This window comes from Pseudopodoces humilis, chromosome 4 (genome assembly GCF_049639895.1).
Source record: "Pseudopodoces humilis isolate 2021_Gansu_Grassland_sample_001 chromosome 4, ASM4963989v1, whole genome shotgun sequence".
Taxonomy (NCBI): Eukaryota; Metazoa; Chordata; class Aves; order Passeriformes; family Paridae; genus Pseudopodoces; species Pseudopodoces humilis.
The window spans coordinates 5,765,488-6,053,845 of NC_142203.1; the positions used below are offsets into that span (position 1 = coordinate 5,765,488).

Sequence of the window (288,358 nt, forward strand, 5' to 3'; positions counted from 1 at the left end):
CTTTAAAATAAGATATGTAAATATAAGCAATTTTATGCATAAAAAAAGACTGATCAATATCATCAGTAAATTAAGTTTTTTTTTTAATGCATTTTGTGATTCAGAATGAGAAATTATATTGCCACTGCTAGAACCTATGAAAGCTTCATTTATATGTACTTGGTTTTATTTATTGGAAAAGAAAGTATGTTTTGAGAAAAATTTATAAAAGGAAAATGGCTTCTTTTTAATTAAATATAGAATTGAAGATAGAGGGGAACTAAATAGCTTTAAATACTCTAAATATCTTTTCACTGCTAACCATTGGTGTGAATCAAAGACTGCAGGGTCAGACTGACAAGCAATGGAAGCCTAACTTGGGAAGTCTCATGAGAAGCTCCATTTCTCCCTGCTCTGCAAACATCTCACCTTCTCAACAGCCAGACCTTAAAACACCACTGCTCAAAGCATAACATTGAAAAGGAACCATAATCACCCCCACAATTTAGAAGCTGCAGCTGTCAGGTATTTGTGCCACTGGTAAAGGATGGGCAGAAAACAGAAGGACCTTTCTTAAACAGTCTTAACCTGAGGGGCCCCTGGTTATAAGTCAGGATCCAGAGCAGCAGGTTTACACAATGGTTGTTCAGTGGCATAAATAAGTTAATAGACTAGAGTATCTTTTCTTGTCAATTGTACCTGTGACACCTGATGTGGCAATAGGAGCCCTACACCAATGGAAAACTATAGGGAAGGAAGGCAGGTTTAGAAAAAGGAGAGCCTAAATGCATTTCATGACTGGTCTGCCATGTATGTTTTCTTGGGAAAGCTAAAACACAAGCTAGGAATTAATCAAATGTATGTATAATGCTTCTCATAATGTAGTATTTATAAAGTTTTTGGCAGACCTGAAGCTGTCAGTGAACTGTGGGAAGGTTCCATAATTAAGATGGAAAGATACAGTTCATTCATTCATTATGTAATCTGGGAACTCTGGGTTTTTGTAGGTTGAACTTGATGCCATAAGTTATTAAGCTTTTTCTTTGATGTCATAATTGTTTTTTTGGTAGGAAGGGTAATAGTTCAGCAAAATTATTGCTGTGGATGGAAAGAACAAAATCATAACCTCTTATCTGCATCTTTTTAATGCTAGTAAGAAAGTTTAAACTTGTAATGACTTTGAATTTGCCATTGAGTATAATGACAAAAATCATAATAAAAACTGATACCCTTTTCAAAGATGATCTTATAGGATTGGCTAGGTAAATGACTATAGACAAAACAGTGAAGGCATGCAAGTCTCCAAATGAGCCCTGGACACAGCTAGAAACAACGTCACCTGTTCATGGACTCATCGAGTCATAGAATGGCTTGGGTTGGAAGGGACCCCAAAGCTCATCCAATTCCATGGACAAGGACACCTTCCACTACCCCAGGTTGCTCAGAGCCCCATCCAACCTGGTCTTGAACTCCCCCAGGCATGGGGCAGCCACAGCTTCTGTGGGCAAACTGTGCCAGAGTCTCACCATGCTCAATGCAAAGAACTGCTTCCTAATATCCAAGGCAAACTTCCTCTTATAGCAAACAGAATTTAAAGCTCACTGAAGTAAATTGTTCATTGAAATACAATGAAAAGCAAAAATGTAAGGACAGTTATTTAGAGATTTATGTATTGATGGATGAAAACTCTTGCTATTTTTAATGCATTGTTAAATTATGCTTGGGAAATTCATTACTAAGAATTTCACCAATAGTATTCCAGTTAAGTTTTCAGTTAGCACACCGTATTACAATGTTTAAGACCTATAAATTCACGTTTTTAACACTATCACAAAACTGAGTTAGCAACTTGAGAAAGAACTTTTTTTTTTTAATGTCTTACAAAAATTAAAAATAGCTACAAATGGGAAACCTAATCAACTAATATTTTCAAAAATCTGTAGAACATATTAAGATCTTTCTAGAAACAAGTGATTTGTGAGCTATACCTAACCATATTTATGTGCCAAGGTTAAAAAGTTTAAATATGATATATACTCAAGATTCTCAAATTCTTTGATGCTTGAGGAAAATACATCACAAACCCCTCAAAATCAGGTTACACTTACCTATACTAAGGTACTTTAATATATTTTTCAATATGTGAACTGGGTAATTAAAGGGAAGCAAAGGTTCAAAGTTCATGTTCATTTTGCCTAACTGTGTAATGGAGTGGTTGGCAAAGTTAGCAAATTAACAAGTACTTCTGCTGGGGTTGAGCAAGATGAAGGCTTTTGCCTAAAGCTGTGAGAAAAATGCCCTTAATTAGTGTGAGTAAAAATTCACCTACATTGCCCCCTGGGAATTCTTATGTTAATGTTCCTAGATATTTCTTTGTTTCCCCTGTTGTTATTGGTTTGTATCTGCTGCATTAATTTTAATATTCCTAACCCTCACTTCCCATTGGAACCCTTCCCTTGGAGTCCACCCTTTACCTACCCTATATAAGTTACTGTTTCCATCCTGGACCTCACCTTTTTAGTGCACCCCATACTGTGGCTGGCTTCTGTATGTTCATTGTTTTGTCTATTAAAGTCTCTTTTATTTTCAGGTCACTAAATTGTGCCTGTCACTCTATTTGTTCACCACCTCAGGACCTTTTGCTGATAGTCCGAAGGTAACAGCCAGCCATGCCATCCGGGCCCAGTGTGTTACAGGTGGTGCCCGAACAGGGACTCCTGATATTCAGGGGACCTGTTGGGAATATCAGCAAAAATCCCTTAAGATGATTAGGCCTTAGCCTTCTTGATTTTTTTGGATTGCCCTTGCCGGAATCCATGCCAGGCCTGGCAACCTGCCAAAGACTTCAGAGACTTCAGTGGCTTGAGTGTTTGGGGGAAAGCAGCCCAAGCAACTGGGGAGGAGCCCCACAGATGGGGGTGCAGTTCCCTATGATAGACAGAAGGAAGACATGCAGAGTAGGAAAGAGAAAGGAAGCATCTGCTCCATCACCCAGACATTATTCCTTTAGCTTACCATTACAGGCCCCCCAGAGTTTCCCGATAACCTCTGAGAGTTTGCCAGTATCTTTGAAAAACCCATGCTTTCATTTCCCAAAGATGGGCTTGCGGATCTGTAGAAGAGAGCAATGTCTATCATTTTTTTCTCTGCTAACTAGCACCCCAGGGGAAGAAATCTGAAAAGCAAGAACTGAAAAATATGATCAAATGGGCTTTCAAAAATTCTCCCAATGCTATTGCATCCAATGTCATAACATCAGCATTTTGGGACTTGGTAGGCATAAAGTCATATAATTTGGCAACTAAAAGACACTCCTTGAGCTCCACTCAAAAATTCCTTCCTATTCTTTGGCTGATTTTGGAAACATTAAAATCAGAAGAGAAAGACAAGGAGGAAAAAATCAAATAATTTGGAACAGCCTGGGATCGCTGCACCTTTGTTGGGGAAGATGAAACAGGGAAACCTTATGAATATGATTGTTTAGCAAAAGATTCTGAAAATACGAACCCTAGGATTGAAATAGAAATGAAAACTAGCTTTGAGCTATAGGAAACTGAGTGCTAGTTACTATATAACCAAAGAACAATAGCCTAGCCAGCTGAAGGAGAATCCCTGTTCATTGAACAATACCCTTCTGTTGATAGTGAATCCAAAGGTCAAGCAGCAAGAGAAGAATTTGAAAGGTAGCTTTTAGAGTTTAAAATGTAACCCTGTATGGTAATGTAGTAGTTCTTATAGGCTATATGTAAATTCTATAGAACATGTGTCATGTAGTGGTTGGTTACTGGGAATTAAAATATTCACTACAGAAAAAGATAAAATGTATTGTAACAAGAACTTCACTCTTTTAACTCATGCTCTCTTAACTTCATACCTCCTCTTAAGCTCCGCTCTTACTTTTACCCTCTCTTAACTTCTCCACCTCTTTTTTACTCTTACCCTCTTAACTTCTTACACTCTCTTACCGGCTTCTCTCTTAGCCTCTCTTAACTCGCCCTCTCTTACTTCTTTCATTCCCTGCTCTTACCCACTCGTCTCTTACTCTCTCCTACCTCCTTCCCTCATGCTCCCCAACTCCTCTCTCCACTCTCTCTCCCCTTCTTTGAGCATGTTTATGCTGTGGCTGGCAGCGTAAATGGATCCCTTCCTCCCTCTACCTAAATAATAAACTGCTTTTACCTGAACAGCCTGACCCTGGAGAAGAATATTAAAGTGGCTAGCTGTAGCAAACACCAACCTGGAATGTAAAAAAGTATTGCATGCGCTTCCACCAGAGCCTGAGCCTACCATAGCTCAAATGATGGATGCATGCAATTGCCTAGGCACTCCCAAACACACTGCTGTGCTTCAAGCACAAGTCCTGGCTGACGCATTAACAGCTTTTCAAGAGAATGCTAAAAAGCAGCAGGACCAAAAACTGAGACCTTGCCACAACTGTGGTAAGGAGGGACACTGCCAATGGCTTCCTAAAATTAAAACAAAGGTCATTTCTAAAACACTGAGGGTGTCAGAGGGCATTGTCATAGGACTAACAGATTGCACCAAGCACAGAGATGCTGTTGCCACTGGTCAGGGAACAGTCAGCAGAATGCGAGGCAGTGGTGCATGAGGACACAAGCGCCTCTGTCATCCGTGCCAGAGATCATCAGCGACCAGCAGGTCTGCAGCTGCAGTGTCTCCTCTCTGACCTGCCTGCCACAATGCCCCCAGGTACCTGTCTGGATCTGTCAGCTGCCCAGCCAGTGATTCTCACAGATTCTGTACATCATACTATTTTGATAGGACAATTGGGCCCAGAACAACAGCCACGTGAGTTTTTGATTGTGGGGATGAATAGAACCAGTCCTGAGAGAATCTGTGTTCTACCACCACTGTTATCAGTAACATCATCACAAGAAATTACTGTACTTGTTGTCCTGACCCCCCATGTTTTATACCCAAGGGATTAACCACTGCACAAGCACTTCTGTTACCAGAGCCAGACTGTAACACCTCTGGTGACTCTCTCATTGCATGGACCAAGGAAGATCAGCAGCAGACAACCAGAATTCACCCATGCCCTGAGACATCTTGGCAAGACCATCACGCTCACTGGACGCACCAATACCAGAGCAGGTGTGATGGCAATTTCCAGATTCTGTTGGCCTCCCAATTAGACTCTTGTACCATCCTTGGACACCCTATCAGGTATCAGTGGCCGCAGCGATAGCTTCTATAGTTTACATCCTGTCAGCTTTGAGGGACCCGAGGGTTGTGTTGCTACCACTAAACCATTCATGGTAAGGGTGAGAATAGTCCTCTGGGGGAGAGACATTTTATCTCAATGGGGTTTGAGGCTGGAGACAAACTTTTAGTGTGGGCTACTGATGAGCGTGACACCCTGAAACTAACCTGGACTTCATATAAACCTGTATGGGTGCATCAGTGGTCCTTACATCAGAAAAATTAGTCTCACTAGAATTGTCAGTAAAAGAACAGTTGGACAAAGATCACACTGTCCATTGGAATACCCCAATTTACGGTTTTCATAGCTCAAATCACCACAGATCACGTGCAAATACCCATTCCTTCTGTCCAAGTCAGTAATTGGTTCCAGTGTTTTGTCAGCTGAAATAGGAACTAATATTTTGATGTCAGTTCTTAAATATGTATTGTATTCTGCCAAGGTACAGGAGATTGGAAAACACTATTACTTTATCTGAGGTGACAGTCAAGGGATACTCATGGAGACTGTTCGATATTTAATGGCAGTTACTGCAGAAAGGAAGATGAAAACAAACATTGGACTTGACTGATGTAGTTTTTGGGATACCATTTGTCACTAGAATTCACAGGTTTAGCTTACCTCTTCGGTTTATTCTCATACAAAATTTTACTAGGAGTGTATTGCTCTGTTGCTAACGGGGAGAAGACACATATTGTGTCTACAAAAAGCCATGTTGATGAAGAAGATTGCTGCCCATCAGCCTCTCCCCATTTGCTTGGGTTCCATGTGTCAGAGTCGCTGAGGAATTGTGTGTTCAGCACAGGAGTGTTTGGGAAGAGGTGACACAGGGCTGAGGGCAAAGCAGTATTTGAGTTCTGGGAAAAACAATCCCACTGCAGCCTTCATGTTACAACACTGGTGGGGACATCCTCTGCTTAGGTCCTTTCTTACATACAGAAATTGCAGGGATTGAATTCAGCTTAAGCTGAATTCTTTCTAGAAAGATGATGGGCCTGAATTACACTGTTATTAAAAATAATTACGTTGTTATTAAAAAGCTACAACTAAATGGCACATGAATTTAAAGGATTAACCTGAGCATGTAACTGTAAATTAAAAAAAACCTAAGGCAGTAAATGAGGAACAGTGTGTTGCAGAGGCTGAAAAAAATGTGCAAAGTAAACTTGGGGGGGGGCTACAAAGAAATTTGTAATTTAGCAATTTAACTAAAGGGAAAGGAAATAAAGAAAAATAATAAATAATAATAGTAAAAGAATAAAGAAGAAAAGGCTGGAACATTCATCTCTCTTTCGCTTCCTTCTTCACAGAAAGGCAATTTGAGCTTATTTATGATTGTTACCTGAACAAAACATAGCTTTAACTAGGAGTCAAAGAACTGACAGGGAAATGGGAGAAAGAGTCTTGAAAGAATACCAAACAATTTGTGTGCATTCCAGCCAGCACTCTGTAAACCCCAATTATTTTCAAGATCTCTTCAAAGAAAAAGGAAGAGTGGAAGAAAGTCCACTGTATTATTTATCTCTAAAAAAGGCATGTGGAAGGGACAATGTGAAGAGTGGCAGTCCCATTCAAAACAGATTCCTGGGAACACATAGGAAAAACTTGTATGTGACTGTTTCAAAGTATTTGGATAATAAAGCAGTAAGACAGAGCCTGCATGATTTATATAGAACAAATTGCGTCAAATCAATTGAATTTAATTCCTGATGGAGGGACAGTCATAGCAGACAAAGTAAGAAACAGCTGTTATATCCATGGCCTTTTACCAAAACTTTACTGCTACTGTCTTTGACAATTTGTAAAGCAAACTAGTAAAATGTGTTCTAAATTAAATTATTGGTACATTCACGTACCACTGGCTGAAAGGCTGCTCTCAGAAATTAGTAATTAATAAAGTGCTCTAACAGAGCGAAAGAATTTCAGGCTGGGTTGACAGGGTACTGTCCTAAATCCTTTGTGTAAAAGTACTTTCTTTCATAGCTGAATATGTACGAGTGCAGTTTCCAGGTAACACCAAGATGGGAGAACTAGCAATCACTCTGAGGGGCAGTGTTATAATTTAGACTTGATACATGATGTGGTGGCCTAGCTCAGACACTGATGGATTGAGGATACCTTGTCCTTCCAAGGAGTAAGCACCCTTAAAAGGGCACCCCTGGGAGCACTGGCACTGCAAGCAGCTGTCAGCGACCAGCTCCTTTGTGAAGCTGCTCTGGACCCAGGGCGGGAGACACAGGAGAGAAAGAGAGAGGCAGAATCTCGGCTGAGTTCCACAGCGGCCGAGTTCCACAGCAGGCTCCTCATTGGAGCTGTTGCCACGAAGGGGTCAGGGATGAGAACTCCAGGGAATAGCAAGGAACACAGGTTTACATGGACAAAGTGAGGGGCGGGGTCAAGACTCAGAGCCAATGGGTTAAGGTTTCTGGGGAGGAACAAAGGGGTAGGGATGAATATGATATAAGAGATACACATAATAACACAGAGGTTGTTGGGAAATTTTTTCAATTGGAAACTTTCACTTTAAATAAGAGAAGCCTGGCTTAGGCATTTACCCTCCAGTGGAGAGCCACGGGTTTTTCGGCGTTGTTATCTGCTGCAACAGATGCATGCTTTTGCACAGAAAAGTGAATCCCATTTTTTATTATTTAGTTTTATTATTTAGTTCAAAGATCAGACTGAAAACCACCAAAGTTCTCTGCCAGTAATAGGGAATAGAAAGCTCTGATTTAAATAAATTAACAATTATTATTGTCATTTGCATGAATGCTTATTTTATAAGCACAGACAGTAAATTGCTTTCTGACATTGGGTTGCATATATGCTCATCCTTTCCTTTCAAAATATAAAATGTTGGCAATATGGATGTAGATGAGATTTTACTCTGTTTCCAAGAAGGACCAAGTGATAGTGGCATTAGAAGACTGTAAGTTGCATGCTGCTGGTAATTTTTTAGTATTTGCAATTGCTCTTATCACCTATAATCACCTGTAAGTGGAAGCAACAGCAAGAGCAGAAAATCAGATAAAAAGAGAAGCTTAAAATCAGATCTAGAAGGCCTAGTCCATACTGAGACTGTTCTCTTAGTGGTGATGTTGATCTCTTTGCTTTTATCTCACATTTTTGGTTTTTATTTTGCCTCAAAACAAAACAAGCAAAATGAATCCAAATCTTCCCATGCAGTATCCAGCATTCATTAAAATAATAGTATGAAAAAAAGTCCATTATATTACCTTAGGAATTTATTTTCTGGGGTATCAAAAGAACCCACAATGTAAAACAGGAACTTTTTAAATATGAAAGTTAATGCATCAGGTATTTTTGTCCCAGCACTTCACATGTGTGATGCATTTATTTTAAAGCCAAAACTAAAAGACAAGGAGTCTGGATTTTTTTGACAACATAAGCCCAGTCAAAAGCTCAAAGGTTAGTAATACTCTTCCAAAATCACTCTTCTTCAATATATAAATTCAATGGGAAGTGGCAAAAACTGCTGGATAATGGTTCAAGCAACCTAAGAAACAAGTGATCTCATTATCTTTCTACCAGGAGGGAACAGATGGAAAAGAATGGCAGCACTGTATAGAGGAAAATTACAGTCCTTCTGTATGAAGGTGACTTCATAAGGAGCAGTAGTCTGGACTTGCTGCTGTTAAAATATCCAGGGATTTTGCAATATTTGACTTGCTTTGCCCAATGAAAGTTTTATGGTCAGTCACATATTTTTTTTTCCTAGGCTACTACATCTTTTGCAGGAATGTGCAGAGGATTTAATAGGTAATCCAGAAATATAACAGAAATATAAAAGTGTTGCGGCTCTTTTTCATTTTGCTAATAGTTTCTTGTTAAACAGTATATTGCCAAACTTAGTTCATTCCTAAGTGGAACCAGATCCTTTTTACCCTTCAATCATTGTGGCCCCGCCCTTTCTTTGGGAACCTTCCCTGTCAATCCCTTGTTAGCCCAACCCCTGATAGTGCCTCCCCTCTGGAATTCCCCTAACCTTCGAGGCCCCATTGGTCCATGTGACCTACCCTTTATCTCCATTGGCTGCCCAACTGTTATCCCCTCCTTTCACTTCTCCCTCCCAGATTCCCTATTGGTCCAGAGATTGAACCCACCCCTGGTTCTAATATATATATATAAATACGTAGATAAATAAATATAAATCCCTGTGCGCAGTAGTGCGCAGGGCTTTTTGGTCCCTGGTCGCTTTGAAGAATAAACTTTTCCCTAGAATCCAAACCAAGAGCCTCCTCCTTCCCTTCATCTCTTCCGTGCACTGACGCCTGATGTGCCATGGAGCAGTACCTCTAAGGTGCAGCCCCTGTCACCTAGCTCAGGGGCTGTGCCCCACTCTTGGCACCCTGAGCTAGGCTAAACTCCAGCATGGCATCATAAAGGATCTGATATTAAGTTCTATGGGTTTTTTTTGTGGGTTTTCTTTTGGTTTTTGCTTCTTGTTTGTTCCTTTTTAGATTTCTTTCTCAGTTTTCTGGGTTGTACTGTTGGTATATTGGCATGCCTTGAAGCTCAAATCTTGCATTCTCAGTGTACTGCTTTGATGGTGTATTTTGTTTTTCCAGTCTTCTCATTTTTTCCTTTGACTTATTTTTATTTTATTTAAATACAAAGTATTTGATAACTCTTCATGAGTGAGTCAGAACACAGCGCTCAAAAAAATCTAAAAAAGTGACTAAACTTTTCTATCTATACTAGAGTGTCATGGGCACATGGGCCCCAAATATTCTGAGAAATGACACTTTGAATGTTTGTTTGCTGCTTACAGTCTGAAGACTCGCAATTCATGTAAGCAGACCTGAAAATTGTAGCAGCCCTGGGGAGGACTGAGTAGGACTACTGTGCAATCAGCAGAAAGGAAACTAAACCCTGGTCTGCATGAAGATCCTTCTTTTCAATGTGACTACCCTGGCATGTATTCCAAAGAGAAAGCACTCCTCTCCAGAGCCAGACATGACAGAACTTCCTCATGTGACTGACATCAAAATAATCTCAGTTTATTTGTGTCTCTTTATGAGGCTGGTTTGTCTGGGTGGAAGAAGGAGCTACACAGCTTGAGCCAGGCACAAAGGCAAAGAGCTGCCAGGCATGGTCCCTGGTGGGCCTGCATCCACGCTGAGCAGAATCACAGTCTTGCAGAAACACAGGAATCTAGATCAGAGCAGGCCTCTCAAGTCAAACTTTTTTCCTAGCTCTTCCCCTCCTCACTCTCTGCCCCAAAAATGCCATTCAAAATAAAATAAAAGATCTGTTGCCAGGCAACCTCTCACCATATCTTGAAGTCAATTTTTTATGTGGATGCTGGATGCTGAAGTCTGTATAGAGGTATTAAGCACAAGATAATTACTGAACTGCTGATGAGAAAAGAATAATCACACCTTTCTTAGTTATATATGCACTAGATAGAGATCAGGCTTGTTAATTATTAATTACCTTTCCAATCAGCTTTTTCATTAATCTTCACAGAATGTGAGTTTAAAGTGTAACAAATCCCTCTAAATTTATGGAGCCTGATGGTATTAATCTGAGGATACTCAAAGAGCTGGCTGATGTCATTGTGAGGCCTCTCTTGATTTTTGAATGGTCTTGGGAATCTGGAGAGGTCTTGGTTGCCTGGAAGCTGGTAGACAATGTCCCGATTTTCAACAAGGGCATGAAGGATGACCCTGGAGACTACAGGCCTGTCAGTCTCAATTCAGTGCCTGGTAAAATTATAGAGAATATTATTCTGAGAGGTAGTGAAAAACACTTAGAGGACAATGTAGCCATTGGTCACGGCCAGCACAGCTTTCTGAAGGGAAAGTCTTGCTTGTCAAACCTAATTCCTTTTGTGACAAGGTAAGCCATCTACCTTACCTACCTAAGCAAGGATCAAGGGACACAACTGATGTAGTGTTCTGGATTTCAGTAAAGTTTAGGATCCTGTCTCTCACAGGATCCTTGTAGACAAAATGTCCAGCCCACAGCTGGATACACAGATCACGTGATGGGTGAGCAGCTGGCTCATGGGTTGTGCACAAAGTGTTACAGTGACTGGGGTGACATCAGACTGGTGACCTGCCACTAGCGGGGTTCCAAAGTCCTCCACCCTTGTGCTCCTCAGCTTCTTCATAAACAACCTGCACACAGGACTGGAAGGGAGACTCAGCAAATTTGCAGGTGAGACAAGGCAGGGAAGAGCTGTTGACTCCCTCAAAGGCAGGGAGGCCTCAATGAATCAAAGGGCTGGGCAATCACCAGCTGTGTCGAGTTCAACAAGGGAAAGTGCTGGACTCTGCACCTGGGATGGGGCAACCCTGGATCAACAGACAGACTGGAGAACGAGAGGCTGGAGAGCAGCACCGTGGAAAGGGACTTGGGGATCCTGGTTGATGGCAAGTTGAACATGAGCAGGCAGTGCCCTGGAAGCCAGGATGGCCAGCACTGTCCTGAAAGGGCACCAGGCCCAGTGTCACCAGCCAGGCAAGGGGGTTATTGTCCTGCTCTGCTCTGCACTAGGGCATCCTCACCTCAAGTCCTTGGGGCAGCTTGAGGCACTATAGTATAAGATATTCAGCTATTAGAGGATGTCCAAAGGAGGCTGTGAAGATGGTGAAGGGCCTGGAGGAGAAGCCTTGTGAGGAGTGGCTGAAGGCACTTGGTCTGTTCAGCCTGGACAAAAGGAGACTTGAGGGGAGACCTCGCTGGGGTCTGAGACTTCCTTGTGAGGGAAAGAGGAGTGGCAGACACTGATCTCTTCTTTGTCATGACTGATGATAAGACCTGAAGGAATGGCCTGAAGTTGTGTTGGGGAGATTCATGTTGGATATCAGGAAAATGTTTTTCACACAGTGAATGTTTGGGCACTGGAACAGGCTCCGCAGTGAAGTGGTCACAGGACCTGAGTTCAAGAAGTGTTTAGACAATGCTCTCAGGCCCATGGACTGTCCTGTGCAGGACCAGGAGATGGACTCGATGGTCCTGTGTCTCTTCAAAGTCTGCCTATTCTATGGTTCTGAAAATGAAATAAACTGTGCACCAGTCCTCAAGTCAAAGAAGGTGTACCCATCAATGCCGGTCAACTGGTAACAACAGAGAAAAAAAGGCTGAGAAGGCTTTTTTGCTTCAGTCTTCACTGGCAATCTCTATTCCCACACCTCTCAAGTGGATGGATAGCAGGATGGGGTATGGGGAGTAAAGTGCTTCCTACTGTAAGAAAAGACCATGTTCAGGACCACCTGAGAACCTGAATGTATGTAAGTCTATGGCACCCAATAGGGTTCATCCCAGAGTCCCAAGGGAATTGTCTGCTGTAGTTATCAAGTATCACTCTCTGTGATATTTGAAAAGTCATGGCAATCAGGTGAAATCCCAGGTGACTGAAAAGACAAAATATTGTACCCATCTTTAAAAAGGGTAGGAAGGAGGGAGCTCTGGGAGCTCTGACCTGTCAGCCTCTGTGCCTGGGAAGATGATGAACAGATCCTCCTAGAAGCAATGCTGAGGCTCATGGAGGACAGGGAGATGATTCCAGACACCTGGCACAGCTGCACCAAGGGTGAGTCCTGCCTGACCAATGCAGTGACCCTCTCTGATGGAGTGACCACACCAGCGACAAGGGAAAAGCTAAGTTTTCACTTACCTGGGATTCTGAAAAGCTTTGACACAGTTCCCCACAACAGCCTTCTCTCTAAATTGGAGAGACATGGATTGGATGGATGGACTGCTCAATGGAAAAGGAATTGGCTGGATGGTCACATCCGAGTGTTGTGGTCAACAGCTCAGAGTACTGATGGACATCAGTGACAAGGGGTGCCTCTCAGGGGTCTGCACTGGGACCAGTTCTGTTTAATATCTTCATTAATGACACAGATGAAGGGATCGAGTACACCTTCTGCAAATCTGCAGTTGACACTCCTGAGGGATGGGATGCCATCCTGGACAAGCTTGAGCAGTGGCCCATGGGAATCTCATGGGGTTTAACAAGGCCAGGTGCTGGTGCTGCACCTGGGTCTGGGCAATCCCTGGTGCCAGCCCAGGCTGGGCATGAACAGATCCAGAGCAGCCCTGCCCAGAAGGACTTGGGGGTGCTGGGGTTGAGAGCTGGACATGAGCCAGCCATGGGCACTCCCAGCCCAGAGAGCCAAGTGTGTCCTGGGCTGCATCCAGAGCCCCGTGGGCAGCAGGGGAGGGAGGGGATTCTGCCCCTCTGCCCTGCTCTGGTGAGACCCCACCTGCAGGGCTGCCTCCAGCCCTGGGGTCCCAGCACAGGAAGGACGTGGAGCTGCTGGAGAGAGTGCAGAGGAGGGACACCAAGGTGATGAGAGGGAGGGAGCTCCTCTCCTATGGGGAAAGGCTGAGAAAATGGGGATTGTTCAGCCTGGAGGAGGAGGTTGTTAGGGGTAACCTAATTGTGACCTTCCATTACCTGAAAGGAGCCTAAAAGAAAGATGGAGAGGGACTTTTTCCAAGTGCTTGGAGTGACAGGACAAAAGGGAATGGCTTCAAATTTAAAGAGAATATGTTTAGATTGGCTATTAGGAAGAAATCCTTTTCTGTGAGGGTGGTAAGGCACAGGTTTCCCATAGCAGCTGTGGATGCCCCATCCCTGGAAATGTTCAAGGCCAGGTTGGATGGGGCTTTCAGCACCCTGGTCTAGTGAAATATATCTCTTTCCATGGCAGGGAATTTCCATCAGCAAACCAGACAATCTTTAAGGTCCTTCCCAAGACAACCATTCTATAATTCTATTAGATCAGGTAACCATCCTCCTGAATAATTAGAAAAGGATAACAGCATTCTAACTGATATTCTTCACTTCAGTGTTTAGTCCTCTTGCTGCCTAAGCATTAATTCATCAGTACTTAAGTAAGTATAAAAATATTTTCCTTGAAATGCATGTTTTAAATGAAATAGTTACTACAGTGCTCTGGTTTTATTTGTCTATCAAAATTTTGCATTTTTGCTTAATAGTCTGTTGTAACAGAGCTCCCTGCTTTCAGATGAAAATTGCAACTAAACCATGTAATTTAATTTTAATCTTAGTAATGAGGAGAGAAATAAGAATAGGAAAGTTAACTGATCACCTAGGGAGAAGGAGACTTTACTTAATTTCCTTTTACCTAATTAAATAATGTAATAATGAATCAGTTAAACATGTATATGGTGGAGATGGCCCTATCATCAGTGCAACATCAGTATAAAATGGTAGTTTTCCTTCAGTTTTAATTGCAAAATTGTAATGAGCAGAGGAAGCATTTATTAAAAACCATACTAAATTGATCAGATTTGAAATAGCAAGTTTGCATGTAGTCTTTCATGTTGCATTTATATTTTGTTTTTGCAAGTGAAAACTGATAACTATTATGAAAAAGGGATCATTTAAGCAACTCTTCAAATTAAAGGTACAATATATACAGAGTGTTATTCTCAGAATGCCACAGTGATTAGACACATGGATATTTCATTCTATTAATATTCCTGGTTTTGAAGCAGAAATGGGGAGAAAAAACCCAAAACCAAACCACCGTATTTCCATAAACCACCACATCCTATTGCCACAGGTAGTCTTGCTGCCTATGCCAGAAGCAGGGTTCTGCTGCTAAGTGCCACACCTTTCATAATGGCTGCTACACTAATTAGAGATGATAAATTAAAATAACTAATTAATAAGCTATTTAATTCACTGACATGTCAGGAACCACCACAGCAAAAGAAGGGTGGCTGGTTGTTTCATCTTTTGGTGTTGCTATGTTGCATCTGAGGGGTCTGGCAAGCGCCAGAGGAGATAAAAGGGCATGGGTGAGACCATTCAGCAGGCAGAAAAGGAGATGGGTGTTGGAGGAAATTTCATCTGCAGGTGGCATGAGAACTTCTATAAAATGAACAAACAGAAAAGAAAAATGACAAAAAAACCCCAAACCAACCAACCAACTAAATACTCAAACCAAACCAAGCCTAACCAATAAAATAAAATCCCTCCAAAAAAACACACAGACATGTTTTGACTCCCCTAGTGCTCTGGAGGGTCACAAAGCCAGACCTCCTGCTTCCTGCACAGCTCCTTTAGCTTAGTCTGTTACACAAAAGGTGACTTTCCCTGCCTCCCTGGCTCTGCACAAAGAGGGTGCTCAGATCTAGGCATGCCCTGCAAGGGATCTACCTGTGGTGATACCCACTCACAAGGTGAAACCTGGCCCCACTTTGGGAACAGGTGTCCAGATGATTAGGTGAGGCAGAGGTACTCAGAGTTCTATCCAAAAATCTGAAAAATTTAAATGCATATAGGGCTTGAAGTTTTTTTGGTTTTGTTTTTGGTTGTTTTTTTGTTTGTTTTTTGTTTTTGCCAAGAAAAATAAATTCAGAGAGGATGCTGAAGACACTGAGCCATCTCCCAGTGCTTGCAGGAGCATTATGAATGCCTTCTTATCAAATGGATCACTATGCATTCAGTAAGAAGATTATTAAGCAGTACTGTTTAAGTCATAACTAAATTCTAAAGTTGAAATTGTGCTTTTCAGCTCATTTCTCACCTCAGTAATTCCTGTAGTCAATTAAATGTAAAGCACTGAGCACTGTGATAATTGTGCATTTTATACATTGTATTTAATTGAATTTATTTCCCTTGTTTAGGGAAAAGAATAGTAAAACAAATACATGCTGCATGCTAAATCAGCAATTATGTTTAGATAGAATTAGGGAACATTCAGCACTTTTAAGTCCGTGTTACCATGTATTGTCAGCAACTGGAATGACACTGTGTTCCAGTGTGGCCAGTAACATGATCTTAAAGCAAGTAACTTCATCTCCAGCAAGTATTAGGAAACTTAAAAATAGCTCAAGCAGCTGCTTCTCTTGCATATCCGTGTACATTACACCAGTGGAAATGAGCAATAAATATTTGTAATGGTTCATTTTGTTGACTCTCTCTCCACATCTTCTCCAGCTGGTACAGAAGAGAAGTTCATATTTTAAAGTATGTATATTTGCAAGCATTTTTATTCACTTTTAATCTTCACCTATTTTCTGATTTGGCCTTCAGTTCTCCTGATATCCAATGAACTGGGGAGCACACACAGAGACACATTCTTTGCACACTTTCTAAATTATTTCCTTCATCTGCAGAACATTCAGGCTCTAAATGTCAGAGAAGAGATATTGCAGTAGGAGTTAGCTTTACCTGTCACTAATAATGAATTTCTTTTTCTTTCTGCAACTGATCCAAGGACACAGGCCTTTTTTACTCTTTTTGGGTAACAGTGGTGAAGTAGGCATGTAGAAAGAATTCAAAAATACATAGCAAACTGCTTTAGTTCTGAAGCTCAGTACCCCTGAAATCCATGTCTAAGACACCACACTATAAAATATCTTAATCTGCTTTGTTGTGCTCACCCAATCTATTTCTCCCAAAGCTGATTAAAGCTGTAGAAAGGGCAAGGTATATGGATGACCAACACAGGTCTGATGAGAATCTCTACCACATTATTTTTGTGAAGAGGACTATATTCATATACCCTCAATCTCACCAAATGCTGGGACTTAGTGGCCAGCTGCCCTCCAAATTAGTAAAAAAGATTCAAAGGAAAGCAGTTGACAGATGAAACACAAGTAAAATTTTGACCCACAATATGATGTTAGTAATTCAAAGACCATGGTTGTGTAATATTTCGCTTCAAGTATTGTGGAGGAGGCTATCTGGATCAAACCTGATCTTATAAACATTTGGTGTGGATATTTCAGTCTCTAGAATAAACCCCAGATATTTTTCCCCTCTCAGGTTAACCTCTGGAGGTTAGCAGTTTCCTGGGTGTTGGTTTACCAGCCAGTTGTGTTGTGGTTCTCTTGTTTTATTTGATGTGATTCTCAGAAAATCCTCCACAGAAGTTCCACTTTGAAAAAGCAGATGTGTGAAACAAAGCGAACACATTTGTGAGTGCTTAATAGTTTTCTCCAATCTTCTAAGAACCAGTCTAGAAAGATACAGGGAGGAATTAAAAAATGTTCTATACATCTGCTTGCTTTTTATGTCTGAGCATCCCATTCAAGGGTTTTACTTTAAACAATGGGATTTGGAGAAGAAGGGTTAACAGCCAAAAGGATAGAACAAAATCTCTTTAAGTGGACTGGCAGTATGTCTGGGGTTGCAATTCAATTTGTAACCAAAAGAAAGTATCGTATTACCATCTGTTAAAACCAGGTGGGGCAGTGTTCTTTATCTCTTCCACAACCCATCCTCCCTCCAGGGGGATCTTCTGTTAATGGGCCATTGAGTCTCCCTGCAGGACTGATAAAATTACATCATCCCATCGGGAGATGCTCCACCCAGGGGGAGGAGCCAAGCATTCCTACCTGGATATAACCTGAGACTTGGAACACCACAGGCAGCCTTTCTCCACTGGATTCCCAGAGGAGAGAGACCAGACCCATCTACACCAGCACTGGACCTTCAGAGGGAAAATACACCCTTCTACAGGATCACTGCTTCAACAGAACCACATCTGTCACTCCAGGAGGACTGCACCCATCATTTAATGGGACTGCTACCAACACCCTGACCAACAGGGTGTCAGGTTGTATTCTGACTCTGTCAGTGGTTTGTTTTGTACTACTGCATTTTTATTTTAATTTTCCTAATAAAGAACTGTTATTCCTCTTCCCATATCTTTGCCTGAGAGCCCCTTGATTTCAAGATTATAATAATTTGGAGTGGGGGGAGGGGGTGGTTACATTTCTCCATTTCAAGGGAGGCTCCTGCCTTCCTCAGCAGACACCTGTCTTTTCAAACCAAGGCACAGCAGAAAACACAATATTGAAAGGCTGTCTTAGCCAGGCATAGCTTCACAGATGAGTTGCACACACACACATCTGCTGCTAGATTTTATGTGTGGTTCAGTTAAGCATATTGCACTGGAGATACAGAATGCTATAAACCAGAAATGTGATAGTCTTACAATAAGCTCAGAAGCTCCAGATGTTAGTGACACAAGCAAAAGAAGCACAGCAGAAGCAGAACACTTTCAGGAGCTGCCTTGTCTTTTCAGCTGCAACCTCGCAGTGGCAGAGATTAATGCAGAGTCTGTTCAGGAACTCTCTCCTGTATTCTGCTACAAAATTCTTCATGCTGAGAAGGAACCATCCTTCCTCTCTTACTAAAAGGACAGAGATATCCTCTCCTGTGCCTTTCCAGTTGGTCCCTTTGCCTCTGGTGATCTGGAATCCATGGGGTATCTTTGCAGTGCACTATACCCCCACATAACCAGCATTTCCCAGGATGGACAAGTATTTACCAGGGCTGAACAGACAGTTCTGCAGAGGGAACCTGCCCTCCTTATATCATTGATGTGAAAAGGATTATCTGAGAAAGAATTGGAGCTTTCAGTGTTTTTGTGGTGTTTTGGTGTTTTTCAGCATTACACAATGTGCTAAAAAAATATTTAGAATTAAATAAATAGACAACCACAAATAAAGAAATGGAACATTTTAGGAGGGACCTCTCCTAGTCAGCAATGTTGCATATTTCTCCTTTAAGGAATGAAAATGCTGTTTCCATTCTGTGTCTGCCTATTTATTGTTCAAAGTGCTTTAGCTTCTTCCCTCTTATCATTCAATTTAATTCACCATCTGTTCACCCAGGACTTAGTACTTTCAGCTGAGATTTCAAAAGGAAGATCACATTAATCAAACATTAGTATTTGTGAAGCAAGTAGGATCTAGAAGAAACAGATGTATAAATCATGATACCTAATTACTGATCACATTTTTCTTTAGCTCAGCTTGTAGGAATGCATGTTTTTCACATGTTGCTACATTATCAAGAGGTTTAAGGATTCAGGATGCAGAGGCAGGAGAATTAGATTTTTTTTTTTTGGTGACATTAAGAGGACTCAGGTGTAGCTCCTGCTTACGGCTAACAAGCTGAAACCAAATTTGTGCTGTGTCAGCACGTTGACAACAAACCAAAGTAAGGTTAATAAATACACCCAGGGAATCATTTCAAAAAGGTCAGAAAAGACATCATTAAAAGTCAAGCTGTCAAGCAAAAACTGACTATTTTTGAAAATGTTGAGACAACAGAGACAATCATTGAAAAAGGACATTTTGAGATAAAATAGGTCAGAATAGGTAAAGACCAAGAAATAGTAAACCAGCTAAAAGGGACAGATAATTGCCTCATAAGCAATTATTTTCCACTCCAGTTAACACAAGCATGGTTTCTCTGATCTCTATTTTTTGCTTGTCAGTCAGTTCAGAACATTTTCCTAGAAACTGTCCAGCTCTGAAATTTTTATCATACAGTTTTATCTGTGGCAGCTGACTGTAACCAGTTTTCTAGTGTTTTATCTTGTTTTCATTGGAATTTAATATAATTGCTTTTGCCTGCATATTCTCCTTAAATAAGAGAATGGGAGAATGGGACACTTCCAGCTTTTCCTGCTGAAGGTGTTCTCTCTGCTACTGGAGCTAGATGGGTGTTCACGTCAGAGAGCAAAAATTGCCTCTCTGAAGGACCACAAAACGATAAAAAAAAAGGTCCTGGCCAACCACCATAGTTATGTGGTATATCCAAAACCTTTCCTTTAACATTTTAAGAGCTCCATAATATATGAGGATCGAGGTGTTAAAAAAAAAGCCATGTTATATGTCTTTATATGCCGTGTAAGCGTCTTTGCTGTGTAGCAAGAGGATGTACAAAGAAAATACCATCTGTAGTCCAACCTGCCTGCATTTACACAGGAATATGTTTTAAATTTCTTGAAAAAAGGCAGTTTCACTTAGCTTTACATAGATTTCAAAGCCTGCCAGACCTGGCCATGTGAGGAACTGCTTTCACTGTTCACTACATCCCGAGTGCCCCTCATGCCCTGAATCTGATCCCATTTCTTTTGAATTTTGCTATTACCTCCATTAAGCTTTTTATGAGTTTATGTGGCATTCTCAACTCCCACTGGATCAGGTACAGATCTATGTTTAGTCACTATATATCTTTAAGTATAAACCTTGAAAATGGTGAGTTTTTCTTTTTCTTTGTCAAAAACTGACATCTGGGATCTCACTCTGATTTCATGTGCACCACAGCTCATTTAATTTCAGTGGATTTGCCCCAGATTTATGTTGCTGTAGGAGAAGGGTTGGTTTTAATGTCTGTTATCAGGACTGACCTTAGGAATTCCATCCATTGTAAATACAGTTCTTGGAAACCAATTCAGTAAGTCAGATGATGGGTTTCAGTCTCCCGGCATTTAGGTAATAGATATGGTTTGAGAGTTCAATTCAGATATTCATGTAGTTCATTTAGTTTCTAGGGCTTAACTGGAGTTCATGATTCACTGGAAGTGTTGACTGCCCAAATATTTGCCTTTTATAAGCTTCCATTATCAGAAACTCATACCCATTTCTCATACGTGCCAAGCAATATCTTCGAACTGTGTGTTTTCAGAACAAATTGGAACCTGTATGATGAACGCAGGATCATCAAGGATGCCTTGTGGCACCACATTTAAATTTTTGCACTGGTTAATATAGGAAAACATGTAAAAGATATACCATAGTTTTTCCCTGTCTGGAAACTTTGGACTTCTCAGAAAAAGCTGGGCTGTGTAGAAACCTCAGTCACACAGAGGTCTCCTCTGAGCTCAGGCTGTTTACAACATGAGACAATGTAATGTGACATATTCATCTTTATGGGACTTGCTGGTCATGAAGAGAGATGGGCAGTAATTTTGTGTGTTCAGAGGCCAAGTACAGGCTGTGTGCAATGGCAGAACAAATGGACTTCATTCTGATGTGGTCAGAAACAGCCTCAGAACAGCAAGGAAGCTGTGAATACCACAGACCAGTTATGCATTTCACATTCATCAAGAGGTTAATTTATTAAAAAAAAAGCTGCTGTCACTAGTTGCTAGGTAACAGTGTAGTTCCCTCAGGCTTGTGATCAGCAAATGAATTTTTCTCATTATATAATATTGGTAACTCTTTGTCTTGGTGCTGGAGACAGAGAAAAGGAAGACTTTTTCTGAAACTTCTCACAATGGAATTAGTTTTATTTGTCTGGTTTACTCATATAATTTTCTTTGACCCTAACATAATTTGCAGTGTTAAAAAGCTCATTTTCATAACTTGCTCTGCATGAAAATACAGTGTTGCACTATTGCATCTCAGAATAAACATATGCAGTTTAAAACTGTAAGTGCAGCAAAAGATGAATTCTTAATTTTTTTGCTGTCTCTACATGTTATATTTGTATGTAAAATTGGGTCAATATCCTCCCCTACAAGCTTTCTAGACAAAGGAAATAAAGAAAAGGAAGAAGTAGGGAAGTAAATTGAGGTAAGGTTAAGAACAAGGTTACACAGAAAACTGAGAGAAAGCACAGCTATTTTTTAATGGATTTGAATTTTCTTTACTGTAGGCACTGCACCAGGGCACAGAATTGAAGGCTTCATTCTAGAGCCCCTTTCCTTAAAAAGTTGTGGATGGATTTCCATTAAGTCAAAACACTTCTAAGGGTGGTGCACTGGCCCATTCCTATTGACATCTTGAGGGTTGAAAGACTTGCAGCAGAAACTAAAATTCTGTATCATACCATATTTTCTTACTGTATGGAATTTTTAATATTTCATCCTGTTGTTATTTACAGCTATTACAAGAATGAGAAGATATGAACGTCCTTCATATCTTCTCATTCTTGTAATAGCTGTAATTGTCCATTATTTGTGTGAGAGGAAATGTCTAAATGTTAGCTCCAGCAATAAATTTTCGCATTTTCTCTCTGCTTTTACTGCCCTTGTTATGTTGCATTATGTAGTGTAATGCAAATTAGTCACTTCCTATAATATCTCTAGATTAATTCTTCCTGGGGGAGAAAAACCCAACTGGCTTGAAATACTAGGAACAGTTTCATTGCAAGTTCACACTTTATGGATGCCTTGAAATTTTTTTGTATTATTGGCATAAAATGATGCTTCTTAGCAGGAAAAAAAAAGAAAAAAGAAAAAAGCCTGTTAGTTTTGTTTGCATGCAAGTTATTGCCTCCCTTGCAAAAGCAATCTCATTCTCTGAGAAAAGCTGCTGTCAAGTCAAGCACAAGGCTTTTCTGTGAGCAGACACTGCTTGTGGAATGGGAGGTCACCCCATGGCTGCCAGTGACAGTGAGGAGCAGTTGTGGCAGCAGCGTGAGGCTGTGGCACTGTCAGAGGTGCCCCTTCCTTGTGCTGCCCTGGCAGGTGTGAGGGCGCCCTGGCCGTGCTCCTGGGAGCCTGGCATCCAATTACAGGATGAATCAAGGTGACATACGTGACATGTGTGAGGGCTGCAAATAGGATTGCGCTGAAAGTAGAGGTTCAATAAAAGGATTGTCTTCAGCTGCGTTATCTCGTGATGTGCATCAGTCTGAGGTGTGACTGTAATGAAGTAATTAATCTTTAAAATCATTGCGTTCAACAAAGGGGAAAAATAACTAGCAAGAGAGTGTATTCAAATACCTTTTGTTGATTTGTCACTTGGAGACATCTGAATTAATTTATCCCACAGGTGTGTACATGAAGGAAGGACAAATAACCCCAAGCTATTGAATAGTAACAGCAGTAGAAAAGCTTTTAAATGAAAGGTTGTATTAGATAAATCTTGTTGTAACTAGCAACTAGGTCACACTGAATTTGTCTACCAACAAAAGGTTTTTTCTGATTTGAGGATAAACTGGCAGGAAAGCTCAGTAGGTCAATAGAATATCCTGAGGGGGAATGCTGACCAGCCAAAATCTTAATAATTGAGCTGATTTCCTAGAACTGTTTCCTAGAATAAGTATCAAAGGATACTGCTTGAGAAAATCTGAAGGGTAAAGATGACCAGAAGGATGACTTCTAAGTACATTTTTAAGTAATTCAAAATACTAATTTATTGTCAGGGTTTAGTGGCACAGGCACTTCATTCCTCCAACCCTTAGATAAACAGCCTGGAAAACTTTCAAATTAAAATGAAGGAGCCTTATTCAAAAGCTGATCATAAACAGTAATTTCTGTTCTGTGTGAATTCCAACATCTGAAAATTTAGTTTCATCTCAATGGAAAGAAATCTAGATTTTTAATTTTTTATCAATAACTCATTTTTATACACATACTTAAAGAAACCTCAAACCAAACAAACATAAAACCCCCAAACCACAAAACATTCTGTTTTGATAGAAAACCAAATATTTCTTTGAGCTTTTGATTTTTTCTTTTTAGAGCAACAACTGTATTTGGGGACGTTGATAGATGTTTTCTGCGGAGAAATATGAATCATTGTAAACATGTTGACTTTTGAAGCAATTTATTGCCTAATAAACACTATGTTTGCATAACCTATAAAATACATTTGAACAGCTGCTCTTCTGACTCTTTCAAGCAAAGGAGAAAAGATGGGGTCATGAGGAAGAAACCAAGGAACTGGCAAATGTCCAATGTTACCTTTTCTTCATGAAACTATCATAATTTCTTATCATGATAGATTACACAAGGCACTCAGTTATTCAATTTAGAAAACTCTGCCATTAGCATCAAGAACTGTTATTAAAGATATTAATCTGCATAATCTTTCTATATTACTTGTTCATCTTTCCCTAATCATGACCTCTTAATCTTTCTGTTCCTCTACCTACTTACACTGCTTACAATTTGGGGTTTTTGGTAAAGGAAAAAAGTTAATTAAACAAAAATTTTAAACATAGTGTGAAACACACAAGTTGTCAGGATATTAGAGTATAATATGATTCATGATTTGTAGCCTTTTAATATTGTAGATCAACATGTGTCAGAGATTACTGCTGTGAGCAGCACAAGAAGTAATATATTAGTAAAAAGTGTAGTGACCTTTGTCTGCAGAGCTCTATAATGTGATGTAGCTTGTCAGATCACCCTCAAGATACAGGTATTTATTTATAAAAATAACCCTTCTCTTTCCTTTATCTTCTAATGGGAAGAGTTCTCTTTTTTCTTCCCATTTTCCAATGGTATTGTAATTTGAACCTTTGCCTGTGACACTTTTTCCTTTATTTTCTTTATCTAATTGGTGGCATACATTTCCTAATGCTAAGAATGGCACAACTTGCATCCAAAATTAGAGTCAGGCTTGCTACCATTGCAAAAATACGAAAACAAAAGCATTGGCTGAGTCAGGGAGTTTGCTGATGGTTATGAGGGCTGACCACAGGAGCTCTGCTCAGAGCTTGATCCTGGCTGGGTAACAGCCACATGTCTTTAGCATCTGGTGTCTGCACATCACCCTGTGCAAAATTAATTGGAAATCTCTGTCAAACTGATGCTGGACTTCTGCTTCTGGCTTTTTCCATTAATAAGTGGTGACCCTTAAAACTGGCAGTGTTGTGCCACTGATGGCTTGAGTCCACAAACTCATAGGAATGCAGGGAATGCTCTTTGTTGTCCACAAGGATCTTCCTTGCGCCGGAAATCGCTTTTATCTCATTGATATCAAGAGGGCTGGTTCTGTGTCAGTTCCAGCCCAAGACCCAGCATATTTTAGAGCATACTGCACAAAAATACAGGGTCACAGTCACAAACTGGGTCAAAACAAAGACCATCCAGTAACCCATCTCAGACAGTAACTTAGGAAATTATATAATATTATTGAAAGCATGTAGCATTGAAATAAGAAGTATCTGGCAATCTGTGATTATGGAACTTCCTGAACTAGAGGTTGAATTGTGTCTGTTGTGTTCAATAGCCACTCCTGAATTTGTCAGCTGTCAGTTTTTCTAATCCCACACCCACTCTGACTACTTGATATTTGAGGATGATTAATTCTGCAGCTTAGCTGTGTTTTGTTTTACTTGTTTTAAGCTTGCTGCCTGATATCTTCACTATGTGCCCCCATGCTTGAGCAAAGAGGAAAAGTAATCAACTCTCTATGCTTCAGCTTTCTCTTGCCTTCTCTTCTACTTTTCCAGACTACAGAGTCGAAATCTACTTGGATTAATCTGATACAGAAACTTAAAACCATTGTACACTTTTGATCATCATTGTTACCAAGTCCTCCACCTTCTGTCCTTCTTCTACCTATTTTAGAATTCTCTGTACAAAACACAGGAATTATGGACTTAATATAGGGATATAATGGTATTTTTCATTTTAACCTCTACTCATCACTTGGTGGCTATAATTATAATTATATTTGTTTTTTTCCCAGGAGACTGGCACTGAATTTCATGTAACACTTTATTAACCAGTCACTCATCTCTAGATAAGACTCTCCTGAAGTTCATTATCATTGGCAAAGTTCCTTGCCATTGTCCTTAGCCTCGTTCGCAAATAATTTTTGGGATTTATTTGACAATATAATCATCCTTGGTCAATGCTGGGGACCCTGCTAAAAATTTGCTTTTCTTACGGATTTTTCCCACTTATAACAGAAACAAAATGCAGGAAAACAATGAATTAATCCTTTCTTACGTTGTTTGAATTATTTCTGCTTGAGCCACTCCTTTTTTACTTGGAAAAAGGAATGTAGCTCTCTACTGTTGTTGGTTTAGTGTTTTTAGAGCATACTAAATCCATACATATGGAGACAAAAATAGCTTCAAATATTTCCTCTCTGCTTATTATCTAGAATAAAAATGAAGAAAAAAAGGAAATGCCTGCCCCATGTTTACTATGAATTGTGGAGGCCCAAAGGCCTATGACTGAAATCCCAATCCCTCAGTCCTGGAAAGGAGGCAACAAATAACACCTCCAGAGGCTGGGGTGAGAGAGGCCTCTCTCCCACAAATGTCTGCAGTTATGTGTTAAAGTGCTGTTAAGTCTGTTCACTCCCTGGTCTGTTATGTCATTCTGTTCTGCCCCAGTTTGCCATTTATAGTTAATTCCCAGAACATTCTTCCTTCCCTCGATCCTCATTGGTCCCAGTTTGCTGCAAAACTCTTCCTCTGCTTTCCCATTGGTTGTTCCTGTCCCTAACCCCGCCTCCACACCACTTTTACCTATTCCCATTGGACCCTGACCCTCCGAGCTGCCCCCTTTTACCCGTATTTAATCCTCGCCCCTCCACCCAGTTTTGTCTCCATCCCTGGAGCCCATTCGAGGGTTAGTAAAACCCCTGGGTTTCCACACAAAGATTCATCCCTTCTCCCACACTCATCAGCCTTTTTTAGCAGCATGTTCCAGGCCCTGAAGTGCAGGTTGCTTCTCAGGGATTTGTTGTTGCACGCTGCAACAATGAATGACATTGCAGCAATGCCACACTTCTTTATGGATTTGCAGCTATTTTCCATGTTAGCTAGAGGAGAATCAGCTCAGTAGAGGGAATTTGTTCTTCACTTCCTAAGTCAGATGCAAATTAATGCAACTCAGTCCAAATAACTTTTTTTTTTTTACAAAAATCATTTTGATTTTCTCTCATCTGGAGTGGAAGAGCACTATTATGACCACAGTGTACTTAAAAAAGCACTGGCATTTACTGTACTCTCTGATTGTTTATGGATTTTTAAAAAGGTTTTTAGTAGAAACCTCAGGCATAACAGAGAAAGTTTGGCATGGTAAACAGCACTTCAAGGGCAGAAACAACAATCTTTCAAATTAATTTCTTAATAAAATCTAAAAAGGAAGCCTAGAATAGACTGGTTGGCCATAATTGAGCTTTAGTCTATGCAAATCAAATCAGGAAAACAGAAGTGAATTAGTTTTTTCAAAAAACGTGCTTATTTCTGAATCTAGTGAGTCTATTAATGAAAACAATAAAGGAAGAGACTTCTGCAATGAAAATCACTTTGAATTTTCAAAATCCAGTGGAAGGTAATGCAACTCAACAGCATTTTACAAGAGAATGGAGAAATGAAAAGTAATGTCAGTTTGAGAAAATCAAGTGTTATATTTTTAGAAAGGAAGTGTTCTGAAAAAGTTGAGCAGAGATGATGCTAATTGGTTCTGCCTGTGGACTTGAAACTTTTATTGCATGGATCCAACCAACAGGAAATATTTTGCTACTGCTCTTTCTAAGTTTATCACTATGTTTTCAAGATTGAGCTAGTAAAGGAGATGTCCTTTAGTGTGCCCCAATCTTTAAAGGTGTTGAAAACTTGTAATTCACTGTGTCTGAGCAGTGGGTTACAGAGGCTCTTTGTGACATTAATCTTTATGCTTTATTATTTAATCAGTCAATGCAACAAAACCACTCATCATAATACTGTGTCTATAGCAATATTCTACCTGTGTCTAAATGCAGCATTTTCTGAAAAGGTAGGGAGATGAGCCAACCAACTGGTCTAGAGAGGACTGGAGAGTTTTTCTCGTTCTAAAAGTGCTGGTAAATAAAGTCAGGTAATAAGATCAGCTATTCCTTACAGTGACATGTGTTGAACACCACACACTTCCATCCTGTCAAATTCCAAAAGAGAATTAAGTTTATAAGATCTCTTTTATAACACCCACTTCCACTATTTCTTTTACAGCGTGGGATGTATCCGAATGCCATGCTTAAGAACACCCGAGACAGGATTAAAAAACAGAGATAAAAAAACTTTATGTGGTCTAATTAATAATTTACATTCCTCCCATCTGATGAGTGGTTCTTCAACAGCAAAATTTTTAAAGGGATCTGCATTATTTGGGACCTGCACGCCTTTTATAAATAGATTTATAGATAAAAAATATTGAACATAATTTGAGTTAGGATTATCAGAAGCTGCTTACAAATTTAATCTAATGTAAAAATTGAGCAGGGGCAAAAATTTAAATGTTGCTGTTGAAAAGCTGTCTTCCTCAGCCTTAGCTTCTAGAGGAAACAAAACATGACCTAAAGCAACAAGGAATAAAGCTGGTCTGAAATACTGTTTTGAAGGGTACCAGTTCCAAACTGGGACACTAAAGAAAGAAAATGAGTGAGTTGCATAAACAGTCAGAAGCTTATTCTGCATTGAAATGAAGATGGAAAGGACAGTGAGTATACTTGAGGGTATGTTTGAAAATCAAAATGATTTTGACAAATAAACTAACTAGGATGACATTCAGAATGAGCAAGGTCAATATAAGTAATTGTCATCACTAATAAAAAATGAGGAAAAGTTTTGAGGCAGCAGACCTTCAGAAAGGAAATTAAAGATCACTAGACTACAAGATAAACTTCAGTTAAAAAACCAAAAATTAGTGCTGTTGTGAGGGACACAGTATTCCAAGCTGTGTAAGGTGAAAGACACGGGCAGCTGTTCCTGGGGCAGCAGTCCCCACACACACAGATATTATGGACAGAGATGTGAATATGCAGCACAAAGTTGCATAATTGGCAACAGTTGGCTGTTGGCCAAACAACCTGGACCCCTGGCAACCTGGAGAAGGATCTGTGCACAACTGCAGTCTTCCCTAAGCTAAGCAATCTGTAAAAGGTTCACCTTTAATTTGCTCAGCCACTTTGCAATTCACTTGCATGTGGTATTGCCTTCGCTTGCCTCAGTTACTCATTTATCTGGACTCAATTGTTGTTTTTGTTTCATGTGTCCACTTTCCACAGCCTTCCTTATCTCTTTCAAATCTGCTTAGATGGTAAATACTCTTCTCATTAATGGGAGGGGGCTCAACCACTGGTTATTCCTTTTTGCCACTGCCCATGGTAACAACAGGATATTTGGGATACAACAGAGCATTAATCTCTGCTCAACACAGCTCTGGTAAGGCTCAGCTGGAGTCTGTCCCAGGCTTGGGTATTGCCCTTAGGGAAGATGTAAGTAATTTAAGAGTCTCAAGAATTTAATGTAATTAAATATGACCAGTAAGGAAAGACCAGAGGATCTTGTGTTCTATGGCCCAAAGAGGACTTACAGGGCACATGATAATAATTTGAAACTAAATAAATAGCTGCTATATGCCCAAACATTTTGCTACCTGTGCAAAATGGGGATGATGAAAGTTAATGGGCTTAAATCCAAGCAGGATAAATTTTAGCTATATATGTTCAAATGGGAATAGAAACACTGGGAGAGGGATTGCCAAAGGAGACAGGAGCAATCTTGGACAGGAATTTGTTGCAAGAATTACTAAAGATGAGATAATCTCTCAAGAGTCTTCCCAGTTGTGCTTACTATGATTCTGCACCTACTGTTTCAGTTTCTCTCCTTGCTCTGTTACCTTTTGGAATAGAAAGATATATTCTAATACCTTAAAGCTTTGGAAGACTATTTTTGACATCACAGTTAGGAAGATCCAAAGGCAGGTTTCTTCCTTGTGGTCACTGTGACACATTTTCACAAGGGAAGCACCCACCCTCAATGAGCCTTTCTTGTAGGAAGGGAGGATGGGTGATGTTTTACACATACATGACCATGAAAAAACATTAAAATATGTATGTGTGCTGCAGTTGAACCTTCATTTAAGTAGAGAGAATGATGTTGGCCTGAAGCCATCTGGATCAACAGAAGCAAGAATGACACCTGGTGTTCAAAGCTTTTTACAGAGCTTCTTGGCTGGGACAAGGAGCAGCAATCTGAGTAGGGAAGATGCTGAGATACTGAGAAGGGAACAGGAGCAGGACAAAGAGCAAAGCTAGGAACAAAGCTGGGATGGACACAGTGGAAAAAGCAGAGAAGGTGTTAAACTTGAGGGATGGAGAGCAGAAAAATATGTGTGTCCAAGTCCACGTCCCTGCCTGGTGCTGCATAGTTCCAGACACCCAGGAGCTTTGACAGATGCCAATGAGATGTTGTGGACCTCTCAGTAGAAGACTAGGCTTGGACTCCAAAACAGCAGCCACCTTAGTGTGGTGCTGCTCCCAGACTGCAAAGTCCCGCACTGATGCAGCTAGACCTGGAACTGGTTCATACAGAGCTTGTGTACCAGGCTGGACATCTGGTACTCTGAATTTCACTATTCCTTTACAGACAAAAAATGTCTGTGAAATTCAGAGGAAAAGCATCTTGTTCATTCCATGATCGTATCCTTCCTCACCTTCTGCAGAAAGCAAAGCATCCTAATATAGACCCAGTTTCTCAGCTTGGCCCAGGGGCAGCAGTTTGTGCAGCTCAGACTGAGCTCTGAGTATTACAGGCAGGATACCACTTACCTTGCAAGTGCTTCATTAGTTTATTTGTGTTGTGAGGAGCCTGGATACTGTTTCAAGAAAACCTCATAGAATTGTGGGAAGCAGTGAAGGTAAGAAGGCTTTCAGAAGCTGTGAAAAAGGGCCTCAGAAAACAAAAAAGCAGAGAACTTAGAGCTAGCTGCAGCTGCAAGGCCTGAAAGTGAGGAAGATACAATAATACAACATGCAAGGACATAAAACAATAGTTGAGTTTTTATGTCATCGTTTTTAGGCTTGGCCAAGATAGACCTAAAGACTGCAGAAAAATATGCTTACCAAATTAGTAGAAAATTTTAATAACAGAGTACTGTGTACTGTTAGTAGAAAGCAAACAAGCAAGCATTGCTGGAAGATGTGTGTATGTATGTTTCGAGTGATTGGATAAAACAATTGTCTGTAAGATTTAGCAATATGCTATTGGCTGAAAACCTTATAAAATGTTCTGTAACAAAGAGAATTTGAAGCTGCTTATGGCAGAGGTGATCTTGTGCCATCTCCTCTATTTGTAGCTGAGACTGGTGCCTGAAATAAAAGCTTGTGACACATCATCTGGCATAATTTGTGAGAAAAAACCTCCAACAAGAAGAACCTATAATAATTCCTTTGAAAGAAGGAAGGGCTTTACAAGCTGCAGAAATACCACCCTAGGGTCTATTACTTAAATACTGTCAGTGAGTGGAAAAAATAGTGATTCATTGATTGTTGCCAGTACTATACAGTTGACTCAGGCATGGTTTCCAGACACAAGGCAAATGTAAAGGCTGTCTCAGACTGTGTACACAAGATAACCTTAATTCTGACATTTTCTTGACAATAAAAATTTGAAGACTCAGTAGTACAGAGACAGGGCTAACTCGAGGCATCCATCAAGGACCACCAACTTCTGGGGGAAGCAAAACTGCCTTACCTTTTCAGCCTTTGCTGCAGGCCAGGAAAGCCAAATACTCCATGTCTTGCTTCTGGGTGGCATTACCTACTCAGGTCAAAGCACCCACCAGCCCCTTTCCTTGGCAACAGAGGAACTGCAAGCCTGGCCTGACAAACAGGCAAAACCCAGTCACATTCAGTATCAGGGCACAATAATGCCTGAAATGTGTTGAGGCCGAGAAGAGCAAACTCTTTGGCCTACACTACACCCAGAAGCACCTGCCTGCAACTGCTGCCATGGCTCAGGGCTTAGCTGTGCAGCTGCTTTCCCCCACCCCTGCCAGTTAATAGGGGATTTGACAGTTCAGGCTTGTTAGATCCCTGGTGAAAAGTCTTCTAGAAAAGTCAGGAAATGTACAGTGAGAGAGAGAGAGAGACAGAGAGGGAGTACAAGTGGCAAGGGGAAAGGGTGGAGTGAGGGAAACTCTCAGAGCAAAGAGGAAAGCTGAACAATGAGATGTTCAGCTTGGAAGGGGGTACAGGATGGGAGATAGAAAAACAGCTACTGAGTTATGAAGTAAAAATCAATCTCATAAATACACATATTCAGCCTCTGAATCACTTAACTCATTAACTCAGCTCTAGGCTTCTTTATGCCGTACAGCTTGAATGGTAACACCTCTGCCACTTGGATGCAGTGCACACTGCACCTCAGAACCTGCTCTGTGGATTGTGCTTGACACACCTGGTTGTAAACAGCAAGACTTAGTGAGGACTGAGGGTTTTCAAGGTGTTACTTTAGATCTCACAAAGAGCATGGAAGCTGTTGCTGTTCCATCAACTTTGGGCAGCTTTATAGGATCACTTAATAATTAAAACAGAAAAAAACCAACTAACATCTGGACTAACTTTATCTGGATATAAACTACTTTTATTTCTCAATTTCTCTTCATTTCTCAATCTGTAATAGGATTCCTCATGGATGGGTGAAAATCAGATAGGCACATCCTATCAGATCTATTCCAGGTAACTAATCTACCCTTGCACTTTAAATCGACTTGTAAAGAAACAATAAATATTTTAACTTTAGTTTTAAAAAAAAGAGACAGGGTTAGGTTTCTCTGTATGGTGCTTAAATAAAATAACCAAATGGATTTTCCTTTACCAACACTGTGGTTTCCTATACATGTTCTACTCCTTCTAGTCCAGTTGAAGTGAAAACATCACAATCTAGTGCTTGTATTCATTTCAACAATCCAATATAATTTCATATGCCCCTGGAGCGAATGAAGAAAGGTAGTATAAACAGTGTATTACAAAGACCACTGTGCTACACTGAGCTTGAGTGTTGAGTGTTTCATCTTTTCTTTTCAACTATACATAATTTCAAAACGTGTCTGAAGGTTTCCGTACTGAGGAAGTGTCAATACAGTTCAGTGGGGAATTCACTTATCCGTATGTAGCATTAGTAAAACTATTAGCATAATGAATTTCTTGTTGTGCTTTGCTCAGAGAATCAGCTGCACATGAAGTACCTGAATTATTTACGTATTTTGGCCTCTATGTGTTTCAACGTAACAAAATTTTTGCAGTCTTTTAAGTAGGTCATAAAATATAAATTGTGAATGCTGATTTTTGTGGCAAGGGTTGAAGTCAGACTTTTATAGAAAATACCAGAGAGTTCACTGTCATCGAAAGCATTTGCTGCCTACCTTTGAATTACTTCATGTGGTAAAGGAATTTAAGCCTTTGAAAAATAGAAACAGAAATTCTGGCTTCCTTAGTGACCAGTTCTTTACTTATCCTGGTCTCTGATTCTTCTCTGTACTCCAGAGGGTGGTTATGTTCCACCAACCTAGAACTTCAGCCTTTTCTCTTCAGCTCCTAACAATCTGGTTTTTGCTCCATGATGAATCAAGACCAAATTGAATGATCTAAAAACTGGACGTAATGACCACTGCCATGCCATCCTCCTTCAGAAACATGTGCTTATGCCCTTATTTGTGCCCTGTCTTGTTTCTGTTTCTGAGATATTATTTTATTGTGTTCTTGGATAACAGACCAAGTTCCCTATTTTGATTATAGATACTTTTAATACTTTATTGGTCCTCGATTTCACTATTACAGCAGAAGAGCTGTGACTGATTGCATATGAAATCTAATAACTCATCTTTACAGGCACTATAAGAGTTGACTTGAAGTTATTTTTCCATGTTCTCTTGGCACAGGCTGAATTGAGAATACTCTTGTGAAGATGGAATCAGGAGTGGTGTCCCCACTGGTTTTCCCAGGGGTTCTGCTAAGTCTTTTAAAGAAACGCACCAAAGTAGCATAAAAATACATTTGAACATACCAGGCTGCTTCTTGCATATATATTCTCTTAGAAACTAATTGTGGGTGCATGTATTTGTATTTGTTTGATCCTGAAGAAGAGAAGCAGAAGCAAGTTGTGAAAAGAGAGAGAAAGCAGAAACTTGAGGGTGTCCTTCTTCATTGCACTGCAATTAGGAACTCATTCTTCCTGTTTTTAAACTGTGCAGCCTGCACTTTTAAATAAAAATGATTTTCTGTATCAATCAATAATGTAGTTTCAGACAGATGGAAAAAATCTGAGTTCACAGTGTCTCTCCAGGCTTGGTTTTGTTTGGAATCCAGGCTTTCTGTTCTTGGCACTGTCAAGAGGCAGAGGTGTAGGGATGAAATATGCATATTCGCTATGCATGCGTAAGTAGCTTTGTAGCTTGCATCTCCACAAACTTCTACATTTCCCCCCATTTTCATTATTTATTTTATCTCATTGGAACATATCTGGGTTATTTTATATTTCACTTCTTCCACAGTTCCTGCTTTTCACTGTACCATAGAGAGAGAAATGTCCTGTATCTGTTTCGAGATTCCCATGAAGCATCAGTATCATTATTTAAGGATTCACTGAATAAAACATCATGATCTTCTGGGCACATAATGGCTTCCCTTAATTTATTACTAACGAGGTCAAGGGAATCCTGGCAAGAGGTCGGTGAAATTTATTGCTCATCCTTTGAATGCCATCTAGTGGTGTGTGCCTTGTGCTGAACGGGAAGAGAGAAACTTCTCATTCTACTGTCCCCGAGCTTAAAGAGCATCTCTTGAGCATGTCACTCGTGTGACCCTAGAACCTGGACTGAGAGTTGAAGTTTCTATTGTCTCTCTTAGGGGCTTTTGTTGTTGTTGTTGTTATTGTTACCAAGAAATGGTTCACAGATGTAATAATGTTCTTGTTTGTATCTAATTTCTTTTTAGGAATCTGATAAGTTTCCCTCCCTCCAGCCTCACTCTGGGATGGGACATCTTTGATGTCAGAAGTAGGAGTGGACCAAGACAGCCAGCCAAAGAGGGGAGGGAGCATAATAGAAAATTAAAAAATTAAAATTAAAAATTAAATCCCCCAAACAAGAACAACAAAACAACAACAAAAAAGTGCCAGCCTGTATGATTGGTGTTATTCACTGCTAATATATATGGTGACTGTCAAATCAAGAAGAAAGGCAGGGGTAGGTCCTTGACTGGTTCCTTAAGGAACAAATCCTTATATATTTTCCCCAATATTTTCCTGGTATAGACGTAAGCCTATCACACCAAAGACAGGGCTTGTAATCAAGGACAATTTAGGTGTTGTCTACAACAGTTGCCTGTTTTACTGCACTTAAGGATGCCATTTGATGCACTGGGGAAACTGGAGAGTGAATTCTGGTGGATACTGTGTGGTGGATGCTGTTTCAGGCTCAGCATTCTGTATATCTGCACACAAGATCTGCATGGGAAATCCAGAGATACTAGATGATACCCTAAAAAGTTCATCATCATAATTATTATGACCTGGCTAGCGCAAGGTTGTTCTGCTGCACACAGCCTGGCATTCAGAGGTGTGGAAAATAGAAAAGGTAGAAAACTCCCAGAAGCTGTGAGAAAGCAGATCTCAGAATAGAAGAATTTAAGAATACAGACATGCAAGGACAGGAAACAATAAGGCTGAGTTTTTGAGCTGTGTAGAGATAGGCCTTAGAGAATGTGGTAAGCAAGATAATAGAAAAATGTAAGCTTAAGAATGAAGCTTTACCCATTGTTCTTAAGCTATGACAAGCAGCCTTTGTTTGCAGCTTGAATGCTGGAAAATATTCCTAAATCAGGTGAAGCTGGGAGACAGCCTGTGTTTACTGTACATAAGTCAGATATTGAATCTGGCTCGGATGATGATTTTGCTTTGCCTACATCTGGCCTCAAAAATCCAAAACGAGATCCTGATTTATTCCGGTCTGATCCAAAGGCTCCCTTGTTTTTTGCAAAAGCTGGGGAGCCTCAAAATGCCAAACAGGAAAGCAATTCACTATGTTTACCTGATTGGTCTGAGATCAGATGGAATTTCGGGCAAGATAAGGATTTTGATTCATTAAATGGACAATTCCTAGCTATGCTTGTGAGATATGGGAGGAACAACCATAATCCTCAGTACGGGTCTATCACATTATGATATCAAAGAACTCAGACAAGCGATAAAAGATAGTGGGCTGACCACTCCTTATTTTAACAATGTGGTAAAAAGCATTTTGAATTCTTATTACCTCCCTCAGATTGTTGTAACATGGCTTCCATGATTTTAAGTAATTCCCAATATACTTTTTTGGACTTAGAGTGGAGAAAGCTTCTTAATGAATTAATAGAAAATTATGCTGGCAGCCCCAATGCTCAATTAAATACTGCTCAATTAGCTGGAGATATGCCATTTGATAAAGTGCAAGATCAGGCAGCAGTAGTGCCTAGGGCTGTTCTGGGAGATACTAAGAATATTGCAAGAAAAGCTTTGCGTGCTGTGGAGCCAGCAGGCAGTCATGGGAATGCTTACTCCACAATAATGCAAGGTGAGACTGAGACTTATGGTGCTTTTTTAGATCGATTAACACAAGCTATTGAAAGGCAATGCCCAGATGAATAAACCCACCCATATCTTATGAAAAGCTTTGCTTTTTCTAATGTGAACGAGGAATGCAAGAGTTATCTTAGCTCTGCCTAATGAACCACCGACTGTACCCCAGATGCTTTCAGCTTGTAGCAAACTTAACACTCCACAACATATTGCTAAAGTCCAAGATAACACTTTAGGAGAGCTGCTTGTAAAATTCCAAGGTTCTATGGGAGATAAATTTGAAAAAGCCCTTGAGAGACATACAAAAACCCTTGAGAAAACTCTTGCAGCCCTCCAGTTTGATTTTGCAAAAGGACTTCGTTTTAACTGTAGGAAGCCCGGCCACATTAAAAAATACTGTTCTGAAGCAACAAAAAAGGCTAAACCACCTGGCATTTGCCCTCAATGCAGAAAAGGAAAACATTATGCAAACCGGTGTTGTTCTCAGTTTGATATCAAGGGCAATCCTTTGCCATTAAACTCAAAGAAGAGCTTGCAGCAGTGCCACTGTGGGGTGAAACAAATGGTGGGATCTCAATTACCAGGAAATCCAAACATTTTGATATTACCTGGAAAGGACCTGAACCAAATGTTATTTGTGATTTCGCCAGTCATTTCTCAAGCGACCCAACCTTAATACCCCCAGGGGCATGGTGTGAACTGGCAGCCTCTAAATTAATATACTTTTAAAGGACTTTTCTAATGAATGCATATCCACAGGAATCCACAGGTACTTCACAACACAGACAAGACTTTTCAATTATAGGCAAGGACAGCAACAGAATTTTTGGACTTTCAGTTCTTCCAGCTGTTGTCTCAGTAAACTGTAATGAAGAGCTAATAATTTTAGCTCTCGCATACAGTGTCCCTATTGTCATTCAATCAAAGACACCAATAGCTACTGCCATTGATTTGCCAATGAATATAGCCAAACAGAATATTTACCTGGAGACTTCACCTTTAATTAAGCAAGCTGTGTACCAGGAGGTGCTGTTTGGGAATCCTACCCCAATGTCTGATGTCCTTTGGGTGAAATGTGTTGGGTGTGAGTGACCAGAGCTGACTTGCAACCTGACTCACCTTGGTAGAACAGTTTACATCAAAGGCATGCTGGACACTGGTGCCAATGTCACTGTGATTTCTCATATGTTTTGGCCGAGTGATTGGAATTTGGTGTCACCTATGGGTGTCCTCACAGGACCTGGCAGTGCCACTGTGTGTCTGCAAAGTGGATCCATGATTACTTCTTGTATTGTGTTATTGGTTTTGCTCCCTACTGTACTATGTTGATGGTTTGTTCCCTTCTCCCCTCTGCTTTTGTTACAATGTTCTGCCCCAGTTGTCAATCCTGTGTTTCCCCTAGCCGCCCTCCTCTGGGCCTTGTCTGTCACCCAGCTACTCTTCCCAGCTTCTAGAAAGTTCAGAGAGGGTCATTGAATGATAGGGCAGGGACAGAGAGCGTCCCTCCCTGAACATCCTCATTTGCCCTCCTAAATGTCCCTCCAACCCTGTTCCACTCCTCCCTTACTTCCTATTGGAAGACAGTCTGTCCCCTCCCTCTGTTCCACCCATGCATTTAAGCTGCTGACACCCCTGCCTTGGGGGCTCTTTTGGAGCAGCGCCTCTGAGGTTTGGAGTCCTGGTGGGGACAGAATAAAGCCTTGGATTTCTCCCTCCAATCGAGCCTGACTCCTTTCTCTGCCGGTGTCGCACAGTCCCTTCCAACAGGGGAGAAATCCCTTTGCCGCTCCCCCAATTCTCGGGATTCGGAGGAATGTTCCCCTGCATGTCAGTGGTGGCTGGCTAGCATGGGTGGGCAGAGTGGTCACTCCATAAGGGACACCAGGACAGTGATTGATACCAAGGATTGTTTCTTTCAAATTCCGCTAGACCCGGCCGATGCCCTGCAGTTTGCTTTCTCTGTGCCATCTATCAATAGAGAAGCTCCCATGAGAAGGTACCACTGGACAGATCTCCCTGAAGGGATGAAGAACTCGCCAACAATCTGCCAGTGGTACGTGGCCAAAATCCTGGCCCCTGTGCGTGCTAAAGCGGGGAAAGCCATCATTCTCCATTATTTGGATGACGTGCTGGTATGTGCCCCCAACCATACTTGCACAACTACTTAGCGATGCTATCACTGCTCTGACCAGTGCAGGTTTCGAACCTCAACAAGAAAAAGTGCAGACTGCCTCCTTGGAGTTATCTAGGGCTTGAGATTGCCAACTGAACAATCAGGCCCCAAAAGTTGTCAGTCAGTGATAGTCCTAGGACTTTGAAGGATCTTCAGCAGTTGTGTGGGACATTGAACTGGGTCAGACCCTGGCTGGGGATCGCCACAGAAGATCTAGCTCCTCTTTCTGACTTGTTAAAAGGGGGAGAGAAGCTGGGTTCACTGAGGGTACTGACTCGGGAAGCTCGAGCTTTAGAGAAAGTACAATTGGCACCGGAAAGTTGGCAAGCCCATCGGTGCTGACTGGACCTCCCATTCAACTTTATCATTTCAGGGAAATTGCCACACCTCCATGGGCTCATCTTTCAATGGGACAAGGGCCAGGGAGACCGTCTCTTGATCACGGAGTGGATTTTCCTTGGTTATCATTTGTCCAAAAGTATCACCCAGCCACAAGAGCTGATGGCACAGTTAATCACCAAGGCTAGGGCCAGGGTGTGCCTGCTGGCAGGGTGTGACTTTACATGCATCCATCTGCCCTTAAGGCTATCCACTGGAAAATTAACAAACAAAGCTTTGGAGTGCTTGCTCCAAGAAAATGAAATGTTACAATTTGCTCTGGATAGCTACACAGGAAAAAATTCTATTCACTGCCCTGGCCATAAATTATTCAATGAAGAAATTCAAAGCCAGAAGCCGCTCAAGGCCTTGACTGTGTTCACAGATGCGCCCGGGAGATCCCACAAGTCAGTAATGACTTGGAAGGATACCCAAACTCAGCAGTGGGAGACTGACATTGAGATTGTTGAGGGGAACCCTCAAGTTGCTGAGTTGGCTGCAGTCAGCAGCGTTTTTAAAAGGTTTCCAGGCCCAATACATTTAATTACTGATTTGGCCTATGCAGCTGGAGAAGTATCCAGAACGGAAAATTCAGTCTTGAAAGAAGTCTCAAATATGGTGATTTTTAGCATGCTTGTAAAGCTTATCCATCTAGTCTGCCACCGGGAGCATCCATACTTTATCGTGCATGTAAGGTCTCACACTGATCTCCCTGGGTTTATTGCAGAAGGAAACCAGTGGGAAGATGCTCTAGCCACCCCTGTGCAGCTGGCTGGCCTGCCTGTCATCTTTTTGCAGGCCAAACTAAGCCATTAGCAGTTTCATCAAAGTGTGCCTGTGCTGGTCCACCAATTCTACCTTAGGCGGGATCAGGCCAGAGCTATCGTGGCCACATGCCCCAACTTCCAGAAGATCTCCCTACCATCTTTGGGGGCTGGGGTAAATCCTAGAGAACTTGGCAGTTGTGAGGTGTGGCAAACTAACATCACCCACATATTATCTTTTGGGAAGTTTAAGTATGTCCATGTGTTGGTTGACACTTTCTTGGGAGCTGTCTATGGCTCAGCCCACACAGGGGGAAAGTCCAAGGATGCAGAAATACAACTTTCCTGGGCCTTTGGTAAAAACTGACAATGGACCAACTTATACCTCCAGGGAGTTCAGTCAGTTTTTACAGCACTTCAGGGTTGAATACAAAAGGGGAGTACCACATTCCCCCACTGGTCAGGCAGTGATAGAGATGACCCACGGCACCATCAAAAAGGTCCTCAAAAGTTAGCAAGGAGACACCTGGTGCCAATCTCCCCAGCTGAGATTGTAAAAGTCGCTGTTTGTTGTCAACTTCCTGAATTGATCCTTTGAAAACCTACATCCCCCAGTGCTGCAGTACTTTAATAATAAAAAACAGGAGTTCAAGGAGCGGCTGCCAGTTCTGGTGAGGGATCCTGAGACCTGGGGGGTTCAGGGACCTTATGATTTGATTACCTGGGGAAGAGGGTATGCTTGCGTGTCCACGCCCTCTGGACCAAAGCGGGCACCCCAGAAGTGGATCAAACCTTACTTTTCACAAAAAAACAATAAGGCAATCCCACCACAATTGACTTAGCAATTGCCTCTCTCTGCCAATGACGCAAAGGGGTGGGAGAACCCAATCCCCATTTACCCTTTGCCTCCCAAGATACTGTAGAATTGTTTGTATGAGTTTAATTTACTATATGTTATTTCTGTTTATTTTAAAAACATCCTCCAGACCCCTTTGGAGATGAAGTTTCCACATCCACTTCTCCTGCTGGTCCTAGTCCAGTCCCTCCTAGCCTGGATCGTCCCACCACCCTGGAAAAATACCTGGGTCACCTTAGCCCATGTGCTCAATCAGGACCATCTCTGTTAGTCTATGGCTGCAGTGGACAACCCCCTGTCAACTTGCCTGGTGGGGATTCCTTTTAAACCCCAAGAATTCCCCCCTAGTCTGTTGGAGATTCAGAGAAAAACTAATTTAGCGTCAAAATTGTACAAAATGGTTTATCAAGGTAATTCGACTTGTAAGTTATGCATCCCTGTCACCAACCTTTTAATTCTTTGGAGCAATTGGGTCAAAACCCTTCCCCGCCATGATATAGAACTTCAAGAATTTGAACTTTTAGGTTCGTCCCTTGCATCTCTTTGTGTTCATTTTGATTATGTCCCCCTATTATAAAGGTATGATACCATTACCCAACGCAAAAAGAATTTTGATGCTTCCTTCTGGTGTCCCTCCCTCACTAAAACCAGCTAGTCTTCTACAGAAGGTGGAAACCCCTCTCAGTTACCTAAAGGGTGTTCCATTATCTGTGGAGACCGTGCCTGGGGCCTCTCGTCTATCAGGAAGTCCATGCACCCTGGGGCAGTTGTCCCTGTCCTCGCCCAACATCACCCAAACTTCCAATCTGGTGGCAAAAGAAAAGACAAGAATTAGAAGAAGGGGTGCAATAAATCTTGATGAACATTGTGATGGTGAAATTTACCACTGGTCTAAATCAAAGAAGTTTGCCATCTCTGCATTCTCCCTTGGGTAATGGCAGCCAAGGCCTTAGGAGAATTGGGCCACCTCGAATGTTGGGTCATGAGGCAGGAAAACCTTACCTCAACTGCTATAGTGAACCTCCTGGAAGACGAGGAAATGACCAGGAAAGAGACTCTCCAAAACTGCGCAGCCATAGACTTTTTATTGCTAGTGCATGGGCATGGCTGTGAAGATTTTGAAGGGCTGTGTTGTTTCAACTTATCCACCAAAAGCAAGAACATACACTCAACAATCCAGGAGATGAGGAAGATGATAGGAGATATAAAACAAGAAACAGAGGACTGGCTGGGGAAAGTTTTCAGAGACTGGGGTTTGTCTAGTTGGATGTCTTCAGTTTCAAAGGACATTTTATGGTTTATTGTTATAGTTTATTTAATTGTATTTGCCTTAGGAGTTTTTAAACATATATTAGTTAAGGGAACCCTCTCTTCCTGGGTCACCATTTCAGTGGCTGAGACACAGTGGGAGGGAACCCAAACTGGCACTGAAGTTTGATTTGTTGAGGGAAAAGGGTGTGCCAGAAAACAAAAAAGGGGAAATTGTAGTGATGTTTTTATTATTGTTTTATTTTATTATTAAATGTTTAATTAATTGTTTAATTGTTTATTCTAATGGTTAACCCCAAATTTCTTTCCTCTGAAATGGACTGGTTTCTCCCTAAGTTCTCCGAACCCTTCTCCTGTGCCATTCATCCTGATATCCTTCCCCTTCTTCCAGAATAGTCTGTCAATCTCTCCTTTTACCAATCACCCTAAGTTCCCGACTGCCCATCATTGTGTACCCTGCCCCTTATTCCAGACCCTTCCCTGTCCATCACTGTAAACCCTGCCCTTTGTTCTAGACCCTTCCCTGTCCATCCCCTAACCCTCAAGGCACTATTTACCTACATGACCGATCCTCTCAACCCTCTCATCCCTGTTGGTCCCTGCATTGTAATCCCCTCCCATTGCTCCTCCCTCCTGGGTTCCCCATTGGCTGATTGTTTGTTCCCGCCCATTAAGTTGCTGTTTATAAAATCCTGAGCACGGCAGTGCTTGGGGTCGTTGGTGCCTGATCCTCCTTGGGAATAAAGCTCTCTGGGACTCACACCAAAGGCTCCTCTCCATCCTTTATTCCTCAGCACTTCCTTTGATGTCAAAAGCCATAGAGTGTGCTACTCGGACTCATGCAACTCGCCAGATGTACCCCTGATTGCGAGGCTTTCTGGGGATGGCCCACACACCTGCTGCCATGCTAGGGGCGAGCCTGGGCTGAGCAAACTCAGGCGGGGTGACACTCAGTAACATCTTTTCGGGATGGGTACTCACGGGGTGGCTCTCTTCTATCATAAAAACAGTTCTTTGGTTTATTTCAATTGTTGTTATTTTTCTGTTTCCAATCTTGAAACAATGTTGTTTGACCACTGTGACCCGTGTTACATCCTCCTCCCCCGAAGTTGATGTTCCAGGTTCTCCCCAAAATGTTGAAAATCCTCTCGAGTCCCAACTCCCCCCTTCTTGGGTTTCTGATGTATCCACCAATCCTGAATGCCAACCTAGCTCTTATTAAAAAACAAAGGGGGAGATGTTGCGACGGGTGTTTATTTGTAGTTTGTTTGTCAGTTATAAGGTTCATTCTTGCACTCCCCCCTGTTCCTCCCAAGTTGGTTTACCCCTAAGAGTTGTATCCTCCCCTGACATGCCCTTCATTTTAAACCCAACCCTTTATTCCTGAATCTTCCCTGCTTGTCACCACAACCCTGCCCCTTATTCCAGGCCCTTCTCTGTCCATCATTGTAAACCCTGCCCTTTGTTCTGGACCCTTCCCTGTCAGTCCCCTGACCCTCAAGGTCCCATTGGCCTACATGACCTGCCTTCTTCCCCCCTTCCTCCTATTGGCTCTGGAAAAGGGATCCCCTCCCTTTACTTCTCCCTTTTGAATTCCTCATTTGTCCGTTTGTCCGTTTGTACCCTCCCATTGAGTTGCTGTTGTATAAAATCCCGAGCACAGCAATGCTCAGGGCTCTTCTGTCCCTGATCCCCTTTGGCCATAAACCTGTTCCTGTAACCTCAAACAGAGAGCCTCCTCCTTCTTCTTTACCTGATCCTGACTGTGGTCACTACCCTGCCCTTGTTGAGTTTGTGGCTCAAAAGGTTCAGCTCTGGGATCAAACCCTACCCGGGCTGTTCCCCACTCCTGGTGTGGAGCTGGAGTGTCTCAGAGCTAGCCCAGGCTCCAGCAGAACCACATCATCTCTTGTACTTTTTTTTTGCCTTGTGATGAAATCTTCAAATTCACATGAAAAATATGACTGGTACAAGAGGCATTTAACTTTATGTGTTGTAGTTTTATCTTTGGGGATTACACCACAGTTGTTTTCTTATCTTAAAACAACACTAAAAAGTATATAAAACTTCACTTATTTTATTTCAAAATTCACAAAATATTAAGTAGTGATGTTCTGTAGTAAATGCTATATGAAAGAGTTACTTTTAATTCCAGACAAAAAACACAAACAACTGAGCATCCAGTTCATCAATGTTAAAGGAACTTTTCATTTTTCATTCAAACAGCTGATTAAGTTGTTAGTAAATTATTCAATAGGGAAAATTATGGAAACAGTGGTTTAAAAGATAGAATTATGTTTAGGACACCATCTACTCTTAGCATACTACATTAGCTGTAGCTTAAGAATCATTACATACTGACAAGTACATGGCAATGATGACCATAAAGTAGGTATTTTTTGGAACATGGATTGATTGCAATAAGAAAATACATGGAAAAAGCTTTCTCAGCATGTCACAAGGTAGAGAAGGAGCCTCTGAACAAGATCAAAAGAGGTGGGTTTAAAAGCAGTAAAATTTGTATTACTTAGTGGAATAGGAATATCCTAAGCAAACCAAGAAAAAGAAAAATGTAAAGGAAGCTGAACAAAGAGAAGAATATTTTACAAATTGGAAAAAGTAACAGGATAAATAATTTCATAATTTAGCTGGCATAATAGAAAGAAATACATTGACACCATCCAGTGTAAATATTCATAAATCACCAGTAATATGTAGGAAGTAAACCCAAGAAAGAAATTTAAAAAGAAATAGAGCATCATGTTTCAACTCTTCAATAAATGCAACATTAACTTTCTGATCACTGAAAGATACTTTCGGTTAAATTAAACTTTTTAATGGGCAATGCCAAATCAGTAGAAATAGTGGCATAATTCCAGGAGCCTTTAGAATGCCTTCAACTAATGAGGTAAGTACCATTTAAGAATTTGATTTACAAAATCTTGACATTATAAGGTCTGGTCGCTTTAGATAAATTTCAAACTGCAGATGTTACTTAGAAAATATAGGATTTTAATTCTGGATTCTTCAATATAATGTTTTGTTCAAATTTGGAGCAGTTGGTGAATAAACATAGGCATTGCTAAAATGAAGACAGTGATCACCATTTTCAGTTTATATATAGTCACTTTTGCCAATTTCATACATAAATAGTTCTAATAGATGGTGAACTGAAATAAGTTCATTATGAGATGTTGCAACTATTTCATATTCCAAACCATACTTCATAAAACAGGATTTTGTCTCCTCAGTATAACTACAAATCACACATTATGTTATATTATTATTAACATATTATAAAATACGTTATATTTTAACAACCAGTTCTTTCAGAACCAGTGAGAAGCTCTGGCTTTATTCTCTGAGCAGTCGAAGACATTTCTTAAATTGTCAATGACTTCAGTAATCTTTCAATTCAGTGCTACCAGACTTCTTAGGGATGACCCATGAGTCATTGTAGCCCTTGTATTCACTCCAGTAATTGTCAAGAAATGAGATTACTCCCCAGATAAAGAATCACCATCTTCTCTGGCCACCAGTTTAAGCCCTAAGCTCAGTATGCATGGGCCTGTTTGAGTGGGTATTGGCTTATTTACAGCCAGCCTTCACAGGATGGATTCTGGCACTACACTGCCTTCAAGGATTGTGTCTTCTGGCCATCTTTCCTCCAGAGCAGTGACAGTGCAGTCCCTCTTGATGAAGAGCAAAACCAAAATGATTCTTCATTAAAGCAAGCTGTTCTGAGCAAATGAAACCGACAGAGACATCCTGGAAATAGCTTACATGGGGGAACTTTCCTGAGTGCTGTCCCCAGTAAGCTGGATGTCTCAACTAACTAGCAATCGAATTCTTGACAAGATTAGGAATTTCATTATAACTGAATAGCTTTTCAGTATTCTGACTCTGCCCGCCGCGGCCTGTCACACCTGGGCTAGCTCTGCTCACTGGCCGCTGGCAGCGCCAGGAGTGGGGAACAGTCTGGGAGCTGTTTTCCCCAGACCGAACCTTCAGAGCCTTTCTGCCACTCAAGGCTCTGCAGATCTCGGCGTCGTGGGCTTCGGCGAGGAGATGGAGGAGACCCAGAGTCCAAGCAGCTTTCCAGGAACAGGATTTATTAAGGGAAAGGAGCGGTGACGGGACGAGGGCTGGAAGGGCACACAAGGACCCAAGGACTCTGAGCACTGAGCTCTTCTGTGCAACACAATTTAAAGGAAGGAGGGTACAAACTCAGGAACCAATGAAAACACAGCTTGGGAGGAGTCAGAGGAGGGGTTTACAATATCTGGGACCAATGGGAGGAATACATGGGAGGGACGGCAGCTGCAACACCAATGGGGCTTCGAGTAAGGGATGAATGGCAGGGAACATGCTGGAACAGAGGGCTGGGTTTACATTGACCGACAGGGACTAGGGGCAGGCTAAAAGTGATGGACAAGGAAGGTTCAGGAAAAAGGGGAGGGGTTTACAAAACTGACAAGTGGGTAAAACCATAGGGGGATTACAGGAACAAACCATTAAATTTAACAATAAAATAAACTGGCTGCAACAGTATTCTTTAACCAGGTATGTCTCTGCCTATGAAGAAATATACAGGACGATCCCTGATAAATGCAGATATTGGCTTGTTCTGTAGGTATTTGAATAATCTCAAAACCCAGCAACTGTTCAGTTGTTCAGATTTCCTTCATGAACTTAAAGGTCATGCTCTTGCATAAGGCCAAATAAACATCGAAGTGTTAATGAGTTTTCTCCGTGATTATGGTCAAATGATTAATCTTGTATGAGTCCTGTGTAAAAGGCACCAGGATACCCTGTGTTAAAGAAGCTCATGAAGTTAGGTGTTAGTGCTCTGTGGCTGGAGAACCATGGTGTATTAAAAACCTCATTCAGACTAACATGGTGTCTGATTTGTTGGCTGTCTTGTGCATATTCATATAGATGCAAACAATGATCTGCCTTGATGGCTTTCATTTACCTTTGTGAGTATAAAGCTGTGTGGTCTCCAACATCTGAGGTTTTAAAAGGAGGGCTGAATTCTGTTCTGAGGAAACTGTCTGGCCTCACAGCTGATTAAGCTGGAGTTTGACCTAGAAATACCCTGAAACCCTTTCCAAGTTTATCTTTTGATACCAACATCCTTACATCATTAGTGAATTATCATTAGTTTTCTGGTGAGGCAACCTCCACTGAGTGCCAGGTGTCTGCCCATTCTTTTTCACTCACCTTCCTCAACTGGACAGGGGCAGAAAATACGATGACAATCTAATAGGTCAAGGTACGATCAGGGACATCTTTTAGCAGTTAGTGTCATAGGCAAAACTGACTTGACTTGGGGCATATTGATTTAATTTTTTGCCAATTAAAAATAGAGTAGCATGATAAGAAACAAAGACAAAACCTGAAAGTCCTCTCCAGCTTCTTCCCAGGCTCGACTGCTCTCCTTCATTTCTGTTGCAGTGTGGCACTCTCTTCTGTGCCCAGTAACAAGGGGTGACACTCCCCTGGGGCCCTGCAATCCCTAACCAGTCACCACAGATCAACTCAGAAACATAGATGAGACGGGCCTTCTGTGTGGACTTCCAAGGATTTTGTCACCCAGAAAGCCCAGGTATGAAAGGCAACTAAACAGGCTATACGAGGGGTTTTATATAGGGGGGCGGTTCAGGGGGAAGGTACAGCACTTCTACCAATCAGGGGAATACAGGGGAGGAACATAAGGCCCAGTACAGAAACCAATACAGGGAGATACAGGGGGAGGGAACAGTGAACATCATCCAATGGGGCGTCGAGGAATACAAAGATGACAGGGAAGGTTCTAGAACTCAAGGCAGGGACAGGGAGAGATTGACAACTTAGGGGGTAGGTGCAACTCGGACTAAACCAAGAGCACAGGGGGAGAACAGAACAAACCATTCTGGAATCCACAAGGGGTAGGTCTTTGGGAAGCGGGACTGCTGGGGGGGTGATACAGCTTAACATTACAGGGGGGAATAGAACAAACTATTATGAACGAAAACACACCACAACAAGTTCTACTTCCTTCTGCCTCCAGCAGTGCAGGGATACGAGGAATAGGAGCTGGGATCAGTCCATAGCAGTTCTTTCGTGCTTCTCCTTCCTGCTCACTTTTCCATTGCTCCAGCATGTCCCTCCTGTGGGATACAGACCTTCATGAATTGCTCCAGTGTGGGTCCTTGCCGCAGGGTGCCAATCTTCACTATTACTCCAGCTGTTTCCATGGGGTCAGTCCTTCGGGAGCAGGCTGCGCTGGTGTGGGTCCCCCACAGAGTCACAATCCTGCCACCAAACCTGTTTCTGTGTGAGCTACCCTACACTGGCAACAGCCCCTCTGGCATGGCTTTCCATGGGCTGTAGTTTCCTTCCTGGGACCTTCTGTGTCATCTGTGTGAGTTCCTCCATGGGTATAGTGCTGATCTCTTCTCCCCCATGCCCTCCCTGGGCTGCAGGGCAGGGCTGCTGCACCATGGTCTCCTCTAAGGTGAGCAGGAGAATCTCAGCTCTGGCACTGGAGCGCTGCCCCTTGTGCACTGACCTTGGGGTCTGCAGGGCTGTTCCTCAGATTTTTCTCAGTCCTCCCTGTTACTGTGCAGCATTTTTCCATGTTGCTAAATGTGTTACTACAGAGTCACCACTATCTTGGCTGGGATTTCCTATGCCTCACAGTGGGTCCACTGTGGGTCCATGTGTGGGGATGACCCTCCTCCCACTCCAGTGGCCATTCCTGCAGCACATCCTGCCAAGACCTGGACACTTGTACCTAGTAGAAGTTCTGCTCAACAGCATTCTAAATTTGGTTGCTCCAAGGGCAGAGGGATCATACAGGAAGGAACAAGAAGTGGGTGAATTTTTTACATTATTTCCCAAAATGGCACCCTTGTCCTGTAACATCATGCCTGATTCCAAGCTTTCTTTGAAAGCTTCAAAGTAAGTAGATGAAACAATCAATTTAGAAGACCCAAGTGTTCTTCTGAAAAGGTCAAAATTTTTTCAGTCAGCTGTCTGCCTCTTCTGCCAGTCCATACATCTTTTACAAAAAGCCTTGGGTCACTAGTAATGATTAGTTTACACTCAATATTGCCTTCCTGGTTTTCTTTATACCTCTATTGTGAGAGCAGCGTAAATAAAAGACTTGTACTTATTTTTTTGATGGTACAGACAGCAGCAAACAGAAATACAATATTAACTGGTAAACTTAGTAGTATTATAGCCTGTACAAACATCCTTTTATCAACATGCAAGGAATGGTACAGAACTTGGCTTCAAGCATCAGTTGTGTTAATAGACTTCACGGTATGAATACACAGACATTCAAAATGGTATTTCAGGTATGCTGTTCTGGCAATGAATTAAGATCCTAGGAATGCACACCCTATCAAAACAGCATGAATATGATATAAAATACATGTACAAGCAAATTAAAAATTTGTTGTGATCATTCAGTGTTAGCAGCAATGGAAATTATTGGTGAACTTGGTATTTTGAACATGAAACACTATCAGTTTGTAAAGAAAAAGCATTTCTGTAAATATAGAAATCTTTATATGCTTGGAGCACTGCTGTATCAGTCGCTGACAATCTGTGCTATTCTGTAATGTGGTGGGTTTGAGAATATGCATATATTAGAATAGTACTGCATTTTACATGCTGTGTAAATGGTATTGTTCCTACTTTTATTCCTTAAAAATAAATTAATGTCCATGGTGTAATCAATTTGTACATAATATTTAGCATGCTAAAAAGAGGTGTGCACTTTGATTTATTCAGGATTGCCTATGAACATCTAAAGTGGGACACACTGTTCTACAAGGCTGGCAAAATGCCATTTTTATTTTCAAAGTATAGAAATGTACTTGGCTTCATGAGCAATTGCTTAATTTTTTATGTTCAGGTGTGTGGGAAAAGAATCTCCAAATACTGAAAAACCCCAAACCAGTATTCTATGAGCAACCTAGAGCATGGCTTGCTGTTTAACCCATGTGCTTAGTAGGAGTTACAGTGAGACAGGTTACCAGTTCCCTGCTGGAAGCACCAGAAATATGCCTTTAAAAATTGTGTTTTACTGTGCAGCAAGGTAGGAAGCCAGACTAGGAGTGCAGCTTGGTTTTTGAGGAGCACAGGAGGTCTGTGGGAGCAGATGAAGGGGAGGAACACCCATGGTGCTTAGACCACATTCCTGTTGCCTTCAAGGCAAAGTGTTGCATCGAAGGATAAGACCTGTGCAAGAAGCATTTGCACTTCAGTTCCATCAAAGCTGTTTACGTTTTCATGACCTCATCTGATAATCTCTGTCCCTGCTTGGCAGGCCCAGCTCCTACAGAGGCGATTCCTGCTTACAGCATTTTTATAATACTTTCATCCTCTTTCTCTTTTTCAGTTCATATGCTCTTTTCCTCCACTTTTCCTTTTATTTCTCTCACTTCTGATGTGCCTCTCATAGTTGCTTTTATTTTCCAGAGCTTTCACTTCTGTGCAGTATACTTAAATTTCAGTTCTTTTCATCCTACACTCCTCTTGTATACTCCCCTCTCGTCCCTTATGCTGGAAATTGAGTATTTCCTCTTTTGTTTCAGCCAGCATGGCCAAGTAATTTGAACTTAGAAGTGGGGTGGTAGAATATTAGACTGTTATGTGGACTGATGAAGAGCGGTTGGTATAGTTGTACTGTTGAAGCTTATGTCATACATACATATGAGAATATGAAAGGCCTCAGTACAGGACTTTAAAAATGCTCTTATTTACCTCATCCATTTATTTGAAAAACACTGTGTGCTGATAATTTTTTTTTCTGAATGCAAGATGACTTCTTGCTTTGTTAAGGGACTTGCTGTCCCATGCAGGTCCCATTTAAGTTTTTTTTTTCAAGTCTTAAGGAGAGACTCAAAGACTAAAAAAAGATAGACACAGAAGCATGTCAGTCAGGTGTAACAATGCTTAGAAACTCCCAGAAGAAGGGAAAACTTTCCATATTGCCCTGTTGTTCAGCCTGACTTAATAATTCCAGAAAATATGCTTTATCAGAATTAATTTCTGTCTTCTGCAATATACATCCCCCATATTGAAGGGAATGTGATAAACACAAAATCAATTAGGCAGTTTAGTGGCCCTGACTGACTTTGAAATGGAGCAATCCCTCTGAAGGCTCAGCACCACTCAGAACCAGAGGTCTGTGTAGGAGCTTGAGACAATCCTTCTCATCCATCAGCCAAAAGGAAATTTGAAAGGAAGACATACCAGGCTACATTTCTCATGCTTTAATCTTCTCATATTAATTATCTAAGTCTACAAGATATATGACAACCTGGCTAGTTCCTTAATCAGTTGCAGGGAGCTATTTAAATCTGTTTGCTTTCAAAATCAACATAGATAAGTGTAGTCACTGAAGAAAAGCTTTGTTTCTTCCAATTTCCTGCAGCATCTCATCACCACACCATCTCATCATAGTTCGCAACAGGTGATGTTCTCCAGACAATTGCTGCTTTTCTACTTTCAAAGCTCAGCTAAAGAGCACTGCTTACCTTTCACACAAATTGTATTAGAAAATCTCTAGATTTTCAGAATGTCCAAAACTTGAAGTGTTGCTGCATACTACAGCTGATACTATTTTAGTACACATCTCACAACAATATAAATTGATATTGGCTACATGAGAAAGGCAAGTTTAAATTAGAAACTGTGTTTAGGATTAGCATTGAAGATCTCAATTGAGAATGTATCTGTAATACCAAGCATCAGAAGAGAGATGACATGAAATACCTGTTAAAAAAAAAAAAAAAAATTTGACCTGAATTTTTAAAAATTAAGGTTGACAATAGTGAGTTTATTGAACATAAAAGTAGTCAGCTGTTTTCTCCATCAGAACTTCCTACTGATGGCTTGTATATATAAATATTTTCTTTTATGCTCCCTGTATAAAATGTTGGTCTTAATTGACAACTATGCCACTCTTAACAAGGTCTTAACTGGTTGCCTCCCTGACCTGGCTTGGAGTTCTGGCTGGGGGAAGTCCTCTTAGCCTGTGTTTCCCTTGCCTAGGTCATTGCTTATGTTTATTGTGTCCCTGGGTTTATTGCCATGGCATTTGTAGACCTCTGTCTAATTAATCTAGTGGAACAGAATTGAGGATCTCTAAAACTTGAAATCCAGAAAGTGGCAGAGAGGAAAAGAAGAGGTGATGGTTACAAACGTGGTTTCTGTTATGTTTGGACAATGTGGCACACAAAAGTCAGCAGACTGGTTACCTGAGTCCCCTGTCATTTGCCAGCCAGCATGGCCAGCCTGTCTTTGAGATAAAAAAGGCTTCACTAAGTGTAATCAGAGCAACTGCTTTCTACAAGAATGTCAGAGTATAGCTGGTACCTTGAAACAGGCATAGCACCATTTCCCTAAGATACAGGTTTTGGCTTACCATTGTTTGTTGTCTTACCCCAAAGATGCACATCTAGAGCTATTCTAATGGGATAGGGAAAAGTGCAGTTGTTTGGAGACAGTAATCTCCTTTTTGTGTTTAAGCATGGATCTACTCAGTTGTGCTTTATTAAGAAAAGTGACAGTTTATCCACTAAGCAGTATTCTTTGAAAAACTCTTCTCTGCAAGAAGATCACCTCCCTAACATCCACAATCCTTCACAGCCTCTGTTTTTTTCTGCAGACTGGGGCTACAAGGTACCATTTGAATTGCAAGAGCATGACTTGAAGTCATGAAGAGAGTGCTTGGTTTTGTTTTCCTCTTGGTAAGTTAGATTGTTGTATCTTGCCGCCCAATTACTTTTACTATTAAAACTAATTTAAGTTCTGCCAAGGAAGCTAAGCATAAGCAAAATAAAACAGGATCATCTGGTTCTTCTTTGCATAGGGGTAACTTGTCAAAGTCATGACAGATACTTTGTAAAACCACATCACACACAAAATTAGGTCCAATAAACAGTAGCTAAAACCAGATTTTTTTTCTTGCTTTGATAAAAGTGTACAGATTTTCCAGTTTCTAATTTTAGATGTATAAACAATAAATATTGTGAAAGCTTTTTATATTTTTTTTGAGTGGAGGAGGTGTAGTTAATATCGTGTTTTCTTATTAAAAAATCAGCAAGTGAGAGATGCTTATTATTTTCTTGACTGTTGTGTGTTTTGCAGTGTTACTATCTTTTGGGGTCTTGTTAAAGAAAACAAATAATTGATTGTCACTCAGTCCCATGTCAGTTCAGAGGACTTCAAGGTATTTATTGCTACAGAATTACTAATAAGTGCAATCAGTTAAACTTTATTTTGTGGCCTTTTAAGATTTTTGTTTTGTTTTGTGCCTGTGTGTTTTTTTATGTTATCCTTGCACTGTATATCTAAACTTTTACCTTTCTGTAACATTTCTTGTAATTAAGTGGTCTTAAGTGGCATGTCTTACTTTAAGGACTCTAAATCTTTTATGTAGAGCATAATGTTAACATTTTTGCAGGAAATATAAAACTGATGAATATCTGAATAAATTTATTTTCACAGTGTTTTTGACCATAGATTCTAACGGTGCTGTGGGTGCATACATGTCTAATGTGTAGTAGTAACACAGAATCCAGACAAATCAGTAGTTGACAGCATCCTTGAATGTGTTTTAGGTAAAGCCTTTCATTAGTGAAATGAGAAATGTCACTTCATGCACCATTGTAAAACTTTTGCCTCTGAATACTATAAAATGCCATGTGGAAAGTGTTCTTTTTCCACTGCCTGCTTTGCTCGTCTTTTTGAGTGGAAGAACCACAAATAAGTAGAGCTCTTAATAGCATGTTGAAGCTCTGGAGAACCCCTGTGGCAGGGCTGAGGTCTGGTGTGTCTGGGCAGGTGGGCAGTTCCAAGCCAGAGCAATTCAGTGCTGCTGAGGGAGTTGTATCTTATTTTTCCTGTAAAGACCAGAGAACCTACTGGACAATAACTGTTGAACAGTTGTCATAGTAAGAATTTTTTCTGTAATGGAAGATGCATTCAAGGTTGTATGTGTAGCCCAGATTATGTACTGTTTCTGTTTTCATTTTAATATTCTTGCATTAGACCTCAGTGCTTTTTCTCTGCTCATTGTTTCAGTAGGGAACTGAGTCCAGAAGACTTGTTTTTACATGTAAAGAAAAATGAAGAACTTGCTTTGTGCTTCCCTTAAACTTTTCACTCATTCCCTGGAAGCCCATATGGATAAGATGCAGGGATTGCATCCCTACATATCAAGGGATAATAGTGATAGGTAGCAACTAAAGTAAGTCATCATAACTCTTACTACATGATCAACTTTCTGCCAAAAAACATTAATGAGAAAAACTGTAAAAAATGAGGGAGAAAGCAGATAGGCCACCCTGTATCCTCTGGGCAGTCTAATTGCTGGTATGTTAGGATTTGGATATAGGTTACTTCATGTATAGGAGTCCTTGTGGTGCCATTGTGGTGCCTTGTTAGTACAACCTCATTAAGTATGTATGTAACTGCATTACAGCTAAAAGTGAACATTTTAATGAGGGTATGCCAAATCACAGAGGCTGCAGTGAGTTTGCTGACTGCTTCATCAAACAGGCAATGGACAAAAATGCCTTTATGCCCTGGTCCTGTACTTACATGCCTGAGTTAAACATGTCCATGTAAGTGTTTGTGTGATGAGAACTAATGTCAACAAGTTTCTCTCTGCAGTGCTTGACCTGTGTTTTTTCTTGTAGAGAGAAGTAAGAAGGAGCTCAGTTTCCTATTGGATTTGGAAAACAGATTACTATCTCAGGATCTTCATGAGTTGTGACCTGGTCTTGATGCTGAGGCAGGGCTGGTCTTCTGTAACATGGATATCCAAGGAAAGACTGGCACCTACATTTTTGCCCCCCTGGTTGATTTGATTTCCTGAGCTCCTCAGGACTCATAGTGGTTCATAGTATAGATCTCATCTATTCCATCCCCTCTTCCTCTGCTCCCCTGGCAGATTTTCTCAGGTTTTCAGTTTAGAACCTCCTCCCAGGTTTTCACCACAAGTAGCAGGTTCTGGTACTGCTGCTTTATCAAGTGCTTAGCTGTTGGCAGTAGCTGGCTAGGAGACAAGTTCAATGAGTTAACTTCTCTGTGCTCTAAACACTGGTATCAGCTCAACATGACTTTTGTATTTTCCCCATGGACCAATCAGCCAATGTGCAGCAGCACAAAATGTATCTTCAAAAAGTGAAGACATTAAATAGTTCACTTGGACAGCTTATAAGCAATATTTATATAAGCAATATTTAACCCAGAGTAGTTTTGATAAAACTGCTCAGCTTTGGGATTGTGATTGTAGCTATATGAATGCTTAAAATTATAATTAAAGATTTTGAAGCAGTTTTGAGTTCACTGAGCCCTCCCTCTTTTGATTCTCTTGATTAACCAGTGATTTACACATATATAATGACTTTAACTGACTTAGGGGGTAATTTATGTCACAATGCACATGATATATGGATCTAAACAGACTAAAGAGAGGGGAAAAGGAACCATCTGTTCTCTAGAAAATTGTCTGCTGTCAGAGGGGCTCAAGAACTGTTTGAAAAATGTGTTTAGAAAGCCATTAGTAAATTTCCTAATTTTTTTGTGCTTTCTGGATGGCATTCTCATTGGGTACATATTGCCCAGGAAAAAAGGGTAGGAACTTGAATTTTTTAACTTCAGCTATGTAAGTTTTTCTAGATCTTTCAAAATATCTATTACTTTTATTAATGTATATAGTGAATTTTGTCCTGATCTTCCCAGTGCTCATGCAATATTGTTTCTGCAGCTACAGGATAGATATGGAGATCCCAACACCCCAAGGTCCAAGTTCAAACATGAAAATGAGATTGACATTTCTTGGGAGCAGCAGGGTTATATTTAGGACAAGTGTTTAAAAGCAGACTTACCAACATACCCAGCAGAGTTTGTCAATGTAATTTCCTTGTGCCCCTGTCTTATGCTGCATGAAGAAGTTGATGACCATAAGAAAAATACTTCTGCATATTCTTAAATTTACACATGCAAACTTCAATAGGACGACTTACGGATACAGATCTACGTACATGCACAGGCACTTGTGGGATACCTTTTGTACCTGAGAGGGAAAAATCCTGGAGTATAGGTATGTGCAGCAATGAAAGCGCAGAGGTGGATTGTTGCGGCTCCAGGAATTATAGACAGCAACTGCAAAAGCAGCTGGAGGTTCTCTCATGCTCCTCCTTTTCTTTAATGATTGGGTTTTGGTTTCAATTTATAAATTGATTTTTAAAAATTTATTTATTTGTTTTTAATACTACAGAGCCTTTGCTATGTAAACTGAGTATACCTGCAGCAAGCTCAGTATTTAACAGCATGATGGAGAATAGACTTCCGACCTCTAGGGTACTTTCAAAAATTCAACTTCTGCTGGACCCTTCACTCGTGGTGTCTCCTGAAGCACTTCTTTGTCACGTGCAGAGGTAAAACCCGCTCCCCAAGCTGATGCCCGCCAGAGCGGAGCCGGCGCAGCCCGCAGGGGTCACTGCTGCCGCGGGGACCGGGGCCGCGGCCGCCGGCACGGGCAGCGGTGCCCGGCGGCCACGGGGACAACCAAGGGGCGCACGCCGGGGCAGGGATCATCGCCCCCCTCCACGGCAGAGGGCATCGAGGGCCCGGACCCGGACCTGGGACGCCAGTGGGGACCCCTGCGATGATGCGGCGAGGTGCCGGTGCCGGGCAGGTGCCGTCCGCTCCTCTCCGCCCCAAAGGCGACTCCGGGAAGCTCTGCTCGGCGGCCAGCAGGAAGCGGCCGGAGTTGCCCGGCCGCTGGGTCTCTTTTCCCTCCATCCCTCCGCCCCCGACGTGGAGGAGGCGAGCGTTGCCGGCGCCGCCCCGCACGGCCGCGGGCAGCCGAGGGAGGCAGCCCGGCGCCGGCAGGGCACTGTCACCGCCCCGCTTCGCCCGCAGGCTCCGCGGCTGGAGGTAACGCGCTGGCCGGGCGGGGACCACCCCCATGCCCCGGCATCGGCGGAGGAGAGAAATCCCCCAGCCCCGCTCTTGCACACAAAGGGGAGGCGCGGAATCGTCCTCCGCGGACGGGGCGGAGGACGAGGCGGGTGGGCGGTTCAGTACCTCCCCGGGGCGGCAGCGGCGGGGAAGCCGCCGTGACAGCCGGGCGCGGGCGAGGGCTGCGCCCTGGGATCCTTCCTAAAGAAGCCGCCTTTTTCTCCCCTTTTCCCACAGAGAGAGCCCGGCAGCCCCGTCCAGGCTGTTCGGCGGGATGGCGGCGGTCCGCCCCGCAGGGCTGGGCGGTGCGCCCTAGCAGCCGCCGGGCTCCATCCGCGCAGCCGGGGCGCGGAGCCGGGCGCGGCCCAGAGCCGGCTGCGCCTCAGCCCCTCTCCGCCGCCGCCCGGGGCTCTTCTCGCCTCCCCGCCTCGTCCCTCGGCCATCGCAGCAGGCATGGGCTGTTTCTGCGCTGTCCCGGAGGAATTTTACTGCGAAGTCTTGCTCCTGGACGAGTCCAAGCTGACCCTGACCACACAGCAGCAAGGCATCAAGGTAAGGACGCCCGCGGGGCTGCGGAATACGATGCTGGAGAGCCCGCGGGGCTGCCCGGCAGCGGCTGCCTCCCGACTGCGATAGCCGGGAAGGGAGCGGCGGCAGGAAAAAGGAGAAGGAATAAGGTAGTAACTTTGCTTATGGTCGCGCAAAGGACAGATGGATCAGGGTGGCGCGCGCCGGTGGGGCAAACGTGGCTCTGGGAGGCTTCACATCGGGATAGTGACTTAAAGCGAGCAGGTGCCGACCAGCCCGTGGCACTCGGGACGGTCGGCGGAGAGGTATTGTTCTGTACCTGCCACAGCAAAAAAAGAGAAGGCAGCTGTGTCCACGGGGTGTTGCGCACCCGTGTTGAGTCACTCCCCTCTCCCTCTGCCTTGGGCCGTGTCTGCCCTGGAACGCGTTCTCCGGGGAAAAGGCCGGCGGCAGCGGTGCGGGGCGGGCCTGCAGCAGCTGCCGAGCGCAGGGGTGAAGGTCCAGCCGCGTCCCCAGCACGGTGTCCCGTCGCCCGGCCGGTGGGACCAGCTCCCGCGCCACTTCAGCAGGCTCGGCGCGGATGAACTCTTCAAAGTGGTCATCTGCCAAGCGCTAATGAGCCCTGACAGAGCATGTGAAAACTGAGATTTTCTAAAGGCCCTTAACTTGGTCCTGTTTGGTTAAGCCTGACGACAGCTGATGGCGTGTCGCAGACACTTGAAGTCCTTGTTAGAAGAGTCGGGAACATGAATTTTTTAGCAATGTAAGAACGTGCTTTCAGTGTTGGATCAGGGAAAAAAAAAAGAGAGAGAGAGAGAAAACACAATGAAAGAAAGAAATTAGTCCTTCTAAAATTTATAGTTGGCAAGGGCTGACCAGTTTTACCTAAGACATCCAAAGAATAAAAATCTGTATGCCTTTGCCTGTTTTAGCTTGAATGATTTAAGCTTGGTGAAGCAACTGGGGAAAGGAGAACCTGAAGGAGTGTAGTGGGGAGAGAGGGAGTTTCCATTTAACAATATATTTTCAGCTGTAATCAGTGGTATTACCAGGTCTACACGTATTCAGAATTGTCAAGCTTTGCTGTATCAACTGCCTGCGGATAGGCTTATAAATCCATGCTTAGCCCAGAGGAGTAAGCAAATCATGGTGGCGCTGGAATTCAGTACCTGTGTAGGATCTTCGAAGTCTAAGTTTAGACACTTCTGAAAAACCTTAACTTTCAATGTGCAGATGTGGGTGTGTATATCATACATGCATATGTGCTTTTGTGAAGTAAGTGTGCAGTCACAGAGTATGTTAAGAGTAATCTGCAAAGATAGTCCTAAGGTTAGTCTAATGAATCTAAAGCCTGAAAGTGAAGGGTTTGTGCAGTGTCTAATAAAAAAAAATATCCCATGGGAAAGAAAGAGTCTGAAGATGTAACTTCTTTCCAAGAATGCATGACATTCAGTGTTGGGAACTGTCTAGTTTAACATGAGGGTGTGGCTCCCTGCCATTCTTTATGTGATCTGAATGTGGTATAATGCTGAATATTTAATCCCTTCCACCTTCTCCTTCTCTGTCTTGAGCCTAACCACAGAGCAGTCATGGAGTCAGTGGGAACAGTGTGTGGATGTGACAAGAAAAGTAGTAGTTAACATTTTTGCATAGGCACTCACACTGCACAGCAGAAAACCTTAGGGAAGGGAGAATCTCCCTAAGCAGCCTGCTTTCTGTGTTTTCTTTTTTTCTTTTAAGTTTGTACACGATGAAGCCACACCCCAGAGTGCTGTAGCTCCATGAGCCTTTGAAAATGCATAGTGAGGAACTGCAGAGCTCTCTCCTAGCCAGTGGTTTCCACCATGGTGCCCTCCCTTGCCTTTGTGCCTGCACAAATGTTTGCGTGCGTGAAGAGCAGCTCCTGTCCAGCCTTTTGCTGGGTGAGCCTTCAGCTGGACCTCTTTGTCCTGGTCCACTTCAAAGCTGGAGGATGGCAGAAATGGCTTTTTCAACTCAGTCCTGGCTTCTGTCATTTTAAACTGCTCAGGGGACATTCACGTTGTGACTATTCTACAGCTTTCCAAGGATCTTATATTATTAATTTTTAATGAAACAGAACATGAAATACTTCATGTTCTGTCATGCTTTGACATTTGACACTCTAACCTTGAAATACAAATGTTTTATTTTAAATCTTTTAAATGTACTCATGTAGGCTTGTTTTTTTTTGTTTTTTTTGGTTTTTTTAATTGGTGTTTCAGCATTGGCACCTAGGTATAGTTTGTAAAAGTTCATATGTGTTTTATTTTAAAACAAACATTTCCTTAGAACTACAGATTCTGGATGGATCTTCCTTTTGTTATCTTCACTTTTAATTTTGTTCAGATCTGCATGGGAAACAAGCTTTTGGTACTCTTTCTCAGATCCCAGAGTTGTTACAGGAGCAGGGTTTTTAAGTGGTTATACAAGCAACTTTGTTCCCTTATTTTTCCCTAAGCAGATACGTCTATTAGAAATAAAAACTACAGCTCAACAGCTTTTTGCTGTCTATATACTTGTTTGATATTAGTGGATATAATCTTGCTTTGAAGGGTAGAAGGCAGTGCCCTGTAGGAGTCTGAGGCAAGTTTGTTTCTTCAGGGAATTGGATATGAAGTAGATACTTGTGTCCAGAAAGTTTTGAAGATGCATTGCTTAGTTTGTATAGTGGTTATTTCTGGCTTGTTATACTTGGCAGCAACTCTACTCATCAAGACATCATTTTTAAATTACAGTTTCATTGACACATTCTTCATACTACAGTGGGCTTCAAATTGTACTTCACATTGAGCAGAGGTTACAAGATTGAGACTTCGAGTGCAATTTAGGGATGCTTTTCTCTGTGGACTTCCAAGAGATTTTTAGGGAAAGGAAAAGATTTGTTTTCTTCTGGCTCCCAAGTGGGGAAACTGAGATGGAAAGGGTTTTCAAGGCCATATGACAAGGAAACAACTTCCTTTGCTATTAGGCTGACAGCAATTGACCATTCTGCCATGGGCCATGCTGTCTGGAGGGGTTTGTGAGGATCTTTTCCTTGTAGTTCCTCAAACTGATTTTTGCTTCTCAGATTCAGTGTTTTTTTTGTTTCTTGTTTTTTACCATTATCAGTGCAGCGTTGCTGTTATCCCTTTCTGTTGTTGTGGTTCAAGGTTAGAGCACTGCTCTATGGAAAGGTGTCTCATAATTTTTATGTTTCCTTATAGTACATTAACAGATATTCTGGAGTGTACATGCATTGAGATAATAAAGTGATGGCAGTTGTTAGTCCCAACAGTTTTGGGATGGAAGAGGCTATTCACCGGGTTCTGGTATAGTTTGTCTAGTCAAGGTATATGTCCTCACATGGGGACAGATTTTCCTTTAAAAAGGATGTTCAAGTTTCCAGTTAGGAAATGGGTTTTTGCTAAAGATATGGTAAGAATCAGCTGCTAGCTAAAAAAATAATCACCTTTCTAGGATTGCTCCTTTGTCTTCACACAGACTAAACAATACCTTAGGCGTTTTGATGGTACAGTAGTACTTGTGGTTGATCTGATGTCACAAAATATGTCTGTGGTCTTTTGACATGATACTGGACTGAGGGGTTGTGAGCATTACATATTTTGGCTCTGTTAAGAACTGAGTTAACTGTCCTTGTAAACAGTGGTGTGCCTTGTTGTAAAAACTTGTTTTTGGAGTTTAAGGAAAATCTCTGTGGGCCCTTAAAAAATAATGCTTTGAAACCTATTTGTGATCAGCTGTTTCAGAAAGAGTGCTCATTTTGCCATGTGTATGTTACAGGAATCTAAGAACCCTTTTTTTCCCCTTTTTTCCTGAAGAAGCTAAAAATATGAATATATATGAAAATATATGAAGCATCTGTATTTCATATTTACAACTCTTTGGTTGGAATAAAGATCTTAAAAAAATATTAGCTACTTCTGCAGTGAAGAAGCTCTCTAATTAGTTTTAAGCCATCTGGTCATTGCACTTCTGAAGTACTCCTTGAAATTCCTCTCTGAGCACAGTTTTTATGTTCTGTTTAGGTTGACATGTGTGATGGGCCAACAGTATTTCATTAGAAGAGAAATGATGAACAGGAAAGATACACAAGGTCTTCCTGGGAGAATATGTTCCATAATATTAATTTATTAGGTAATTTTAATAGTGATATTCTGGCTACCATAACACCTGATGATTTACTGAGAATTTATTAAAAGGATGGTTTAAAAAAACACCCAAACCTGTGACTCAAAAAAAATAAAAAAAAAATAAACCTCAAATAGTGGGTCCATCAGAATATGACACATATTGTTGAGATACTTATGGAATAATTGACAAAATGATTCAGTATGATCTATAGAAGCAGGTAAACACATAATTTCTTAGAAAGTTTCCTGTGGATTATTCTGGTATTTTTCCTTCCTTCCCTTTTTCTTTTTTTTGGGGTGGTTCTATATTGTTTGGTAGGTTTTTTGTTTGTTTTTTAAATTTGTTTTGTTTTGTTTTTAATTTGGGTTTTTGTTTGCTTTGTCTTTGTTTTTATTTTTTTGTTTTTTTCAGGTCCCAGTGAAGCTAAGCAGTTCCAGATGTCATGCCTTTAAAATATAGTGTATACAGAAATTGTGGGATACACTTTTGCATCAAGCATATTTTAGCTCTAGGTACACCAAGCAGTCAAGCTATTTTTTTCCCAGTGAAAATGCTTAATGAATGCATTTGATAGCAGGAAATAGAGTCTTTTGAATAGAAAGAATTTACACTGTATTAATTATTTTATTTGAGAGTTAGCATTATAAGTCAAATTGGTAGTCATTTGCTGTGAATATGGAAAGTATTCTTTATGAAAGTGATTTCTGCTGTTTATTCTTCTAGGAATAGGTGAAGGAAAGGAAAGGATCTTTTTGGGAGAATTTTTTTAAACTTTCTAGTTACACTACTTCAGAAATCTGAAAAATCTCTTTAAAGGTAGATTGCACTTGCTTTCCACCTGTGGTAGTTAATCACCTACAATAATTATTAAACTGTAATATCAAAGTTCAAGCATATTTAATCATAGTTTCCTCTGCCCTCTTTGGTATTGATTAATAAAGGCTTTCAAGGCAGATTCTTAGAGATATTCAGCATATTGATTTGAAAAGAACAGTTAATAAAAAGTGAATTAATTAAAAGGACACAATATCAGTCTTGTTTCAACCTTGTAATTTATTTTCTTTATGAAGCAACAGTTTTCTGTTATGTGTACATATTTTGCATAGCAGCAGGAAAACTATACAGACAATATCATCAAGTTCCAAGTGTGAATAAATACTCTTCTTCTTCTTTAGTGTTGTAGACATCATACATCTACATGGCTATATACAATCTACATTGTCTATAGCCAAAGCAACAAAAAAAAAGTTAACAAAAAAGTGAGTTATTGATAATCCCTTCCACATCAGAAAGGTGCTGGTGTTTCTTAAGTTTCTGTTATGGGTCTAAAATGGTCATGTGATTGCACACTAAGGACCAGGTTGTTTATGTGAAATTTTACAATATTTCAGTCTTCTAAAAATGGACAGAAAGAGTGCACACTTCTAGTTTACAGAGAGTGAAAGGAACAAAAAGGCTCATGAACATTGCTATTAACTGCTCTGCGAAAATTACTGTCAAAAATTTGAAAGAGATTACTAATTTCACCAGTATCTTTACAGATGAAGCCAGTGATTTTGAATACCCCGTGAAATAACCATAAGATAAATGAACAATTTAACACTTTATTTTCCCTACATGCACTTAACTAAATTAATGAAACCAGTGTGACAACAAGAAGGAAATCCATTAACTTCTAAATGAGGTTACATCTTAGTCAGTCTGAGGTTTGAGCAGTAATACTGTCAGAGGTGTCTGTTCTTCTGTTCTCATTGAGCAGTAATTTCATAATATGACCAGGGCAAGTGTAAGCTGTGTGAGGCTGCTTTTTTTATTGCACAGTTTTGGATTTATGTAACCTGGATTATCCACTTCTTATATTAAAGTATTTAGTATAGTTAAATATCATCACTTGATATGTTATTCATTTTAGTACACAAAAATTCTGAACTAAAATTCAGCTGCAGAATTGCAATCCTTTCCCCGAAAAAAGAAAACTGCTAAAAATTATCACATGATAAATCTTGAAGAGACTGAATTGGTAAGGTGCTTCAGAAAGAGAATGTTTTTAAAAGGTAAAATTTTATGTCACTTCATGCTGTAAAGGTATCTATTTTCAAGATGATATTGAACACATGAAAAAAAAGAGAAATTAGGTATTGGTCATATTGCACCATTACTAATAACTGTATTTTTGGTAGAAACATGAGACATGACTTGCCAGTTTTTTGGTTTTTTTTTTCAGATTTATTTTCCTAAAGGAGATTTAATTTTGTAATGATAAATCAGCTATATTACCTTCACTTTTTTCACAACTGAGATAGTGAATAGTGAATAATCACATTTCAGTCTCTGGGTACAATTTTGCAAAACCACATTTTTAAGTGCATATTTTAGATGCTGCTTTTTTGATCACATCTTGTGCTTGCTGCATAACAATTTAATTGCAGTTTAAAATTAAGGTAAAAATTCAGTAAGGTAAAATTTTGATTGAACTTTTGTTCCCACTCCTTTCATTCCATCCTGAGTTGAGGATGGTTGAACACTGTAGGCACTAAGGTCAAGAGGATGTGCTCGAGGTCAACCAGTGATATTATTCAGAAGTGGAAAACCAATAGAAACATTGCAGAATGAGAGCTCTGCTCTTTCGGTTTTGCTGCAGCACGAAAAGGAGAACCTGTCTGTTTTGCCAAGTGGGAAACATGCTTCATCTGCTCTCCTTGGCTTGTGACTGTTATAAATGACAATACAGTATTGGCTGTCACATTTATGTATTTACTTTTACATATTATTATTAATCACAAAGATGTTGATATGGTACAATTCATATTTCCTTTTAACTGCTTTTTGATATAGTATAATCTGTGAGTTTATGTATGCACAGTATAGCTTATAAAAATAGTAAATAGTCAGTTGATAAATATATCTTAGGCCATAGCATTATATTAAAATAGAGACTATGTGATGTGTCCTGGGGTGACTTTATGATGCTTGTATCCCCAGTCACCTTGTTTATGTGACATATTAAGTTCTGCACCTCTAAGACCGGCTCTGAGAGTGAAGGGGGGAAGAAGAAGCCGCAGTTTGTGTTCAGAAAGAGCCCTCACTGTCCCCCCTCCTGCTCCTGGGCTGTGGTGTCTGCAGCATGGACAGACAGCGGGACAGAGCTCTCCTCTGCTCTTCGTTAGCTTTTAGCTTGCTGAGGCAGGGAAGTTCCCTGGACTGTTTTTTTTTCCCTTTTTCCTTGGATGTGTTCAAACCTGCTCTGGACTGAACACCCAGCCAAACCCCGGGAGCTCACGCCTGTGGCCCACCGGGGCCTGGGCCTCGGCACTTTCCAGCACTGAAGGGACTGATAAGAACCTGAGTGAGCCCAGCTACACCCCATGGAAAGGGCTTTTCTGCATTTGCCATCTTATTGAACAGTGAGAGGTTTTACTGTTTAATATTATTCAATTTCTGTTAAATTAACAGTTTTTTTCCACTTTTTTCCAAGGAAATCTTTTTCCTGAACCAGCTGGGGGAGGGGCTGCTTGAATTTGCTTTCTGGAGGGACCCCATTTGGAAGTTCTCTCACAAATTTGCCCTAAAACAGGACATAATGTTAAAATGCTTCTATGTAACTAACTCAGAGAATGGTGTAAGATAATTAGGTAGTTCCTCACATTTGTAGACTGAGTGTTAACAGTGACAAAAACCAGAACCCAATTTATTGACTCCTTGTTATCAGGGAGTCTAAAAACAACAGGATGGAACCATGAGAATAAATGAAATATGTTGGTATAATCTACAAGATGGTGTGAAGATAAGTCAATGGTTAAAAACAAGTAAAAGAATATCTAAACTCAAAGGAATGTGTGAATATGTATAAACTCTTATGAATATGCATGAACCCCCTGTAATGTAATAGTATATAAAGAACAGTGTTTTAAGCTAAGGGTATGCTTTTGGCAGATAGCCAAGCACCACAGCACAGGATTTCATCCCTTTTATCCCTTATTAAACTTCTAAAAATCCTAAAGAGTGAACTTTTATTTTCACAGTGACCACAAACATTGATTTCTTTAAAGGGAAGAGACCTTTTGTGAACAGTAATTCTAGTAGTACCTTTCCAGAGTCAGAAAAAAGACACCTGAGAACTTCCTTTGAATTGATATACAAATCATCTTTGTTTGGTTGTTGAAAGTAATAACCAAAATTTAATATCCTCTGTGTTGGTTTTGCATTAATTGACCTCTGGCTTCTGAAGAAGCCACCTGTGGAAATAATTTTTCTGGGAGAAGCCGCTAAGAGCTTCCTTTGTGCTTGGCAAAAACCAATACCTGGCTAGCTCTGAGAATTGGCAATTCATTAAACCACTAAGAAGCTAGAGCCGCCTTTGTGAGGTTCACATTTTAAACATGGGCAAGCTTGGGAAAATCTCTTGCTTCTGACTTTGAGGAGGTAACTGGGCCCAATCAGACCGGCCCCGCTCTGCTGCGGCCTGCACAGCCTGGCTCCCAGCGGCTGCAAAGGGCAAGCCATCAGCCCTCAGCTGAAATTGAAGGAAGCAGGGGCCAGAGACCAGCCATGTGGCCAGAGCAGCCACCACCATTCTGGCTGGGTCTCCTGGGATCCTGGCACAGCCCCAGCATGGCCTGAAATCCATCACTGTGACTGCTTCGGCTGTCCTGACAGAAACCATCGTGACCATCCGCAGGCCCTGGGCAAGGTGTTAACTCTTTCACTGCACAGATGAGGCCTACAGACCTCGATCCTCTCTCAAGTTTGAGAAAAAGACACATAAAGGACAACATGAAGACACCAAGGTCAATAAAGAAGGAGTCAAGTCCCAAATGGAAGAAGAATTAAGAGATACCTTAGTCTTGGACTAGAATTCTTGTGGTAAGGCCACAGAGATAAACTATGATACAGAATATGCCCTAGAATATCCCCTCTAATTCATAAAAAAGTATGGGGGGATAGAGTGTTCAAACTGTAGATATGGGCAGAGGCATCCATAATGAAGCCAAACAGATGTTGAAGTAGCTGTGATTCCATGAGAAGCTTGAACAGAGAGAGAGATGAGAGTGGTGAAGACCCTTTGCCCCCAGGGAGAGAAGAAGAAAACCTCTGTTCCCAAAGATGAAGATAATCTTGGAGATAGATGAAGAGAACCTTTGCTTTTGAAAAGTTCATCCTTAAAATAGTACCCCATAAGTTGATATAGCCCATGAACACAGCTGTGGGAAGGCTGTGAAAAACAGGAAGAACTTCACAATTGCAAATTTTCTGGGCAGCTGCTAGCTGTAAAAGTTAAAAAACCATGAGAGAACTGTTCCTTGTAGAGACTTCTCCATGGCATGGAGAGAGAAACTTCTCTTTCTACAAGAACTGATGAAAGACTGTTGTAGAGGTGGTAACTGATTGCAAATCCCAAGTTTTTTCTCTACATTGTCAGTGGGAAAGAAAAGAAGTTGTGGGGAGGGGAGGAAAAGTGTTGTGAAAGTTTTATTCTGATTCTTATTATTCTTTTAGTTCTGTTAATAAAGTTTTCTTTATGCCTTTTAAGCCTACTTTACCTTCCTCCCAATTCATATCTCACATCAGGAAATGAGTAAATAATGCTAGTAAGTGCACTGGCGATTTTAGCCAGCACGAAACCCACTACATACCCACATAGGCATTTTTATCTTTCTGGATGGAAGTCCCTATAGGGCTGAATGAACCAGTAACATATGGTACTAGGGATGTTATGTCGAAGCTTGGTTGTTAAAAGTCCCAGAGGTCTGTAAAGATTCCTATTTAGGAAACCTTTCTTTCTTCTTGCCCCTAATGATTTCTTCTTAATTCTGTCTTGGTTTGAGGGGAGTGCGTGCAATTGGCAAACTCTCACTCCTTTAAGGTGTTCACATTAGTTATGCTTAGTAAGAGGAATCCTTTATATTCAGTGAAATTCAACTGCTCCTGCTTACATTTAAAATAAATAATGAAACCATTACAATAATAGGTAGTTATTAATATGAAGGAAAAGTGGATCTAATTTGTATGGGAGATGTGTTTATTTATTTATCAATAGTTATATTTTAAACTCTGCAGGGTTACAACTGACTATCCATAAAGCAGAGAAGACAAGCTATGTTCCTGCAGTTCTTAAAGTTTTGGGTAGGTGGGTGAAATCTGGTTGAGTGAGCCAGTTTGATTATAAATGGCTCAGCACTTTAATATTTTTCCTGTGTTCTCAGGAAAGTAAGAACTGAATGCACTAAAGAACAAATTCTCTTGTCTGTGTGAGAGATAGAGTGCCTCTTAGTAATGAAAAGGAAGGATCTTCGGTATCTCAATTCCATTAAAAGAATTAAGAAGGCAAAAAAATGACAGTTTTGCTATACAGTTAGTGGAAAAATTTGGCATGACTACTAATGTAGGTAAGCACATTATTTAACACTTTGCAGAGCTGAAGTTCTGTGTAGAATTGAGCCAGAAGAAAGTTCAACCAGTCAAAACCCACTTGATCTGGTTTTTGTTTTCCTTATACTACATATTTCTCTGAAAGTTCTTATTTATGTCTGAGAAGAGGTTATTTGTAGTGTTTTGGAAAATATTTTCTATCTATAGTAATACCCATTTGTGTATTATCTTGAATATCTAGTTTATTTTATTATTACACATTTAAATACATTAGATATGGGAAAAAAAATTACAGTTCTTGTTTTGATTCATCAGAATCTCAGCATCATAGTGTAAAAGAGTTGTGGATGAATGGATAAATCTGTTTGGTGGATGAATAGTAGCTGGAAGGGGTTTTGTTCTTTTCCCCCCTTAGAATACCAGAGCAAGAATTTTCTTTTGTAAGAGAAATTGAGAACCATAAAGGAAAGTAAATTTTCTTTTTATGCTGTTTGTGACTACCACAGGAAACTGGTGGAACTAGCAGTTCAGAATTTTAAAAATGAGGAGGAATGCATAGGAGACTAATGAGGAGTGAGTTCAGCACAGACTTGGTACTTGAAGCAAATGATTGGATACTCCTTGTGAAAAGAGGTAATCCAACAATGCTGGTGTGACAGGTAACGTGGAAGCAGATTCTCCACATCTCTCTCTTGGGGGTGTCTCAAACTATCTGCAAAACTTGCTATTTTGAAATGAGTTTTGCTTGGTTTGTCATGCCAGCACGAGATACAGAAGAATGCTGCCCTAGGCCCTGCCTCTGCTCTGATTCTGTGTTGGTGGAATGTGCTGTGCTGTAGAAGGTGGCTGTAATTTATGAAGTGGTGTAATCTCACGGCTGTCAAAGGGAAAGGAAGTCACTTGTCAGAACAAAGTGGGACTGGAAGGCCATGACTACCAGTACTTCTTTAGTATTTGTTCCCACTAAGGAACCATCTGATCCTCATTCCCTGTGGTTCCTGTGGCGATGGGAAGTGAGTGGGAGTGCAAGGAGCCTGTTGCAGCCTCACACTTCCACACTGTGTCCCACAGAGCCCAGACCCCCCTAACAGGTGTCCTTTCAAGTGTGTTTCAGACTGACAGACAATCTTTTGTCTGTGTGGTTGGTTTGTTTATTTAATATGCCAGAGCAGAAGAAAGCTGAGTGTCAGACTCTCGTAATATCATACCATGACTGTAAGGTTTGGGTGATATGTATTGGGGTGCCTCGGAGGGCAGCAAATAGTCGTGAAAGGTGTGCCTTGGAGCACAGCAAATTACGACACCTCAGGAGGGATCACAGGCGAGAGGTAGCTTAAGTTCAGTAGTGGTGATTGAGAGAAAAAGTTCCCAGGCAAATGAAGGAGAGATGCAAATGGACAGAATGGTTATACTTGCAAACATTTTTGTATTGCCATTTGCTTTGTGAAAAAGGGGAGAAGGCCACAAGACTTTGTAGAGGAACCTTTTGATGAGATGTGTGAATATCCTGACTTGCCCTCAGTGTTTCAGGTTTAATTTCCATTGGGTACTTTGGGTAGGGGAGGGGGGGACTGGGCTTAAAAATGTCATTTTAATAATATTTTCAGGATGGAATAAAGCCCTTAAATTCAAAAGATTGGATATTTTTCCCCTGTTTTTAAAGTGATGTCAGATTCTTCAGCCATATTTTCCCCTCTATTATTTTTTACTCTCTAAAAGTCCCATCTCTTCTTTTTGTGTACAACACATGAGTTGGCTGAACACTTCAGTTCTCTTTTCAGGGTGTGCATTCTTCTTTGGGGACATAGCAAACTCTAAAGGTGTGGGAAACAAAAGCTTCTGGTATCCTTCAAAGGGTATCTACCACGTTTATTCTGGGTTATTTTGAGAAGTATTTTGTTCTTTACAAATGTATTTCTGGTTACAAATTATAATGCCTTTAAAATCACCTCTGATTGAACCATCTCTCCCCAAAAATGGGGAGTATTCTGGAGCTCTCTCAATGCTCCTGATTGGGATGGATGACATTTATTAAGCAAATGTTCTTGGCCTTGAGATTCCTTTATCTGTGTCTTCAGTGTATCAAAGCAGTTTCTGCAAAAGCCAATTCTCTTTCTTGGGCAACCATTTAGTAATAATGTGGGGTTTTTTGGTGTGTTTTTTTTTTCGTTGTTCTTTTTTTTTTTTTCCTTCCTGTGAAGGCAATAGTGAGTTACCAGGGTCTTTTCTGGATTGGAGAATACTTGAAATTGTGTACCTGGTTTCAGTTCCAATGGCGATGATGCATGTTTTGGAGTGCTTTTGCACCAGCTTTAACAGGAGCCAAATTGAACCCAGTTTTTCTGTGAGCAGGTTCAATTAATAAATGTAAATTTACTGGAAGGAAAGAGTGTTATTTATTGGATGAAGGTAAAGATGTTATTAACATAAAATAAACACAAAAAAATTTACTTTTTAAACAAAAGTCAGATCTTTTTCTTAATCGTCCTTGGCTTTTCATCAGTATTCAGATCTTGATTCTGACTGTTTAGAGCATGAAAGCTGTTTTTGCTGTTTTAAGGACAGTATCTTTGTTATTTTGTTTATTTTTTCCCACTTTCATGAAAAAAAATCTTCTACAGAGACAGGTTTCATGAGCTGTCTCCTGAAATCTTTGTTTAAAGGAAAACTGTAATGCAAACCATGCTTGTTTATGATATCTGCTGCTTTGTGAACAGGTGAACAGAAGTCAGAATAGATGATCAGAAAAAAATAGTAGGTTTAGTCTTGGTATTATGTGTGTGTCTGTACGAAAATTGGAGGGGTCTTGGTGAAATGAATATGTTTGGGGAGAATCTATAAGATGTCAAAAACAAATAGTCCTCGGTACTGTTGGTGTTTTAAATCTTTCTTTGTGGTGTTTGTGGTTTTGTGAAAGCTGAAAATTTTTCCTGTGGCATGGAGAAGCTCCAGAAGCAGGCAGAAGTCCTGCAGAAAACTTGACTCCAGCTTCCTTTGTTGAGAGAAAGGTTTGATTGGGAGGGAGTTCAGCCATTTCCTCTGAGGTGGCTGAAAAATTAATCAAACTCAGTTTTGTGTTATAGATACATTTTCTTTTTCCTGTCCCTTAGTCTGTATCTTGAGATCACAACAGTTTCAATTCTCTTGACATCTATCTATCTATCTATCTATCTATCTATCTATCTATCTATCTATCTATCTATCTATCTATCTATCTATCTATCTATCTATCTATCCATCCATCCATCCATCCATCCATCCATCCATCCATTCATTCATTCATTCTAATTTTTGTGTTGTTCATGAGTTTTAGAAAGATCAAGGTTGAAGATTTGCAGTACAGCAGCATACAGAAGTATTTATTTCTTCTGCTGTGTGTGACACAGACACATAGTGTGCTTATAGAACCCTCCCTCCAAGAATATTAACCCAGTACTTTTCATAAACTAATAGTGCCCCAAAAAAAACTTCAAAATTGAATGTGTAAGTAATTTTTCTTCAGTATTAGTTAATCCTACAGTGTGTTTTACCTTAAAGATAATTCAAATCAGATTTTTATGTGCCTGCTGTACTAAGGTATAAGCATTCACTTGAAAAGTTACGAAAGTGCAAGTCAGTGTTCATTACAGCGTTCACCTCTCTTTGAAAGTTACACAAATGTGTGCTCTTCCCATCTCCATATCCAGCTTGAGGTGATTATACTGTGTTTGTATCTAATCCACCAGTTGATTCATGCAATCCTATTGGAAGTGGTGGAGTTTCTTTGCCTACAGTGGATTAAAGGTTATTCATCTTAATATGCATTTTTCCTACATAATCTAACCACATAGAGCAGATGGACTTGGTATTATTATCTGTAAGATGAAGAGTATCTAACAAGATGCTGCTTATTTTGTTTTAAGCTTGCTGTGATTCGTGTTCCTTTTCTTGCATACAGAAGGAATATGGGATAAGAAAAATCACTTGAACTGAAGAAATTGCAATGTAATTGAATTTTGAACATTGATTTTTGAGTAAACAGAAAATGAAGTAAATAATGTGCTCGAGCAGCAAATTACAGGAGGTAGAGAGTGTACAGTGCCTTTAAGAAGCAGGTGTTTTCTGTGGAGTTCACTGTGCATACAAATATGCTCAGATTTTGAAGTTGGTTAGGAACAGGTACAGAGGAACAGGAAATGTGACTGGCCTAATACAGGCTTTTTCTATTCAGTATAGGATTGAAAAAAAGGGGGAAAATATAATAATGCAGGGAAAAGCTGGGTTTTGTTTGCACGTTGAAGTCTGAAGCAGGAGGGGAGAACCAGAAGTACAATTTAAAGGAAATTGCAATGTGGATGTTGTAAGTATACACAAAGGAAGCCTTGCACCATTTTCAGTCTGGAAGAAGGAACTGAATATTTAATTAAACAATGCCTTTGACTCAATTAGTTTATACTCCAGCATTCTTAGTATATATATAGTTTTAGGTTATTTTTCAAATGTACAGCTGTTTCCACCTGCATAACATTTGGGAGGGAGGTATACTGTGATTCCAGGAGCAGACTGAACGGAAATAGGTTTCTAGGCTCGAAAATTTTAAGCATCTCTAACTCAAAGCTGCAAAGGTAGCTCATCTGACAAAGGCCTAACAGGTAATTTCACAGTAGATCTTGACCTTATCAAAATCTACCCAAAATCTATTGAACCCCTTTGGTCATCCCATCACCCCTGCCAGACTGTTGGGCCCCCAAACCTCTAAAGACTTTCTCTGCATGCAGAAATGGTATTTCTGACTAACTGGATCTGCTTTCATGGGGAAAAATAATATACAATCCACTTGTAGTGTGTTTGAGTATGCGTTATGATAGTGCTCATGTAACATAGATTATTCACTTGTGGACAAAGGAATATGTTGGAGAAGGTTAAAACACTTTTAAATATATTTATATATATACATAATTATGCTAAAAATTAGCAGAAAAAGTATTTTGGTGAAATAACAGACTTATTGAACCATGTCATAACATCGTTATTGTGAATTTTTTTTTCCGTGATCTACCTCATTTAGATAGAAGGCTGGATCTGCTTAAAAGGACATGTTATTTTAAACAAGGATCTGTTTTGGTTTTTGGCTCTTGTTTCGAGGGGGAATTATATCTTCTAATGGCACTTGTTTAGGCCAAAACAAGTCAGTTGTTGGAGTTTAGTCATCTCACACATGTTCTGCTACAAGAGGAGGAAAGAATACTCTCCTGTGTTGAATCATCTCAAATTTCATTTAAATAATAGTATATCAATGCAAATAAACTGCAGATCAAACAGAAGAAAATTATGCATAATAAAATGAAGAAATTGGAAGGATCTGACCTTGGTAAAGAGAAGCCTGTCAGTTTCAGTTGGAATAATCATATGTCACACAATCATAGGCAGGAATGCAATTGTGCATAGAAGACACAGGTGTTGGAACTTATTTTCAGTACTGTTCTGATGTTTGCATGAAAGTCGTTCTAAAGTATTTTCTAAAGGTTTTACTGGGCAGTCAGGCAAGTCTGAAAACCACTTAGGACTGAATTAGCAGTTACAGAGTAAATATCAGGACAACAGTATCACTTACATTGAGGTACCTGGTGTATGAGAGCTTGACTCAGGAGCTGAGACTGGAAAGCAGTATCTCAGCTTTATGAGCTGGCATTTTCTTACTCAATGCTAGAAACAGAAGACAGAGAATTTTATGCAGTTGAGCCTGTGGACTTAACAGTTTTAAGGAACAGTTGCTGCTGAGATGAAGAAATGCTTGCCCTGTAGCAATTCTTCCCACAGGAATATATTAACTGTGTTTCTAAAGGAAGGTTTAGCTGTCATAGAACCATTTAGGTGTTGACATTGAACTGAAACTTCTGTGATTCAGGTCGGTGTGTTACCCTATCTGAACTTCAGTTTTCCAGAGGGACTACAGTATCTAAACATTTTACTTGTGTGTAGTATTTCTGGCCGTGCTGATCCTTACAAGTTTCTGTGGAGAAGTTTGGACATCTGATCAAGCTGGTAAATGTTCAGTCTGGTAGCTGTCCATATATATGAATAGCAACTATTTAGTAATTCAGTTTATTTTAGATTGCAATAAGGATTCAGTTGCATTACCTTTTATCTGTTGTTGGCTAAGAGCCTTCACTTATTGTGGTGGTGATGGTTCAGCTTTCGTATTTTTAAGGGCTCTGATTTCTCTGGGAGGTTCAAATCTGCAACACTTCAATCTGATTCTCATAGTAAATTTCACTTTGGTGTTTTTGTCAATGCAAAGTCTTGAATTTCTTTCTTGCTTTCACTTGAAATAAACTTTCTGTTGTCATGGTTGCAGAGAGGAACTCAAAAGCATGAACCCTGCTGACTCCTAAAACCAGTAAGCCTGCATATTTCTGTAAGGAAGTTTGGAACTAAAGCAAGTGCTGTGGGTTTTTTTTTTCCCTTGAAGGTAAAGTCGTCATTTCTCAATGGCCAGGATTGCTTCTGCAGAACAGTGGGGAAAGGAGGGAATTAGATGAGTAGGACATATAGTCAGTGTAAAGTGAATTACACTACACGAGGGCATGATCACAAGTATGTGGCTCATTCTTTATAGGTTCTTTTAGTGTAATTTCTGTTTGAAAACCCCACCTAAAGGAGCCTCCCAGGAGCTCAGCTGCAGTCCTTTGTTACTCTTGTAGAAGAAAGCTTTCCCTGACATCTCGCCAGCATCACGTCTTTCTTCAGTTAAGCTACTTTCATGTTCTCCTAACTTTGGTGGGTCTGTGCACAGAGTACATTTGGTCCTTAACCTTTTTTCACATGCTTTTTTATAAAATGTTAGGAGACAGGTGCTGGAAGGTTTGACTTTGAGCAGAGGCAGACACCCAGGTAATTGACAAGCCAGGATGCGGGATGTTACCTGAATATGGGGCATTAAGTTTTGTGCAGACCTCTTCCACCTCCACCTCTCCTATGCATGTACCTAATGAAAATATCAAGATTTGGGTTGGTTTTACTTCAGCTGTTTCTCTTATGCTCAGTGTTTCTGAGTACCCCTAGGAACCTTCATTGTTGTTCCTGCAGTGTGTCCTCACTGTTTTGCAGTTTTCTCTTGCCTTTCTTGAATAGTTCTTCTTGTTCTATTATTTCCTTGCTGGTAGCATTGGTCTGCTGGGCAAAGGCTTGAGATGGCATGTAAATGAACAGAGTGCAGTTCTTGTTTCTACCAGTTCTTGGAATAATCTGGGCTTTGTATCTCTGCATTTTAAAAAGTGAGAACGGGGAAATAGTTTTTTTTTTTGGTTGGGTTGTTCCATCATTTTGACTTCATGTTTTGGGAGTCAGGGATTAGTCAGGGATTTTATTTTTTACAATCCATTCCACAGTATTTTATCATTCCTTTTTGTGCTTCATCTCTAAATCATGGTGACAGTAATAAAGCATGGTGACATGAGGGGATATAAGCATTGCAGTGTGAAATACATATTTTAATTAAAATTGATCTTATCAGATATAGGTCCTTCTACCAGATACAAGTTCTCATAAAGTTCTTTGTTAGACGATCTGAGAAGACCCTGAAGACTGGAAATCTGTTGAAGCAAAAATCTGGAATTTTATTTAAATGAAAAGAAAAAGATTTGACTTAAACGCACAAAACAGTAGCAGAGCAAAAAAAATATGCAAAAAACCTCACCCTCCAGTTCTGCCAACTTCTTGTCCCTCTCCGCTTAAAGAATGCCTACAGCTGTGAGCAGATTTGTCTCTGCAGAATTAATTTTGAAATATATCATTGATGGCTTATGCATCCAATATGTATAATTTCCACTACACTGTTGCATCCAATGTCCCTTCCCATTTTAAATGTTTATGTATTTACTTCCCAGAGGCAAACCCCACAATTTTAGAAAGATTTTAGAAAACTCATGGTTTCTGGAAGAGCCCTCTGCATCCAGGCATCTAGCAGCAGGACAAGAGGACATAGCCTCAAGCTGTCTCAGGGCCAGGCATGAGGAAGAATTTCTTCCTGGAAATACTGTTCAAGCATTGGAATGGACTGTCCAGGGATGTGGTGGACTTACCATCCCTGGAGGTGTTCAAGAAAAGACTGGACAAGGAACTAAGTGGTATGATCTAGATTGGTCAGAGTTTGGACTTGATAATCTTGGAGATCTTTTCCAGCCTAAAAGATTCTGTGGTTCTGGGAAGTTCATTGACATGAACTCATTGCTATTTGCATTCTGGTCTCAGGGTTTAAAGAAACCATTTATAATGGCTTCTTATTAGAATAGTTCCGATCTTTCATATTTGAAAAGTGCTCCGGAGTCTTCATGGTCATGTTGTCCTTCTGACAGTGAAGCATGAGACTGAAATTGTAAATGGTATTAACCTCCTCTCTTGCCAACTGCTATGCAGGCAGCAAAATCACAGAAACAGAAAAAATGCATTGAATCAATATTTTCCACTGTTTCTGGGCTCAGTTTTACTGAAAGCCTGTAGAACTTCAAGGTAGCAGTTGGTGTTTGTCTCCAATTTGGCACTCAGCTTGCTGAGATTCATGGTGTAAGGAACAGCCCATTTTCAGTTACACACCTGATGCACGTTCTGGGCTGGAGGAATGCAATAGCAGCACTGGTATTGCAGTTGAATTTTTAAGTCTGGCACCTTTTCTTAAGATACAGAAATCCCGAGTACAGTAGAAATAGGAATGATACAGCAAAGTTGATGTCCCTTTCCCATTCATGCTTCTTCCAGCCTAGAATTGTTGGCATTTTTAAGTGTGGCTGTGGCGACAGGTAGGACAGAGATAGGCTAAGCAGGCCTTTGTAAAATTCTTAATGGTCAACAAAATTAAGAGGAAAAACGTCCTTGAATAAGGGAGTGCTTCTTGAAGTCTATGCTGATTACAGCTGCATGTTTCTCCTCTCCTGACTTGTCCCAGCCCTATGTAAGGTAGCCTGAGGTCTATTTTAGTTTACACCAGTTGGCAGTGGTCCCTGAGGAGTTGTGTGCCACCTGCCCGTGGCTAGAAAAGGGCTGGTCCCAGCCACTCCCTTTCCCTGCTCTGCCAAGGTGCTGTGGGCAGGAGGATGTGGGAGCAGGTTCTCTTGGATCAAAGCCCACCAGGTTCCTTCCAAGTAAGGAGCCCCCTCTAAGTGGGGAAGTTGCTGACTTTCCTGTTCAAGCTGTGTGGGGTGCAGAGAAGGAATGAACCTGCTGACTTCCTTCCTCATCCCCACAGCAACAAGTTTGAATGCTGCAATGCAATGCCCTGTAATTTGAAAGACAGGCACAAGGGCCTCTGGCTGAAGTCAGTGGGTTTTATCAAGGATCTTCTCTAAAGGCCCTCTCAGAACAACTCTGCAGTTTTTTAGTCAGAGATACTAAAGTCTCTGCATCTTTTGCAAAAACATTACTTGGATGAGCAAAATAGGAATATTTCAAAGACAATTTAGTTGCCTTTAGTTAATTTAGGAAAGATGAGTTTATTTTTCATCTTGCTGGAAAGGATTTTATCATCCTGTTTCACTTAACAGAATGTATATGAATAGTAAATGCAATAAATAATTACAGAATACAGTGTAACATGATAAATTGAGGTCCTAATTCATTCAACTTATTAATTTTTTCTTTTCCCACTCCTCTGCATCAGAAATACTTTAATAATCGCTTTAATAATCTACCCTTCTTACCTCACTCTCTTAATATAAGCCATGTTTTGGCAGTTCTTATTAAAAATGTTTGTGCTCAAGTGTAGGAATTGATTCCTTGTTCACAGTAGAGATGTTGTTTCTTTAAATAAAAAGGCACATCCATGGATTATATGCTATCACCAATACATTTCTAGTGTTACTGGCCTGCTTCATGCATTTATTTAACTTTGTGATTTATAATCAGGCTCAGTACTGACTTTCATCTTTGTTTATGGCAGATTTAATGCAACCACACTTACATTAGGAACTGGGATGTCATTGCAAGCATTTACAAATAAAAAGTGTTGCTCCAATGCACTGTATTTGTTTAAGAGCACTGTTTTTTATTACATGGGGAATTATTCTCTGCAGCCTTCTGAATAAGCTTATCATCTATCATAGAAGATGCATCCTAAAATGTGTAATATTGTTTTGACATAATGATGTTAGACAGTAGAAGAAAGTATGTTTTTTTCTTTTTCCCATATTAACCTTTAACTTCACCTTCATGTTGCAGTGGCCTGTAGTCAGGAGGAACAAGTTTCACTTTAAAGTTCAGCAGACTAATTAGCTGCAAGAAAAAATTCATTATCTCTCTATTTTATGGAACCTGAGCGGGTTTGAGATTATAGTGAACTAGTGTATAGTGTATTAAATTGTGTAACTGGAAATCTAAAACCTTGAGTAAATATTGATTGTGAAAATGAAATTTCAGCATTTTTAAGCATGTGGATATATTCTGTGCAAATCACCTGCATAGTTTTGTAACTATATGGTTTTACTGAGTAGTTACTGAAAAGATTAGTTTTAAATAGAATAAAAAAAAATATATGGTATAAAAATGCCTTTCAAAAATTTTATATCCTTTATATAAAAGAGTATACAGTACATAAAAATATAAATGTAATTTATGCTGGAATCACTCTATTTATCTGTCTACCTAAAAAAGTAATTGAAAGATCAGAGCCTTTTTCCAGGAGACTGGTGGCTGAAAAGTGCGAGTGTGCTGAAGAACTACTGAGTTGCCATTCATGAAAGTCTGCAAGAGGGTTTTGAACCCCTTGTGAAAGAGCAGAAGGTGCTCAGAATTTTTGTGAGTTGGTTGGTAATGGGAAGAAATTTAAGGATGTGTTATCCATGTGATGTGCAATATCAGTCACCTCTGCTAACCGAGATGATGCAAATTTAAAGAATTGGAATTGAATCTTTGTACACACAGCTTAGTTAAATGTCACGTTTTCCACTGATTTAAAAAGACTAAAGGTCAGCTTTTATTACTTTCTCCTCTGTTGAAAAAGACCTTGACAAGGGCCTGGAAAAAATATGTATGTGTGTGTAATTTTGTCAAGATATTTAGACAATTTAAAAAACAACATGAATGTTCTAGCAGAACTGGAATTGGTGGTAAAGTTTACAAAACATCGGTGTGCAGTGGAATCTTTTCATTTTACGGGAGATTTTGCACACACAGATACCATAATCTTTGCTTCATGTCTTAATAATTTTTTTCAAGAGACTAATTTAATATGTAAAGACAGTAGTAACATAAACCCCCACAATTTAATATATTATGTGATCATATGAACTCACATTTTTAGCCTACATTTTTAAATCCTATAAGCAGTATATTTTTTCAGATTTTCAGGTATATTTTCCTGAAAATGTAAGGCAAGGATTTTCAGGTATTTCCTATTTTACATGGCTTTTTAGGTTTCCATTGGCTGGGTATTAAACTTAGGGAGTTTGTTCTAGGAAGTTTCACCTGAACATGAGGAAGAACTTCCCTGTGCATTGGCCAAGCGCTGAACAGAATGCCCGGAGAGGCTGTGGAGTCTGCCTCACCGTGGATATTCCAGAGCCTGGACACAATCCTGGGATGACCCTGCTTGAACAGGGCAGCTGGCCCAGATGGCCCCAAAGTGGCTCCTTCCAACCTCACCCTTTTGTGATTTTGTGAACCCAGCTGTGCATTGTTAATGTTGACCGGCATTTCCAGGGGTTTCTGCCTGTAATATGGGACAGTGTCCTGTTTAGGGCAAATTTGGGAGAAAACCTCCAAATGGAGTCCCTTGAAAGCAAATTCAAGTGGCCCCTCCCCCAATTGGTTTGGGAAAAAGACTTCCTTGGAGAAAAGTGGAAAAAACTGTTTAACAATCAAATAAACAAACAACAAACATAAAAAAAATGAATAATGTTAAACAATAAAACCTCTCACTGTTCAATAAGATGGCAAATCCAGAAAAGTCCTTTTCATGGGGTGTAGCTGGGCTCACTCAGGTTCTTATCAGTCCCTTCAGTGCTGGAAAGTGCCGAGGCCCAGGCCCCGGTGGGCCACAGGCGTGAGCTCCCGGGGTTTGGCTGGGTGTTCAGTCCAGAGCAGGTTTGAACACATCCAAGGAAAAAGGGAAAAAAAAACAGTCCAGGGAACTTCCCTGCCTCAGCGAGCTCAAAGCTAACGAAGAGCAGAGGAGAGCTCTGTCCCGCTGTCTGTCCATGCTGCAGACACCACAGCCCAGGAGCAGGAGGGGGGACAGTGAGGGCTCTTTCTGAACACAAACTGCGGCTTCTTCTTCCCCCCTTCACTCTCAGAGCCGGTCTTAGAGGTGCAGAACTTCATATGTCACATAAACAAGGTGACTGGGGATACAAGCATCATAAAGTCACCCCAGGATAGACAGCAAAGTATTAGGGAAGTCAGGTCAGAGGAGACGGAGTTGGTTGTCCCAGTGTCACGATATCAGGGAGTAGGAAATCTCCCTGGAAGCAAAGAGCTCGTTTTATTTTGGTTTTCAGAAGGATGTTTGCAGTGCATTGTCTGAGTAGGCTAGGTGTGGCTTTATGCTTTATTTGTGTATGGTGCTGTGTTCTAAGCTGAATTGAGGCCAGACTAGCAAGCCTTTGAATGATCTGAATACTCCCAAAGTTTCCACTAGTACAGTGTTTAGAAGTGGGTTTATAGCTGTTGTCTGGACTTTCAAGTAGCTTGTGGGCTTGTGAAGAAAATAGCAGTATTACAGTTCTGGTTCATGACAGATTTTGTGGAGCATCCCTGTGGAAATAATCTGTCTTGACATGACTGTGGGGTGCCAGTCATGGTCTCAAAAAGCCAGGTATGCTTCTCACAGTGCCACAAATGAACACAGCATTAGCTAATTTTTAGAAGTGAATAAACAAATCTCAACAGCATGTCTGGGCCTGGGTCTGTTTCAGAGAATTTGGGACATTATGTGTGGTTACCTGCATGTTAGTAACTTTTTGGCAGAGCAATTAAATTGTTTCCTTTTTCCCTGCTTGGGTCGACTGGGACTGCTGAAATGCCTCTGCTTCTAAATAATTTCCCACAAATTACTCTGCCCTGTATTCTGTTTGTGAAGTACTAAGACATCTTATCCTTTCACCTGTGTAACAGCAGAAAGCCTTGGAGTAGGCAGGGACTGCAGAAGGCATGGGATTTTTGCCTTGTAGGTGATAAATAGTATGATGGGAATATAAAGCAAATCCAGGCTGTGTTCTGTATATTTCACCTGCCTGTGAGTGTTATGTAATTAGCCTTACAAGTACCCAAAGGGAGATAAAAATTACATTTTAAAACCAGATATGGATAAACCTGCACAATAAATTGATGCCTGACAGGCAATTCTCTGAGCTTTTTACCAGCATGCTTTGATTGCCTTTTGGTTGCTATTTCATCCTTGCTCTCTTTTTACCTTTTCTCTTTTATTCTGTTTTTATGAGGTATTGTGAGTGTAAGGTGTTTTTTTTTTTGTCCTCTCTCCGTGGTTGCTTGTACAGGCTTGTGTTGGGGGTTAGGTGTCCTTCCTTTAGTTCTGGCTCACCTATGGAATTTTTACCCATTTGTTGCACAGAAACCCAACTGCTGGTACTGAGTGGGTGATTGTGAAACACAAAGTTCAGCTGGGCCAGGGGTGGAAGGGAGGCAGGAAAAAGGGAGGGCAAGGGCAGTTTTGCCGGTTTCTTCGGCTTCAGAGAAGGACACTTTGCTGGGAGTTGTTCCGGTTTGGGGAAGGGAATTCACCATCACCCAGATGGAGCTGCTGCTTCTTCTTCTCCTTCTTCCCTTTTTATCTGTGGGCCTGGCACCCCCTGTCCTGCCGGGCAGTGCCACTGCCAGCCACCACCACGGAGCTGCTGATCCACCTCAGCCACCGGCCCAGGATCTCAGCTCATCCCTGCTGTTCCAGCCGACTGTTCCTCAGAGCCCTGCAGGAGCACCGGGACTGACTGCCCGAGGGGGTTTGTGAAACAAAGCCTCTCCTCCATCCCTTCCCGTCTCAGCCGAGAAAGCTGTCACGGGGCCCCTGGTTCTGTTTTCTTGTTAATGCCATAGTTATTGTTGTTTGTTTGCCTTGTTATAAATACTAGTAAAGAACTGTTATTCCTGTCCCCAGATCTCTGCCTGAAAGCCCCTTGATTTCAAATTTATAATAATTCAGAGGGAGGGGCTTTACGTTTTTCATTCCAGTGGAGGCTCCTCCCTAGCCCTCCCTAGCAGACACCTATCTTCCAAAACCTAGACAGCTTGTTAGGCAGGCTCTTTGTCACCACGTCGTGCATGATCAGGTGATGGTTCCGCAGAACCAACAGGTCACAACTGGGCTCTCACAAGAGGGTGAGAGTGGGTGGACGGGGCACAGGGGACATGCAAAGCTCATGTGCTGTTCCCTGAAGGCAGATGTTTGTGCTGCCTTCCCTGTTAGGCAGGAGAAGGCAGAGCTGGAGAGGGTTTCTTTCACACAGGGCACAGTGTTGGCAGTGCAAGGAAGAAAGGAGCTGTGCATTCTCTCTCCTATTACCTATTTCTGCTCTTTTGCTCTGCCTCCTTTAATGCATTTTTGGCTGTCTCCTTCCTGATTGGAACTGCAGGAACATCCTTCCATTTGCTACCTACCTTCTTTCTGTTTTGCAGCAGGAAAAATAAAAGGCTTACTTTAAGAAAGCAGACAATAGGATTGAAATTTGTTTGTTTTGTTGCTCAACTGTGTTGAAAGCAGACCTTTACTGTTGTGTCTTATGTTGCTTATCAGTACATGAAGCCTAATGCACAACTGCTTTCAGTACAGCTAGGGATGTTTTGGTCTCAGGCACATGCCTTTGAAGCAAGATCTCATTTTCTCTCTCACTCAGTCAGAGAGATACAGAAGAAGGGCATTCTTCATCTGAGTCCTTTCAAAATTTGGAAGCAAATTTAGAGCTGATGACTGCTGACAAAGCTACCCCTGCAAATGAATCCAGATAGTAATTTGTACTAGAGTACAGTTGGTTTTCATCCTGCTTTAAACAAAATTCATTCTCTTCCTGGGACTTCTTTCTTTTGCTTCTTGAAATGAAGAACTGAAAAAAGTTTTTAAGTACTCATTATCTATTTCTGGTATATATCATATCAGCTGTGACAAATTCAGTTGCATATGTGGCTTGCATATGGAAGTCAAAGTGTGACAATGGAGATCTGAGTGCTTTGTGTCTGACTTAAAAAAATTACCATAAACAAGGAATTTCTGGTTTCAGGTTGTGTACAGACAAGTAAATGTCTGTGCTACACAGACACTAAAACTTGTCAGAGAGGATAAAGGCTGAGAATATCAGTTCAGAAATTACACCTGCTTATTTCATCTAGGTAATTCAGTAATTCCTTTTTATTCTTTAAAAAGCAGCATCCATAAGAAGAAAAGGCAGTGCCTTTTTTGGCAGATTGTGCCAATTGAAGCAAAACCCACCCATCATCTGTGAAGGAAAAGGATTTTGTTTCTGCTGTAAGTGCTAATTTCAATGCAGTTTCAAATTTGGAACAATCATTATGTAAAACTGCCCATACTTTAACTCATTTTTACTGGCTTATACAGTTTCATAAACCTGCAGAGACAGATATGACAGAGCAGCCTGTCTGGCAAAAGCACAGCAAGAAAGCTAAGTGCTTAAAAATTGGCATTCATCTTCTTTTAGACAAAATACATTAGAATATTCCTTTATACCTGAAATGAAATTACTGCTTTTTTGAGCTGCTGTCTTGTTTGTTCTATTATTTTGCCCTTCACTTAATGAATCCCAGAGCTTCAGGACTGCTATTGACACAGAGATTGCAGTTGAATGTAGAAGTAATTTTTCCAAATTTTTCACATTGTACTTGCTTGTTTGAGAGTACTTCTTATCCATCAGTGTTTGAATCCAGTACTGCTTTCTTGCTGTAAACAAAAAGACTAATGAAGGGATGTGCCTTCTTGGAAATAGAGAATAGTATCTGGTATTGAAGTGGCAGAGGGGGGAAAAAGGGGCCTAGTGTATTTACTGTGTAATCATCCCTATTTTGTCTGTTATTATGCAATATACCATAAGATACAGCCCAACAGGTATTACATGTTTCATGTGAAATGTAGCTTTCTCACGAAAGAACCATGGAGGTTTCTGTAGGTTTTGCTGCTGCCTGACACAGTAAGAAAATCTGAGTGACACAGTAAGAAAATCTGAGGCAATAGTTGAATTTAGGGAGAGTCGAGTTTACCAACCAGTAGTGTCTTTTCACCCCACTGAAAAGAAACTAAAAACAAAAACATCAACAAACTCCTCCACCACAGGAGGATATATTTGGCTTCAGAATTGCACTGCCCTGAGCCATCCCCCCTCCAACATGGTAATCTGGATCTTTAGCTTGGCTATTCCTAAAGGAGGATTATGGAGAACTTCAATGGCACTGCTAGCAGTGCACTGTACTGGAAAGATGAACATGTGAGTCAAGTGTTCAGGCTTTGAAATACACATTCTTCTGATGTGTTCGGAGACAGCCACACATCCTTCACTGGAGCTGTGATTGGTCAGTGTATGCAGTGATGCAGAAATCAGTCTGTCTTCCTTAGCTGGTGATAATTTAGATATATTCAGTATTGCTTCTCCAGAAATTTATGCCCAGTTTTTTTAAAAGGCAGTGATGAGAATGGAAAGTTTAAAATGAAGTGTTACTGTATCACCTGTTAGGTTGCATTATGTATTATTTTTGTTATTGTCATTGTTAATTTTTTTAATGTTTAATGTGAATTTGTGTAGGTATCTTTTATCCATTTCAGCTTACTCTGTCTTTTGTTCTTAAAAACCCTCTGTCAGAGGCCCTCCTTGTGTTGATACTGGGAGGCACCAGTATCACCTTTAATCTCTTTCTGATACACGGAATATTTCTTAGACCCCTCCCAAATGACATGATTTCCAGATTTTATCTGTTAATTTTTTAAAAATCCCCATATGAATGAGTTTTTCTTTCTTGAAGTACAGAACCAAAGAACTAGTTACATTTCTTCAGTTATGTGAAAGTATTGCCACCTTCTTACAGGGGTACCTGAACAGAAGTTCATGGGGTTGTTGTGTTCTCTCGCTGACATTGCTTAATGACTTCATCACTGTGATCTGAGCTTCACTTGTTTATTCCTGGTGATGCCCAAATTCCATTCAGAGCTACAGCTTGGCAGGACACAAACCTTACTTCATAAAATTGATGTAATTTCTTGCTATGGATGATCTTGCCCTTTGCAGTTGTTAGAATGCATGTTTTCAGAGGGCTTGTCTTACCTAGGGGCTCAGGTTATTTTCATCACATTACTTGTCACTTTTGTGATTTTTCTAAGGGGGGGTGGTCTTATATTGCAGGTCATAGAAAAACTTCTGCAAAGCCTTCCTTTGAACTTGGAAGACATTTCTCTACTAAAAATTGTATTTTAGGATCTATAACTCACCACATTTATTTAATTTAATTAATGGTTCACTGGTATTTTTATATTATTACTTTTAAACATTATTTAGGGTAGATTTACTTATAACTGCCAGACATCTCCAGTAAAGTGTTGCAGCTATAGCAGGCTCCAAAATTTGCATGTGTGTGTGGGAAAAACAGACCCCTGTCATAATACACATTTATTTTACACAAAGGGAATTGTTGATTTTATTTTATTTTTTTTTTCCTTGACTGTGGTTAATTATTTGGGTAAGGGAATTTTTGCATATGATATTTCTGGTGCTGAAGCTGAAATGTTATGAAACGTATAAACAGAGCTTTTCCCACCCTCTGAAATAACATCATTATGGAACACTATAATCAGGCTCTCAGAGGCTTATTCTGCAGTCTGTTTACACAATTGCATTATGTTACATGGCGAGGTTTTTGTGGTGGGGTCTGCAGGGGTGGTCTCTTTGAGGGGAACAGGAAAGTAGAAAGGATGGAGTGGCAGTGAGGGGCAGTCGTGGATTGAGCAAATCCCCTGTTCCCATCCCTCTGCACTGCCTGAAGAAGGGAAGCAGGACTCAGAAATTAAGTATAATTGAGCCTGGGAAGAAGAAATGAAAAGCATTTTAAATTTTGCTGCTGTTTCTCACCATCCTTGTAATTGTCAGCAAATTAAATCACCTTTTCCTAAGCTGAGTCTGTTTTGCCTGTGACAGTAATTGATGAAGCAATTTCTCTGTCCATATTGTGACCCATGAGCTTTTAATCTTGCTTTCTACCTTTTTCCAGCTGAGGTGGGGAAGTGAGGGAGTAACTGGGTGGGCATCTGGAAGCCAGCCAAGTCTAGTCATGATAACCATAAAGATTTTGGACACAAAATGTTAGCAGTCTGGTTTCCTTGAATTAGAACAAGAATATATTATTGTAAAGGGTTATTATAATGCTGCTTATATTAATGAAGAAGGGTATTGGATAAATTGAAATATTAAGAAAATACTAAGTTATACATGTGTTTGGCCATAGTCGTGGTGGATGATTGCTCTCCCTCCCCGGTGTTAGCACTGAGTTGATGTATTCAGTTCTATTCTACCACTTAATGTGGTTCAAAAATATTTAGCTGTATTTTAAAAAGGTACTAGTTATAAAAGCTATTTATGCTTGTTTTAGTCATCTTTTGTTTTGTGGCTTTTAATGATTTTTCAAATACATTTCATGTTAGTTTGGCTTTAGAAGGAGTAGATTTTTGACACTTTTGATAATTTAAGTTTTTAGGATTTATAAGGCACTTTAGCCTTGGTGTAAAACACCTACTTTTTAATGGTTTTTACTACTGGTGCATATTAATACTATTCTTCCTGTAATGAAAATGCACTTCCTCTCCAGTGTGGGATTTCCTTTGCTACATCTTGTGATCGTTTTATTCTCTTACTGTGTATCTGTGATGAGAGTCTGTCTCTTAACTACGCTGAACTCTCTTGCTTTAACTACGTCCTCCCTTGAATTCTCTGCAGTGTAAAGTTCTCCCAGATATTTATGTGCATGTGCTGCACCCCAATGTTGTGAAAATAACCTGAGCCTCTAGGTAAGACAGGCTCTCTGAGAACGTGCATTCTAACAACTGCAAAGGTCAAGATCATCTATAGCAAGAAAATACACCAATTTTATGATTACACCAACCAACACAGTACTGTTGTGCTGGTTGAAGGCCAGCAAATTAGGAATCAAAATGGCTTTTACATAATGTTTACTTATTTCTCTAAGAAACTGAATGTTTTTAATTGAAAAACACATTACTGGGTCCTGGAACCTCCAGTAGGGTTTTGGTTTTTTTTGATTTCAAAGGAATTAGATGGCCTAGGATCAATTCACCTGTCTTTCTGGGTGGGTAATGTGAGCACTGGCTGAAGTTAAACCAGATGTTGCATATTAATGCATTAGAATACATTTAGAATTTCTTCTTCTGTGCTTGCAACAAACTTGTCTTCTGGGATGCCTCAGAACTTTCCATGCCAGAGGCTACTGGCAGGCACAGGTGCATGGCCACGGCCTTCTCAAGCTGGCAGCAGGTTGCTGCAAATTCCTCAGCCTCAGGGTAGCTCTGTGGTACTGCAGGATCTGGATGTGAGGACATGGGGGACTGCTGCATCCTGAGGTGCCACTGAGATACGACCATGTGGACTGGATTCCAAAGAGTTTGGGAGGCCTGAAGTAGACAGTAGCATTGTGTCACCACATGGAAGAATAAGCCAACAATGTTAATAATCCATGTTAATGACAGTCTTCTGTATTCTTCAACTGAGTTTGTTTGAAACACTTGGAAATAAGGTTTTGTATTTAAAATGTGTTGCTCTTGTGGAACCTGCCTATGGAAAATGGTGTAACTAACAGGTGTTCTTCTCATCCACAGCCTAATTTCTTGTTTGAGACCTGATTCAGTTCTCCTGTTTTACAGAGGAATTGGACCAATTCCTAATGCAACAGCTTTAAATCAAGATTTTCTGGCATATCTGTATGGGGTCCAAAAATCGCAATATTCCTTTCCAAAACAGAGCCTGGTGCTTCAGTACCACAGATTTGGGCTGAAATTTTGAATTCATTTATTTTCTTTCCAACAGCTTTGTAAAGATATGAAAATGAGGGACAAGTAGGATAAATATCTTCACTTGTGCATTACTAACACAAATGTCTTACATGCTAATTGATTGCACCGATTTAAACCAGTATACAGGTGTAATCTGAAGAAGCCATCAGTTATCTAGCCGCCTATATAGTGGAGGTTATGAAATAGCCTAATAATTTTGCCCTGGGAGACTATCCTAGTGTCTTGACTAATGAAATAAGCTCAGAATGTTTTCTTTCATTTTTCTGTATAAAACAGCAAAAGAAGAAGTGTAAGAAATGTTCACTGTATTTCAGTATAATTTCAGTATAAAGTTTTAAGGAGTACGCTGGCAGGAAAGGAACTTTGCTTTTAAATGCTAAACTTACACAGTTCTGATGGTGCCTAGCCTATGATGAGCCAGGGCTTTGCTTGTTGCAACTAAAAAACATCTTGCCTTTGGAACAAGCAGCTTTTACTGAATTTGTTCTTTAATTTTTTTTAATCATTAAATTACATGCAACTGTTGTTTTGGAGATAACTTTGAACTGTGAGGTACTACATAGTCTGCCTGAGTTTTATAGGCGCATTTGTTTCTTCCATGATAGCAGAAAAGGAAAAGAAAAAAATTCAGATGAAGATCCTTGGAATTTGGTATTCAATGCTGCGTTTTTTCAGACACTGTCTTTCTCATTTCCATATATAAATGAAGAATGAAGTTTAAGAGAAACAAATTGTAGCTGCAGATTTTGCTGTGAACTGCTTGAGTTACAAAGCTCTAGTAAGAAAACTGTCTATGTCTTTTAATTATAAGTTGTGCATTAGAAATGTTTTTCTCTCTCAACGTAATGTTTCAAAAACATAGCAGTTTTCACTCTCTGACGTAGATGGCAGAAATTACATCCATAAGTTCAGTGCTAAGTTCTGAGATAATCAGCTCTATGTAATGGCAAGGCTCTGTTTTCATTTTTGCCAGCAGTAATTACTGAAGAGTGAAAGATTGATTTCCATTTTCTGTTGGGACTGGGCTTCTTTCCTCATCTAGTTGATAAATGTAAGCAAATTCAGTTTGGTATTGCATTTCCCAGAGGAAAGTCAAAGCATTTTCCTGTTACAGTAGAGGTGATTATAGCTGACCCTGTTTAAACTGTCCATAATTTTCTCGTTTCAACAGTAATAACTCATAGTAGTACATAGAGCTAAGTTGGTTGAATACAACTATGAAAGACAAAAGTAAATGTAAGAATTGCAAAGTCAGTCATCTTATGTTATAATTAATACTAAATTATCAGATCATGCTGTGATTGAAATAGCTTTAAGTGGGTCACTGAGATGCTTGTGACATTTTTTCAAAGTGGCTCTGTTAGCAGCACAGTAATTTATTGAAAATAGTCTGCTTGAACTAAGAGTCTTCTGTTAATAATTACTGAAAAGAACACATGACAAGTGCTGCTGACCTCGAGTTTCTAACAGTTCTCTTTAGAAATTCCTCAGAGGCAGCATTTCTGGAAATTTTGCTATAGGTAAACAGAGCTGAGTTGTGTAATTGACTTGGTGTATAACCTATCTTCTGGTGGGTTTACTTTTACTGTTAAGCTGACTTGATGGTTAGCACTGGAATATCTCACTGCAATTAAGAGTTGTAGTTAATATCTAAGAGATTTGTGTAACTTCTTTTAATTCCTGCTTTCCTTTTGCATAAATATAAACAGTATAAAAATTAACATAAAGTATTTTTGTAGGAATAGTCACTATGAGAGTGTCCACTACGAAATAATCATATGCTGTCACAATTGCATAAAAATACTTTTCAGTTTGTGTATTTACGTTTTCAAAATATTTTCAAAGTTAAAGTGAGCAGAATTTGGCTAAACAATACTCTGATGTCTTTGAACAGTAAGTGTACTGTTTATAACCATTTCAATAGAAAAGTATAGATAATGTTTGTTTACTAGAGCTCTGTACAAGCTCTGTTAGGAGTGGGGAGTTTTACAGACTACCTCCCATTTTCCACCCTATTTTTATAGTTCTATCAATTATATACATTTATTTTAAAAAAATCTGTATGAGAAAGGCTTATTACATCCTTGGAAGCTGGGGATATGGGCATCCTTACCCCAGACTACTATTTCCACGTATTCACATACTAGTCTAATTTCACACAAATGCAGATAAAATGATACAGCATTAATTGGCTCTCTTTTGAGGGCTGTGTTAAGTTGTGTGATAGGATCATTAAAGCTGGAAGGAGGTCATGGAGTTTATCTTCCTTCCAAATTAGAGCAGGGACTTTCCCAGGTAAGTTTTTAGTCTCTCTAATGGCAGAAGCTCTGTAACCTGTGACTGTGGGCAGCCTGTTTCTGCACTTCCTCTCCAGTGTGGGATTTCCTTTGCTACATCTTGTGATCGTTTTATTTTCTTACTCTGCATCTGTGATGAGAGTCTGTTGTTTCTTGCTGTAACTACATCCTCCCTTGAATTCTCTGCAATGTAGTTAAGTTCTCCCAGATATTTATGTCCATGTGCTCCAACCCACTAGCCACCTGTGTGGCGGTCTGCAGAACTTTATCCTGGTTTATCTTTGTGTAGGACTTGGATAAACTCACATTTCTACAGAAAGGAGGCTTAATCAATGTGATGTAAATCAAGCAACCAGGAGAGAGTGAGGAATAAACATGAATTTTCTCATGTTGGTCCATAAACAATATAAAAAAAAGTTGTACTTCATCCCTGTCTAGATATGGTGACTATAAATTACCAAGACTTTTGATGTGTAACTTCTGATCCTAATTAGCCCAGAACCTTCCCAGGATGGTCGGAGTGTGACTATACCAAATTAACTGCAACTGATCTTAGCTTCTTTGGGTCTGGTTTCTGAAAGCAGGCAAAAATAGATATTATAATGGCTATAAAATTACTTAAAAGGAAATATTTTCCCTCTTCATAGTCTTAGTGGCAATGTATTCTTCTTGCTATTTTAAGTGAGCATCTATTTCTCAAGTGAGCTACTAAAAGATTGAACTCCAAATATTGCCTTTTCCATAAAATAGAAATCTTAAACTTCCCAGTTTGTTTGCTAGGTCTTAAATGTTTGCTTATTTTGGTAAATGTTATGTATATAAGTCCTTCTACAAAATACAGTTTTCCTGAATAGTATCTTGCTTATGCAGTGAATGCAGGATCAGGACACAATGAGTTGAGTGCTGTCAAAACAACCATGTTGCTGGCTGACTGTTCAAACACTAAAGTATTTGGAGCCTACTTGTGCCACTTGGTTTTGACCGTAGAGTGTAGAGCACACCTTTGCTCCTTTGTGACAGATCTGAGAGCAAACATTGTATAGAGGAATGTAGTAAGGCCTACAATATTCTGCTGTTTGGTGAACCAACAATGTCTTTGACTTTCAACAGCTGTGCATCTAACTTACTCAAACATTTTCTTCAGTTTTGTCACCAGGAACAGTGCAGCCATCTGCTTTGTAACAGTTGTTTGAACACCGTGTGTTTAGAGGTCTTTGCCCTGTGAACCCAGCTGAGGCTCTTCTACTTGTATCAGCTGGAAATCCTGAAAAGTCTTGAGTCTCTAAGACTCGTTGTACTCATAAAATTAACCAGATGGAGATTTAATTTTTTTTTTGTAATTGTCAAATGTGCAATGCATTTATAATCTCCGGGGAAAGAAACTGGGTTTCATGACTAGGATTGTAATTTTTTTTCCTTCTAATTTGAAAGAGGGAGCTTCACAATGAATGTGAAGTTCACTGATGTATATTTGAAGTGTAGGCTTCTTCAACAGGATTTTGGTAATTAACCTGTTTTAGCTGCTTGGATCTTGGTATTGTCTGATGATATTAGGTTTACGAATAAAATGCTGAAATTTCCTTGGCCATATCTCAGCTATATTGATTTTGGCAGATTTATACAAAAAAGTAAGAAGAGGTAGATAAATATGCAAATAAGCATTAAGTAGCATTTAGTTTCTTGTTACAGAAAGGATGCATGAGCATGCTTGCAAATGTGGAGGTGAAAAATGGAAAAAAATAGATTCTTACTGTGGGAATAGGTACAGAGAAGACTTTCCTATCAGAACAGGAAGAGCTTTAATAGTATTTATGATACTTGTGGACAAAACTAAGTCAATACAAATGTACAAACATCTCAATCCTTGAATATTAACATACTTTTATCTTCTTACATTTAGTGCTAGGTGTAGTCTAGTTTCTGTAAAAACATGCACTGATTTTGTTCTTGCTAATTGCTAGGTCTTTTTTTAAACCAAGATTTAAACCTGTAATGATGGACTAAAATAGAGTGATACAGAGGACATACATGAAGCATTACCTCAGGGGTACAGTAATGAGAAACTGCCCCTCTCATCTCCAAAAATTATTATCCAAATAATTTGGCCAAAGTGATAATTGTCCCCCTACCCAAGATGGAAGCTCCAGTGTTGTTTGGGTTATTACAGCCCTGAATGGGATAACAGTTGTGTTCCCCTCATTTAGCAAAACAATAATGTTATTTCTGCTTCAACCAACAGCTCTGAATTGAGCAAAATGTGTTTCTTGGCAGCCTTCATGGACCATTCTCAATCTAGCTGTGCAAGTGGGGGTGATGGTTTCTCTTACTAAACTTGCCTTCAGAAAATTTTATTTAACTTGCTTGCACTTGATTTTCATACTGTGCTGCTTCTGTGTCAAAATGTGACATCCTCAAATCCATCAACTGCCTTTCCTGAGGAAACGTCAGCAGCTTATTTCAGACTATGATAATACTCAAATCCTGTGTTCAGCTTTGAGTCTCTCACAACAAGAAAGTCAGTGACATGCTGGAGTGTGTGCAGAGAAGGGAAACTTCTTTGGGAGCTGGGAAAGGGTCTGGAACATTTGTTTGATGAGAGGGGTTGTTTAGTCTGGGTGAAAGGAGTTTCAGGGAAGACGTTATTGTTCTACAACCACCTGGAAGGAGAATCTTGGTTACTTGTCCCATGAACAGGTGATAGGACAAGAAGAAATGGCCTCAAGTAGTGCTGGGGAATTTTATATTGGATAATAGGAAAACATTCTTTGTGGAGGGATTGTCAAATAGTGGAACAGGCTGCCCAGGGAAGTGGGTAAGTCACCACCCTGGAAATATCTAAAAGATGAGGTCATGTGGCACTTAGGGACATGGTTTAGTGTTACAGATCTGGCAGTGCTGGGTCAGTGATAGGTCTCAATGATCTTAAAGGGCTTTTCCAGCTTGACTTTTCTATGATTCTCTAATGGAGTCAGTGTCACCTTTCTTCTCAGAAAAGTTTCTTCTTTCTTCTTTCTTCTCAGAAAAAGCTCCCAGAAGTTTTTGCTCGTGGAGCAGGGAGGGACAGCTAGGTAATAGCTGAGTTTATAGAAGCTGTCAGACAACTGTAAAAGAGTGAACAGTTTGACTGTGAGGAAGTGAGAACTACTTTACTCTGGGAGGAAGTGAGGGTGTGTGGGACCAGGCAAACCTTCAGCATTCAAATTGAGTATTTTCCATATTTTCTTAGTTAGCCGGGATAATCTGCGATCATCCTTCTATCAGTGAGAATTTTTTGCCTGTTCTGTGGTTTTACTTTTTATTAAAATTTATATTAGAATGTAGGGAAGATACTGGGGTAGTGCTGTCCACTCATCCATGAATGACCTGAGTCACTGACTTCGGTGGAGTGCTGCATGGCAGCAGGTCCAGGCTGGGCCTCGGGTGTAAAGCTGCTGGCAATACACCTCCTTCATTAGCTGTATGAATGCTATGTACATCGCTGGCATAGTGTTGTAATCCTCCCAGGCCCAATCTAGATATAAGTTGTGTATTTCAACAGCATAACTCTGCCTGGGAGATGGCCAATTTCCAGCTAAAATGTCATACATTTTGCATAACTGGATATACCAAATGACCTTTAGCTCTGTGCTGTGGCTGGGATAATTGATCACTACTCCAGTGCAACTTCTGCAACCTGGGGGACTTGTTCATTTTCATGCTGATTGGATACCTGCCTAAAATTCCCAGCAGGTTTCTGACTGAGATGTCAGCAGGCTATGGCAAGTCAAAATCCATTAGATTTGTGAAGTTTAACTGAGAGATCCAGCTGCTATCCTGGTTCATTTTCATTGAAACCAGGTGAGTTATGCTCCCAGGAGCAGCTGTGTGGGCTGGCATCCACTCTTTAGCAGAGGGATGGGGATGTCAAGCACCTTTGGCATCTTGGTGAGAGCTGCTAGATTTGTTGCAACTGGGAAGTTGGATGAGACTGTCATTGAGAACATTTGTTATGTGGGTAATTCAGCTAGAGCTAATAGGGAAAATAAATGAATGAAATAAGTGAATGAAATTGATCCTTAGTCATGGCTGAGACATCGTAGTACAATGTGGTGTCTAAGGAGCAGAGCTTGGGAGAAATAGTGCTGGGATGAATCTTTAACATGGTGGATAAAATGTTTGGTTTAGACTTTTATGCTGGAGAAGATTTACTGAAATCTACTTTGACTCATACAGAACTGCACCTTTCAGTGGACAGAGAAAATCTTGCAATTTTAATGTCTGTCTTCCTTTTATTAGCTACATGGGATGAAGTTTCAAATCTCACTTTGGCTGGGAAACATCAGTATTTTGGAGGGTATCCTAAAAAATAAAACAGCCTCCTCCACTTCTAAAAAAATACAGTTATTTAAAAATAATTTTACAAATATGTACATAGAAAGAGCTTCATATTCTAATATGGTTTTGGGTGTTGTCTTATGTAACAGTCCAGATATGGTTATTGTCAGCAGAGAACTTTTGTTAGCAGGAGTTCATATCACCAGAAAGAAAAAGGATGCAGAAATTAAAATACTATATTTTACAAGGAAGGGTGTTTAGTCACAATTAATTCTGGAAAATGAGAGTCACTGACTTTGCAGCAGAACTTCAAGAAGCACAACTTTGGTATATCTCATTTAGCAGCTCATTGACAAAGGGATGAGTATGGGCATGGCTGAGGACCACATTAAGTGCTAGACCTTAAAAATTTACAGAAATGATGCCTCTTAACTAAAATGCTAGTGGAAGCCTAGAGGCTATTACTTTATTTAGTTGTGCTAATATGCTGCTGGTTTTACTCTAAGCAAAGCACATTATTTTATCCTCAAGCAATCAGATCAGAACTGAAGGGTGTGAACCTCCTGTCTTTAAGTAAAAGGTTGTGCGGGGGTTTTTACAGTTTTTTGTTGGTTTTTTTTTTTTTTCCTTTGGATTTCAGTGTGAATAGGATTTTGTCTAAATCATCCCGTAAGTTAAATTTACTGTAAACAAAAGTAATGCTGCCACAAGTCTTGTATTCAATACAGATCAGAGATGAGTAATTTTACCTTTAAGATTTGGACATAACCAAGTACATTTTGAGCAAGTTAAAAATGAAAGTAGTGATGATCTTCCATTTGAAATGTAATGATCTGGTCTGAAGAACATGTCATGACTTGCCTGCAGTGCAAGAATTTTGTTGGGCATATGCAGTATTTAAAATAATTCCTTTAAAACATGATTGTTTGAAGTTTATCTAATGCTCTGTGACAGGGTACAGCTGTAACAGAACTGGAGATTCTCTGCTGGAGACTCTTGACAATACACCAGTGGCTTCCCTTCAATCTTGGGATTTAAGCAGAAGAGTTTTTACAATCAGCCTTCAGTTTCATAGTTTATTTTGCTTTTATTGCAGTTATCAATTTTTTACTGCGATTATTCGGGGGTAGCTGGGTGCTGTTTGGGTCCAAAGAAAGGTGATTAAGCTCACGAGTCCAGTAGCTCCACTGTGAGCAAATTTTAGGCTGAAGGCTTAAAATCTTATTTCAAACATTAATCTAAAATTCTCTGCCTTAAAAGTCAGTAATGAGTTTCACATTTACTTAAATCTGAGCGAGTTATTTTCACATCACCAGTGAAAAATCTAAACAGATTTTTGTTGTCTTCTGGTAATAATCAACTCCTTTTAGTCCTAATGTGAAATATGTTTGTGATTTCATGTCTGTTGTCAGCAAGCTGTTTTAAAAACTGTTTCCATTCTTGCTTGAGATGTGTAAGTGGACTCATAGAATATAACAGATAGGAAAGGGTGGTATGCCTGGGGCATTTCATTAACTAACCTCTTGAGTCTGATGATGGAGATGCTGCAAGGATGCCTTTTTTCGGTGGAGTCACAATAATGAGACCGTGAGCATTAAGGGGTTAACTGCTTTCATTTCTGCAACTTTTGTTAATGCACAGACATGTTTTTTAGTTTTGTACTAAATGTAAAGAAAGAAGGATCTGGTTCTGAAAAAGTCTGTGTGTCTTGTGTACAGATCTTTATGCTATACTTGTGACTAATCTGCCTATCAGCTGGCAATAAAGAAATTAATCTGGACTTGCACATGTATATAATTGTTTTATATTCTCCTTCATGGAGATGTTTTGTAGAAATGCTAATTAAGGTTAGGTTGTTTTTTTATTTTTGTTTGTTTGTTTTTCTCATTGTATGGAATATTCTTTTTAATTTACATAGGTAAGCTGCCACCATGTATAAAAATACAACTCTCAAATGTATAAGTATATATCATACATATCATATTATACCATGTATAAGATGTTCAGTTTCTTGAATGTTCCATATCAAAGAATAAAAACCTTCTGCAGGAATAGCGTTCAAATCAAGGTATAGCAGTTAATTGGTTTGTAGCCTCATGTTAAAAACATCTTTCCCCAACAAACTTGGTATGTTAAACAAGTCTCAAAAATAAAGAGATTGTGGCAGTCTTATTGATGAGTACGTGAACATGCAGATTGTGTTTGCTGGTTTGTGCAGTTTTCCCATATCATATAAAGGTACTTCAAAATATACTAGCCATTTTAGGGATCCAGTGAAGACTAAGCAGTGATAAAGCAGGGACTTTGCCTGAATGGCTGTGATTAACATCAAGTCACTACTTGAGAGGTTTAATTACTAAAAGGGAAAAAGAATGGAGGTCACAGGGAAAGAATATCTCACTAAAATATGCCACAGTTTCCCTTAGAACCACACAGAATATTTTGTGCATTACCTTTTTATCGGGAGATAGATGTGTTATCACTACAGTTCCTTACCCAAGAATTTGTTCAGAGTAATACTGACCTTTTAATGAAGTCTCTGAGGAAATACGTGTAAATTCAGTGTGAGAAATTTGTAGGACTTTCCTGATGGGAAGGTGCAAGGGAGAGGTTTGTTAGTCCTACTGGAGTTGGTTGTTCTCTTTGTAGGTTTTCTACTCACCAGCTTTCAAACTCTACAATGAATTATTTCACAAAGTTTTGTTAAAATCAGTGTAGCTATTTCCAAGAGTAAAACAAGGAAAAAACAGCTGTCAAATAAAAAGAAAATGAGGGAACTTTTGTCTGAGAAACTCTTGGAGCAAAGACTACAGTTGCTGTCAGCATGGTCACCATGCCAGAAATATGTTGTTCTCAGGTGTGATAAATGAACTTATGAATAAAAATTCGTAGAGGTCTAAATAAATATATTTGTAGCTATAATAATATAAAATATAAAATACAGTGTGGCCAACAAGTCCTTCCCCAGATCTAGTCGGGAATTCCCATTCGAGAGATAACAATCCTAGCCGGCGCCCATCAACGGAAAAGAATGAGCAGGACATGGACCATCAGGCTGACAAAGGGACGAGCTCGGACGAGATACTCATCGCAGGACCCGAACACCCCGCCTTGCAGGCCACTGTTGGGGAAGCAATCAGGCTGACAAAGGGAAAAGTCCAGCTGAGATATCCATCAGCTCCAACCCGGATCCAACCACCCCATCCAGATGGCCCGAACCAAAATGAAATCAAGGAACACCCAGAACTTCTTTACATATGAGGAGACTCTGCCCGGACGTCTATTTGACTCTATTCTCCAACGCCAGGAAATCAATTCATCCAACAATCAAGGACCCTTGGTGAATGGTGCCTGCCTGGAATTTGGCCTCAGGACACAAAATCCCTATAAAAACCCAGGCCAGAGAACCCTCGAGCGTGGATTTGGGAACACCTATACCTTTGGGTATAGATCCCTGTCCACCCAGCGCTGCGCTGTTTATTTTATTGTAGTTTTTCCTCGTTGTTTATTTTTATTATAAAAATTGTTTTATAATAAACTGTTCTTTTTATTTAACCTAAATTTGCCTTTGCATATATAACATCAGGGTTTTTTTAAGATATGCCTAAAATAAGCCCATTTAAGATGCTGGGATCTCTCTCTGAGGAGAGATTTCCTTAGACTTTATCAGTGAAGTCCTGTTAGAACGCTGTCTCACACTGGCCCTATCAGGTCCCGTGTTTCTGATGTCTGAGTCTGGGCACCAAAACTGAAAACAATTTTCTTGCATTTGGAGCCGTCAAACGTCTCTGCTTTTACCTGTCCCACAACACGGGAGTATGGAGAAATTTCCTGTCTTGATTCACCTGGGAACAAGGGCAAAGTCGGCAGGGGAGAATGAAGAAACAGATTGGAGGTGGGTCAGGGTAGTGGAGGGAGGATTGAGTGCGGTTCACAGGAGACACTTAGGATGTCTGGCTGGGGGAAGCAGCAGTGTCTGTGACAAGGGGGTGTGAGCATGGAGGATGCTGTCAGTGCTCTCTGGAATGAGGCAGCGTGTGGGAAAGGGCAGGGAGCTGGGAAGTGGCTCGGGAAAGCACACAAAAGCCCCTAGGTTACGCCATGGGTAGATCTAATTAAGGAGCAGAGCAGTGGCAGGCAGGGATGAGCAGTGATGCCAGGCAGGAGACAGCGATAGTCCTGTGTGAGCTGCGGGGGGAAGGGAAACAACTGCTGATGACACGGACACACACGCACAAAGGAGTGAATTAATGGTTTGCAGCTTCTGTCGATGCCTTAAATTTAAATTACGTGTGTTGCTATTTCAACTTAACACTTGCGTTCTGAGTTTATTTATGTGCAGGTGTATCATTCTACAAGAGAACAACAAAAAAAAAAGCAAAAAAAAAAACTGGTTTGGATTCTGTTGTATCTGAATATGCAGGGCTGGAATCTGCAGCGATTCGGGAATTGATTGGCAGCTGAATGAGGCACTCTGACTGTGAGTGTGAGTGTGAGGGGCCAGGCAGCACTAGCAGAGGGTTACAAGAGCTGGGAGCTGTGATGGATACCTCCTTCTCATGCCCCTCTGCTGCCTCGGCTCCGTGAGTGTCCTTCCTTTCCCATGCAGGGGCTTTTATGTTGGTTTTGTTTTGTTGGTTATTTTTTTCCCAGTCAAGCCCGTTGAAGTTGAATGCAGCCCAGCACCAGTAAAATGGTAACATGAGCCCATGCAGTGTGTGGCACAGGATAGCATCTCTTCAGGACAGACAGAAATTCTAGAAGGGGAAGGAGAGAATGCAGGTGTATAGAGTTCCCCATTAGCAGCTATTATGGTCTGCTAATGGGTAACTTATTCTTGTCCTGGTGCAAACATGTTGACTGCTCTTTTTGTGTGTGTGTTTGTTAATGAGAATATCTGGAAAACTATTTTTAGAACAAAAATACTTACAGTGTAGCCTCCATTGCTCTAATAAGAAATGTCTATTAAACAAAAAATGAAGGAGTTTTTAAAAATGTCAATCTCCAATTTTTTAAAAAATATGAAAGTCAAGAGTTTTATTATGAGAAATATAAATGAGAATTAAGTTTCCAGTAGAATGAAATCAGTTTTCTCAGAAGCACCATGGCCATGAAATTATCAAAGATGCATAGAAACTGTATGTACATTTTCCAGGATAATATACATATTCCTTTACCTTCTGTCTGTCACCACTGCAGAAGTAAGTAACTTGGTGGTGTCAGTCCAAATGAGAAATTGACCTTCATCAAACTGGAAAGAAAACTTCTAAATATTAAAAATTATCAGGTGTTTGGGAAAAGCTTTTTGGGATGTGAGCAGCTCTCTGGTGGGGTAGGACTCCCTGGGGTTTGTGGTGGAAGAGGAAAGTTCCAAACATCTGTGTGCTTTGAAAGGCTTGTTGAATGGAGAAGGATACTATTTTTGTTTTGTACTTCTCCCTCTCTTTCTTCCCTGACTCACCCATGCCAGAGAAAAGGTGTCTCTGTCCTTTCAAGAATTACATCCTCTTTGTCTTTTCCATTAGTTTTGAATCTGAGAAGGTTCCACTGTTTTTCTTGTAACTTTTTCTCTTGTAATATTTCTTGACTGATCATGACACAGTTCAATTAATGGAATCAGATGATAAAAACATGCTAGCACCATTGTTTTGGAAGAAGGAGAATATAAGAAATTATTAAAAAAAATTAACTGAGCTTGATAGAGGTTTCTAAGCTGTGAATTGACTTGAAGATTTAAGCCCCTATGTGCTGTATGTTGTAGCCCTTACTCTTGAACATGGGGATTTAGAAAGAAAGGGTTTTAAAAAAAATTGAGAATTTACTTGAGAATTACCATCAAAAGTTGCTGACTTCATGAGCAGAGCATTAACAAGACTTCGAGAAATAGAGACTAAAGGAGGGGGAAGAAAAACGGGGGATGACAGGTAAAAGTCAGAGAGCAGCAGAAATAATTATCCTAAGAACAGAGACGACTTGAAGGCAAAGAGGTTAGCAAGCCTGAGAGCAGGTGGTAAGCAGGGCACCAAATCTGAGCTTTGTTGAGGGAGAGAAAGCATGAGATGGTCGTTTGTTTTGTGTTACATGCTCCCCATGGGTGGGGAGATGAAATCCACGACTGAAGATCCAGATGCTCGTCAGACAAAACATCCTCATTTACTGTTCAGAGCTCATTTATGTACTCGATTGGAAATTCCCAGGCTTAGTTAATTGGTTGGCATCTCTTTCTGCCCAGATCTCTGGCCAGTGATGTACTTCCTGCTAATCTGGAATAGGGATGGTTGGGGCTCCCCTGTAACTTATTTGGGGACATTTTCAGACATGAACTAGGCTAGCTGAGTTGGATTTGTGTTGTGGTCAGATTTACCTTTCCAGTCCAGGCCAGCTGTACTGAGACAATACTGTGATAGTTTTTTTGCTCAGTCTAGTGGAGCTCTGTATAAAAAAGCTTCTGCAGGTATGCTCAGCTCTGACAGTATAGCTATTAATTCTGAATGAAAAAATAGCAAAATAAAGGATTGGCAAGATGTACGCTGACCTTTTCTCCTTCCCATTCTTCTTGCTCCTAAAAAACTTCCCAAGCTAACACCAAAAACCTTCTAACCATTCTGCCAGCTAATAGTTTGAGCTAACTTCTTATAACCAGAATATAACTTTCTTACTTCTTTAACAGTTGCACTTATAGTAAAATCCCTGAGCAGTTTGACAGAATGTCTAGTCTTTAATTTGTAACATTTCTCTTTCTGAAAGCCTTTTAGAGTTCAACTCTTTACTGACACTCTCCCTTGTCAGTCTTGCACAGTCAAAGCAATTGACATATTTAAATTTTAAGTGCCTGTGCTCTGAAACTGCTGTGCATAATCAGTTTAATGTGCTCCATGAAAATGTATGCAACAACTAATTTAAAATAGGTATTTAAGTGGATGACCATAGGAAAAGAAAACAGGATGAGGCTTTGGTACCTCAAATGCCTCCATTTGGCACAAAGGCAGAAATCACAAAATCACAAATAGGAGGAATAGAACCAAACATACTAGGACTAGAATAACTGATACAAATAAGATTATAGCTATGCATTTATTCCTCAATTGATATTTTTTATGTGCATTGACAGAACTAACATGAGAAATATTACCATAATAAAACATAAGAAGTAAAGGGAGACAAAAGAAAAAAGAAATAAGGCAAAATAACTGAAAAGGACAAAATGCAAATCAAGAATGCCAAAATAAGCAGCAGCAAAACCAGACTTTTAAAATTGCAACAAGTTTATATGAGAAAGGTTTTAAGAAATACTTAAAGGACTGGAAAAAAAGTGCAGAAACCATGTAATGAAAATCATCTAGAAAATAGGGGATGCCTACTTTATTTAGAATTAATGTGTTGAGAGTAAGTACAGCATCCTTTCTCTGCCAGGGTAACACTTGCACCAACTGCTCTACTATGGAGCTGCTCACTTCCCAGAGTAAAGGGCCCTCACCTGACAAGAAGGTACACCAGGTCACACAGCTGTGAGTGAAAAGCAGTTTCAAAAAGTAAAAAAAAAAATAAAATAAATAGTAACCTACATCTTCACCATTCCCAATGAATGGTTGTATTCTCTATTTTTAAATTTCATTATTATTGTCATAGTTCCTTTCTTAGGTGTAAAATTATTCAGAGTATATGAGAATGACAGAAATGTTCATTGGTATTCAGTTCTTCAGAAAAGCTCTTTTCTGTGAGAATTTGAAATGCATTATTGTTGGTAGCTTAATTCAGCTGTCATATGGTGAATGTAGATGCTAATGAACTGGATAATGTTAATATCAAGGGATAGATTAGTGAATAGATTTTAAAATACATTTTATATGTCTAGAATTCCCCTAAACAGAACCAGCTGCTGCCATTTTGTAAAATATCATTCGTTGCAGAGGAGAGATCAATTTTAAAGTACTAGTAAATGTTTAGTTACGTTTCCAAAATTTAGTAGTCTTCCCATTACTTATTTGCTTTGTCTGCTTGTCTTTTTTTTTTCTTCATTGGGCTTTGCTGCCTGCTTGGAGCGTTCCTTTTAATGTGTGTGCAGGTCTAAATTGCATTGCTATACCAGGTATATAAATACAAATATTCTTGCTTACATCTTCTCAATAAGGACACCACTGAACTGAAGTAATTTCCCATAAGCCAAACATTTTTAAAGTATCATTTCTTTAACTTCTTTTCTTCTGTGTTTTAGAGTCAAGTAAATTAATTTACATCTATCTGAGACTGTGCCTCAAAGTGTACTGCAGCCAGTAGTTACAAGGGGGGATGTTTAACTGGCTGGAGCCCATGCTCCTAGGAATGTATCCCTCTTTCAAGGAGTTTGCCCCTGAGCAGATAAATTTGTGAGAGATACAATAATTGCAAACCCAGAAAAACATGGTGCATCTTCAGATAGTTTTTCTAGATTAGTGATTTCTGACTGGAATGCAATGGATTGACCATAGTGAAAGCTAAACTGGTCTACAGGTATCTTAATATACAGCACTGAGAATTCAGTGTCATCTGTTACATCCAGGCAGGTCAGACACTGTGTCAAGTTCTTGGGAACAGTGATAAGGAGTGCCTGTGTCCATAAATCCAAGGAGTTCTCAAACAGAAACATCTGAAAACATGTTGGCATGTCTGCTGCCAGTGAAATACAGGCAGACAGGCAGGGATGGATTAGTACATTTTGGATGGTTCATTTTAATGATGTATACTTAGGGAAGTTTTGTTGTGATGTTTCATTTGTATTTGTTAAATTCTCAGTTTCTGAAAGTATTTACTTCTGTTACGTGATTGTGCTGGGGAATGCCTTGCACGTATAAAGTAACGCTAATGTAAATTCTTCTCTGTTTGGACATGCATTCTGGAAATTAAGATTAAACTGTTTTGTCTGGGTGAATATTTGTAAATGTTAAACATTTTTAATTTAAACACTTTTCTCTACTTGAACATGTGGTATGCAAACTGAAGCCTGGGTGGCACACTGCCTTGGGGAAAAGGGGTCCTTAGTCTTCACTATTAAAAACCAAGAATTTGGTTTCAGAGCTTCATGCCTTGATGCTTTTGTCAGGGGAAGGGGATGGAAAACTGCAGTGGTGTCTAGTCTTTTCTGAGCTTGAGGTAAGGAGGAAGAATAGGCCAGAAAGAAAAGTGAGAAAATGCTGTTTGTAGACACCTATTTCTACTCTGTGTCTGCTCACCCTCACACATGATTATGTGCTGTCTTTGTGCATAATTCTGATCTCTCCTTAGTAACCTTTACCTAGGGCAAATACTGCAATTTGGTCTCCAAGTGTGCTGCATAAGGGACGATTCTCTGATGGGCACCTCAAAAGGCAAAGGTTATGTTTAACCTAAGTTCTAAGCCCTTTTTCTGAGCAAAGGCTCATGGATTCTTCTGCAGCTTCCTTAGCTTTTTTCAGGTTGCGAGAGGTAGAGTGTGTGGATTGCATTGTTTTCAGGAGAAAAGCATCATAATGTCTGCTTGGTCTAAAAGAGACAATGCTTTATCTTAATAACAAGAGGCTTCACTACCTATAGCACTTTTCCTTCAATAGAGGGACTAGGATCCTACTGGGGCAGAGATTTTGTCTTTAAATTCAGTTAATGACAGTAATAATTCTCATGTGGCCTCCACTGCTCTGTACAACATGAGAGAGAAGATTAAAAAATACCCAACAAGAAAAACTTCACTGGAGCTAAAAAGCAGTGAGTTGTGTGAAAGATAGGAATTTTTAGTGCCTAAATATAAAGTAATAGGAATATGTTAAAACACAGTACTGTATGTACTGCTTTTAAAAGAATAATTTCAATTTGATTAAGAAAACTACAGTTAAATCAGCCTTCTGAATGTTCTGGCTGTCATTTTCTTCAGCCAGTATAAACCTGCCTTTCTGGTTTACGAAGCCACAGTGCTAACATGTAAAGCAAGATGTTATGACTCATTGAAACAATTATTTGTTCTCTCCTTAAAGAGTTGCTGATGGTATTTTCAAATGTACTTGGGTTTACCCCTAAGAATGCAAGCCTTTCGCAAGTCTGAGCTTAATGCAAGGCAGATTATGTAATTTTTGCAATGCCATGTGATGTGAATGTAATCCTGTTAATGTCTTTGATAGTTTTGGTTTCCAGCTTTGCTGAATTTTGCTGTAATTTTATCAGGGGAAATAAGCTGGTTTATCTTAGTTTGCAAAACTTTGAGCAAATGAGGTAAAAATGTGTTTCAGAACTGAGAAGTACCTACTGAGGGATTCATCAGCAAAACTACTTTCTTGACTCAACTTGAAGATGTAAATTACTTGCATAAAACCCTGAAATCATGTGGCTAAAAATGAGAACTTCATTTGAAAATGAGTCTGCAGTGGTTTCACCAAGGGTCAGTGTTTTACCTGGGCAGTACTCACCAGCACTGGGAAAATACAAGGTTAAGGAAGGTGAGGTTTGAAGTGTGTGAGGATATGTCCTGGCGCACATCCTGGCTGTTCCCTTGCAAAGCACTTCTTTGTGTTGGGCAGGCTTTGCTGAAAGATGTGAAAAGAACTGGCAAAGAGGGCTGTGGAGACTACAACGTGCAGTTTGTTTTGATTGAGGGTGACCAAAGCACTGAGCTGCTGCAGAGGTGGAGAGCCCCCAGCCATTGTAAGCTGGATGGGTTTGCTCAACCTTTCCTCACAGCCAGACCACCTGTTTCTGCAGGACCTGCAATTATTGAAGTTTTAATAGAGGTGCATCAAAAGAGAAAAAATTAACAGGCATTTATGTTTTCTCTAAGTAAAAAGCAGTTAAAAAGCATTTTATATTTGAAAGGAAAGAGGCTTTAATTTTAAGCAAACCATGTCTGAAATCTGTGTGTTTCCTGGGGGTAGCGTGCCAGCTTTAGGGTCCATGGAAGGAAAGCTGTCCCAAAAACTACATGTGCGGTCCTCAACTGAATGAAGCAGACTTCCAGCCAAGAAGGGCAGTTGTATTCTAAACTGGTGCAGAGTCATCTAAGTTGAGCTTCAGTAAGGCTTAAGCTTCTTTGATTACTCCCAGGGTTGTGTTCTATTATTGTAAGGTGAAATGGGAAATTGACAGCTTCATCTTGGTGGCTCAATCAGTATTTCTCAGTGCTGCTTAGAAAACCAGCTGATGCTGTGAATAATGGTGCTGATCAGGCAAGGAGTGGAAAGCTCACTGAAAGCAAACAGATTTGAACTTCACACAATCATAGAAACTGAGCAAGGCTTGGGTGAGCACCACTCGATATGTCCTGTGAGCCATGGTGCAGGTAACCCTCTTTATACCTTCTGCAAGGGTTTACTGACCCCACTGTGGTTAATGGTGTCAAAAACCATCGACTCTGAGTAGCAGATCCTTTAGTCTGAACTGTTCTCTGAATGTTTAGTGCCCAACTGGAAGGGTTGCAATCATTTATCTGCATGGGCCAGTCAGGGATGCTTGTTTATTTTGAACTTTTCTTGTGTCTGCTTCTAGAGATGCTTGTCCTAGGTTCCCAAGACATTTTTGTACTGTTTAAATGATGATGGAAATAGCTAACAATGCTGAAGGTAATTTTCCTTAAAAGACACAGAATCATTCAACAGTCCAGTTAGAAGGGGCTCATCAGGATCATCGAGTCCAGTATATGAATGATGAGATAACAATGTCCATTTTAGTGGGATGTCTCCTGTGCTTCTTTTGAATGACAACTGATTTTAAAATAAAACTAATAAGGACAATTACTACTTCAGTCTTAAACCCCTATTGTCTAGTAATCAAACCTTTATTTTTAGTATTTTCTTAAGGTGTGTTTTGTTTTGTTCCATCTTTTTTCTGCACTGCTCCTGGTAGTCACTCTACAGCTTGTCTTGCTTTGTTCTCACAACCTGAGTTCAGCTTCTTGTTGATGAAACAGATGATAAAATCACTGTTTTGCTCTGGTTTATCTAACTTGATGAATTGAGATTTAGTGAATTTCTGCCTACCTTAATTATGTTTCCCCCCAGATTTCCCTCTGTTTTGTGGCTGATGATTAAGGCTCACTGTACACGTTGAAGGAGTATGTAATTGAAGTTGCTTGATGTAAACAACCAGCCTGATGGATTTAGACAAAAGAGAACCTTTCAAGTACATCTCCTGCTTTAAGCAAATATATAGTAAATCTGGTGAATAGCATGGATATACAATTTCCAGCCTACAAGAGATGTTTACCTTGTCATGGCTTGCTTAGCGTGTGAGTGGCCTCCTGAAATTGTTGTATTGCCTCTGCTCATGGGATTAGATATTAATCCTGATCAAATGCACCTGCTGAAAAAAAAATAGATCTTAACTGTTGTGATGTGATTGATACTACACTAGCAGAACTAAGTTAAAGAACTTTTTAATCAGTATTATTTTAATTTTGGAATTATCTGTTCATAGGTTAGAAAGTTAAATTCCACGAACAATATCTCACAGCTTCTACTTTCTGTTTCTTTTCTCTGTGGTGATTTTACTACATTCTAGTAGTTTATAAAATATGAAGCAGTTAAGCAAAACCTAATTATGAGATATGACCATATTTTCTTATGGAATTTAGGACTGTAATCATCAAAGGCTCTAATTGATTCTGAGCGGGGGGATCATTCTGTGTAATTATTCTCCATCTTCCTCTTTTGTTGTTGGCTGCCAGGCAAACCAACAAATACAAGGCATTCAGGTGGAAGTGAGCTTTTTATAGACCATTCTCAACAGCACAATGTTGCTGCAATATTGTCCCCAGCATTGTTTGCATATACTGCTGTACACACTTAATGAAGTGCTATTTAAATTCAGGGTGTTGGACTGCTCCCCCTTCTACTATCAAAAATTTTTTTACAAGAAAACAAATAAAACCTAACCTTCTTTACAAAGATTAGTAACAGAGAAGTTAATGATGTACAATTTAGGTCTTAAGGGCAGTTTTGCCTCTTGATCTCCATTGTCAGAATTTGAGTGACAGGTCTGTACTGGAAGGGTGAATGGGATTTGAAAAATGCTGTGTTCACCAGAACTGTGGGGGGTTTTTTTGTTTGTTTTTCTTTTGGCATTGTGTAACTACTACCTTCCTAACAGTATTTTACAGAGTTATTTCTTAAACATGTAAAATATTTTCATCTGTACTGCTGAAATTTTTGTTAAAAGGCACTGGGAACTGCCCATTTTTTTTTTTTTTTTTTAGTAGACAAAGCTGGTTGAATGCATGAATGCCACTGCACATAACTGACAAAGGCAGAGCATCTTTGTGAATAGGCTCTGTAAATTCTTTCCCACAGAAGTCAACGAAAGGGTCGGTTGTCCTGGGCTACGTATTTCGCCACTTAAACCTGGTGGAAATAGATTACTTTGGACTGCGTTACTGTGACCGAAGTCATCAAACGGTGAGTAAAAACACAGCAGATTGGATTTGCCACATATAAATTTTACCCTGTTGTGCTGTTTGCCTGTAAAGCATTAGATTGTCATACTTCCCCTAACTTTCACTGTTTCCTGGCTCAGGTTTGCAGTAATAATTTCTTTTGTTTGCAATAAAGTCTTGGAATAGCCGTTAACATCTTAGATAGGAATGGAATCAAATGCTGAATGTTGTTGGAAACTAAATTAAGAAAGTACAGATAGTAAACACTTACCTTGTGAAAGTAGGATTGATATTTTTTTCCTCTTTAACACTGTGCCCTGAAGGCAGTGCCTGGTGCTCTGTGCTGCTCAGCCTCACTTGGCCCTGCAGTGCCTGGGAAGCAGCATCCCTGGGTGCATCACTGCCTGCCTCACTTACTGCCACGCTGGCTGAACGCTTGTTTCAGGGTGTGTTGGGCAGTGCCATTTTCACTCTGCCTGAACCATCTCTGTGCCCCCGGGCACATGGTCTCCAGAGCCTCCTTGACAGGGACTCACCCCACATCTGAGGCTTTTTCTGCTGGGACATTACTGTCCTAAGCAGATAAGGAAATGTTTCAGCTGGGCTGAGATGTTTCAGCCAAAGCAGGCAGTGTCTTGGAGCAGCACTGTCTGCCCCGCCAAAGGCTGGTGCAGGATTGCTGCAGGCAGAGGTAAGGAGCAGGGAGTACCCAGCAACAGGAACCAGTGCTGTATTCACAGGATGGTCTTCATACTACCTTGAAATTATGAAGGGAATAGTGCCTTGCCTATGGTTAAATTAAGTCAAGCCATTACAGTTTGGAAGCCAGTGTTTGTGATGATAACATAGATCCTGTTTCATTTATATATAGAAATAACTTACTGAATTGGCTAAATATTTGGCAATTATCTTCTGTTAACCAGAAGTTGATCATATAAAGACTGAATTTAGACCTGTATTAAGCAGAAGATTACTGATTGCTACTGAGAGCTACAGACTGCCCCACTTCCTGTATTTTAAATTTCTGTGCTGTAGTCCAGAAATTGATGAATTTAGTTTCTTGATAAGCTTCTAACCATTCAATTCCATGAAGATGAAAGCCAGATTCAGCTGTAAACTAAAGGTAGACTATTAAAAACAGTGATTTTGATTTCCTGAGGAATTTGAGGTATGAATGAAGTGCAGGTAGGTATTTTTTGCTCTCAGAAGAGTTTTCTTTTTTGCTGTGGTTGCAAATAAAATAGAAATGGCTATTTCTGGGAATATTTCCAGAAGCGTACACAGGGTATATTTAGTGGTGTATATGAAAATATGAATATTAAAGGGGGTTGCACCTCTATTGCGAAAGGGACACATAAAAGCACTTTTTAGGGCACATCCTTTTGTTCTGCTTTTTCTCTCATGTCGTGCTCCAGTGGTGCAAATTTAATGATGGCTTTACGCTTTATCCTCTGGCCAGCCCAATGTCAGGAAGCCACCGTGATTCTTGATTTTACCATGGATTAGGAAGGTGTTTATTCCACTTCTGCCATTTGCCTGCTTTTGCACCAGCACTGGCCTTTGTCAGGTGGGTATGGGACCTCAGCTGTGTGCAAGCCCATGAGGTGCTCCTGCCCTGCCATGTAGGTGCTTCCACAGTGATTGGCCTCGTGTGTGCTGCTGCCTTTGCATCTGGGCCCTTTTGTGACAAACAATTGTGAAAAGGCCTGCTTGTGTTGTTTGTCTGTGTAAAGATAATGAAAAGTTGAAGTTCCTTCACCTGGAAAGTTCATAAATGAGCCAAACAGTGCTACTGTGTGTAGTTTTATGTGTTTTATGATGTGTGGTTTTATGCTGCTAGCTTGCTATTTTTAGTGAAATCTTGTAAGCTCTTAAGAATGGTCAGTATAATGGAAAGTTTTCACACAACAAACACCTTGTGTTTTAGCTCTAAGCATATATTTAGTTGCAGGCTGTCTGTGGCTAAAACTCTCTGGGCTGTTGTGGGAATTAGTCCTGTAATGGCTGGCAAGAAGCCTAGATCTGAATTTTGTATTGGATATTTTTTGTGTCGACCACAGTAGATTTCCTAAGGGAAGAGGAAAAAAGGTTACCTTGCTACTAGTTTTAAAATCATGGTCCTGAGTTAGTCTCAGAAGGAGAAAAGTGGTTTTGGGGGTTGGGCTACCTATTAATATATTGCTTATTGTGGGGAAAGTTTTATTATTTGTACTGTCAGGGTTTTTTTGTCACACTGTATATTTAACTGAATGATGAATAAAGTAGCAAAGTAGACAAGGCAATATATTTTAAAGAACTTAAACCAGTCCCAAAAGAAACATTTTTCTTATTAAGGGTTTGAAAGGGCTTATTTATTTATTTTTCCCATCACTCTTGCATGCCTCAGCACTTCCAGGTGGTCTTTTAAGGGCTGTGTTGGTAAGCTACCTCTTATGTGGGTGGTATCATAATTATTTTAGTACTGCTAGGAGGGCTCTAATGAGTGAACAAGGTTTCACTGTGCTATGTAGTGTATATGAATGTGTAGCATTAAAATGGTCTCTTCCTGAACAGCCAGGAAATTAATCAGCCTGTGAGAAGCACTGGATGCAGCAAACAGATTGACAGAACTGAGTAGCACTGGCAGGGAACATGAGCAGTAGGATAAAGCATAAATTGGATGACCCTGTCTCTAGGGTGGTAATTTGGTCACATTACACAGATTTTGTTTTACTGACATTGCAGCTTTCCCCAAACTCTACACAGGAAAAGGACAGTATTCAAATGGAAAAATCAAGCTCTGGAAGATTACAAGTTGTTGTCAGAGTAGAATTACTTATATCTACTTAGTGCTCTGAGCAAGGCAGGTCTCCAAAGGAGCAACAAAATTAATCTTCTCATAATTAGTTAAAATACAAGATTCAATAATGAATTAAAAATTCCATGATATGAAACCACACCCCAGTGAACCGATGAGTTCAGCTAATGCAGTGTGTTGTCAGGAGTGCTCTCCCTTGGTGCCTCTGTTGACAAACTACATGGTGCTTCTTCTCATGTGGTCTTTGAGTACCTTTCTTTGTGGTACAAATTCTTTAAAAGAAAGACCAATTTTGTTTGAATGTCCTCAAATCCCTTACTGTTCTTCATCATGTAACCTTCACCTGAGCCTTTTGCATTACTGCAGGGAGTGCTGGCACAGTGTAAATTGATACCAGATACTGTCCTCAATGTTGGATAGACAGCTGGGTCTTCCTGGAGAGGGTATTTGTGTCTTCTGCCTCATCTCCCAGGACTTTGCCCCCCATCTACTATTTTCAGGTGAGACACAATCACCAAAATATGTGTAGCAGAAGCTGAGGGTGACGTAGGAAACTCTGTCCAGAATCACAGACTCATTAGGGTTGTAAGGGATCTCTGGAAATCACGCAGTGCAACCCCCCTGCCAAGGCAGAGTCACCTGGAGCAAGTGACACAGAAACACATCCAGGTGGTCTTGGGATGCCTCCAGAGTGGGAAACTGCACTCTCTCCCTGGCCAGCTGTTCCCGTGCTCTGCCACCCTCTATGGAAAGAAGTTCTTCCTCACATTGAGGTGGAACTTCATGTATTTTAGTTTATGGCCATTGCTCCTCGTCCTGTCACTTTGCATCACTAAAAACAGTCTGGCACCATCCTCTTGGCTATCTTGGAGATATTTATTTGCATTAATGAGATCACCTCTCAGTCTTCTCTTCTCCTGACTTAACAGGTCCAGCTCTCACCATCCTCATAAAAGAAATGCTCCAGACCCCTCATCATCTCTGTGACCCTATCCAGTAGCTCCTTGTCTCTCTTGCACTAAGGAGCCCAGAACTGGACAAAGTTTTCCAGATGTGGCCTCACTAGGGCTGAGCAGGATCAGCTCCCTCAACTTGCGAGCCACACTCACTACAGTCCCTTTGCTACTGCCTTTATGGCTTTGCTAGGGGTGTGTAGGATAGCCAAGCTGGTTACTAGTCTGGAAGAGTCAGTGTTTTCTCAAGGTACAGAAAGAGCAGAGATAGCAATTTAAATACATGATAGGTCAGGAAAATCTGAGCAGAATTTGATGAGGGAAAGGGTACTTCTGAAGTTCCCTTGTGAAATGCCAAAAGAATCATGCTACATACATAAAATACAAAAATACAAAAAATTGGCTGTGATGTAAATATTCTTATTCTCTTACCCGATATTGTGAATCTGAGCTGTTATAATCAGAATGTACCACATACTGATACCGTCCTAGGGCTCTAAGAGGAGAAATACAAGAAAGACATCATGATATTAATTCATATTGCACCATGCCCCCACCCTGTAATGTAGGTATGTTTTTCTCCCCTGCTAGGAGGAAGCTCTGTTTGAGCACACAACCCCAAGAGCACAGCAGGTAGGAGGTAACCCATGGCAATACAGGGAATTAATATCATATAATGTAGATCATATTTTGTCCTTAAAATCTTAGTAAAAAAGTCAAACTGTACTTAGCTTGTATTTTGTTGAACAGATTTTTTTCTTTTTATGGATTTTCACACTTATTCCCAAGCATGGTATACTAAATTATCTAGGAGGAAAGAGAATTGTTGTGTGTGTTAAATTAGATGTCATAACCAGTGGAAAGAAAATGGAGCCTGATAATGTTCAGTAGAAGCAAGACATTTTAGAAGAATATTAATGGATTAAAACAACAAACACAAAGCTGATGGTCAGGTGAATTACAGGTAGTAAGAATAAACTTTGAAAGTGCAGCAGGATCAGTTCACTGATAATGCGATGCTAACTATGATCTATATAATTCAGATTCTAAAAAGAAAATAGTGGCATTAAATACATACTTGTATTTAGGAAATGCCTGAAAATTGTTACATTTCTCATATAATAAGGACATGCTGTACTCAGCAGACAGGTTCTTTGCGCTGAACATTTGCAGGAAAAAATCTGACATAGCAATTCCAGTTCTCAGTGTTGTCTTAGGTTGTGGGAAAATCTCAATAATTTTATATTATAATTGAAAAGTGACATATTTTTTTTTCCAAATTGTGTTTCTTCCTGTTGTAAATGTGTTCAAAAACTGACATGTGTGGCAGGACAGGTACAGATTTGTAAGAATCTAATTAAGATGGTCCAGCGTTTAGTTTGAAGCTGATAGATCTTTCTGCACCAGGCACTTCATTGATTGATACTACAGCAAACATTTCAACCTAGTTAATATTTTGTTTCAAGGAGGTTCATGGAATTTGACCCAAGTTTAACCCTAGGCAGATACAAAAAAATTAAGATCCCAGATTTGTGGTAAAGTTCTTGCAGGCACTTAAAAGAGCTAAGTATTAAATACTGCATGGAACATGGATGGATGCTACTTAAATATCTGGCTTGTATGGGAGCCAGACTTGTAAATTACAAAAAACAAAAGGTCCCATTTATTCTTTATGCTGTACTTTAAAACTTCTTTTTTCTAAATTTTTTTTTGTGTGTAATTTCTACCTAAATTTTAAAAGGGAATTATTTTCTTCAATAACATTGTACCCTTTTAATCAGTCTTATTAAATAAAAAAAATTAAAAATAAAAAAAAATACTATATGTGTTTGTAAAGAACAATTGGTAAACTAGCCCCTTTAGTAACGGGATTGGTTAGGACTATTCAAAATTATTATTTCTTCTGTAAATGTTAAATACATCTTTTAGATTCACAGCACTGGTCTCTTGCAGTTGGGTGAGGAGGTGCTGGGTCCTCCAGCTCTCTGCAGCAGTGGTGAGCTGTTTGCAAGCCTGTGCCAGGGGGGCAGAGGTGGAAGAGCGCTGGGGAGTGTCACACTGTTTGCCAGGAGATGAAAAGGGCGAGGGCAGCGTGCTGGAGCTTTCTGGGCGTTCACCACTCTGGGGTTTGTTGTCAGCAACTGTGCTGTGCAAGTGCATTGGATTAATGAGACACTGGTTTTTTGTTCCATTTCTCTTGGCACTTCAGCCTGTCAGCTTGGGTAGTGTAACTCTACCTGACACAGTTTATCCATCTGTACAAGCATTTAACAAGTGTCTCACACACATTTCTGTGTGGCTGTGCCCAGGTGTGCTCACAGGGCCGCGGTGTCGGCATTCTTGGATCTCTAAATGATCTCATCTTTACTGTCTGACTTCGGCTTGAAAAATGCTTTAGCGTTATCCATTAAATTCCACTCATCTTTGACTTGCAAATAAAATGTTAGAAATCTCCCGCTCCCCACCCCTACCTCTTGCATTCCTCAGGAAAATTTTGGCAGCCTTTGAAATAATAAATAGCTGTGCGGTGATTTTAAGCACGAGTTTTTGCCATGGCCACAGTGCTAAATACTGGAGAAATGAAAAGGCAGATGAGATTCTTGTCTCTTTTCCACCACACTGAAGTATTTAATCTCACCTGTGCTGATCTCAAGACCTGTGGTACTCGCAGAACTAACAGAAAAATGTATTTTCTCATGCCAGCTGATACTTATTTTCACTAGCACAAGTAGCAGCGCTCTCTCTTCCAGGGATAAGAGTGCAGTTCCTCCAGTCAGCTCAGTATGAGGAAAGGAGAAGAAAAGGTTAAGTGATATGAATAACCAATTGTTCTGTGTTAATTTTCAAAGTTAAGTAACTAATTTCCATAATTATGTGTCTCGCAGTACTGGCTGGATCCTGCAAAGACCCTCGCTGAACATAAAGAATTGATAAACAGTATGTATTTAATTTGAACTTAAAGGGCACGGATGAAGTGTTCCATCTACCGAGTCTGCACAATATCTCTATTCTAGGCACAACAGATTTATAGTTCTTAACAAGTTTGTAACTGCAGTTCTTTTCTGTATCAAAATTTCACACATGGATGGCACATGGTATAGTTTAACAGTGTCATTATTGTCCAAAGACTTCTGTGTGCTTAAATTTTGTTTTAGGTTAATAAGTGGTGTTATTTTTAATTTGTATAATTAATTTTATAGTAGCTGTGATGCCTCTATCATGCTTAGCATACCATAATCAATTTAGAGTCCCTTCTGCTTCTTAAAGTAAAAGTGGTGCCTCCTACTGATAATAGATTAGATAATAGATTTTCTTCTATTACTGTCAGTGTTCAGATATTGCAGATGGTAGATCTGTTATATTTATTACAATTAAAGAATGGTATTTAGAGATATTTAAAAAAAAAAACGTGTAGATGTGGAGAATGCATGAAATAAATATAGCTGTAAAAATTTTGCTACTGAGTTACCTGAATAACAGGAGAGTAATGTTTTTAAAAGATACATTAGAAGAACTTTTTCCAAATATTTCTAAATCTAATTGGTGCATAATTAAAAATGCTCCATAAGATACTTGGAAGTGTGGAAGGGATTAGTATTCAGCATTATTAGTTATTAAAGGGAGTTGCATTTCATGCACAACTACATTTTTCAAAAAGCTTCAGTGGAAAAAAATACTTAAACATCAAAATCAAGCAGCAAAAAAATATCTTGGAGAAATAGTAATTTAGCAATGAAAGCTAAATTGAAGTATTTAAAATAAGCAAGAATTTAAAGTATACAGACAAGATGTGAATAATTAAAAGATTAAAAAAATAATAATAAAATTCTTTTTTCCCCCTCATGTGCAATGAGTATAGATGTATGGATTTGCTGTGTAAATGTAACATTTTTTTTTGAAAATTTCAAGTTTCATAAAATGTTCAGATAGGCTTCTTAGTAGCTGTTTTGTAATCAACAAATTCATACCAATTAGCAATTCATGACAACTCACTTTTACACCAAATTTTTTTTCCTGCAGCTGGACCACCATACACTCTGTATTTTGGCATTAAATTTTATGCAGAGGATCCATGTAAACTTAAGGAAGAAATAACAAGGTACAGTATTTAATAAAAGCATAGTTTGTTGATCTCAGGCTAGCAATATATTTCAGCCAGGTGCATATTGTTGTTTTTTCGCTTGAACATCTGAATGTTTTTGCTTGACCATTGGTGTGCAGGAAGAAAATTGTCAGTAACTTCTTAGTGGTTCATAGTGACAACTGTTAGGAAGCCCAAGAAGAAAAGATGTTCTACGGCACATGAAAAATCAAAGTGCCTTGATCTGCGTTTTTTTGAGTATTTGTTTTTTTTCTTATTTTCAGTAATGCATTGCTACAGCTGTATTTATACTATGCTATAACCAAGTTTAGAGTTTACTTGGATATCAGATATAAATACAGGGAATTTTCTTCTTTATTGGTCATAGCTTAAATTCCAGAACTGTTTTTCAAGGGGATTACTTTTGGTCTTACTAAAAATATGTGAAGGAAATTGAGGAGTTGCATGCTTCTGATTCTTTTACCTAAGCTTGTCCTCTGCAAGGTATGAGGATGCACACAGTAACATGTGCACATGCTTGCACACAGACACACATATCGTTATCTGAACTCTCTCACAGTTTTGGGGTTTTCTGTTTGTTTTATATATTTAATATCTTGGACAATTAGTTTTAGGTTCAAAAGGAAATTAGAGAATTTGGGTAGGTAGATGGACAAACTTAGCATGCTGGCTTGCACTAACAAATGTCAAAATATTTTTGATGTCCTAAGAATGTGACACATGCAGATTCATTAGAATGCATACAGGGTTTTCAATTTTCCTAACTCACAGGTTGCAGCACAGGTAGAATATTTTTCTTATTCCAGGGTGAGGAAATTCTTTTGTTTCCATATTGGCACAACAGGAATAGAAATGTCCAGCATAACAAGACCTGGGCTGGCCTGGTAAAAATAATAAATACTGTAACTTGACAGGTAAAAAAGCATAAGCTGGCAGAAATGGGATGCCCGTGTACTATGGAAATTTGCTACTGTTTTCTTGTACTTTTCCAGTAGAGCTTTAAATCCTGCCCACAGGGAAAGACAGGTGTCCTGGGAAAGGGAACTTTGGCCACAAAACCTATCGTGGTTGCCTCTTGGGAAGCAGAGTGGAGGCAGGGGGCTAAATTTTCACAAGTTCATCCTTTGCCCTGTAGCAAGGCCAGCCAGTGATCTGCACTGCTGATTAGGCATGCAAATCCTGTCAAGAAAGGTTGCAGTGGCATTAGGAAGCCTCTGGTCATGACTTGACAGCGTTTGGCCATGCAGAACTGGCACCTTGGGTGGTATAGAGGGACAGCCTAGGAAAATGATATGATGGTATTGTTAGTCTTCTATGAAACATATTGAATAGTCAACTGCCTTCAACATCTGTGAGCACTTATTACCATTGGCTCTTAAATCTTGGAAGGATGCCTGGTTTTTTTTGGTTCAGAAAAATAACAGTAGTAGTAGTAATAGTAGTAGTAGTAGTAGTGGTAGTAATAATAATAATAACACCACCACCACCACCACCACCATCTCCTTAGAATAATTTGGGTTGGAAGGGACTTTTAAAGGTGCTTCCACTTAAGAGTCATTAAAGGCCCTCTTTTCCTTATAACAATAATGTTCTGCCGAACTGTGTAATTCCAGTGATGTGTTAAGTGCTTTGTGTTAATCAATGTGTTTCTTTGGAGTACGTATTTATTACTTTAATGAATGTGAGAGCTAACTCTGTTGTTATTAAATTATGATGATCTGTGTCATTACATTATTACTCTCTGCAAATAATGATAACCTGTCAAATTTGTAATGGCTTTGCAGGAGAATCTGGCTTGTTGGCAAAAGCTAACACTGAGGTGTTTGCTGGATGTGCTTGTTAGAGAAAACTTGCAATTAGGCACTCTAATATATGCATGACAAACATGACAGCATACAAGATGAGACTGCTTTAGCTGTAGGTATGGACAAAAGGCCTGTTTTTGTGAGGAGCTCAGCGGCTTCAGTGGGAATTGAGATTGTTCACCTTACAGGAGTCACTTAAGCAATTAACAGTGCAGGATGCAGGCGCATTTTGAAGGTTCCGATGCTACTTTAGTTTGCGACTGCAGAAATATAGGTACCTGCTCCAAGGAAAATATATTTCTAACATCCTCTCCTGCCAAGCTCTGCTTTGTAGAGGTGGAGAAATGCTAACAGAATATGGGTGTGCATCAGAAATGCATTTTATGTTGGAAAGATGATGTTGTGTACTCCATGGAGGATGTCAAATCATCTTGGTCATTATCATAGTTCATACAGGGCAGATTTGTCTAGGTAGGACTGCGAACATAAACTAGAAGCAGAACTGAGGTATTGCTTAGAGTGAGGACACATTGAGTGTCTGTGTTTGTGTTGCCCAGTGATATTCCCAGGAAATTCTTATGCAAATGCCCTGCTCCTCTAAGGTAGAGAACATTAACCATTTTTTAGAGGATGGACATTCCTACTATAACATCTGTCACAGCACACATTCTGGGGGAAATCATTAATCAAAAAGACATGGATGTCTTTATTCAGAAGCTCATCTAATAAAGTCTAGAAAATTTGGTTGGACATTAAATTTTCTGAGTCAGCTATCATGTAACCTGCAGTTTTTAAACTTCCCTGAAATCAGTGTAGATGCACTTTGAACTTACAGATCATTCCAAGGTGCTTTCATAAATTACTTGTACTAACACAGCATAAATTATTTGCAGAGTAGCTGAATGGCTCTATGTAGATAACATTGAACCACTGAATAATGGAAAAGCTATGTGGTTGTATGGAAGACCTTTTTTTTTTCTGTAAAAAATTACCTTAATTGTATTTTTACATGTTGTAGGAAATCAGTGCAAGAAATTTACAATGATTTGAAACACTGCACGAATCTGTTGTAATAGAACCAGAAAATATCCAAATAGTGTTTCAAGGATTTCTTATAAATCATTATGGGAAGTTGCAAAATTGCAGGTCCTTTGTATAATGGCTTGCTATGTTGTCTGTCCCATCTGCTTTGTGCATATTGATTCATTCTAAGTGGTCTCAGCTTTATCAAGTGTAGAAACAGGTTATGACTTTGAAAATTACATTTTCACCCCTGCTATCCCTATTCCAGGCAGGAGAGTACCCTGTGCTATGACAGATTCAGTTAGCTGCTGATGGCACACCCATCTGTCTTTTTCATGGGCTCCATCAGACCTACCTGCTGCATTGTAGTTGATACTCTGGTATGTGGAGAGGAAATATTTGAGTAAGGAAGGATCCAATACCCGGTCCTCCTTTGCACTGATCCAGTGATGAGGTTATACTTTTGCCCTTTGATAAGTTTCTTGTTCAATTTTTCTGATTCTTGTCCTCTTCCCCACTTCCTGACTGCTCTGTGAAAGTCAAAAGAGGGAAATGACATTCTAGGGAGATAATTAATTTCATCTGCACAATATAAGCATATTAGAAAAGTAGGGGAGTGCTCCCTTTCCTCTGTTCTTTCACTGGATTAATCTTATCTGTTACTTCATGGTCAATAGGGGAAATCATTTAGAGATGAATTCAGGCATTTACTGTCACATAGTTATGGTACATGCTATGTGCATTGCAAATGGGATAATTCTGAAATATTAATTGGACTTGAAATAACAACTTTGTTCTGTCTCTGTGTTTTAGGTATCAGTTTTTCTTGCAGGTAAAGCAAGATGTTCTACAGGGCCGTTTGCCTTGTCCAATCAACACTGCAGCACAGCTGGGAGCGTACATAATTCAGTGTAAGTTTTCCTGGACCACTGAGAGCTTCTTTCTTTCAATCCTTCATTGTGATTAATTTTAAGTGATGACTGAAGACATCATTAACACTTTATGCATTCATTTCCAAACAGAAATAGCCTGACTGATTTCACTTCAAGAGCTGTAAATAAATGACCATTCTGAATCGATAATGCAGGAGCAATATGGAAGTTAATGTAAAGAAGAAACTTTAAAGTCAGTCTGAAGACTGCTAAACATTTTCTTTGCTGGGGAGTATTTCATCAAGTACTCAAGACTTTATGATTTTGGATTACATGTAGAGTATGACAAAACCTTCATCAGGAGATTTACAGATTTCAAAGGCTATTGGCAGCCTCAAATCACAAAATCTGGGAAATAAAATATTATCTCAAAAATACATAATGTTAATATGAATGCATGTTTACTTAAGGGGAGGATATGATTCAATCTGAGGTGAAGAATTTTCATTTTATTTAGTATTTATCTACATTCATCCATCAGCAGAGATCTTTTCAGAAGTGGATGTTTTATCCTGCATGTTCAATAGAACTAGCAATCAATTAGAAAGGAGCTGTCTGTCTACTGGAGCTGCTATTCTTTTTCTATTAAAGCTCAAGATCTCTATTCAAACACAATCAGTGACCAAAAACTGTGTGAAGAACCATGCTGGAACCTCTATCTGTAATTTCTCCTGTGTTAAATTTAGATTTGTCTAAAGTGATATGTATTAAGGAAAGATTATTTGTATTATTAGTGTTACAAGTGTGACTCAACAACATATATATATAAATTTTACGTATTATATAAATATTATAATATTAATTATAATATTATTATTTAATATAACATAAAAAATAGTCCTCCTTTTATATCTCTTTTAGAATGACAAGCCACACAAGTCACAATGTGTGTGAAATGGGAATGGGCATAATATTGGATCTCATGGTGGATTATATGTGTATCTGAAAAGCTAAAATTTCAGGCAGTATTTATTTGTGCACAATTATTTTTGACTTAATTTTGCCATCTAAGAAACATGACATGTTGTCCTCTGAAAAATTGTTTGCAATGCATGTTTAATTTTACTGGCAGACATACCTTCCCAGAAAAAATACTGCAAGTGTGAAGCAGGAAAATACACAATGATGCATCTTCATTTAGCATCTTCATTTTATTATGAGAAATTAGTAAAAAGAGTGAATTCATGCCCTTTAGTAATTTTGTAAGGTGGTGAGGGCTGTTGTTTTGTTAAGAGTGTCCTGTTCCTCTATTTCTAATCTCAAATATTCTGTTGGAAAACAATGAGGAGGTTTATGGGAGAAAGAAGAGTTAAAGCATGGCCAAGGTTACATACAGTAAGTTAAAATTAGTCCAGGCACTAGGAGACATGCATTCCCATGGGCTCTATAAAAAAGTTTATATTTAGGGCTTGCAGTTATTCCAAATATGTAAAGACACCTGAGAAATGTCTGCCTCAGACAATGAACACATAATTTTTAGGGAGATTTTGCAGTGAGACTTTCAACATCCCTACTGTGCAGATCACTGTCTGTTTCTAGCAATGTAATTTCAACATTTTGGAAAGAAATAGCAGTAATTAGGTAAGTCCTTTCCACCTTGGCTCTTGAAGCCTCCTTTTGACTATGTTTTTGGCATAGTGGGCATTTGATAGAAAGCTCCTGTGAAGTCTTTCTCAGGGAAACCCAGTGTAGAGATATTACCCAGGGTTATAAAAAAATTTAAATACTAACTTCTGGAGAGTTTCTCCGATAGATGCAATTATAGTTAATATCATTAGATGTGAGTTCTGGCCAAGGTGCATATTTGTTTTATAATTATATTACTACATATGAACAGACATGACTAATGTGTACAAATTCAGGGTTGCTTTAAAGAAAATTTCAGAAAATTGGCTATTTGTCATAATTTTTCTTTAGGAGAAGTCCTTTGAAAGCTATTTTTATTTTAAAAGTGAATTTGAGATCCAGGAAACACACTGATAATTTATTGAAAAAGGAAAGCTTGTGTTTCTTCACAAGAAGCAGTTACCATTAGAAGTCCTTCCCTCTAGGACTCTCAGGATATTTACCTCCATTTGTATCCCCAGCTTAAGTTAAAGTCCCAGCAATAATATGGATTGGTTCTGCCAGTAATATTGCAGTTTATCATGAGAGCACAGATACTACAAAACTAGACTTTTCTTCTACACTTGTTTTGCATATGCTGCCAAGTAATGTCATGGAATTTAAACTTTGCTGGCTTGGTCAGAATTTTGTCTGGCCTATAGAAGCAGTAGGTTTCCAGTCAAGGCTTCTACCTCTTTCTTGCTCTAACCTTCTATGTATCTTTTAAAATGAGTGAAGACAATTTTTTTCTTGGTTTTATGTGTGCTGATGTGAATAGTTCTGTATTCTCTTCCTTTCCTTTTTTCCTTAACTGACTGCTCACTAAATTGGTCATCAGCTGGAAAGGGGTGGCTGGGCACCAGTAGGTGGATTATATAATATATTTTTTGTCTGAGAAACAGCACAGGTGACCTTTGTTTTCTCCTTGTGTCCTGTAGCTGAGCTGGGGGACTATGACCCATACAAGCACACGGCAGGTTACGTTTCCGAGTACCGCTTCGTTCCCGACCAGAAGGAAGAGCTGGAGGATGCCATAGAGCGGATACACAAGACTCTGATGTAAGAATTCAGTTCTGTTGGGAGCTTGGCAGGTAACAGCAGACTCAGGGATGCTACGTAGGTGGGGAGGAATAGCCTGTGTGCAGAGTGGAGGTTTCTAGACTTGAGGAAAGGACACAGGGAATCCAGTTATACCTCTCAGAAGCAGAAAAGATTTTACATATTGAAGCTGTTCTTTTAGGAACTGAGTAGGACAATAACTGGAAATGTGAGGTGTGTCAGACGTAGGTATGGGTGTTTCAGAGCCAGCAGGTTTAATAAAACATACGCCAGAAATTCAACCATACGCAGAGCCAAAATAAACATTCACTTGCTTATCTCCAAGTTCATGTCCCTGGTAAGTGTCAAGAAGCTTGTTCTAAGAAATCCATGTTGGGTGCAATTGAGATAAAACCATTTATGAAGGTGAGAGCCGTAAGGACCCTTTCATGACGGTGTTCATCATAGCCTTTGTCGAAGTAATGCAAAGAGAATCAGTTACCCATCTTGTGGCAGATCTAAATTTCTTGATTTTCGTGCTATAATGAAACCACAGTCTGGATAAAGGTTGAGTAATTTTTGCCTGTAGCATTGTGTGTTAATGTTATATGTATCTTGTTTAATGAGAATAGGTATTAACTCAGGGTCACAGCTGTTCTCTGAAAAGTTTTCTAGTAACTGGAGTCTGTGCCAGTTGCCATGTTGACCTGAATTTTCTCTTCCAGGGAAGAGACTCTGTTGTCAGTAATTCTTTCTGTGTGGTCACATGACAGCCTTATACTAATCGTTACATTTCAGAGAACTTACTACATGTAGTTCTGTGAGTGTTCTGTTCCAGAGACAGGAAACTGAGTCACAGCTAGTTTGTTCGGTTCAACACCACAGAAGTGGTTTGTGAGAAATGACTTGAGATGAATTACTGTGAACTAAGCAGCCTCCATTTCCCTCTCTTAAGTTTCTGTAGTCATTATGTTGAGATGCCAGTGGCTGTGAAGGGAAGTGATCGCTGTAATAGCACTTACTGATCTGGAGCTCTGGTACTGTTCTGCTGCTTGGCTGCAGCTAGGTGTCACGGATTTAGCAGCATCAGAAGAGAGGAAAGTCAAGGTGTACTCATTGCTACTTCAGCCCAACTCTTACCATCTGCACTGGTGACACAGCTAAGAAATTAGAAGCTGCAATGGCTGAGGGGATCCCAAATTGTCTCATTAATCAAGAGACATTTTAGGGACAGATTTGTGATATGGTATTGAAGAACTGTACTCTTTCTGGATCCCAGCTTGGAGACATGGGAGCTTTTTTTTGATATGTGTGTGTGTTTTTGTTGTTGTTGGTTTTTTTTTTTTTTTTGTTCTTCAGCATTGCTGTGGCACTGCATATGCCTTCCTTCTCTTGGTTGTATAGAGAAAAGCTAGTTTTGGTTGCATGTTTCCTCTCAGTTTTTGGTTTTTTGTTGTTTTTTTTTTTTTGCACAGCACAACAGCTATTTGGAGATTTGGTAAGGATGCAGTTTTTTGAGAAAGTTTCTAAAGCAAGGAAGGTGAAGAAAGAAGTCAGAGCGGGTTTCTGGCTCTGCAGCCTGCCTAGTGTGATTGTTGTCCCATCCATAAACCAGCATGACAGTTCCAAGGTCAGAGAGCAGTGTGAGGTGACATGATATTGTCAGGCACATCTGGAAGATCAAGCAGTGACTTTGGGGCTCACACATGAGGGAGCAAACACTTGGTGCTGGAGGAGAGGGAGAATCCCTCAATGTGGACAGGAGAGCTGGTGTTGCACTGCTGACAGTGCCCATTTCGGACTGTGGAAGATCTGTCACTCACTGGTGCTTGGCAAGTCAGCTGCTGCTGTGTTTTGAATCAACATTCCATGCTGCCAGTGGGGCACAAGCATAGCAAAAATGCCCTGATATTTAGCTTTAGAAGTAGCTTTTGATGTTGTTTAGGGCCTCAAGTGGCACGCAGGTGCCCTGTGTCCATTCAAAGGAGTGTGTGCTGTCACTTTGCCAGCTCTGTCATTCCCACTGGCAAAGACTGATTTAGTTTTGGGATGTGTGATGCTGAGGAGAGTTTGTGTTTTCAGACACGATAAAAGTGAAACACCCTTTGTGCTAACAGAGGTTCTTTCAGTTCCTGACAGTCCTTCATCCCTTCATGTTCTGATTTCTCCATCTGTTTTTGGGAGGACTTCTACCTCTGGCTTCCATCTGCTTCCTTCAGAAGCTCTAGCTCACATCTTTGCTTCTTTCAGTATTTTTGCAAATGCAGTTTTTAATACATGATGCATTACTGTGAAAGTATAAAAACATACTCAAACATTTATTTGACATTTGAGCCTTTTGGTCCTTTCAGAAGCAGGTGAGAATAGAGAAGTAAGTTCATCAGCATTTTTGTAAGCCTGGTCAGTAAGGGAAGATTAACAGCAGGATTTAAATTGGTGTTGTATTCTAGCACTAATTCAGTAATAGGGTAATCCACTTTGCTCAGGACTGATATTTAGCCTGCTTGTAAACTCAGTGAGACAGTACAGCCCCTGTGAACATTTCACTTACATTTCTGAGACCTACTTGCAAGACTTTGAATTAAAAATCAAGCTGCAGAGTAAATTTTTACAGCAAAAATGTATAAAAGATGTGACACTACGGATGTGTCAGATATCCAGTTTTCTGCATGTTCTGAATGCAGATAATGAATGACACATCATTTGAAGAAAGGGATTTCTCTTACAAGCTTCAGGTCTGCTGCTTTTCCAGGAGTCCTTGGAGAGAAGAGCACCTGGAAAAGTGGCAGTGCTGCTACACGGATAAGATGAGCTGAAGCAGTCCATCTTCCAGATACAAAGAAGGAATTTTAAATGCCTTTGAATACCTTTAAATATCCATTGCACTCATGCCAGCACTGCAGTTTCACTTCTTTGACCTTGGAAGTTCTCTTTTCTTTATCAGCCGTAACACAAAGTTGGGAAAACTTGGATGGTAGCTTCTAGGCTAGAGAGAATGGTGACACAAGAAGCAAGAACATGCATATTGCAGGACTTCTCCAGATCTTTGGTCAAGTTGTTGAATGTAGTATGCTCTACTTCACACCTTGAGTTTGAAAGGTAGCACATCCAGTAAAGTATTTCCCCAAGAAAATGAACAGGATGAAGCAGGATATCCATCTTTTTGAGCTGATATTTTTAAAAGATGTGCTGTAGTTTCCCAATAACAGTCCAGTTGCTTTCAGAGAATTATTGAAAAGAAGTGAAAATGAAAACATGGCTTCAACTATTTCAAGCTTACAAAAGAGAATTTTGTTCTTTTGTCTGTGACAGATATTAAGGGAGGAGCAAATTAAAGTCTGAGGACAAGGCTTTGAATTTATTTAGTTGTTTTGTTCTTTTTGAAAATAAATCCATTGTCAGCAATGTCAAATACGTTCCTACTAGCCAGGAGTTTTCCCTCACCAGTTTTCCCAGTTGCTTCCTGCTAGTGGTACTTTTAAACTGATGGATTGATATCTGTAGCTGGGAAGGCAGGCAGGATCTTTGAAATGGCTAATCTCATGAGACAGACTCCAAATCTTGTTTTCAGTGTAGCAGACCTGTGTACTACCAGCTGGTGTGACTTACAATAGGTAAGATTTTATGGAGAAAGTAATAATTTATCTGAAGTTGTGAACCTTGCTTTCAGGAGCTTCAATACCACTATGGAGAAATAGTACCCCAATGAGTCATACTATTTCTGCTTTATTAATAATAATGTAGTTTTTGGGAAAAAAATAAATTATTTTGCATATTGAAGCCTAAAAATGAAACGTGTGAAGTGTGTCTGTGACAGCAAGGAAAAGGTTATTACTGCACTAGGCAAACTCTATATGTATAGATAGCATTTATGTCTGTGGTAGGAGACCACCAGAGATCTAGTCTTACTTGGAGTAAGAACCTCAGTGTTGAAAACAAGATGACAGTCTAAAAAACAGGTAAGAAGGTCTGCATATATGTCCAGAAAACTATATTTATTAATATGATCTATTTTGATATATTGATTTGAATTGCAAGAGGCTTACAAGTAATTGTGTTTACAGGGGTCAAGTTCCTGCTGAGGCAGAAGTGAACTATTTAGGTGTGGCCAAGTCTCTGGAAATGTATGGAGTGGATCTCCATCCTGTTTATGTAAGTGTTAACTGTGAAAAATAATTACTGCACTAATGTGTGAAACAGTACTTACCATGGTTTTGTTGCCACAGGATAACTGGAAAGAACATAGAATACTACTCAAGAAATGCAAAAGAGCACACATAGTACAGATGGAGAGGATTCAGTTATTCATACATACAAAAGCCTATGATTTTCACATTAAATGCTGTGATTGTGTTATGCCTATAAAAAACAATCAGTTGTACTCTGGAAAATCAATTTAGATAGAAAGGAAATAATTTGTGCAAGTGTCAGGAGGCATGAGTGAGGGTTATCAACTTTGTATTTGAAAGAAGAATTTGCACATTATTTTCGTTTAAGTAGGAACAAGTGTGTCCTGAAACTTTTTCAATACCATTGAAAAAATTAGGGTGGAGTAGCAGTAGCATGTCTGGCTTTTTAAAATATTTGTTATCGAGGTTTTACTAAAGATCCAGAGTATGTTTCCAGTTTTTTCTCTGTTGTATCATGCAGCATTGCAAGTTGTCTGTATTGCCTCAGAAAACCCCTCCATTTCTTTTGTCTGTCAGCATGTATGTTGGGATTAGATCCAAGTCATCACCTGGAGGCTATGTGCTCCTGGAGGAAACATCATTCTACCTTGTTTGAATTATTCTGCTTGTGGCGGGCTTTTTTTTTTTAATAAAAGAAGATCAGGAGTTCAAATGGGGAGTGTAGTATAGATAGCTCACTGAGTTAGATGTCAGTACTTTGTAAAAGTACTTGAAAGAAAAGAAAGAAATCAAGATACTACTGAAGATTAAATATGTATTTCCTCTGAAAAATGTGTAGCCTGCAATATAAAGTACCTTTTAACGCACCCTATGGCTTAATTGTGCTCATATCCCAGGCTTTGTTCCCCTCCCACCCACAGAAAGCTGGGGAGTTACTGCAACAAGATCCAACATGAACCAACAAAACCATGTTATATTAGTACAGTCTGGAATTTTTTTGGCCTCATAACTTGCTTTTGTTGTGCAATGAAATCCCTGCCTGGGTAACCTGTGAACATCATTGTTTCTACTTACATTACAGCAGCTGCAGAAGCCCTCATTTGAGACTGAAGCTGCACACATGATGAGATGCAGTTATTTTCCTCTTTTGCTCATTTGCTCTTCCTTGCTGCCTCAAGTAGGCAGGTGAATTTGAAAGTTCAGTTTCTTTTCAAGCTGACTTTCTTTTAACCTCCTGCACTAGGGTTTTCACTCCTTCAGCTGTGAGCTGCTTCTGGTTTTGGTTATTGACTGTAAATTGGGGAGGTAGGGACCTTCTGCCACTCAGCAGCAGGGCTTTCACCCTGTTCTCTCCCAGCGCAATTTGAGATTTGTATCCAGACTTCAGGAATCCTGACATCCTTTCCTTCGGGGGAGCTGATGAATATGACTGTTCCCTGCATGCCATTGCCCTCTCGGAACAACAAAAAAGAAGCTTGGCTCTCCCAAAGGAGCTAGTTCACTTGGAGGCAGCAGCAGCTGACACTATTTTAGGAGTGGGAAGGCAGCTGCGTGGTTGTGTAAGTCAGAAAATCACTATTTACTTGCAGCTGAAAGTTGTGATATCTGTTTCATTCATGCCTGAATAAGGAGTTCAGTTTGTGAGTTTTGGCCCTTTGCCAATAGCAAAAATTAATTCAGTAGGAAACCAAAAAAACAAAGGTTTGTTGTTTTTTTTTTTCAGCATGGCATGAAATTCCCATTCTTTCCCTCACTGCCATACTTTCTTGTCTCTTTTCCCTCAGAACTACAAATTTTCATATAGTAGTTTTCATCAGTACATCAAGTACAATTTCCCCATTTGTGCAGAGTGATATTCAAGTGATCTACAGGAGTATATTCAAGTCACCAGGATGAATTTCTCACTGGATTGTACTAATACTGTTATTCTACTTACAACTGCATGAATGACATAGATTTTTATTTTCTAGGGTGAAAACAAATCTGAATACTTTCTAGGATTAACACCCATAGGAGTTGTTGTCTACAAGAATAAAAAACAAGTAGGAAAGTATTTCTGGTATGTATTATTTAAATGTGCAGTCTGCACTCAAACAATGACAACGTTATATGGAAGTCTGTGATTCGTGGTATCTACTTGAAAGGTTAATCATAGCAATATGAAAAAAGTATACACAGAATTCTTAATATTTCTCTGGATTATGTAGATTTCTAATTCTTTGATAATCCAGGTATTGAAAACAGTAGATCACCTTTACCATACTCATGCTGAAATGTTTACATATCATTAATTGTCTGCTAGCATCTGGGGCATATCTGAAAAATAAATCTACCTGTGAATTTTTTTTTTTGTCTTTGTATGGAAATGCATACAGCTTTTTATTTTATTATGCATGAAATGAAAAGCTCATAGAGTTCTGGCTGTCTTTCTTTCTCAATATTACAGGCCTAGAATTACAAAAGTTCACTTCAAGGAAACACAGTTTGAACTTCGAGTCCTGGGAAAAGATGTAAGTTTTTATGTAGGTCTGAAAAGATCAAAAAACAATTTTAGGTCTAATGAAGGTGGAAATTTAGTGTGTCTGTCAAAGTCTAATTTGCTTTATTGAAATTTACTGTATGAAACCAAATGTAGGTGAAGGGAATCTCACAAAGCTGTCAGGCACAGAACAGGCAGCCACATTATATAGCATGAAACCCATTTGTCAGAGTTTAACATCAGTTTGCTCTTAGATCATTTGAGAGAAAGTAATGTTGGTTCCAGTGGGGCAAGGACAGCAGATTGATAGCAAGAGAGGAGGTTTTAAGATACAGTAAATTAAAAAAAAAAAAAAAAAAATCCCTATAAATTATCCCCTATAAAGCATGTGGAGTAGGGTCAGGAGGAGACTGTTGAGAATGTAGGAAAAAATAATAAAATGTAATAATAAACATAGTTGGAGTCAGTTTGTGGTTTTTGCTGTCTGGTTTAGTTATAAGTTTAGTTGGCTGAATTATTTTTTGAAAATATTTTGTATGCCTTTTTGGAACATTAAAGTTTATAGTTTTAAATAGTATTAACCTGCTGGCAAACATACCCTGTACTGTTTATCTTTGTGTCTTTGTTCATCTTTGTAATGGTTGTCAGTCTCATCCATGGTTTTTCCATGAGGACATTTGTCTTGCTCCTGTTGTGGACAGCATTTCTTGTGTCTTTGCAGATGTCTTGACAAAACCTGCTTTTGTTAATCCCAAATGGCTTATTTATATTTGGTGTGGCAATCTATGGGAATTTTATTTCTGAAGGTGTGTTTGTTGAAATAGGAGAGTTATTTAAAGGCTGGGGGAAGATCAGGAAAACGTCTCATGGTGTTTCATGTAAAGGGTCAGTGATAGTTCATTGATACATGTATCAGTATAAGCAAGTCCAAGCTCGACTTGGAGTGATGCTGTAGCTTCTGCTTGATGCCACATTTCCACAGTTTTTGTTTCAAACAAGTGGAATTGCAAAGGTTTAACATTCTGAGTAGAAAACCTGGAAGGTTTTGGAAAAGTTGAGGCCATGAATATTGATGACTGGTGAACTCTTACCATTGTGATCATAAGGCAAACATTTTTACAGAACTTGGTAGTTTCAAGCCTCAACAGGTATTTCTAGGAAATTGTTGAAGAGAACAGTAAGTACAGGGGTGTGTACCTTCATTAAATTTGCCTTTGCAACTAATACTAATCTGAAGTATTTCCATAGCACTTCGTATCCTAACAAGATCAGGAGAGGCCAAAATGGCCCAGAAAAATCTTCTTTTTCCCTTTTTTAACAGTCTGAGGGTGCTTTGAACAAAATTATATATTGAAATAAGCAGACAGTAACCCCAGTCTCTGGATTAAAGTTATCATAAAAATTTATGCTGTTCTATGCAGAGGAGGAAAAGTTCATCAGTGCATTTGTATGAATATATATTCCAATAATCTTAAAAAATCTGATTCACAAATTTATTTTATTTCTCTTGTTTTTTTGGGATAAATGCTATCACTTTCTCCTCTCATGTGACACATGAATATCTTATAGGAGAGTAAATATGCCATTTTCACTCCATCCTGCCTCCTGGAATATCACTTTACAGCTCAGGGAATTAATACTTTACTTGTATCAGATGTGGTATACCAACTCTGCAATGTTTTGTGTGTTGCTGGTTAGTTGTAGAGAGCTCCAGAAGAGATTCAGGAGGAGTAGAAATAACAGGGACTTTCCATGTTTTTAAATTAAACTTTATGGCATAAAGTGAAGGAGCTAACACCATTTAATGGAGCAGATTATTTCTGAGTGAACCAAGTGCTTTGTGTGAATCATGTTTTCCATATGTTGTAAAAACTCTCTGCAGGGTGGGTTTTGATCCATGTTTCCACACATACCAGCTACCCTTATTCACACTGTCACCTTTCACTGCTCATGAAGGGGAACCTGTTGGTGTCTTTAGTACCAGCAAAGTGTTGCTCTTCCTCTCTACAGAGTTACTTGTGGTAACTTTAATGTTGCTTGCTGAGACTGGTGTGAAATTTTTCAGCCATGCCAGAAGGATCTGTGTATTTTCCACTAGAGGGGTGGAAATGGACATCCTGATCTTGACAGACAGCTGTCTAAATGTACAACTCCATGTCTTCAGACTACTTCAACCCCACACTCTTGGGTGTCTGTGTCAACCAGGGCTGTGGCTGCTCATTTTCTTGTTACATTACTTCCCTTTTCATGAACTTGATGTTTACTGAGCAGAAGTTGTTATTGCTTAGTGTCTTATAAATAAGCAAGTTGCTTTGGCTTTTCTGTTTTGCAGTGTAACCTTTTGTACTTCTTCATGTCTCTTCCATGGGAATAATTTCTGTATATTTAGCTACCTCATGTTTTTTTCCTGCACACCAGTTGCTATTGTGTACAAACATGGCCTTCAGTATTTTGGTTCTATGTTTCACTACTTTGCTTGTATTACATGTTTTCTCTCCAAGGCCATTGCTGTTGCCCCTCCATAAATAAAATGCTGCCTTTAATATTTGGCCATCCATGGACATGTGAGACTGAAGCTTTTTTAATCATGTGTTAATCATTGAATCAGTATTTCATTTGTCCCCTGCATTAACCCATGCTATGAATTCTGAGCTATAAATATGTTAGGTCTTCCCTGGCACCTCTAAGTAACAGCATGAAATTAGGAACCCTTCTCCTCCAAGGACCGCTCATGTTCAAATTCCCTGAATGTGACAAAAAATTGCCAAGAATTTTTGAAGATTAAGGAAGTTTCTTTCTCAGAAAAATGAGAAATTCATCTAATGCATGTGCAGAGTTTCTGGCAGCATGTCTGTTGAGCAACCTTGCTGGAAACAATCCAGAAACACAGGTGGCTGCCAAAGCTTTTTCCTCTCCACCAGCAAAACAGAACTTGATCACAATGGATGCTCTATGAAGGAGTGAGTAGTGGAAGGGGTGCCCAGTATACCTCCTGTGTTTCCCCATGTGAGGAGCATGGCCTGATCCCTAGTTTTCTCTCTCAGCTAGGGACATGAAAGGAAACAGAAAAAAACATGCTTTGATAGACTGTGTAGGCTGGGAATGTAAATGTAATAATAGGCAGGAATGAGAGATGTGGAGCCTTTTTGCCTGTAGGTACCAACTACTTTTGTTCTGTTCCCTGCACCCCAGTGCCCTTCTGTGTAACTGCACCTTTTACTTTAGCTCCTCTGTGTCTGAACATGCACATGAATGATTTCACTCCTTAGCAGGGTTTATGCAAAACTTCTGTTCTTACTTCTGTTTCACAAAACAGGAAGAATTCAATGTGCAAAACACTTGCTTTCATCGTTTTTGCTGTAAGAGAAAGGTCCTTTTGAGTTCTGAAATTTTTATTTCAAGACATCTTGAAATTTCGGTATTTTCAAGTCAGAACAGTCTCCCAATCTGTGCAGTTAAAAATTATTTACACGTTTTTCCTCTGCAGTCTTCCATATTCAGATGAAGAGGCCTCCCTCAGCTGAATGCACAAGGAGAAATTAGTAATGACTCTTCACGAGCAGTACCAACCACTGATGCAATTCTAAAGTACATAATCCTCCCCATTTTGTGTGGCTGAAACTTGTCTAAATACAATTTTTTTTTTGTTCTTTTAAATAGTCTAGAAAACACTACAAATGTGTGTTGTCTTTTTAGTCTGCTTTTCATAAGTGCGATAAGTCTGAAAAATAAATTATGTTAATAAGGTGGTTCAGCTGTACCCCTTCTTTTCCTATCAAATGCTGTATTCCATCCTGAGTTACAAGTTCCAGTCAGGAACTTCTAATTTGATTTATTGTTCCTGTAGTTTCTTGGGAAGATTGAACAGGAATTGAAGATATGTTACTCTCAGTCTTAGGTCCAATGTGTGTTGTATGAGTAGTTTCCAGACAAAAATAGAATTTTGATTTTTCTTAGGGTTTAAGAATTGCTAATGACTTTTGTATCATTTGCATTTGCACCCACTTAACTCAGAGTGATAGTAAAGGGTGGAGGTGAGCAAGCACGGTGATATTAATATGTCATATTAAGCAGTTTTGGCTTGTTTTGGTTGCTTGGGGGTTTTCTTGTCTTTTCTTACTCACTTCCTGAGCCATCATAGAAGGACTGAAAGACTGGTTTAAGGCCGGCATAAAATGAAATTCACTGACACTAGGGTGATACTTCAGCTTTCTTGTTTCCTAATTTTTCTTTAGTATTTTTGAATTGCTGTAATACACAGCTGAGATATGTTTGTTTCAATGTTGACATGCAACTGGTACAGCTTTATCAATTTTAATTCCCAACTTGGTATAATGTTCCTAAAGATTGACCTTGAGTAACCAGTAATAGTACATTGCATGTTATACAAGTTGTGATTTGTCTGCATATGTCAATATCTAAAGACAGAATACTTTCTATTGGAATTAACAGTTGATGGTATCCAGGTATGTGCCTAACCTGGCAAAGAATAATGTTATGAAGCAGTAGCTTCAGAGCCAGTGTTAATAATTCTTACATGTGCAGATGTAGCATGTGTACATGCAGCGTGCCCTGTGATGGAGCAAGGTCCCTCCTTATGTAGCATTAGCACCCACTGTGACTGGGAGGAGTGGTGTGTGTGCTGGCACAGTTCCTACTGTGGTTTTGGGCTTTTCTTCTTCATTTTCTGTGCCTGCATTGCTGGAAGCCCATAAATGTCTCGTAAATTAGGGTAGCAAAGCCTGCTCTGGATCAGTGATTCTCAAATAATTTTTGCTGTGTGGGTGGGTTCAGTGCTCCCTGGAATGGGTGTAAATCTACTGACAGTGCCTCTTATCCTGGGAATAATCCATGAACTCCAAGAACAGGGGGTCTTCTGGCTCCCAAATGGAATAGCTCTCATTTAGTGTGTGACTTCCAGGTGGAGCTGAGCTTGCCGTGCCTGGGAACTGAGCTAGCTGGGCACAAAGCAGCTCTGAGCCTGAAAGCTGTGTAATCAGGCTGGCGTGGCAAAGCAAGCAGGAAGCTGTTTGCCAAGCACTCTTGAACTTGTGTGCTGTTCCAGGGGTGCTCTGTGCTTAGGTAGAGCAATGTCGCTTCTGACTTTCCTCCTTCAAAGGATTTAGTAACATGCTTTCAGTCTTTCACTTGAGAGGTATGGGTCTCAGGGTGTAGTGCTGTTCTGAATCCCAGCTCTCTAGTGGAGGTCTTAAAGGCCCTGCCAGATCAGTCTTCTGGCTGGTCTGGAAGCCAGCATAAAATGGGGAAGGGCTTCAGTGTCTATCAGTGTGTAAGCTTGTAGTGTAGGCAGCTATCTGCATGCACTGTGCTAGTCTCTCTGCTCCTGTGGGTAAAAATGGTGGTGAGGCTCTATCAGTATGAGCTGTAGCATGTTTTGGAGACTGCGGGTTTTCAGAGCACCTAAAAGGAGAGAGGTATGTAATGCTCATCCTCACGTTGTTTTTCGGTGTGTGCCTTTGTCAGGGTTAGGAGGAAGCAGTCCCACAGCTTGGTTTTTGCTGCAAGGGTCCTTTCACAGCCTCCCGTCTCACCATCCCGCCCTCCCTTGCTCCTGCAATTCACAGATGGGATTGAAAATAACCATACAAAAATGAGTAGTTTTCTACTTGTTTGATTAGCAAAATGGGCTTCCTGAAAGAATAGACAAACACCAAGATGGTTCAAAGGAGAGAGATCTCTAAAATGTGCAGACAGCCAGGACTGCTCTGGAAACAGTTCATGATTTACACTGCCTCACCTTTAGTACACTGAGCACTCTGAAAGCAGAAGGATGAGTAGCCAGGAGAAGCTTGTGAGGCACCAAACAGCACTGAATGACTTTGGAAGTGACATTTCCTATAAATCATTAGTAAAATTGCAATCAGTCTTTGTTTTGTTTGGTTCAGCTATATGAGAATAATAAGCAAAACACCCAGGTAACACTGGTGAAACTACATGTATGAAATTGCAGTGTTCAAAATGCTAAAAACATTGTCTTTTATTGGAAAGAAAAGGTCATGGTTTTAACAGGTAAGGCCATCCTTACTTTACCTATATAAATCAATTCATTCCCTTGGGGGAGAAATGTTAAACCAGAAAGGCATTGCTGTTCTCAGTACTACTTACTTTTTATATAAGCATTTATAAATTGCCAGGGTAATCCCTACTCTTACAAGCTTTAAATAGTCCTAAAAGGATGGAGGAAGTCCTAAACCTGTCTGTGCTGTAAGCAGTGTCACACTGGACTTGGTTGCAGTAAGGTACAGAATCCTTCCCAGATAAGCTAAGAAATGGTGAAAAAATTATGGATTGTTTCCCTTTTAATGAGTGTTTTAAGCCTTTTTTCTTCTCTAATAAAATTTAATTGTGTTATTGAATTATTGCAAGCATCAGTTTTGAGGCCATTAGTTTTCAGACATGTTTTTTCTTCAAATTCAAATAAATAAGCCTGGGTGTGTTATCAGAAGGCTTATTGGTCTGTCCCATGATTTTTAGGCAATTGTTTCACTTCCCAGATCTGAGTTCCATAACGTTTTGGTAAATTGGATCTACAAGGTTATTCACTCCCCGACTCCCCTTTTTTTAACCCTGCCTGAGTGCCCTTGATTGCTGAATACTAAGTTTAGATGTTTTCAGCATCATCAACATTTTTCTTACCAGCTAGGGCAAACTTTCTTCTGTGTTAGAAAATTACGCCTTCATATGATGGAATCAGTAATTTTTGCTGGTCATATCTTTCTATGATATGACAGTGTAACTGTGTGCTCCCTTTTTTGTCACTCACTGATTTTCATGTGTTTTCATGCTGTTTGCTCTGTGTATGGGAAAACTCTAAAACTGTAACTTAAAGAAGACAAAATGGACAAATAGAACTTTTTTCCCCACAGGAATCTGTCACTGAATGCCAGTGGCATTCAAACTGGTCTAACAGTAAAATATGGCAGAAACACTTTATTTTAAAAATTGCCTTTAAAAAAAAAAAAATTAAAAAATCATACCTGGCTTCTCTCTGCCCCTCCCTTCCCACATCCCAGGAACTCCTTCCTTTGTGATTATGTAATTAAATAAATTTAAGTGCAACAGAAGATTCTTTGCCTAAAAGTAGGAGTGAACAAAGGAGGAAGACCCTGCATATTAAAAGTGAATCACTGAGTTTTTTCCTAACAGAAGCTAAGCTGACTCATCATATTGCATCAAACTTGCAATACTAAAGTCCAGTCGGATATTAACCTTTTGAAGATGTTGTGTAGGTTTATATGAAATCATTAGATGACAGTCTGATATAGAAATTGTAATTTAAATCAAATAATGAAATCCAAAGCTGCTTTTCTGCTATGTGCAAAATAAGCAAATGCAAAGTACCACTTTACATATTTTCTTTAAAAGTTTTAAAATGTAAAAAGGCATTGTGATTTTTAAGTGGGTAGACTCTTGTTTCTAGCCATCAGAGGAGAAAGAGCAATGTTATTACTCTGGAAGACTCCAAGATAAATTGGTTTTTCTCCTTGACAATTTTCAAGATTTTTGAGGAAGCCTTTACTTTTCATGAATTAAACTTATTTTTGCTTGTGAATCCTGCAGAGAGATGGTGATCCCTATCAAACCTGAGGGACTTTGGGAATATATTTATGGGACCAATGTACACCAAAGTCATTCTGTGATATCCCCAGCAGTATCAGATGAATTCTAAGTTTCAGCATCCTTGGTGTTTTTTGTCTTACTGTACTACCTGTATTCTTCTTTCTTGTGATAGAGAGTAAAATGTGCTTTTGATGGAAGACCAGAGAATTATTTTAATTCCTTGCCTATTCCATGGGGCTGTTCCAACCAGATATTTAACTAAAATAAGACATGGGAGAAAATAAGCTCATGTGTATATTTTCAGTATAATTATTTTTTTCTTGTCAGGGAATGAAATCTCTATTCTTCTAACCACAGGTGCAAAATTCTGTCATTTTTACTGTTACTTGTTTCAAGGTGAAGGTAAAGCTGCTTGAGGAGGTAATTTGTGGTTTTGTGAAGCTGCTTGACAACTACTAATAGAGATATAACTGGTTTTTTATTATAGGTGAAATTTTGAATTCTAGAGAACATAATTAATTGACAGTTTGCAAGGTGCTTGCAGATAATAATAAACAATAATAAATGAGGAGGGGTGGAAACTTGCCCAAGCTCTTTACTTGTGTGTGGATGGGACTGTAGGAATGTAACTAAGGCAAGGGCATAGATTGTCCGAAATCAGCTGCTGAGGGTTGTGTGAATCACACCTCCTTTGCAACCCACACCTTGGTGAAATGGTTTTAGACTCAGTTTTGCTACAGGGGCTGTGATATCATGCTGAGCTCTCACACTGACATCTCTGGGACTGCTTATTCTTTGTGCAAATCTCAGCTGAAACACCAAGCACTTGAATTCACCAAGTGAAAAACAGATGGAAGAGTATTTTTTGTGAACACATCTGAGTGTTTTATTCTGAAGTTAGGTTTTTTAAAAAAGAAAACTCTTCCCTTCTTCTGTTTTTTGGTGTTTTTTTTTCCCTCAGGTTTACCTTGGTCCTTTTCTACATGTATGTTTTGTGTGTTTCCTGTGTCATTGCTTCATATTAGTTTATAACAGATCTTGAGTTCCTTTCTTTTACTTATTCTTGCCCTTTTTAATGCTGTTAACCAGAATATTTCTGAGCTGCAGTTTCAGAAAATATCAGAAAGATAATTTTTGAAAAAAACCACTTGTGTGTTTTATTTAGGAAAAAAGTTGATGTGTATGAACAGGAATGAAGGAACAGAAGTGTTTCAATAATTTATTTTCTCTGATTTTCAAAAAGAAAACTGTTTTTAAATGAAGAATTCTACAAAATTGTAGAACCTGCTTTTCTTCATGCTGATTTCTTTTCTTGCATGGACTGACATGCGATGGTTGGATCTTGTGTTCAATAACTGAGATTCACTTCAATGGCGGGATCCCCCCTAAGAAAATTAATTTGTTTCATTTTATCTTCAGTGCAATGAAACTTCCTTCTTTTTTGAAGCACGTAACAAGGTCACATGCAAACATCTCTGGAAATGCTGTGTAGAGCATCACACATTTTTCAGGTGAGTGATGCAAAAGTTAGGTTGTGTTTTCCATAGAGCCTACACTGAGTGGGAACCTTGTGTTATACATGCAGAGTGGTGTTACAAAGGCTTCCTGCCTGGAAACACATTTGTCTTCTTGGTTATAGAATGCTTTTAAAAGCCTACACCTTTTGTTTACAGTGATGTGAAGCAGTGTTTTTAAAATTGGGTAGTTTGATGGTTTCTTTTGTCTTAGCATTCTTTTCTAAATAGTGCTTCAGGTTGCATATAGTAGGCTTTATCAGAAATATTCACAAATGTATATGGCAGGATTTAAGTTGCCATGTAGATATTGATGTATTTGACCATCAGATTTTCTATAGCAGCATTGGCTTGAGGGAGGCCTTTGGAATTCAGACATGAATATTTTCTACAGTGCACAAATAAAGATATATATATATATTTTTTAATAGAAATTCACTGAATTTCTATAACATTTTGCTACTTATTGAGGAGTAGAAAATCTTCCCAGTGTACTGCACATTTCAAAGCACTTGATTTTACAGTTGCAAAAAACACCAAGAGAAATTTGCTAAGATGTCTAATTGGGAACTGGTAGATGGAATCCTCTGGGCTGCCTTTAGCAGTCCTGTAAATGAGTGAACTGAGAATCCCTCCTGCAGTCTCTCTACTCTGGCAGGGTGGGTTTGCCTTCTCCCAAAATTAGGTGAAAGTCAGCTGGTGCTATCAATTTACACTTGACTCTGAAATAAAGAGCTGTATAATCAAAATTGGGGGGGACAAACAGGGAAAAAAGAGGGGACAAAAGGGAGACTTTCAACCCCATAAGAGCCTGTCCAGAGGTAGGGATGAAGAGGAGCTTAAAGAAAAAAAATTGTTTTGAGCCCAAATTTATATTCTTTTTTCTTGAATTGGGATGGGGAGTGTAATTCAGACCTATCTGTGCAACTTACTCTGTTATTTTATTTTTCAAACTACACAGGGTGCCAGAGAATGAATCAAACTCTCTGTCAAGAAAAGTCAGCAAGTTTGGATCCATAGGTTATAAACATCGGTACTGGTGAATTTTTTTGATTGTTTAAACTTCAGTTTGCTCTTTCTTCATTTCTTTTCTCCTCTCCAATGAGAGAAAACCCCCAACCAGAATATGACCCAGTATCGTTCTGAAGACAAAGGATGAATCAGGACCATTTTAACAGATTCTCCTTGGGAGTCTAGCAGTTTTGAGACAAATAAAAGTTTCTTCTCCAGATCCCCAGAATAGGTTGAGGCCTGCTATATTCTATAGGTAAAGTGGGAGCAGATTTGACAGTTCTTTAAATCCTTATCTCCTTTTAAGTTCTGAAATTACTTTAATGTCCTAGAGAGGTTTTTCTGACAACTGGAGAATACCAAAATGAGGCTATGTCTTTTCTGACTTGAATAGGTGACAACACTGGATGAATGTTCAAGGCTCTAAACCTTGAAAGATGCTGTAAACTTGAAATTAAAGGCAGATAAGGAGCACTGTTTTCACTGTCTTGCAAGATATAAATGGATCATAATGAGTAAGGTTGATAATTGTTAGTTAGGCAGATCTTTGTCATTTTGCCTACTTCATAATCCAGATTATGTGAGTTATCATTCTCTGGCATTATCCAGATTCTCCTTGCTGTGGATAACAGGGCAATGATTGTCCTCCTTTTATGTTTGTAGTGGATCCTGGCCTGCATTACCCCATCCAGGATAATGGGTGGGAGTTTACTGGATTCCTGCCAGAGTACTGCAGAGGAATTTTTTTCTGTTGGACCACTTCAGCAGATTGGGGCAGGGCACTGGTGCTGGGGAGGAGAAAGCTTTGTATGGGCAAGAATTTTCTAGTCAATTAAAAACAACATGCCATGAAGCAGTTAACTGTGTTTGAGCTATTGCTGTTGATGGTGCAGTTCGGTTCATCTTCCTATTTTAATAAATGTCATGGATGATCTGTGATTTGATTTACCATGTTGGGTGACAGTCATAAACTGTCAACTTCGGTTGTCTTCCCTTTTTGCTTTTGGTCCCTATTGTTGCACCAAAAGCAGTGACAGTGTTGTGTATCCATATATATCATTGTGCTAGTTTAAGCCATTCCTAAAAAAACAATATTTTGTTTTAGTGGATTATCTCCACTTGAAAATCACAAGTATAGGAGTGGTTGGCACAATCTATCAATGATTTTGCCAGTGACTGATTCAAAACAAAATTCAGGGTAGTGCTACTCCACAGGAGAACCAGAGATAGGATGACAATTTAATAACTTTTTCAGTCTAAGGATCCTCTTTGATAACTTTTCCAAGTGCTTTCTTATGATTTTATTGTGTTTTGAAGTGGCAAAACATCATTGCGGATGACCAGAGACACTTCTGTGCAGCTACCGCGGCCTGACCAGAGCATTGAAAGAAGTCGCAGCAAGACTTACCCCAAAAGAACACAACAGACAGGTAGGTCCTTCTAGGGGCAGATGTCTTCTTTTTTTGGTTCTTTTTGTCATCATGAGGTGACTCAGAACTGCTGCAGTGTCCTGGAGGACCTCTTGGAATGGATTCTGTGTTTTGCCTTAGGTCAGTATTTGTATCTAAGCTTAACAGGATATGAAACCTCTAGCTTTCCAGATAAAATAAGAGTTGCTGTGGGTTAAAGTGGATAAAACCCCATGTGAATAGGTCTAATGTAAAGGTTGAGAGGGAGGTTTGAAAGCAGGCAGTGAGAACATGTTTTTTTCTCAGGAGTCCTGTCTCTCGCAAACAAGTTTTATACCCATGTGTCTTAGTTCATATCCCATTGTTTGGCCTGTTTGATCCAAGGTACTACTTTTGTGCATCCTCTTCCCATGTCAAGGACAGTATTCCTTTATTTTGAATTTAAGTGGAACAGAAGTTAGTGCCATGCAATTTTAACATGCTTCAGGTGTGTGAGCTGGAAATCTATTCTGTATGTGGAAGCTGTCATGGCAAGCTGGAAGTTTTTACAGAGGAGATAGGATTAAGTTTGGATCACAGAAGTCATGCCCTAGATAACGGATGCTTCCTGAAATTCGGTAATAGAGACGTCAAACTCCATATGATTACATGGATTTTGCTTAGCTTCATCTATGACAGAAGGCACACACAGTTCAGTCAAACTGTGCATGGAATTAAGCACCTATGTGTTTGCTATTTGAGAAAAAACAATATCTCTTTTTTATTGTAGTTTAATATGCCACTATAGAATTTGAGAACCTATTTTTAAAAAGAGAGCAGATACATACCTCTGGAAACCTCCAGAATGCAGTCTTTTGTATTTTGATTTAGAAACAAAACTGGTGTGCTCTACCTTTTAGCTGTGATTGCTCTTGAAATGTAACATAGGTGAAAGAATAGCCTTAGAAAATAGAGCCAGTTTATAACATTTAAAAAAAATTAATTATTTTATTTTATTTTATTTTATTTTATTTTATTTTATTTTATTTTATTTTTATTTTATTTTATTTTACTTGGTGTAAAAAGAGAAGAATTACTTTGCTTTCTGATTGTGATGTTTCATTGTGTGCAGTTTTAACTGCATGTCTGAGAGGACAAGAAGCTGTTCACCCTTGAACCTAATGACATCAACTTTTTGTTCAGCTGGACTGTCCTGTTCTCAGGGCAGCAGTTCAAGCCAAACAGCATTTCCTACCTCATTAGTCCCTGGTTCTGTTTCAGGAAATTCGTGTGGCTTTTTGTCAGCTAAAACTCAGCTCTTGGTTTAAAATAATGTTTGCCTTAGTGCAGGCAGTGAAGGTGGGTCTGTGCTGCTGCAAGGCTGTGCATGTGTTCTGTTCATTTTGTTTTTGGTCTCTTTGGCTGGAAGTGTGAGGAAAACCTGAAACCTTCTGTAGCCTCTTCTGCTGATGTAATGTGATGCAGAATTCTCTGGGCGACATATGTTTGCTATTTTGGTGGCTTTAAACACGTTCTCCCACTTTAAAATAAAATGTCTGCTTTTTCACTATTTTGCTTACATATAGTTGTGCAATCTCTGTCCTTCATCTGTTTTCTTTTAAAATTAAAGCTTTAATTGATTACCCATGTATTCCAAGTCATATTCCACTGGGGAAAATGTATTAACTTAGATGATATTAATATTAAATGAATTTGTTTCATTTCCCGCTCAAAATATGAGCTGAGGGAAGAGAGCTATGTCTTTCAAATGCCATCTTTCCCTATGAATAAGCATATTTTCTCCTTTTTAAAAAGAAATAAATAATTTTTGTCTTTGTTATTCACAGTGATAAACATTGAATACTCTTCCTCCATTTAAACAGGCTTTCAGAAGCTGAATGAATACTAATGCTGCTTCTCCTCACTGTGTCAGACAACATATGACCTATTGCATAGAATAAATCTACCTCTTTGCACCTAAAGTTGTTCTTAGATATAATGAAGTCCATTTTACACAATAAATCAAGACTATTTGGCACATTTTAAGCATCATTTGCTTAAATATGTTATCACAATGTAGATTTTATTTTGTAGACTATTTTTCGTCCTGGAAATTAACCTGGTAGTCTGATAAGTTTTACGAGTTATGTAAAAGTTTCCCTGACTAAAATGTTTGAGAAAATTAAATGACATTTCTTCTTCAAATAAATATTCCTTTTGCACAATGACATTATGCAGATAGTCATCATTGATGGCTAGTCCTTTGTTCTTTATTTTCTATTTGTACTATGGTGTATTGAAGTTAAATATGACTTATGCAACATTTTAAACAGAGTGATATTAGTTTGTATGTATTAAATCTACCTTACAGTATTTTCTGTCAAATACCACTTTAGTTAGGATCCAGCTGGAAAAAGTCTCATAATTTAATTTTTTGGAATGAAAGTCAGGTTTCCATTTACTTCCCCAAATCCAACAGCAGCTCACAAATAACCCATATGAAATAACTTCCTTCCACCTACTCTGAGTTCAGCATGTTTCCTCATCTGCTTCTGTCCCTTTTTATCTTTTTTTTAAACTGCAAAGTGAAATGTGTTCTAGGCCTCATTTTTGCAGCCAGTGCAGTTAGCCAGTTTGATTTTGTTTGATCTTTTTTTTTTTTTTATCTATTGGTACCACTGATGGGACCAGCCACAGCAGTGGTTTTGGGGACAGTTAGAACAAGAGCATGACTGAAGCATATAAAATTGGCATTGCCTCCATCAGATAAATGTCTGTGAAGTGCTAAAACTTCTAACCTCTGACATCTAATTAAAACCCTTTCCCTTATTGCTTCTTTTTGTGTACATGTTCTGGTGTTATAAACACAGTATGTGCTTTTTATATCTTTTTCTGTTACCTGCAGGTAGAAATTAGTTATCTCTAGCAGAGATGAACAATAATGTTTCTTTGTCTCATTGGTCCACTAAAGTACACTGAGGTAGGACTGCAGACACTTGATGAAGTCTTGGTTAAGAGCTGGAGCAGGTGCCAGCCAAAACAATGACAGAAAATATTATTTCTGTTTTCAGTAAAAATATTTGTGGTTTAATAGTGAGATTGAACGAGATGATACTGTCAACAGAGAGAAACTATCTTTTGTGTATAAAAGCCACTGCCATTGATTGCTTCAATGCTTCACTGTTCATAGGATGAACAGTGCAGACCTTTTGGCGTTAGCATGGCAGATTATTTTCCTAGAATACAGATTCCAGTGGTTTAAAATGCAGTAATCTCCATTTTGTCACTTGTCTAATACATTTCATATCTCAGTTGGTCTAGGGGTAGTTGAAAAATGGTATCAGGAAACTTTAATGGCTATGATTTTATATTAGATTTAGACTGTGTTTTTATATTAGTGCATGAGGGTTTTTTTTACTGTATGTTTAGGCTGGTATTCAAGTTGGTGTTCATTTAGAGAAAGAGGTTTTTGTTTTGTTCTGTCAAGCCTTGTGAGTGAGATAAGCGTAACTTGTTTAATTTGCTTATTTTTCCCCTTTCAGCTGAGAGAGAATTACAGTTGCATTTTGCTCTGCTTGCAAATAATGAACTCAAACATGGAACAGGTTCTCTTGATTCTCTGTCTTGCTGTCTTAGGGCCAGGCTGATAATGCTCAGCTTTTATGATTTAGAGTGGAAGTGTTATTCTTTTGGCTGAATGCTGAACATGAAAAGCTCCTTGGGAACATCCTCTCAGGACAAACATTGATGTGACCAGACCTGTTGCTGTGGGTCTGAGTTTATTCAGTGGTGGAAAACACATTGCTTAGGGTTTGTTGTTGTTGTTTGGTAGCTGAGGACTTGGTTTGTTCCTGCCTTTGTATGTGGGGTAGTTGTGTAAACCAGTGTAAAATAAGTGCTGCCATTCTGATTTAGAAGCCAGGTGGAGAGCTAGGTGTAGGTGTTACAATTACAGTACTGTATGTATTGTGAAAATCCTTAAGCAATCACATTTTGCCACAGATCCCTGTTACTACCTTATTAGTAGCCATGGTAGGTAGAACTGTTGGTCTGGCCCAGTCAAAGTCTTTTCCCAGAAAATTGTAAGATTGGGTTTGCAAGTTAGATGTTTGAGAAAATAGATCTTGGGGTGATTTTAGCTATTTCCTAATTTATATACTTAGAGCTTTATATTTTCAAGTTTACTTAAGATCCAGTGTTTGGTAAAAGGATGGATGTGACTGCTTTTGCATTGCAGTCATGGAACATGAGATGGACAAACTCTTAAGGCTACAGGCTTAGAAACTAATAATAAAAAAAGCCATTATGCCAGAGTAGGCTGTGCTGGTGTAGGCATATGGAAGTCGATTTGGTTTTTTGGGCTCAGGGTGCAAAGCATGAGCACTTACTGCATGCTTTCCATTTGGTCACACTATCTGCTGCTCTCATGACTTGGTTTAAACACAAACACTACTTCCAGATAATGTCAGATAAGTGGCTTCACCTGATAAGAAACAGGCATGACAAGCAATGTACCAGGCTGATACTTTGGACAAATACCTGGTTGTCTGATATAGGTTTTGGACACTTGAGTTTTTAAAAATGTAATAGCTGGCATGAATTGAATGGACAAATCAGCGTCAAGATGGCTGTAAAAGGGAATTAAGTGTGTGCATTTACCTCACTGGAAAAATTCAGTGCAGTGCAGTCAATTCTGAGAGTACCTTATCCAGGTAAGGATAAAGTACTCTTTATTATTATAAATAAAGTAAATAATAATAAATAAAAAAGTAATTTAAAAGCAATTTATTATAAATAAAAGTAATTTATTATAAATATTTATATTTATATTTATATTTATATTTATATTTATACTTATATTTATATTTATATTTATATTTATATTTATATTTATATTTAAACAACCAGGGAAACCATCCACTAATGAGATATTCAAGATTTCTGCCGAAGGTATTTTTGAGAGGCCTATTGCCTCAGCAAGCAAGAAACAGTGATACACCTACATTTTTGCAATGGGCTTAGTGTTTGGACAGTGTTTTTGGAGACTTCTCTTTTATATTAGATAATAATATCATACAGAGGTATAAGCTGGTGGAACAGCAGTGTAGTCAGTAAAAGATGCACCAGGTGGAACACACTTGGAGACAATCATTACAGTTTCTGATTACCCGCCATGACCTGACACCCAGGGGTGAGTGGGTGCCTGCAGAATGGTAAGGATGTTGCCACACATATCAAACCAGCACTTCTGGAGGTGTCTATTACCTTGTCATCTGACCCTTGGCTGTTTTTCTGGCAGTTGTTTCACTGCTATGATACATTTTGGAGAACAAGTTATTGTTACTCCGTTAAGTAATAAAAGGATGTTCTGTGACTTAATTGAAAATTTCCTCACAGAGGAATATGTGAAGTACTGAGATCAGTTCCTTTGTTTGAAAAGTTATATATTTGCTGATTTCTGCAGAAGACTGGCAGATCTCACCTATAAGAGAACCAATTGATGAGCCCACAAAATGCCTTAGAAAATCTCAAGTATTTGTGTTGAAGTGGGGTCCAGAGACTCTGTTTGCCAAAGGGGTGGTATGGGAAGTTGAAAGAGATTGTGAAGAAATCCTTTCTCTGAGGCTGAGGAGAAAACTTACCATGCAAAATCTTTTCCCAGCTTAAATTAAGACATCACATTTTTGTTTTATCCAGTCAAAATGACTTGGGGTTTGTACTGCTGTATTAACAACACTGTGATGCTGTTGCTCGTGTCCAGAAGATACTGTATTATAATCTCAATCTACTTCATTATCTTCAATGAACATGCTTAGAATTCTCTCCAGAGGAGGTCTGCATCAATGATGATACTGTTTTGTTGTTCTACTTGACATCTATAGATAATAACAGTTTTGTAAGAAGTGTCTGAATTTGCCAATTAGGTGGAAACAGAATGTGTAAACTAAAGGAAAATTACAGATTAATATTAATAGCATAGCATGGAAACTGAAATCGTAGCACCAGCAGCAACCAAAGTGTATTCTCCTTACACATTTATTCTCATTGTTGACTGAGCAGGGAGTTTTCTTCTGTTGACAGTGGTAGAGTATCCCTTTGAGAACAACAGATTCAGAATTCCCTGTCTTATGTGGAAGAGTAATGAATGTGCTTAATGTTAAACTTTATTGACCTCTGGTACAACTAGAAATAAGGGTAAGACACAAAGATGTAATCCTTACACACCTTTAACAAGAGGAGCATGCACCAGGTATCTTGTGTGTCATTTTATCTCTCATGCTGCCCTATAGGTGATTATGCTGAATAGGTGTGCAAACATTTATGCTACAGGACTTATCTGTTTTGTTTTGTTTTGATTTCCAGGTTCTAAGAACACGAGCCAGATTACAACAAATGGAGAAAATGAAGGAACTACTAAAATTATTGCACCTTCTCCAGTGAAAGGGTATGTAGACCTTAAGTTTCCATACAGCTTTTAATAGGCTGTACAACACATTGGGTAGAGGAACATGTTTATCATGCACTTGAGTTCAGGACCATCTGATCATCTGCTGACAAAGGTCAGAAAGTGTTGCCAAGTAATTAATTTTATAAAATCCTGATCTTCCAATCAATGCAGAATAGGGATTTCAGGTGACACATGGTTTGAAAACCCATAAATCAGCACAAGTTAATGGGAAGGTATATAGTCTCAGGTTTAAATAGGAAAATTTGGATAATGACCCAAAGGGCACTGGTCAGGATAGTCCTGTGAAGTCCTGTTAGTCTCTCCCCTGGAAGCTGTGGGCTGGCTGTCAGAGCCCTCAGGGCATGTGCCTTCTGTCTCTCAACAGGGCAAGCTTGGGGTGTGTGGGCAGGGAGGAGCTGGGCATGGGCTTTCTCCCAACAGGTTTGTTAATCTTGCAGTGATTGCCCATTACACTGTTGAAATTGTAATAAAAATCAGGAATGTTCCTGATCTGTACGAGTAGTGAGCTGCCAGGGCTCCTCTGGACTTGTGTGTCTCATTTATCAGTGCTGAAGTGCACCTCTCTGGTTTTTAAGCATATTTGAAAGGAAGAAGTAAGACACAGATTCAGAAATGGGTTTATATCCCCACCCCTAATTTTAGGAGGAATTTATGTGCCTGAATCAGAAAAAAAAAATTTGTCTGACAAAAGAATGAGTCAAAAAACACAGCACTTAACTTTTGTTGAGTTGCCTGGATATCTGTCTCTGCATGCTTGGCAATCCTGACAGTTGTGTTTCTTCTTGAGTGAGTAACCCTTAACTGTGCTTACCTATGCATTGAAGCTGTTGGCTTCACAAGCTAGGTGTCTGGACAGACCTCTGAAAAAGGATCTAAAAGATCTACTGATTTGCTGGAAGTACTTGGTAGATAGTGTTCTCTATTGCCTAATATTTAGAACAGTTGACCTCAAAAAGAAAAGCTGAGTTAAATTGCTTTCTCATTTTTGAGGGAAATCGAATCCACTATTCTATCCCTTAGAAAACAATGCTAATTGTGTGTTAAAAGAAAGTTTATGATTTTGCCACTTGGTCACTCTGAAGCTAAACCATTAAATGGGAAACAATACAGAGGTAAAAAAATACATGGAGGGAAGGCACAAAGAGGATGGATCCAGGCTCTTTCTAGTGGTGCCCAGTGACAGGTCTAGGTGGGAACACACTGAAAGACAGGAGATTCCCTCTGAATGTCAGGATACAATTTTTCCCTGTGCAGATGACTGAGTACTGGCAAAGGTTGTCCAGGAAAGTGGTGGAGTCTCCATCCTTGGAGATAATTCCACAGTTGTCTGGGAATAGTTCTGGGCAACTGAATCTGGATCATCCTGCTGGGGCAGGCAGCTGGACCAGATGACATCCAGAAGAACCTGACTAGCCCACTATTGTGTTGTTCTGTGATTTGTTAGGAGAAAGAAAGATAAAAAGCAAAAGGTACCATTATTCCTTAGCACAGAGATTTTTTTTGGGAGGCATGGGACTCCTTCACTACAGAATTTGTAACAATGAGCTGTTAAAAAAAAATTGATAGGCAGGTTTTAGAGGAAGAGCCAGAATAAGTCACTCTCAATACGACAGCTTCAAGGTTTCTGAGTTTAGTTTCTTATCTTGACAGTTTAAAAGCATCTCACAGGCAGATTCTTACTGAGTCATATTTTAGACAACGTTAGTCAATTCCAGAAAAAAAAAATGGTTTTGGAAGTTATTTGTCTATTTAGGATTTGATTTGTTTTTCTCTGTGTCTCTGTCTACACATGAAGAGCACCTTTTGGGTCTGCCTGGCTTCATGTATGTGGGAGGCAGCACACAAAAATTGTGTAGCACTTAGAGTTTGGAAGTTTGCTCCATCCTGTGTAATTTTTGCACTAGTTGTCAGTGATGCTTGCAGAACATATTTCAGTAGTGTTCAGAAGCTGAGTTTTCATATTTAACATCTTATTCACTGTTGAGATCTGTAGTTAATCACTCCTATGTAAGTGGTATCAACTCAAATTATAAAAACCCCCCAATGAAATCTCACATGAAATTCAGATCTTAACCCTTTCAGATACTTTGAATGAACTCAGTACCTTTTGCAACTGCATTCCTGGAGATACTGCTAGTATTTGAAGAGCTGCCATGCTCTAATTTTCTGTCTGTAAAGTGTGTGACTGCTTCAAATGAATAATGACTTGGGAATTTAAAGCAGTAAATTCACCTCCCAGATACTGTCTCTTTTTAAGACTTGAAAACAGTATTCACCGTTGTTTAAGTTCAGCCTAGGTACTGTTCAGTAGTTCATGCTGCGCAAATCAATTCCTTTTTGCAGTATGGGATAGAAATGTATTTATCTGGATTACTTGCTCAGTCTGCAGTAAGAACATATTTTTAAGCCTGGGAATAGATTGCATGCACCTATGAGTCAATAATTAATGGGTGCAGTATTAAGAAAATTATTTACCTGATAAGGTGTAATTTAATTTCTTTTCCTGCTGACTTACTGTAGCTTTGTATTTTGTTCACTCTGTGAGAATTAAATGATTAACTCTGACCTGTAGTAACCAAAGGCTGGGGTTAGAAGTGGATTAGTGAGTTAAGTAGCCACGATTCCTTCATAAAGCTGAGTCTGTCATTTCCTGCTTTGGGGAAAGAACTCCCAGCTTATATCCTCCTCTCTGTAAGCAACAGTAAAGCTTTTATTTTTTCTGCTTGAGTTGCATTTTATAACTATATGATGATTGTATGGAGTTGCTGTCAGTAATATTTCTTGATGACCTTGGTGGAAATCAATGTGGCTGCCTCTTTCTGTCTCAGGTAAACTGCTTGTCCATACAGGAAAAGAGCTCTAGAGATGGAAAAGCTCTGCTGAGCCATTGGCAAGGACAGGGGCATGCTTCAGCTAAAAGCCACTTCCCAGTATTTGAAGTGGCAATTATCTGGGAGTTTTAATGGGTCAGAAGCTGTAACAATGCTGATATATCTGTAGCCAGCTGTCAGAAGCTGGTTACAAATGCTAATATATCTCTCAAGCCAGGTGACTGTCCTGGTACATTGCCTTGCAGCAGTCAATGAAGTCAGCTCTTCCACAAAAATATCTTTCTGGCAAAAATAAAACCCAAGGCTTTGCTGGGGAGGGTATGAGAAGGATATGCTGCCCTGCGAACCTATGAACCTGTGATCTGTCATGCTTTGAATAGTTTTCATCACCCCTGCCTTTGTTGCTCCCATTTTAAAGTAGGTACTGTGCACCTGGAAAAATGGTAGAGAAATATGATAAGGGTAATCTGAGGTATGTGGTGACTCCTGTACTGGGAGAGGTTAAGTAGCCTGTGGTTCTTTCACTCGGAAAAGAGATAAGACAGTTAAAAATGTGTAAAAAAAACATCAAGGGTGGTGTTTTTGATTAGGCAGCCATCGTTCGTAGCTGTTTGTTTTTCTTTATTTCTTTCTATAAACACAGAAACAGTCAGGAACAAGAGATGGAAGTTTTGAACCAGGTAGAAGTTTTGAAATAATGTTAAATAATTGTTTATGTCATAGCCAGATACTGGAACATACTCCTACCAGACACTATGACAAAAATTAAAAAAAAATATTTGAAAGGTATTTAAGTAAACCCATGGAAAAAAGTTTCATTAAGAGCTTTGTAAAATAAAAAAGAAGGTAAAGCCTCTGATTCAATAATCTTTTAACTGTATATTATGGAAGGCTATGAGATCATATTGTATGTTTGCCCTACTGTTAGACTTCTTGCCTAAGTATTTGTTCTTGTTTATTTGGAGACAGGATTGCCTGTTTTTCTGACTCAGTGCTCCCACAATTATGAGCTTGCACAGACGATTTTTTTTCCTTCTTTTTTTTTCCCCCACTTCTTTCTCCTTCCCTTTACAATTGCTCTTTTTAGGAGAGATTTTTCAACATAGCAACTCTTTGCTCCTTTCTCATAACAAATAAGTAACTATATGCCAGGGTGGGTCTCTTTAATGAGTGTATGCCTTTAAAATTAAATTTTAAGTGGTCAGCACAAAAGAAAATGTGATCTGTGTACAATGTTGTTTGTTTTTTTAAAAAATAAACATATACATATATATATATATACCTGTACTTTTATTTAGCTTTAAGAAGATGAAAAATGAAAACAGCCCAGAAACACAAAGAAGTAAAACAAGTGCTCCATGGGAGGAAAATGGCCCACAGAGGTAAGACAAGACTTGATGACTTAGGTATTGTGCAATGGTAAATATCATACAACAGCAGAAAGTTGAAGGTTATTGATACAATATATTAATGTGTTATTTAATTCATAATAGATGTGTATTGTATGTAAGCAGATAGGTTCTTTCATGGATAAATAAATAGTTAAAAATTAGGAAAGTATGTGTAGGAGGAGGTAGCCAGTGAATAAATGTCAGCAGTGGCTTTCTTTAGAGATCTGTTCATAGACCTCTGATATTTAGTATATTTGTCAAAGAACTTGAAAAAGGGGTAATAAACTTCGGTGATGATATGAAATTGTTTAGGATAGTGAGAAATTTGTCTGTGGAGAGTGGCAGAAAGGCTCCTGAAGTGTGACTGATGGGTAGATTCTGTTGAGTCAAAAAATGTAAAGAGAGGTGCATGAGAACAACAAAAAAATAACCCTAGATTTCTGCTTAATATGAAGTGCTGTGGAATTATGTGGAATTATGATGGATAACAAAGAAAACATCAGCTGTGTAGCAGTCAGATAAACAATTAGCAATTATTAGTAAATCAAGAGAGCAGCTTTATGCCATTGTATAAATTGGTGGATCACATATGTACTTCATGAATTTTGGAAGCAGTTCTGATGTCCTTATCTCAGGAAAAGGAATAGGCTTTGAGTGGGGCAGCAAAGGGGATCAAAAATGTGAAAGGCTCTGCAGTAAATCTGTACAAGGAGCAAAGGCAGAGGCAGACAGGAAACTTCCTGTAAAAGAGGCAATTTCAGGGGATGACATCTAGAAAATCACGAGTTGTACTGAGAAAAGAGAAAGTGATCAGGACTTTTTTTCCAGCAAAAGAACTAAGGATCTTCAGGTGAAGCTATTGAAGGTGGTGTAAAAGTGTTGATAAAGGCAGTCAGTAGTGACTCACCATGAGTGGGAGATCTGTGGTCCTCCTTTGCAAGGAGGTGAATTCCTGGGGGAGCTGGGTGAGTCATGGAACAAAAATCCTGAAGGGCTTCTGAAGACAGAGAAGCAGCAGCTGGCTCAGTAAGTCCCCTGGACTGGGAATGGTGTGGGATGCAGGGAGCACTGGGGAGCTGTCTTCAGGCTTCTGCTGACTGGAGGTGCCTGTTTACAGCTGCTGTTGGAAACAGACTACTAAACCAGACAGCATGTAAAGTGTAATCCAGAATGGTCCTGCTTTTCTATGACAATTCAGATCTATACCTGATGCACCCCTTGTGCTCCTGTAAACAGCAGTAGATTGTGGAGTAAGGAACAAAGCAGCAAGCAAATAGTCTTTTGCTAGGACAGGCCTTTCTTTAGTTGTTTTTAGAAAAGTAATGTCATCTTGTCACTTTATGTCTCCAGTGTTTCAGTTGCTTTCAGGACAGCAGGAGGTTTGATCTTGCAGGAGCCAAACAATGCTAGAATTGAGTTTTTGCAAATCTATTAATTCTAAAGCACTATGCAGGTTTAGACACATAAGCAGGCTGGATGTTGCACAGCGGCTTTCACAGCTCTTAATAATAATTCTCATTGAGATGAGCTGTGGGAACTTTTCACCTGTGCAGAGCAGTGCTGTAACCAGCTGTCTGCAGAAGCAGATGACAAAGAAAGGATTCAGTTTGAAAGGCAGAGGCTTTTAGGAAAGCAGAAAGAAATCTGGAGGTTGGAACACCTCCACACCAATGGAAGAGGTTTGTTTGTGGGTGAACAGAAGAGAAATGGGGATGGAATTGTTTCATGTTCCCAAACATCAGCTCTGTGATGAAGATGTATGTCATGATAGAACATGGAAAGTTTTCATACTTACATCCATGGAAAACAAGAAGAATGCCTAGCTCTGGGTTGGATATGTGATACTAAACCACAGAAATTTTAGTATGGTAAAAGAATACTAATAGACTAAAAATCTATATTTTGTAAGCTTAGAGTTGATGACTTGGCACTGATAAGAGGTCTCTCTCCTACATTTCAAGGTTTACTGTGAAAAATGTATTGCTAGAAAGCAGTACTATCTGCATTTACATAGAAATCACACTAACACCCAGAAAAGCATGTATAGCCAAATACTCCCCTGTGCATGCATGAATCTTTTAATTTTTGTAAGCTGAATGTCAGTTAGCTGGCCTAACTGCCCTGGAAATGTTAAAGCTGAGTATTTTCTCTCTCTTTTTAACCTTAGTGGACTGTATAATTCTGCTAGTGATCGCAATAAATCACCAAAGTTTCCTTACTCTCGCCGAAGGAACCCATCTGGTGGCAGTGAGAATGAATCTGGGCAGCCAGTTCGGAGGAGGTAAGAGCCTCAGGATTAATTACTGTCAGCTTCTCTGTGTAGAAACTTGAGGCTGGTGTTCAGCTCGTGTAGGCACAGCTGGGCCCTGGGAAAGGGGATATTCCAGGGGCCAATTGTTAGTCAAAAAAAAACAACCCAAGAAAGTATACCACAGCTGTTTTTGTAAAGGAAGCTTTGGTAAAGTATACCACAGCTGTTTTTGTAAAGGAAGCTTTGGTCTGGTTGTTTGCCTGCATGCTGTTGTGGGAAAATGATGTTAAAAATGTGAAAAGTTGCAGTATTGACATGTGCAAGATTCCTTTAGATACTGGAGCACTTATTGCCTGGTGAATGATTAAAACTGATGGATTTGTTTGATTGACAGCTTCCAAAGCAGTGTTATAAGTACATTTCTTTACTTTAACTGCCTGAAGGATTACACAAATGAGCCATAAAGCTGTCTTCAGCAGTCCCATATGTGAACCACCTTGCATTAGAAAGGACACCAGCAAAAATACAACTATGTGACACTTCCAATTGGTACAAGCTGAATTGAATGACTTAGAGGAGTAAAATAGAATGGATGGAGATTCTGTGCTGCGCGTCCTTGAACATGTCCAAAAAGCAAATTACAGGGACAGTTCTGAAGCAATGGAGTATGGAGAGATATGTGTTACCTGGGATGATTTGTCCTGCTGAGAAGCTGCTTTTATCGCTAGGGCACCCTGCCTGGTGATCTGTTATGAAGTATAAACAAACACAGATACTGTGCCATATTCACTGCAGTCTTCTAGAACTGCCATAGGAGCTAGCACATGAGAATTACATCTCTTTCTTGACAGCTCTGAAATCAATACCTGCTTGGCCTTCAAAGCCAGAGCTTTGGGGTTTTTGAAATGGCAGCATATTGATGAGGAAATCTAATTTGATGTGGAGCTTTTATCTGTGTCAGGTTTCTGAACTGTTTCAGACCTTTTATCTGCCACTCGCTGTCTGGGACAGGAGAGAAGAAACTCACCTATAGTGCATGCTTAGTGACCTCAAATAAATGTGAAGTGTAACTCTCCAGCAATGGAGTTATGTTTATTTGCTCTGTTGGATAGCGCCCTTGTAGGCGTTAACAACAATGTGTTTCTTGAATGGGTTTTTTCATGTTTTAACTTCAGCCAGGCCCCAGGCAGCCCCTCACTCACTCCCCCCACCAGCAGGATTATGGAGAGAATCAGAAGGGCAGGAGGTAGAAACCTTGTCAGTTGAGAAACAGTTTAATAGGGTAAGCAAAAGCTGTGCACACAAGCAAAGCAAACCAGGGAATGAATTCCCTTCTTCCTGTGGCTGAGCAGGTGTTCAGCCACTTCTGGCAGAGCAGGGCCCCATCGCACTGATGGTGACTTGGGAGCACAAGATCATCAGTCCAAACATCCCCTCCTTCCTTCCTCTTCCCCCCACTTTAAACACTGACTGTAATGCCACATGGTCTGGAATATCCCTTTGGTCAGTTTCGGTCACTTCTGTGTCCTGGCTGCCTCCTCTCCCAGGATCCCATGTACCCCTGGTCTCCCCCACAGTGTAGCCTTGGCTCTGTGCAATCTCTGCTCAGCAATAACGAAAGCGTGTCTTTATTATCAATCCTGTGTTCAGCACAACCCCAAAACACAGCCCCACTGTGAGGAAAACTACTGCAGTTAAAACCAGCACAGGTTTTCTGATGCATTGTCAGAAAGATTCATTTGGCTTCTTAAAAGCAAAAGAGTAGAGATTAAGCAATGCAAAGCTCTCTTATATCAGAAAGAGTGCTTCTGCACTGTGCAGCATGAAATTGTTTTTATCACTGGGGGATTTGCATTGGGCTGATCTAGTAATCAGATGGACAGTCATGCCAATAGCAAGTTTCCTCTTGGGCTACCACATGAACAAAATGTTTTTTGAAGTCTTTTCTCATATGTGAGACTGTAAATACTGACAGTAGTAGGTAGATTTTAACTCATTTATGCCTTCTTGAGTCTTGGTTTTATTCATGCACTTGCCTTTTCCAACTGTTAGTAGCTGTGCCATTTAGGCACTCTTTAGTGGAGTTAAGAGGAAACCAACAGGTTCTGCTATGTGGAAACAGTAGTAAACTCTAAAGGCCAGCATGCTCTGCTTAATTTTGCAAGTCAGGAGCTTGCAATGAGAGCTTGAAGGGAATCATGCCTTCAAAACTTATTGTAAAGGTGTCCTGAAAGGTTTAAAACAAGCACATGCCCTATTTTCTCTACCTGACATCATACTGGGGAAAAAAAAATCCATCAAAAAACTAAAATACTTTGGTTTTTTTTTATGGGTAGTTTTGTGTATTTGTATTAAGTAACTCTATGACATTTCATTAAAACTTCCTTAATGTCACAGGAAAAATCAAAATAGTGGTGAAGATTCAGACTTAAAGCAAAGGAGAAGGTAAATACATGATCTATAGCAGCTATGAAATGATAGTGAAGGTATGGGTTGTATTTTGTTTCACTGCATACCCTTCTTTCCTTCCTTCTCCCTCATCTTCCTAAATGTATAAAAGGATTGTTGTGTTACAACCTTTCAATTTTTTATTTCTTATCTTTTACTAAAATGCTCTGGTGCATGGCCTCATCAAAGCAGAGTCTTTCAGCATATTGCTGCTATTCCATGTTATAAGCAGCTTGTGAAAGTTTCCTGAGGGCTTATCTGCAACTTGAAAGTCAGTTCCAGAAGTTTTAGCTTTTGGAGTTTGAATCTGCAGATTTGTTTTTACTTCTCCAGCCTCCCTACCCACTTTTAACTAATCTGTTTTGCAAACAAATGTGCTATCATCTGAGATGAATTGTCCTGACAGAGGTAAGTGCAAAGGCATATATAACTCCTGATGGTCCTCTTGCTGTCTTGCATATTTTTTGAAAGCTTCTTGTCCCTGCCCCCATCTCCTATTTCAGACTTACTAGTTGACACCTTTCAAATTAAATGCAGGTGTGAATTTGGGTATGCCCTTCAACAACTTCAGCTGTTTACAGATTTTTGCCACATCTGCTTGTCATGACTCTGTGTAGTGCTTCTCACATCTGTGCTCCTGTTTGCACTGCTGAAATAAGGAGACAGTGGAGTGCTTTTCGATGTCAGAGGCTCCTGGAGCTTGGAAAGGAGAGGAGGCACTCCCAGGATCTGAATCACTGCTGCAGCACGGGAAAGGAGCTCTGGCAGAGATACAAACATCTCGGGACAATCACAGGAAGCCAGAGAAAGCGCTCACCTACTTCCTACTTACTATAAGATAACAGAATGTTTTTTGGAAGGATGTTGCCATTACAAGCTGCTGGTGGTAGTCTTGTGGTAGATATCCAGCACATAAAACTGAGAAGATTTAGTTAAGCATGTCAGGTGGAAAGCCTCAGTGCTCAGAAGGGACTCTTCCCACAGATTTGTTATTGTACATTGCAAAAGACCTCCACTTCCTCACAATTTGGCTATTCTCCTCTCATTTTAATTAGAAAAAAGACTCTGCCAGAATGTGAGCTTTCCTCAACCCTCCAAGCCCTCTCTTAGGCAGTATTTGTTGTGTCTCTTGTAAAATTGACTATGACTTTTTTCCTCCTTATGCTAGGGTATATAGGTATTCTACCTACAAAATATGAAATATATTGCATAACAAGGAGAACAGGGAAATAAAGGACAAAAGGTACCTTAAAATTGTCAGAGATCAGGATAATCTCATGTGTTCTTGCACCTGATTTAGGAAACTATCTTTTTTTCCACCCATTTTTGGTATTTTGCTCAGTAAAAGATGATACTTAATAATCAGTAAAAGATAATATTCTGACAACAAGCATGAGCAGCTGCCACTCAGCTGACAGCTCAGGAACCCTTCTGTGTTCACAGAAGCCCACAAGTGCTTTCCTGACAGGGAACACAAGTTAATTCAATGTGCAATATCCAAAGGTGGATCGCATTTCCATTCCTGAAAAGTTAGAGAAAGGCTTACCTTGACTTGTTCAAATTGGATGTTTTATCTTGTACTTTGCCTGCCATGCTGTGATTTTTGGCTGTTTTGGTACCTCATGAGATAAATTACTTAAATCACAGTAAATCAAGCTACTTCTTGTCATACTTAAAAATCTAGAAGAGTCATGCTAATGACCTGGAAGTGTGAAAGAACAGTGTTGCTCAAATGACATATTAATGTTGATGTTAGAAGTGTATTTATTAAACATCTGATGAGACTGGGGTTGGGAAAGGTATACTTTTGGCTGTGTAAGGTCTGCTGCAGTTCTAGAACATTTATTGCTCTTAACTCTTCCATTGTGCTTGAGTGACTCTTTTTGACACCATCTTTTAATCTTCCTTCTTTCTTTGGAGTTGCAATTTTCTATAGCAACACACATATTTTTTATCTCCACTTCGAGCTTCATCCAGAAAAGTGTATTTTTAGCTGGCAACATGGATAACCTGGCTTTAAATTATGAACATGAGGTTTGGGGAGGGGGATGTCACTGAAACTGCGGGAAAAACAAAAACCCTCCAACAACATTTTTAGTATTAGAGAATCAAGGCATTACTATATTCTGGCCTGGATGTTGTTCTGACCAGGATGTGCAACAGAAATAATTTCATCCATATGTAGCCTGGCCATGCAGAGGAAATAATTCCATGACACATTTTACCAGATTTTTCACTAACTTTATACAGTCAAAACCCATAGAGATTCATTGGTTCAATGTTCTTTGGTTCCAAGTTATGTAGTTCTTAATAGTTGATTATGCATTGGATATGAATTTGTTCACCTCTGATTTGTCCTCATTCTTGCATCTTCTTTCCCAGACTAGGTGTGTCTGACCCTGCCAGGGCTGATTTTTAATGGTCATTATCTTTTGTGTATCTTCTGTACTACTCCCAGTCTGTTGAGATGTCAAGCTCATCAGGCCTTGCCTAGTGGACCAATGCCCTGAAAAAAACTTCAGTTCCCTTCCCCTGGGGCAAAGGCGAACAAACCTGATTAAAGCTATCAAATAAAATAGAAATTCAACTTAGTATCTTTTCCAGCAGGAAGAAACTTCTCCTCTGGGAGAAATTTCTCTTTGCCAAATTTATTCCCTTCAGGCAAGCTGGGTTGAGCTGATTTTCCTAGACTTTAGCTGTCACATTATTCTAAGACATTTTTGTTTGAATGGGAGCTATTTCAACTAATGATTTCCTGATTTAGGTGAGAGGGGAGAACAAACTCCAAAGACCAAGGCATTTAAAGGCTCAGCAATGTGATGAAGGCAACCATAAATCACTGGTATTATGGTGAATTTAAGGCTCTCAGGTGTGTCAGAATGACATCTGTAACAGTGTCCTGGTTATTTAGTCCTAGTCCTCTAGAAAGCAGAGTGGTGTGTGCCTGAGAACAGCTCCATGCTGCATCTCTGCTGTTCCCTGGGAATAATCTTCTCTCACCCTGTTTGGGCTCTTCTTCCTAAACCATTAGAACAAGCAGTGAGCAGGTGCTAGTCAGCAGCTTCCTACCTTGTCATGAAATGCTCCCCCTTACCTTTTATTTACACCTAAGGAACTGCTTTATCTCCTTGGCTTGTTTGAGGTGAAGTTTAACAAACCTGTCCTCTTACAAATGTCAGCTATCAAAGAGCAAAAGAAAAGCCAGGAGGCATAAGAAAATACATATCTCTACCAGCATCATCAGGAGTTATCTCCTTATACCTCCTATTTCGTGGCCAGATACGTCAGAAGAAAAATTCTGTTCTCCATTGCAGCAAAACCATCACCAATTCCAACTCCAGACAGCCTAAATCCTTGTAGACCAGCTCCTGCTAATATCAGTCAGCTTTCCTCATTAATCATCTGGGCTGTCAGTATAGCAGAAAAACATAACTGTCTTCGGGCCATTAATAGAATCACAAAAATGTTCAGGTTGGGAAGGAACTTTTTCAGATCATCAAATCCAACTGTTCTAAGACCATCCTCACACTAAAGAATGAATGGTCCAAACTGGATTTTGTTGAGAGTGCTAGTCCTTAGAACCTAGCCAGTGGTACAGTGGCGGAGTCCTGGTTTCTAGGACCAAAGTCCTGACAGTTAGTCTGTCTGCTCCAAAAGTCAGTCATGGATTTAAGAGAAGTTTGCCTGTAGGAAGTGTAGCTTTTTTTTTTTCCATAAAGAGCAGCAGAATCCTAGTGTTACTGGTGTCTCTTCCATGCTGCCTAATACTCCCTTCAGACAAGCTGGGTTGAGCTGATTTTCCTAGGCTTTCGCTGTCCTATTCTTCTAACACATTTTTGTTAGAGTGGGAGATATTTGAACTAATGATTTTCTAATTTAGGAGAGAGAGGAGAACAGACTCCATAGATTGAGGACTTAGAAACTTACAGGATGGAAGTTGAGGGGAATAGAAAACATAGATCTCTGAGCATTTTGTTTTGACTGCAAACCCAGAATTCTGTATCATTTCTGTTAAATGTACCACAATGTTCAAGAAGAAAAGAGCCACACAGATAGAGACGAAACATTTCACACCTCCAAGAAACACATTGATGTGGCATATACAAAAAGAATGCTGAATGATGCAATAATACATATTTAAAAAATAAAAGAAACAAATGTCAATTATTCAAAATGAAAATAGCACTTGATACTACACTCTGGGTGCACTACTTTTGAAGCAGTTCTTCCAATCAATTAATGAGAAAAAGTTAATATAAGTTGCAGGTGGAGACAAGCTCTCCAAAGTTTATTAATTTTGATTTTCCAGGTAATGTCTTTGCAGTGTTGTTCTTTCCTCATTTAGCACTGAAATAATTTTGGTGTTAGTAGATAAATTTGTCCAGAGATGTGGCTTTTCTCTTTTCCAGGTCACGGTCCCGCTGTAACACCAGCAGTGGCAGCGAATCCGAAAATTCCCACAGAGAGCATCGGAAGAAGAGAAACAGGTGACAATAAATTACATGTTTTAGACAGGGGAACATGAAACACAGGCAAATGGAGATGGGAGTTTTTTCAGATGAACCTAGTAAGAAGGGATGTCTCACTATATTAGGAATGGCAAGAAGTACAACACAGACTCTCTTGTGTGCTGTACAAGAGAGCGAGGTTTATTATTCCAGATCTTCTTTTATAGACAGGTCCGAAAAGGTCTGAGAGGTAAAACTCTTATTGGTCATTAAACCAACACATCACTATCATTGGTCAACTGGAACACCACCCCTTGACTGCTTCTTGCATGTAAACAACAAGGATTTAAACAACACCTGCAAAAGGCTGTCCTTCTCCAAGGATTGTTTGTATCCCTCCTTGTGCTTTCTCAGGCCAGAGTGACTTAGTTTCACACAGGCACTGTGCCTCTTGCCTGCTTTCAGCATCCATAAAGGGATCTAACATATTTTATGTGTATAGAGTCCTCCTGAGGCAGCTTAAGACCCTTTTCTGAATAAGACGAGCTAATTGCCAGAATACATCATTATAGTTGGATGCAATGAATGCCTGCCCTCCTGTTGCTTGGGAAGAGCTCAGCAATGAGCTACAAGATCAAGTACAGGGCACACTTACAAAAGACTTGCAGTATAAATGCAAATTAAGTGGATAATATCTTGATAATGATATTCTCAGCATTCACTTTTACCTCACAAATTCAAGTACAGATTTTTTCAAGCAGAAAATAAGCTGTTGAGAAGTGAAAATATTTTTATTGGATATGAATCTCAATGTTGTTTTTAAAATAATGTATTGAATTGTATAAAGATTTTGTTTTCCAAAATGTCAGGTGTGGGCCCAAACCCAAAATGTGTACAGCATCAAGTTTTAATAGGACAGCAATAGTTCATACCAAGTGATGCTAACGAGTTCTGTATTATATATTATATCTTTCTTATTGCAGGTATGAAAAAGATAGCATAACTACTGATTTCCTATAAATTCCCTTCAAAGCTCTTTATTTTATGTTGTGCTGGGGATAACAACATCGTAGAGGTATTTCTGAAAATACTCTTTTTAAAAGCACGTAGAATTTTCTCGTATTGCATAAACATGGTGCAAGAGAAATGTAACTAGATAAAAGAGGAACTGTTTAAAGGCAAAGTTTCTAAGTTACTGTCTGAATGAGCTGCCATCATTTCTTCATGTCTTATATGCAGTGATAAATGATTTCCAGATCTCTGGAAGCTCTTAGAAATAATTGCACGCTAGATAGTGCTGCAGGAGTATGCAGTATAATTACATTTTCAGCATGACTTGCATTAGTTAAAGAAATGTTAAAAAGTCATTGTGACACTCACATGGGATGGCATAAAGCACATCTGAGACATAAGATTTCTTTGAAGCTTACCTAAATTAAAGCACAGTCTTGTAAGGTACTTGGCAAACAATAACCTAGTGTGCATGGAAGGCTTGTTTTCCAGCTGAAGTTTAAATGACATGCTCAGTGTAGTTTCAGTGATGAACAGTAAATGGTATTTTGTATCCCTTTCTCCCAGAACACTCTTGCCAGGTTCTTTTCTGCCTGTGAAACTCCTTGTGCAGGGAGCTCCACAAGCAAGTGAAAGAAATTAGAGACTGACCACAAGAATGTTTTTAAGAACTCCTGGCAATATAGAGACTGAATTGTAAGGAGGATTAAGTACTGCTTATCATTTTTTGAAGAATGAAAGGGCCTTTACCAACCCTTCCTGACTTCATGTGAAAAAAAATTAAAGATAAAAATAAAAAAAACCCCAATTTTTGGGGGCTGTTTCTAAGTTTTCCCACGTTTTCAGAAATGTAAGATACAGCAAAAATGTTAATGTTTCAGTATCTCTTGTTCTTAGGTGATCACTTGAAATCCAACCAGATAAAAAAACATTACCAGTTAGATTAAACAAATACTAAATGAGATGGAAGTCTAAGACTTGTTCTTTGTGAGCAGGTGAAGGAAAACAACCAGTCATAATGAATTTCTGCATTTTGTTAGCAGCCACAGCAGGAACATAACAAGCTGAAAGGTGAGAGGCACTGAGTAGCTTTCCTGTTTTCAGAGATGAGCCAGACCTAGCAGGATTAAATAGGACATTATAATGAGGCTTGCAACTGCTATTACTCAAGTTGCTGCTGTTGCATAGACTAACACAATTTATTTTTCAGTACAATAATTAGGTACTTGACACAAGCAGAAACAAAATTGTTTTATTTTATTGAAATAAAATAAGTGAATGTTCACATTAACCAAAGAAATCTGTTTCTGGTCATAGTAGAGTGGAATATATTGTTCACATGACAAGAGATCACTATGAACTATTTTCCAGAAGAAAACAAATTATCGGAGAAAACCAGAAATGTAGATGAGAGCTTCTGAAGGTAGAACACTAGAAAAATCTTAGGGAAAACCTGTTTACCTGATTTCAATCTTTGAGGTTTCACTCCATTATATGAATGTTTTTTCCAAGGCAGATGTTCATATGAAAATGAAGAAGAACTGTGATGAGCATATTTCAATCACAGAAATGCATTTGCATTTTCAATCATGTGGCCAAAATTTATTGTGTAGATAAACATATATTAAAGGAGTAGACAATGTGTACTGAGGCATAGTTTCCTTCCTGACTACACTTGGCAGATGCATCTGATTAGAATCAGAGAGGGACTGAAGAGGCTGGCAGGGACCTCTGGGTGCCACCTGGTCCAGCCACTGCTCCAGCAGGGCCACCAAGGTCCAGGTGTCCAGGACGATTCCCATGCAGCTTTTCAGTATCTCCAAGGATGGAGACACTGCCACCACCTCTCTGGGCAGCTCAGTGAAAAGAATGAAAGGAAAGCTATAATGAGTTTTCAGTACCAGGGCAAGTTTTTATTCAAAAGTATCTTTAAATAGAAATTCAGGATTTGAGCTAAACTTCTTGCAGCTTTTTTAAAATTATTATTATTTTGTCATTTCTGTCACCAAAAAGCTAAAAAAATTGACCCAAAATTATTAGAATTTGAACATTGCATTCAAATAATGTATTTCATGTAGAGATTGTGGTACCTTGGCCATCTTTAACCTTGTTAAGTGTCAGCATACTACCTTCCTTTGCAGCTGCAAAATGTATGTTTTGTTTCTTCATGTCTCCATCTAGTAGAGTTCTGCTGTGGTGTGACAGTACTTTGAGTGCTGACACTGCTTGTTTGCTGTGATGCAAACTATATATTTAGATTTTTGGTATTTGTGTGCAAGTGACTGCCGTGTGTGGGAGGCAGTTGGTGGTGTCTATACCATATGGGATGATTGCTGTTTGCCCAGATTGGATTATTTGGGATGAAAATCACAACTCATTACTTCTTGCTGTGTGAGTACTTCTTCTAAATCCTTAGGTAGAAGTTTATGTTAATGCCTGTCAGCAGATTATAGATTTAAAAAGATTTTCTTAGAAATCAAAACTTGAGGTTGCAGTCTTCTCCAGATGCTTCATACCGTTTGGTAGAGTTGTGGCTGTTTACAGTAGCTGGGGATTGAGCTCAAAATTCACTATGCATGTGAGAGAAGATCTGATTAAAGAAAAAGCAGAAGCCTGCATAGCTGGTTTAGCCTGATACAATTCAAAACTCAAAGAGAAAAGAACATCTGAAGTGAAGAACAGCAACAACATACTTTGCATTGCCTACATCACCTGTGTAATCCTTTTATCTCTGTTGGCTTCTTTGTTTGTTTTACCTTGTCAGTCTTCCCCTCTGGTTTCTCCAGTATGCCAGTCCTACCATCCGATCAGACAATCCACATTTGGGTGATATTTTCCAGGGATCTTTTGAAATCCCTGCTGAATTTTAAATTCATTGCTCTGACCAAGCATGTCCATTTGCTCCACCACCATAGCACTCATATGTGCAACCTTGAAACCGTGGGAAGCATCTGTGGAACTTTGGTCAAACACTGCCTGGCTTCCTGGAGGGCTGTGGCGTTGTGGAATTGCTGCAGCCTGCTTACCAATGCACTGAGCTGACAGAATTTGATATTTGTCTCAATCTTTAATGCCTTCAGTTAATGAATTCATGGATTTTAAAGAAGCCAAATTAAAAAAAAAAAGTAGAAATAAAAGGCATAACATGTCATTTATATCCACACCAGCCATGACAGGGACCAAAGCCGCAGGAGACAGTGCAGAAGGAGTGCCATGGAGATCTGCATGCATCCTGAGCTTTGTTGCAGGTTAAGACGAAAGGATGATTCTTCTGAGCAGGGACTTACCAAGGGGATTTTTCCCTGGATCCTAGGAAGGTGCCTACTGCAGTGAAGTACTTGTAAAAGTTGTATTAGAAGAACCTTGCATCACGACATGGGTCTCCCATTTGGTGCAGATGAGTTACAGTGGAAGATGTAAACAGGGAAAAAAAATCCCTGACTTGGGCTGGGAAAAGAATTCAAGTTGTGGGTTTGTCCTTAAAAAGCACAGATTGTTACATTTTTGGCTCATGCTGTTTCTAAATAACAAATCAGCAAGTGAGGATTGCAACAAGCAAGTTTTCTTTTATATGGTTCTTACAATTTAATGTAGGTTTTGGGAGCATTAGTTAAAATTTAACAAGATGATAGGTAAAGTACAGCATTGCAGGAGCTAGATTATTTATTTATTTGTGGTCGGGGGAATACCCCATTGCTTCTCAGAGCATCCTGCCCTCAGCACCCTCAGACTAAACTCTGGGTACGTCTTTCTCAGATTACGGCAGGAGAATGACATGGTTGACTCGGCTCCTCAGTGGGAAGCTGTGCTGCGGCGGCAGAAGGGGAAAACCCAGGCGGATCCAAACTACCGGCGATCCAGGCACAGATCTCGATCGTATGTAACCCTTGCACCCTTTGATGTGTAAATTAAGGCTGTTGAATCATGTTAAAGAGCAGGAGGAGTATCTTCAGTGCGGTGGTGGCTCTCAGCTGCTGAGGAGCAGAGATTTTCACATGGCATACTCCCACATTAGCAGATTTGTCTTGTGGTCAAACTGCCTTTTTTATTGATTTGAATTTCAGGGCACAAATAATGCAGAGAGGGTAATGAAGCTGCTGAGAAACTCTCTCCATCACCTGGGAAGAAGTCCTGGATGGTTCTGTGGCTCATTCAACAATAGTTCTCTAATTAGTACAGTGATTCCCCTTTTCTGGGCAGCAAGGCTGTGGAAGCTTACTTGATAGCTGTGAACATTTTTAAGAAATAATGCGCACCTGTTTAATCATATAATACCTGCAGTGGTGTTCCAGATGAAAGCAGCTGCTCATGTTTCCATGTCAAATTATCCCTGACAAGCAGCAGTCAGGGATATATTGCATCCTGATGTCAGGATTTCCATGATGAAATGGTACTGCCAGGCACCGCTGTTCCTGCTTACATGAGCCTGTTCTGACACGGTGAAGTCACTGGCTTTTGAAATTAATTTTCTCAAACTAATGGAAATCCTGGTTTCCTTTAAATTATGTTTCCCTTCTAAAATGGCCTGGTTTTGGGGCACAGACACAGTATTTGGTATCACTGAAACCATAGTCAGCATTGAAGTTTCCAGCATTAAAATCCACTTGAGATCTCTTTTCTGTTGTCTGTGTTGCTGGAACTCATTGCTGTCTCCAGTTTTATAGTGCAGAGTTTTATTTCTTTATGAGGAATACAATTTACCTTAAGAGTCCAAATATTGGAGTTTTTACTTTAACAGGCTTTGTACAGACTTGTTCACTTTCAGCTGCACAAAAGTCATGTGTTATTAGGTATTATTGTGCAATGATATATTAGTAAAAATTAGGAATATTAAAGCTCACTTGCATGGAATCTAGAAAGTACAGCTGATTAAATTTGATTTCTGTTTGTTTTATTATATACAGAAAGTACACAATAAACTGTAAACTAGGAAATGTACTCAGTTAATAATAGTTAGATTAAATTTGTAGCCAACTTTTCTTTTTTACCCACGGGCCAGGTAAATCTCTTTGTTTAGACAGCACGGGTTCCCTCTTGTGGTTAACGTAACTTATAAAATGGCTTTGATTTTCCAGCACAGTGACATTCTGAGTTATATTTCATTTAAACTAGTTTTAGCAAAAAGACATAGATGTTAGGCATCTGACTTAAAAAGCAAAGGTCCTAGAGGAAGCAAAGAAATGAGGATGTCCTGAAGATTTTGAAAGACTTCTCATTTCCTTTTGCTATTCTTTCAGTTATTCATGTGTTTCTTCTTTATAATACGCTCCCCAGTTAAAAAAAAAAACAAACACAAAAACAAGCAAACCCACAATGAAATAAGACCAAGTTAATTTTTGAAAAAAATTAGTAAAAGGTATTTAACGGTTAACATGTTGTACATTATAAGAGAATGTATTTCATTTAGTTTGGCTCAGCTGTTGGTTTACTTGACTGGATACAGGTCAAGTAAAAAAGGAAAGAAGAAGAAAAGAAGAAAAGGAAACATAATTCTGTAGGTTATGGTTGTTTTGGTTTTAAATGTTGTCAAATGGTCATTTCAACTTGCCCATTTAAAAATTGGTACAAAATCTTAAATTTAGTAGAACAGGTAATTCTTTCACAGTAAGGGCATTATTGCATTTGTAACTAGAGCTTCCCTTTGGATTTGTGAAATAGTGGCTGAAATGTTTGTTACTGTGACTGGCACAGTGCATTTTATTTGTTTGATAATGAGTAATATTAATCATTTGTGGTGGCAAGTGGTGTCTCCTTGGTCTTGAGAATAAAAGTATTTGACAGGAATTTGACCTTTTTTTTCTCCTCAAGGTATCAGCAAATGCAGAGAGCTCCCAGTTCTAGTTCCACAGGGTTTATTTTCAAGAGCTCATGTAAAACATCTGTGTAGCCAAAGGGCTTTTTCTAATTAAGAAGAATAGACATAAAATTCCATGGCTATTTAATTTACCATTTGTGACTCAAACTGAAATATTAATAAGGGTGCAGATGAAGGAACAAAAAATAATGTAGACCTTATTAATGTGTAGAGCTGTTCCATCTTGTGCAAACAAAATAAAAAATAAAAATAAAAAAAATATAAAAAATAAACCCCAATGAGATTCATCATTTACTGGGAATTCCCATTAGATTTCTTGTACATTAGAGAAACTGATTAGCATGCAAATTGTCCAGAAGGTACTGATTCAGATACTGAGACAGGACAAACTGAGTCCTATATATCAAAACTGTGAGTTCTAAAAAAATTCACAGTAAAAAAATGAAAACAAAGTAAAAGGGGTATTGTGATCTGGCTTTAAAGATTTAACAGAAGAATTGCTTTGTTGCAGGCTCTTAAGAACCATACACACAATTTCTTATGCAGTATATGCAATACCTACATTCAATCTTACATTTCACTTTTATTTTTGTAAGCTTTCCATCATTTTGCTTTCAAAGGAAGCAGGAACAGGCCTTTGGAAAGAAAATGCCTTAATTAAGTTACTTTATCTGCTTCATATTTCTTTAAATTCTTTGACAGGGAGCTAACCTGAATAAATGCTGTAAGGTTATCTTAGTATGGTAATACTTCTTAAACAGATGGAAAATAACTAATTGCAGGACGTGATGTCTATTTGGTCTGAGGAATCATTGTATTTTGCCCTTTTTTCTTTTTTTCTTTTTTCTTTTTTTTTTTTTCCACATGGGATGCCATGCTGCTAAATTGGTATTGTACAGCAAAGTCTTTATTATTAGTGTAATTGCAGGGATGGAAAGAACAAAAATGGCAGAGACCACACAGCAAAATACCTGGAACTGGTCACAGAAAGTAGGAGGCACAGTTCCTAGAAAGTGGAGAAATTAAGATGTCTTCTTATTTAACCACTGTCTTTCCATGCTGCCCCACAAATTCATATTTCTTACTCTCGGTGAGGTTTCACAGGATGCTCCGTGATACCTGAGACTTAAGGCCAAGTTATGAACTGCTGTATTTTCATGAACAAGTAAAAGCCATGATCTAAAGGGTCAGTGGTGTGCACAGTACCCTGCTTTGTGTGGGCCCTGCTTTGGGGAATGATCTTGGGCCTTTGCCTCCTCGGACAAACTAGGGCTTGTAAGCATGACAAAGCCTCCCTGAAGAAGCTGGCATTTTCCAGGGGTCTTTCACATCCCCCACTGTCTGATTATTCAGCCTCAGAAGAGGATGCCTATCTTTCCAGCCCCAGGGTGAATGCAGGGTTTGCAGCTGCTATTTTGTGAGCAGGAAGCTTCATGGGGGCAGAAATCAGTTCAAAACTGAGGGGTGAAAAAGGCTGTTCAATGCTACTGCATTTACTGCATCAGGTAGTTAAAAGCAGCGTAGACAGATGTAATAGAAGTAAATGCAAGAAGGGAGAAGGAGTGTTAGGAGGATTGCATTTAGCCCTTTTTTTCTCTCTCTCTTTTTTTATTTTATTTTTTTTATTTTTTTTTTATTTTTTATTTTTTTCCCCATGGGATGCCATACTGCTAAATTGGTATTGTACAGCAAAGTCTTTATTATTAGTGTCATTGCAGGGATGGAAAGAGGCAGAGATCACAGAGCAAAATACCTGGAGCTGGTCACAGAGAGCAGGAGGCACAGATAGAAGTGAAAAGCAGAGAAAACAAAATGCATTATAATAAACACATGCGGCTTTAAAAAGCTCTGAACACAGAGAACAAATGGACTGTAAAGCACCTGTGCTGTAGCCATCATGGGAACCTGAGGAGCTAGAAGGACAGCAGTTTGTCAAGGATGGGAATCTTACTACCTGGAAGGCATTGGAGCCTGAGGTGGTTATAGATTAATTAATTTTAGCCCTACTAGGAAAGCACAAATGCTAGGTTGTTTTTCACCCTTTAGTCTTTCTCTGGTGTTTTATAAACTAGTCAAACAGTATCTCCTAGTACTTCTGCTCCAATAAAAGTCTAAAAAGGACCCCAAAACATTACCATCCCAAAATATTCTGCCTTTACATCAGCCGTATAGTGTTGTACTGCGATATAGATTTCTCTGAACATTATTCCTAGGGTGAAGTCTGGAAATAAGCCAGACATGGTAATGGTGAAATAAGAAAGCAGTTAAACTGTTAATGATAGAGAGCAGTTTGGAATTATTTCTAATACATCTCTGTCTCTGGACAGAGATTTAGAGGTGCAAAAATGCAGATCTCTGCTGTCCTTCATCAGCAGCTATATTTGGATTATATCCCTCCTAAAACATCTTTGAATATGACTGGCCTTTTTGTCTAAGAGAAAAAAAGTATCAGGCTGTATGACCTAAAGTGTAAGACTTTGAGAAACTTTGGGTGTATTTATGTGTGCTGTATGTCTCTAAAAGTTGCATCCCTCACATATTAGATGGTGTGGAACAGTCTAGCTGTTGACACTGACCTTATATAACGACAATAAAAAGAGTTACCTAATCTCTCCATGCAAATGTAGTCTGTGACACTGTCTAAAATCTTTACTTGGTCTATTACTCTGAATGGGTTTGGATGAAGTCCAAGTGCAGCTTAAACAACAGCAGCAGTTTTGCACTAACCTTGCAATAGAGAAGGAAAAGTAAAAATAAAGGGGTTCCACTTAGAAATATCTATTCTATGGTTCAGTAGAAAAGGTGAGACATGCCCTTCAGGCTTGCTTTGCTGCATCTCTGTGTCTGCAAGAGGGAGGTTACAACTTTGGGTACATTCTTTGCACCTGAATTAAATACTTGCTAAAATATTTAGGTACATAATTAGGCATAGGTGCTGGTTTGATTAATTTGTTGGTGGCTTTTTTTTTTTTGTGCTGCACACCAAAAAAGAAATAAATTGAGCAGAAATCCTTTTTGGAGATGACCAGAAGTAGAGAAGCTGCACTGTGCTTGCAGTGGAGCCACAGGTCTTTACTGGAGTCCACTGGGAATAGCTGGGATTACTGATCAGTGGCCTGTGGTCTGTCCCTCCTTCTGCCCACCAAGAGCTCTATGGGCCACAGGACATTTCTGAGGGCCTTTTTCAGAAGTGTTATTCCAAAATGTGTTGTTCTTGCAGGGATAAGTGTTAGCAGCAACTGGGCAGTGATTTGGCTTGGGGAATTCTGCTGTTGTTTATATTTTATGCACAGTCTTGCTGAAGGCTGGTGGAACTGGAATTGTGATTGAGAGCCTGTTGTTCAAGAAATGAATTTTCAGTTGAAATGAAGCGATGAGGTTTAATGCATTTTCTGAGATAACAAACCTTAAAATTGAAGTCACTGTTGGATTACATTTATCAAGATTCCTGTGCAGGGTCTGTGTGTTAAAAGTTATTTGAACAGCAACACGTCAGATGATGGCTTTCACAGCTGAGCTTTTACTGCCTTTGTTGCTATTTATAGGAGAAGCCCAGATGTACAAGCTAAAGAAGAACTGTGGAAACATATCCAGTAAGTATGATCTTTGTAGGGTCTGAGAGATGCTTGGGTTGCCTTTAATGTAGTTATAAAATCCTCCCCAGTGTGGCACTACACTGATTTAGTTTCAGTAAATTATGTACATGTTAATGACCTCCTGTGTGTAGAAGATACTGCAGGTCACTGAGTGCACTGAGTAAAGATGACCATTGTGTATAAATTAATTATTAAAGAACAATACATAATTTTAGAGGTTTATTCCTCTGTAGCTTCCAGAATGTCAATATTAATACTTTTAGCATGCCACACCATTACCCCTTAGGAAGATATTTAGCAATTCCAAAGCACACATCATGTTCATGATATTGTGAAGCAACAAGATCAGATTTGCAGGGAGGTGAGAGGAAGGTGGAATGGGATGTGACATGCAGTTGAAGTGATCAAGGTGAAGTTACACTTATTTCAAAATAGGTGTCCTATTTTCATGTCAAGAAAGCTTCAGAGCTGAAAACAGCTTGTTTTAGTAAAACTTTTTAGTCCAATATAATAAAAATTTTTGCACTTCACAGTTACTGTTACATTTTTTTACTTTTCCTAATCCTTTATAGGAAGGAGCTTGTGGATCCATCTGGCCTGTCTGAGGAGCAATTGAAAGAAATTCCATACACTAAAGTAGAGTGAGTTTATGTCAGAATTCTTTTGGGGAATACAGAAGTCCACTTTTCTTACTTTACTGTGAACTCTGTCCTACTGAAAAAGGAATGGGTTTACACATAATCTATAAACTCATATATATTCCAAATATTCCCCTAGGATGGATTGGGTGGGGATACTTAATAATCTTAAAATCAAGTATTTTCCCTTTACAAAATAAGAAGAAAAATCATCTTAATCTGTCCTAATCTCTCCCACACTCTTATGCACCTGTCTGTATATTCTGTATTCCTCCCTATGCTAGCCAAGAATCTTTCTTATGTTATAAACTACAGAATCAGAAAGAAGTGAATGCAAACAAGAAATTTTTTCTTAAACTTTTTCTTTGTTTTAAATATTCTGATCATCCAAGGCACTCTTTGACCTCTGCAATCCTTTCCCTGGCTAGTCATGGGCAGCTGGCAGGGCATAGCTATTTTCTTAAGAACCAACATCCATTTCACTGCAATAATTGCCCATTTGGGATTCCGTGTGTCAGTGCAAGCAGCTGAATGTGGCACAGATGGGATCCTGGGTTGCATAATGTGCTTCCAAACACCACTAGGCAGAAAAGGCTGATGTTAAGGAGGTATAAATTAATGCATTGTTTATTAAAGTTTCATTCTCAAATATGAGTATGCCAGTTTGTGACCTCTGCTCTCCTAAAGCATTGAATTGTAAGTACAGACATCTAAAAAGAAGCATCAGCCCTTTAAATTCAGCCAGTGCAAGAAGCCATCTGTTATACTTTATTAAGAAATGGGAGGACCTCTCTGTCTGCAGCTGAATTTATATTTTGTGCCAAAGATCTGGTTTACCAACCTCCTGTTGTGAATTCTGTCTCTCTTAGGACTCAAGGTGACCCCATCCGCATCCGGCACTCGCACTCCCCTCGCAGCTACCGGCAGTACCGGCGGTCCCAGTGCTCCGATGGGGAGAGATCTGTCCTGTCTGAAGTGAAGTATGTGAACATGGTCATTAGCACTTAACTAGTCTAGTGCAGCCCAAAAGCTGTTTAGAGATCATGGTGGTAAGAAGCAGCGTAAATGTGGCTTGTTCAGGGTTCAGGCAATCCCCTAAATATTATGTCTTCAGAGCTAAACATGAATGAAACAACTCCAAAACCCTTTATAGTCTGTTCTCAGCCACAGTGGCTTTCTTGATCCATTTGGAAGGAGAAAAAACTGAAAAGGCTGAAACAAACCTGTACTGGTCTTCAGTGGCAGGCCATAAAGTTGCTTAGGGGATGAGAATTCATGAGTTGCTTTCGAAATAACTTCATCCTTCACAGATTTAAGATGTTATCTGTGTTAGCTCTGTATTTTGTTTCATGAGAACTCTAGTACATCCCTCTTCATCAATGGTGGATCAGTCTTTCCTAGAAGACTGAAGAGTACTTAGGCATGGAAAAGCAACAGCCCCATTCTCAGTTGCAGCAAGGCCATAAAATATGAAAAGCAGTCCCCACCTGGAAGACTAGTTTTAGCTGGATAGCACCTTGAAGGAGGTTTGGCACACCAGTGATTTCAGGTGAGACTTGTTTTTGCCATGAGAGTGGCGGGGCCCCAGCAGAAGCTTCCCAGGGAACTTGTGGTTGCCCCATCCCTAGAAGAGTTTAAGGCCAGGCTGGATTGAGCTCTGAGCAATCTGGGATAGTGGAAGGTGTCCCTGCCCATGGCAAGAGGTGGAACTGGATGATCTTTAAGGTCTCTCCCAAACCAAAACCATTCTGTGATTCAGTGATGTTGTATCAATTTGAGCTGCTTCCAAAGACCAGGAAAAGACAGGGCTGCCCTGAAGTCAATGCCCTGAAGGTGCCCACAGAGGATCATCATGACAGCTTTCAGATATCCCAAGTAGGGTGATAAAAGCTTGTCATATCTATAGACCAGTCTGTGTCAGTTTCATTGTTCTTCCTCTGCACAGTTATAGTTTATTTCATTAAAGCCATATCCATTTTGTGATATTATAATTCCAGTGTCAAAACTGATCTGGTCCCTCCATTGCCTGTTACACGATCTTCAGATGGGAAAGGTCCCAGCATCCAGCTGACTCAACAGGTTAGTGATTGTACATCCTTTGCAATTTTCCTTTTTATTGGAGGGAGAAGTGGGGCTCTAGTGCTTTGCAGCAGTGTGAATTGAATTTTTGCATTTTACTTACACTTAAACTTTCTTTGTATTCCAAAATACATATGGTTCTGAGCATATGCCCCTCTGAACATCTGCTTCTGCTGCTCGAGAACTCTTTCCCAATCTGATGCATCCCTAAGATGCATCTCTGCTCCTCACGGAAAGCAAACTGACTTTTACAACTTCTTGAATTATACAGATGTGGTTGTGATGCAGCTGCAGTCACATAATTTATTCACCTCTTTTAGAGATAGTCTGAAGGGGTTTGTTGCTTGCGCTTGAAACAGTGCTTCTTTTATTTTCCTTTTTCTTTTATTTTTCCCCCCACAAATACTGAATATTTTTTTAGGCTGTTGACATCTAAAAAGGACAGAACTTGCCTTTTGTTAATCTAACTGAATCACTGTCTTTCATGATATATTATACTACCATATCTCTCCATTTCTACAGTTTTATTGAACTCAAAATTTGAGAAGCAAATTTCTATTCAAAAGCACTTTTGTACAAACACACAAAAGGAGAGCCAAAACATAGAAGGGAGAATCCAAGATACCTAAATTACCATACCAGTCATGTAAAAATGTTCAGTGTCTACAAACACCTCTCTTTTCCTTCTGCCCCAGGCTCCCTCACAACAGTGGCCATTAATTCCTTGTGAGTGTTTGCTTGCAGTGTTTTGCTAAATATTAAATAGTTAATCATGACATTTCCTGAATAGACTATATATATATATATATATATATGTGTGTGTGTGTATATATATATGTATATGTATATGTATATGTATATGTATATGTATATGTATGTATGTATATATGTATATATGTATATATATGTGTGTGTGTATATATATATGTATATATAATATATATAAATTGCCATACCCATAGCCTATGGCTTTCATAGTAATAGTTAGCAAAATTCAGTGTTTAAGTTCTGCTGTATCTCTTTAACAACATGTTTAATTTATTCTCTTCAGAGGCAGAATGGATCTAAAGACAGCCTAATAGAAGAATCATCTCTGCTATCCACTAATAATGTTGATGGAAAATCCGCCACTAAGATTGTAAAAACTGTACAGGTGTCATGCTTCAAGGTGGAGACTTGAATGATGAATTGAAGATGGTGAATGGATTTTGGTCTTTGGAAAGTGAGAATTTGTTTGTGTGTGCAGGGGAAGGAACTGAAGTCGACATGGTGGTCTTTCCTTCAGGACACCTGGCAGTGCAGCCTGCTTGCTGGGAAGACCAAGCAATGGTTTTATCACCACTAGTGGTGTGACTGATTAAGGACAAGCTGCCTGATAGACAACCAAAAACAAAAGTATTTGCAAAACTGAAAGATCAGAAATTACATTTCCAAAAACAATGACAAAAAAAAAAAAAATTGATGCAACAAAACAGGCTTCATGGTCTACCCTGTAACTGAATAGCTTTGCTCCCAGAAGTGACTGTTAACTGACATGATCAGGACCAGATGCTTCGAGATAAGTAAAACAGTCATATTTTTTGTCAATTGTGCAATACAGTGTGACATGGGGAAATTATCTTTACAATTTATATGGGGATCAACTTATGTCCTGAGACATAAGGACAGATAGCTCTTACAAGGGTTATTTTAGCCTAGCACAATAACACACACTGGTGTTGTTGATACAAATTCTGACTCAACCCACTTTAGCTCAAAAATAATAGACTCCATAACATACTGTAGCAGTGAGTTCCAGAGGTGATACAGACTTACTTTGCCTTGGGCAGGTTTAAGTGCTCTAAATTTTGAATGTCCTTTTATGTAGAGGGACTATGTAAATGAACATTCCATATCACAGAAACACATTTACCAAGTTGTAGTAAAACACACTGGAGACTGGGGAACCCACTGTGTTAAGGCCTACTGAGTCTTAAATTACTTAAGTTAATCCACTTAACCCACTGTGTTAAGACTGCTTAGCAAGGCACGTCAGTGCTGGTTAAATGAAACTTGTGGAGTAGTATTTAAGACAGCTAGAAAATAGCTTTTTTATTATTTTTTAAACTAGATTAGCAAAATCAGTCTTAATATCTCATATAAAATAATCTGACACTTTTCTCTGAGCCATTTTTAGTATGTTAAAATGACAAAGGCAGTATTTCAGGAATGGTAACTATAATTTTTTTTTTATTGTCATGGTAGGAATACTAAGTTTCAATGATGCTGCACATTGAGTGGGTTATCTTCTAATATATATCTGAAGTAATGCCTTGCTCTCCTATCACCTACAAATATCTGAAAGTCACTTCTCTGCCTCTCATTTGTCCACAGGCAGCACATGGATGAGCCTTCAGGTGTTGCTGACTCGCTAGGGAGCTTAGCAAAGTCTTTGTGTTGTGGAAGTAATTTTTGCTAAGTGTAATCATTTAACTAAATATTGGATTTGTCAAACAGTGTAGTAAACACCTGTAGCAGCTCACGTGCCTTTCTGCATCTATCCCCTCAACACTCAACCCCCACAACCCACAGAGATTTGCAGTGATCCTGTCCGAGCAGCACCAGGGAATTGCAGCCTTGTCAGAAAAGAAACGCTGCTTGAGAACTGCAGTTAGCATAAGGTGTCTCAGTTACACTTTACAGGAGGCATGGGATTGCCAATACACATTTTAACTGACTAAACTGGTAAGCAAAATGTTGTATGATATGTTTTATTTTCCACTTAACTTTTTGATACTTCATTGCTTCATGATCTGAGATGGTCAGGTGGATGTTATTAGCCAGGGCAGCAGCCATACAGTTTGTATATTCCTATCACAGTATGGCGTGGTCTCTTGGTTGGGAAGTGCTGCATCCTTCCAGGGAAGGCAGATTCACTTAAAAAATACTTTTCTTTGGTCATTTACTTAGGACAGCTCTGCTTCTACAGTCTCAGTGAACAAATCTAAGGGAAGGAAAGAGTAAGAACCCCTCTGTAGTAAAAATTCAGTTTTCATGGAGGTTCTTCAGAATTTTTTGAATTTACTATGGATTTATTTCTAGGACATTGTTGGGCTTGGCTTAAAGTATTTGCTCAATTTTGTAAGTTTGTTAAATGGTTTCATTGTGATTACTCCAATTTAAAGTGATTCTTTAGGATCTATCTATGACCTCGTGTAGTGCTGTCATAAACAACATTTTAAAAAGCCAAAGAGAAAGCCAAAAAAAAAAAATCCAAACCCAAAGTACAGCAAAAAAACCCAACTAACCCCTAGGAAGCAAAAAAAATCTTCTATGGCAAAATGGCTTAATGGAGAGCATCACAATCTTTTGGAAGACATTTGAAAAATGCCAAACTTTACAGTGGTTACAGTATAGAACGGGTTACAGTGTCTGCAATGAAAGCTGCTCCTTGTTCCTTTGAGGTGTTACAACTTGGAGTATTACACACTTGCTGGTGGTTTGCTGCTTTCTAAATCATTACCATTAATTTGCTATCCTTACCCAGGCACAGGTAAGTAGCACAAATCTACTATTACAGGACGATTTGTGTTATTATTTGAAAATTATCTGTACTTAGTGCCAGTCTTTAAATATTGATCAAGAGGGTTTATATCCAGCCTCATGTTATCCTGTATGCTTTCATCTTCCTGTGGCCTTTGTGTGTTATTGCTGAATACCATCAACCAAGTGTGTGGTATTTTACTTATTGCACTACATCAAAAAATAGGCTTCTGCCTCGTCTAATAGTGAAACGTTTCAATTCTCAAGTCACTGGAGAGTTGTTTCATAATTAAGCCAACTTTTTTGTATTTAAATGAGAAATTTATGGAGCAAGCCCTGGATTTGAGTTAGTGGTCTTCTCCCTGATGGGTCTATGCAGGAAGCAGGATTTTAGCAAGTCTGGTGTTAGCCTGGGCCACTGCAATCCAGTTTTGTGTCCACAAAAGGCTAAAGATGCAATGCCTCCATTACACATTTTCCAAATGTTTTGCTGTGCCAAAACAAGGCAAAACTGGCAACAAGGACGTCACTGTCAGCTAATAGTACAGAAAAGCAAATTCTTTTCATATATGTGATACTACTTTCCCTTCAAGCTTCTTCTCAGTCTTTTGAGGAAAAGCACATTTTTTTATTAACTTTTTATTTTTGTGAGAGATACACACAAGTGATTAATCACTGAAAGCACTTACTGTGTCACAGCTATGCCTTCTAGACCTAAACCAGCCCTACATGTCCAAGTGACCTGCCTCAGTCTGAACTACAGCTTGCCCTCTCCACTGTTGCTACCCTTCTCCAGCTCTCCTGGGGCATTCACTGCCTAGAGGCAGTTGCATTTTCAGATCTGGAGTCTGGATGTCAGTCTAAAATACCTGTACATCCTGATGAGTCAGGCAAAGGACTTGAGATGCATAAGAGTGTCAGGAAGTTTACCCTGGGGCTGAATGCCATACAGACTGGTGCTCACCTGGACAAAGGACTGGTATTTGAGGCATCCTCATCATAATTCTCCTGAACTGATCTCAGGCCAACGATTTTGACTTTGTGCCTCTGCCTTTACCTCTTCTGAGACTTCCACAAGTGCTAAGCATTGGTAAGTTCTAGAACTCTCACTAATTAGCAACAATTACAACATAGTTGTACAACCTTTTGCAAAACATGTATTTTGTACAATCAAGAGGGCTTACTAACCATAGCACAAACACATTCTTGTATATCCTGTACTAGTTCCCTTGCTTAGTTGGCTGGTTTCTTTCATTAGGGACTAGCCTTGACCTGCTGTTTTCTACACTGCATCTCTTACCAGTATCACTAGCACTGCAACTTGTATTCTAATCAAGCTCATGATACCGATGGTGTTTGTTGAAAAGTCATTACCACTTAAGTTGCCAAATTCATTCCCTTTATATAGGTGGATATTGAACTGAAGAGATAGCATGTTTTCTTTTGGGAAGATTTGTTTACTTCAAAATTGCCTAGAAAGGTGTTTGAAGACAACATACATGAACATACCAATGTGATACATTTGTTCCATGTGCTTTAGGTATTCATGAAACAACTGTGTGGTCTATTTTAAAATGAGATTGATAGATGGCTGTGTCAATACTTGTGTCCAGGTTATTTAAAAGTCAAGTAAAATTTGAATTTTTAGGGCGTTGCATGGTTGCCTGTGTCTTATTTACATTACACAGAGGAGCAAAGCCCTCAGAAACACAGATTCATTTGACACCACCATCTGGTAAAAACAGGTGTAGTACCAATTAAAATCCACTTGAGGATACAGCTTCTCCAGATTAAGTATTTTATCTTGTAGCAGGAAGTTGTCAGTGTAAGCTTTGCATTTCCAGCGTCCATCTATGCCAGTTTACTTTCTTACCTAAAAATCACCAGAGAGCAACACAGACTATGTAAGCTGTCAAACCAAACACACAAATACAGAGCCAGTGTGGCAGACACTCTCTCCTCAATGTGTCTGTTTTTATTCCTGTATTTGTTTTCCTAAGTTAGAGCTGTGGTGTGTTGACCTTGGCTGGACACCAGGTGCCCACCAAGCTGTTCTATCACTCCCCTCCTTAACAGGATGGGGGAGGGAATTAAATGGAAAAAATCCTTGTAGGTCAAGATAAAAGAGTTTAATAAAGCAGAAGCAAAAGCAAAAAAATCCAAACTCCAAAAGATTTACTCTTCTACTTCCCAGGAGCATGTGGTGTCCCCCCCAGTTCCTGCAAAGTAGGGCTTCAGTACATTCAGCAGGTTACAGAATGCAAATTCCTTAGCCTTTTTCTTCAGTTTTTATAAGCTGAAGCAGAGCAGATTCTTATAGTCTGTTTTTTTTTTTCAAGGGTGCAATTCAGTCACACAAAGTAATAGGCAGTCCTAACGTTTAACATTGTCCTTCACATTTACCAGCATTATTATTTAAGTAATCTGTGACCCTTGCACCCACCTATTGCTCACTCTACCTCACTTTTCCCTTATTCTACCCCACTATAACACCTGTATTACACATTAAAGCTTGGGGTTCTAAATTTTTTCTAGACAAAATTTAATTAATATTTTAGATACTAATCATCAAATCCTGGCAGTAGCTGTTGCTCTTGAGATTTTTTCCAAAGTTTTAAAAAGCTACTCCTGTTGATTTTTCACTTCAAGAATGAAGGCCCATGAGCAGAAATCCTGAACAGATGGTATCTTCAGGGAATGCAATTCCTAATAAAAATCCTAAACTTTCAAGTACATCCCATAATTACATGCTGGATCACTAAAAATTAATTACTCTTGTATCAGTGATTGAGAGATGGGGACGTCAGAATCGAGATCAGAAGCCAATTTTATTGAGTATACAAAGTGTTTATATAGGGTTTTACATGTAGGGCATTTTTACAGGGTTCTATTTTCAGTGACAGTTTCCCATTGGCTACACATTGGTCATGACATCAGTTACCTGGTAGTCATTACAAAGTTTCACAACATATCTCTTGGTCACTTCTACCCCCAGGAGTAGTTACCTGTGTCTGTCTTTGCCATGGTTTCTGTTTGATTAGCCCTAAGATCCTAGGCTCCTTTACCAGTTCCACTGTGCTGTTTTATTTCCCATACTCTTGTCTAAACCTCCTTCTCTGTTGACAAATGAAAAACGAAGAATTAGTAATGTGCTTGTCACAGCAGGCGGCAATGTGACACCAAGACCGGTCCGGCTGGGGAGCTGCGTGGTGAAAATAGAGGGACAGGAACAACAAGAATGAAGCAGGAAACAAAGGAACTTTAGTCATGGTTAAAATAAAAAAGGAAGAATTTGCACGGTACAAAGGTTGAAACCTCAAAGGCAACCTCAGGGATCGATCCTCAAAGACCTGGGAATAAGGAGGGTAGAACAACATGTAGGTTATATGTAGGTTACATGTAGGTTAAATATATGGGGTTAAGGGTGCAGGATCCAATCAGTAACAAGGATAAGAAACATAACTATATTTGTAAAAAACTGATTAACATACTAACTCCATGAGGAAACTTTCTCTCCTCTTGCCCTAACCTAACAAGATATTCTCCCTCCTAGCACAGTGTTTACCAAGACCAGAGGCTGATCCTGTCTGCATATGCAGTTGGAGCCACTTTGGTGTCCAACCCAACCAGACCCGTTCCAACACATGCTTATATTCAGTACTGAAAAATCAGACATTGCAAGATACACAATTTAAGCATTTGTTCTTATGATAAATCATGTTAAGTCTTCCTAGAAAAATAAGCAGCAATCAGCAGCAATCCAAATTATCTCAAGAGTATTTCACTCCAAGTTATGCTGAAATACCACATGATGTAGCTGGTCAAGGTGATAATGTACCAAGCTTGCCATTCTCCACGTTGGATAAGCCTTTCTTGCTATTTTTAAACCCAGGTTTGCTGAATTTTTACTTTTTAAATTTCCACTTTTGCTCACCTCAATACAAATCTCAGCCAACTTTATCTGCAAATACTACAGGAGACATTTAAGTCATCACACCCCAACCACTCAGCAACTCCTAGGCTTTGTTTCATCCAAAGGGGTGCACTGGTATCCCAACAACACACAGGAAGTCCAAACTCTGAAACAGCTTGGGAAAGACAGAAATTCTCAGAAATTCTGAGGACACACTTTAGTTTTTGTCTATATAAACATTACTAGACACTGCCACAATGCAGTTAAATGCAGTTTGTCTTACTACATTGAAGCCTAATAGTCCATCTTTTAAACAGTTTTTTGTTTCTTAGGGAGGAGTGTTTGCATAGACAGGCACTGCTCTCAGCCTGGGTCTAACAATTCTTCCTAAGGAAAAAGATGAACACACAGTGTGAGACTGGACACATGTAGCACACAGCTCTTTTCAGTAACATCCTTTAAATCCCCAACCCTAATACAAAACTACAAAGCTGAGCTCCCCCTTATCCCTTGGGAAAAAAGAAAAAAAGGTAAAATTTGCAAATCTAATTTTTAAGGAGCCTGCCTGCAAGAGAGGCCTTTTGTCCACCTAAGCAAGAATGCAGATGGTAACTACAAGGTGGCGGCAGTAATAACACTTTCTGGTTAGTAGGAATCAACAGAAATTTCTGCAGTACTAACTCATGCATATGACTGCATTAGAAAACACTCTGGGAACAGTAAATCAGTAATACACATGATTTAATAGTTTTATGTTGGGGAACAAGCAGCAGCCCAGTTACTGGACATGTTACTAATAATGGATTACACAAATATTTCTCTTCCCAGTGTCCAACAGGTTCATACTAAGAGTTCCCACCTTACTCTTCAGCCCTGCTCCAGTGACTGGAGTGCAAAAGGTGTGGATGGATTTCACAGGCTCATTTCCTACCAGCAGCAGTAGTAAAGAAATCAGTACATCTGTGTTGCTCAAGCAGATTTTCACATTTCAGCGATGAAACTTTCTGATGCTGTTTTCAAGAGCATTATGGCCAACCTGAAGGAGTTTTATCACTTCACTGAAAATTAGTTATATTTTCTCCTGAAAAAAAAAAATACCCAAACAAAAACTACAGTGATGTAGTACTGGATCATTCTTATACCAGATTTCCAGTCTTGACCTAGAAGTTCCTGGCTGCAGAGATTTGGATTACTTGTCACAGCCTTGGGTATGCAGGTTCCACAAATCACAGTATCAGCAACGAAGAAAGATCTGATAGTGCATGCAACTTTAATTAATACCTTGTTTGTACTAATGGGCTAACTTGCAATATCCAGCTTTTCAACAGTGTTGGCTTTTCCAAGACTTTACAGTGAAGCAGTATCTGGCATATGAGATTCCAACCTTTCATGTTTTTCCAGTCTCTTTAACATTTTCAATACTCGCATTCTGAACTACTCCACAATATCACACCCCTAAAAACAAATATGAGAAAGCATGTCCTTGTCTTGGACACACTCTCAGCCTCAAGTAGGGTTGGGTGCAATGGTCAGGTGACGCTTCCTTCCCAAAAGCACCCCCAGGGAGGAAAGTGTCTGGGCAGGCTGCAGTCACACTCACACTCACACTCACAAGCATGCCAGGGATGATGATCAATGGTGGAGAGCCAGGAAGGGTCTTTGTATGGAGTTCCAGCAGGGTTTATTGCAGCCACGCACTGAAGGGGTCCAGGAACAAAGACACGTGGGCCCAGGGATTTTTATGGGTTTGAGGGGGTGGATCCAAGGGTCAGGGTCCAATAGGAACAGGGTAAAGTGGTGCATAGGAGGGGTCAGGGAGAGGGAGAGCCACTGGGATAACAGGGGTGGAGGATTGCAGCAAACTGGGGCCAATGGGGAAACAGGGAAGGGAGAACTTTATAGGGGAAAGGACATAAGGTAAAGAGGGACAGCCCATAGGCTCGCTGGGTACATATAACTGGGGTAGTGACATGGTGGTGCAAGGAACTATGGGAAAAGATTTTCCTTCTATTCTCATATGGGGGAAAACCATCTCTTCATGCTTTAATTTCACACATTAGAGACCTCTTTCTGCACCATTACTGCCCTTGGCTCTGGAGCCTCTGGAGCCTCCATAGCCATATACTGATTTAACAGGCTGCGCACACCAAACTTTTTATTTTATAGCTTCCACTTTGCTCTTGTTGATAAGAATACAGCCATCAGGCTGATCTCACTCTCACTGTTTCAGTTCAGCTCTGAAGTCATTGTGCCAAAGCTCCTTCACAGCAGAAAGCCTGCTTCATTGTAAGAGCAAGCTACAGGACAGAGCTGCACAAGGAAGTGTTGTGACAGCTGTGCAATCAGCACTTGGTGGCTTCTTCTCACATGCCCTTCTCATGCTCAGAGGTTTTCACCACACAGGGCTATCTCTGGGAGATCCTAAACTTCCACCAAAACACGCTAGAAACCTGTAAGCCATCCCTAGCATTAAGCATACTGTCAGGAATCTGACAATATCAAAGTACACTTTACACTTTCAAAAAGGCATCAAGCAAAGTCCAGCAAAAGAGCAGACAACGTATTATTCAAAATAATAGCAAATAATCAGTAGCAAATCTACAAAAACAAAACATTTTTTCCCCTTTAAGATGATTTTACTCTTTTCTATATGGGAGTATTACGCTGTAAATATCTTTTTACAATACAAAAAACTACAGACCACAGGTGAAAACCCAGAAGGTTATGTACTAATTGCTTGCAGCTGTAAAGATCATGATAGACAGGACAGCTAAACAATGCTAAAAGAGCCAATTATAACTTCAGCTTTTCCTCTTTTAATAACTGTCAGATTCTCCACATTAAAAGATGGAAGAATAAAGTCTACGACGTAGCTGCTCAAATGTACTGATTCTACAGGTTGTTTGGGTTTTTCTGTCCTTGCAAAAACAGAGGGGGAAGGTACATAACCAGCTTCTTAAACCAGTTTGAGCAAGAATTCCTGTTTGCCTTTTTTGACACCACATCAGTTCTGGACAGGAATGAATGGGCAACACAGAGGCCAAAACTTAAGTATGGGAACTCTTTACCTATGCAAAATTAAGTTCACAGCTTATGAAAAAGAGAAATAATCAGTTGACAAATATTTCAAAATTCACAATTAAGTAATATTTTATACAGAACAAACATTTATTAAGAAAAGCCAAGAATATCATGCTCCTGGGACATCTTTTGGTCATGTTGGTGCATGCTCTGGCTGCAGACCAACTTCATCAGTTTTCATCTGTTAAAAAAAAAGGGAGAAGACACATCTGGAAGAGTGACAGAGACACACAACCAGTACAAAGAGTCTAAGAAGACATACTAAAGATAAGTGCTCAGTTTTGAGGACAGGCAGCCCCAATCACCACAACCTCACACCACAGCTCCCTGTCCAGCCCCAGCCACTCTGCTCCTCCCAGCATGCCTCCCACGAGGTGAAACAACCCTCCTGAAAGGGAGGCCATGTGCCACCTCCTCCTCCCGCGGCACAGCGGCCATGTACTGAGTCTGCTGCAGATGTGAGGCTACAGACGTGGTCATCCATGTAGAGGAGTCCTGTGCAGGCAACTCTGCCTGGGAGAGGTGCTGGGCTGCAGACCAACATCGGCTCAGTGTCGGGATGTGACACTGGTGGCTGGGTTCTTTTCCCTTGGACTGAGATTGATGAGAGAGAGGCAGTTTTCTCTTGTTCAGACTTGGTTGTTTATTCTTCTCTTATCTATATTATGTGCAGACAGGGTAAAAGGAGCAACTTTTCCACCCAGTGACTTAAGAGTGCATATATCTAACCTACACACTCACATTCCCAGTTTCTCTACTTAACAGCTGTCTCCATGGTGTTATGTGGAATTCGGTGCTCTCTTGGGTGTCAGAGTCAGGCATCACAGACAAAGGCATATATCGTGCATCTCTGACCCCAACAGGCTCTCACCCTTGTCCCAGCACGGTGATGCAGGCACCTCAGAGAGGCAGACAAGGTGTCACATCCCGCTAGGTGTGTATGTGCAGTGCTGCGCCCACGGGGGAGTGTGAGGGCTGTAGAGAGGAAGTTGTCGGTGTTTCCTGCTCCTTGTGGAAGCTTCTGGTGTTCCCCAGGTTTATGTGGGGGTTCCTGGTGCTCGCTGTGCCCTTGTGGAGAGGATGCTGCAGCTGGCAAGTCCCTGGGTTTCACTTTGTCTTTATGGGGGCAGGTGACAGTGAGCTGACTGCACATAAACACGTCCATCTCGTGTACCGCTCGCTCATGGTCCCAATGCCTTCAGGTTGAATTGTCTGTTCCCAGGGCTGAATTCCCCTCGCCTTTTGCTGGCATAACCAGTGCTGTCAGATAACTTATACAGTAGAAGTTGCTTAATAAAGAAAAGGGCCGTGTTTCAAGATTTGTACAAGGTTACATTACAGATATAAACATGCATTAGGTGGGCCAAGAATATTTTGCTGTGTAAAAGCTGTGACCTTTTGCCCTTTGGTGTACTTGATTTGTGGAAACCTCCATTTTGCTCTCGTGCAGAATAAGCAATGTTTCTTTTCTGAATCTCTCTCTGTATCCGTGAGAGCCAAAATGGGCCACACCCATCCCAGCATTGTCTGGCTGTTTGCTTCCCTGGGAGCACAAGGAGAGAGGAACTGGCCTTAGTTCACACTGAAAGTTGTGATAATCCTTGATATTTAAGCCTTGATATTCAAGGCTTGAATGCTGGGCAGAGGCCCAGCTCTGAGTGCAGTTTCCGTATTTCCTGACCCTGCAAGTGGCGACGTTCACACATTTGAAATCCTGTGAGAAGGGGGAACTACAGCAGGCAGGAACACCTGGAGGGTAAATCGGCGTCTAGTCTAGGGAAGAGCAGGATGAGGCTGGTTCCAGCTATAGAGAAACCTGTACAACTCTCCTACCCACCTTGCTCTGCTTGGGGCTGCTGTGGTCAGCTTGCTTCTTTTTGCTCCTCCTTAGCTGGGAATTTCAGAGGAAGCACTTACACTGTGTCTGGAAGGCAGAGTTGCCTTGTCACTTCTGCAGAACAGCCCGGAGCATGATGCCTTGGCTACATTACAGGAGATAATGAAAAGGCTGTCTACTGCCCAGGCAAAGAGGCATGATTTGTTGCAGCCAAGACAGGAGGAATAAAGATAAATATAACAAAAAATTAAGGGGCAAGCAGGTGTCACCACTTAGAGCTTCTGGGAAAGCCTACATACTTACAAGGGTGCAGCATTAGTTTGCTTTACAGAAATTATTTTTTGTGTCATTATGCTTTCAGACATGTCTAAAACAGATGGGGTATATTACTGTTCCATTTATAGCACAAACTAAAATAGCATCAACATTGATTTTAAGCAGATTCACCTGCAATAGCTTTGGTTTGTCATTTGAAGTTCTGTTTTCCACATGAGGAAGATTGTCTTAGTCATTGCCTCAAGCCAAATTTATGCATGCATAAAGGTCAGGATGTTAAGTAAGTGATACTTAAAATTCACAAATAGTGGTCTTGGAGGGACACTGATGAGATTGTTGCTGACAGCCAAGCTATTAAATCAGTGGAGATCTGTTACTCTGTGTTGCTGATACATACACTTGACTGTGTTGATTTGCAGCTCAGGGACTGCTGTCTGGACAGAAGTTTAAGTGAAATGTAACTAGGTTTTGACTATCTAAGTGAACAGTATAGTGAATAAAAAGCTTTAAATGTCTGTGACATTTATTATTTTTGTCTGAGGATACAGGAGAACTTGAATGAGCTAAATGAGAAAATATTCCATCTATGAAACACTAATGGACTGTATGAAAAACAATGTCACTTAAGGTGACCCAGAAGTTGTTGCTGAGTCACAGATTCACAGAGTGGTCTGGGTTAGAAGGGACCTGCGAGTCCAGACTCTCTGCCATTGGCAAGGGCATCTTTCACTAGACCAGGCTGCACAAAGCTACCCCACCAACCTGGCTTTGAAGACTTCCAGTAATGGGGGCACCCACAGCTTCTCTGGGCAATCTGACTCAGAGTGTCACCATCCTCAGAGTAAAGAATTTCATCCTTATGTCAAATCTAAATCTATCCTCTTTTAGTTTCAGTCCATTGTTCATTGTTCTGTCACTATAGACCCAGGTAAAAAACCTGTCTATATCTTTCTTATGAGCCCCCTGTAAGTATTGAAAAGCTCCTTTAAGGTCTGCCTGTAGCCTTCTCTTGTCCAGGCTGAACAAATTCAAGTCTTGTGAACCCACCCATCAAGCCCATTGAGGTCTCTTTGAAGACAATCCCTTCTCTCAAGCCTTTCAGTTTGATGTCATCTGTAAACTTGCTGAAGCAATGTAAAATTAAAAGAAATTATATATATATATATATATGTAAATATATATTAATATATATTAATTATTTATATTATTACAAAATATAAAAGATTAATTTCTGTAAAGCAAACTAATGCTGCACCACATGACAAAACAGTAATCAAAGCTTTTCAGATTATAAGCATAGGTTAGGGACACTGGTTGCACATCTTGTATTTCTTTGCTTACTGAACGACTTTCCAGACAGTAAAAATAATCAGTGGCACAATTTACAAAGGATGGAGATGATACTGCACAGCTGGATTTATTTACTTTTTTCAAACTGATTCATTTAGTCCTATCAGGGTTAGAATTTTCTGGAAAGTGGCAACATAATTGGAATGGCTTAATGTGACTTCTCTTCTAGATGATCACAGTGAATCTGAATTCCTAATCTCTGAATCTGCTACCATTTTATATGTCCCAGAAAACGAGGACATGCTAAATTGAAGGCATAACTAACAATAATTCTTAGTTATCTAGTAGATGAGGCAAAACTCTTGAGGTGGAAACAGATACCACACTTAAATATGGGGGAGGTTTAACAAGGTTGAAGTGTGAGTCTGCTTTGCCAGGCCAGGACACTTCTGTCCCAGCAGTTGGCTGTGTTCTTCAGGTTATTTATTGTACATTTTGCATGGTTAGCAGCTGTGAATTAGCTGTTCTGATACAAAGCCCTGTTGTTGCTTTGTGGCCTCTTATGGGGACTCCCAAGCTAAACCACTGTCCAGTAGCATGCACTGGTTGATGTATTCCAGTTTCTCAACTCAGCCACGGGACAACTTTGACCCTACAGTGATTAAGAAAGAAAAGCTGAACCTACCTAGTGAAAGGCACTCAGCCTTTTTGTCTTTGAAGTTAATGGTGAGATACTACTTTCTCTTTTGTTTCCTAAAAACGTGATCAATTGTCTAATCACTGGAATTATTTCAGTGTCAGCTGGAAATATTTTTTAAGTCAAATTGTAAAAGGGCTAAAGTTTTTCTTTAAAGGTTTTCTGAAAAGTTGTCATTTGGCTGGCTGGAAGTGCTGTGTGCACTACTTGTCATTCTGCCAAATGGAGAAAGCATGGGAGGGAGCAGTGATAATGTCTACACTCGCTAATGTACACCTTCTTTTCCACAATTTTCTTTTCAATCTATTAAACCAGCTTGCAAGTGGAACTGCAGACTTCCAGCAACATGGTTCTGTGTCTTCGAGTGCTTGTGGGCAGCATTTGTTTTTTCAAGCTCCACTGAGCTGCTTCGAACTCAGCACGGAAGTGAGTCTGCTATTAATAGCTACATAAACTGAGTTTTTTTTCCTTCCTGTTAAAATATTCTTGGGCACTTCCTGAGCATGCACAAAAGGCCTTTTCTTATCACTGATGTATTTTGTCAGACCTGAGAATATTTCTGAGAAGTTAGCACTGAAAGAACCTATTTAGGCTTTAAATGACATTAACTTTAGTACTAAAAAGTACTGCATATCAAACAATTATCTCTTCATTCACTCTTACTTCTTATTTTCAAAGTAGATTTCAACAGCTGGCAATTGACATAGTGAGAAGGTGGCTCCCTGCACCACCACTCTCCAGAAAATAAAATGTCAAACTAAGTTAGTTTTTTATAAATTTATCACTATGTGCAAGGGAGAGTGAATATTCAGTCTTACTCTACAAGCGCAGTAAGCACAGTTCTGGTTCTTCATCCTTTTCAGTAGTCACTGATTTCCTGTGAACACTAATAAGCAAAATTCAAAATCTGAATCTGCAATAAACATACTGTTTTGCTCCACTGTCTCTGTGTGTGTCCTTAGTTTTCCTGAATGAATTCTAACACTCACTTTTAAGGCTAAAATTCCCTGTTGTGCTTTCTTCAGCAAGAAAACCAGTTCCTGCCCTTCCCGGCTTGTGGCCTCATTTCTGTTCCCAACATCAATTAACTGCTCCATGAGTTTTGTCAGTGCTGGTATTTGTGGCGGCATGCCACAAAACCGGTCACTGAAATGGTCAGATTCCTAAAAAACAAGCAGTTTGCCTTCAGGCACACTAAAATGTGCAACAGAAGATAATAAAATAAACAAAAATAGTTAAATATAGCCTGAGAAGAGTCAAGAAAGGTTAAACATACGCACTTCAGTTTGAGATGTATGTTGCAAAGAAAACTTGCAGATCCACCTGTTCTTTTCTTCCTTCGCTTCATAAAGATTAAGGGGCTGCCGTGTGTACAGTGTTTTAGTGGAAATCCTAACACACCACAGTAGAGTATTTGGAGAGGGTGTCGTATGTAAAAGCTGAAATGTCTCTAAAGCGATTTGTGAGCAGGGGGGCATTAGTGTGGCTTTGTTCCTGTCGGGCTCTTGAGGCGTTTTCAGAGTCAGACTTCCTGCGTGCCCTCGCTGAGCTCCCACCGAAGTTGCAGGATACGATTTCATTTTATCCGCTTTATTTCTCGGTGTCTTGTTTTCCTGCAGCCCACCAGAGGTCAGTGTAATCCCAAGAACGGAGAGCAATACTGCCAGGACAGCAGTGCCAAGTTGCTGCGGTTTGCTGGGTTTGCAGGAGCACAGCAGCGAATGTCAACAGCGGACTTTTCCTTTTGTCAGCACAAGCTGAGTTAGGGAAAGGGTATGAAGCTGGCAGTGTCAAGTCACCTGCAGATGGTGAGCTTGTCAAAGGCTGACAAGCCTCCCGAAGCATGAAGCTGGCTATATCTTTCAAAGATAATAGCAGTTAATAGTTAATGTCAAATAGCAGCTTTTCAGATATTCTGGAGAGCCAAAGAATGGCCTAATCTTATTAAACTCTTGTGGCAATGGCTCATTCCCTTCATTTTCTAGCAACACTTGCTCATTGAATAAAGCTCCTCACTGGACTACAATGGCATGTCATTCAAAAATTATAATAATGGGAAACATTTTGGGACTCCTAGTGCAATTTTTTTTTTCTCCTTTACTTTTATTTGTTGTTACTGACTGTTTGCCGCTGTGTTTCCCTATTCAGCTGATTTGTGCAGGCCATTTGCAAGTTCCTCTCAGCTTCTGTTGGTAGCCTCACTTGCTAAGTGTGTTAAATTACAGAACCCAGTAAAATACTGGCACACTAAGAATTTTGATAAATGTGTAAGAATTTTTTCTGTTCAGGATTTTTTTATAACCACTCTGTATCATGGGTATCTTCATCCAGTGCACTGCATTTGAAGCTGGTTTGCCAGAGTGAAGGGCTTTTCCTACCTGTTCTGTGATTTTTATCACTACTAACAAGACAATAGGCTAGGTTATCCTGGACATAAAAAATGTTTTGGGCAAGTGTCTTTTCTCCCTGTGATATGAATCCAGCAATTGACTCTTTATTTTGTGGTAGTTCTAGGGCTAAGTATTTGGTAGGAATAAATACTCAGGCTCAGGTAAATCAGTTAGTAAAGCAGATTTTCATCCACCTGAGCATCCCCAAAACAGGACTCATTTACTAATGTGTGAATCTAGGCATCAGTGGCAAATAACAGACTGCTCCCTTACATATACTTTTAGGATAATATATTTCCATTTTTGTATAAATAATTCTCACAGTTATTGAAAAAGCCACAGAAAATCAGTATGGGAATTGCTTGGTGCAGAGATCTGCCCAGCAGCATATATCTATATTTACTCTTGAATTAAGAAGAAAACTTGAAACTGGTACAGGAAAATGACACATTGGTCCTTGGCCTAGTGTCCACAGTTCTGCTCAGCAGGTATGAGCTGCTCAGCTGCTCTGTGAGGATGGTGGATGAACTTGCCCCAGATTCAGATTGTGAGAATTTCTATAGCTTTTCTTTTCAAAACATTACTTAATGTAAACATACCAAACACACCCCCCATTCTTACTGTCATTGTTAAGGCTTTGAACTGTTTATTTGCTGTTGAGAAGCTCAGTCAAGGCGGTCACAGAATAAAAACAGTGACTGTTTGTTTGTCTAAATCACCATCATGTAGTAGTGGTAGTGCTGGTAGTTTTTTAGGATGTTTTGTGAAAGTAGTTTTCTCCTTTCCACTAGAAGTTCAGTTTTACTATGGCACTCTGCACATTAGCCAGGAGTAGTGTGTCCAGTTAATTTGACACTGGACACTTTTGAGTATGGCTTCTAAGTTTAGTTTGAATCATTTTTTCAGTTTCTCGGAACAAGGTTCTCTTAGTCCTGTGGAAATGGGCAGAACAAGAGTGAGAAAGATTACAGTATCCTTGCTTTTCTTCAGGGTGTGTTCTCTTTGCCGAGTCCCTTGGATAGGTTCCAGACTCTCTCCTTGTTCCCTCTTCTTTACATTCTAGTGGAAAGGAGTGGAAGAGATTCAACAATATTTGTTGTACAGTAAAGGACTTGTTTATTCTTGTCCAGGTAATCAGGAGCTGTCACCTAGGTACTCAAATTACCAGAACATTTTCTTAGCAAAATGTTCTGTAGCTGCAACTCCTGTGGCTTTGTAAGAGTGGCGCCAATGGCTGTGTTGTGGAGTGATGCATCACTATTCTGGCTTTTGGTTCTGTATAGGTTTAAGAAGTTGTAACAATTCCCTGTGCACTGACTGTGTTTGCAGAATTTCTCACTCTGAAAAGGGTGCTGGCATATCATTACTCTAAGTGCTGCTGTCTGTATACAAATGATGTATGTTGAAAATCACCATGTCTCTGGATCAGTGGGGGACAGGGGAACTGGAAGGAGAGAGATATGCTGACAAAACACACTACATTTCTGGTGAGTGTTTAAAAATTACCACCTTCGAAAAAGTTAACAACTCACATCTTTCATCTGGCCTTTTCTGTAGTGTTTTGATATTTCTGTGTCCCTGCTAGAAGTTCTAGTCCTGATGTGCTTAGGAATTACCTAATTTGGACTAAAAAAGAAAAAGTGGTGCCCTGTTAAATCCAGAGCATTTTGACACATATCTATGTTTGCCTGTTGACCAGTCTTTTTAGTCAGTGAGCAGTGTTGTTTCACCTACTTGTGGCAGTGGGCCCTACTTATGCCCTAACCAGAAAAGCAGTTATTAAAATAGTACAGTTCTCTTTTGCTTAAATGGTAGACCTGAGGCTTCCTAGAAACATGGAATAATCAGTGACAAATCAAAGGATCAGGGATCCTTTGAAGGGAGGCAGCTAGGTGCAAGCTAGTTGAAGATGATGTGGCAATCTGTGCGCCTTATGACTTGTTTCCATATAGTCCTCAGGAAAAAAGGGCATCTGGAAGGAAACTGCAGGCTGGAAAAATTGCCTTGGCTCGCTGCAAACTGACCAGAGGTGGAAGTCAGTTCAATCCATGTACTTTTGTGCCTTCTTTCCCCATCTGCTTCTTCTGGCATGCACCTCTATATTATTATATGATGACCATTGATCTTTTGCATGGTTCAGTGTATTTTAATATATCCTTTCAGAGTAGGACATAAAATTCCAGGAGATTTTTCTTTTGAAATGACAGCACAGTGTGATTCAGAGAATGAGTACTCAGTTGTGAAACTGTGCTCATAGTTGAGAACTAATGCTATCTGCTGGTGCTAATATGCAGAATTAATGTTATTTTGCACTGATGCTCCTCATTAACCCACAACATTGTAGTTTCACTGGACAATGTGTTTGACATAGGCTAAGATAATCAGAGCTTTTCTTTCACTCTGTGATTGCAAACATCCTCTTTAATTAGGAAATTGCAGAGTAGAAGATCCTTTCAGGCTGCAATATGAAAAATATCAGTATTAATCTGCAATATTTGTCCCATTCACTATGAGCAATTATGAGTGATGAATTATAAATGATAAATTATACACTGTGGTATTCATTTTTACTGCAACAAGAATAGGTTTGCAATTCTTATCCCATGCATAAGAAAACCCCCGTAGCTTTATTAAACATGGAAATGGGATACAAGTTTTCAATTCTCCTCAAGAGCTATTGGCTTTAACTTAGTCTAGAACAGCTGCTGGTCACAAGTGTCCATTCCATAGGAGAAGTTTGTGCCCACTGAAGACATACCCAGCTGCAATGGCAGGGATGCACATTGATTGTAGACCAGGCTGAGCCAGCTGAGGCACCGGATACCTCATGTACCTGTTCCTTCTTGCAGATTTACCTTCTTGTTGGGGTTAATGCAATGCCAAATTGCCAAACTGCTCTGGAAATTGCTATGGAAAGGACAGAGTAAGGTTTTGGTAGCAGGCTTTCTATTGACCCTTATAGGCAGCACTTGCTCAAAATACTGGGGTTTTTTTCTCATGCTTGTTCTGAAATATTGAACCCTCCCTTTGCAGAGTAGAGAGAGATAGACTTCAAAGCCAAGGCAACATGTGATCACCACAGTACACTCAGGATTATGCTATGGATCTGATCCCAGAACAGCCAAGTCCTGGTTCTGCACTGCAATACACCTGTACATATGAGTCAACATGGGCACGGAGGTGGAAGCCTTTCAGAGCACCCTGGTATCCTTTTGAAAACAGTTTTCAAACATAGATGTCACTATTTTGCTGTGATAATTCTCTGTTTATAGCTGTGTAGTGCTGGCTTTGCTTACCAAAATATACTTGCTGTTTCACTCAGACCTCTAAATGGACAACCCTGCTGCTACCTGGCCAAGTTCAAATTTGTCATTTAGGTGCTTGGAATAAACGCAGATTCTCAAATTCAACATGCAATTCCCTAGGCTTTAACATCTCAACTAGTTAAAATCCAGAATACATGCAGCTACTCCGCAAGTTTGCCTTTGGACTGGCAACTAGATACAATTTTGTCTAAAATTTCATTTACTTATAACTTAAAAACTGGTCTGTGTCAGGAAGTGACTACAGGAAAGGCTTTTATTTCTCAACAGATCTGCTCACTAGACTCAGGAGGACAGGATAAACTAGCATTAACCAGCTGCTCCTCCTCCTCCTAACCTTCAGTGTTCACTCATCTAAAGGGAATACACGAAGTCCTTTTTTTTTTGCATACTCTCTTTTTGAAGTTACTTACTGAATGCCAGCTTTTGTATGTCCTTTAAAAACAATGGGTTTCCCTGTTCCTGCTGAATGTTCTCACGATCATATGCAAACAGAAATTAACTCATCTTGACTTTCAAATCCCATGCTAAATTTGGGCTTGTCAGAAATTACTTAATTTTAATTAGAATGTAATGATATGATGGTTCCAGAAGAATAATACATGCAGAATGCCCAAAAGACCTGCCAAAGAGACATCAGTATATCAGTAAAAATAAAAAAAAAAAAAATAAAAAAAAAAATAAAAAGTTTTTGTTTGAATGTGGAGGTAGAGAATACAAACTGGAGTGTGTTAGTTACAACTGAGACACTTCAGCTGTGAATGCTTTTATGTGCCACAGATGGCAGTTGTGCTTCTTTGTGGCGTGTTTGAACAGCACATGTTGTCTCAGTGTACTTCTCAGGTTCCTCCTGCTGTATTCAGTCTGTCATCCTGGCAATTGTGAACTCATGGTGTCCTTTCTTCCTACCAACAGAGTTTGGCACACTGGGAGTGGTGTGAGAGTAGCATATGGTTTTGCTGCAACTGAGGAGGGATTCCTTGTGGAAGTACAAGTGCTGGAAGTTTTACGTCACCTGGAAACTATTTTGTTCTTGACAATTGTTATTTTTGCTTTATTGAGATGAACATGTCTGTCTATAAGCAGGCACCTTGCCACTGCAACAGATGGCAGGAACATCAGTAGCCAGGAGAATAGATCTGTGTGCCTCTCAAATGTATAATGGTCTCACTCTCAGAAAGCTATCACTGTAGTTCTTCATAGGGAGCTTCCTTGGTGTTTGGCTATAAGTCAGATAGTCTGTTATTAATTACTTAAAAACCCCACAAATTATCAAATATAATGCGCTGTGTTTCTCTCTCTAATGAATAGAAAGCAGAATGTTTGAAGATAACAAAAATATTTCAGGTTTTCTCTATTTATGTGAAGAAGAGATCTAAGGGCAGCAAGGCTTGAAATCTCTGTGTGTGCTAATATGTGGTAAACACTAGCTGGTAGAAATGTATTCCAGGAAGTGTTTACAACCCAGAAGCAGACAACAGGTAACTGGTGCTTGAGCAATCAAACAGCTGGAACACAGGCATAGCTAACAGAGAATGGATATTAGTGTCTGTAGCAGAATGTTTTCTTCATTCCTGGTTTGTATTACAGATTTTACACTTAAAATAATTGTTTTAAAGAAACTTTTCTCCTATAGATCTAGTGAAAACAACTGACTTTTTACAAGCAAAAGCTGTCACTGAAAGAAATAATACAGACAACTCAGGTGTTAGATGTTGTGTTTGGCAGCACATTAACCAGCTGGCAGCTGGATGTTAGCAGCTCCATGCTCTATTTCTTGCCTTTGTGAGGGTGTTGTCTGAAGGTTGAGAATAAAGGACATAACCCTAAGAAGCCTGCTTCTTAGTTCTGCTACCCACAGAACACCTTGTAATAGTTGCACTTTCAGGTAATGAGAAAATCAGTATTTTCAAAACAGAAATTGATCCAATGAGAAGTGTGAAACAGGATCTTTCCTCAGAACTGCTGGTTTATGGGACTGGTCAGATCTACATGGGGAACATTAGAGAACATTAAGACAGAACAGTTAATAATATTCAATCATAACAAACTAAAACATTCTTTAGTGCTGTGGAGGAATGAGGTAGCTTTAGCAGCATGCAGCACTGCAGAACACAGCTCCACAAGGGTTTATTGGTGGGACAGATTGAGCAGAACCCCACGCTGCTGCAATTGTATTTACCCCTGCAAAGCTTGCCTTGGTCACCTCCAGGAGAACTTTTACAGCAGGGTAGAGATGCCACTGCCCACTGCCCACAGCCCCAAACATGGGTATTAGGTAATTCACTTGCCCTTGAAATGGCAGCATCAGAGTGAGCCCTGCAAATTGATAAGCATCGATGCTGAAGCCTGGCCAAACATGTTCTCTGGCACAGCTTAATGCTCATGCTGGAGATGCTTTTCCAAATCCTAAATTGCTCATGGAAAGGCTTCCCTATTTTTGAATCTAATCTCCTTTTTCATTGTTTACAGATAAGCCAAGTAACATGCAGGGTCCAAATTACAGTTACTTGTTAAGTCTAGGCTTTTTTCATATATCCCAGATGTACCTCTTTGTTTCCAGTAGTGCTCAGAAGACCACTCAGTAGACTCAGAAAAAAATGGAGCCCTACTGTCCTAGATGTGAATAAAATCCTTAAAATTATCATTTCCAGCTTTGAGAAATTGTTTTCTGAAAACCTGGTCTGTAGTGAAGAGTTAGTGAAAAAACTGTTATCAGATTACCTGAATTCCTGCAGGGCAACAGTGCCATTAATTATATGCTAAAGGTTAAATGCATATCAATGCAAGATCTGTGCCTAAGAAAGTAAGCAATTTGAAAATAGAGAGATACAATTAATTCTGCATTTAAAGGTAAACTGAAAACATGTCCACATACTTTTGCATCCTTTATATTGCTTTTGTTACATAGTTACATACTTGCTTTTGTATATTGTTACATAGATGTTTAAAAATTGAAAGCAAAAGCAGATTTCAGTTTGCCTGGGAGTGAAAAGCACTTAGACGGAAGACAAGCTTGTTACTGAAAGAAAAACTAAATTCTCAAATATGGATTTTAAAGTAGAGAATAAATTAGCTTCTAAAGGAGCAATATAAGCTATGTGACTGCTAGAAAGATTTCATAATGCAGGCAAAAATGCTGTTTTCTGACCATCTCCAGAAAAAATGCACTTGAAAACAGATGGGGACAGGACATCATTCTATTAGTTCTTAAGCATCTTTCCCCTCTCTCTCTGAGTGTTGTTTTTATTGCTTTGGTTGGTTTGGTTTGTTTATGTAGAACAATGCATCAGAGCTAACATTAAAACCCTAACTCAAGGAGTTTTAGAGGGATAGCTGTATCATTTTAGGCTTAAGTTAAAAAAAAGTCAGAGAAAGCACTGTTTCTAGTCAAGGAATATTTTTAAACTTATGTCACTCTGCCTATGGGATTACTTTACTGAACTCTGTTTCAAACTGCAGATTTGCATAAATGTTAAGTCACATCAGAAACTGTGCATTTGTTTATTATAATTACCTGAGACTAGAAAGATAAACAGTTATGCCAAATAGGGGTCATGGCAGGTGAGGATTGCAGAAAACTTAATTTATTCAGCCCAAAAAGCAAGGACTAGCCACTTAAAATTCCATGTGATTAAGGTGACTCATTCTTGGCCGTAGCATACTACATCAGAATGGAAAATCATCTTGATTGTAATACTAAACAGAAGCTCATATATACCATAATAAGATGAGAATGAATATATGAGAAGGACTTTTATGAATTGGTTTAAGTGAATTGAAAATTTGGACACACCTTTTTGCTTGCTCTGAAATGATCTGGGAGAAGTTCAGAAACACTTGCTATACTGTATCATAAACCAAACTGTATTTTTGCATCACAAAACGGTGTCCTTGGATGCGCCTTTTTATGCAACATCATTCCATCATGGTGTGTTTTGATTTAAGTGAAGCACTGCACAACTTCACAAATGGAACTGTGAGCTAAGAAGAAGGAAGAGACACAACTCCCTGAAATTAATTTTACTGGACAAGTACCTTCTTGGTGATATATGCTAACAGATGGTGGAGATGCTGAAGATGATATGGAGGGCTTGATATTAATAAATAAATAAAACAAATTAAAAAAAAAATCTAAATATAAATTTAAATATAAATATATATTTGGGAAGGTTCATAGTGTGGGGGAGTGATGGAGTAACGGAGTTTTTCCCATAAGTGGTGGAACCCTTAAAACAGATTCTTCATTCTTTTTGTTTTTATCTCTAAGCAAATACCTACAGCTTTGAATATAATTTTAAAGGAGCTTGTAAAATGGTTTTATTTTGTTTTGTTTTAATGCAAGATTTACTGTATTCAGAGTGGAAGAAAATAAAATTAAAAACATGCAGAGCCAGATCTCTTCACTTTCATGCTGAAGACAGCCTCTATTTAGACAGGATTTCCAAACAGTAATGATGCCAAGGTTTACTGACTTTTTTGCTACAGTACACTATGATTCATGGAATTATTTTCACAAAATGGAGTTAGTGGGACTGTTGACTGAAGTTTATTTGTTTGTGTGCTTTCCTGTACAGATAAGACACCAAAATCAAGCCTTTGTTTAAAGGAAGATGGTCACCATGTGTTTATCTCACTAAAGTCTTGATAGAAAAGGTCACTTGCAGGAAGTATGTTTAGGTCTGTTTTAAAAGGTGGCACATACAGGTAATGAATGTTAGAAATGTAACTCTCTGGATTTTTAATATTGATAAGCACACCCTTGGAATTTTGTTTTATAAAGATGTGTAATTCCGTAAAATACTAATTATGTTACAGAAAAAAGAATATCATTCCTGTTTAGACCAGTCATTCTTGTATAGTGCTGCAGTCTTGAAGTATTTTTCAGGTAAAACCTAAACAGAGAGACTGGCCCATGCTCCATTCCATGTCTTCTACATACATATAAATACGAATACAAGATTAATAATCTGTCTGACCCCCTACAATTTATCCAGTGACTGTGATCGTGATAATGTGCAGTTTCTATTAATTTATCACCTATGAGATTTACTCAAAATTTTGAAATCTCTAAACACAACAAATGATTACAGGAAGAAGGGAGCATGACAAGAAAACATTTTCTTCACTTTTCTAAAAATTAGTTATACAGAAGTCTTTTTTCTCAAAAAAAAATAGTCTATCTTTGTGAGCCATTATTAAAGTTATTTAATCCAGTATTTGCTCTAGCTTTGGACTCTTTAAGCAAATATTTGCCCTAAAATTGCAATGTTTAGTATTTTTGACAATTCTAATATTTTAAAAGACTAAAAACATCAAATCCATAACCTTTTTTTAGAAAAGGTAGCTTGTATAACTTATTGATGACTTAAAAATTTCTCTAGTACAGTAATTTGAACACAAGATACACAAGAAAAAACACTGTCAGAGGAAAGAATTGCAGATGCTATGCAACATTGTCATATTTTAGTGCTCACAAATCCTATTTTTATACATATGGTGTGTGTAGTATATAGAAGTAAGATGACATGACGAATTACATAAGACCTTGGCTGGTGTTTTTTAGTAATACTAAAATTTATTAATACTGTTTTTCTTTTCTTTTTTTTCCCAGAAATTACCATTGATACAACTGTGTATGTGATAGAAGAACAACTGTCAACTTGTCTTTAAAATACTAGAGCTGGCCACTCAGGACTCAGCTGTGCTCTGTGTTTTGTTCATACTGTTTTCTTTTGTTGACATCAGTCAACACAGTTCTGAATTGGGATTTCATCTCACTCTTGTGACTTTGACTCATGTGAGTGAATCAGCCATTCTAAACATCACTTGAGGAATCCTGTGCACAGACTGTCAAGCACAGTCCTTTCATGGTGCAAATGTGATGTGACAAACATACTTTTTATCTTAGATTTTAGCATCTTAATATCTCTGGGAGAAGGACAAAAGATAACAACAGAAGGTGGTTAAGTGCACTTAAAAATGTGTTCTTTTACAAGTAAGTGACATGCAGTGGTCAAATGTATTCCTCAGGCAAACACTCTGAAACACTCAAAATCAGCATTTCTTGCAGCAGATAGAAGTAGTTCCTGGTGACAATCTTTTGTGAGTAAATATTATTAGCACGAGGTGACAGAAAACACTTTGCCTATGAAGGTACAGAAAGCAAAGGAGCAGGGCAATGCACAAGATCTTTGTCACAGAGGAAGATGTTACTGACAAATAGAGGGCAGAAATATTTGCACATGAGCTGTATTTTCAGTAACTTAGTGGGATGAGAAGTCTCAGTACAGTTGGTGGGAGATGTGGAGTGATTCTCCAGGGCAGTGAACAGAGTACTTTTCTGGGAAGAGTTGCCAGTGTTCTCCACCTTGCAGATCCTCTAGAAAGAACTCTGGTGGATGTGCCTTTTATTCTCAGCCCTAGCCTGTTGAGTCTAGGTCTGGTTTTCATAGTTAGAAATAATGCAAACCTCAGATTGAAAACCAGTGACCGTGGCCAGTCTTTTCAAATGTGAACTCAGCAAACTCAGATGAAGAGCTCTGCTCCCAGGATTCGATGTAGCTGATGCTTAAATGTGGGCAGCTCTGAAGTTCATGCTGAGCTTCAAAAATTTGTGATAAGCAGAATGAACACCTGAAGCTGAAATACTGTCTGTGAGTGCCATTTTTATGGACAGACACAAAAGGTGAATACATTTTCCATAAGGACACTTAAAAGTTGCCTGGAACTGGGCCAGCTTTGGCCTGCAGATCACATAGCTTCATTACCATGACTCTGAGACTGAGTTAATATGCTGTGCTGAGCAAGCTCATGTGTCTTTGCACCTGTCTCCAGAGCTCCTTAAGGTTGTAGAAAAGGATATGTATCCTCTGGGAAAAGCTGAATATTTCTTTTGTGATAATTGCAAATTCTGTCTTTTAAACCTGCCCTATTAATTCTATGGAGGTTTTGAAATTGATGAACCCAGAGAACGGGGCTTGTGTAAGAAGAATTTATCCTGAAAAAGAAGTCCAACTCATTTATTTATATGGTAATGCTCCTTGCTTCCTTTCTTTTAATCTTGTCATCCTCAAAAGTTGGGGCATTTTTGAATACAAAGGTTCCCCAAAACCATAATATTTTTTGAACTAGTTTAATCATCAGTGACATCACAGTCACCAAAAGATACTTCACTGTCATTTTTTTCCTTCCATTTAGCACTCCACTCACATGAGAAACTTGCTGTTTCTACTGCTGGCTGTTTGAAGTTACCAGGAGTTTGAGTTCCTGTGCAGTTTTCATGATTAAACCTGGTAAATGTGGAGACACTGCAGCTGCAAGAAAATCTTGTCATATTTGAAATAAATTTGACTAGCCTCAGTTATGGTAATTAAATGTTTTGTAGGCATAAGCTTTTAGTATGTGCCACTACTGCTAGCAGTCAGGAGTTTAAATTGAAATAATTACCATCAAATCACCCTTGTGGAGTCTTTTGTAGTGCATGCTCAGGTATTTTGTAAAATGAATGTAATAAGCATGTATTTTCTCTTCTCTTTACTAGGGATCTTTCTTGATAAGCTCAAATAAAATGTAGAGTACATTTTAATCATACTTTGGTACTACTTCAAACCTGCTATTCATGAGTAAAGAAAAGTTGTCATGGAAACTTGAACTGTGAGATGCAACACAATAATTTTATTCAAATTCTTTATCCAATGAATATGTTCTCTTGCTGTAATAAAGTGTGAATTACTTATGGTTTCCTTGTATTTTTCTATTATTTGAAATAAGTTGGCAAGCAATTTCTATTAATGGAATTTCTGAGTCCTTCCTTCACATATTTTATATATGGCAATGAAAAGGTTTATTAATTCTGGTTGAGGAAAGTAGTCACATGATAGGGTGTGTTGCTTTTCCCTATGCATCAGGTAGGTTTCCCTTAAAATTATCCTTTTTTTCTTAAGTTCATGTTTTTGATCTGAATATTTCTAATTTTTGGATGTTCACTTAACAGACCATCTTCAGGGAGACATTCCTGTCTGTGCATCCATTTATTATAATAGTTGTTGAATATAAAAAACAAAAGGACTGAATTAGTCACTTGGGCATAATTAGGAAGCAGTTTATCTGACAATATATGACCTTAGTGCTTCAAACATGATCTATGCAGTGAAATACTTTTCTGTCATGAGTAGAATATTATACATTTGGGAATAGTCATTAAGTTAGGGTTTATTTTTTCCCTAGTCAATTTAAAAAATGTTAAGAAATTTTTACAGTATATTTTATTTATCTTTTTTTTTCAGATAGGTGTAAAAATTGATCTATGAACAAGTTAGTGTATAAATGGCTGTTTCTATTAAGACTGAAGATGAAATACAGCCAGGTATTTTAAATAAATTGATGAAATGTGAATAATTCAGGCTGCCTGGTTTTGTAGTCTGTTTTCATGAGGACCATAGTAGTTTGCTTCATATTGTATTAAAAATTGTCAACATTTTTTTTTCTTAAGAGTTAGTAAGTATTAAATATACTGGACTGAAGTCATGGAAGGTAAATTTTCTGTGAATTCACAGTTTTAATCTAGGATGTAGATTCACTTCTCCAAGCGAATTTCTTCAAACTGAACTGTTCTCATGGGCAAGTTACATGAACAAGTTCCATTTAAGAGTGGAAAAACGCCTTTTATCTGACAAAAAACTGGGAAAAAACCTTTTGTCTCTGACTTTTCTTGTGACTTTGTGATCATTTACCCCCCTATTTATGCTGCTTTTTCTTCCCCCGTATCTGTTGTTGTAATTTACCTGAATTTTTGAAGTGTTTTTCCACTAGGGCTGTTCCTTGCTGTTGACATTGGGTGTACCAAGTCACTGGTGTTAGGTGTGGTGTAAATTAATGTTGCCTTGCTGAAGTGTGGCTGATGAGTAGCTGGTGGCTCTGAAAAGCCACCTTTCAAACTCCTGGGAGATGGGTTTGTTTTACTAGCTCCCATTCCTGTATAAGCTATTCTGTAAATAGGACCAATAGAAAGATTTTGCCAGTATATGTTAATGAGTTTAGCTGAGCCAAAAGGTTTTCCTAACACAGCTGCAACTTTATATGCAAATTTATTAATGTACAGGGCGAAAGCCTTGTGATTTTGTTGATGTTTTGTTTTTTTTTGGTTTTTTCCCTCGATGAAGAATGTCTCTAGCAATTTTTGACTCTATGACACTGACCAGCCCTTCTGGACATGTGGTTGCAGGGCTAACAGCAACAGGCTTGAAGAGTTGAACTTCAAGAGATGGAAATTAAGATGCTGATTGATAAGCAAAAGTTAATGACAAGGATTGTCTTTTCTCTCCCTGATGTGCCTTTCTCAGTGATGCAGGCTTTTTCTGCATAGATGAACCACTGTTTGCTCACTTTTTTTTCCTGCTCCTAGATTGAGACAAAAAATCGTGCAGCTTCAGCTGATGTAAGCATGAACAGAACTTGCCTTATGTAAAACTCTTGTCTATTTTTCATTTTGTGGCTGTGCTCTCTTACCACAGCAAGATGTGGCTTGACTTCAGAATCATACAAGTAATCACTTATTGATTCTCTGTAATCTTTTGGCAGGTGATCTGTCAAACTACTAGTTCAATCCCTACCTTATTGCAACCTTTGTCAAAATCATTGTTTGTGCTTAAACAGACTTGGAAAAAACATTGTCTGAAAGAGATCTCATACAGACAGCACTGCAGATCCTGAAAATGGTCATAGCACAAACAAAATAAACAGTTTTCCTTTTTCAGAACTTGGTGTTTGAGAGACCTTGCTCAGAAGACAAGTAGTTTATGCTTAAGAAAAGATAGTGTAAAGTGAGTTAAAGAAAATTATCTTCTCCAGAAGCTTTGCTTTAGTTGTTTAGAAGACTAGCAACAACATGTTTAAATAGACCACATAAAAACTCTCTTTAGTAAGAAGAATCCAGTGCCCTTTTAAGGAAGAAAGGAAGAATTTGAAGAGAAGAGAACAATTTTTTGAAATATCTTGAAACAAATTTTGTGTAGATGGAAGTACTCAATAAGACACTAGCTTTTCTTATAATAAAAATAAATTACCATAGTGAGCTATCTACGATTACCTGAGCAGACCAAAAGAAATGTTCCATGGTGTACTACACCTTTCAAACTGCTAGCAAAAAGCAGTGTCCAATTTACTTGTGTTTGTTCAGAGAAAAGTAGCATTTCAGACTAACGGTAGTAAAACATCATCCTTAAACTAGTTTAAAGTCCAATGCTTGATCTAGTTTCTAACTTGAGGCTATTTTGGAAGTAACCATTCTTTAATGTGTGCTATGAGGGGTTGGAGGCTTCAGGTTAGAACAGCCTTTTTAAATAACAATACTTTCATGTTTCATGGCTTAAGTGTTTGTGATATTAGATTTGGACATCTGCATTTATTCTGCTCATCAGATGACCTCTGTAGAGGTATTATATTTAAGATTTGTTTAATAATCTTTTTAAAGGAGTGATAGCATAGGTTTTATTTCAGCTGGGCTGTACACAAAACCAAGGTTTTGGCCTGTTTGGAACCTGTGTGCCTGTAGTGACAAATATTAAGTACAAGCAGCATGGTAAGATGAACATTGTGTATGAAAGATGGGCTTCATTAGCCAGAATTCATTTACCTTCATAAAGTGAGTATTCACTTTATGCACTTATGAGGCCACAACTGGAGTAGTGTATCGCATTTTGGGACCCCAGTACAGGAAAGTTCTTGCCAGAACTCATGTGAGATCAGGTGCTTTGAGAACATAACATGTTCTCAAACTGAGGGTGGTCAGTTTGTTTGGCTCAATTTTCAAAAGACTTGATTCTTCAGCTGCAGAATGAGGGCTGTTTACAGGATGAAACCCCACTGCTCCCAGGGGTGTGAGCTTGAAGGACAAAAAGACAACAGGCCTAGCTTTCAAAAAAAGTCTAAGTAGGTGTAAGGCAAAAACTGTTAATTGTGGGAGTGATTAAACACTGGCAAAGGTGCCTTATGAAGATGTTTAATGTTGATCCCTAGAGATTTCTCACTGTAGGCCAGAAATTAAACAACCTAATCCAGCTTGGTGGCTCTCTGGAAACTTGCTTCAGGTAAGAGCTTGGACTAGCCCATATGCAGGGACAACTTCAGTGATTCCACTTAAAGAAAGGATAAATGTGAACAAGATGAGAAGCTGGACATAACAAAAATATCCCAAGTGCTAATCACTTTCTATGGGTTTTGTGTTATTAAAGTATTTTTCTTGTATTTGTTAGTGCTAAAGATCAAGTGATTCAAGAGGTACTTTGGATAAAACCTAATTCCATCAGTTTTCTTCAAAAAGCTTAAATTTTGAAATTTGAAGTTTTCTCTTTTTCTCCTATAAGTTGATAGACTATATTGAAGTAAAACTTTGAGTACATCAATGTAACATTTTATGTCTTGTCATCTGTTTATTGCATTTCAGACCATCCATTGCAATTATCACAACATCTGAGTCTGAGAACATTAGTGATAATTAAATTTATTAGTTAGCTAGGTCTAAAAATAGACTTTATTCTCTATCTTTATCAGTCAACACCTGTGATGGAATTCTAGTTTCATTTCCCCCTTCAAGTGTAGAAACCATGAAATTACCCAGAAGAGTAAGATACAGAGAAGAAAGTTTATCATGAAAAATAAAAGCTGGAAAGTGTAAGACAATTGTGTTCCATGCAACATTTATAGTAATTATATCCTTGGCTCTCCCCTCTTTTTAGAAAGGAAGAGGCTCTTTTGCTGACACTAAACAGGTGGCCAAGCCACCATGTGTGGAGATAAGATCAATGGAGGGGAATCAAAGTATCATTTTGATAATGACAATTGTATTTATTTTTAAATAAAGATGTTTAGTTTCAAACAGGTCAGGTAGGAGTCAATAATGGGAAATACAGAAAGCTAAAATAACTTTCAAGCTTTATCTGTAAAGTTCTTTTAATTATGTTTGATTTATTTTTCCTTTGAATTTGGACCATGAATTTATTTACAACAGAGTCTCATGTGGAGGTGTGTTGAAGAGAGAAAGCATTTGGTCTTTTGGGTGGACTATAAAACATGCTGTCTTGTTCATTTCCTCCCTGCTTTTCTTTTGTAAAAGGCTTCCAGCTGTTTCCAAGTAATAGTTAGGTGTTGGTTGTAGTAAGAGAGATGGAAAACTCACATAATTCAAGAAAAGGTATAGTTGGGGTCAAGTTATGGAATGCCACCCATGTCCTGAGAAGTGGGGAAAAAAGAGAAAGAAAATGGGAGAAAAATAAAACACCTGACTAAAATTGTTCCATGGGCAACTATTCTGTTTCTTTTTCCATCCGTTTCCAGATCTAGACCCTACAATTACGTGACAATTAAATAATTTAGCAATTATTTAAATAACAAATTATGTAAAGCTTAATTAACCATAATACACCCATCAGAAACACGAACAAATGTAGAACAGCAGGGAATAGATCTACCCACACAAATTCTCTCTCTTCCCAAAAGACCTAGCACACATAATTGCCTTCCTTTTGGTCCAAGTGACTAGAAAACATTTGGGGCTTTTAAGGATATTCCAGGGAGGGAAAGAAACCAAGCAGTGAGCGGAGTTACTTTGTTCTGGTTTGTTTGCAATAATACAGAAAATCTGGATTTTTATTTATTTATTTTTATTTTTTTTAAGCAGAAGAGTAATCAAATAATATCCTCTTCATAATCTTTTAGTTTAGGACCAACACTCGTTTTGTACCTCTTTCTATGCCCAAGACAATGTGATTTTTTTGTGCTGTTCTCTTGGCATCTCCTTTTTTTTCTGACTTAAGTGTCCAGCTGCTGGAACTCTGGGCACAGAGAATTTCATGCTTTCTGTGCTGAAAGGCACAGAACCACAAGAGAACACTGTGTTTGACATGAGGCCATGGAAAAGGCTTCCAAAACTGATAGACAGAAACCATGAGTGTGTTATTTGAATAGAAGTGTGTCATATCACTTGGTGGAAAATTTAGACTTTAAGGTTTTAGAATATAGTAATATGCATGCAATAAGAGGGAGGTTTTAGAGTGCTAACTTGCTTTGTTCTTTCTCCTTCTCCTTCATGGATTTTAGTAATATTGTGTGATTGGATAGAAAAATCTGCAATGTGGAACACGGGTGTTTGGTTATTGGGTTAAAAGTAAAAATAAATTAGTTGGCATTTTGTAAGTGGGTAGTTGACACTTAAAAAGCCTTAGGAAGAGATACCTAGGGTTCCATTGTCTAGGCTGTTAGCATAGTGTGCAGATGAACTCACTCTCTGTGAGAATGAGAATGTAATATAGATAAGAGAAAATAAACAACTGAGTCCGAACAGCAAAACCATCTCTCTTCTGCTTATTAATCCCAGTCTTGAGGAAAAGAACCCAGAGACTTTCCACACCCAGCATCCAGTCAAACTTCAATTAAAAACATAAGAAAAACCCTTTCACCTATAGCAACAGAATTCCTTTGCCTGTTCAGAGAGGGGAGATGTCTGAACTAGGTTCAATGAGATTTAATTCAGTGCCTAACAATACCCATTGTACTGGTCTAAGAAATTCCAGACAGGTTTTATTGAAAGATGAAGAAGTCCTGGAGCTAGGCCACAGAAGAAAATACCTGCCATCACTCCCTTCCTTTTATTTTTTCAGAGTTCCAGAAGGACCAGCACCTTTGGCAAATGCATTAACACTATCCCATAAGGAAAGAGTAATTTTTCCAAATGGACAGCTCTCACACTATTCAGATCAGAGTTTATGCTGTTAAATGCCACCTGGAATCCAACAGACAACTCATTAAGGTCAAAGACTGTTAGTAACCACGCACTCTCAGGAAGTGGTATGATTGAAAATCAAATCCATCATCACCTTTTCAAGTCTGGAAGAGGAAACTCATTAAGATCACACTGCAGTACAATAAGGTGAGTAAGGTGTGAATAACAACAGAGAGATGTAAACTCTTAAAATCTGTGTCCTAAGGTATTTTCAACATGATAAAGAAGCATAAAAATGTGAGAAGACATTGTTGTTAAGGGGGAGTGGAATTCAATTGAATAGGTAAGTTTTTTTATAACAGGGCTGGAGCAGCAAGTGTGAGTCTCAGTGTTGAAGTCATACTGTCAACCCCTTTCTCCCAGCTTTCCCCTCCTGGAGATCACCAACTTTATGGCAAACATCTGGATGAGGACCAGTGAAGCCACTTTAGCCACTGCTGTTTGCAGCCCATCACAGCAACAATATAAAACTCGGTCCACATTCAGCTGCTATTCCAGTTTGTCAGCTGCAGTGATCACCCCTTGAAGCAGCTGCACTTGGTCTTGAAATCCCTACCCACACCAGATGGAGGATGGCTAAGCAGATAGAGGAGGATGAGGCAGGGTTGCAATGGAATAATAGTTCAAAACAACACTGAGTTTAGCTGTCAGAAAGTCATACAAATTCTATCAAATATCTGGAAAGATGAAATGGAAGCCTGCTAAAGCGTAACCTGTCTAGGGCCTGGAGAATTCAAATTATTTGTTTGTACAAACCTGCATAGCTACTACACAGGTTTTTGTGAATTTCACCAAAACTGGAAATAAATGTTTTTTTCATTTCACCCTCACCTATGTGGAAACCTTCTATATCATGGGAAATGTTCTTTGAGAGTGCGGCACTGATGGAGCCTGTATTAAAAAACTTGCTTTAAATCAAATTGAAGGGAGAGAAAAAATAATGAAATATAGATTGTAAAGAAAGCAAGTGTAATTTGATATGATCTAGTTCAAGCCTGTAGTTGCTTCACCCTGTACAAAGTTTTAGCAGAGGCCTTCAGGATTAATACAAACCCAAATGCTGAGATATTTTTATTAATAATAGTCTTAATTTAAGACTTAAGGCTTAATAGTAAGTCTTAATAATCTTCTTTCTGGGTGATGGTTGAGACCCTCAGAATACATAAACCAAAATATTTTTACTGTGCTCATGCCTGCTGTATAGCTATGTAATTACTATTTTTACAGTGCTTTGGTGACTATGAGTAAAAATTTACTAAAACCAATGCTGTTTTGTTGATGTTATGTTTGATTTTGTTGTTGTTTTGATTTGATTTTGGTATGGTGGGGTTTTTTTAAAGATGCTTTCTGTTTCATGTGTCAATTTCAGTCTATATCCCAGTAATAATCCCATAGCAAATCCACACTGTAGGTTTGTGTTCAGTGTACTAGAAACAAAAGTCAAGAGCACAGATGTTGGAAAGGTGTCCTTTATTATGTGTACATTTATTTGAGATAATTTAAGGGGATATTTAACTATTTGCCTGCAAACTGGCCCCTGCAGTATTCCAAGACAGGTCCAACAGTAGGAATATGGCTATCTGAGCTCTTACTCAGGCTCCCTTTTGGTTTTAGGTGGTCTAGATACAGCAGTTTTCATCAGAAATCTTGTAAGAGATTGTCCTGTACCCCAGCTGTTAATACCCCAAATTCTTACTAGATCAAATCAAAGTTCTTGTTGTGAACTGCTGTTGCTGAAGGGAGACGTGCTGCCTTTTTTGCCACTATTGCTTGGTGACAGCAGAGTCATCAGTTTTTAAACTGTGACATTTGCCATCTAACACTGACAATATCCATGGGTCAGAGTGTTTAGCGTAGCACATGCACAACACAGAGTCCATGGGCTCTTGAGAGGACCTGCCCTGTGGCTTGGCAAGTCATGGTGGTAGGCAGAGCAAGTCCTGAACTGTGCACACAAGTCCTACACCCCTTTCTAGATATTGCACATATTTATCCTTTTATTTCTGGAATTAGATATAAAGAAATCAGTATGCATAGCTCACCTCAGAGCACAGAGGTTAAACTGACATTTAAATCTCTGTAAATGCATAGCTTAAACTGACTGATGGCTTGTATGTTAATAGTGAATGAAAGTCAGATAAACCTAATGCATGAATGCAATGCCCCTGTTGAAGCAAACATCTGAGGCAACCCAGGCTTGCTAATTTATCTAGAGCAGTATTTTTGCTAGTAGCACAGCTCTGTCTCTGCTGAGTGCGTTATCATCAGTCCCTTTGTCCATACAATTATTAACATTATTATTAATCATTATGAACGTTATACATTAACAATATACATTATTAACATTAGAAAAGCCCCATGACACCCCAATCCTCAGTAGCTTACCAATGCCACTCTACAGTCAAGAGCTCTCCCCTGGAAGGGATTTTTTTCCCCTGGGTCTGTGGGGTGCAATATTTCCTTGTCTAGATTCAACAGCACAGCAGAACCAAGAAGATGCACATGTGTGAGAGAAGGCTTGGACTCATCACAGCCTGTCTGATGTGCTCTCTACTCCTCTTATTTGCCTGCTCTGATTTACCTTGTTTTACAGGTGCAACTGAATTCTCAAGCAAGATTGAATTTTTATGCCTGAAATTGTTTGTTATACCTTTATACTGAAGTAATGGATCTACATACTGCTGTTGTAAACAGCATTGTTTTGTGTCGTACAGAAACTTGTGAACTTGTTTTATTGGCTCTAGTCTCTGGCATAATAAAATCCATCTGTACTTGGAGCAAAGAGATAAGGCTTGGCTGAACACAGGACTATTCCTCCTTGTAAGTTCTTACTCTCTTTCCATGAATTAAGAGTTGTTCTTTACCTCTGTTTCTTATCTTGTCTCCATGGTCTGGGTAAGTTTTTGGAATGTAAAAATTCAGTCAACATTAACTTTGTTCCTCTGCTTTGCTCAGTTTAAGACTGTTTCTGTGACAGCAGGAAATGAATTTTTTGATGAATAGTATTTGGCTCTGGAGGTTTTCTTGAAGATCTATTGTTATCTTCCATAAAATGAGAACAAATATGTTTTGTTGAACCTTTCTGTACTGCAATTCTGTTCATGTATGTCTAGTTACTGTCTAATCAGATATGCAGTTGTCCACCAGATAGCTGGTTTCAGACAGATCAAACTATGCATTTCTACGTCCACAAATGAAGTGTTATGTTTTGCTTTATACCAGACTTATTTCATGTCAGGATGTATACCAATAGACATGGTATTTGTATATGTGACCAATGTCACATATACATGTATAAAAATGGCAGAAATTAAACTCTTTCCCACATTTACAAGGGGATGAAGTCTCGCAGCATCCATTGTACACTTAATTTATTTGTCTGTACAGTTGACCCTGCCCTGGATGAGACAATGTTGATCACAGATGAGAAAATGGGCCCCCAATCTCTTTCTTAACTACAGCTCTGCAGAGAAAAGAACAGGATTTTGTCCATGGCTTATGCTGGTGTTTGAGTTGCTGAAGTACTGACAGCACTATCTATAATTCAGTGATAAAAGCTGTAACACTGGACACATGAATGACTGTTGTTCAAATACCAGGATGTCCTCAGGCTAGACCACTGATATCAACAAATATTTTTATGCTCATCTGACAGATTCTGAAATCAAAGAAGGGAGTGACTATCTCACCTCAAGTCACACTGCAAGTTAGAAAGCACCCACGAGTGTATAATATATGCTATATAATGTTCTGTATAATTTAGCATATGCATTTAATATATATAAAACATTCAGTGGTGGTTTCTAACTTGCTGTGTGATTCACAACTGTATTTCAGGCCTCCTTCAGTTTCTGAATATACAAATAGTAAACTTATCAGTGCTTATATTTTAATATTTTGTCCTTCAGTTATTTTTCTATTCTGCACTCTGTTCTTTATGTGCACCTGGTATCTGACATGTTTTAAAAGGTGCCTTCTTTAGGTTCATCAACCTATCTGCTGTGGGCACTTAGGAAACAAATTTCTGAGTATTTTTGAAAATCTTCTGCAAGTTGTACTTGAAATTACAGTACCTTTAGATTTGACATAAGAATTGAGTAAAACATCTTACTCTGTAAATCAATCAAAAGCCTATGGTCCCTGACTACTCTGTGTGGATAATATTTTATTCTGGGATTTATAAACATATAGCAAAGAAGCCACTAAAACCAAACAGCTAGTAAAATTATCGTTCTTTCTGAACTCATTCTTTCTGAAAGAATGATACCACAAATGTAAACAGATCAGAGGATATTTATTTAGGTTTAGGTTTCAGGTAGGACATATCCAAAGTAAAATGTGAGTGCAAGAATAAATTGTTTGCATCTTTGAAAACAAAGGCTTTGGAGTCAGGCAAAACACACTTCTTTACCATGAGGAGAATATTTGCTTCTAACTCATTTATAAAATTCTTCCCTTCAGCAATATGGAAGTAATTTTGTGGTCAGTGGGATCTGTTGGATGTCCTTTCCTAGTTTAAGTGTTAGATATTGTACGTGAGGCATGCAGTCCTGTGTGTAATGTACTCCATCTGTTACAAGACTGAAAGGCACATTTGGTGCACACGCCTGCCAAATGAACTGCTGTGAGCTGCCAAAGTGTAAGATGTTAAAAGGGAGAGAAGGTTGAATTTACTGATTGTCTAATGCCTGCGAACGTAGCAACTGGAAAATAATTTTCTAGCATGGCATACAGTGGAAGAATACAAAATTATTTATTTTCCACTTCTCTTTGATGTTTCCAGTCATTTCCCTACCTTCCTCCCTTGTCCACAGTTGTCTCTCTCAGCAGTGAGCGGAGGTTTACTGCCACTGGGCATTACTCAGTCTCTCCCTGAGGTGCACAATCAGGCATCCTGTTTTTCCCTTGGAATCTCCTTGCCTTCTGTTTCAAAAATATCACTTCTCTGCTAGAAGTCAGGGCTGCCCAGCAGGGCTGGGATTTTTTAAGCTTAGGAACCAGATCAATGAGAAGGTTCTGGGTGCATGATGCATCCAGTTAAAGCAAGGGAAGCTTGAAACAGCTCCAAGCTTCCTACCCTGTTAAGGTAGAAAGGATGCTCACAGTCACAGAAGAATGCATCTCTATGCTTTTCCTCCATTCCTCCTGCTCTGTTCAAGGGTGGCTTGCAGCAAATAGGGGGATGTGGCACTCAGACAACTGCGGGCTGCTGGTGCATTGCCAAGGTGTATTGCCTCTGCTCAGCTCAGACCAAATCCTTGCTGCTCCTCAGCTTTCCTCTGCAGAGAAGTTAGTCCTTGGCCAGTGGAGGAGTGAAGGAGAGGACAGAAGGATTTTGGGGCACATGGCTTGGCCTCAGTTTCCTCTTGTGGTCGGTAGGGCATTCCCCTTCTCGCCCTCGCAATCAGGAGAGAGCTGTGGAAGGCTTTGTGCAATCTGGGTGCTGCCTGCGTCAGCATTGAGCAGGACTGACATCATAATGCTCAAATTAAACAAAGGTAGACTGACCTAAAGCCCTATATCCCCATGGTCTGTGGAAAAGAGGTCTAGAGCTTGAATGAAAACCTGCTTCTGTCCAGTGGTGGGGCCATGCACACAGTGAGTGTGTGTATGCTGCAAGGGACAGATCACTTGCAAATTTGAATATCTGATATTTAGAGTACTTTGCTGTTTGATTCCCTGAGGATCATGTTTGTGAACAGAGGACATATGGTGATGGATAACAGATGCAAAAGGACAAAACACACTTATGTCAGTGAAACAGCAGCAAGGAGTGAGTAGGTGTACAATGAAATCTGCAATAGCCAGATCATCTCTTTTTCCTTCTCTCTCAGTTTCTTCCATGAATAAAAGATAAATCTCTCAAGGCTATGATCTAGACTGCATATTGGAGCAATTTCTGCTGAAACAATGGGATCACAAAACAGATTGCATTGAAACTTGAAGTTTTTAACAGGTTTTAAATTCTGGTTTCCCCTTTGAGAATGTTTGCTTTTGGGACATTCTGCTTGAATGGGTAGTTTTTGGATGTGTTGAAAGGGCTGAGGTTTCCTTTTGCCTGTGCAAACAAAGCTGAAAGCTCTGATTTAGACAGAACTATTGTGCACATTAATTTAATTGAGCAAACACAGTCAGCTATAATGAAAGAAAAGTATTTCTGTGCTGTGCTGCGGGCGGGTGTTGCGCTTCTCAGGAATGGATTATGATGTTGACAAGATCTGCCCTAACACAGTTTGGTATTGTCTTTCTTTTTGCTGCTTCTCATGGGGATTCATGTTGGTAAAAAAACTCCAACCAGCATTACAAAACCAAGAGAAAGTAATGATGCATAAAATATAATAATAGGACAGAATTACATCTCACCCAGATGGTCAGTGAGGTCACTTGTGAGTAATGGTGGCAGAGCTCAGGAAATGATATAGCTTAATAGACCAGAAATTTTTGTAGGTAGTACAGTACAAACTAAATTTCAGGTACCAGTCCTGTCCCTGAGTACTCAGGTTGCTGCATGGCTGGTAACAGGTAATTTCACCCGGGTCTTTTCTCTCCACTGCTTCTGGATGGAAGGCATATCATGGGAAAAGACTGCAGCATTACGGCAGCTCCCTGCTGCTTGGAGAGCTGCACAGCAGCTGTTGAAACCCAGTATAATTTAGCATCAGCAGTAATACTGATCCACCTTGGGCAAAGAGCTAGAATGGCTCCAGGGCTGGCTGACACCCCTCTAGCTCAAGTTCTGTGAGATACAGAACACGAGTAATCCCAAGGATCCAGAAACAACAGGAGCTGTTTGAGGATTATAGTTACATCTTTCTGGTATCTAGTGATTAAACCAACTTTTATACCCTAGCAAGAAATGTGAGGCCGTGGTGTTATTAGCTGCTCCTTTTATCACAGATCTGTGCATGAGTGGGAGAAGCAGGGTGACACATGCAGGTGTTTCACATAAGGACCTAACAGCAAAAAGTGCCAGAGCAAAGGAGGAATTTTTCCGGTTGATAAAACAGGGTGTCACTCACATAGGTTCAGACAGGGGCTGAAAGCACAATCAGTGTCATAAAACCAGACAAAGTAAGAACTTGTCCAAATTCAAAAATTTTAGTGAAAACCATGAAATGTAAACTCACAGGTCTTGTGTGAGAATTTGTCTGAATTTCATGTGGTACAAGTATTTTTCAGCTAATCACAACATATCAACTCACTGATTCCGTAGTCTGAACTCTTAAAAGGTTTATTCAAGGTTTATTCAAGACTCACAGGGGATTCAGCAGGAGCTAACCCTCTGACTATTAGGCTCCTGGACCCAAATGACAAGCTTTGCACATTGAAATAACTGCAATTGCCTCAGCAACCATGTGGTGTGGGAGAGATCTTTCAGGATATGCTGCCTGGGGACAAGAATTATTAATACTGCAGTATGTGATGGTGCAATATTCTGCAGCACATCACAAACAAAAAAACCCCAGGCTTTGAAATGAAGTGGATTTCACTGTAAACTGGAAGAAATAAGTTATGTTTACCTACATAGTCAGTGACAGATGAGTTGAAAGTGGAAGAAAAGAGTAGACAACTGTACAAATGGCAAGGCTTCCTCATTTGCCACTCCCTGAAAACTGAACCACAGACTCCTTTGCAGCTAGGATAAAAAAAATAGGTATCTCATTTTTCTCAATGCAGTTTATGTGCTGAGATGTAGAGGGATATATATTTCTCAGGTTCAGAAGGCACTGAGAAACATGGAAAGAGGAAAACCTTGGGAAGTTAAGAATTAAGTGCCCCTAATTTCTAGAAGCACTTCTAGAAATTTTGAGAGTAATAAACAATCCATAATCATTGCCATTGCAGAAGAGTAGGGTGAAGGGTGATTTAAGTAGCCTCAGATGAGTTAATTCCAGAAAGAAAAAGAGACAAGGAAAGCTGGAGGCAGAAAGTGGTTTCAAACCCTTTGATTAACACCCCTTTGTAAAATCATCTCTGTGTAGAGATTGCAGCTGACCTTAAGCTGCTGGGAGCCACTGGCTGAGTGAGGAGGCTCACCCAGCCAGCACTGGCTGTTCAGTGTAGTTGGCTTCCAGAAGCCCATCCCCTTTCCCCCAGGACGATGAGCTCATAGCAGATACTCTTCCACTTGGCTGTGTGCCACAGACTGAAGTGGATTTGGAATGTGATCTGTATTAGCAAGAAGCTCATGCTGTACTGAGACAGATCTTGGTATATTGCTTTTGCTATAATGCTTCTCAAATAATTGTGATTTAATTGTGATACAGGCATTCAGGCTAACTTGTGGCTGCATTTTCTCATGCTTTTTTTGTGGGCAGATTTTACTCAGCCTGTTTGGCAACTGTCTCAGGAACAGGACATGTTAAAATTCTTCTTCCATTTGTCTGTTCACATTATATTCCTGTCTGATAGTGTAACATTTCACATGGTTCTCAAAAGGTCACACTAGCCTTTTTGCCCTGTACTTCCTGTAATTCTACCTGCTTCCATCTCAAGCAGCACTGAAGCATACATACCTCCTTTGCACCTAACCACATACTTCAATGTGCCCAAAACATGCAAACATTTCCTTACCTGACGGTAAATAACTTTTCTCTCTGTATGTGGCATTGTACATACTGCACACAAAATGCAGACAAAAAGAACAACTGAGATGCAATGAAGAGAGAAAAAAAATCAAAATTAATTTTCTTATTGGTGGCCTAGTAAAATCTTTGTGCATTATAGAAAGCTGCAGGTGGGATTGTCCTGGGGCCAATATGTGGGCCGTCCTGATACTTCTGTGGCAGACACAAACACAGTCATTCCCCTGTTTTTACACTCAGAGTGTGGCAAGGATTGTAGCAGCATGTCGTAAAAAAAAAGTAAAATTTAAGTGTAGCAATTTGCCATAAGTAGTAATCACTATTGGCTACCTTTGTAAGAGGAAGAAAGACAGATTTATTCAAGCCTGTGGTTACAGTTGTATAGGAGGTACTCAAATACATCTACAGATGTTTGCTACCCACTAGGAAAGCTGTTGCTATGAGTGGGATTGTTGAAATTAGGCTGCAAGAGGCATTTTGTGTAGAGATTGCTGCTCTCCAACTTAGTGGAGTACCTGCTGAGTGGTTCTTAAAATGCCTTTCAATCGATATTACAATTGTAATGCAGGCACACTTTTAGAAGTATATGCGAAATAAAATTCTGTAAGTCAACAAGAACAAATGAATAATGCAGATGAAGATCAGAGACTCTGTTGAAACAATACCTCTGACAATCTAGGTGGCATCAGAAAAGCCACAAATAGTAAGGTAGAAACCAATGATTTTATATTTGTTGTGGTTCAGCATCTGTGAGCCTGGAACTGGATCAGTCTGGGATGTGGCCAAGTAAAGTAGGGACAGGAATGATGAGGATCTCTGAAAAAAAAAGAACTTTAATAATGAAGAAAACATCAATGGGGCAGAACACATGCATTGTATAGGAGAAAGCCTCCAAGACCTGGAAAATATATAGGTTAGGTATGGAGTGGAGTTTGAGGGTAAGGGTCCAACCATAAACTGGGATTAAGAGTATGTAAATTACTGCAGCAAACTGCAACCAATGAGGGGGAAAGAACTGGGTAACATTCTAGTAACATAAACATAGCATTTTCAGAGCCACACCTGTAAACCCTTTTTTCTCACCATAATTTAAACACATGTTTCCCATCCTAACATTCTGTTTCCCATGGCCTGAGTATGCAGGTGGAGCCACACTAAGGTTCAAACCACCCAGACACATTCCAATATATATTGGCTGCCAGGATAAGTAAGGAAAGGAAATCTTCATGTCCTTCCCTGACAATAATTTCCACCCTAGATTAAATTTTGTTCCTTTCTATTCTGGCTATTTAAATTATTATCCTCCATCAAGGTCACCTGACACAGCTGTAGATTTGCTATGTGCCATAAGGTTCAAAAACAGGCAGTATACATCATAACAGCATCTCATGCTCTGGTCTCAGTACAATTGTGGGTTGCAAATCAAAAAAAAAAAACAGACGAGGAGGAGATCTATGACCCACAGCTTTTAGGAAACCTTGTTAAATAAAATTTGCAGGTACTGCTCTAATTTTTTAGAACATTTTTTCAAATATATGCTCCCTTTTTTCCAAATTAAGTGTTCTCACAAACATGATACTCTTACCCCAAATTCAGCTAACACATAATAGGGAAAAAAAATAAGATACAGTTTTATAATTCAAAAAAACTTAGGAGAAACAGTCCTTGGTGATTGTTTTTGTTTTTTTATTTGTGTCAAAGTCTGAGGAGATGGATAGAAGTATATTGCCATAAGGGTGACTTATGTGTTTTTGTACTTTAACTAGAAAAGAGGTTTCTACCAGCCTCACTGAGTCAAATACTTTCACTTTGACAGAAAGGACAAATTTTCAAAAATCAGGTAACATGTCAACACCTGGGCCTACATAACAGGCCCAGGGTTTTGCTTTGAGCTTCAGAAAATGCAAGATGCATTTTCAGTGAATGCAATAAGCCTGGGTTTTAGATGTTAGATGTAGACACCAATTGCTGAGTGTAAGCTTTCTTTTCTGAGTTTGGGATTTTTTGTCTTTATTTTGTTTGTTTATTTGTTGTTGTCTTTTGTTTGATTGATTTGGGGATTTTTGTTTGTTTTATTTGTTTTGTTTGTTATGTTTTTGGGGTTTTTGTTTGGTTTGGTTTGATTTGGTTTGTTTTTGTTTTTGTTTGGCTGGGTTTTATTTATTTTTTGTTTTTTGTTTTTTAATTTGTTAACTCTTTCCTTTAGGATTCCCCACCTCTCTCTTTGTATTCTTCCTGTTATCCTGTTTTTGGCATTTCTCAGGCTCACTACTGCAAGAGGAATTTAGAATGCCAGAGAGAGTACAAGAGGGCTATCTGCAATTAAATTTCACTTTTAGTTGCTAATCAGCATTATAAAAACCAGACATATAGTTGCAGATTGCAGTGGACCTGAATTTTATCAGCTGTATTTGTGATTTGGGAGTGCACATAAGTCCCAAGCAGTACTGCAACCTAAGTATACAAGCCAGTAAATAAACCTAGAGCATGTCAGGAACATCCCTCAGGACTTTAAAAGCAAACTCACATCAGACACATCCAAAAAGGAAAAATAATGTTGGAGGGAACAGGGAAAGTATTCACAGTAGAAATGTTTTAATAACTTTGAGAAACACAGCGAAAGGTTTTTGACTTAGAGGAGCCAGATTTGAGGAGAAAATTACTCACATATGATGTATAATAGCATGAAGGGATACTTTGAAGTGAGCTGAATAGGAAAAGAGAAATCTGATTTTCCAGCTACTTTTTCCTAGGCGTGTTAACAGTCAGCATGAAGGAGAAGAGGAAAGGCCAACACAGAAATGGGGTTGTGTTAATTGCAGGGGTCTACACCAAGCAGGACAGCCAGATACTCTAGGTGACTTCTGGGAATGTGTGAAGATGTGGAGAAGGAGGAGAAGCATGAGTACAGAAGAGAGGATCAAGCAGCAAACCATGGAAGAACAGAGGTATGGAAGAATATGGAATAAGGAACAGAATAATGTAGGAAAATGTGCCAAAGGTTGAGTAAGACAAGTGGCCAGGAGGAAAGAAAATCTTGCTTGGAATAGAGAGAAAGAGCAGGAGGATGGTGGGAACAGTGCTGTGAGAAAGAGAACAAGGAGCTCTAACAGGCATGAGGTGAGGAGGCAGAAGATACAATAAAGAAGGCAAGAGATAGTGCAAGCCACTAGGAAGAAGAAGGAAGAGGCAAAGTTGAGAAAGCATGGTGGAACAGTGAAGTGGTGCCCAACAAGCACTGAATCACTTGGAGAAGAAGAAAATAGCACAGAGAGTAACCACTGAAAACAAGAGGTGAACTGCCTGCCAAAAGTATGCCTGGGCATACAGCTCTTGAGTGAGCCACTGAGGTACTGAGCGTCAGATCCATGAACAATTTAGAGTAGAAGAACTGCTGGCTGCTGTGCCTGTGGCTGGCCCTGTGAGTCTGAAGTGGGCTATTAGCAAACCTCTCATCCATGCTTGTATGAACAAGGACGGAATGCAGCTGTGTGTAAATACTTTTAAAGAAGAGGGTTAAACTGATCTGATTTTGATGTTAGGAATGGGTTATGTGTGGGCCAGGAGTCTGGCCTTATCCACACTCTGGGGAAAATCGGTGAAGGAGAATGCAGAACTGTCTTTTCACCTGATTCCATGGAACCATAGAAGTTCCTGGTGTGTGGGGTAGGTAGGTTGGTAGCAGAGCACTATTCTACTATTCAAAATCCCTAGAAGATATCAGCATCCAGTTATGCTCTCTTTTGATCCTTTACCAGGTCTCTAAAGTTGAAAATTAAGAGCCCAAAGTGGATACCACATTTTCTGGTACAAAAGTGGTTTAGCTTTCAGTAGCAGTGTAAGGTGAGGAACTGATTCAAAAGATTTGACTGAAGCAGTGGTTGTTTAGACATAGCCCTGACTATAAACTAGCCTGCAAACAATCTGCACTTACTTATCAGCACAAGGCATCAAATCAGGGATTAGTTTATCTTAATCAGATTATTTATGGAGACTTGATTAGAAAGGGTGACGGAAAAATGCAAACATTAGATTTGAACTGTCATAACATCAACCTAATATACTTCTGAATTCTTCATTGGGACAGTTGGTAGATGATATTTAAATTATTAAAAACATAATTTTCCACTTCACAGGCAAAACAGTTTTTACAGGAACCTTCCCATTTAATGTGATCAAATGAGTGCATTTGTTAAGAATTCTAAACAGTTTACTGTAGTATGGTGCTTATTGGTAACAAACAAAAACAGAGGTGTCATTCTACAATTTACCCAAGATATTCTAGTTCCCAGGTTTTAATTTTTTTTTAAGAAAAAGAGTAAGATAGTACTTGACTATAATTCTTGTTATTTTTCTTTCAGTTGTTTCAGTGGTTATTGCCTGAAGTATATTACTTACACAGTACTACAAAAACACATGGGTGAAGGATGTGTAATTTCACCAAAACAGATATAGGCATAACGTTTTGCATCTCAAAATCCACATTTCTGTTTGCCTACCTCTGCTTAGTTACTTGATTTACCACACATATTTTTAATGCTTGCATGACTGTAGTATCTCGCCAGCCTACAAGTGGATGATACTCTACATTTCTTTGTCATTTTGGATCCAAAATAAATCAAGCCCTGTAACTATAGTGACGATCAGTGTTGGACAACATGCCAGATTGATTACAGCATGCATAGAAGGATATTTCACACTGTTTTTCACAGCAAAAGCTAGTTCCAGCAGGAAATGTCCTGCCTCCCCTTCCAGGCACTCACCCCAAGAGCCCTCAGGTGCAGTCTAGATTTGCCATCAAGATGGGCTGCAAAGGGATATCATCCACTGGGTAAATTTTTCTGATAGTGACTCCTGAGTCCCAGTCTGCTGATGGATGCAAAGCACAGGCTGGTGTCACAATGCCATGTAAGGCACTTTTGGGATGTTCCACTGACATGGCATGCCAGGGCTTCATGTATCTCCCCTGTCACTGACCACTGAAGGACACCATATCCTCCCCAGCACAGCCCAGGACCTCGCTGTTTTGAAATTTTGGCTTCATCACTGGTGACAGAAAGCCTCACAGAATCTGGCAGCTGCTGGGTGACCTGAAGAAAACTGAATTTCAGCACCTTCCAAGTGAGAAGTGTTTTCATGCATTATGATTCACCCATAGTGCTTTTTCAGCTGCCTGCTTGGAAATGGTAGATGAGAAATCAGTTAAGGCATGGGCTCTGAAAATGTTTCATAATCCAAAATTCCCACTCAGGTAATTTCTGTGAGGGTTTTTTTTCCAGTCAGGTATGCATGGGCCCAGAGCCTGTGATGCCAGAGATTTTCCTTTCAGCTTGAGGGCCAAGTTACACTTGAGAGAGGAAAGCTGAGCAACCTCTGTGGCTTTCACACTTCTGGAGGATGAAAGATGTCTGAACAATGACTCTCAGCCTCTAACATTAACAGCTGAGAGCCATGAGTTAATTTGAAAATTCTGATTTGTATCCATTCACTTTGCCTTTAACAAAATCAAACCTATTTTGCTCCGTAGGTAGTAGGATGGTGCATAAATAAATAACTAACTCATAGCAGCTGTGAAGTCAGTGCTTGCCAGAACTGAACATAGCAGTTCTCAGAAACCACTGGGAAGTTTTAGAGGAAAAACAGTTTTAAAATAACAGTTTTAAGTACAATTTTTAATCAAACTAATAATTTACAGTGTAGCTGCATCTGTGGACTTGTTTAAGTAGAATAAATGTGGAATAAATGGACATGAAGCAAATATATAATAGAATTGATGAGAAATATACTCTTCTCCACACCATCCATCATCTAAACACTAAAGATTTGGGGAAGTGATTCACACATCATCCTGATCCTTGAAATTTAATACTAATTCATTTCCACCCAATTCCTGATTTGTAACATGAAGAACTGTGAATCATGGGATTGTGAGCCTTGCTAAAACAAGAGAAACAACTGGCTACTGAGTATTGTGTGCTTAATCTTTTGAAGAAGTGAAAAGTGTGCAATACTAAATGCTTTAAATTCTCATTACAATTACCAGTTTAGGGCATTTTTTTAATGCTCATTGTTTAGCATTTCCCATTGTAACCCTACTGACTGGACACCCGAGAACTTTGTGCTTGGTATATCTGTCTATTCTGAAAATATGGCCTCAGTTATGGAAACTAAAAAGTTTTGAAAGTCTGTCCATTTTTTCAGTTGTTAAATTTATCTCACGATTGAGCATGGAGTAATAAAAGAGCCACATATTTCTTTAAAAATATAGGCAAGTCATAAGGAGACCACCAAGGTGATCAGAGGAAGGGAACACCTCTCCTGTGAGAAAATGCTGATGGAACTGGGATTGTTCAGCCTGGAGAAGAGAAGGCTTCAGCCTTCCAGCACCTGAGGAGAACCTACAAAAAGGATGGAGAGAGAGTATTTACAAGTGCATGGAGTGACAGAACAAGGGGGGAATGGCTTCAAACTGAGAGTAGGTTTAGATCATATATTAGGAGGAAGCTCTTTGCTGTGAGGGTGGTGAGGAACTGGCACAGGTTGCCCAGAGATATTGTGGCTGCCCCATCTCTGGAGGTGCTCAGGTCTGAGTTGGAAGGGCCCTGAGCAAACTGGTCTTGTGGAAGGTATTGCTGTTGATGGCAGGAGGGGTTGGAACTGAAAGATCTTTAAGATCCCTTTCAACCCAAACCATTCTATGAATTTATGATCACTTCACCCAGTTCCAGACCTTCATACCCGTTGTGTGAGGCACCAAATCTATCTGCTAACTGTTTGTCCTCAGCAGGAGCAGGAGCTCTATTTCTTGAGTGGGCAGTGACCTGCTTCCAGCCTTCAAATTCAACAGACTCTTGACTTACTGATTGAAATGGCAGAGTCCACAGGTGCCTCTGCTGCCTCGGTGGGATGAGACATGTGAGCCTGCAGGGTCTCTGAGAAGACGCCACCACTGTCTCCCTCATCCTTCTCAGTGCTGCACAGCCTGTTCATGTCTTCACGTGGAAAACTCCTGAGAGGCAATTTGATTTTAAGAAACATAATTTGATTTATTTGATGTTACTGAACATGGTTATAAAAAGAAATGAATTTGATTTCCAAAAGTAACTGATGAATCTGAGTTGTGGGTTCAAACCTCGTGTCCCCCACTCTTGATAATTTTAAAGAGAGATTTTTAGACAGTGAAGTCTTCTTAATGCATCTAAACTGATATGCAAAAAATGTAGTCAAATTTGAAACTCTCTACCCATTAATAAGGCAAGAAATGTACACAATGCTCATGAAATGGCAAAATATTGAAACAATCTGGGCCAATTTCCTTAAAGAGTTAAACAATTCTAAATTGTACTAATTGTACTAATAATTTTAAAAAAATTATTACAATCCAGATGATATAGCCATTAAAATGTGATTGTGATGTAGGAATGTTATTGTGATATTCTGAAACCAAGAAAGAAAATAGTTTTGCAAAGATACAGGTCTCACAGTATATTAAATGAGTGACTAAGCTGGGGTCCTAGGCTGGTACATAAACCTACTGGAGTTCTTGGAAAGGACTAATAGCAGGTTAATGACCTCATGTTTTATTTTTTTCTTGGTAGCATACAAATTAATTGAATACAAAAAATGTTTTGATTCATTGGGTTAAATGATCCCATGAGTTATAATTATGTATTTCCTGATTATACTTGTATAGCTCCTCAGAGCAGCTGATGTTCTCTGATGGAGAGCAGAACTTACCTTTAGTTTCTGATTTCAAGTCCCAGTTTTAGAATAAGTGAAAGATCTATGTCTGAATTAATTATTGTATTAGTAATAAGACAACTATAGATTTGCTTTTCATTAGCACTATAGAACATTATTTATTCAGCATACTCTGTTATGTGTAATAGTCATTCCTTAGTGACTAATTACAGGGATGATTTGTGTGATATTTGAAATGCTGATCTCACTATTCATCATTGCCATGAAATGTGGATGATTTCATGTGCAGTCTGTATGATGGTATTGAATGCTGTGTGATGTAAATATGTCACAGCCTGATATTTTCTGATCCTCTTCATGGCAGTCTTGAAATATTTGTATGTTGTTACTGTCATTGATCTTCAGTGAATATTCCTCAGCTCTTTTTTTTAGTTCACTTATTTATATGTGTGATTTGTTTGCAGAGCTGAGGGAAGACATGATTTTTCCATAAAAAGCTGCAATGATTGAAGTAAATTTGAGAAACAGGGAGTAGGAATTCAATTGGTGGATAGTTGTAATAGCCAGTGTACACACTGGAAAACCAAGTTTTCATTTTTGGAGATCCAGATCTGTGGTTTCTTTCAGGATTTAATTTTGAAAGACAAAACTTCCATCCAGACCTCATGGTGCTAGTATGGTACTTTTTATCCTTTCTGGAGCCAAAATAAATATTTAGTGTATCATGAAAGACTGTTGAAAATTACTTATTTTAGGACCTGTGTATCCTAGTCTTGGTAAGTGACATCAAAACATGCCAGTAGACATCTACTGGGTGTGCTGCTGTTGGGTACACATGCTGTTACCAGCTTTCTCTTGGCTGGCCACAGTTTTCAATGAGAGGCTGGGGTATGTTGGGGGTGATTTGTGGATGCTTTCTACACTCAGCACCTGGGGACTGAGGTGGGAAGCATCCATGGGCCTTGATGGACCTCACTGGTAGTGAATTCAGCAGAGGCTTTTCTGAGTCACATCTGCACAGCTGGACAAGATGCTCCCATCAAACTGCCTGCCTCAGACCTGAGGTGTCTCCAGGATTTACTCAGCACTGTAGTTAGACTGAGGTCACAAGGCTTGAATGTTTTGACTAAAGTCCTACTGGTGATTTATTTCAGAGATCTAAATCCTTTCATGGGTGTGAATAATAAGCCTGGATCTGTAACATGAAAGCTGAGAGAAGACTGCTATGTCTTTATGGGGACAAGGTTCTGATGCTCATTGTCAGATACATGGCTTGTCAGTCCCTGATGGGAAGGGTTAAATATCAGCTTAGTGTTAACTCCCTGTTGTGTAGACTAAAATGTTGCATAGGAGCAGATCCTCCTCCCACCTCTTCCCCACCCATGAGGATGAATTTCACCCACGGGGATTGGGAGCTCACTGAGAAACAGCAATGGTATTACTCATTTTCTCGTGTGAGCTAAGACCAACATCTCTCCTGTGTTACACAAGGAAAGAAAGCTATTTCAAGTGAATCAGAGAATGAATTAAATGCCATGGGTATAAACAAAGTAAATAATCATGTAAAGAAAGGCAAACATTTTATACCTTCCAGACAACAAATACTGAGAAATTAGTGAGGGACTTGTCATCCACACTTAGTTTAAGCAGTAACATTTACTCACTAGCTTATACTAAATGAATACATGGTATTCACGAGTTATTGATCTTAGTATGGTATTGGGAATGAAAATTTAATTCTTATCAACACCAATCTTAAAATAAGAAAAGGCACTAGCTAGATGGCTTCAGTGGTCTCTGAGCAAGTAATAACAGGAAAAGTGATAATGCAGAACCTAATTAAGCAAATATGAGAAAATATGTACAAGAACAAACACACATGATAAACACACTTCATAAATACTCATAAATATGCTCTTTTTTAATTGCTATGTAAAACCAAACACCTAACCAGAGGGCTGAAGGTCAGACTACAACGTGTCTCATTTTGTGAAAAACATGTGATAGAATGAAACAGGAGAAAGAGAGAAAGCTCTTGTACACACATCTTGTACAGTCTGTATAAGACAGGATGTTTGCAAGATCCTTAGGGCTGGTCAGGAAGACAAGGCTTCATTATTCACTGTCTCTTAGACCAGTGGCATTTGGCATATACTCCATGTCTGGAGTATTCTGCCTGTGATCACACTTGTGAGCAGAACCCAGCAGCTTCCCTTCATCTCTGTGGTGGTCTTCAAGACCCACTCTTTGTGCAGCTCATGGCTCTGAGCTAGTGAGCTTTGGGTGGAAAGGGCTAAAGCAAAAGAAAAGGTGGAGCTTTCCACACTTTGGTCTTCCTTGCTCGGTGGAATTGCAGCTTGGATCCTCTGGCTTTTTCTATGTCATGCTTTGTGAGTGGTGCCAGGAAAAACTGTGAGCAGCATTAGGATTGACTTCTCTTCCTAATCCACACCAGTGCTGTACTGACTGCCCACAGGTAGGCCACAGGGAGCCTGCCAGCTCTAAGGTGCATGTTAAGGTCTCCAGCAACCAGCCAAGGTTTTGGACATACCTGGGCATGTGGTGTGTTTCATAAAGTGGCCTCTGGCTGTACTTTGTGTCTGTATGAGTTGAGCATTTGATCTTGAACCCTGCTTTGGGTTACCTCTTACATATGCAGGGTATAACTTTTGGGCCAGCAGGGGGAAGATAAGGGCTATTGCCACAGAGCAGCAGAGGTCTGCACTTTGGACAGCTGCATTTTATAAAAATGTATAAATAAATAATCACATGTATAAATATTTTCATTTGAGACTAGCATATTCTTCATGAAGGATACTTAAAATCCTGTACCAATTTTTTCTGTTCCATAAGTAATATGATGGAAGAAATCAGAATTTAATATGAAAGGCCCACAAGATTTTTTTGCTTAAGATGATCTACAGATCTTTTGTGGTATGAAAATACACTATTTTTACTTCTTTTTGTTTTTTTCCCTTTTTGTTATAGTGTTCTTAACACTTTATCTTGGCCCAGGATCAGTGTTTTTAGGACATGCAGATTTACATATTTATGGAACTTAAGTACTAAAGATGTACAATTTGTTCTTTAAAATTTGGCTCCCCTTGTAGGCTTCACTTATAAACCCAGATAAATAAAAGAACACATGCCTGGCTGAAATGCACAATCCTTGCAGTTCTGACTAATTGCTTCCTCATTGCAGTCCTCCTTCAACACTCCCCTACTATGGTTTTGTTTCAAGACTTTGAAGACATTTTTGCCTGCTTTCATGTTTGGCACAAGATTGAAGATGATTTCTAAATTAATTTGGTCACCACTCTGGGGGCCTAGAAGACCAATAGCCTTTTGCATGATGTCAAGACAAGAACGTGGCCAGAATAAATTGTGTTCCCATTAAGCCCAATCTTTTATGTGGAACATTTTTGGTAAGTCAGTTGGAGAAAAAAAAAAAAAAAGATTTTTGCATTTTAAATAACACACTCAAACTACCCCAGCCAAGAATCTGGGGAGTAATTTGTTTAAGGCCAAATGGCAAGTTCATGCAGGTAGGCTAGCATGCTTACCAGAGGAGGAAAATGCTGAAGCAGCAGTTGCAGGCGTTGCCAGCATTGTGTATTCCAGCACTGGCACTATTTTTGGAGACAGATGTATGGAAGCTATCAAACTTTTCCAAGAGATGTGAATCAGTCTTGTTAACTATCAGAGAACAATTGCTTTCTTATAGTTTTGATTTGTTGTAAGCTTATTGTTTTGATTTATTATAAGCTTTCTACTCTGAAGCTTAAAAATCTGAATCAGCAGCATGCTCAGGTTGCTTATATGTTTTCCATGCAGTAATTAATACATATCCTATTCACATTTGAATATGCTTGTTCTAAAGTACTGCCTTCAAAAGGTAATGCTCTGGCCATGCCAAAAGAATTTTGCCTGGATGACAGCTTCAGAAATGCACAGAGTCTATCCAATTTTGTCTGAAAGGTGACTTTTAAAACACAGAAGTCTAGGGAATTTATCAAGAAAAGGTTGAACTTTAACCTGTGTTTGTTTACATAAGGAGCACTTTCCTGGAATGTAGATACCTAGATGTTGTATATTAGCAGAAGAGCTATAAAGGCAAAGATTTGCAGGTTACACATATAGCAAAGCCACTGTGGCCTTCCACTCACCTGCCCCCGAGGGAAATAAGCTATTATTCAGAAAAAATGTTGTTTTTCCAGTAAGGTCTTTTGTCAGTACAGCTGTGTTGGGCTTCATATTCTTCTTAGCTTCACAGTCCTCTCAAACAGATTCCTTGTAGCGTAAACCTGGATGAGCACCGTGTTTTTATTTGTAATGCCTGCACTTGAGTCAATTTTATTGTGTCAGATTTGAGTGCATTAAGGAAACTTTGCTGTCTGACATCCAGGGGCTGCTCTGTCAGCCACCCTGGCACCGCCTGCTTGGGACTGAAGCTGCTCCGCAGTGGCAGCCCCAGGAAAGTGACAGATGCCCTGCTTGGCTCCCTGCACACCCCACACAGTCAGACCACTTTCCTTACTGCCTTGACTTCAGGTTTCCCACAGCAGAGTCTCAGACCTCTGCGTCCTGAAATAATGTGCAACAACAGAATAACAGCTCAAGCTGGTGCCAAGGAGGAGTAGGGGCCCCCAAAAAAGGACACCTTGGTTTTATACTCTTGACAGTCAACACGGGGACCTCTGGGATCTCCCTGCTGAGTGCTCCTGCGCCAGAGGCATTTGTTATGCAAAAAGTTGGCAGTTCATGGACACTTGCCTCGGGCTCTGCCACCCAGACCTCAATCTTCACAGGGAGCTACCTGTACTAAATATATTCCTCAACATCTGAGATGTTCTTCCTCCTAGCAAATACTCAGCGTGACCTTTTGGCTCAAACTGCCTGCTGAAATGTTTTGTTCAAACTGATTTCTCTCCTTAGCCTCTTCATCTAGTCAATTACAAATTTTATATCCTGCCACAGATAATACCATATTGTGAAGAGAACCTGCCTAAAATATTTTATTAATATAATATGACTCATAATTTGCTTGATATCACAGTGGTTGCTATACAATTGCCTGCTAGAATGAATTCTTGTCTGTTTCCAATAGTCTGTCTCATCGCTTGCTAGCCATGGCACTTTGAACTTTGTCTGTGTGCTGAGGTCAGCACCATAGCATGGAAATCCATAGTGGGAGATGGAATGAAACCTTTTGATAAACTTCTGAAGAATGATTGGAGTGAGAAGTTTTTGCCAGGCACATCACACACAAGGATCGTTTTCAGGTTCTGAACCAGCCCATTTTTTTTGTCTCAAGCTGAAGTTCCCCATGCAGCCTTTTAGAAGACTCCTCAACAGAACTTTGGTAAACACTGGCTTTCCTTGACAAGTTCTGGAAGCAGTTTGTAAGTCTAGGAATTGTTCCAAGTGCACAGCGTGGCCTTTTAAAGGTGAGGAGGAGGAGGAGGAGAAGTAGATGTAGATAGAAGTAGATGAAGAGCTCTGTATTAATTTGTTCCGCAGTATAAAGGTTCTGAGGACTGTCTAGTCAGCACAGGAGCACAGATTTTCATTGCCTTGGTTCTGATTGCTAGCAGTGTTTCCTCTCTCCTGAGGAAGGCATTTGTGTTGGCTCACTTGCAGGCCCAGCGTGGCTGTGCTGGTAGAGCAGGCCCTGGTCAAAATGGCACTTGGACCTCCCACTTTTTGTTCAGTGCTGACATCCTGGATACACGTGCTGGTAGAACATGCCAGGCAACTTGCTGAGCAGCTGTGTGAAGCATGTTTTGGGTGAAGGTAGCCAAATCAGCTGTCTGCTCCTGGTTCTCCTGGCCTGAATTACGAGCTCTGCAATGCTGAGCTGGTCTGCAAAAAAATTTGTTTTGCATAATCTGCTAAAAAAGCATGTGAACAGGCTTTGGTCAGGAGAGAGGCTGGTCCTGGAGGGTACTGCAGACCTGAGGAAGTTTATCAACAGATTTACTTGCTGTGCTTTCTGGCAGCATTTTGGTGAAGACAGGTATTACAAGGAAAAATTATGTGGAAAAGTAAGTTTAAACATGGTTGGAGGATGTTTGTGTAGAAAATGCTAACATCATTTAAAAAAAAAAAAAAAAATTTAAAAGTCCATTTTGGCAGGCTCCCTGGAGATCATCCAGTTCAATCTCATACCCAAGCTGGATCAAGTCACTCAGGGCCTGATCTGGCTGAGGAGATCTCCAAGGATGGAGTATCTTCTTGGAGCACCTATGCTGGTGCTTAACCTCTCCCACAGAAAACATTTTCTCCAGATATCTGGTCAGAATTGTTTTTTCTGCAAGCTGGGACAGCTGGATCTTTTCTCTTCACTGCGCATCAGAGGAAAGTCTGTCTTTATATTTCTTATAATCCTTTCTATTTTAGTGATGAATATTCTCTGTACATGGCTACTCTTGTTAAGTCTAGTTGTTCCCAGGATGAGGGTTGGGAGTGAGGTATCTCCAACAGCACAATTGCCCACAGTGGCTGTGGTTTTTCTACAGCTTCTGCAGTTGAATGGATGACAAAATCAGAGCTCAGAAGAATTCAGCTTAGCTTGTGCTGTCTCTAGCTCATACAAGCTGATCTTAATTCAGCCTGTGACTCTGAACGGCACATATTGAATATTTCTATAACGCAAATACAGTTCCATTGCTCCGGTAGTGTTATCACCTCTTTGAAGAGACTGAATTATTATTTTAAGCTAATACTATGCTGTAGAAAATGATTGTGCACCTTTTTTCTATTTCCAGCTCCATTCTTCACTCTGGTGGAGCTCAGCAAGATCTCCATATTCGGGCAGGAATGGGGCAGGTCTAGGAACTGTCTGCTTTGTTCAGCATTTTCTTTGCAAAATCTACAGGAAGCCAAGGCAGTCTGCCTGCAAGGCATCTTATTACATACTGTGTTGTGTGGTTTCCCTATGGAAAATACATGGCTGGAATGAATGTCTTGTGTTGAACCACTATCATGTGAAGAATTTGGGAATCTGTTTTTCTTACATAGCTCTGTACTCACTCTTCAAAAGAAAAGCAACAGAAAGGAAAGGCTATTTGTCATATCTGGACTTATCTCCTTGATTCACTATTTACTGAGGAAGGTTGTGACAGCCTTATGCTTTTCTAAAGGTTATTTTAGTCTGGCAGAAAGATGGAAGAGGGAAAAACAGGCAAGAGAGGAAGGGAGTGAGTGGTCACACCAAGGGGAATTCACTGCTACATTCTAGTAGAAAGAAGCAAAGAGAGCAAAGCAAAGGATGACATAGTTTCATCCCGTTTAATGGCATGGATTTTGTTAGCAGTGTAACTATCCCATGAAGACCTCCAGCAGTGAGAGGTAAATAGTGATGCTGAGAAGAAATTTTGATATACATGACTCACTTTGCACTTTTACATGTGGTAGCTCCTAATGGTATTCCTGTCAGTGATCTCCAGTACCTGCTGCTTTTATTGGGGTTACAAGACTATATCTCAATACTGCAGCCTTTTCCAAAATTCTAAGAGTTTTCAGTAATTTTTCATGAGAAAGGAATTGCTGTAGAATATGAATGTCAAACTGAAAACTTCCATGTAAATAGATCTTTTTTGTAAATATTTTTTTTTACATTTGTAAAAACATGAGATGCATCTCAGAAAAGCTGACATTTTCATTCCTTGATTGTGTAATTGTGTTTATGGAGGTCACAAAGGATTAAAGGAAAAACACTGAAATAATTAATCACCCAACTAAATTGATTTTATGATTCTGAAATTGAAATTAACATTTTGACTTGGTTTACACTCTAAATTCTTCTGTAAATCTTTAACTCTTTATCCCAGGAAACTAAAAATGTCTGACAAGAGCATGACTGACATTTATAAACAACAAGTAATATGGTTTAAAAATACAGTCTCCAAGGAAAGTACATACTTGAATTAGTAGGGTATTAGAATGTTTTCCCAGTGGTTCCTGTGCTTTGGCCAGATATTTTCTTGGATGTTGGAAACCAGCAATTACAGATGGACTGAAACAGTCAAAGAGGGAACATCTGAAGTTATTTTTTTTCACACATTGCTCTTCTGTTTTAAATTAGTAAGACCTAGAACATCATGGTAATAGATGTTGGTATCTGAGGCTAAACATTTCAGAATGGAAATCTCTCTGTGTCTCCTGCTCTGCATACATAATATTAACAACATACAAACATATCTTGTCATTCCAAGGAAAGTTTTCACCGACATTGAATAGTTGGCTTAATTAGACAAAAGTTAGTAATCTTAAAAAGATTAACAATCTTTTTGTGCCTGACTGGAGTAAATACTAAGGGCCTATGAATATGTATGATAGTCAAAAGAAAAGTTCCTTGTTGTTTTTGTTTTGCTATCCATAGAGGAACATGACTTGACCTGTGGACAAAAGCTTCTCATTTTTCCATGAAAACCTAGGTTTTACAAAATGTGGGCCACAATAACAGGATCGGGGGAAGTGAATGCCGGAAAATATACACATTAAAATAAGTAGATTTACTCTTGATGTCTATTGCAGACAGGAGAGCTTTCAAAGGTTGAAAGGGTATTGATTATTAGATTATTGGAGAAGACTACTTCTATTTCAACAACACAAAATATACTGCTTTTATAAATCAGCTGTCTTTTTCAATTTATCCTTAGCATTGCAAATAATCCCTTTATCCCACTGCCAAATCCAATATATTTTATGTAGGATCACATAAAAATACTTTGAATTTCAAAAAAAAAGCTTGTATTCCCCTCAGGTAAGGTCAGTTTAGTGCCTGGTGGTAGCATTTAATACTGATTGAAAATGGTAAGTGTTTAAATTTATCACAAGATGAAACTTCCAATTAGCCAATTAGAAATTAACCAGAAGTGTTAATCAGATACATTATACTAATTCCTCTGTTCTGAAAATTTAGAACAGATCTTGCATTTTCTAAAGATGAAGAAGGAACATGGAAAACAGAATAGAGAAGCACACAATGATCCCTCCCTCCCATCCATCCCATCCATCCCATCCATCCACCCATTCATCCATCCATCCATCCATCCATCCATCCATCCATCCATCCATCCATCCATCCATCCATCCATCCATCTTTTAAATACAGCACTTTTATCACCTACTTTGAAGAACACCAAAATGCAGCATATTTGAGAAGAATGGTTGTCTCAATAAAGGGGCTTAGGAGAGTGACCTGAAAAGCCTGTGTTTTGTCACCAGCCATTATTTCATTTGCACTCATGGCAGCATTAATCTGTGAGAACTGCCCAGGAGGAGTAAAGCACTTTTGAGGAGCCTCCATAGCTAGTGATAGTTTGCTGTTTTCAACCCAGCTGTTGAGCTGGTGTGTGGAATCCTGAGGACTACTGGGAGCAAGAGGGTGAGCTGCATACTTTTTTTTAAATTAGAACAAGATGTTCATGTTTTATATGTCTGGACACAGAAGAAACAGGAAAATTTCTGTAAAAAATTCTGTAAAGAATTTTCTGTAAAATTTTTTCCATTAAGTAGCATTCATTCTTAGAAGTTTGTTTCTCTTTTCTTGACATCTTGTCCATGTTTTATTCTCTTCTAATACTAGAAACACTGCACTGGAGACTAAGTCCCTCCATCTTTCTCCCTGTCCTCTCCAGCTGCACATAAGTGTCTTTGAGTCACCCCAGTTGGACTCTGGCTGTATCATGCAGCCTGTTGCCCTCTTCTCCACTCCTGTGAAGATCCCTTCAGACACATGCCCACATTTTTCATCCTGGCAGGCAGCCCACTCTCCCATTCTCTGAATGGCCCATAAAATTCTTCTAAAGGAGTCATGCAAACCCACCTCTTTTGCTGTTCATATTGAATTCCTATCCTGCATTTTTCTCCTGTCTGCCTATCATTCTATGATTTGACCTGATTTCATGTTTTTTCTATCATCCTTATGCCACCTTCTATTTTTGTTATTTCTTCTTCTCCACTCTTTTTTGGAAAGAGCTGTTTCATAGTTCTTATTTTATGTTTTCTCTTAGTGCAGCCAAACCCTCCCTTGGAAATCTTTGCTCTAGGAGCTTTCTTCCTCCCTTACTTCTGTCCTCACATTCTTCCACATGCAACCCATCTAAACCAGGGTATTCTTCTACTTTTCTCTTTGAGGTACCTCTCAGTTTTGGGTTACCTACCTATTTTCTGCTCCAGCACAATGATGAATCTCTATCAGACTCTGTTATTCTCTACAGCTGCATGTAAGTCTGAGGTCTCATCATTTGTTGCCTTTGTCAGGCCAAACCTTCCCCAACAATTGTTTGTGCCAGGTAGCCCTCTGCAGAGAGACACTCCTCTGCCTTTGCACCTTCTCATTTATGTCATGCCAAGCCTTCAGTTATTTCCAGCTGCCTCTCTCTGTGTTTTATCACTGACAACATTTTCCATTTCACTGGCCTTAAAAAAGAACAGTATCTCTCAACTTGTGTGTTATGGTCTTTGCTTTACTAGTGTGGTGGGTTGACCCTCAGATCGGATGCCAGGCACCCATCAAAGCCACTCTGTCACTCCCCTCCACAGCTGGACAGGGGAGAGAAAATATCATGAAAGGCTTATGAGTTGAGATAACAACAGGGAGAGATCACTCAAAGATTACCATCAGAGGCAAAACAGACCTGACTTGGGGAAATTAGTTGAATTTATTACCAACAAAAATCAAAGCAGGATAATAAGTAAAGAAAAATTTAGAACAGCTTCCCGCCACCCTTGCCCCCTTTCTGGACTCTGCCTCCTCTCCTAGAGGCCCATGGAGACTGGGAATGGGGATTATGGTCAGTTCATCACTTTGTTCCTGGTGCAGCTCATGGAGAGGAGTTCATCCCCTCTCCAGTGTGGATTCCCTCTCAAAAGACACAGTCCCCCATGAACTTCTCCAGCATGAGTCCTTCCCATAGGCTACAGTGCTTCATGAACTGCTCCAGCACAGGGTGCAGTGCTTCAGGAACAGCCTGCTCCAGTCTGGGTTCCCCACAGCCACAAGTCCCTCCAGGAAACCTGCTCCAGTGTGGGCCCCTCTCTCCACAGGCCTCAGGTCCTGCTGGAAGCTTCTTCCAGCATGGGCCTCCCGTGGCATCACAGCTTTCTTGGGCATCGTCCTGCTCCAGTCGGGGTCCTGCACAGACTGCAGGGGGATCTCCATGGGCTGCAGGGGCACAGGGGCTTCATCACATGCTGCACCATGGGCTGCAGGGAAATCTCAGCTCTAGCACCTGGGAGCACCTCCTGACCCTCCTTCTCCACTGGTCCAGGTGTCTGCAGAGCTGTTCTTCTCTCTTTCTCACCCCTCTCTTCTCTGAGCACAGTTAACTCTTCCTCCTTCTTACCTTGGTTATCACAGAGGTGTTATTACCATTGCTGATGGGCTCAGCCTTGGCCAGTGGTGGATCTGTCCTGGAGCCAGCTGGCACTGGCTGTGCTGGCCATGCAGGGACCTTCTGGCAGCTTCTCACAGCAAGCACCCAATAACCCAGCACTACCAAAACGTGGCCACACAAACCCAACTTCATAAAATGGAGGATGAATGTCACAGTTATGAAACTTACATTTCTTGCCTCCTGCATAACGAAAGTGGCTACATTCCTGCATTAAATGGGAAATTTGTTGGTGTTAACTATGGAAACTCAAGCTGTATCTTTTGTTGGCAATCTTTGCAAAATTAAAAGCAAGTGTATGGGATTATATGGAAAAGTCAGTTACTAGCATCTGCTTCAATGCTGTATTGTAGGGGAACAAAAGGAGAAGGATGGACTCAGAAAGATCCAGAGGTAGTAGTACTGATTAATGCAACTCCCCTGCTAGGGAAATGTTCCTCTACTCAGGAAATTACCATTGGAATTAGAAAGACTTTTTGAGAAACAGCAGGTTTTGTCATCAGCAATATCTAAATGCTGTCAAATGCAAATACATGTAACCATCAAAGCATCAAGAAGAGAATGAGCAGGAAAATCTACAGTTTTCAGGAAGTTCCAGTTTCTGCCCTTTAACTACCAAAAAAGAAGTCCATATTTTTGGGGATGCTCATTGATACTCAGAATCTGACAGCCAGTCATAGCTCCCAGTGACAGAACATTACTTTGTCCTCATTGAATCTGGATGAAAGAGGTGTACTAGGCCAGACAGAAATTGGTAATCCAGAAATAATGTCTGGTTTGATGAAAGCCAAAGGCCCAGATTTTCACACAGTCACTGTGATTTGAAAGCAACTTCAAAATGATAATTCCAGGTGTCAGTTCTCATAATTCTGGTTCTGAATTTTACACCAGATAATCCAAAATAACCACCCTTAGAAGGCAGGTAAAGTAGATGGTTTTTCCTATTAAGTGTTAGAGGTCAGCTGCATGATTTGCTTCAATTGATCAGTTCTACAGCTGCTTAAGAGTAGCAGCATTGGAGCAGGACAATGGTCACAGCACCATTGAGGGTGTCCTGCACAGGGCCAGGATTTGGACTCAATGATGCTGGCGGGTCCCTTTAAACTCAGCGTTCTCTATGATTCCATAATTCAATGAACTGTTAAACTGCATTCCAGCTTTCAAGCAACAGAAATTTTTACACTCTTTTTATTGAATGCCATGCAGATTATGGCTTCAAACTTCTCCCCTTTCAGTTCTATTGCAGTTAGACATGTGGCTCTCTTTGGAGGAAGTGAAGAATTTGCAATTTTATAACTGAATCTGAAAATTGTTTTCACTCTCTGTTTTGCCTGTTTTCTTCTTGTCTTGCTGAGCAGCCTGCTCCTGCTGCAAGGAGCTCCCTTGTGTCAGCCGTGTCTTTGACCTTACAGCACAGGTTACCCATGCCAACTAGGAATTCTTCTGTGGATGGCACTTTGTCTGGCTGTTCAAGCTGTAAATTAATTTTGCTTCTTGAATCATCACTAAAGCACCTCACAAAGATTCCTGCACTGAGGAGAGAGGGGGTGTACATTTGTTAGTGAGTAAGCAGAATGACAAAGTCTCTGAGGCATTCATGCTGCTCATGGGAAGGAGAAGCAGTGTTGCAGGATGAGGTGTTGACCTTGGTGATTTGACATAATTTTCAGATCACATTCCTAGCAAATCATGTGCTTTCCCCTTTCCTCCCTTTTCTACATTTCCATCCCCTTTGTTCAGGGAAGAAACTCAGACATTTCCTGGATTGCTATGCAAGGACTTTCATATTTATTTTTTTCTCTTCCTTCAGCTTTTGCCCTTGGCATCGAATTTTGAGTGGAATTTAGTGGAGAGAGAGCTGCTGTGGAGCCAGGTGCTAATTGGCAGGGGCACTGATGACAGGGCTAGGTCTTTCAGTGAGATTTCTGGTTTGTTCATCCACAGAATGATACAGAAATTCTCTTTGATTCATGGATGGTACACTTGAAGAAGTCATATTCAGTCATCTGGTTCATCCATCTCAGAGCACAGGGTAATTCAGCAGGACGTATGTTTCTAATATTTCGTCCAACCTGTTTTTATAGGCTGGGTGACGAATCAGGGGGTTTACAGCATCCCCAAAGGACCAGTATTCTGTGTCTAATCAAATTTCAATGCTGGGAAGATTTTTTTTCTGCAATAGATTTTAAAATTGGTTATTTTTTATTTTTTACACTTACTTATCTTGTCTAAACACTTCCTCTCATTTTTCATATTTGAGTTCTTCATCTATATCTTTGCTCCTATCAGATCATGGCATTTTAAACAGGGCAAGTTGTTGAAGCCTATTTTTATTTTTGCCTGGAAAGTTGCCTTATAAAACCCTCTGTACATTAATGTGTAATTTAACCTTCAGACTTAAATATTTTGGAAAGTTCAGCTGTATCTGGAGACTGTATGAGGCAAATTCTCCCTTCCTTGTTAATATAAGAAATATAGTCATTCAGTTGAAGCTCTGCACGCCCATGTTTTGAAGCAGGGTTGGGAGATTCGGTAGGAATGGTGGCTGCTTACAACCAAAATTAGTCTCTTGACATCACTGAAAAATGTATTTCAGACAAATGATGAGCTCAAAAAAAGAAGTCATCTCTCAGGAGGGTGGGAACTTGTCAGAGCCTGGCTGCTGTCTTTTGTGCTCTGTCCAGCTGTGGCTGCTGTGGGATGAGGGGATTGTGACTGTGCCAGCTCTCTGCCCTGGTGCTGGGCTGAGAAGCCCCCAAAAGGCAGAGCCCCACCTTCCCTGAGGACATGGGGCACCCTTTCTGGTGCTGGTACAAAGTTGACACCAGGGAAGTGGGAGAGGAAAGAAGTATAAAAATAGAGCCAAAAAGAGAAAGAAAGGTATGTCCAAACCAGGGAGAAGAGATGAGAGCAGTCCAGGAAAACAGCAGAACACTAGGCATAGGAAGGAGTAGAAGACTCCCTGTCTGACGCTGCTCTTGGCCGCACCGGAGCTCCGGGCTACCTCTAGGGTGCCACTCCAGCACGGGCAGTTGCCAGGAGTGGGGAACTGCAGGGGAAAGGCGATCCCACTGCAGAACCTTCAGAGCGCCGAATCCTGCCGGGCTCTGCCAAATCAGGCGTCGTGGGTGGTGGCAAAAGGAAGGAGGAGACTCTCTCGGCTGTACTTCCCAGGAACAGGTTTATTCAGGAGAGAGGATGAGCACAACGGTCTGGGCTGGACGAATTCAGGACCGAAGAGAGCCCCGAGCACCTCTGTGCACTGGGTTTTATCTCAGGGGCAGGCACAGTCCAGGGTCCAATGGGAGCTCACAGAGGGAGGGGTAAGGGGAGGAGGTTACAATGTCAGGGACCAATGGGGATACAAAGAAGGCGGGAACATAACTTAACAACAAATAACATGTTGAGGAAGGGATGATATACATGGAAGGAGCTGGAAGGAGAGGTGGGGTTTACAATGATGGATGGGGAGATGGGGCAGGGTAAAGGTGATTGACGAGGAACATTCAAGAAAACTGGGAGGGGTTTACGTGACAACTGGAACCAACCAAAGCAGTAAATGGAAACCAGGAACATACCAAACAGACAAAACACCAACAATTTTCACAGAACTGAATAAACATACTACAACACCTGTTGTGTGGTCCCTGCAGAACTGGGTGTATGATAAGGGGTAGAAAGGCAGGTATTTCTGTATCCCATGGATATAAGCACATGGCTTTTCAGTCCTACTTTTACAGACCTTTTTTTGCCTGACTGGACCCTAAAGCAGCTCAATTCCCATTTGTCACCTCCTGTCCCATGCTCTCCTGAACACCTTTCTACCCACAGACAGCTCTCTGTCTTACCCATCTCCTAGATGCACATCTTCCCAGTTTGCCCTCCACTTCCTTTCCACAGCAGCCAATAGTATATGTTAACAAATTTAGGTCTGTGTTCTGTTATTAGGAACTATGAAGTACAGTGAGATATTCAGGATGACTGATTTGTATATAGTAATAGGAATCATGTCTGCTGTCATTTCACTAACTGTGAACACAGCATAAGGAATCTGTCAACAAAAAATACCATCTAACCCTTCTTGTATTAATGGCCATTTCAGTATTATATTTAATAGTAATTCTAGGTTTTGATAAAAATCAAGATTTTATCAAACTGCATAAACAAATATTCTCTTGACCTAGGTGAAATGAAGGAAATATAAATATTACTTTATGCTTTAAGAGAGAAAGCTAGTTTTGCCCCCAGGGATTTTCTTTCAGTAAGAGGCTAAAAGGCTGCCAGCTATTATGGACAAAGTTGTGAATTACAATATCGGAGTAACTTTCACTGCACTGAACCTTCCTAGGCCAGTCAGAAAGCAATATGAATTTGCATTTATTAGGCTCCTTGCTGTCAGTATCAAAGCTGCTCTTTAAGATCATGGCTTAAGAGCTGAGATCACTGGAAAATATTCATCTATGGTGTCATAAAGAAACCTTTTATTACTGAACTAGGGATGTTTATGCTACTCCAGTAGAGATGGCATGTAGGGAAGCGTACTTGGTGCTTTTGGAACTCTTAATGGTTTATCATTTAATTCCTAATGGATGAAATTATTCTACTGTTTGATTTCTTTCTAATACTTGTATTCTTTGATTCCTTTGCATGCAGTCATTTCAAGGAACAAATATTGCTTACATCACAATGGAAAGTAAAGCTAAACCAGTTACTACTGGTTACCCACTTACCAAATCCAGACTATTGTATCTTCTTTAGTATGATTTACTTTGGTGTCTGAATGCAAACTGGATTTGTTGTCTTGCTCGTGAATGAACACCTCTTCTTTGCAGAAAATATTGTATTTAACCAGACGTGTCTCAGGATTTAAAGGGCCAGGATTTATTTTGACCTATCACTTACTAGCTATTTGTGATTGTGTCAAATACAAGGTTACAAAAAGAAGATCTACATAGTGATCTGGTGTTAAAGAGTAACTTAAATTCTTTAAAATATTGGAAAGAATTCTTTTTAAGATCTACTCATAGTAAGATAATATTAAGAAAATTGTTATTGACAAAGCAATAGGTTTCTTTTTAGAGTTTGTTGGAAAAGAATATATTGAACTTTCAACACCACATTTGCCAAATATTTGGTTATACTGCCAGGTGTCTTTGTGAATTTATTTTGTTATTGTTATAGATTTATGTAGCTACCATTATATCAGTGTTGAAAATTTTAATAAATTACAAAAATGTGACTAATGAATTTTTTATACTTATGAGAACAAAATAAACTTGTTTTTTTCTGAAATTACAAAGAGATAAACTCCTTTCACCTCTATTTACCCTTGAAGGAGGTATTGCAGGTAATTATCACATACACACCAACACACATTTACCCATTCGTTTATGAAGCAATTCAATTGTATGTATAAGGAAAAAATAGATTTCTAGCCAGAATTTAGAATGGCAATTCTTTCCTCATCATGCAGCCCAGCAATCTCTGTAGTGCAGGAATGCCAGCCCTCCTTGTTTTGAGTCCTTACTGTGGGAAGGGTTCTGAAAGCTGTGTGCTGAGGAATGAAGTGGACACAGTGCATGAGTGAATTACTCATTACCAAGGGCACAAAGATTCCCTTGGAAGACTGTAGCATCTTGAGGTAAACTGCACTTCACCTTGCACAGAGTAATAACATAAAAGCCACCATCTAATGCTAATTGCACTGCATCTGCACCATCCTACCCACCTGTATTCCCTCCCTGTTCTTCCTGCTTGTGACATGTTTGAAGTATATAACAAGTACCTCTGGGCAAGACTGTCTGCTCTGGCTATTTCATTAACTAAAGCAATGTGATTCAGTCTTCATTTAGGAGGCTGGTAAGCACTGTGATGCTACTGGTAAACTAAAAAGAGAGCACTAATTACAAAGGAGGAATTTTCCATGTAAGAAATCTGTCAAAAGAATATGCCACTGCCAACATGACTGCATAAGACTTCAGAACATGTGGTCTGGGTTAGGAGCTGGTAAAGTAATTAACAGCTCCATTGGAAAGTATGATTTGGCTAAGGGACTGGTCAGGAATTAATAGACATCTGCAAATATCTCTGGTGATTTGTATATGCCTTTATAGCTTGTATTTTCTTTCCTCTAAAACATTAGGACAAGTCCAGATGAACTTATTTTATCACTACATGTTTCTTCTTGCGCAGGAGGGAGAAACCAGCAGGAAAAGCACTTGTGCAATTTAAGGGTTAAGTGGGAATTCCATCATGCCTTTTCAGCTCTGGTGGTCTCTCATTCCTTTGGAAAGACAGCACAGCCTTGGGCTGGCTGCAGTGAACATGACTAAGTCTCTAAATCTGGATTTCCAGAGTTCAGCTTAAGAGAGATATATCAGGTTAGATGTCACCTGTCAGAGGGGATAGGCAGGTCAGTCTAGAAGCCAAGACTGGAGAGAGGAACGTAGAAGGCCATTATAAAACACTCTCAGAAGAGGCAAGAGTGGTTGGATAAGGAATTGATCAGACTAAGGAAGGCTGAGGGCTGCTTCTGAGCCTTAGGTTTGGGACCAGAAGAGCTGCTTGATGGATATTCTTGGTGGGAGGAACAGACAGAACAGTAAGGTGACTGTTCAGTTCCTTTGCTCATCCAGAACTTGTAATGAACATTTAAAGGTGATTCTTCAGTCTGAAACTCTTGCAAAGGTTAAGATGACTGTAGTACAGCTGGAGAAAGTTGTTGGTAACCACATTCAAAACAGCACTCCTATACGCCCTCCTCGTTGGTCTCTTTCTTGTTATCTTCCTCTAAGAATTTGCCTCTTTACAGATACACAGGAGCCCCAGATTTTCATGGCAGAGGAGCTTGATGCCCAGCTCATACCTACTCATGCATAGCTCTGGTTTAGATTTTTGAATGAACCAGTATGCCTAAACCTCCTGAGATCGTGGTCCCAGAGATACCTGAAAACAATTTCTGCACAGATCACTGCCCAAAGCTCTTTACCACAGATGGCCACACACATGAGAACTGTCCTGTTTCTAACCAGAGCCAGCCAGAAATTCAGTACTGACAGAGACAGACATGGACACTTCTTGATTGAGATACTGCATGCACTGATGAGAAATTGGCCAATATGCATGGAAGGACTGCATAAGAACATTAATTTTGATTCTTATGTCTCTAACAGCAAAGGAAGAATGGATTGGGAAGACATTCAATGTCATGAGTACTGGACCTCTGGACGCAGGAGGAACTGCATCCTAGCAGGCTGTTAGGCTGTTTTGTTTGTTTACTTAAAAGTCCTGTATTATTTGCAAAATGCTCGTCAGCTTTTGATCTCAAAAAAATGTGGTGTTTAACAAATTGGCTAATTTGTAATCAAGATATGGATAAACCAAACCACCTAATCACTGACTAATAAGTAAAGAAGTAGTATTTTTTTAGTTGTTGTTACCTCAGGTTTCCTGCCATATTCTCCAGCTGCTACTTCAAGAATTTTCTTGTGTTATTACCATACTGCATATTTTAAAAAGTCATCATGCAAAAGCTGGCTGATTAAAAGCAAGTTACTCATCCAACTCATTACAGCTTTCATGAGTATCTATCTCATAGCAGCCGGAAGAGTTATTTTGCTATAGCGGCATTTTCATTAAATCTTCTATTTTAATTTCTGTTTATCAAGCCTCATTTCTCCAAGGATCAGTTGTCTTACAATTGTATCTAATATTCTTTTGATTTTGCCAACCAACTTCTTTGAGGGAGGAGATGTAGTATGAAAACTCTATTAATGACCATCAACTTGTCCCTTTAAAATTCATATTTAATTTCTGAGTTTTCACTGCATAGATTTGCATTCTTACTGATCAAAAAACCATCCCTTTTGTAGTTGATTTGCCAGAGCAATTAATTCTCTCTAACACATTGCTATTTGACTTGTGTTTTGCTATTTGACTTTCTTTCTTTTCCACCTATCTATGATTATGAAAACCTCTCATGGTTCTGAAAGAAAAAATATTGCAATGTTTTTTTGAGAGTAAATGTTCAAAGCTTACATGCTTTTTCTATGGGATTAAATAGAGCCCACAGATCTCTGTGCCACCCCTGACATGTGGATTGTGGAAGATTCAATCCATTTTGGGGACTTCAGAAGACTTCTGAAATCTCAGTTACAACTTCTCTTTTCTGTAAGTATTCACTATCTGTGGAGTGGGTGAACAGAAAATTTTCTTTCGACAGCTCTGGAATAAGTTTCTAGTATGAGTAAAGGGAGTTCTTTTTGGAAAATTAAACCCATATTGTCAGCCTTGTGTTTTGAGCAAAAATGCAATAATCCTTCCAGAGAAAGATGGCACAATGTTGTCAACATGGTACTAAAGTTTGACATATGTAGCGTGTTCATGGTCAGCATTATCAAGATTGGAGAGAGTAGAAGTAATCACAGCAAATTAAAATAATACCATTTAATTTGTTCTATAAGTCTTTGATCAACACACAAAAGGCTTATCTGCAAGCAAATCTAGTCTTATTTTAGCATAGCACTGGGATGAACTGTTTGAAGTGAGTGGGGGTTACATTGTCAGTAACATTGTTCACCTTCCTTTTTTAACTTTTCCAAATCAGATTTTTTTTCCATAAACCTAAATCGATTTGAGAATCTGTGGTGGAATAGTTTCAGCTGCAAAATAGCACTGTGTACCACTGATACAATCAGATAACTGCAATCCAGAGGTTAAATATTCATCTCCAAGAAGCAGGCCTAGACAGAACAAACATCCTGATAGCAACAGGAGAACTATTTTCACTCCCAAATACTTTCCTTTACAGATTATTAAGAAAAGCAGTTGTCATCTAGTATTCATGTGGAAACTAGAAATCCATTGTCATGAAGAGGACTTATCTTTTCTCTTAAAATAACATTGGATACAAGTGCTCCAATTTTGAGTTTTGTAAGCAAGATAAGAAGAGGCTAAGAAGAGCAGTCTGGTACTACTGCAGAGCTGCTTACATTTTGGGTTGCCAGCATCCAGATTACAAACAAGACAAAGACAGAAACAGCTATAAACATCCCTTATAGATAATTCTACCATTTTGATTAAAAAAAAAAGAAAAAAAAGAAAGGAACTGTGTTCATTCTTTGTCTGTAACTGCCTCCCTTACAATGGCAAACCTTTTCATCAGTCCTTTTTCAGTGACAACAAACTGTGGGACACAGTGGAAGTGCTAGAATAGCACAGGTCTTTGCACTCAGAGTGGGGGAAACCACAAACAGCCATGCAAAACTGGTTAATTCTTTCCAGCTGTGAAAGCTGAGTCCTCTGCCACTCAGTCTTCTCTGTCGCAGAAACCATGGTCACTGTTTTTGTGCCAGGATATTCTCTATATGACTGAGAGATTCATAAAGGAATATGTGGCCCTAGCAAGGGTCCTTTCTTTCACTGTCCTTTCAACTCAGTCCAGACAAAGGCACTGGTGTCAGAAGGTACTTTTGAACTTGTGGCACCAGTAATTTCTCACATTATCAGTCATATTTACCCTCTGGTTACTCGACAAAAAGAAAACAAGGGCCAGCTTCTATTCACTCAGAGGCAGACTTGTTATCACAAGATGTGTTTGTCATCTCTAGGGCACTCATTGACCATGGCTGTGAGCCCAGACCACAGTGAATTGCAGGCATATTCCAATAGCCATAATGCAACAAATGCAAAACTGGTGAAAGAGACAAGCCAGTTAGCCATAATTTCCAGTAAAAAAATGTTATAGACATTGATAAAGATCCATCAAGGATGAAATGCATGAAAACAGCCACTTTTTTTTTCAGCAAAAATCGCTATGATTATTTTAACACTGACTGGTTATTTTGTTTTCTGATGGTTATCTTCTACTCACTTCCCTTTGAAAACAAGAGTTCTGTATAGTAGTGTTTCTAGCTGTTTCATAGGATTAGTAATCAGAAGTAGACCTTGATAAAGAGGTTTTAAAACTGCAATAAGTTTAATCAATAAAACAGGAGTAGGCTAAAAAGAGACAAAGGCAGAACTTCCCTAGCAGCTGAACAGGTACTAGATAATTTAATTCTGAAGCAAAATTTGCTCAGGTTTTCTCATACAGATCAATGCTAAAGTATTTATTTACCTTTTCCTCAAAATAACTTTTCAGGTTTATAACCAGAGCAGATAAGCACAGACTATGTGCTTAGCATGGAGATAAGTAGTGAAGCTAGTCCTTAATCAGCCCAAGAAAAACAGGAGAGAGACTGAGACAGAAACTCTTATGGTAATTTACATTTTTAATACTTTAGAGATATCACTGTCAATCTGTTATTACATAGTGCAAAATAATAAACACATTGTTAGTCACTAAAATGAATGAAACCCTTTCAGATCAGGTATGCCACAGAATGCAGCTACTTCAGTTGGACTTGGTTAGATTAAATTTTTTAAGAATTTCCTAGTCTCTTCTGCAAAAACTTCTAAGACTTCTTTCTGCTTTTTCCTTTTTCTCATTGTTGCTGTTAGATTTTTTGTGTGCGTGTGCATGAAGTTAACGTATGTCTGTATAAAATTTAATAATTACTGCCCATAAAGGGAACAAGGAATCCTATATTCAAAGCTGGGACTGTTTTTCTTAACTGAAACAAACTTACCAAGTATCAGACTAAATTAATCATACCTCAGTTCACTCTTTCTTGCTATTATATTTGAACATGCAACTCATGAAAACAATATTTAGATAATGAAGTTCCAGTGTGAAGGAAAAGTGGATGCTTTTCTCTATTCTGATGTTTCCAAGTGGATCCCCAAATGCAGATAACCTGCTGCTCAGAAGAAAATAATACCCCCCGCCCCAGAACAACAAAATAAAATTATTCTGTCTGAAGATTGTATCCTAAACCTCGCCCGTTCACAAATTCCTCATCATCTTTTTACAGTGGCACTGGGACCATTTTGTCTGAAATGCATTTTGCCTGTGACTTAGAGCTGGTTCTGGATTTAAATCTAGCAGATCAATCCACAGAGTGCCATGCCTAGGGATATGCTATGCTTACATGGGAATTGCTGTTTCAGAGCCTGCTACAGGCATATGCAGGAAAAGGGAAAGTTTGTGTGGGGAAGCTGAAACCTCAGAGCCTTGCTAGACTGTCTGAAGTTCAGCAGTGATGCTGAAGCCCCTGTGATAACTCCTAGCCCATCCTCTGTGAGACAAAGCAATCAGACAGTGCTTGACTCTCCCACCCCCAGTCTGTGTCTGGGACACAGCCCTGCTTTGCCCCACACTGAGTTGGAAAAATTCGGTTTTATCTTCCATGTTGAGAGGTTTTATGATGGCTTTATTTTTATGTAAGTCAGAATTTGTGTACCTGAGCACAGGAGATATAGGAGGATCTATCTGCTCTCTCTTGACGAAGCTGAGGTAGAATGAAGTACTAAATATCTTTATCTGTCTTTAGGTGGCATCACTTCCACCTGCAGGAAACCTCAAGGTCTCTGAGTTACAGAAAAAGAGCGGCAAGAAGTATATTTAGTTATTAAGTAATAGCTCTCAAATTACTTTAGAAGTAGAAAAAAATGCGAGAATGAAAAAAAACCCCAAAAGACGATAAAATCATTATTAAAAAGCCCTTTGTTTGGAATGGTAGTATTCCAGAAAGAAAGTGTTTATTCTTGCTGTCTCTTGTGATTTTAAACATTAGTCTTGCATCATATTTTTCTTATGGAGCAAGTTGCTGAAGTCAGTGCAACACTTTTTTCATAAGGAATTTTTTAAGGAAGTAGGTGTAGAAGGTGCATGAATGAAGTGTGTATGTGAGGTTTAGGAATTGTCAGCTAATACCTTTACAGCCTGAAAAGAAAAATCATTCTGCAGAATAGGATTTTATGTTCTCAGGGAAACCAAGTCTTCAGATTACAAGTCAAAACTGAGATAAAGCATTTATTTTTTATTTTTTCAAGATAAAGCTTTGCCATCTGTATTTAGGGACCCACTTAGAAAGTGTCAGCTAGAGGGAGTAATGGAAAACACTTTTCCTTTGAGTTCTTTTTACTGAAGTAGGCTCCAAAGACATCTTAACTTCCTAGACTTCCTGTGAAAATTTTATTCACACAGGAAGTGCAACCACATGCCAAATTACTTTTACCACTGAAAGATCTATATAGAGGAATTTCATTTCAGTTTGTATTTCCTTATTCCTTCTGTGAGATATTTAGTGAGTACTTCTGGGGCACAGTCATCCTTGGGGGTATTCCCAACTGATGTCAATGTAATGACACCCTAAGTGCTACTGCTTTTCTGTTTCAGGGCGTTTCTTCATCTAACAGCAAAAGCCACAGGAATTTATTTCACAGTCATTTCACGGTCTTGTAATCGAAGCATCACAGTAACTGTGATCTGAAGTGATATGACCTTTTTTATTTAATAAACAATTTGGGCAGATTGCTGTAGTCATAAGCAGAGGCTAAAAAGGATTACAGTTAATCTCACTACAATGTTATCAAAGCCTGCAAAAACCCCCATCTTCTAAAGGACATCCTTCAGTGAAGTTTATGTTAAGTGGTGGTCTCTATGTTTGTGCTGTCTGCTGGTTTTCAGCAAGATGCCACTTTGTTTTCCACTGTGCAGCTTGAATAACATGAGTCACAGTGGAAAAGATTAAATTAGTTGATTTACTTCTTTATGCACTGCTTGTCATGCCTTTCTTTAAAACATACAACATGCATCAATAAACAACGTGCCACTATGTCTTTCAAAGTGCAGTGTGTGCACTTTGCATGTGTTTCAGTTCAGAGAAATTTTCTTTTCACATTAGCAGGTACTTAAAAAATTAAAAGAGTATTCTATTCTCTTATTGAACCAGGTGTTGCTATAACTTCTTATGGCTTCATGAACAAGGATTCAGAATTTCACCATAAAGGCTCTAATTATTCCATCTGCACTTACACTTACATAACCTTCATTTGTAATTAAAATCTATTTCTGTCTTAATTGTGGACTTGATTTTCTTAACCAGCAATATCAATGCAAATACCATTTTCTGCACTCATAGCCACATGGTGCTAAAGCTATACATACATACATGACATAACCACAAATCAGAAGAAGCTTGGTATGATATTTTTTTTTTCTTATAACTTCAAGACAATGTTATGAAAATCTCTCTGTGAGTCCTTTTCCTATATTCTGATAATATATCTGAAATTGCTGGCTTCTAAGTTTCATTGAACACCATACTAGTGGGGCTTTAATGAAAATTCAGAAAAAAACCAATTTATGGTGAGAAGAAATGTATATACCTCATAATTCAAGTGATATGTTTTTTGTCTCCTTAAAGACTTAGAGTCTAATTTTGAAAACAACTGTTTAGATTAATCAGTTAATCAGACTCATCCAAAAGTTTAATCATCTCAGTTCATCCACTCCTGACAAGATCACATTTAGGATGGCTAACACCTGAACATGGAATATGTCACTTTGACAGTGCACTTCTGTTTCCTTGGTAACAGAGTTGACTAAAGAAGGGCTTAATGTTACGAAGTACCTTGATAGCCTGTCAAGTGTCTCATGATAATTGTAATAATTCATGTGATGTAGACCTGGGACAAGAGGTCTTCTGAAAGAACACAGGACTGTCAAAACTTCCTGATGTTGTGCACAACTGCACAGCCATAGATGGTTCTTCAACTTGTCCTTTGGCCTGTGGCAAGGTTTGACATGCATTTTCTCCTTTTATATTTGCAAGGATTATTTGTGCAGAGGCAGCTGGTACATTGAACACTGAAAGCAAGAACATTGCTTTCCAAAATTCCCCTGATTATTTTATAATAACTGTGGTAGTTCAATCAGCCTGTATGTCAGCACAGGCATTTAGAATGAAAAAAGGATCAGAAAAGTAGCAAACTTTCTTGAATAGCCTTTGTAGGACAATATATGGACACAGTGGGAATGGAAACCCTTATCTTTTTTTTACACAGTTGTGCCACCCTGCTTTTGGTCACTCTGGCACTTAGTAAGTAAATACATTGATCTTATAGAAGAAAAGCACTGTCCTTCAGCCTACAAGTTCAAGTCTAGCAGCCAGCCTGCCACTCCTAACCATGCTATTACACTTCTGCCAGTTAGTCTTATTTATTGGTAAAATAATCTATTATTATAGGGTAAAGGAGGTTTTCTAAAAAGTAGGAGATGGCAGGTATTGAAGTGGAAAATGTCTTAAGTAAATAAAAGCTCTGCCTCTCTAAAGAGGTAAATGGAAAATGTGTACCCCATCTTGATACTCTGGTACCTGCATTTATGTGTCTGGCTCTGTAATCAAGGATTTTGGACTTGTTTCCCTTGTGGTTCCTGCATTTCTTGTGACAAGGAGAATACAGGTATGACCATTGATGCACCCAGTGGTCCACAGCTGCCTGAAAGAGCCATTGTCTTGAGCCATTTTCCATCTCAAACGTTAATAGTTACTAATTAGTGGTTATTAATGCTCACCTTTGTTGTGTAAAACACTGCTAACACTGGCAGTTGACATTTCAAAGCAAAGGGCATGCACTTATTTGGGCTGCCCAGCTTTGGAAAGCAGAAACAAACCATTTCTGAAGGAGTCACATCCCTTCTTTGCTCATCTTAGCACTTAAACACCAGAATGAGTTTTTAGTACGTAAGTTTTTCAGGTATTCTTCACAGATTCAGATCTGAGAGAGTATGATCTCCTCCTCACTCTGCCTCCAGGGAACTGGCTACATTGGCTACAATAATGCTTGTGCCTCTGAAATGAGGGCGTGGCAGCGCTGTGCACCTGGGGACCACAGCGTGTGGCTGCCTTGTCCTGTGTCCAGCCCGTGTGTCTGAGGGGGCAGTGGATGGTCAGGCCATGTGTGGGAGCCCAGATCCCCTCTGCTCTGCAGTCATGCCTTTAGAGAAGGCTGATAGGGTGCCCTTTATAAGAAGAAGCTGACTGATGCAACCAATGACTAATGCAACACAGTTTGGATTCCAAAGTGAGATGGGTTGGGCAGCAGCTATAAAACACTAAGCCATCATGATTCTTGGGTCGTAAGTTGAAAAACACCCACTTTCCTACAAAGTTTTCTTCACTGAAGGCATCTTGAGATCATTGATGAAAAGGCTAATAGTTTCTCACTTGTTACTGAAAAAAATATCTAAGTCTTCTGGCTGCTGGAGCATCCATGAGCCATGTGAAATAGCCCTGAGATGATAGAGGTACCATCTCCTGCAGAGACAGACTGAATGTGCCAGAACTGTGACTGCTCTATGTGGCTGGATGTCACATAAAGGAGTAATCCTGAAAGCTTTGTGACTCTGTGAGCTGTACTGTGAGCATCTTTTTGATGTTGTGTTGCTGCAACATTTTATTCTTTTGCAACCCTGTGTGCTGGCCTGTGCTGCCTGTCCCCTGTTTACATCAGAACATGACCTGTGACTCAGCTCTGGAAAATCTACTTTCAGAGAAAAACTGAGAGAGCTTTAGCAGCAAATTCCTCACAAATGAAAAAGTTTTGTATTTCAAGTAGCCCAGTTCTACATAGCCAGGGAAAAAGATCTTGAAGATATATGACATGACACTGCCTTAATCTTAGAAAGGCTTCCAGGGAAACCTCAAGTAAACAGCAGGTGTCTATTTCATAAATAAAACAAATATGTTAGAAAACCCTCCAGCTACTCCAGCACATTGCTCTAGATGCAACCACTAAGAAACTTCTTCAAATACAAAAATGCAGCCATAGCTTTGACCCAAGCACCAGAATAACAATGCAAATGAACAGAGCTTCCTTTAGTAACTGAAGATTCCCCAAACCAGATTTGTTTCTGGCTTCTGCTACAGTCTGTCTTTGCTTCCTAACAATTCTTTCTTTTTTTTCAGGCTGAAAATGTTTATGAAAATACTGTGATATTGAAGGAGAATACTGTTGAGAATTTACAACATTGTATTTGAAACATGTACTTTTGAAAAGAGAGGACAAAAAAAGAAAAAAAAACAATACCAAAAATAGGTATTAATTTTCTGAGGAACCTTTGCTGTGGTCCCTCACAACAACAACAACAACAAGCTGTGTTGTTTCTACCTAGAGATAAAGGAAACTGCCCAGAAGCCAGAAGTGCAATTTGAAATTTTTGGTATGAAATTTTCAGCTTCTCCTTCAAAAGTTTGTTCTGCTTCTCCAGTAATTATAACATTTCAGAGGGGGGAAACAAACTGAGTTAAAAATAGAGTGAAAATCTCAGTGGGGGAAAAAAGGATAATTTTATCACTCTTTCTTCAAGAGCTCTGTAGTACTTTCATCAAGTTCTTTGTAATATCAGCCAACATTCTGACTTTATTTTTAGACTGGACTTACAAAAGCTACAGAGTCTAAGGCAAAAATGAATATGTAGTAAATGAGTTTCAGTTTCCCATTCCTTTAGCATTGCTGTGGGTGGCTATGTATGGACTTGGGTCCACATTTTTCTCTTCTGTGAATAGTTCTTCAGAGCCACATTTCTGGTGGCAGCAAGAAGTGCAGTGCTAATGGTAGGATGTGAATTAAATGGCTTCTTGAGGTGCCTCTTGGTCCTGTTTTCCTGGATTTGTATGATTTTTAAGGTTTTGCAGCACTTTGCCTCCTAGGATGGCGGCCAAGACTAATGAGACTTGTTCCTTGCCTTCTTTCAGACAGTAGTGAAGAGTCACCCTGTCCCAGCCGGTGTTGCGGAAGAATCAGAGCACCACCCCAGACAGCTTGTGCTAAGTCCCCTGCTACTGAATCAGTCTTGCTTCTGGCAAAATTGAAGGTTTGTTTGGCTACATCGCATGATACAGATGATGGCTTGTTAGAGTCTTCTTGGAAAATTGTTCCTCCAAAGTAGGTCAGAAAAATCAAACTGCAGTGTGTCCAGAAAAAAATCAACCCTTGGCTGTCTCCTGATATGGGAGCAGGCAGTCAGGAAACCCCTTTCTATTCTTTCGCTCCTACTGCTTTGCCTTTCTCAGGAATGTGCTTTAAACTTCAAACTATTTCTTGTCAAGCAGCACTCACTGTGTGACAGAGGTTTTTCTGCAATCCCTTGCACATTTTCTTTCTCAGTATAAATGCTAGGAGTTAAGTTTTATAAGTATGTTTTCTTGCATCAGGCATAGCCTACTTCAGCCATCAGCATCATATCCATTTACTTTTCCGAAGTTTCCTCCACTATGAACTTTCACAGTTGTATCTTCTGCGTTCATCTATTTTATTATCCTTTTCTTTTGAATTTAAGCCTTATTAAAGGGTGCTAACAACAGAATGTTATAATTAAGGTGCAGATTGTTACCAGAGAAGTAAAACATGTTTTTTTGCTCTTTTTTTTTTTTTCTGCCACTTTGAGCCATTAAAAACACAGTTTAGAATAACAACAAATTTAGCTGATTATCCCACGGCAGCTACTTTACCTTTTTCCATGCTTAGATATATTTTCTCATGTTAAACCTATCCCCAGGCAGGACTTTTTTTTTCAAGTAGCACACAAGGGCCAAGATAGTTCAATACCACTGAGAGGGAATGATCATCCAGTCTATGGCTGAGGTGAAGACAGGTGTCCTTGTAAAGGGGAAATCAGCTTCTCCCACACCATGCCTGAGGGATGGGGCTGTGGGTAAGCAGAATGTGGAATGTCTGCTGAAGTGACATATCCAGTCCTCTTTGTTAAAGCAGAGGGTCACTCAGTGACTACTCTGTGGCCAGCATTTTGGTCTACAATGGGTCTGTAGGCTCTCTGCTGGTGTTGCCCCTGATATTTTAACACTTTGAATGGATAATTGAAGTTTTGTGGTTCCCCTGTGGCTAATTTCTCCTGTCTTCCTATGTGAATTTTGCTGGAATCAAAGGTTCACACTGCCTGTCAGTAGAGGTGATTTCTGTTTTCCTTCTCTAGTATTAAAAAAAGGTGTTAGGATGCTCAGAAAAACAGAAGTTTTGTGCAGAGTAGAAATTTCAGCTCATTGTAAAATGTATACATTAACCTCCTCATTGCAAACATGAGGAAGATTTGTTAAAAATATTCCATAGCTACTCTTCCAGGCCTACAGTAGGACTGTAAATATCCTGCTGAAGAGATTAGCAGCTAGCCTCTAACCAGGCATATTTTTCAGGCAGGGAAGGCAGATGTGTGCTTGTCTGGCTCTGTCTGCTCAGATGTGTGCTCCGCCTGTCACAGGTGATGCAGGTGAGCATCAAGTCTTTACTGCCTCTTACCTAATGGCCACAATTTTTCTGTTGTTTGTTTCCAGTCTATCCATGGCTGTAGAATGCTTATGATCACACATACCATGGTGTGGTGTTTTTCTTCTGCCTCTCTTGAGTGTTTGAAGCAGAGTCACATTACGACCATCACCCCAGAGAACCTCAGGAGCATTGTGAATATGAGTCGGATTCCTTCATGCTGCTATCCAACAGGAGAGAGTTTTTGCAGCAACTCAGCGACACCAACTGTGCCTGTTCAGCTGGACTGCTCAGTGTGTGAGGAAGGCAGAGCCAAGGTTTCATTCTGACCTTACACAACTGCTTCAGTGGGGAATACAAGTGATAAGCAGGCTTTTGTTTTCAGATTTTGCATTTATTTTCAGATCCATTAAGCCAGGCTATTCAAGGGTTTAAATGTGGTTCTTTTCTTCTGTTGGCAAGCATTCTTGTTGTGTCTAATTAGTTAATTATGTGCACGGTCTGACTGGTCCTTACGTGTGTGCTATTGGTGGGTCAATGACACTTCTAATAAGCAATAAAATATTAATTTAACTGGAAAGACCTGAAGTGAGAGGGCTGGGACATAACCTGTCAGAGCCATGGAGTGGTAAAATGAGTTTTGCTGAAGGGACTAAATGATCAGTACTGTGCTAATTCCTTTTAATTATGAGCTTTTAAATCAGATTTTAAGTAGATGACCATAACTACATTCATACAACCTCCTCAAACTTGAATGTCAAACATTTCCAGACTTGAATTTTTTCAGTGTATGTTAAGTTCTTTTGTTTTAGGTCAGTTTCAGTGTTCCAGTTGTCAAGAGTTTATTCATTACCCTGATGGTGAACTAAGTCAATTGAGGTCTAAATTAAATGGTGTCACTCCTATGGTTGGAGATAAGCTAGTCTAGTGATTACTACAGTGAGAAAATAAAATAATTTTCTTCTATGTAATAATTCACTGACATTATGTTCCACACTGTTAGAGAAAGATCAGTGATAAAAATGGCCAGTCATTCTCTTGTGGAAACTGACTTTCCACAAAAATATTTTGCTCTTGGCAAGGTATTTTCTGCTGAAAGGTTTCTGTTTTATAATTTAAACATAAAAAGTCAAATGAACAAAGCCAGTTTTCAACACATAAAATCTGAGCAAATTTTTTCATTCTCCATAGTTTCAGTGGAATAAAGAACTTCAAGAAATAATGACTGCCCCCCTGCTCCCATCACTGGATGCTTTGACTAGCCCTGCTTTTGAGGAGCTTTTTGAGCAAATTGAAGGGGAAAGAATAAAAAAAGAAGGAATATCAGTATTTCTTCCAGATATATAGTTGTTATGTACTGTAATTTATAAACCTTTTATTTAGTGTCCATTTAATGTAAATCTTTGGTTCCTATTTTCTCAATCTGCAAAGAAAAAGCTAAATAAGCCCCAGGCACCAGAGAATTTGGACAAAGGTTTTCCTAAGGCACATGCTTGATTTCAGAAGGATGCCAAAGCCTGTCTGTGGGAGATACACCTTCTCTTCATGAAATGTAAAACTCTGAAGTTGTGTAAAAGTTGGATTTTGGAGAGAACAAATAAAGGTAAGGAAGCAAAATTCTTTCAGTAATTTTTCAGGTCTGTAGCTTTTAGAGATCATTCCCTGGGAAAACCTACCATGCATACATCTGTACAACCTGCCAAGAGCTGATAACGTCTCTAAATATGAATTTTGTATTGAGATTGATAGGATTGTTTTCATCCTTAGACTGAGATTGTGAATCTCAAACAATGACATACAGAGCTCTCTGCTCTCCAGCCTGCCCGGGGCAGGGGGGAGGTTTGGATTTTGTCCAGGTGTTGCCTCCATCATGTTTCACTCACAGTGTTAGACACCTTTGGATGTTAAATATGGTTCAGACAGTTGATAAATGAGTACTCTGGGCAGGCTTGTTTGGCAAGGTGAGCAATGGAGTACCAACTGCACCAAAAATTGTCACTGGTTGACACTTTGCTTTAATGTTGTTGTCTGGACACTCCTTGGAGAATCAAGAAAGTGCCAATTAAAACCATTTTTTTTGCAGAATGAGAACTACCCAGTCTGAAGGAATTCTCAGCTTCAGGGCAGCAACCAGCTAATTAATTTGTACAATAGCCATTGTTCAATGTATGCAAGTGAAGATGCTTATTGTACATAGCCTAAATGGTTGTCTCATACTCACTGTGCTTGGCTTGTTCATAGCCACTACCACACACTCATCTTTAAAAATTGAGAAATTCACCATAGCAATAGAGATGTGTCACCAGGTTTTGCCACAATCACAGGGTTTTCTGGTTTTTTTTGTGGCTGATGTTTCCCCTTCTCATTGGCCAGTAGGAGCAGGGGAGTAAACACAATGAAGCCCTGGATTCAGGTTAGCCCAGAGAAAAGCAAGAAGTGTAAGATCTGAAGGTATAGGTGTCATGGCTCTTCTCCATTTAAAGGAGATTGATTTCCTTCATAAAGTTTATTCCAACAGCAGTGCAGTTGCTCTCTGACAGACTCTGTCTGGAGCTTCTGGCCTGAAGTTTGTTTCAGGAGTAGGTGTTTGAAAATTTTGTGAGAGTGCTCAGATACAGGAATGGGAGTAGCAAATGGGGAAATCAGAGGAAAGAAAAACCTTGTTAGATCTTGTCCCTGAGCTGCACTGATGATGCTGCTTCTTGCTTAAACCTCACCAGAGACACACAGGTATCTTAGTATTTAGATATGTTTCTGCATAAGTAATAGTGAGAGCTTTGAAAGATACACAGTGTTTTGCTTTAAATTAGAAAGTGGTGATTAGAGGTTTGAGATTAGATGCTTCATCCTTTTGTGAATTTCTCTCAAGTCATCTACCCTGTGGCCAGGGAGTTGAGTGGGAAGGAGAGTACACACAAATTAGGTATAAGGCACTTGGTGCAGTGAGCTGGGAGCCTACATCCTGTTTTTTAAAGTGCCTAGGTATTTGGGAATCAAGACATTTCAACATTTCTGAAGATTTTACACTCTGTCTGCCAGTAGTATGGTTTGTGCACCTATTTAGTTAATTAAAAATTCCTTGACGGTTGATATATATTTATATGTATAAGTATGTATATATATGTATGTCCTGGAGTGGCTCTGTGGGATGCTTGTATCCCCAGTCACCTTGTTTATGTGACATATTAAGTTCTGCACCTCTAAGACTAGCTCTGAGAGCAAAGAGGGGGAAGAAAAAGCTGCAGTTTGTGTTCAGAAAGAGCCCTCACTGTCCCCCCTCCTGCTCCTGGGCTGTGGTGTCTGCAGCATGGACAGACAGCGGGACAGAGCTCTCCTCTGCTCTTCGTTAGCTTTTAGCTTGCTGAGGCAGGGAAGTTCCCTGAAATGGCTTTTTTTCCCTTTTTCCTTGGATGTGTTCAAACCTGCTCTGGACTGAACACCCAGCCAAACCCCGGGAGCTCACGCCTGTGGCCCACCGGGGCCTGGGCCTCGGCACTTTCCAGCACTGAAGGGACTGATAAGAACCTGAGTGAGCCCAGCTACACCCCATGAAAAGGACTTTTCTGCATATGCCATCTTATTGAACAGCGAGAGGTTTTACTGTTTAATATTATTCAGTTTCTGTTAAATAAACAGTTTTTTCCACTTTTCTCCAAGGAAATTTTTTCCAAACCAGCTAGGGGAAAGGCTGCTTGAATTTGCTTTCTGGAGGGATCCCATTTGGAAGTTCTCTCCCAAATTTCCCCTAAAGCAGGGCAAATACAGTTATCCACTTTCTAGAGCCATGCATTTGCACCAATTTATTTTTTAAAAAAAAAAAAAAATCCACCCCTTATACACATATCTTCAACTTATTACCAAAACTGACATATCATCTAACTCTACAAACATATACATTATATACATACACATATATAGACATATATACAGACAAGAGCAGTGGTATTCAGAAAACAGTGATATTTACTCATGGTTCTCACCCAACAATCAGGTCTCCCTGAGGTACACATTGTGTTGTTCCATCTCTCTGCATTATCCACCATGTACAACCTGGTCCTTGAGCAAAGACAACCCCACGAATGGGTTTGTCTGTGCTCGAGGTAGAATTGACCCAAACTGTCTTCCCTAGCAGACCTCTGACATGTACCACTGGGACTTTGTCTCCGTCTACTACATGTAAAGACTCAGACTGGGCAGGACCTGCTCGGTTGGTAGAACCTCTGGTGTTGACTAACCAGGTGGCCTTTGCTAGATGTTGCTCCCAGTTTTTAAAAGATCCTCCACCCAGTGCCTTTAAGGTGGTTTTTAACAGTCCATTGTACCTCTCCACTTTCCCGGCTGCTGGTGCATGGTAAGGGATATGGTACACCCACTCAATGCCATGTTCCCTAGCCCAGCTGTTTATAAGACTGTTCTTGAAATGAGTCCCATTGTCTGACTCAATCCTCTCAGGGGTGCCATGCCTCCAAAGGACCTGCTTTTCAAGTCCCAGGATGGTGTTCCGGGCAGTGGCATGAGGCACAGGGTAGGTTTCCAACCATCCAGTGGTGGCTTCTACCATTGTGAGCACGTACCGCTTGCCTTGGCGGGTTTGGGGCAGTGTGATGTAGTCGATCTGCCAGGCTTCCCCATACTTATATTTGGACCAATGCTCACCGTACCATAGCTGCTTCAACCGCTTGGCCTGCTTGATCGTGGCACACATCTCACAGTCATGGATAACCTGGGAAATACTGTCCATGGTTAGATCCACCCCTCGGTCTTGTGCCCACTTATAGGTGGCATCTCTCCCCTGATGACCTGAGGCGTCATGGGCCCATCGAGCTAGGAACAACTCTCCCTCGTGTTGCCAATCTAAGTCTATCTTTGACACCTCTATCTTTGCAGCCTGATCCACCTGCTCGTTGCTTCGGTGCCCTTCATTAGCCCTACTCTTGGGGACATGGGCATCTACATGATGGACCCTCACAGACCGTTTCTCTACCCTGGTGGCGATGTCTTTCCACTCATCAGCAGCCCAGATTGGCTTTCCTCTGCTCTGCCAATTGGCCTTTTTCCATTTCTCCTGCCATCCGTATGAGCTGAGCTGCGGTTTTTCCTGAGTGACTGTGAAGAAAACATGAGGAGATGGGATGGAAAATCTTCTGCTGCTCTGGAAAAACGGGTGCTTGAATTGGAAGACAGCAGGACTCAGAGAGGAAGTTCCACCAAAAAGAAAGCAGCTCCAGTAGCCCATAGCCAAACTGCCAGATATGATGATGATGATGACACCACGTCTGATCCCCTTGAAGGACCCTCCAAAACATATACCCAGGGAAGGAAAGAAAACCAGGCTTAGAGGGGCCCTGCCTCTAGCCAGGTAGAGGCTAGGGAAAACCGTGTCTTTTGGACTGTGTGGATTCGTTGGCCTGGCACATCAGAACTACAAAAATATGAAGCCTTGGTTGACACTGGTGCACAGTGCACCCTAATCCCATCAAGATATGTAGGGGCAGAATCTGTTTCTATTGCTGGTGTGACAGAGGGATCACAGGACTTTTTTTAGTGGAAGCTGATGTGAGCCTGACTGGAAGTGAGTGGAAGAAACACCCCATTGTGACTGGCCTAGAGGCCCCATGCATTTTGGGCATAGACTTCCTCTGGAGCGGGTATTTTAAGGACCCAAAGGGATTCAGGTGGGCTTTTCGAATAGCTGCTGTGGAGGCAGAGGACATTAAGCAATTGAACACCTTGCCTGGACTATCAGAGAACCCATCTGCAGTAGGACTCCTGAAAGTGGAAGAACAGCGAGTACCAATTGCCACCTCGACGGTGCACCGCCGACAATATAGGACAAATCGAGATGCTGTGATCCCCATCCACAAGATGATCCGAGAACTGGAGAGCCAAGGGGTGGTCAGCAAAACCCACTCACCCTTCAACAGCCCCATCTGGCCTGTGCGTAAGTCTGACAGAGAATGGAGACTGACTGTGGACTATTGTGCATTGAATGAAGTGACTCCACCTCTGAGCGCTGCCGTGCCGGACATGCTGGAGCTCCAGTATGAGCTGGAGTCCAAGGCAGCGAAGTGGTATGCCACTATTGACATTGCCAATGCATTTTTCTCCATTCCCCTGGCAGCAGAATGCAGGCCTCAATTTGCCTTCACCTGGAGGGGAGTGCAGTACACCTGGAACCGACTGCCCCAGGGGTGGAAGCACAGCCCCACCATCTTCCATGGACTGATCCAGGCTGCCCTGGAAAAGGGTGAGGCTCCAGAACATCTGCAGTACATTGATGACATCATTGTGTGAGGGAATACAGCTGCAGAGGTCTTTGAGAAAGGAAAGAAAATCATCCAGATTCTGCTGGAAGCTGGTTTTGCCATCAAGAAGAGCAAAGTTTAGGATACCACTTTCCTGGTATTTCTTCTGGTAAGCTTCATCTATATGGTCTGCAGCAGCTCTTTTAGAGTGAGGGCTGAGATGTCCAGAGGAGCTGATGAGACCCCTTACCCAGGAGTAGACCCAGGTGTGGAAAATCCTGAGTGGTGTGGAGAATGGGAGAAAATGGGCCAGACCCTGAAGGAATTTTCTGATCCTAGCCTGGGACTTCCCTCAGGAGCAAATTCAGAACTCAGCTGAGGTGGGGAAATACCTGAAAGACAAGTGCCATAATGATTCTAAGGAGAAAAAGATCATTGCAATATGCTGGACCCTGGTGTATGCTTATCACACAGTGCTAGATACTGTAGGGCAGGCAGATAAATCAGCAGCTACCCCAGTCACTCAGGCTGCAGCCAAGCCAGCAGCCGAACCAGACAGTGAGCCTAAGCCAGCAGCCAAACCAGACAGTGAGCCTAAGCCAGTGTCTGTTGCTCCTGCCACGAGAGGCATGAAATTCAAAACCAAAACCGATCGGCCAGTATATGATGATAATGGTGATGTGGGGGAAGGACCCTCAAGACCAGCAACTGACCAAAAATCAGAAGACACTGGTGAACCTTTCTCCCTGAAAGACCTTCGTGGCCTGAGAAAAGATTACACTCGACGAGCTGATGAATCTATAATTAGTTGGTTAGTCCGTCTGTGGGACGCTGCAGGTGAAGCTACAGTTCTGGATGGCACTGAAGCGAGGCATCTGGGGTCCCTGTCACACGATCCGGTTATTGACCAGGAGATGATGAGGGGGGCTGACCCTTATAGTCTCTGGGAATGGGTCCTGAGAAGTGTGGCACAAAGATATCTGTGTGCAGATGATCTCTATATACAGCAAACTCGTTGGAAAACCATAGAACAAGGGATTCAATGCTTGAGAGAAACGGCAGTGGTAGAGATTGTCTTCGTGGATGACCTAAACACTAGAAATCCAGACTTGGTACTGTGTACATCCGTGATCTGGAGAAAACTTGTATGACTTGGCCCACAAGAATATGCTTCTGCTTTAGCAAAGATAAAGCAAAATGACAGGGAGGAGACTGTGCTTGATACAGTGAAGAAGCTCTGAGCACATGCAGATGCTGTGCATAGCCCCACATTGGGTGCCAATAACTGTATTTGCCCTGGTTTAGGGGAAATCTGTGAGAGAGCCTCTGAATGGGGTCCCTCCAGAAAGCAAATTCAAGCAGCCTAGCTGGTTCAGGAAAAGATTTCCTTGGAGAAAAGTGGAAAAAACTGTTTATTTAACAGAAACTGAATAATATTAAACAGTAAAACCTCTCACTGTTTGATGAGATGGCAAATCCAGAAAAGCCCTTTCCATGGGGTGTAGCTGGGCTCACTCAGGTTCTTATCAGTCCCTTCAGTGCTGGAAAGTGCCGAGGCCCAGGCCCCGGTGGGCCACAGGCGTGAGCTCCCGGGGTTTGGCTGGGTGTTCAGTCCAGAGCAGGTTTGCACAGATCCAAGGAAAAAGGGAAAAAAGCCAGTTCAGGGAACTTCCCTGCCTCAGCAAGCTCAAAGCTAACGAAGAGCAGAGGAGAGCTCTGTCCCGCTGTCTGTCCATGCTGCAGACACCACAGCCCAGGAGCAGGATGGGGGACAGTGAGGGCTCTTTCTGAACACAAACTGCGGCTTCTTCTTCCCCCCTTCACTCTCAGAGCCGGTCTTAGAGGTGCAGAACTTAATATGTCACATAAACACGGTGACTGGGGATACAAGCATCATAAAGTCACCCCAGGAAAATAAAACATAAATATAAATATATAAAAATAATTCTATTTTTTTTTCTCTCACTCTTTACCTTTCCTCCCATTAGTAGTGTAGTAGAGTTGACAAAATCAACTTTGGTTGTAGTGTGAATCATATCAAAACTGAGGAAATAAATTAAGATAGTCACTGTCAGATGTTTTGATAAGGCTTTCCATGTCGAATGACTAGAGACAATTAAACCAAATTGCTTCATTTTAATGGCTATCCTTTGTTAAACCTCACCTAAATGTGCAGTGGCAGTGTTTGGGGACTGATGTTTCATTATATTCGATTAGGCATGAGCTCGATAACAGCAAAATATATTTTAAAGAAAATGCTAAACTCTGATTATGACTGGTTTGCCTGACACTGATGAATAACATTCTACAGCATGGTTCTGCCTGGCCTGATATTAGCATAAGAACATTAGGCAAAACCCTGTTAGAATGCTAACATATATTTAAAAGCTACTAAGTTGAACTTCTTATGTACATACAAATACATCCACTTTACATCATCATCATCTGTAGCTATTTTTCCATTTGCCAAGGTAATGTGTTCATTTATATCTGGTTTGTGCAGCTTCAAGCCGTAAGTATTTTCAAGGTATTGTAGCTACTATATAAAAATGACAGGAAGTGGGATCAGTTTGCCTGGACACTGCTTGGCTTGGAACATGCTGTGCTCGGTGTTCTCTGAATAACTGGACATCAGCTCTCTTGTGAAAACTTCTGTAAGGTTCTAGATGACCAACTCTTCTTCACAGCCAGGCACTGCGTAGGAAGGACCCTCTACCCATCATTTTACATTGTTTCTGAATGGGTTCGTGTCCAAAGAATGGAAACAGATTGAGGAAAGCTGGTAGTGATTCATGAAGCTGATAATATTCAGATTTCCCCTGTCTGCAAAAAAATTTAGCTGGACTCAGATCCACTACATGAGTCAAAGACAGTTGTGTCCAAAATGTTATTTCTTAACTGAATTTATTGCTTATGGGGAAAAAGTACACCTTAAGCTCAAGAGGCTGTGTAAGCAATGCAAACTCCCTTGCATGAGAGAAACAGATTTCTGTTTTCCATATGCCTGTACTTTTCTCACTGGTATATCTAGACAGTGGAGGTAAACATGAAAGTAATATTGAATATGTTCATCCATTCTGTTAATGACTTTTCTGCTGACATAAAAGCCTTCCCCCTTACTTCTTCATGGTTCCTTTATGATCTGCTCAAGAAAAAATGGCTGGACTGTTGACAAGGCTTTATTTGGAACTACATTTTCAATGTACCAGGATATCTCACCTCAGTCTTGTAGAGGAAGTTATTCCTCAGTCAGGATTCTCATGAGTGTGTCTGGTTTTGTGACTTTTTATTCTGCATCTGTGCAGCTCCAGATGCAGTGGATTGTAGTAACCAAGCAGAGCATGAATCATGGTAGCAAGGCTCTGGTCCAAGAGGAAATGAAACAGATTTTTTGGCTTAAAGATGGAGGGAGGCATTTCTTGCCACTGATGTGCTCCTGTGCATTAGCTGGCCTGACGTACAGATGCTCCCTATTGGCTCATTAATGGGAAAAAGAGCACGTTCTGTTTCCTAATTAGCTCCCTGACATTTCTTCTCTTCATGCCAGCACCAGTTCTGGCCTGTTTGAGCCCAGTTCCAGGTGGCTGCTTGGTGTGTACATGAGCTCAGTGCAGTAATGGGTGATGTTTTTGGCTAAGAACCATGATTCTGATGCTTCCCTAATCTAGTGCTGAGCTCCTGGTACGGTCCATTGTGTCATGAAGTTCCCGAAGAATCAGAGTTACAGAATGGTCTGGGTTGAAGGGACCTGAAAGATCATCTGGGGATCCAACCCCTCCTGCCATGGACAACTTCCACTAGCCCAGGTTGCTCCAAGTCCCATCCAGCTTGACCTTGAACACTTTCAGGGATGGGTCAGCCACAACTTCTCTGAGAAACTTGGGTCAGTGCATCACCATCCTCATAGAAAACACACTCCCCCTAATATCTCATCAGAACCTTCTCTTTCAGTTTGAAGCCTTTCCCCTTGCCCTATCACCCCTTGGTGACCCATGACCCCTTGGCATGCCCTTGTAAATAGTCTCTCTCCATCTTTCTTCTGAGTTCCCTTCAGAACTGGAAGGCCACAATTAGGTCACTTCAAGGCTTTCTCTTCTCCAGGCTGAAAAATCCCCATTCTCTCAGCCTTTCCCCACAGGAGAGGAGCTCCCTCCCTCTGATCATCTTGGTGTCCCTCCTCTGCACTCTCTCCAGCAGCTCCATGTCCTTCCTGTGCTGGGGATGTTTTGTTGTAACTTATGGCAGTGAAGTCCTTCAGTCTGAGTAAACATGTATCACAAATAATGCATTTTTTTTTTCAGTGCATCCAAATTCTCTCTCTTTTTTTTTTTTTTTTTTTTTTTAATTCTGCTGCATATATGGAATTGTTAAATTTGTACAGAGCTTCCCCATAAAGATGTAGAGTTTTGAGAGCTAACCAGTTGGGAAAAAAAGAGAAATTATGTGCAGTAATTTCACCCAGTTACAGCAGTTAAAAGAGTGCTTTTGTGATTTTATACATATAAAGAATCTGATTCTGTATATGTAAAATCACAATCTATTATAATATGTCATAGCAGAATGAGCTTTTGTTGTATAATTGTTACCTATGTAAATATTTTTGTGCAAAAATTCTGAAGAGTTTAGAAATATGTCTGACCTCAGGTAGAAATAAAAGTTATTCTTATCCTTTGCAAAAAAAGACAGTATTAGCATCTTCTGCTATAATAAAATTGGATTGCTGCTGCATTTCAAGAGCTGCTGCTGGGAAGATCAAGCCAACCAAGAACTCTATGAGGAAAAGAGATAGTTCATACTACAGCTGTCCTCTGGCTTGGTGCACTTCTTCCCACTCACTTCCCTCAGAGTACAGCTCCTGTATGGCATATAACAGGAAAGAAAAAAAGAGAGATTGCTTGGGTTACATTCCCATTTACTCCCCTTATGTCACACCAGACACCAGGGACACACAGAGAAGCGATGCTTGAGAGAACTCAGATGTGGATAGGAAGGCAGCACTATGAAACAGCTTTTCTTTTGGCAACATAAAGCACAGTAGTCAACAGAGACTCGTGGAGTAGTTTAGGGACCGTGTCACTATTGTTCCACTTGTTGACACTCTTATACTGTGGGGGAGAATGGTGATTTGTTTCTTACAACATTATAATGTCTCCTATGAAGGCAGGCTGAGGGAATTGGGGCTGTTCAGCCTGAAGAAGGCTCTGGGAAGAACTTAGAGTCCCTTCTAGCACATGAAGTGGGTCTACACGATCACTGGATGTTTAGATTAATTATTGGAAAGTAATTCTTTACTATAAAGATGTTCAGGCACTGCAACAGGCTGCTCAGACAGATCATGAACTCCCCATCTCTGGAGGTGCTCAAGCCCATGTCGGATGGAACTCGGAGTAACCTGTTCTAGTGGAAGGTGTCCCTGTCCTTAAAGATATCTTTAAGGTCCCTTCAACCCAGACCATTCTATGACTGCATAATTTTTTCTCTGCAGGAAAAAGCTCTCAGCCTGCACACAGCTCACCAGGCAAAAAAAAAAAAAAAAAAAGTAGATATATGTACCACCCACTTCATATTTGTGCGATAATTTGATAGCAGGTCTCTAAAAAGCTTTTGTCAAAATACAAGGTCAACCTCCAGAGCTATCTGCCAGCACCTTTGATTCTGCTAATCATGCTGCAGATAAAGTACAGCTCTTAATCTACTCTACAAATGACTGTACTGAAGAACTGCAGTCACCCTCACTCTGCTGGGCCTCTTTTGTGGATCACCAGTGGCTTCAAATAATTTCAAAGCAAATAATATAAGAAGGAAAAATGCTTGACCTGTTATTTAAAGACCCAGAGAGCAGAAATTGTCAGGGTTCATTATAGATGGCCCAGTCCTAGTTCCATGAGAGGGCCAAAATTCCAGTAAATATGATGGAATACTAAGAAAGTCAATTCTACTGAACAAGAGACTCTGTTCTGACTGAGAGGCAACAGAGTCAAGAAATAGGAACTATGGGTGTCTGTGGACTGGTGCTATTGTGATAGCTTGAAGGAAAAGAGAGCAGGAAAGAGGAATTGTAGGGGGAAAGAGAGACTTACTAAATGAGAGAATGAAAGGATTCAAACCCTAGGCTGGCCAGGGGCTTTGCTGAAGAAACATAGAGGAAAACTGGAAAAAAAATATGCTGGAGAGAACAGGTATCTCTTGAAAACTGAATTAAAACTCTGAAGGCAGAGAAACCCTGACAAACCCTAAAAAGGAAACTGAAAGTGCATCAGAGAACAGTCTGTAGGGGTTTTCTAGCAGGAGCTGTACAGGTTGCATTCTAGAACACCATTAACTTCCCATTAAGCTTTTCCAGTTTTTCCAACACCTACCAAGCTTTACGAATGAAGAATGTTCTCTTTGGTTTAAATCACACATCCTCTAAACTGTGATGTTTTTTATGTCCTGATGTTAAAATTTGAAAGGCTTTTATTTCCAGCTGAGCAGCATCAGTGTTTCCAAAGATGTCCAATAGGAATAGAAGCATTCTTTATCTGTCACTACTCTTTGACAGATAATACACTTTTTATGATTTTTGAGGGTTTATTTTGCTCTTGCAAACAGCACCAGGCAGCACTGACCTGCAGCCCCTGGGAAAGAGCCATGCCAGAGCCTGGGTGTTTATGTCTAAATACAATCTCCATCAAACTAAACAATCCTTAAAAATGGGTCTGTGTTAAGACCAGGTGAGAGCCTTGGGTGGAAAGTCTGGATCCACAAGGGATCCATTTAAGGATCAAGTATTCATAGATTCAGCCCAGAAGAATCAGGGGTCCAGCATGCATAGCGTTCAAAAGCTCAGATATGCACCAGTAGTTCTTCAAGGAAAACATGTTTCTACAGCAATTACATTTCCATTTGCTCTCTGAGCCTGGTAGTTTGTATTACATTGGCTGCTGATTTGTGAGCATGTATTGCCAATCTCTGGTCACCTATGTGAGAGTGACAGTTGAGTACAGGAAATGACCCATAGTAATTTAATAAATTTTCACCATCACATGCAAAAATACTACCCATTTTTGATCACATCCGTGAAGCAATCTTCTCCATTCTTAGCGCGCCAATCTGAAAAAATACTTCAAGTTGTTTCAGAATTGCACAGCAAAACTTATTGAACTCAAGGTTTTATTACTTCCCAAATACCCACAGGGGCAACAACTTATCTGAGCAAGTTTAGCAGTGTATCAAGTGACCAAATTAGTTCCTAACAAAGTACAACGTTTTCTGAAGACTTACATTGAAAGTGAAATTGTTTTAAGGGTAAAAAATCCACCTCTGCACACCCCCCACAAACCAGCTTCTCTGTTAGCAGGTGACATTTCTAATCTATGCTCACTTTTTTATTGTCTTCACTGTTACCCATTCCAGCATATATTTTGGTTGTTAAACTGCAGTCTCCAATCTAAATGCTTACTGACATTTCATAATGCCTCATTGCTGTAGGTATTCGTGTTGCTGTCCACATCCTACCTTTGTTAATCCTTACCCAGTCACTGTAAAATAGATGCCCCTTTGCACTGTTGAAGTTTAAAATGACCTCACAATTGTTTTCAAATACTTGTGAAGAAAGGAATAATGGAAGATTGCCTGCCTGCCCTTTTCCAAAACTTTCTGTGGCAAGACTTAGGTCAAATTTACCAGTTGAGTCTTGAAATTGGATGTCAAATGGAGAAGTTGACAGACCATGAACTGCACAGTCTGACTTCAACTCTCTGTAATTTTATATATTTTCTCAGTGTGTAGGATGTCTTGTTCTTTTCTCTCCCTAACCCAAAATGACAGGTCTGCTACACATATTTATGCTAAGTGCCTTAATGGATTTAGACAATCCCTTCCTGACATTTAAGATGCAGCCACTAGATCTTGGAAATGGGTGCTGTTTATGGTTTGAGCTCTGTTTCTCTGTCTCTCTGCTGTTAACATTTCCATCTCTTCTATTGATTAACAGTGAGGGGCTTGAATGACACCAGGGCAGCGTCACAGCTGCACTGCCATGGAGACTGCTTTCATACTCCCTTGTCTCTCCCTCAAGGCTCTGAAAAGAAGAGAGAGACACATGTTTATATAGTCATTAACCCAATATTTACTTTCAGTTATTTTGCAATCAGACTTTCCTGCAGGTTACTCTCTGTCCCACCTGTCTCTCCTTGTATTCTCACAACACTCTGGTGTTTCTTCCTGGTACAAAGGGTCCAGTGACTGAAACAAGAGACCTGGAGAATCTAAGGAAGTGCTGCCAAGTGCTGCCAGCACCCATTGCTGCTATCCACTTTCTTTGCTCATGATATCCCTAAGTGATTGTCAGGATGAGACATTGGTGGTTGGGTTCTTATTCCCCAGGACGGAGACTGATGAGAGAGAAGCTGTTTTCTCATCTTCAGGCTTAGTTGTTTGTTCTTTCCTTATCTATATTACACATATACAGAGCACAAGGAGCTACATACACTAAGATAGAAAGGTGCAAAATGGAGAACAAAGAATCTCTCCAAGGTCTTTTATATGTCTATTTGTCCAATAATCAAATGCCAAGTAAGTTATTTTTTTTAGTGGCCCAATGACCTGACAGCTGTATGCTGCACTGTGGATTTCTTTATCCAATCACTCATTATTATCCAAAAATCATTAGAAGAAGAAGAAGATGAAGGAAGAAGGAGAAAGGGACAATGCCCTAAACCCTCTGTATTGTCTCTCATTCTCTAATATAGCTTAAACCCTAAACTCTAACTCTCTCACCCAGTGACTTAAGAACACTCCATCTACTTACACACTCGCATTCCCAGTTTTTCTGTTTAAAAGCTGTTTCCATGGTGTTATGCTAAACTTGGTGCTTTCTTGGGTGTCAGAGCCAGGCACCACAGATAAGGGCTTATTTTCTGGGCTTCTGACCCCAAAAAGTGATCAAGAGAAGAGGCTAGTGGATAATTGCAGTTTAGCATGCAGCTGATCCCACCACACCTGTAGTGGTTCCTAACACCCCTGGGTAGGAACTGTGAGAGAATGCCCAACAAGGTGATGATACTTGGCCTGGCAGAAACTCTCTGATGCAGAGAGGTCTGAACTCCGAAAAGCACCTGCTTTAGCGCATCTCAAACCCGTGCCTGCACTTGCACCTGCCAAAAAAAGTGTAGGAAAGGCACTGGGTGGCGTGGGAGGTGTGGCTGCAGGTTTATATTGGACAGGTGTTGATGTGAGGGCTCCATATGTTACCTTGCTGCCCAGCAAATGAGATGCCTTGCAGCATCTTCCTGCACCTGAGGTTTGCAGGCAGATGGCCTGATGGCACTGCAAGGCACTGTTGACAGCATTTGTCCTTTCCCAGTCATCAAGACTAGAGCAAGGACACAGTTTGATCCACAACACTCAGAGTCCTCCACGTCTGCATCCATTGAATTTCACTGGTTTAAGTTACTGTCCTCAGAAGTAGCTAAATCAGGAATTAATTTTTAGATTAATAATAATAATTAATCTCCTTTTAGATTTATGAATATTTCTTAAGGAAAATATTATCACAACACCTAGAAATTCAATTATACATATTAAGATTCTCTAATATTTAAAACTTACACATTGACTGTTCAGTCTTGTAATTTAACACTTCTGAAGTGAAAATAGATGGAAGTGAAAGTAAGCATTGGTGAAAATAAAGGTGTTTACAACATTTCTACAAAAATAATTTGCTTTACTTGTAATAGAATGATGATGTAAATTACTGAAACAATGGTTAGAGCAGTGTGCATAACAAATGTGTAATAGAGGTATATGGAAAATGTGGACTTTTGTTAGCAGAGAGATAATAGAATAAAACCTTTTTCAATGACCTTCCTTTTTCAGTAATTCTTTGCTTTCCATTTTGCATCAAGGACAATGAAACAGATGAAAAACACTGTGTAGCAAAGATGCCAAGTCCTAAGGGTAGTTGAGAGAAGCCTTGCAGAATCTGTGGGTTTCACAGTGAGGTTGCCGTGTCAAACATTTTGATTTGGTGCATTGTTAAGAGTGTTTGTGAAGACTCACACTAATCAGCAAGCTAACAGGATTCCAGCAAAATTTCCAATGGGGTGTGATATTGTTTGGAAGGAGATTTTATAAATTATTGTACAGAAATCTGACCATTTCATCAGGACTTATGGAAAGTACACTCTTAAAGTACTGACACCACAGGAGAAGGAGCTCATGGATATGTCAGTGTGTCCTTTGGTAAAATATCCTGATACAGCTGCTCTTACTGCCCACTGTATTAACAGGAATATTTTTAGCAGGAGATCTTCACATCCAATCATTTCCCCTCCCCATCCACCACTGTTCTACATCATCTACATCACTGTTATACATCACTGTGATAAAACTTGGGAAATGGAGAAGACTTGGAGAAATATGCTCTGTTTCCCAGGTTTGGCTCATAGCCATTTCACCACAGCATTATTGATGAGGACAGGCTTTAGAAGGAGAATATTAGAAACAATGAAGAATTAAGAGTAATGGCCATAGGATATTCCAAAAGAATTACTTTAACACCTTTTCCCCCCTCAGCTGTAAATGTAAAACAACCTGTTTTTGTTGTTAAAGCATCCCTCAAAATATACTGGACTCAGTCAGAAATAGCAGCGAGAAGAATATATTCAGATCTGGTAGGGTATGTATCAATGTATTCTAAAGACCTCAAAAAATAATGTGGAAACGGGTATCTTCCAAGTTCTTGTTGAAACAAGAAAACCAGATGCACACCACATTAAAATGAGGGTGAATTCTCTCATCTATATCCAAAAAAATGTTGAATGAAAAAGTGACTTAGAAAAAAACACACTGGTATGTGCAGCAGACTTTTACAATCTCTGCATCCTTCTGCAGGCTGCATAATTATTCTGTAGAGTAGCCAGCAACCATTTGCAAAAGTGACATTTCTCCCTATGAAGTTCATTCCTGGAAAAGACATGATAAGAAAATTCGGCCTTCTGTTATTTTTGTAGGCCTATCTTTTAGTTTAAAAATGGAGATTAGGACCGAGCTCTCACTGTGTGCTGCTATATGTAGTAAAAAATGATGATAGGTACACGTGTCATGGATCAGGTCCAGTTATACTATATACTTCTAAAAAGAATATCCTTGACATTCATCAGGACTCGAACATGAGGGCCCAGAGACAGCTTGGACTGAAAGTGATGTTCCCTGGGAGAAACTTTCTGAACTTTTGGGTTGGCCAGAGTGAGACAGCTGCAGACTAAAGGGCTGTCACTACGACTTGTATGATGATTCTCAGGCTTGCATTTGCAAGCAAGATGACTGAGAAATGTGGTAACAAGGGAGACTAGAATGGGATTCCAACAGTGAGAAATGTAGGTCAGACAAGGGGATTGGTCTGCAAGAAAATCAGTGTCTCACAAAATGAAATAGGAGAAGAAACGTTGAGACAAAACAAGATTTCAAGAAGATGGCTGACTTTCCACAAAGATTTCTGACAACTAAATGAAGACGGGCTGTAAGCTTTCAAGGAAAACCTTGAAAGTGATGCATGCCTTGTGTGCACTTGTGTGCACTGCCTAAGCAGTGCAGATGTGAAACTGATTAATCTGATCCTAAAGCACCCATCTGTGGTTATATTGATTGCTTTCCACAGCCTTTCTACAGACCAGGACTTCACTCAATGGCACAAGTATGTGCATACCCAGCTCACAGACCTGTATCAATTGTGGCTAAACACAGAGCCATGAACCCCACTCTTGTGTATGTAATAAGATCCTGTTATAAAATCAACTTCTACAGGCATGTTGCAAACTCCTTGTCATGCACGCTGCAAAGAAGAACAGGCAATATATGCCAGATCGTTGGAATTTCCTCATACGAGAATACATTTAGTTCTTTACTGTCCATCTGTCCACTGCACTGGGGTGGCCTCACCTCAAGTCCTAGAGGCAGTTTTGGGCACCACAATATAAAAAAGGCATTAAGCTGTCAGAGAATATCCAAAGGAGGCCATGAGGGTGGTGAAAGGCCTTGAGGTGAAGCCATATGAGGAGTGACTGAGGGCTTTTGGTCTGTTCAGCCTGGAGGAGACTGAGGGGAGACCCCACTGGGGTCTGCAACTTCTCTGTGGTAAAGGGAAGATGAGGGGCAGGCCCTGATCTCTCCTCTGGAGTGACCAGTGACAGGACCCAAGGGAATGGCTTAAAGTACTGCCAGGGGAGTTTTAGGCTGGGCATCAGGAAAATGTTTTTCTCCCAGAGGGTGTTTGGGCCCTGGAACAGGCTCTCAAAGGTAGTGGTCACAGCACCAGCCTGGCAGAGTGCAAGGAGCATTGGGACAACATTCTCAGGCACATCATATGACTTGTGGGGTCTCCTGTACAGGGCCAGGAGTTGGACTGAATGATCCTGGTGTGTGCCTTCCAACTCAGATTTTTCTATGATTCTCTGAATAAAGTGTGTCTCATCCAGGGATCCAGACTGTCCTCTGTGTTCAGTGGAGCTCATCCTTCCATCTGCCATTTATTGAGTTCAAGCTTTCTCTTGCTTCTTCTCTGACACATCACTTTTCCTGGGTAAAGACAGACATAAGAGGATGACTATTTGCACACACATGCTCCTCTGTGTGTCATGTGTGTAGTTTGTACAAATTAGTGGCTTTGTTTTCTAGGGTGCTTAATAACAGCAGCTGGATGAAAACTTTCAAGTGTCCAATTAGTTTGAAAATCAAGTCACCCATTTGTGTTGCTAAGTAAGATTTCAGGCCTTCTATTTTGAAATATTCACAATTCCTTTCAAATGCCACTGAAAGAGAATAGTGTGAGTGTGTTCTAATGGATGTAGGTGTTTTACTGTAGTCCCCAGTGCACTAGATCAGTGCAGGAAACAGCCCAGTGCCTTCAAAATACACAGAAAAGTGGAGTAGACTTCATGATCCAGATGTTTGGCTTCAGGTGTCAGTCTGTTCAGGATTTATATCAAGCCCAATGAAATTATATTAGTTCATCCAAGTAGTGTCTGCTCATTCATGTCTTATGGAAGTATTGGATTTTCATGCATTTTACTGAGTTGGCATCTGACCAAGACATCTCATGGGTGAAACAGGAACTGAGTTCTCTCAGAGCACTTAAGCTGAACTCTTTGCATACAAAACACTTAGATTTACTTTCTTTCATAATTTGCTACCTCTGGCATTCACGTGGGCCTGTGAAATTCAAGTGTGTTAGGTTAATCTCAGCCAATTTATTTTTGTCTGGTTCTGCCCTGAGCAAATGCTGACATTAGATATAACAATAACACACAGTGCTGTGCCTCCAACAGAGGGTAAACACAATCTGTGTAATTCATTTATGAGGAATCATAATGAGAAGTTACCCAATATCAGCGAAATCCAGGTCAGGACAATTTCAAGGTCCTGCAATGTTCCAATATTACAGCAGATACTTTTGCACACAATATTGATAAAGACCAATAATTTAAAATTGCATGACAATTCTCTTATTTATCTTATGGTACTTCATTGCAGGAGTAGACCCACAGAAAATCCTTCTGTCAAAGGGCAAGTAAAAATCTCAGAATCTTGCCTTTTGTTGTAAAATTTTAAAAGTTACTTAGCTGGTGGAGTATATATGTACTGGTACTGAAAAGGAAATGTTTTCAGATGGCAATGCTTTTCAGCTTTCTGATACAGCAGCTCTTAAGGAATATCTCTGAGGGATTCATAAAAGGACAGTAAAGTTATTGTGAATATTGTTCTGTCTTTAGGAGAACCACGCATTTACGAAAGCTTGACAGTTACAAAAAAAAAGCACTTGTATTTGTATCCTGACCTGGCACAAAAATTATGCATGAATTATAGGTGTGTGTGGGACAAACATAAATTTAACCAATGAATTGTGTCTATTTGGTGACAAATGGATTTCCAGACTAAACAAACACACATGGACAGTGCATAAACATGTGTAACACCCTGTCAGATTCTGTGATAATGGGTTGCATTATCACGACAATGAGTCCTTCAGTCCCAGGCTCAGAGAGTTAACTGCAGAAAACCTTATTCAGTCCTTCCTCGGGCAAAATTCCATTTTCTCAGCAGGAGTTTGTCTGGGTAAAGAGTTTGGGATTTGACAGGCAATTTTTATGAGTTATATAGGAAAACTAGCTGAAATAGCAATCTTTCCAGCCCTTCCTAAACCACCCACTGTGGTTTAATATATTTTTTTTCCCAAGCACCTGGATGATCTTCTATAATCCCTCCAAGTCCTTAATACCACTTTTACAATTATATCTTCTAATAAATGATGGAAATTTCTTTCATTTTACCGTCTCGACCAGGTGCCTTAATGAGCTCTGCAGGGGAGTTCACACAAGTTACAACAGGAGCTGGAAGCACAACCACTGCTCTCGGCACAGAGCAGCTGCTTACGGATGGTTTGTGGTGAAGAACCACTCCCAGGATCTGAGGAGATTGCACGTCCAGGGCAGGGTTATTCCAGGTAGAACATTGTCCCTGTTCTTTCATGTCTCCCTCAATATGCCTTGCCTGCCTGCCTGCCTCCTCAGTAAGGATGGGAAGGGGGCATAGACACTTCATCTGCTGTTGGTGGGGCTGAGATGCCTGAATATGTGATCTGTACTGAAAACCTGTTTTAGAAATGATAGACTGAGTAGGAGATTGTCTTTTGCATAGTTTTCTACTGCCTACTATAAGGGACAGAAGACAGTTTCGTTCCTAGAATATGCCTGCATGTTTTCATGAGGTGTTTTCTTATTAAGGGGTTTAAGGGTATTTTAGTCTAGAAACATATGTACAATTTTATTCCAGTTTGAAAAAAAAAGCTTTCTTCTTTTATCATGAAAATCATGGTGTAATATTTTTAATACTGAACCTTCAAAGTGCTGAATATGTTCTCCTATTCTGTGGCTACTGCAATACATCACGTCTTCTGAAGACATAGTTTTATTCTCAATTAAATATTTGCTTTTATATTGTTGTGTGCATGGAAAAACTGAACCATGGTCTGATGTGTAGTCTGTGGTTCAGGTATTTTGTATTTAGAAGTTCCTAACAACAGTATAGAAGAGAATGCTTAATGCAGTTAATTTCTGTACTGCTTTATTCCAAGAAGTTACTGTGGTATAAAACGTCACTTTTTATTTGGAACAACTGACAATCCAGTGCAAGACATATTTACTGCCTGTGGCAATAGGGAGAGCAGTGCAGGCAGGTATCTTTTCCAACATCTGCTTGGCATGGAGCTTGGTGCTTCTGTCTGGCTTGATGAAGGGACTGTGTGATCTTACCTGACTGTTACAGACTGTATCAGCTTGCTAATACTTTTATTGCTTCCTCTCCTGAAAAGCTTAGCTTTTTTATAATGGGTATACACATTGGTCTTCTGCATAATGGATACATCATCTATTGTACAATAGACATACACAGGAATGTCTATGAAAATTCCTTGTAAACTTGCCTTGGTGAGCCCTTTATTTTATGGACAGAAGCAGGAAGGGTCATAACAGCAAAAACTTCCCACATTTTTGTTTAGAAGCATAAGCTTATACAATTTTTACAAAACATGGGAGATAACATGGATGATAACATGGGGGATTACAAAACATGGAGCATAACTGAGAGTTGTGTCAAAACTATGGCCACAACAAAGGCCACAAGAAGTCAGGGAGCACAATGTACTGGCTCACCCTCAAGTTTGCCACCACTTGGAGCTTTCTCCCAGGGGAATGCACCCCCATCTCCAAGACAGAATGCCTGTTTTCCAGATATGTACCTGGCAGCAACATATTTTCAAGTTTTTCCTTGCTCTGTCTTCTCTGGTGGAAAGGAGAGAAGCAAGACTAAATATTAGTACTGCTTGTTCTGCTGGTAATAATATTGTGAGGAATCAATACATTTACAGGGCTGCTTTTCCCCGACTCCCTGACAACCAAGAGCATTAGTATTAGGGTGAAAAGTTACAAGAAGTCCTGGAACAAGGCTGCTCAATTTAGTTCATTTTTCTGCTTTTATATTACTCTTTTTTCATCATACTTTTATCTGGATCTTTTGGGAGAAAATTAAGGGACCTTTGCCTGGACTCTGTGGCTGTTTTACTAAGGGAGTAATTTTTACAGCTATACCCTATGAGTTCATGCTTTCTATCTGAAGGATCCTTGGGAAATTTCTCACTTTGATCCTGTTTGAACAATTAACTTTTACTGTGATATTATCTTTATCTGGCATTCCCCATCTCTTAAGCATGTCTGGGAAATCAGTGTGATAGAGACCAGTGATTGCACCATATATTAAATTGGGAATGTGAGGAGTATCTCAGAGATGAAAGAACAGACCCATGATCCCCATAGTTAGATTCTGTACCTCTGCTTTACTCCCAGTGAACAGCTGCAGTGCAATGGCAGTGCCATCACATGGAAGTGCAATCTTGCATAGTGGCCTCTGAGCTGCTGCACTTTTGGAAAGAGCTTTTTCTTTTTTGATCTTTTCTTTGTAGTTTTCTCAGCTTTGATTCTGAGGTTCTGTGATGGCTTTGGCTGGTGTAGAGTTAGTTTTCTTCCCAGTGGCAGGTGTGGGGCTGTGTTTTGTATTTGTGCTGAACACAGGGCTGATGATTCAGAGATGTTTTTGTTATTGCTGAACAGGGATTGCACAGAGCCAAGGCCTTTCATGCTTTTCACACTGCCATGCTGGGGAAAGGGCTGGGGGTGCCTGGGAGGGGACACAGCCAGAACAGGTGACCCCAAATTGACCAAAGGGATATTCCAGCCCATGTGGCATCAGGCTCAGTGTATAAAGTGGGGAGAAGAAGGAGGAAGTGGGGGGGTGTTTGGAGTGATGGGGTTTGTCTTCTGAAGTGACATAAGTATGATGGGGCCCTGCTCTCCTGGGGATGACTGAAACTCTGCCCAGCCACAGGAAGCAGTGAATTCATTCCTTGTTTTCTTTTGCTTGTATGTGTGGCTTTTGCTTTCCCTATTAAACTGTCTATATCTCAACCCATGATTTTTGTAGCTTTTGCCTTTCTGATTCTCTTCCCAGTCCTGCTCATGAGGGAGCATCTCTGTGGGGCTTGGCTGCTGGCTGGGGTGAAACCACAACAAAACAAATCTGAGAGGTGAAAAAAGCCCCATATGGTTGTCACTGGAAATGTGATTCATTATTTGCAGTTGTGTTCTTGGACATCCGCATTAGGGCAGGACCCAAAACAAGACTTTCTACCAGCATCTGAATTCCCTTAATGCAATTGCCCCCCCTGTAAAGCTGAATCAAAATTGTTCCCTAAGGCCGTATCCCTGTCACACCTAGGATTCCTCTGGTAAGGATCCAGTTCCTCACAAGTCCAGTTGACACTAAACAAAGATTTAGCAGCAATGGACAGTCTTGTTGACAATATCAGTAGTAATACAGAGAAAACTGAACACCTGAATGCTTTGGCTAAATGAGAGCTGAAGCTTATTGCTGCCTGGGGAACTGTTTCTTCCTGGGGATTTAGAGGTATGCTGCTTCTCCTTCGGGGATGGGTGCTAGACAGCACATTTCACAATCACTCATTTACCTGTCTTCAAGATATTTAGGCTAGCTCTGCACCCTAGTTCTGTTAAATTTACGCCAAGCTGAGACCTTCATGGTCCTGTCACTCCATTTTCTTGAACACCATGTACATTTTGATTACTGAGGCTCCATCTGAAACACTGGCTGAACTGATCTATTCTGACCTATGTTTGCCAACTAACAAAGCACAAAGTCTCTCTCTACAAATATCTTTATTAGGTCAAATTATTGATAAAAAGCTTTGTTCAGAATGCATGACTTCTGATAAGCCTAGCTTTCTGGCCTGGTTTGAGGGAGTGAAGACTGTTTTTTAATTCAGCAAGAGGCAAGCATTCATATCTTCGCTGTTTCTCACTAGTCTTGTGCTCCTGAAAGCCACATTTTTCTTATGTAAAATTTTTCTCAAAGGGGAGAAACCCCCAATAGTTATGGTACCACAAACTAACATTAAATATAACTGTTCCATGGAAGTTCAGACACTGATTTTTGATGCCTTTTAATAGAGGGAAAGAAAAAGGACAGAAATAGCAGAATTTATGCAAGAATGTAGATGTCAGCAACTGTGTGTCACTGTATGATGGAAGATTGGCAAAAATACACTCCAAATGGTCTCTTCTTCCCTTGTTTGTGTTCCAGTAATAGTGAAATGATCCAGAACTCCCTTACAGATGTCAGCTTCTTTTACACAGGGTTATAAAATTAGCTTCAAGTGGAGAATATAAGGGATGTTCTTATGGATGTGTGGAGTTGCTTATAAATTCTTTACTGAGATTCATGATTTAAAAAGTTCCACATATAAAGTAAGGAATGATTGAAGCTGAGTAAGAAAGAGCTGGCAGTTCTGCAGTGCATGAAAACTTAAAGCCTAACAGGGTATCCTCCAGCAATGATTCGTGACAGCCATGCTGTCGTGCTGGATTCAAGGCTCTGTTGCTTTAACAAAAAGGTCAGTGTAATATGGCATGTGCCCTTTCTGGAAATCAAATACACAGAAGTTTTTGTAGCAGAGGGAAAACAGACTGGAAGAGAAGAATGCTGCTTGATCAGCCTTGCATGAAGACCCTCCTTTCCTAGGTCATCTGTTCTCTGTCTCTCCCTACACTCATATATTCAAGATTCCCTATATGTTTAATCTCAGCTTTTTTAATACCAGTGCTTTTCACTATTAAGTAGTTAATATTAACATGCAGTCAGACCTAAGTGCTGGTGAAATTACATTATTAGGGGTGCAGGGTACTGAGGGTGTACTACAGAGTAGCACCTCTCTCAGTTACATTTCTCCCCTCTGCATCCAGCTCCACAGTTCCCGGTACAAGGAAGACACAGACCTGTTTGAGCAGCTCCAGAGAAGGGACACAGAGATCATCAGAGCTCTGAAAAGACTCTGCTTTGAAGACAGGCTGTGACAGTGGCTTGTTCAGCCTGGAGAAGGGAACACGCTGGAAAGACACTAATGTGCTTTTTGAAAACATTGAGGGGCATATAAGAAAGACAGAAAAATGTTTTACCAGGGAGCCAAGGCATAGGGACAGGACAAGGGTGATGGTTTTAGTCTAAAAGAGGGTAGATTTATTTTAGATATGAGTGAGAAATTTTTTACTATGAGGTTGATGAGGCACTGTCACAGGTTTCCCAGAGAAGCTGTGGATGCCCCATCCATGGGAAGTGTGAGGCAAGGCTGAATGGGCTGTTAAGCAATCTGGTCTGGATGAAGGTGTCCTTGCCCATGAAAGGGGTATTAGACTAGACTTTAGACGTTTCTTCCAACACAAACTGTTCTGTGACTCTATGGCAGAAATACATGAAAAAAACTAGCATGTAAATGACATTTTTTGTGCCCTCAGAGCAGTTTAACAAGAAAAAGTACATTTTAATTCTTAGAACTCTCTTTGCATCATACTAGGGCAAAGCATTCACTGAACTTTTTTTTTTTCATGCAAATATAAGGTGGTTTAATTCTGCTGGTATTAATCCCTTTGGGAACAATGAGATCCTGTTCGTTTCATCTCTGACTGATTCTGCTAATACAGTAGAGAAAGAAGGTCTCTGTTATTTTAATTTCTTCCCATTAACATTATTTTAGATCTTCTTGAAATGATAAATCTGTCTGAATTTTAATACACATTATTCTATGTTTGTTGAGGAGATTCAGATCTGACAGAGACATTCAAATCCCTTCCTAGAGAGAAAGGCTAAAGAGTAAAATATTTCACTTTTAAAAGTAAAGCCAGTTTGTTGTAAATTACTTGATGGTCTATAATAACACTACTGATTAGATCTTACTATTCAGGTATATGTTTTTATCATTTTTGGTTTTAAGCATACTTAGTTTTCCCCCATGAAAAACTAGCTTAGTGAACCAGGAACTCAATCTTCATCTTTCTTGGGGAATGTTTTTAATTTTACTGCGAACACTAAAAATAAAATCCTACCCCATAGCAACCCACGACAGTAAACATAATGACCCAGGAGAAACTAGGAGTGCTTATGATTCCATTTCTGAAATCCAGTCAGATCCACCAGCCATTACTCAATATTTTACCCTGTTTTAATGTTTTACTCATGGTTCAGTGTTTCTTCCCTTTGCCAGTTCCCCCTTCCTTCCATAAATACTGTGCTAAAAGGCTAAATTGCTGCTAATGCTGCAAAGACAAATCCATACAAACACAAAAAGACCTGTCACAACAGATTTCAAATAGCAATTTTTAAAAAATCCTGTAAAATGTCCATTATGTAATGACCAAATACCACATTTTAGATTCAACCTTCATGCTCCTAAGTCAGAGTGAGATAAATGATCAGATTCTGTGTTGCGGTGTGATTTTGGCTCTCAGTCTCAGATAGCAGATAGAGATTACTGTACATCAAAGTACATTGTATAACAAGGCTGCCACTGAATTGGAATGAGAACAAGCTTCCATGCTTTATTAATGTTGCTCCTGAAACTAAAATAGAAGTATAAAATCCAGATTCTACCCCAAGTGCTCAGTTTGCCCTGGCAAGCAATACACCAGAAGGGCTTCTCAGCCTATGGGGTCAATGGAGGAATATTTAAACTTCAGCCCATTCTTCTACAGAGAATATTGCAGTGGCAGCATGAGGATGTTTTGTCTTTCCCACAGACCATGGTGTAGCTGGGGGCTGGAGGCTGCAGATGGCTTTTGTAGCTGTTGGCCTTCAGGTAGCAGTTTTCCTATGTATGTATTTCATCTACTTTATTTAATACAGCTAGGGCTGAGTCAGAATTTGTCTTGCAGGTGAGAATGCCACACATTCCACTTCCAGCATGTGACATTTGTGGCATTGCAGCACAGCCTGGAACTAAGTTTGTCACAGCCCGTGGCAGCCCTCAGACTGGGTACAGGCAGCTACAGCCGCTGTGTTCATGTGTGTAAGATAAAGTTTACCATAAAACCCCAAACATGCTACAGGGACAGCTGCAGCTAAATACTGAACAAAACCAGTTTCCACTTTCAACTGCACTTGCACAAAACTTCCTCTCTTTCCCAGGATTTGCCAGGCTGTATCTGGAACCAGAATCTGATCCCAAGACTTGCTCTGTGGAAGTTTTCCACCTTAGGGCAGGAGCAGACACTATTTCTGTTACTTGCTAGTTACAATCCAGTGACATTCATACCAAGTGCAGTTGTGCTACTTCAGCTGGCAAAAGCAGGACGTGTTGTGTTTTTACAGTTTTCACTACTGAGTTTACAACTGAGAATTGTTTTGTCAAGCTAAGCACAGCAGAGGCATAGATAAGAAACTGTAAAAACTTGACTAAAGAAATCAGTCTCCAAAAATTACTTTAAATACTTTATTTTTATGCTCAGGATTGTCAGAAAAAAATATACAGGTGGGTCAAATCCTTGTCCCACTGGAATAAACTGCTGGTTTGCTAATAAAAAAGCACCTGTGACTTTTATTAAGACAACTTTATCAATATTTACTTGATAAAGCTGTACATTGGAGAAATTTTCAAGGCATGCAACACTCCTTTCTTCCTTCCATGAAGCCAGCTAGCCTAGCAGCTGTTTTAGTGATTCTTTCTAGATAAGATCTGGCAAGATGAAAGTAGCACTAAGTGCATCAAGAAGAATAATAAAAGCAAATGTACAACAGCTTGCCAGAAAAGCTGTGCAGCCAAACAATATGCTAGCTTGAAAATTCTTTGCAAATATTACAAAATTTTGTCCACTAAGGCAAGGAACATGAAACCAAAATGATTCTGCAGAAGTAGAAATTATCACCTTTTATAAACAGAAGTGTTAAAGCAGAGTGGCTGTTTTTTTTTTAAAAAAACCCATGGTGGGGTTTTTAAAATTTTTGTAAAGCTTTGAAAACATTGACTTTTTTTGGGAATTATGACAGGGAACTGAAGAAAAATAAAAGTTCCACTATGTTGCTGTAGACCTCTGCAATGTGTTTGATTTCCCAGATTTATAATGAGAATTTTTTAACATGACCTTGTGTTTCCATTTGAAATATGTAAACTATTTGTCTTTTTGCATCTTTTCAGCAAAAAAAATGTCCTCATTAATGAGTGCAGTGATTGCAATTGCTGCAACCTTACTGTGCAATCAAATGTATAATAGTGGTGGCTGTTATTACTCATGGAGAACAGCAGTTATTACAATTCACATTTCATGTCATATGAAACAAAAATGTTTATTAATTGATGTTAAACACCAGTACTCTCTAGCACTCCTTTATCAGTCCAGTTGAGAATTATGTACTCCTAATATTCTGAAGCAAATGCTTCTATCCAGTTTGGATCCAGCAGTTCCAGTGCAGAAAGCCATCAGGATCAGAGCACAGGCAGCATCAGCCACAGGCAGCTCTCCTGCATGTCTGGCAGCCTCATGAGACAAGAAGCTGACAGTAGACTTTGGACATCTGGACATCATTTCTGTTTAGAAAAACAGTAAACTTTCTGGAGCATCTCTCTGTATAACAGACATCATTCTTCCGGTATTTGAAATGTGCCTCTTCATCTGGACTTTTTGCCAAAGAGTCTCCTGAATAGTTGTTTGCCTCAGAAAGAGAACTGATTCTAACCATTAAACACAAAAATCATATTCAAGCAGAGAGTTTCATCCTTTATTGAACACAGATGGTAATTTTCCTAGGGGCAATACTAACACTGAGATAAAATCCTCACTCATATACAATCTCTTCTACATTATATCAATTACTGGGATTCATCAGCAGTCTGGCCTCCTGATGGAAAATATTAAGTTCTTACGAGTAATGCTTCAGCTTAGGCACTTGATGTCTCAGGAAGATATTTTGTTCTTCCAAGAGAATTTAAAGAAAGGAAACTCAAGAAGTTTAAGCAGGAGCCTAGCAACAGTACCCTCATATATGCTACTGCTCTCATTAAGCTTGTCTTGGGCTTAATTGCTAACCCAAATAACACTGCCTTTTAGACAATTCAAGCATTTTCAAACAGCTACAAGTAATTAATTTGGCTGCATGAGATTGACTTATATCATGTGGACACTTTTAAGATTTTGGAAGAGCAGTGAATGTATAAAAGAGGTTCCTAAGACCAATCAATTACAATTATTAGTACAGTACCACAAACAGATGGTCAAAGTCCAACCCTCACTGGCACCTAGACTGGAATAGCCCTGATGGGGCATTAAAATAATGGGGATCTTCTGGGTAGGAAAGGTTGATATAAAGTAAATAGCTGTGTGCTGGACCTTTTGTCCAGAAGGATCCTGTTAGACAGGGTCAAAAGCTTTACTGAAATCCAGAAAGATGTCATCAACTGCTTTGTCTTGATCAGCTAGGTGGGTTACCTTGTTATGAAAAGAAATAAGGTTGGATAAGCAGGAATTCCCTGTCATGAAGATGTGCTGGCTGTGACCAGTGTCTGCATTGTCCTTCAAGTGTTTTTTTAATACCTCCCCAAATATTCTCCATAATTTTGCACTGAAGTGAGGCTGGCAGGCCTGCATTTTCCAGGGTCCTTCTTCTTGTCCTGCTTGAAAACTGGGCATTGTTTGCCAGACTACAGAGAATGTAGCTGTAGTTTTCAACTCTAAAATACAATATGTATATATTTTGCTTACCATTTCCTCATATTTATAGGATGAATGGACGTGCTACAAGAATATCCCTTTTTGGAATATAACTCTGCTGATGCTGGGGTGGGATACTGGGATGCAACATATGAATACCATATATACTCTGTGAGCATGAGTTTGGGATGGCTGTAAAATGGGCAGTGGACATATGATCACCTAATACTGTTTTTTGTTAAAAACTTTCAGTCTTTGCTCTCAACCTACTCCATGTGTCTCAGAAAGTGCAAACTGCAACCTATTGTCCTGTACAGAAAATACAGACTCAGCAGTGGGAGCTACCTGTAGTGTTTCCATAAGGACAGTCTTTTCTCATGGATTCAGTAACTCTCTGTCTAGACAAGGTGACACTGAGAATATGCTGAATATGTATTTATACCAACATTTTAGCTGTCTTCAGTGAGAGACACTCAGTTCCCGAGCGGTTCTGGCAGCAAGGCCGCCCCACAACACAGAAGCAGAGTGTTGTCACCACAAGTGGCTGTAAAACTCTTCTCTGGCTTTTCCCAACACCTGCTGGGAGCCTGTTTGCCATCAGACCTTGTCCTTGAATTGATTCTGAACAGCTCTGTATTTCTCTGTCACTTAGTGCCAGCTAGAAGGTTGATGCCTCTCTTCCAGAAGAACATCTAAATGCTAATTTGAAATGGCTTAGGGAGTACCTGCTTGTATCATGAGCAGGAATGGGAAAGGATCCCTGACTAGATGCTCTTCCACTGTGAAATATGGATTCACCAGTTTGAATGAAAAATGCTGAAAATGCATTCCTTTTATTGCACAAATGAAGTCATGTGGCACTCTTGATCTCCACAGCCTCAGTTGCTCCACTGTCCCTGTAGTAATGCTCCAAGGGGTCTCCTCTCACAGGGAGGTGTACATTGCTGGGGTGCTTTCTTCTGTTTCCCCGGGATCCAACCAGCAGGTCTGAATCACAGCTAATGCCTTCCTCAGCTTCTTGCTAAGACCTGCTGACCTGGATCAGTCTCAGACCCATCAGTTCTCCACAGGAACTGTGAAATTGATTTCTGCCCTTGAGAAATCCCTCTGCACCTGAGCAGCCCACAGGTGGTGCTGGCCCCTTACTCAGTTCAACCAGAAATCAGTTTGAAGTTCCTTCATGCCCATCTATAAATGTGTGTGCTCTGAGCAAGGAACGCTTTTTAACTCGGTGTCCCAGGAAGGATCTCCAGATTCTCATGCAAAGTGTGATGACTTTCTGAGGTGCTTTTACTCTTTTACTCACTTCTTTTCTCTTGCCTCTCTTCCTTTCACCCTGTCTTCTGCACACCTGGTTGCTAAAACCAGACACACATAAACACAGATATGTTTAATGCTGTCTAGACAAGCACCCTATTAGGCTGGGCTGGGGCAGCCGTTGCCATAGCAACGAACAAATATGGTTTTGTAGCTGAAAATGAGGTGGCAGGAGATTCATATTTTCTTCACAATACAGTGGCAATGTCAGTAAAGTAAAATTTAAAAATTAAATTTTTTATAAGTAAAATTGCAGCATGAGAAAACAACTCTGTGTTAACTATTAGCAAAAGAGTAATAAACAGGAAGCGATGTGCTGCTTAAGGACTAGATTCTTCTATTCATTATGAAGGTGAAAAACTGGATTTTGAAGTAGCCTCAAAATTGCTCCTGAATGCAATGAAGGTCACAAACATTTGCAGTATTTCAGTTTTTGTTTGGTATAAAGCATAACTTTATACCTTACAGTGCTTTAACTTTAACATTTGAAGGTCACACTGAAGTTTTAGCTCAACAGGTGGAAGTTTTCCAGTGTTAGAGGGGCCCAGACAATTTTTCCTAGCTTTTGCAACGTTTCTCCCTGAAGCAGCATTGCCAGGGAATTGCTGAGGCAGGCTAAGGGACAAACCACAAGATTTTTCTCACTGCTACAAAGATTCAATAGAAAAAAACTTTCTCTTTTTCACGGTATTGCATAACACAAAGTCAAAACCACTTCACACTTCATTTACTGGGCATAGTGATTTTAGGTCTGATGTTAGACATGATGATCTTGGAGGTGTTTTCCAGCCTTAATGTTCTGTGATTCTGTGATTAAGGTTGGAAAAGACACTGAAGATCATCAGTTCTGACCATTAACCTAGCACTCCAAATCCCCTGTTAAACCATATCTCTAATTACCACATCTACACGTGTTCTTGAGCACTTCCAGAGACAGTGCTCACTTCCAGCCCCCTGGGAGGAACTTCTCTGGTTAGCCAGGACTGCTGGAGAATACTGGAAAGTGGCTCGGAGGCACTTGCACCACTCAGTACCACTGGGTGTGCTGAAGGGGAGCAGCGGGTCACTGGCTGTTTCCTCCCTGGATTACAGGGCACTCTCTTATTTCCAAAGAGAACCAGGGCCAGCACCTACATGTGCACTTCAACTGCTTGTGGAATATTCCATCTGCCTCTTCATCCTGGCTGGGCAGTCTACAGCAGACCCCTGGGTTATCTGCCTTGGCTTTTCCCCTAATCCTCACCCATAAGAATTCATTACCTTAATCATTACCACCATAAAGCTCTGGGCAGTCAGAGCACCCCCCACTGCCTCTGCTCCTTGCCTGTCCCCTCTGAAGGGTTTGCAGCCAGCCCCTGCAGCACTCTGACCACCTGAGTTACCCCACTACAGATCTCCTGCACAGCTTTTGCTGTTTCCATTTGCGGGCTGCCAAGAGGAAAGGGAAATGTCCTTAAATCAGCAGCACATCATGACAGCTCTCACTCCCCAGCTGCCCCTGCCACGGTGGGACACGGCCCTGCTGCTCTGCTGCAGCCCCTCCATGGCCCACACCCCCTCCTGCTCCATGCATGGTGGCATGGGGCCCATTATAAACCCTTTTCTGTTGCAGAGGAAGCCAAGAACAATGCTCACATGGCATATTTCCTCTTAAAAAATGGTTTTATTTTCTTCTGACGTTCTTTAGATATGTTTAATTGAAAAATATTGCAACAGAATTGTGCTCAGAGGTAATAAAGCAAGGAAGTGACATTTCAGATGGTATTATGGCAAAATTGAGTCCTTTTTCCCTTATCCCTTTTGCATAGTTTTTATATCAGACTATTAGATACAGCTAAGCTATATATTTTAATGTATGTGTTAATGTACACAAGCCTGTGATCTGTAAGATGTGGAGAAAATGTTTTCCTTATAGAACAAGCTGAAACAAATATTAAATTATCACATTTTTTTCTCAGTCCCAAAATTTTCATCCATAGAATGTAACTTTTCTCTATTTCAAAGACAGGCAAATGTGGGCTCAAAGATTTCTGTGAGCAAAAATACACACAGAAGCCCAGATGTCTTAAACTTTTCTTGCAGAGGTGTTTGCTTGAGTGAAATACTGTTTGTTTACTTCAAAAGGAGGTGAATAGGCTGACAAGTTCTAGAAGGCTCACTTCAAAAGGGGAATAACAGGGGTTATAAATCATCTGAAAACTTCAGGGAACAGACTGACAAACAGACTGGGCTGGACCATTTATTCATAATTTCCTAAAAATATTTTCTAGCTAAAAGATTATAAATTAGGAAAAATAGTGAAGATGCTTATTGGTACAAATGGATATAACCCCACTATTTTCTCAGTCACATATCTAGTTTCATTAATGTTTGGTTGCTGACTCGGGCGAATAGCCTTGTAAATTATGGTTTGACTTGATGATCTTAGAGAGCTTTTCCAACCTTAATAATTTTATGATTCCAAGATTCCATTAGAGATTACTTTTTATTAGATTAGAGTGAGCTGTGTGGAAAGTAGGGTATCTGATGTTAGCACAGACAGCATTTTTGTCAGCATACCCTAAATCAGGTTCCTAAGAAGTACAACTTGTATTCCTGTAAGAACTTTTGCAAGAAGATGGCTGAATGTGTGAAGCTCTTCTGTTGCCATAGCACTGCTGGTGAGGTGTGAGTGTTTTCCTGGGCTCCTTACCAAGGAAATGACCTGGCTAAGGCTTGCTGCTTTGGCCCACATCTCAAAACTGGATATGCAGAAAGAACTGAGACTCAGCTGTCCTGTTCAGACACACTGCAGCATGGTTAGGCCAAGTGGGAAATTAAGGACATTTTTTTCAGGAGTATGTAGATAAAATATTGTTAGTGTTACTACTAAACTGTAAAAGCACAGGTAGGTAACTTCATAATGTATGTCCCACTTGTAGCTACTTACTCTCTGGAGTAACAACACTGAGCTTTTCCAAAAACATATTTAGCCTTGTATAAACAGCTCTGAAAATCGTCTTTCTGCTCCTCTTTTTTAGAGGTAACCAAAGCTATTTGTTGTTGCTCATTTAGCACAATTTGAGTTTTTATACTTCATCTAGACAAGGTCCAGAAAGATCAGTTCTCTCTTCTGACTTTAAAACCAGAGTCAGACTCTTCTGCAGTGTGATGGTTTTGTTGTTGAGCTCCACAGTCTTAGAACAACACAAATAACTGAAGGTCCTCAAGTTGACTAAAAATGTCTACAAATCACACAGCTTGCAGATAACATGAGTTAGAATTAACTGAGTGATAAAATTTATGGCATGCTGTAATCTTGCTTTGCAAAATATTTTTTTCATTTTTCAGCTGATAGAAGTGTGAGTACCCCTGCTGCTGCTACACTGGAATTATGATTCCAACACTGCTGGTTTAATTTGTCCATTGTGAAATGTAAAATGATGTCTTAGGGCTGAGTAAACAATCAAATAAGAAGTTCCTGTACACTTAGTGATATATGGGAAGAGGATCAAAGACAATGGACATGAGTTGAAGTGTGGGGTTCAGACTGGATTAAAGAAAAAAGTTTCCCTATGGGGACAGTCAGTCAGTGGCAGAGCTTATGCAAAGGCTGGGTAGCTTCTGTCTTTGCAGAGTTTCAAGCCTTGACTGTAAAAAGCCCTTTGCAAACCTGTCTGACCTCAGATGCTGACCCTTCTTTCAGCAGAAGAAGGGAATAAAGATCTCCTGATGTCCTTCCCAGGCTGAATAATTTGGCACTTACGTGATCAGATACAAAAACAGTAAGAGGGGTTGCCATAATTCCATAGATACAGAAAGAATCATCTCCTACCAGCAAACACATCCTCTCACCCTTCCAGGCTGGCAAGATGAATGTTTAATTGGAGATGCCTCCCACCGTGCCCTGATGGACAAGTTATGAAGGTTCAATCCAAATACGAAGTAAAGCAGTTTTCAGGGCATGAACATTCTGTCATGAGCAGACACACAATGTCCTTGTGAGTACAAGCATGCCTTGGTCATCATTCTACAGACCAGAAACATGAAGGCAAGGTTTTGAAGAGATCAAAACTTGCATAAAGTCAGACCTTGTTGAAACTTGGACTTGTGAATTATATCTTGGAGGCAGAAACACACACCACCAAATTTAAGGAGTGGAGAAAGCCAGAAGTTCACTCCAGGCAAGAGGTTAACTGCTCTGGTAAACACTGTCTGAAGCCTTCAGGTCTTTTCAAAACCAAATAAATGGTGAAACAGATTGGAGTTCAATGAGCCAGAGCTGCAGAAATTCACCAAGGTGACCCTTTCTGGATAAGGCAGTCACTTGGCTCATAAATACCATGAAGTACTGAGAACCACCACGGTTACCTTCAAATTCAAGGTGCTTTTACTCTTGTAGTAAAATCCTTCAAGCCACTCTGAGATAAGAATAATGAGCCATTCATTAGCTGGGCACAGAGATACCACT

General features: G+C 39.8%; 1 protein-coding gene, 1 long non-coding RNA gene and 1 other non-coding gene across 5 annotated transcripts; 2 read left to right on the forward strand and 1 right to left on the reverse strand.

Moving 5' to 3' along the window:
- Positions 1-52,145: 52,145 nt before the first annotated feature.
- Positions 52,146-54,499, forward strand: LOC148184414 (uncharacterized). Its single transcript, XR_015772359.1, has 3 exons — positions 52,146-52,217; positions 52,618-52,699; positions 54,171-54,499. It is a non-coding gene; the product is annotated as an uncharacterized LOC148184414 (long non-coding RNA).
- A 2,251-nt stretch (positions 54,500-56,750) lies between these two features.
- On the forward strand, positions 56,751-177,971 carry EPB41L4A (erythrocyte membrane protein band 4.1 like 4A). 3 transcript variants are annotated; one of them, XM_088054483.1, is made up of 23 exons: positions 56,751-56,994; positions 107,385-107,489; positions 114,103-114,154; positions 115,238-115,316; positions 118,961-119,058; positions 121,623-121,743; positions 125,787-125,874; positions 127,823-127,911; positions 128,299-128,362; positions 137,332-137,423; positions 138,388-138,465; positions 139,755-139,867; positions 146,189-146,270; positions 150,424-150,507; positions 152,684-152,797; positions 155,165-155,212; positions 159,625-159,702; positions 164,431-164,550; positions 170,035-170,082; positions 170,658-170,726; positions 171,593-171,703; positions 172,721-172,802; positions 173,854-177,971. In XM_088054483.1, exons 1-23 carry the CDS (start codon positions 56,896-56,898, stop codon positions 173,980-173,982), a joined length of 2,043 nt encoding a protein of 680 aa, XP_087910609.1. In that variant the 5' UTR covers positions 56,751-56,895; the 3' UTR covers positions 173,983-177,971. The 3 variants fall into 3 exon arrangements, with proteins under 3 accessions (XP_087910609.1, XP_014114214.1, XP_087910610.1); XM_014258739.2 differs by having other exon boundaries at positions 138,388-138,459; XM_088054484.1 differs by lacking the exon at positions 155,165-155,212.
- Positions 177,972-183,148: 5,177 nt separating this feature from the next.
- LOC148184415 (small nucleolar RNA SNORA13) lies at positions 183,149-183,279 on the reverse strand. Its single transcript, XR_015772438.1, has one exon. It is a non-coding gene; the product is annotated as a small nucleolar RNA SNORA13 (small nucleolar RNA).
- Positions 183,280-288,358: the final 105,079 nt, after the last annotated feature.

Coding starts and splice junctions, on each gene's coding strand:
- EPB41L4A (XM_088054483.1), top strand. CDS start 56,896: ATGGGCTGTTTCTGCGCTGTCCCGGAGGAATTTTACTGCGAAGTCTTG. Junction 138,466..139,754: donor GGTTATAAACATCGGTACTG/GTGAATTTTTTT, acceptor TGTGTTTTGAAG/TGGCAAAACATCATTGCGGA. Junction 171,704..172,720: donor TCTGTCCTGTCTGAAGTGAA/GTATGTGAACAT, acceptor TTATAATTCCAG/TGTCAAAACTGATCTGGTCC.